Here is a 270,031-nt window from a genome sequence, read left to right as displayed (position 1 = left end):
AGGGGGAAACTCACTTTCTCCTTTTAAAAAAGCCAGGGGTTAAAAAAAAAAAAAAAAAAAAAAAAGATAATCCTGTCAAGCTTTTGTTTGCAAAGAGATCAAGCAGGACATCTGAGTACTTTTCTAGCTGAAAGATTTTTCCTTCCTTTCATTTTCTCCTTTACCCTTTACTGTGTTGTATTCTGTGTAATGATTTTGCCATCCACTTAGAAGTATGTCTCTTACAGAGAAGGAAACATGGAAGAATCAGCCATTCGAGTAGGCTTTGTCACTTACAACAAGGTATTACACTTCTATAACGTGAAGAGCTCATTGGCGCAGCCACAAATGATGGTTGTCTCAGATGTGGCAGACATGTTTGTGCCACTCCTTGATGGTTTCCTGGTGAATGTGAACGAGTCCAGGACAGTTATTGTCAGGTAACAGAAACTGAATTATGTTGTGCAGAGTAAACATTTTGTTTGGTAGACTCAAGTGTTTCATTTAAAAGTGTCCTGTTCACTGCTTATTTGTTGCGTTATGTGCCTAGAAGTCTATACTCTTTGAGATGAAACTAACAAAGGAGAGGATGGGAAAATTTATGGAGTGTAAGGGTTTATTTAGCTTCCAGACCAGCTTGGCAGAGGCTATATGTAATGGGATTTAGTGCAGAAGTGTCTGTCTAGGGGAGGAAAAAAAAATCAAAATGGTGGAGAATGAAAGTTATAGGAATACGGAATCATCATCTTTAAGACAGATGCCCAGGTAAATTATAAATGAAGACAACAATGGTGTCTGATTTTGGTTCAATGGAAAAATTGAATGGGGATAGGGAAAGGTGAAATCTAGAAGGAAAGAAAGAAATTAACAAAATTTTGGCAAGCTATTTAACACTACACTTGAATTGCAATTAAACTATGGTGTGTAGCTAAGTAGGTTTTGGGAAATAGACACAGTTCATGTTGTTAACGAAAATTGCCTGCCTGTTCTGTGGTGCATTAACAAAAGCAAGTACAAATCTGTGAATTAAGTCTATTAATCTTTGAATAGCACATAGGATGTTTGGCAAACAGAGGTGAAGTGTTGCTAGTCTTCCCTAAGAGTTTGAGTTTACCTAGCAATATGTGTTGGAATATATTAAAAGAGCACAAACAGCTATTGAAGTATGTGGTTTTTCACACATAAGCAATGGGATGGCAAATACTGTGTTTAAAACAAAAAAAGTATCTTCAGAAAATACAGACATGTTAGGAACTTCTGTTTAAACCACCTCAGTCTCATAGGTCAACAACTAACTAGAACTGTGGCTTTACCACTTACATAGAATCTTCCTGAATTCCTCCTTTTTTCTTGCTAGTTTGCTGGACCAGATTCCAGAAATGTTTGCAGACACAAGAGAAACAGAAACTGTTTTTGGACCTGTGATTCAAGCAGGACTGGAAGCGTTGAAGGTTGGTAAATGTATTGTCATAGCAAATTTTCAGTCTGAGTACTCTGAAGTTCATGTTCCATCATTCTCTACTTGACCCGTTAAAGTGCAGGTACCTCCAGTTCTATGTAGCCAGCTATCTCTTCTCTATATAATTTTTAAAGCATTTTTGCTGAGAATACAAGAAATGAGGCTTAATCTTGGTGACCTGGCAGTGTTTTTGCTTTGACCAGTTTCCAGAACCTACAGGAAAGACCTTTCAGTGTTAAAACCAGGTGCTGAACTCCTTCATATGTCATTTAGGAGGAGTTCTGTAACAGAGTGTCTTTCTAATCCTGTGCTGGGAGCTCTGGTATAAATTTAAATAAAAGGAGAGAGTGCAATCTGTTGAAGTTGTCCATACCAATATGTAAAATTTAATTACATAGTAGTAAAATTTTCCAAAAGTTCTTCCATTGTAGTACTTCAGGTAGTTGCATGTGTGATCTAACTCAGACTTGTATGTATTGATCAAATGGATTTCCTGTATGATTCCACCCAAATCTGTTCTTATAACTTCATTTGTCTTTTATATAAGTCCTTACAAGTCTCCCCTAAACTCAGGTTTGGTAACTACTTCAGTCAAGAAGCAATTCGAACTATTAATTGATTGCTTACTCTGTGTATCAGAGAAAATGACCTACTAAACATTGGCGGGAGTTTACATAGACTATTGATTTAAAATTAATGATCTTTTGGAAGTCAGATTATGACATCCTTTTCCATTTCTGTGACTTGCCTTATTCCCACAAATTCAGTAGCTGAAAGTAGTCTAACTCATTTGTGCAAAACTTTTTGTAGCTGAGTCCTGCCTTTAGAGAATTTACTGCTCTTTGTCTCCTTGAAGCCAGACCTCTTCTCCCTGCCATGGAACTAGCACAGGTCCAATAGAACGGAAACTTCCTTTTTTGAAACAGATCATCAAGCTGTGCTTCCTGTGATGGGTACCATTGATATAGCTGAGTGATTACTGAGCCTGTGTGTAGTACCTTCTTGACATGAAGAAATGAAGTAATAAAGATGCTTGGATATGTGTCCTTGAATCACATTTTGGCCTAAATGTTTTTATTAAATGTTTCTAACTTGAGCAATTTCACCCCCGTCTTCTGTAGGCAGCTGAGTGTGCTGGCAAGCTCTTCATTTTCCACACCTCTCTGCCCATTGCAGAGGCCCCAGGGAAGTTGAAGAACAGGGACGATAAGAAACTGATCAACACAGATAAGGAGAAGGTAATAATGATGCTTATGATTCATTTCTACATTATACTCCTTACAGGGTAAAATAGCTCTGAAGTATCACTGAAAGAGTGAGAAGGGTAGCATGCAGTGTAACCATCACAGTTAATATCTTTTGACATTATACTTCATTGGCTGTTCTCAGGCACAGTTGTGTAAAATTGACATCATAAGGATAGCTCTGGTATAAGAAAAAGAAGTAGATCTGTATTCTTACACAGCATGAAGTACTATAGATGATGTGTTAAAGTAAACATGCAGAACTTAGGATTAATGCAAGATGTGTAGTAATTTTTGTGACATTACAGTCATTTTCAAAGGCAGGGTCAGGAAGGATGTCATATAATCTGAATTTTGCAGAATGGAGACTTGAAGCATTAAATGTGTTTTTTCCTGTGATTATAATCTGCCTCTTGCTTTCCTTCTCTTAGCACAAGCTTTTGATCTCACCTCTGACTTCCTTTCTTAGACTTTGTTTCAACCTCAGACAAGCTTCTACAACAACTTGGCTAAAGACTGTGTGGCCCAGGGCTGCTGTGTGGATCTGTTCCTATTTCCAAACCAGTATTTGGATGTGGCAACGCTAGGCATAGTAACTTACCAGACAGGAGGCTCCATTTATAAGTATGCATATTTCCAGGTAAGAGCTCCGTTGAGTCAGACTGGTATTTGATTTGAGTAAAAGTTACTCTTTAGTGGCCAGTTCTTTTTTGTTGTGTAAACCATAACAAACAAATACTTCTTTGGAGATAAAAATGCTACTTTGAGTTTTTCACCAAAAAGATTTTGTTAGCTTTGTCTTCACACAATCTCTGTGAACGAGAACAACAAGCTATGCTGTTAACTTTTATCATGACATTATATTATTAGGACACTGAGCTGATTTTTTAGGGTAAAACTGCAGGTGGTGTATCTTTTTTTTTTAATTGTGATTTATGGTGAAACTTGAATTACTGATTGTGTTTTAGCTGGAGACAGACCAGGATAGGTTCCTAAATGACTTGAGAAGAGATGTCCAGAAAGAAGTGGGATTTGATGCTGTGATGAGAGTACGCACAAGCACAGGTGGGTGTTAGCATGAATGAATCTTAAAAAATTCAGTACTTCAAGTATATCACATGGGAAGTAACGGGTTTTTCCCCTAATTTAAATCTTTTGAGACTAGACTATGCAAAAAGCTCTCTTAAAGCTCTGACCTTTAAGCACCTTGTCAAGACTGAACAAAGATTCCTGTTGAAATCTGTCAAGATAATTAGTGTCCCTAGTGACAGGATTTTCAGGGCTCTAAAGGCTGTCTTTTTATTCTGTCGAAAAGCGCAGCTCATTTATCATGTATCCTTCTTTTGTAGGCATTCGAGCAACTGACTTTTTTGGAGCTTTCTATATGAGCAACACAACTGACGTAGAGATGGCTGGTTTGGACTGCGATAAAACCATCACAGTGGAATTCAAGCATGATGACAAACTGAGTGAAGACAGTGGTGCACTCCTTCAGGTGAGGCAGGGGAGGGTGAAGGCTTTCATAGAAGAAGGAAGGCAGTTAACAATTGAAAAATGTCAACAAGAATGTGTCAAAACAAGAACCAATGCCTAACTGCAGGAGTGTGCCAGTTGCAGATGATTATCGCTTTAAAGCTGAATTATTAGACACTCAAGGAACTATGAAGTCTTCCTGTCACTTACTGTATCCCTAACCTTTCAGAATACGTAGTCTCATGGTGACCTAGAAAGCTTCAATCCACAGTCTGTCTTCGAAGACAGCTGCTAACATTTGCTGCCTGTTACCTTTCGTTGACTCATCCTTAGCATATGCTTTTAAGTTATTGTGCAAGTCCTCTACGTAATTTTCTTGTCTGGACATCTGAATCCTGATTTTTAATGAAGTATATTCAACCCCCACCTTTCTTACTGTAGCAGGACCTCACTTTCCTTTATCTTGGCATTTTTGTCTTTTGCAGTGTGCTCTGCTATATACAAGTTGTGCCGGACAGCGACGACTCCGCATTCACAACCTCTCACTAAACTGTTGCACACAGCTTGCTGACCTCTATCGAAACTGTGAGACAGACACACTCATCAATTACTTGGCTAAATATGGTAAGGCTAAATATGGTAACAAGAAACATAACCTCTAACTGTGCTAAAATGCCTCTTGTCATTCAGTGACACCTGTTTAGTCTTTTTGCATCAAGTGTCAGGTGGCAGTCCTGATGTTTCACTCACTTATCACAGCTTTGTGCTCTTTCCCATAGTACTGTTGTTTAGGGCAAGAGGTGCAGATTGAGGGTGTAGGTTTATCCATCCTACAAGATCTTATCTATATTTTTAAGAGGTTTGTATTGAAAGCTGTCTGAATTCATATTTGTATTTATTTTTGGACTGGTTTAGTTATTCTTTTGACTTCCCAATTTTTCCTCCAGGAATAGGAAACAGTGGCCTCTGTTCATGAATATGGGTTAAATATAATACTTGTATGTATTGTACTCTACTTAACCTTGTTTGTACCTATTATTCTAAGTGTGTTTTAAAGCATATGAGAGATGGAGAGTAGAAGTATATGTAATAAGAGGGGGGTAAATGAGCTTCTTTAGACTTTCAGTAGGAATTCATCTCTTTCATTACTATAAAAAAAAAATTTGTTTTGTGAAAGTAGTGTTTATTTTACTGTTCATGAGACATCTCTTGATAGCTGTCCATTTCTTTTCTCTCTTTCTGTGCAGCATATCGTGGAGTTCTGAACAGCCCAGTAAAGACTGTCCGAGATGCACTGATTAACCAGTGTGCCCAGATCCTAGCTTGCTATCGAAAGAACTGTGCTAGTCCATCTTCTGCTGGCCAGGTAAACACTAATGCTTTAAATTTGAACCAGGGGCTCAGGTATTAAAAGGGACTCTAAGCTTCTTCCAGAGAAAAGTTTTGCACTATTTCTGCAGGTCCACATTATGATTGGACTGTCAGTTTCACTTCTCACATATAAACCACACTGTTGGCTCATGTAAGCTTTGTTCTGTCAAGCATAAACTTATTCAGCAAGAGAGCTGGCCAACTTCTGTCTGCTTGTGACTTGCAGCTGATCCTCCCTGAATGCATGAAGCTGCTTCCTGTGTACTTGAACTGTGTGTTGAAGAGTGATGTCCTTCAGCCTGGTCCGGAGGTCACAACAGATGACCGTGCCTACATTCGCCAGTTAGTCACATCCATGGATGTGGCAGAAACAAATGTTTTCTTTTACCCTAGGCTCTTGCCCCTGGTGAGTAATTCAGTTTCTTAACACTGGAGACTTGCTGTTGTCTTGACTTACCTTAAGGACCGGCATTTGTATTTTATCAGTGGGAAGTAATTTGAGAAGTATTTGGGATCTGCCATCTGTTGGGATACGTCATTTAATTCTTTTCAGTGATAGGTACATTACTGCCTCTTGTGAATTTGTTGAGATCTTCTCTGAGCTGTGAGCACATGACAACAATCTTCTGATTCTTTAGTAGTCTTTCAAAAATCCTAAGCCATCTTGTAATTTTATGTAGTAATTATAGTTGTTGCAGGGAAAATCCACCTACTATTCTCACTTTTCAGTAACATAGTTGCTGGAATAACAGTAAGTACCAATTTTGCTCCAGAAAGCAATATTGGAACTACAGAATACTTTCACAACAGTCTTTTGTTCTATTTTGCGAACTAAGAGTTTCTAATCTGCTTCTGTGTCGTGTTCAGTAAGAAAGCTAAGCTAAGAAAATGAATGCTTAAGTCTGAGCTATTGCAGTATTATGAGTCCTAGCAATCGGTAAACCACTGGGGTCTTAGTGGCAGAAATTTTCAGAACTTAATATGTTTTTATTTTATAACCTTGACTTTTTTTTAATTCACTCTAAAACAGACCAAAGCAGATGTTGACAGTGACTCCTTACCAGCAGCAATCCGCAACTCAGAGGAACGTCTCTCCAAGGGTGACATATACCTGCTGGAGAATGGGCTGAACATCTTCGTTTGGGTGGGAGTGAATGTGCAGCAAGGCCTGATCCAGAACCTCTTTGGAGTGTCATCCTTCAGTCAGATTAGCAGCACTTTGGTGAGCTGGGTGACAGTGTGGGAGATGCTGTCTATGATAATCACTCAATAGTTAAAACAATGAGAAAGAAAGTTGGGAAAAGATTTAAAGATATTTACTTCTTACTAACAATGAGAAGCGCAGATATGTGAAACTAATGGAGACATCCCTCATCTGGGCATGTTGACGTTGTTTTGGCTGGCTTTATTTGACAAGCCACACTTCCACTGACAGTAAGGAGAACAGGTGATACATAAATGGGACTAAAAATTGACCTTCATTTCTGATGCTATGTTTTACTTTATTTTAATTAGCTGAGGTCAAATAAATGTTATGCTAGTGGTGGTAAATATATTTGTAACATTACATAATATGGTGAAACTGCTGAGATTTTTAAAATTGCACTCTATTTATTTGTCTAATGGGAATTTAATGTTTTTAATTTCAGAATACCCTGCCTGTTTTGGAAAATCCCTTTTCAAAGAAAGTACGATCTATTGTTGACATGCTTCAGGTGCAAAGATCCCGCTACATGAAGGTAAAAATGTTGCCCCTCATTCATAGCTCTAAGTTCCCTTCCCTTTTACTTTTACTAGAGCAGGTGATACCAGTCTTATTCATGTAAAGGCTAATGCTGAATTTACTCTTAAAACTGTGATTCAAACATAAGTTTTCAAGCATCTCAAAAAACTTCAGCTATTAGTTTTGGAGTTTTGTGTTTAACATAGTTCTGAAACTAGAATTATTTCGTACATAACATACTACTGCACAAACAACATACCACATACCATGCGGTATTTTCCTTCTAAGTATGGCTGAGACTTAATCCAACTTAATTAGAGAAGTGAAAGCACATAAGCAATATATGCAGTGGTTCTAGTTATCTTTGTTGGATTTTTTGAGCTATTTAGCTTTTTTCTCTTTCCTGTGGAACATTAGTTCTGTTAACTATCCACTATTGCTTTTGTTTGCAGTTAATAATTGTGAAGCAAGAAGATAAGCTGGAAATGCTCTTCAAACACTTTTTGGTGGAGGATAAGAGCCTGACTGGGGGAGCTTCATATGTGGACTTCCTGTGTCACATGCACAAGGAGATTCGGCAGCTACTGAGCTAGAGGAGGGAGTGGTGCTGGAACTCAGCAGTGACATTTCAGCCTCCACTAATGACCTGATCAGAAGGCCCAGCGCCCTCAAAAAGGACAACGTAGAAATCTGTACAATTCCATAATTTTTAATACACATTGCATAAGCAGAAATCCTTTCAACCTTTCCCAGTCCCGTATGAGAGATAATTTCTTTTTTCCTGGTGAGGGCTAAAAAAACAAACAAACAAAAAGGCCTTTGATACCAGGTCTTTTACTTGTATCTAAATTGTTTCCTGTGCTTGGCAGGAGTTCACCCCCCCCATGCTCGCTAATCCTGTTGTAATGAATGTAGTTTTTTTTTCAGTTCACTGTACATGATTCAACATTGGGTGAAAAAGCGATACCTTCAAAATTTCTGGTAGTTGCTGTGTGTTTGTATGGGCGCGTGTGCATGCTCTAAGTGTGAAGAGGATGCGCAGGATGGGAGGACAAGAGGCATGTCAGGTGATGGTAGCTAAAGCAGCCAAACATTTTGCCTCTTTCTCTTTTTAGAGGGAAACGTGACATTGCAGAGCACAAATGTATCATGTGGCTGTCTGAACCAGAAATCCTTGAAAAAAGAAATAAGTGGTAAGCCAGGAGGCAGGAGGGCAAATTTCTTTCCACAATCTTCCCTGTACTATAAGTTGCTGTGCAGATCTGTACTGGAGGAATTAATAGTTCAGGGAACAACAATAACTAGCTTCTGAACAGCACAGGGGTAGAGTCAGAGCTCCCTGTTGGTGTGAGTGGTGACTCCTTTCCTTCTCATTGCACAGCTCCATGATGTCCTACATGATCCATGTTCCATGGCCTCTCTTCTTCTGCAGAGCTTACCTGTCTATCCAGATGGTGGTGGGAACAAAAGCCTCTTAAGGTTAAGCAGAAAATACTTTTAAACAAGGTGATGTGTGGGAACTGGATGAAAAGGAGGTGGCCATTTTCAACCACACTGTTCTGAATCATAGCAAACAAGCAGGAATTTGAGTTTTACTGATGCGAATTTGAGACTGCTTTGGACCCTGTATTAGAAGGAAGGGGATACAAAAACAGATTTAGACTGTACTGTATTAGGTATGGCAAGTACCTGATTTCAGTTACTGGAAAGGATCAGGGCCGTAGCAAAGAGTTTCATCAGTGGATGTTTATGCCCTCCCCCATTCAGCCTAGTGATCAGCTTGCACAAAACCTTTTTATAAGCCTGTTTGTTAAACTAAAATACCTCAGATTAGTCCATCCATTTTGGCCACTCTGCCACTCCATTCTGCAAGGGTGAATGAGAAGACTCCTATGAAAAGGGAGCAAGTGTAAATCAAATTCAGAATCCTAAGGGCTTTGATTATTCACTTCTGAAAGGGGACTTTTATATTTTAGCTTGAACACTTAACAAGTGTTCCTAAAATACCCAGGAGTTTGAGCCACCAATAGTACTAAAAGTGTGAGGAAAAAGCGTGGGTGGATTAAAGGAGATAAGACCTGGGCTTGACATCTCAAAAGAAAGTCCTTGTTTAGATCGGAAAAATATTTGATTGTGGTTTTAGTTCCATATACTGTAGCATGTATATAAATCCATTTTTCTTCTAATGCTGCTAGTTTGTCTTCCCTCCCATCACTACAGAGAAAGGGGAGTATGAAAATTGTAATGGAGGAACTTTAACAATGACAGAACCTTCCTCATTTTTGTATGAATGTGGCTGACTTTTTACTCCATGTGTTGCCTCCAGCCCAAAATCTAGAGGATTTTTAACCAGAGGGGGGGAAAAAACAACTTCCCAGGAATATAAGGCTCAGCAACCACAGACTTCCACAAATACTAATTTCTAGTATTAATATTGGGGGGTGTGGGGGTGGAAATGAGATCATAAATGAACCTTTTGTTTTCTTCACTTGTTTTTTCCAATGCATCTTTTAATTTGTAAAGAAATAAAAATATATTAAGATGTATTTTATGTCATTGTTAGTAAATAAACACTGCTTATTTTTCCAAACCCTGTATTTTGCGGGAGGGAGGAAAGGGGAAGGGCTGAAGTCTAGCTAAGCGGTCCTTTACAATCCAATCTTCTGCTGACCAGGTTCAGTCTTTTTTTTTTTTCTTATTCACAGTGAATGGCGGTAAGAAATTCAACAAGAGCCAACAGACAAAAGGTGCTGTTTAATCTCAGTATTACTTTGCTTAGATAAACAGTTTTAACTTTCTGCCCCTTCTGAACTTTCATTTTGCAAAGACTTCATTTTTTTTTTCTAATTGGAAAAGTATTGCTGTTACCTTGTGACAATGCCAGCTTGAAGACTTCTGCAGTCTTCATTTTTCAGAGAAATAGAGTTACTGCTTCGGAGTCAAGATAACAGGGAAGCTGATTATCTTTTTTCTCCTGTTTCTTGGGGTTTGATTTGTTTTCTTTTTTTTTTGACTAATTGCAGAAATAAAGTTCAGATTGAACTGGCAGTGCAACTGGACTGTAGCCTAGAGCATTGATACTGTACACTTCATTGGTAACCTTGCAATAGTGTGTATGAAATCACAAGACAGCCATTGGTAGAAACATCCAATTACTTAGTTTGCTATGGAATATTTTTCAGATTAGTCTCTTCTACAGAATGTGCATTATGTTCAGAATCCACTACTGGACAGATACATTGCAATAATGATGGGCCTTGTGCATCTTGTACATTAATTTCGGAGTAAATTGTGCTTGCAGGAACCTTTGTGGTAGTACAGTGTGTATGGAGATTGCCTTGCTGAGCCAATGTCTACTGGGATTGAGCCCCGGACCTGCTGGGACTGAGCGAGTGGTGGAGCTGACGGGGGTGGCACGCAGGGCAGTCTTTCTGCACTGACCATAATGCTTCTGAATCAAGACTGAGCAGTGTTAAGACCAACCTTCCCAGAAGAAAACATGAATATTCCAGGATTTTTAGCCTGTTCCTTAAACAGAGAGTGCTTCCCTGCTTGTGTCCCTACTAACAGGTGTCCTTTATTGCCTACATCAAACTTGATCTGATCCCCCAATACTTGCAATTATCTCTTAAGGGAATGAATTTGAAGCCTATATCATTTATATTACTAGCAAATCTAGAATTGTTCTGTTAGATTTTTATAATGTAGTCCTAATACAAATATCAAATATCAATTCACCATTTCCATAATATTTCAATATCGCGTTATCCCAGGTTGGTAGAGAAGCGCACCTTAAGTGACCTTTGCGCGGAGGTGTAGCTCCTCCCAGCCACCCGTTCTGTTACTCGATGTTTTGTTTGCCCGTTGTGGCTGCTAGCTGGAGGTAAAACTCGCTGTACTTTGCAGTGTCTGCGTGCCTGCTTGGGGCCGGAGGGGTTTTTGCTATCGCTGGGTGCGCTGGCAGCCCGCTGTGGGGTGCAGGGGCGTTAGGGGCAGGGAGGCTTCACAGCAGCCTCAGCAGGCTGGCGTTACATTCCGCTGCCCCCATCACCCCCCTGCGAGGGGCAGAGCTCTCCTGGCGGGCCCCCCCTCAGCCCCTTCCTTCCCCGGGTCCCCGCCGTGCTCCTGCCGCCCCTGGCGGCCGCTCCCCGCGCTGCTCCCGGCGGAAGGCCGGCTCCGGGCGGGGCCGCGGCGGCCGTTTCCTGGCGGCCGTGGCCGGGCAGGCGGCGATGCGGGGCTGCGGGGCGCGGCGGGGGCCCGGCTGCCTCTGGCTGGCGCTGGCGCTGGCGCTGGCGCTGGCGTGGGGCGTCCCGCGGGTGCTGGCGGCGGAGGGGGAGGCGGGCGGCGAGGCGCCGTGCGGGGCCGAGGGCTGGGCGCAGGCCGCCGGCCCCCCGGGCCCGGTCTTGGCGGCCGCGGCGTCGTACCGCGGGCCGGGCAACAACGACACGCGGGGCAACAAGGCGCTGCCCATCGTGCTGTGGTGGAGCGGCAGCCTCTTCCCGCACTTCCCCGGGGACACGGAGCGCATCGACTGCCCGCGGGGCTCCTGCCTGGCCACGCGCAGCCGGCGGGTGGCGCGGCACCGCCGCACCAAGGCGCTCATCTTCTACGGCACCGACTTCAGGGCCTACGAGGCGCCGCTGCCCCGCCTGCCCCACCAGACGTGGGCGCTGTTCCACGAGGAGTCCCCCATGAACAACTACCTGCTCTCGCACCCGCCCGGCATCCGCCTCTTCAACTACACGGCCACCTTCCGCAGGGAGTCGGACTACCCGCTCACCCTGCAGTGGCTGCCCAGCATCGCCTACCTGCGGGGCCCGCCGCTGGCCCTGGCCCAGAAGGACGCGTGGCGGCGGCGGGGCTACGGGCCGGTGCTGTACATGCAGTCCCACTGCGACGTGCCCTCGGACAGGGACCGCTACGTGCGGGAGCTCATGAAGTACATCCAGGTGGGTGCCGTGCGGGGAGGCCGTGGCACCACCTGGCCGCCCCCGTCCGCCTGCAGGTTCTCGTTTTAACGGGGTTTGTTTGTCCTCGTTTCTAGCCGAGACGCGAGTCGTAACGGGAAGCATGCCGACCGCAAGCTGGACAGAAAGACTAGTTGTTTGCCTCCCAAAAGCATGGTCTAGACTGCACCGCATGGCAGTAGGTAGGCCTGATGGTAGCTGTTAGTCACGGAGCTGGCCAGACTTGGCATCACTCGCAAGTTGTACTAAGCCTGAATGAGATCAGTCTTGCTAGAAGTTCCTGAGATCCCAGGAGCTTGAAGTTAGTGTAAAGGAAGGCTGTCCGTTTACAAGCCTTGCTTCCATTTAACAATATCAGCGTGTAATGAGAAATTTGCTGTGTTTTGAGAGTCTGCTCCACATCTGCATTGGTAGAACCATGTTATTCTGTGGTGATTTGCACTGCTGTGGCACAGCTGATGGAGAGTAGCTTCATGAACTGAAACAATGCAGTTTCTTTCGAGTAGAAAAACAGTCTAATGCTTTTTTCTTAACAATTCTGAAGGATAATAGATGAGGGAAAAAGCATCTGGTTTTACTCCTTATCTGAAACATCCTTTCCCTAGCCGTTTCTGCTGTTTCCAAAGGTAGTGATTAATTTCTTACCATCATTTGCTCAGTAATGAAGTAAAGACAAAACCATTTAAAAATATAATTGTATTGTCAAAGTATAAAGCAGACTCCAGATCAAGCATCCTGTCTTTCATTTTTAGACGCTATTCTTCTACCTCCCTCCATCAGATTTTTTCAGTCTAACAAATTGAAAATATTTTGGCCAACTTTCTGGGATTTGAGGGAGCTGTGTGAATTCACTGTCTGGAAAAGTCCTGGATTTCTGTTAAGTAGAAAGATGACTTTTAAATTAATATGGAGAAAGGTGGATGTCTTTCCTTATCACTCAGTTTCTGATCTATCCTCTAATAAGTACAATTTTTCTTTTTTTTTTTCTTTTTTTTTTTTTTTCCTGCATTTCCCCCTGCCTTATTTGTAGTGTAGTTTGTGCTACTTTTGAAGCTGAGCGTTCATTTTCTTCTAAAGCTGTTAAAGGACAGTTGTGACTCTAGAGTACTCAAAATGGAAAGAAGTTGGAGTGAAAGTGAGGCTAAACTAAGTAGCTAGGAACTGATCGAAATTAGGAATTTTATAAGGACTACAATCTCTGGGCAAAAAATCCTTTTGTAAAGATGACTTGTTATTTTAGGTTGACTCTTACGGGAAGTGCCTGCATAACCGTGAGCTTCCCAGTGAGCGACTGAAAGACACTTCTACAGCCACTACAGAAGATTCCGAATTTATGGCTTTTATTGCCAGGTACAAGTTTCACCTGGCCTTGGAGAATGCCATATGTAATGACTACATGACAGAAAAGCTGTGGCGTCCAATGCATTTGGGCGCTGTCCCAGTATACCGAGGCTCCCCAGCTGTACGGGACTGGATGCCAAACAACCTCTCCATCATTCTTATAGATGACTTTGAAAGCCCTCAAGAGCTGGCTAAGTATCTTCATTTCCTGGATGAGAACGGAGAGGAATACATGAAGTATCTAGAGTATAAAAACCCCGGGGGAATCAAAAACCAGTTCTTGTTAGAGACCTTGGAGAGGCGGGAGTGGGGTGTGAATGACATGACTTTGCCCAACTACCTGAATGGCTTCGAGTGTTTCGTCTGTGACAGGGAGAACGCCCGGATCAAAGAGGAGCAGGAACACAAAAAGTCTCGTGGGAAGGTTCCAGCTCCTAGACCTCGCGTAGCTCATTTCCAGCACATGGGATGCCCTATGCCAACCCCTGGGTTTGGAAATGTTGAAGACCTCTCTGGAGGAGACAGGTAATGTACCAGTACTATGCGTTTTGAAGAAAAAAGCTTTAAATAATAGAAGCTGTAATTTTCAATTATGCTTGGCACTTGAAGAATCTCTTAATACATCTCCAGTTACAATTCATATTATGCCTTGTGAGTGGCATGGTTGTTCTCATGTTGTGTGACACTGAAACTGAAAAAGAGACTTGAACAGTAACGTTGGTTAGTGGCTTAATGATGAATGTGAGAGACCCTTAGTAATATGTTCAAATGCTCTGTGACCTTGTGCGATTTGGTTATCCTTTGTCTGCCTTTGCCTTTCCTTTCCTTTTCTTTTTGTTTGTTTGGAGGACAAGTGTTTTCCAGTACAGTGCACTTGATTTTCATAGTTCATATTACTACCATAACATGTCTAGATCCAAAAGCATTTTTCACAATACAAATAACTTATCAATTACTCAATATGATAATTATACTTGTAGGTAAAAAGGGCCTGAAAATTCTATGATCATCTGATAAATATCTTTGTAATCTTTTGTTTTCTGTTGGCTGATTTATTTATTGGAGCTTTTATATAGCAATACCTTTCTCAGTCTTGATAGCAAAATGTGCTTTTCCCTTATAATGTGCTGTGCAGTGTCCTGCTCTATAAAAGTGAGTATTCTCTACTTCTTCATAAATTTTCTTCTACTTGAGCAGCAGATGGCAGTAGAGAAATACCTTAGAAGACAGAATGGGTGTCTATGTGACTTACAAATTAAGATGCTCCATCGTTCTGTGTAGTCGTTATCAGCAAGGAGTTCTGTACAGTTGGTCCGTAACTGAAGCTACAGCTGCACGCCATGGAGGTTTCTGTGTCTCGCTGAACCATAGTATGTTGTTTTCCCATTGTTTGTAGACATAAGATGTCTCCAAAAAAGTAAATGTTTATGTACATTCGGAGGTACGATTAAGACGATCTCCAGCGAAGTACGGTGGTTTCTGTCTCATAACCAATATATAAAGTCTGACTATAAACATACAGGGTGACTTTGGGCTCTGGAGGCTTCTGGAACAGAAAAAAACAGGCAATTAAAGTCTCTATATTTTTAGAACTAGTACCTAATTACAATATGATTACCCTGCACATCTGTATGTGCTTTAACTCTTATTTTACAGATGTAATTTGTTTCTAGTGTTGACAAATGTGCTGAACTAACAGAATCTCTCTCTTGAGCGTATGTAGCCAGAGCAAATTATTATCTTCACCTTGCTGTCCTTAGCTCCGAGTGTGGAGATGTGTTCCCTAGATCCTTATGCTTTCAGCCTCACTTGTGTTTGGATTTCTGGGCTTCACACCAAAATAAATGTAAAAAAAGTTGTGGAATAACCATTTGTATGTTTTAGGATACAGGTTGTTAGCTATGATCTATTGAATTCTTGGCTGCTTTGTACAAAAAAATAGCGAGGTCCAGTGTTCCTTGTGATTGGAAAATCTGTTTAGTAGGAACTGGAACCTGTAATTATTCTTGGACTGGATAATGTTTTCTCATCATCTTTGTGAAGAGAAATGTTTTGTTTGTTTCCATGATATGGATTCATTTTCCAAAGGTGGAGAATTTGCAAAGATGAATTTAAGAAGACTAAGTGACAGCACCTTTCTAGTTACCTAAACAGTTTTAATCTGCAGTATCACGTTCTTTTTTTATCCTCTCAAGAAAAGAGAAGCCAGTGTGCCTTTGATAAAGAAATACTTTGAAACCATCATAATTTTGCTAGTTCTATTTTATGTTGATGTCACAGTTTATTTAGGATGAGAGAAAAAGAGCTTAGAAGGGTATCACTTTTGCCAGTGTAAGGTGTCCCTTGCAATAGAATTTAAAAAACAACCAGTATTAAAGATAGATCCTTAGCTCATGGTCATAGTGTTTCAGTGGATGTAGTTGATAATTTCAGAATATTTGTGCAGTCCTGTTCATCCTGGTATACCTTTTTTTTTTTCAAGCTACAGAATCAGGGTAAAATTTGTTTCTTAAAAAACAATAACAGCAGTGTGAAAAGAAAAATGTCAAGTGTTCATTTAATGTTTTTGACAAAGTGTTCACTTGGATATTGGAATTTCTTTCAGTGTTGTTGCCATAGAATTCAGCTGCGGAACATTTTCTTTTTTCTGTTACCTGCTGCCTCTTATCCTTGTGTCTAGGACATATGCTAGTATACTTGCTTTCCTAATGTGTGCTCTAAAAAACATATAACTCATATTGGCAATCCTTGAACAGAGGTTAATGAATTTAGTTGTTAAGTAGTGTGATCTCATGGTATGTCCAAGTGATTAATTTTACAAACGAACCTGTAGGCAGACATTTTTGTATGCGGAAGTAAGTCGCAGTCTGTGATCCTTCACATGGTAATCGATGTTAAAAGCTTTATTTTGAGGTCTTTGTTGGTGTACTCTGCAGAAACATCCCACTGTAGATGACACTGTTGATTCCCAAAAACTAATTCCCATGGCATACATGTTGTGTGCTGCTTCACAATGAAAGTCCCACTGATGTGCGTTCTGCATTTCTTTTGCTATTCCCAGAATAACGTGTGAGATCTGCTTCTGGGCAGTGCAGTCATGCTTGCTTTAATATATGGCGTCTAGAGTGAATGTGGAAGGCACTGTACTTTTTTCTGTGACTAGGAGGAGAAGCAAAAGTTCTATAGATAAATTAACAAGTATTGGGCAACTCTCATGGGCAAATTAAAAAGAACATAACCTTTGATCCTTCTTGCTGGAATGTGTGATGGTTTGATATGGCTGGGTAGCAGCTGTAACAGAGAAAAGATAATCAGTTAATCATAAGAAGGAAGGATATTAATTATTAGCTAAATTATTGTTATACCTCAATATAATACAAATGAGAGTAGTAGTCCACCAGATCATGAATGGGACAGGAAATGTGACATTGTCTGTGCAATGAAAAGTTCAAGAATATGTGCATTGAAAAAGAAATGATGTACTTAGCCACATGGTCTGGAGATAAAGAAGAAAGTTGGTTGAGGGATATGGAGATTTTTCTCTCTGTCATGCATTACCTGAGCTTGTAATGACTAGCTGTAATTCTGTAGTTGTTAAATGGTTTGTCTGAAAAGATTGATTCCTAGTCTAACTGCTATAATATGCATACTGGCCATGGAAAGCTACTCTTAAAATCATGTGAGGACTCAGTAAGATTTTATTTTAATAGAAGGTTGTATTCTCAACAATGAATAGTTTAGTTGCTTTGGCTAACTCTACGGTTATATGCTGGTATTTCTAAAATACTCTGAAGCTAATATTAACTTTGTTTTCCATAGTGAATTCTCATGGCAAGCTCCTTTAAATGAGTTGGAGCGCAATGGCACATAAACAACATATTTTGTCATGACCTTCCTTGGGCCTGTTTTCCTCCTAGGTGAAAGAACAAAAAAAAAAAAAGTTTTACTGCTATTACAGCTGCAGACCCTTTTGTTTTTTTAATGGTTTATGGTGATGTCTCTTTTTGTGTTTCAGTTGGAAAGAGATGTGGCTGCAGGATTATTGGCAAAGCCTGGATCAGGGTGAGGCCCTTACTGCTATGATTCATCGGAATGAGTCGCATCAGGGAAGATTTTGGGATTATATGCATGAGATTTTTCTCAAGAGGACCAGGCAGCACTGACCCATCTTTCTAAGAGCTTGATCTGAAAATTGCATTGAAAGTTGAGACTGAGAATTCTTACTTCACTCCAAATGTTTGCCTTGAAGTAGGAGAAAAGCCTCCTGCAGACACTGTTTTTCTGGTGCATGAAGTGAGTAGTTCTCTGTTGTCGTTGGATTTCATCTCTGGAGATGTGAGCAACTGCTTTTATTTGAATTTCAGCTCTGTGGTGTGAAGGTGCTCTTGAAGTACAGGTGTCTACATAAGACACAGAAGAAGAGTTTACTCTCATTTTGCATTTGGTATAGTTTCTCTGTGGCTTCTGTGACTACAGAGGAACATGTTTTCAGACTGCTCAAGTACCCTAACTTATTTCAGGGGCTTTTTTATATCCAAAATCGTCATTGTTTGTTTTTTTTTAATAAATATTTCACCACTTACTCTCCTCAATAAAAGTTTACTATTACCTGCTATTAACAAATACCTTTTTCTATTAAAGGAATTATAAAAGACTGATGTCCTTGGAGAGCAGCTGTGCCTTACGAAATTGCAGCAATAAAGACTTTTCTCTCCAAGTAAATGTGCCTCAAATGTTCCTGCTTTTTCAGGATAACTGGATACCTATAGGCAGGTCATTTTCTTTCTGCTAATTTTGCTAATTTTCCTATTTTGCTAACTTTCCAGGTGACACAAATGGGATGAGAGACTAAATTATTTAACTCACAACTTTCAACCAAGTATTTGAAAGGTATTGTGCAGAACCACAGTAGAATTAGTATGCTTTGGTTCTTTTAAGTGTCCATAAAATCTGAAATCCCAGCTATAATCTTGACTTCTTGTTCTCTTCTTAATGCCAGCAGTTCAGGGGACTTTGATTTTTTTTTTGTTTGTTTGTTTGTTTGTTTTTGTTTTTGTGTCTGCAGCTTTCTGCAAAGACAAATACTTTTTAATGATGGTGCCTTTCCAATAGTCTCTACAGTCTGGATACAAACCATGCAGTCTTTCTGTGCTGAGGTGGATGATCAGAATCAAGAGCAGTGAGATTGTTTTTGTATCTATACCTAATCTTAAATCATTATGATCCTGGTCTGTGACTGGAATTCCTAAAAGTAAGTGATGACACATAAATGTTCTTTACTGCATAGCCTGTATCTCTTACAAAAATAAATAAAATCCCCTGTTCCCTGGTATGCTGGTACCTTTCTGAAAAAATTGATTTTGCACTGGAGGAAGATGAGTTGCCTTAGTGTGAGGGATTTCAAATCACAGGTCACACTGCAGCAATGTTTGTAATGATACAATAGTTTTGTTTTTTTTCCCCATTTCTCCCCCCCTGTTCAGAAGTAACTACTGACTAAATAGCTAGAGTTTATCCATGCCTAAGATAAATTTTTGGTAATGAAAGTGTAGAATCCATGATGTTAGCTGACTTTTATAAGGTAGTTCGTGCATTGCTAGGGCAAGCCTGAAGCCTATTAGTAAAAGTAGAGAACCAGGCTGCATTCACATTCTGTCCCTAATTAAGCCATTATCTTTGTATGGATCACTTAATCTATTTTTTTTCTCAAATTCATAATATTCTAGGTATAGATACAATACTAGCATAGGTAACGATATACATCCCAGTGTGTGCTTCTCAGATGATACCACAGTGTTGCAGTGTTAAAATATGGGCATTGGGACAGAGCAGATCTACAACTGTTGCTGCGTTCATGCAGATGTGGAAAGTGCACGACTTTAGTATAAAATATGCACCTGTTTTTTTTTTTTTGTATAAAATAAGGAGAAATTTGCTTTTTTAAAATCTCCCTTCTGTAATAATAATAGTAAGAAATGTCTCTTCAGCCAAAATGCCTTCACCAGTTTATATTCCTTTTTTCAGGTATTCAGGGTATAGGAATGCTTAAGTGAATGTATCTGAATTAATTTTTAAAGTAGATTACTCAAATCAGATTAAGATTATAGATAGGTGTATTCAGGATTAAAGTGGTCACAGTGCTTGAGAAGTAAATTAAGATAAAACAAATTAAGTCTGCATTAGTTCTGAATAGGAACTTCTACTGAACAGCTTAGTGAGATTTAAATAAATCGTTTGAATTTGTCTTGAGTTACTTCAGATTCTCTTTGTTTCACATATTTGTATAGAAAATCATTCATGTCCCTTTGACTGTCTTTTTAATTACCTATATCTCAAAACCCTTTCTTATCCAAGTTTTGTTGGGATAGGCAGGAGGAGAAATTCTGATCTTGCTTTTTGTACTAAACATAACAATAAAAAATCCAGGTACTAGCACATTCTGCTTTTTGCTATTTTATCCTATAATTTAAGCAGAATATCTGGAAGTGGGGGGTGAACAACCAAGTCCCATCTGGTTTTTTTTTAGTATTTTTTCTGCTTTTACCAGGATTAGACATGATGAATTTAATGTATCGTCCTTGCAGGAGTAACAGTATTAAGTATCAATAGCAACAATCTGTGTATCATAGCACTTGTTTAGTTCTTGATTAACCAGGTCCTATACCCTCACTTTACCTTCCTTCACAGCAAAATGAGCATATTATTGTCAACTGAAGATACGGTCAAGTATCTTCATATTGTCAAGTTGAAGATACGATGTACAAACTTAAGAGTAGCTAGCAACCTGGATAAAAACCTACTGTTTGGGACTCTTCTTCATGAATTAGTTCAAAACCCTCACCACCAGTATTCCTTCACCACTGTTTATTATCTGTATTCAGTACATTGTATCCCCCAGCCCAACAAGCTTGTTTCTTTGTTCTACAGTCTTTTTTCCACTGTGTTATACTACAGAAGGCTGTTGCTTTGAGCTTTGTGACTGTTGCCAAATAGGAGTATTTCTAATTGCAACATTCCTTGCTAATGCTGGTATAAAAGTTGCACAGATATGAAGTAACTTTGTCACAAATGTTTGCTTATTTTTTGTCTAAAGCTTTCAGAATACAACTTAGAGGTTGTTATTCACTCACAAGCCAACTTCAACAGCTTTCTCTTCTTAGTCACCATCTTCATAGATTTAACTGTTTTTGCAGTCTCACAATTGGTGAACTTCGCAGAAGGTAATGAATATCAGGTACCAATCTACAGCAATGACATTCACCCAAACTTTGTTTCCCTTGTACCTACAGAATTTTTCTTGAAATAATAGATCGTACTACCTGTATCTTCTCCTATATGTCACAATTAATGTTTGTGATTTATAAAGGTTTGTAAGTGGTGCACAAGTATTAAGGTTAAAATGCTTCTTCCAGTTTGTAGTATGAATAACTTCTGTACCTGCCAGGGAAACTCTTCTGTGGCAGGATAAGCGCTAATCTTCCCAGCTGGCTGAAGAGTTGTGGCTGCAGTTCTTTTCCGGGCTGCTGACTGACCTTCCCAACCTTTGCTTCTCTGGACACCAAGGACTACAAAATGTTGAATAATGGTAGTTCTTCCCACCAGGACTCTGCTTTCATCTCTCTCATTTTTTTTTTGGAGGAGGAAGAAAAGGAGAAGCTGGGTTTCATAGCCTAGAAGGGCATATGCATTTTGTTACTGTCCACTTTGCTTGTAGCTTACATCAGTACTGTAATAAGAATATCCACTACCCTACAAATACTCCCTTATAAGTGCAATATTTGTAACTGTTTGATAATCTTAGATTCTAATTTTGATATATTTTTTTTTCTGGTTTTATTTTCTTATTTTCTTCTTTCTTTTTGGTCAAAGTGTTCTTTGTGAGAATGCGTGTCTTTAAGACTGAATTATTTCAGGAATAAAGAATTTGAGATTGATTTACATAATCATTCATTTGAAAGGATTGTTCTGTAACATTCAAAGACTACTGCCAGCTTTAGCCAAAGTGAATTCAGTTTATGATCCTAGTCATCTTTCTACTAATGCAAATATCTGGATTCAGTAAAGAGGAAGGTCACTGCTGCAACTATTAATATTTTGGAGAAAGGTATTATGTAAGTTCTTGACTGCTATTTGTGGATTTCTCGTTTCACTGCTTTAAATCCAAACCAGCCTGATAATGGTTGAATGTCATCACTTGTGTTGTGACTACTGGGAGGATTACATGATACTCAGACTGAGCGGTGTATACAACCCCCTATGTTAATCCTGTTCTTACTGTGCAGGTGCCCATATTTATGAAAACACAACTGAGACTAATCAGGAATTTTAGCAAAGATATCAAATACTAAGGTGATAAAGAGATTACCCTTGTAAACCCATTGGCAAGCCTCTACCAGCCAGGGTGAGTCACTTCACTGCTTGTCGTGCATTTTGCCTGTTTACTGTGTGACTAGAGGGAGGATTTCAAAGCCGCCAAGACAGCTTTATTCGCTAGCATTAATGTTCTAAAAATAGCTGTCTCCTCGTAACTGCTTATATGAAACAGCAGCAGATTCTATTGATGCTGTGTCTCAAAATTGACTTGAAAAAGTAGGATAAGTTTATGGCATCTTGAAATTTGAGAGAGGAGTAATAAAAGTCCAATGGAAGGTTAAAAATCCAGCAATCCATTTCAGAAAAAAAAAAAAAAGCCTTTTATTTCTTTTACTGTAGTAATTTTCAAACTGAACTGTTCTATGGGTCATTTTTGATGGTAAGTAGAATGAAACAATTTAAGAGCCAAGCAACAATGGAAGTATATATTTGGGGAGAAAAAAGAATGAACTGTTTTGCCTGGAAATGGTCTCCAAAATGTAGCTGCTTGGAGAATGAGAGCAAAAATTCTCCAGTTATACCTTGACAGAAGGTAATTTTAACTGGCTTGTGAAACAGTAGATGGTGGAAGAAAAAATAACTCCTTAAGGGCTAGGAGCAGAATAAATTGAATTGGTACACTGCCATCGGGGACATCACTGTTTAAACAGGCTTTGCTGTGTTAGACAAGCAGCCATCTGTCCCCCATACCATCCTTGCATATCCACTCTTCACCCATTGTCCCAAGAGTGCCACTCCCTTAATGATTAGCTGTCATCAATTTGGTTGGATTTAATTAAGGTTGTTGATGGATCTCCAGGCACCTTCTGAGAAGTTGTATTTAATCGGAAACATACAGGGCGGCCACTTCCTTAGTTCTGCTCAGAGACCTCTACTGACAAGTTGAAATTAATCAGAGACAAAATCCTTTTAGTGATATGACCAGCTGAGCCAAAGCCTATGTCAAGCTTTAACAAAGTGCTCTTCTCTTATGATTCAGTGTCTCAGAGCTGGCAGCGAGAGATACATGGCCCTGCAAAAAGATTAGGAAGGGTGGAGAGGAATGGAACTGCAGGATTTGTTCCAGAACCCTGACATGACTGGCATCTTAATTTCTATTGTTATATACGCTCTTTCCTGCAGAAAAGACCAATCTAATACTGAAGTGGCTCAGCTAGAGATGGCTTGGGGGATCTTGGAATGGATCAAAACAGACCATGACACTTAAAGACATCTCTGAGCAAATAAGGAGACATCAGGTAACTTGTAGTAGCGCAGACTGGAATAAAATAGGTCTGGGAGTCAGGGATTAGGGATGGCAGCTCAGATCTAATCAGGTGAGCAAAGTAGTTCAGGGAGGCTGATCTGATTGAGATAGCTCAGGATAAGGTAGGCTAGCACTGGAGTGTGGGGAGAGTGACATGAGGAAAGACATTGCCTCTGTCATTGTGCTAATGAATGCCTTAAGTGCTAGTAACATCCAAATACAATAGTTCAGCAGACAGGACTAAGTCTGAACTGACTGGAATCTTAGCAAACTGGTTAGTTTTACTGTTAGTTAAAGTGAGGCACCTCTTAGTGGGGCTAGTTAAAAGTTAAGGCACCTCCAATTAAACTGAGATGCCCTAGGGCAGCTCACATTGAGGTTAAGGAGGTCAGGGTGAGATAACTGAGAATAAATAGTGATAGGCAAGGGTTTTATGAGGTTGTATGGGAAGAGTAAACGGGTGAATTTACCCAAGAAATTTACCCAAAGAAAGATGGATCCAAACAGTTCAGAAAGATGTGGTTATGGTATCTTGAATGTATTTTAGGACTGCATTGTTAGCATGCATTTATTGCAGCATCATAACTGCCCCTTATTCCAGTTGTGTTGTAGGTTTTCTTTTCAGATCTAGTGCTAATAGTTTCATCTCTGGTTCATTTTGGTTTTGACACTGAATTCAGCTGGAACACAGCCTAGGATTCACCTTTTAATAATACTCATTCAAGTAAAGAAAAACTGCAAACAAAGTTAGAATTTCACATGTTCTTTATAGGTGTATGCTCAGGATGCACAATGAAACTTCGGTGGGGTTCACTGTTCAGTTTGTTGAGAGAACTGTTTTTCTGACTTCTCCTGAAAAGTCAGGACTTCTGCTCCATCCATTTGTGACTCTGTGATAACAGTTGTAAAAAATACAGGCTATAGGGAGAGTTGGCTATTGGGTATCAAGCCTCTTTTGTAGTTCTACATTCTCCCTTTGAAACCAAGGTTTGTGCCATGCTTCAGACGCATCAGTGTGGGGTGTGCAGACAATTGCATACATTTTTTGGCGTCTTGGGAATTTCTTAGGCTGATGCTCCACTCCCAGGCTGAATGCCAAAAAAAGAAAAAAGTTTATAATGCAGAGAGCAGTAAGTGGCAGGAAGCTATTAAAATTCTCCTTGTGTAGCTTGCCTTTCTCTTTCCCAGCTTCCCCCCTATTTTTCTTGAAATTGTTTAAAAGAGAGATCAGCTTTTGAAGGTGAATGTACCTGAAGGTGCTGCCACCATTAGCTAATGTAATTTGGAAAAAGGGAGGTTGATTTACAGTGAATGCAGCTCAACTTCTTTTACGTCCTAACATTTGCTGCTTCCCTTTTGTTCTTGTGCAAGGCATGTTAGTAATTACAGCAGTCAAATGCAGCAGAGAAAAGTGTTTATCAGGGGGTGTAAATAGAAGAGGCAAAATACGAGCAGCTCAACCTCACAAGAATGGGAATGTTGAACACTGAAGTGACTTCTCTGTGTGGAGCTTGAAAGACTTCTAACATTTAGAGTTGCAGGATGCAAGCCCTCTATGTTGAACGTGTCAGTTTGTTTTTCTTTTCCACTGGTAGCCAAGCTAGAAATATAGCTCATTTCCTGTACTATTAGGAAAAAAAATTTAAAAAATGGAAGCAGAGAAATATAAATATTCCCTACCAAAATGCTTCAGAACTTCCAGTCAGTGTTTGAATTTGGATCTGAAGAAATGCCAGTCTGGTTCTGAAGAGGACAAAGCAAAATCACTTTTGTTTACTTGGAAATGCGTTCTCATATTTTTAAAATTGGACTCTTAAGAAAATACAATTTTAAAAATAACACAAAAAATGATTCCCAGAGGGTTTGCAGCAGAAAAGGGTTGGAGGTGTGAACTGGGAGAGCTCTTAGCGTGTAGCACAGAAGCTGCGAAGAGGTGCTGACTTTTTCACGGACTTTGGGACGGAGAAGCCCGCTCACGCCCCAGGCGGCTTCACTCGCCCTGCCTCAGGGCGCCGTGAGGGGCCCGGCTTGCGCCGCCCGCCCGCCCGCGCGCCGCCTCACGGGGGCGGCCCCTCGCACACAAGATGGCGGCGCCCGCGTACCCGGCCTGGGTGGGCCGCTGGGTCAGCGGGCAGTGGCGGCAGAAGAAGCGGCCCCCGCTCGTCCGCCCCACCCGGCCGCTGGTGCTGGCCGACAAGGTGGCGAACCGCAGGGAGACGGCGGGCGGTGAGTTCCCGGCGGCGGGGCCGGTAAACGCGGCGTCCCCGAGCCTCGTCCCTGGCAGCTGGCCCCGCTGCCCCAGCCCGGGAAGGGGAAGGGTCGTGTGGTGTCAGGGCGTGCTCAGGTCCCTGCTGGGGGGCGCCCTGTGCTCTGAGGGGCGTTTCTGTAAGGTTTCTAAATGTTGCAGCTGGAAAGCTGTGGTGTAACTCTGTTTGCTGAACGTTAAGGAAATGCAGAGGAAAAACGCAAAACAAAACATCTGTAGTAGCTGTTTAGCATCCCCTTGGGAAGTTGGACAAAAGACCAGGAGCATTTCAGCAGGCAAGGGGGTCTGGTTTGTGCCATGGAATTAGTGCACGAGGTGTTTAGAAAAGAGTATTTTCCCATACTCCAATCCTCAGTCTGTATTTTACAATATTCCACGTGCAAGTCCTACATATAAAGCGCTTTGAATTGTTAACATAAATGCTTTATCAAAATGTAACAACCAGATGGCTCTGACTGTGCTAATCCTTGTGCTAGGAGCTTCTTCTCTAATGGAAGCAACGATGAGATGCTGCTGTTTACTTCACTTTTGTTTTTTCTCATCTTCCTCTACCTCATTTTAAACTTCTCTTTGAAGATTTATGTACTGTGGAGGATGTTAGAATCAAATCTTGCATACCTAAGCTTTCATTGTTTTATTTTTCCCTTCTAGATGCAACTTGCATTACAGAGATGTCAGTAATGATGGCCTGCTGGAAGCAGAATGACTTCAATGATACAGCTTGCGCCAAGGAGATCCAGATGTTCTATGACTGCGTGGCAAGGGCAGAAGTAATTAAAGCCAATTTGGTGTTCTTTAGGGCTAGTGGTAGGAAAGGAAGAGAAGCCCTCAGTCATATTTGTGTACCAACAATAAGTGTTCCATGAACAATTTGATTTGAGCTAAAGCCAGCTGAACTGTAGGAGAGATGCAGGATGATGTACATCAGGAACACAGCTCTTCCTTTTTGAATTTGGAATTTCCTTAAAATAAAGGAGCATGGGAGGGGACTAGATGTTTTGTATGTTATAACTAGGGATAAAACAATAGTCACATCCAGTCCTTTCTGTGTTGTCAAATTCTTGAAGTAGAGTTCAGTTGCTGTTGGCCAACTCTCTTAATTTCTCTTAATATGCTCCAATTTTTAATCTCTAAAATTTCAACACTGTTAAAGCAAAGTCTAAAGGTTGATACAGGTACAAAACTTGTCCTTAAACTGATTTCAAGTTTTTATGTTTTTAGTAATAGGATCATCATTTAATAAATAGCTTTTTAGTGCTGCAGTTTGACATCATAAATGAAAAATTGTCCTCCAATTATTTGGTAGATTACAATAAAAACAAATTGAAAACTGGAAAGTAAAAGGTAAAACATGTTTGTATTGCTAGTATAAGCTTATAATATTGTTAATTAAGAATATGGAAAGATATAATCTTCACAAAATGTTAGTTATTCATTAATTTCACAATTTAAAGAAGACTATTTGGGTTTTAAAAGCCTTGTGATTATTTAGCCAAATGTTATTATGAGTTTTCCTTAAAGAAATAGTGTTCTTCTGAAATAAACATTCCAATACAATTATTAGCACTCTATGAGAGTGAGTGTTAAGGTGGAAAATAAACAGAGATAATATTCTGGGCTTTCTTTTCCTGTTTCAGAAGGAGCGCAGGGAGAACGAGGATGAGGAGACACTGTCACCCCAGAGAAACTTAACTTCAAGCAAAGTGAACAAACTCCTGAGGAGGTTTCCTAATATCACACGTTATGCATAATGTGCTTTGTTAAAGGGACTGCAGACAAGCAATTAAAGTTGGGGTCTTTGGAAAAAAAGTTAAAAATACAGTTCTGTGAGTGTTTGAAATCAAGTGATATGTCAGCACTGCTGTGTGGATCTCGACAGCATCTTTGTTTCCAGGGTGGAAGAACAGCCTTCTTGACCATTGGCTGAGTTTGTTGGCATGAAGTTCTTGGGTCTCACAGTCTTAAGGATTTCTGCAGTGAGTTGTCCAGCCAGCAGCAGTGTGGAGTCAGGTACTCACTGCGAAATAAAATCTTCTAGGAATGTGTGTAAACATATTTTTGAAGTTAAAGGGTGACCTCTCTTTGTATATAAGTTTTTTGCCTAACTTAGGAGCTGCTATCAGTAAGTATTCAGGCCCAGAGATTTGGCCAACTTAAAATGGATAGTAACACCATGACTCATATTCGTACTGGTATTTATACACAGTTTGGTTCCTCTTGAAATTTTTTTAATTCCTGCTGATTTACAAGAAGGCTGCAGAACAAGAAAGAAATCTTCAGCAAAATACCTTGCTAATACACAATATATTGGTAAGGATGAAATATATCTTTAATATAGACACTTGTGATTTAGACCCTCTGATCTGCAGGTACAGTGTCATGTCAGATTGATAATGTTGTCTGTACTGTAATAAAATAATACAAGACTGTTGGTCGGTGTGGGTGAATAATAGTCTACAGCAAAATGCCCCATTGTTTATTTGAGGGGCAGCATGGCTAAAAGGTGGAAAGTTCAAGCATGTACTGATACTGAAATTGTATAATTAACTGTTAGTTTTGTTATTTTTCATTAGAGTAACACAAAACTGCAAACAGGTCCTAGTTTAAGGACCAGTACCCAATTGATACTAAAAAAAAAATGCAGTTCCTCAGAGAACTAGCAATATAACCATTTATGTTATGAATTCTTTGGAGCATAAAGAAAAAGTAACAGTCAAATGGGGAATGTGATACCTGCAGGCTTTATGAATGTGTAGTTGGCTTGAAGATGACTTCTGTGGAGCCCCAGGTCTACACCTCTTCATCACATAAATCTTGCTCAAGTGTATGCTTTCAAGTTACTGAAGCAGCTGCCATTGAGTGTTACTTAAATGTTCATTAGTGGGTTATCCCAGAGAGTAATTTACTGTGCTGTTGCTATCATGGCATAGATGGAGCCTTCGGAGGACTCGGGGGTCACTAAGAACATTACATTCACACCTGAGTTTGGGAAAATGCTTCTGTTATATGACATTGAATTTTCAGTCCATAAGATGCTCTCTGAGAAGGAGAGCTACCTGCTAATTCTTTTTTCTGCAGGAGACAAGCTAAGGTGGTAATGAGGAACAAATTAATTCTAAATTCACTTGTATTGGTGATGGTTTTTCTTTGTATTAAAATACAATATAAAGTATAGTTTTGCACCTCTTAAGTTAGCAACTATGCTAAATGTACCAAATGTAGTGTCTGTCAAGAGCCACATCATTATGTAACAATGTGTAACAGCAAATGTAATACTTTTTTGTTGTATTTTTACTTCTGAAATTTTGCTTAGTTCTCACTAATTGAGATTCTCACTAAGTCTTGTTTTTTACCGCTTCACAGTGAGCTTCTCAAGTTCAGTTTTTATTTTCCCTGGCTCTTTATATGCCTACTGTAAGCTTAAAACTACCATGCTAAGGTTTTCCAGTCAGTAAAGGAATGTGTATATTTGGAGGAAGAAGGGAGGAAAGGGAATGCTTTTCAGATGCATTTATCTGAAACATGCAGGTTTTATAGTTTCTTTAAAAAGTACTCAAGCAGCTCTTTTGGCTGAGAATCCCATGGAGTAACCAAAAAGACTCACGTTACTGATTGTCATTTGTAATTTGAGTTGCAGTTTCTCCACATCTCATGTTAAGCTTATATTGGGTGTATAAACATGTTTAATGACATGCTTACATTTAGGGTCATTCCATTGATAGTTACTATGTGTAACTGCAGTACGTGACAACATCTACTCTGAGTTCAGGGCTTGTACCACTCCATAATATTGTTGCTGGAGCATAAAAGAAAACTGGGTTCTGTTGCTCCTGGTGCTGAGCCCACTGGTTAAGAAAATTGCTGCGGAGACCTGTACGTGACTGCATAGTGGGGAAAGAATTATGCGAAAGCTGACTAGCTGTGTTCTACCCTTCTAAGTAGGATTTACAGGATTGAAGCAAATCTGCTGGAATTCCTTGATCTTATTCTCGTTCCTTATAGCCTGAATATTTTACCAGCTCTGTGTATGATTGGTGTTTCTTTTTAGGGTTTCACTGAAGATCTCTTACGGAGGAAACGCTGATTTTTTTTTTTTTTCTTGATTTTCCTGAACTTCAGACCTCAGTCTCTCTGCTTAAGGGTGGGAAATCTTCAGAAACTCTTGACAAACACAGATGTAAAGAGAATAGCTACATTTAATCTAAAGCAGTTGTCATTTTTGACCTAACAGTCAGTTTAAAAAGTTTAAAAAGATGATTTAATACCACTGTTGATTTCTTTTTAGGCTGGCTGGCATCTAGGCCTAGAACCAGAGGGAGATTTATTGATTTTTTGTTTTGTTTGCTTAGATTTGCAAAATAGCTATGATTATTCAGACTTTTTAAAATACCCTTTGCTCCCTAGTACTCCTGTTGGAAATGGGCTATTGATTAGTTTTTCTGTTGAGCAGATAACATTCAGTATCTGCATGCCTGATGTCCTTAGAGGGTCAGAATAAGATTTACATTTCTATATTTTAAAAATATTTTTCTTTCTCCATTTGCACCTTAGTTATCAGTTAGAAACAGACTCATTGTGCTTTTGTAATTAGTCTGCAAACAAAGCTGAGAAGGATTAACAATTTCTACTGGCTACCAACAAGAATTCAGTAGATGCACAAGAGAATAGCCGATAGCAGCTCTGTATAAGTGACATTTTCACTCAATCACTTGAGAAAGCAAAGAACCACCTCTGTTGAGGGATGTGCACTTCCATCAGTTTCTAATCCTTAATTATGTTCACCCTGCGTTCTCCGCTGAGGACATGCAGCTATGAGACTAGCAAAAGAACTAAGACCCAGTTCCTGGCGCCAAGTCAGTCTCGTCAGTGACTTGGACCTTTTCTTATTCCTAATGTGGCAAGCAAAATTACTTTCTTCTTCGCTTAGAGAGATTAAGATATACCTTTAATGGGAAGACTTGGTCTTCAGCTGGGTTTTATGAATAGTAGTCGTGCCAGTTCAGGAGTAATAGGTTTAATTCCTGAGATGTAAATTTGTTTTAGAAGGCGGTTTGTTTGGTTTTTTTTTTTTTTTTTTTTTTTTTTTTTTTTTTTTTTTTGATTTGGAAGGGTCTATATGGAATAGTCTGGAAAACAAAACAAACAAAAAAGACAGGCTGTTGGGAATTGTGGACTGTTACTATAGAATATGCTTATATCAGGGTGAGAAGGTGATTCATGTTAAATAGTGGACTTAGGTAATCACAGCTACTTCAAACTTGCACTTACGGGAAAGTTCTAAATAAGTAACGTATCTAGAGGTGAAGTAAAGCTTATTTAAAGTGCCATAGTTACATTGGCATGATTTCCTTCTTGGTCAGTCATAGACACAGACAAGCCTAATTTAGTTTGTGGTGCCTTGGAAATTGTTAAAGCTAAGAGAGTCCAGAGAAAACTGATGCCAGTGTAACTAGATGTAAAATTGTGGTCACTTAAATAGTAAAACCCTTCTGTATAGGCAAATCTTTTGATGTTGTTTGACTCATAGCAGAGTATTAGCAAATAAGGGAAGGAAGAAGAGATGCATAGCCATGAGAAGCTCTTTTTGTATCTGAAATCCATCTCAAGGAAATGTCATTACAAGTGCAAGAAAACCAGGGGGAGGTCTCTGCAAGAAGGAAATAGTTCTGAAAGAGGACCCGCCATAGAGGAGACTACTGCAAAGACCAGTGTATCTTGGCATGGTTTGTTCATCAGGAAGCTGAATAACAAACTTGGGCTTCTCTTGCTTTTGGTGCACTGGTCTGTATTTTCCTTTTGAGTAAATCACTTCAAAATATCTAGAGAAGCCTTTACTTAAGAGGGAAGCAAGCTACTGTGAGAGAAATCCAGTACAGGCTTTTGCTGTAGGTTCTAAACTCAATTAGTACATGTCAGATAGAGGTTGAATGCATCTGTTCCTTTCCAGTTCTAAAGAGTTAAATAGGTGAGCATCATCTTGGGAGTTTTGAAGTGGCATCAACAACCTCTAAACTCCTGGCTAAGCAGTGGAGTTCTTTAAGTGCTGGTGGATTTTCTGTTATTGTTTGTCGTACATCCTTTCCTTGTGTTTTCACTGGAGTAAGTGCTTCTAAAATTCCAACACATTCTCATCTTTGCTTTTTGTTTTGCTCCTTTTTACAAATGCTGCTTGAGAGTTACAGAATGTTATAGCATCTAAGCTATTTGCATCTTCTGTTGACCTGATCATCTGCCTCCTGAGCTACGAGGATCATAGGATATAGGAGATTTGCTTCTAATTAACTGAGTGTAATTCTTGGCCAAATCCACGGTGTCCAGAATGCACTGTGATACAAATCCACTCAAGAAACTGCTCCCTCCTACCACTCACTCAGTCCTCCTGTAAAAGATCCAGCTGTAGTGGAATTTCATTGCATTTGATGAGTGACTAAAGATGAGGCAACACAAAACTGTCATGTGAAGTGAGTAATGGGCAATAAGTGGGAAAAGAAAAAAAGAGGCTTTTCATCAAGCCAATGGATTTGTATCAGCCTGTTTCTTGTTTTTATGCTGAAGGTGTCTTTGGAAATGCTTCTCCACAGGTTTGGCCAGAAGTGAGCTCATTTCTTAAGGTGACCTTTGTGGTTTATGCTGCAGAACACTAAGAGTTAATCCCTCCATAATCAGAATATAAATGTAGGAAATGTTCATTAGACTGAGCTGAGGAGCAGCATGGGGAGCATGTTAAAAAAATATATAAATCAAAAATTGAACAGCTTCAAATTGAGCATTAGCCTTCTTAGATTTAATAATGTTTAATACTTCTGTTATAGCCTTTAGCTCTAATTTATATGAAGGAGCAGTAAGCTGGGAAAAATAAGATTATTCGTAGCAATAAAATAATGATCAATCCTGTAGAAATCACCCTAGCCGATCAAATAAAAAATCATGTTACAGTCCAAGGTCAAGAAGACACTTGATGAAAAAGATCTCTGGAGGCAATACCCTTAATGACAAGATGCAGAGCTGAAAAGTGGGAATGCATCCTAGAGAGGGCTGTGACACTTGTTTTTTTTCTCCTGGGGAAATCTGGAAGCTTCTTAAAATGATTTTCTGGGACCCGTTTACCTGTGTTCAAGCTTGAGGAAAGTCTGACCTCAGGAAGCTGCAAGCAGCTAATCAAGGAGGCAGCGGAGGGGGGATAAAGTCCAGATTCCTTCCAACAAGTATAATCTCTGGCAAATGTGCGTGTACAAGCCGTTTCCTTTTTCAGTTTCGCTGCTGGAGCTGTTGCAGGAGGAAGCCCCAGATCCCTGCTGCTGCTGCAGCCTTTGTGCTTACGGGAGGGAAGGAAGAGTCAGCTGTGGAAAGAAGGAATTTCAGGAGAAGAGAGAGCGGCTGGGCAGACAGCAGTGGAGAGGCGGAGGCTGGCACTCAGGAGAAATGCATACCCACAGCAAAACGAGAGGCTGGGACAGCGAGCGAAAGGGAGGGGACAGCTGAGGTGCGGGAGCAAGCTGAGGGCTGTGCCCTACCCGTCTGCGCTTGCCTCCTGCTGTTTTTAAAGGTGATAGAGAAATTCTGGGGCATGTTCTCCTCCCTTATTTCTCTCCCTTCCTTTTCCCTTTCTGAGAAGAGTCAAGCAGAAGAGATGGGGAGAGGAAGAGGACAGTGAAATTTTAAGATGCTCTTGGGAACTTTGATTCCTTCCCTTCCATCCCTTTCCCCACGCAGAAATGAAAGAGGCATCCCACTACCTCCGATGTGTAGCAGCTAGTGCCCTGCACCTGGGGAAACCAAGCTGGAGAGCAAGAAGAGGAGGCAGCAGCTGAGCCCAGCGGCAAAATGAGACTGTGAAGCTTGAAAGAGCTTCTGCCCACTTTGAACAGGAAGGATGAAGATCCCCAAAGTACTCACGCTCTTTGTAGAGCTCTTGAGTCTGTTATCCTGTCTCAGAAGCAGGGAGGTAAGAAATTATTGTTCTATCTGCTTGTAAAAAGTCACATGGCTTTTTTTTTTTTAATATCATCACTGTGAGTGGATCATGTTCTCACTGAATATGTTTTCTCAAGTATCTAGGCAGCTGTAGTCTCTGGGAAGGGTTGAGGATTTGGGGAGGGATTTATTTCATTTTGCATATGAAATTCAGGAAAGGAAACTAAGCAGATGCACAAGGGCTTGCAGATGCTTTGGCTCAGGTTCCCCACGTTACTCAAGCACTGCAGTGACCCTGGCAGGAAGGATCCTTTGTTTCTGTTCTTCACTGATGGACTGATTATCCCTATTGCTATTGTGGACTGATGATCTATAGCCACCCAGACCTGGGGCAGTGACTGCAGCACAGGTTGCATGCACTAAAATTTGGTGATGATGACTACTGAGGGATTTTGGAAACTGCTACAGAAACTGGCAACTAGTTTTTCATTAAAAGAGAAGCATATTACTTGGAATGCGGTTCTTTCGTTTATGGTCAGTCTCCAGGAAGAGGATGTTTGGCCGTTCATATAGGCAGTTATTAATCCCTCTGTCTCTTGCAGGCTTGCATGTGTGTACGAGTGTGCACTAGAAGCAGGACGTCAGGGTACCTGGATTATGCCTCAATCACCTGTCTTGTGCGTGGTCTTGGACAGTCACAAAAGCATAGTTTAGCTCACTTTCCTCTCTTTACAGAGAGCTTTGAGATCCTCAGATGAATCCTTCAGCATTGCTGTCTTATAGAACATAATGGGGGTTCAGAATAGCTGGATACGTGAAGACAGATGGATTTTTGGCTGAATAGGGTTTTGACAGTTAATTACTGTTTTATCTGTGCATCCCCTCGCGTGTATGCACCTGAGGTCTGATGTGCAGTTCCTGAACTGTGTCAGGAATTCATTTTCAATATGCAGTGTCACGTTCTGAGTTCTGGAGGATGATGGTGAAGCTTGGCTGTGGTTCTCAACACCTGCTGGACCGTTACTCATAAGCTCGATCTGTAAATGAAATCAGCCATGAGGAGGTGTGTGCTGTCTGTTGGGACTGTCCTGGCTTACTCCAGAGGTGGATTTGGTTTAATTCCCAAAGTTTACTCTTACCCTTTTCCAAGGAGAAGTGAAGCTGAAAGAAGCAAAATTACTGCATTTTGAAGAAAAACAGAACTATTTGCAATAGCCAGTTTTCTTTACATGCACATCTCTGCTCTGTGAATTAGAAGTCTGTTCATAGGCAGCTGTATTTAGAAAAGAGTTAAACTACACAGAGCTAGCAGAAGCATGTACAGTTTCTTCTTTTCACTCTGTGTCTGTGAAGATCCTGCACCTGCCTGCATACCATGTAATGGTGTTGAAGTGGAGATCCCTATCTCTCAACCAGCAGTCAAGTTATAATCACCCAAAACACTGCCTACAAGAGGAAATGCAGTTTTGGGGCTGGACAGGATGCTGGAATTCTTTGTTCCATGTTCTTTGTTTTTAGTTATATTACTACATTTGGATAATAATCCCATAGGACGTATCATACTTTGATGTAGTAAAAACAAAATCCTCAAAAAGCCATGTTGGATTTTCTTCTCTACATGCTTCCCACTCCATATGTGGGTGTTTATTACTATTTTAACAGGGATTCCTGGGAGCATCATCCCATCAGGTAGATATATCTGTTTACTCGTGTGGTCATAGATGGCTTACCCTTTACATGGAGAGAGAATGTGTGGCTGTTCATTTTTTCTTACTGGTAACAATGATTTTCTTCCACCTTTTCTTTCCGTAGGCATCTCAGTCTGACTTCCAATTCTGTTTGCTCAGAGCATTGGGGCTGAAACCCTGGAAAGAGCAAGCAGAGCCCTGTAATGTACTGCTTAGATCAAGGGTAAATCTCTGCAGGCCAGTAATTATTCATTTTTTTTTTTGTTAGTGGGCAGAGCTGTGATTGGGTTTGAAGAAGAGCAATAGGGAGAACAGGGAAGAGGCTGGTTACCAAGGTGTGTTTGCCTAAAGCAGCAAAAGGCCGAGCTGCTTTCAGAACATGCCCATGTTTATTTCATCGGATAATCATCTCTCTGCTTTTGCTCTGTTTCTTTTCCCAGGCTCTCCTGGGATCCCAGCCCAGCCAAAACCATTTGCAGAGTGCAGGTAAGAACAAGAAGTTATTAATTCAGTCATCAAGCAGACTCTTTTCTGCAGTGGTGAGCTGAGACTACAGGTACGATGAACCACTGCTATCTGGCTTCTTTGCTTTCTTTCCACCATTTCTTTTTTCCTGTGTAACTCAATGTCTGTTTATCTCTTTCACCAGTATGGTCAGACTTCTTTCTCTTCTTCATGACTAATACTCTTGCGATTCTCTTCCTTTACCATGTTCTTTTCCTTTCATCTGTTTTTCTGTTTAGGCTTTTCTGCATGCTTGCTCCTCCTAGTAAGTACTGTCCTGTCATATGCCCCCCTTTTAGATTCCCAGTCAATCCAGAAGCACGGTGTGTTTTCCAGACAGCTAACTGGAACTTTCACTTTTGTACCTTGCAGCTAACATTTAGCTGTCAGTTACCCCTGCTGTTTGCCTTACATGTCTTTACAGCAGAAGGATTTTCTGAAATCTTTTTTGTTTATTGAGTGAATATTCAGTGAATAGAACTACAACTGTTACCAACTTCTGAATTGTCTTTTCCAGTTTTGTGCACACTTAAAAAACACACCTTCACACACAATCTTATTCTGGTTTCCCTATTTCTTATTTCAGGGTCATGAATGATGATTTTTCTTTTCTCTCTCTCTCTAGACCATATTTAATTATTTGTTGGGGTTTCTTTGCATAAGATAATTCATGTAGGCACTGGCCTAGAATACCGGCTTCTACACTCCCCACTGAAAGTGGTTCCCTTTCCCTTTCCATTCCTATAAGTTCAGACAAGCCAGGTTATATGTTAATATGTAGAAGGAACATACATACAGTGAAGTACAGTGCTATTTCCCACCTTCCCGTTTTATAGAAATGACAGATAATTTTAAACTCTTCTCAGTTGTAATTAGTTTAAACGGGCAGTAAATCTTTTGAAGAGCCTAGGATCAAACTTAAGAGTATCATACTCGGGTACCAAAGCAGGTAGAGGCAAAGAGTCTGCCAGGCTCATCTGCTGGCCCAGAGAAAGGGAATACCTCTACTGAAATAATCAGTAGTGGGAACTATTTCAAATAGTCCATGTTTGGGCCCACTCTTATCATGTTTTAAAGGTCTATGCATTTTGTTTTTTACAGATCAACTTGGGTTTTAGATAGTATATATAAACATCCTTGTAGCAGCTGCCTTAAAGAGCGATATAACTGAAATCAAACACACAAGTAGTAGTCAAGACTGTAGACACAAAAGAGGTTCAGGAAATCAGCCAGTATGTCCAGTATTGTTTGTGCCTCCATGTGAGATGCCTTATGTTATGCTAACAGCTTCCTTTCTGTGCCCAGTGTCCAGTGTGTGTGGCGTCGGACCTCTTGGGTATTACAACGGCTCACTGGCGGTCACTGAGGCTGGGGCAGAGTGCCTGAACTGGGCAGATTTCCCTGACTATGTGCAGCAGTACCCAGACCGTGGCTTAGGGGACCACAACCACTGCAGGAACCCAGAAGGGGGAACTACACCCTGGTGCTTCTACCGGCTTGCATCAGGGACTATCGGCTGGGCTAACTGTGACTGTAACCAGGGTAAGAGCTGCTTGGTATCTCTGCCAGAGCCTGGGCTACACTGTCTTAAGGGGTTCAGGCTGGAAACGGGTGCTGCACAGACTTGCAAGTAGCAGATAAAATAATACCCTATGAAAGAAGCACAGTACACTAAGTGTCCCAAATTGTCAAATGAATTAGGACTAAAAACAAATCTGTGTGAGAGAAGAACATCTGTATATAGTATGGAATTGATTTAAGCTGCCATAATGCCTTGTATAAATGTTTTAATTCTCATATAAAGAGCCTTCTTTTTCTTATTGTTAACATACCATTTTGAAAGCGGTTGAAGTTATGTGGAAAACAACCTTCTCAAACTCCTTAAGTGTCCATATCTGAGCTCTCCTCATATAATTGCAGCAGTTCAAATAAAACAAGGACAAATATTCTGTGGATAGGTTTGTAAATCTTCTGCAGCAAGGTGGGTCCTAGACTTACTATAAAAGTCCTGGCTGTGCCAATACGAGGACTGCTGCTTATCTTGAGGCATGCGGAGGAGCTGAGCTCTCTCCATACACCAACTCACGAGCAACACTTCCATTTGTCCTCCTGTTTTCTGATGCTCCTTCTTTTAACTGCATTTTGCAGAACAGATAATAAATGAAATAGCAAAGTCTCTTCCCTCACCTGAGTAAGTGCTTTCAAATTTGGCTTCGTTAAAGTGAAGGATGCAGATGTAGGTGTGCTGTGTGCCCGTGTTGAGGTGCCACTTTCTGCACATACAGATCATTTCAGTAACAGCACTCCAAAACAAGGATGAGAGAAGTCAGGTTTAGCTCAGCCCAACTACACCCAAGTCCAAACCTTTCAAACCTTTTTTTTTTTTTTTTTTTTTTTTTGAAGGTGCTGTGCAGTTGGCTGAAGATAGTAGTGTGGAGCTCTACTTTGGTGGACTCTGGGGCACCATCTGTGCTGACCACTGGACGGACTGGGATGCCAGTGTTGTCTGCAGGCAACTAGGTCTCAGGTGAGAGCCTCATTATGGTTGCAAGTGTTACATGCACATACAGTCTCTGAGAGAACAACCTCTTTGGTTACTGTTCTTCTGGCATAATACGTTGGCTGGGAGAGAAGTTTGTTTTGTGGGCTGATTGCCCACTTACCAGGGTCCTTTACCAGATTTTCTTTATTCTTTGTTTTTTTTTTTTTTTTTTCCACATGATTTTGCCCAACCCCAATCAGCATTTGCAAGAACTTTTTAAAACAGCAGTTTCTGAAACTTTGTGTTTGAGTCTGTGATGAGTGACCATATTCCCTTTTTAGTATTTACAGCTGGAATTACTGTACTGATTATTAGAGATTTTGAGACTATGAACCTTCTCAGGGAATCTCTTATTTGGACTTATTCAAACTTCCAAACAACAAGGAGATGAGACTAACAGAGAAAGAAAAAGTTTATTCAGATATTTAGATGTGCTGACATGTTACAATCTGTTGATAGGTTATTTCATTCATTCACTCTCAAATGAGGGTGTCGTTTCTGAGTTCAACTCCACTGCTGTCAGTGGGAAGACAGAATGGATTACATGGGGAGGGAGAGGGGGAGTTGCTTTGGGCTTGTTTGAATTTTTCCACTGCACTGAAAATTGACGTTCCATTATGCACTCCCAGTCAACTGGGCTCACTAGATGTGAAATGCCACAGCTGGGCTGGAAAACAATGTGACTTAAGCAATATAAGTGTTTCATCATCCTGTTGCATTCTCCATTCCAGTGAGATTGGCACAGCTGGAAAGAAGAGTCATCCTGGACTGTGGCCTATTCCCCTGCACCTGCAGTCAGCAAACTGCCATGGGGATGAGAAAGCCCTGCTGCAATGTGGCTATCAGGAAGCTCTGTCAGGAACTTGTAACCAGGGAAGCGCCATGGCAATGTGTGTCCCTCCAGAAGGTAAATCTCCAGGGGAGGTTCATTACCTGTTTCTTGTGTGTATGTTACCTGAAATCCACTGTTACTGATCAGATGCTAAATCTGAGGTCAGGAAGCTGTGGAGAGCAAATCATTGGAGCATGTTCTACTTTCACCTGCTGTGCAGATTATTTCCTTACAGTGGAAAATGATCTCTCTCTTCTCAATCCCAAATACTCAAAGTGGGCACACTTCTAAAATCATTGCAAGGTAGCAGTTGCTTATGAGCACATCCTCTCTTATTAAAAATGTTTTTTTTTTTTTTTTTTTTTTTTTTTTTTTTTTTTTTTTTTTGCAGATAGCAAAGTCCTTGTCACTGTAGGAGCCAGTTAAAGAGCTATCTGTGGATCTCATGCTGTGGCATGCAGTCATGGATGCTTCTGGGGGGTTTGGAGGGGAGGATATGGTAGGATGGGATGAGAGCATCCTAACAGATCCTCTGGCTTGTGAATAGTTCTACACCCTCAACTGCTGGATGTGCTTTGTCTCTGTCTTGCTCTGCTTTGATCTCTTTCTTTTTTGCAACACAGGTGTAGGTGTCCCATTGCGTTTAGTTGGGGGAAAGGAGAGCTTTGAAGGGCGAGTGGAGGTTTACCATGATGGCAAGTGGGGTACCATCTGTGATGACCAGTGGGATGACCGGGATGCTGAAGTGGTTTGTAGGCAGCTTGGACTCAGGTAATTTCCCTGCTGTTCATCACAGAGTGATAACAGAAGTAGCAGAAGTAGTTTGAATAAAGAATGTGAGAGCATCTCCTTTCACTATAGTACCAGCCCTTTCTATGGAAAGGGTACAAAACCTCAGTCATCCTATAAAGGGTTTTTGTACTTAATTCAGTATAAAATCAGTCTGTTTTGTGGGTTTATGCTGTATAAAAGAGTTGGTGTATTCCTATCCAAGGCTTGTTTGTGTTGATTCCTGTTCCTTAGTTTTACATACATGTCCTAATGCATATCTTCTTGGCCTCATTGATAGCTTGTCATGGTGATTTCCATAGGTGAACTGCAGTCATTAGTTTAAATTTAAATACCTTCAGTTTCAGTGACTGCCCCTATCCTTTTCAGTCAGAGAAAGCAAAAGAACACCTCATTCTCTGTGCCATCCAGCATTTAACATGGGAGCTGTTGTATACTGAGCAATCTTGAAAACCAAATTGGCGCAGGATTGTTTAAAAATAGTTGTCAAATTTGAAATCCTTCCAACTTTGAGAGTTTTGCCTGTCACTGAGATTGAGGCATTGTTGTCCTCAGTATTTCTCAAGTATCTGAACCATTCTTGTTACGGACACGTTTTTTTATGTATTGGGGGGTCTCATTACAAGACTTTCCATCAAGGCATTTTGGTTAACAATTGGCAACATCACTGTGCCAGAAATACACGTTACTTGTGGAAGGATGTCAGTCTAGTGTCAGAGAGTCCTTGTGCAAGGCAGAATACAAGTGAACAAGACTGTGACCTTCCTTACTGAGCGTATATGTGTATATCGTTTGCAGTGGGAACCCAAAAGCCTTGTCATGGGCTCACTTTGGGCAGGGATCTGGCCCAATCCTGCTGGATGAAGTGGAGTGCTCAGGCAATGAACTCTCACTTGACCAGTGCAAGAAAAGTGACTGGGGACAACAAAACTGTGACCACATTGAAGATGCTGGGGTCTCCTGTGACCCTTTCACAGGTACATACCTACAGCTCTGTGCCATCCAGATGCAGCCTTACTGCCATATTACACAGGTGGAAATGAATCAGAGCCAGCCTAGGTGGTGTTCTCATTGCTTTCCACAGGTGGCATGGAAAGGCTGAGGGATGTCTGTTTTTTGAGTACCCACAACTATCTGCACCTTTTGGTTTCTTCCTCTTGTGGGCTGTAGAGGGTTTTCAGAAGTGGGGTTCAGCCTGTTTTTCTCCCTTACTGAGCTCTGGTCTGTTGTTCTCCCACCCCTTGCAGAGGGCACTGTCAGGCTGGCTGGTGGTCGCAGCTCCAGCGAAGGCAGGGTGGAAGTTTATTACAACGGAGACTGGGGCACAGTGTGTGATGACGGCTGGACAGACCTTGGTGCCCAGGTGGTCTGCAGGCAGCTGGGCTTCAGGTAGGACCAAGTGTTTGTAGTATCTGTGCTTCCTAATTTCAAGGATTAGATTCCATGTCTCTTTAATGGGTTTGGCTAGACATTACTTCCTTGAATTCTGTCTTTGGTGGAAGGGTTATTACCGTTATGCAATTTTACTCAGGAAAAATTATTAGGTGTCCACGTACTTTCCCAGGAAAAAGATATCTTTGTTACCTCTTGTTTTGACCTGTTTTGAAAGCAGATAACAGGCTTGATACTGTTTTATGGCTCCTTAAATTTCCAGATATATCAGCTCAGCACTCCCAGCCTGTCTACTCTGTCAGCTAAACTTTATTACCCATTTGCTCTGTGGCTAAACCGTACCAACTGCTTCAGTGCTTGAATGAAGACCATCAGGACAAAAAAGTGTAGTGTTAAGGATTTTCTTAATGGCCTGATTGGGCCTTCCTGAAAGCTGATGTTGGTGAGATGTGCAAGCTGCTTGGCTGCCAGCTGGTGTGTCACTGAGTAGCTTAGGTAGGGAGGGCACCAATACCAGAGCTGACGTCTGCAGGGGAGTTGCCTGGCTTCCCTTTGGGTCTGAACTTGGGCCCCTCTGTGGGATTAGCTAGTTGTAATAAATCTGATGCCGTGTTCTGTTTCTTTCCTCTAGTGGTCCTGCTTCCCTGGCCTCTGAAGGGGACTACGCTGCTGGCCAAGGCTTGATCTTGCTGGATGATGTGGCTTGTGTGGGGACAGAGCTCTCCCTCCTGGACTGTCCCCATAGCAACTGGGGGCAGCACGACTGCTCGCACGCTGAGGACGTGGGGGTCCGCTGCTCCCCTGAGAGCAACACAGTCGCTGATGGCAGCCTGGGTAACTTGTCTTGCATCTTTCTCTGGGCAGTGAGAAAGTATCTCGTGCTGGTTTGTTCCTTTGGAAACTCTGGCAGATATGGGACTTTTCCCTGTGCGGGCTCAATGAGAAGACTGCTTTCTGAGAAGGATTCGTAGGAATGAGCCCTGGTTGTTCGGGGGCAGAGCCACAGAGCTGTGGCTCTGCTACCAGATGTACAGCCAGACCTGTAGAGAAATGGAAACTGGAGAGAATTATGTTGGCAGCCTCTAATACAAACCTGAGAAACTGAGGGATGGTGGCTGCCTTCCTGTGCCATTGCTCCCTGATGAAATGCCTCAGCCCCATGTCTATGGAAACATGGGAACCCTTTGCCTACATCAGGCAACTGATGTAGTTACACTAGTGTCACACCTTGTCAAGGCAAGAGGACTTCAGATGTTAGGGGCTGTTGTGTGGTTACTGACACTCTCTTCTTTGGATGGTACCCTCTTAATTCAAATTGGAAATGTATCTTAAGTTAGCAACTTACTTTTTGTTTATATGAGGCCTGATAGACTTTGCTTTCTCTATTGCAGGAGACTTTGCAATTTGTCAGCTGTTTTTCATTGAAATATGTGGCATCTAATTTTTTGTTATTGTTTTTCCTGGACATAGAACTCCTTTTCTTGCCTAGAATAATGCAGTAGTTTTATCAGTTAATGGATTTATTTCCAAGGCATGTTTAAGCTTGTCCATTCTTGCCTAAGCACTTAATACCTTTCCTTCTGTTCTTGTTCTCGTCTTTACTCAGCTTTCAGAATATGAATTACAGAGTGTATTAAATAAATTAATATGCATGCAGTCTACCGATTTAGCAAGAAGTAGAAATGAGGGATATAGTTTTCATATATGGTCTCCACCCTCCAACACCACCCTTTTTTTTAAGCTTACTGATCTCTAGGGTTTGTTTTTTTCCTGTAGAACCCAAGTTCTAGACACCTCGTGTCCTTTGGTATTTTTGGTTGCAGCAACCCTTGTGTTTTCTCTTGCAGGGCCTCCTGTGCGGCTAGTGGATGGAGAAAGCACCAAGGAGGGACGGGTTGAAGTATTTGTGAATGGGCAGTGGGGCAGCGTCTGTGATGATGGCTGGACAGACAGAGATGCTGCAGTAGTTTGCAGGCAACTTGGTTTCAGGTAAGAGATCTGATAGATACATCTTACAGATAGAAATAACTCTTGGGGGGAATGGTGTCTTTCTGGGCCTGTTGCCGAGAGCTTCATTTCTTAGTTCTGGCAGACCTGTATCTGCTTGAGGGATTAGAATCCTATTCTCATGCTGCCTTCAGCAAGTACTGGGCTACTGTCTGTGTGTGGAGTGCTCTACAAACATCATTTCTCTTAAAACGTGCTGAGTTTCACCTGCCTCCTGCTAATTGCAGGTTAGCCACCCTCTCTCTCATTGCAGTGGTACAGCAAAAGCCAGGGCAATGGCTTATTTTGGTGAAGGCCAAGGGCCCATCCATCTGAACAATGTAGAATGCAGTGGCATGGAGCACACCCTGGGGCAGTGTGGCAGGCCTGACACTGGGATTCACGGCTGCTGGCACAGTGAAGATGCTGGTGTGATCTGTGACTATGTGGAAGAGAAGGTCCAAGATATGAGGAGAACAGGTGATATGCCCATTTTTTCTACAGAGAAGTCTGGAGCTTGAGCTGTAGGATCTGTGGATGCTTTTGTACTGCAGTTTTTCTCTTTTTTTTTTTGCTGAAGCTTTAGCTACAAAATAAGCGTATAGTCTCTTGTACCTCCTACTCTTTTTTTTGTTGTCTCTTCTCAGGAGCACAGGGTGCTCCAGCCTAGTCTCAGGAGCTCCACCTGTGCCAGGTCTTTGGCCCTTCAGAACTCCCCTTGAGCTATGTCATTACACCCTTCTTAGAGCAGTAACTATGAGCAAACTTCGGGTTTTAGAGCACTGAGGAAATAGCTGTAGATGTCCCATTCCTGGCATAGGACTACAAATACTGGAGGTAAACACCTCCACTAAAACTGAGGAAAGCTTTGGGAACAAATCTGTAAATTCCTTTGCGCAGCACAATGCAGACAGCTACCAGGAAGATTAATGCCCTCAGGGAAGGAGAATGATATCTTGGCTCTTTGACAGCAGTTGTTGATATTTAAGCTGAAAATATCTACCCAGCTGTTCTAACTTTGCTGTGCAGGTCCAGAGTCTGGTGTGTGTGGCATGCGCCTGCTTCACCGTCGCAAGAAAAGGATCATAGGTGGAAACAAGGCTCTCAGGTAATTGCTGAAAAAGCCAGAACTGGTTCCAGCTTCCTAAAGACTCTGGAAATAGGCTGGCAGATGGTGAATTTATTAAAACATTTTCCCTTGTGACTTTTTGAACTTCATTTGTACCAATGGGCCCATCTAGAGGAGAATGCGTGCCAACTGAGCCCAGATAGGGCAGAGCAAATGGGAAAAGAAAACAGCTCCCGTGTATGTGATGCTTATTACTCTTCTGTTTCTTCTTCAGAGGTGGTTGGCCCTGGCAGGTCTCACTGCGGCTGAAAGGTTTTCATAGAGATACCCGACTGCTGTGTGGGGCAACACTGATCAGCAGCTGCTGGGTAGTGACTGCAGCCCACTGCTTCAAAAGGTGTGTCTGAGAGTGGGGAGCCCTGAGGGATTCTCAAAGACAAACAAGATAACCTCATATGAGGTTAACCTCCCAGTGCAGTGGAACTACGTGGGAAAAGTTTCTAAACCAAAACCTTCAGGTTATGTTATGTGTGATCTTGGAGCTCTTACAGGGATGCCTCATGATAGGCTTGCTTTATCCCTCACTGCTTACACCTGCCTTCTTAACTTCAAGGTTTTACACCTAAAGGGAAACAACATTTTGTCATTCTTCCTGTGGTTTAAGGAACTGTGAAAAGATAAGACTATAAGCCTATTGCAACTGCTGTAGCCCTTTTTATGGAAAAAAATCTGGTGTGTGGTAGATAGTGATTGCAACAGCTGGCATTATCACATCAGCTAAAGAGATCCCACAGTTCTGAACCTGGCACTGCTTTATCAGTTTGTGAGGAGGTGGTTCAGTCTCAAAGCAATTGAGACTTGCATCAGTCTGTTTCTCTCTTGGTAGGAGTATCAAGGTCTTGCCTGTCTTTTTCTTTAGGTTTGGTGTTGATGTACGACGCTACCTGCTGCGGGTAGGCGATTACCACACAGGTGTGAAGGATGAGTTTGAGAGGGAGCTGCCTGTGGAGAGGATTGTCCTCCACAGGAACTACTGGGCCGGCAGCAATGATAATGACATTGCCCTGGTCCGAATGCGGGGCAGAGAAGGTCACTGTCTCTCCTTCAATCACCACGTTCTGCCTGTCTGCCTTCCTGATAGAAAAGAGAAGTCTGACATCAACAGGCAAGCCTGCATCATCTCTGGCTGGGGAGACACAGGTAAGTGATAGGGCTTTGAGGAGCAAGATGGATGAGGGATTCTGGACTGAGGAGTCTATATGCACTATTAATTTACGTCTGCCCAACCCAAGGCCAGGTTCTTAATGCTCCTGTTGGCTGTGTCAAGGAGCAGGAAATAAGGTGATTTTTGTGGCAGTGATCACTGTTTTCTGATTTTTGAAGCTGTCTTGGATCTGCCCATGGTGGAAGTTTTAGTAGCCATAGCATCCTTCTGAAGTTGTGGGAGAGGGCAATGCTGCCAACTGGTCATAGTACTCTCTTTCTCCCCCCTTTTACATGCATTTTTACCCACAGTAAAACCTTTAAACAACAACCTGTGCAGAGCTGGTGCACAAAGCCCGTCTACTGTTCAGGGAGGCCCTCATGTTTCCATGACCTCCTGCTGTAGTAATGGGAGCTCAGCAATGGAAAGAATCTTTCTCAGACCACCTTATTTATGAAGAGCGTGTGCAGGGGGAGATACCTGAGACAGTGTTCTTCCTGTGCATTAGCTGACCTTTCTTGGAAGCCAGGTCACTGAATCTCCCCGGATGTTGCTCCAGGGACAGCTGGGCTCTGATGTTGGTTTCTGCACTAGGTTTGAGACAGCCTGTGCCTGCCATCTTGCGTTGCTATGATGCTTCCTAGGTAAAAGAAAGCAGGAAATATTCTAAAAAGTATTAATTACTAAATCCTTAACTCTCTCAATGCGATGTTTTAAAATGCAGGGCTCGGTGGTGTCCTTACATGGATGCATTCATCTAGAGACAGCTTTAAACACTAAACAAAGCTTTGTGACTGGCTGAGTAGTCCTTCCACATTTGGGGTTCATAGATGCAAAACACGGATTTAGGAAAGGAGGCCTTTCTAGGGCTGCTGTAACTGGAGAAAATCCATATGTTTAGAAGGACTTGCTGCCAAAAAGCAAATAGCCTCAGGGGCTTGTATGTTGATTTTGGCCTTACCCATCCTTTCCAGCTGTTTCTCTAGCTGTTACTCAAGTGTTTAACTGAGAATATACATTTGCCTTTGGAGTCATTTTGGGGTGCCTGGGAAGGATCAAGGAGCAACTTAGCCATGTGACTCCCTTAAGCTGTACTGGGACTTACTGGCTAGAATCCCTCCCACACACCAAACCCTTGTGAACTACCTTGTACTACCTTGTGAACTTACAGTAAGTCTGTAAATTACTGTAAATCTTGGGCACAGAAAGTTTATACTATAATATAGCACATGATCCTTACGTTCTGACCAAGTCTGTGGTAATAAAGAGATCAGAGCAAATAGAGACAAGCCTGGCCAAAGATGAAGTAAGCTCCCTTTGAATAATATTTGGATGTCTCTGAAACATGTTCCAAAACTTCTCTGAGGAGTGAGCACATCACAAATGTTACTGCATTTATTCCCTTGTGAAAACACTGTCCTTGTTTTATAGAGGAGGAAATGGAGGCTCAGAGAGGTGAAATAAATTACACAAGGTTCAAGTTATGTGTTGGCAAAAGCAGGAGTAAGACTCATCCTTTGATCTAACCTCTTCCCCATTTCTTTGATCTTACATTTCTTTTTTGTGGTCTGGCTTTGCAGTACTGTTTTCTGAAGTTCTGATGGTTCAGAGATGCTGAGTTTGGCCTATTTCTGTGCCACGTTCTTGACGCGAAATGTACAAATATCTGGTTTTGTGCTGGGAACTGTTGTTCTTGGTTGCATCTTGTCTGTGTGTGAATTGGTTTGGCTGATCTGTTCTGTTCCAGGGAAGTCCTATTCGAGAACACTACTGCAGGGGGTGGTGCCTCTTCTCCCCCGGGAAGATTGTGAGGCCCGCTATGGACAGAAGTTCACTAACCGCATGATTTGTGCTGGGAACCTCTCTGAAGATAAACGGGTGGACAGCTGCCAGGGTGACAGTGGAGGCCCACTCATGTGTCAGAAGTCAAATGGACGTTGGATCATTTTGGGAATCACTTCCTGGGGTTATGGCTGTGGTCGAAAGGATTCCCCTGGTGTGTACACAAAGGTCAGCAAATACGTACCCTGGATCAAGAAAGTGACCAAGCTAAAATGAAAATGTCTGAGCCCTAGGAACTTCAACGTACCATCCTTCTGCCCTGCAGCAGCTGAAGGCTGTGGCTTCTGGCCTGTGACTGGTGGAGGTTTATGTTGTCATTTGGACACTGGGAAAAGACTTTAATATAGAACTGGGAGAAAACCAGTTATGGATGATTCTTTCTTTGGTTTCCTTTTAGTCCCAAATATCTGAGCAGAGAAAGCAGGTGTACACTGGTAGGGCAAATAAGTCTGTGTTGCTCTGACCATCCAAGTCCTGTAAGGCAGTTGCAGTTACTCCTTTGCCCTGGCTCACAGAAAAGGCAGAATTGGAGATGCCTGTCTCAGTAAATCTATTACCCAATTTTTCTATGTTTAACATTTGAAAAACACTGAAAGGAGAGGTGAGATGCTCGGAGATGGCAACAGGCTCTGGCATAGTGGAAATCTTCAGATATTTTTTCATAAAGTGTCTCTCTTCAGTTGCAGGAATCAGATTTGACCTGAGCTGATCAACAGGCTCAGCTGGGTTCTTTTTCCTTCCTTGTTAGATCTCTAGGGGGAACCTTTTCACTTCTGAATAGCAGATCCTCTGCAACATGATTCCTTTAGTGTCTGTCCCTCCTAAATGGTGCTTATCCCTCTAGTTGTAATCCTGTGCCACACATTTCTGGTTGTCAGATGCTATGGTTTTGTTGCTGCTTTCTCAATATAGTGATTCTTTGGTGTTTGTTTGTTTGTTTTTCCATAAAGTAGTGTCTCCAGAAATCAGTTATTTGTGTGAGAGTAAATCTTCATTTTTAAGAGAGAACAGCTTTCTTGCCCTCATGATTACTGTGAATAATTTAAAAATGTGACCCCAAAAGGCTGAATAGACATGTTACTTTCCGTTAAATCCAAATGAAATGTTAATCTCAAACAGGTGTTGACACAATTTAACAGCATGGAAGGGACTTTCTCTTGGTACCTTAGTCATCATAGTTATTAACTGCCCTTTATTTGTTTATTTGTGGTCTTAGTCTTTAACATCTTCGTGTTCACAGTTCTCCGGTGAAACATGGGAATACGCTGGGGTATAGATGCAGAACGAACACAAGGAGTGAGTAATTTGCTTGAGGTGTAAAACAGTAAGTGTGCTGCGAAGCAGCTTCCTGCTTTTCTGAAGTGTGTGCTATTCTTGCAACCTTTGGACTATGCTTCCTCTCTTCTCTCTGCACTATTTCTCTTCTCATTCCTCTCAGTGAAAGTAAACTGGCTTAAGAGTATGAGAGCAGTGCCATTAAGCTATAGTTTAGGCTCAGACCTTTCAGCCTGAACGGATAAAATACTGAGAGAAAGCAGGGGTTGTTGAATACTTCAATTTCTTCCTTCCCTCTTATCAAAACAAGTGAATAGTTTCCTACTCTTAGGTCTTCCTTACTTTTGGAAGCTAACTTACTGTTCTTGAGTGCGTAAAGAAATATACAAATAGAGGGGCTGAGTGTGTTAACAGCTGTGCAATGCACAACAGTGTGTTCTAGCTGTGTGGCCAAGCCAGAGAGAAGTCTGTTCAGCAGCAGCTTTGCTGCATAACTGATGATCCAAACATGGCCTAATAAAATGGTATGGGACATGTGGAACTTGTGCCAAATGTGCATGTTTGGGGCTCCCTCGTGCACCGTGGTGTAGGCACTGACTGGGTCAGACACTGGCCTGCTGTCTGGGAGGTGTGGACTCCAGGCACCGAGGTGTTCGATAGCTAGGGAGAACAGAAGGCAGAGTGCGGCCTGTGGATTAGCTGTGTCATCTCACAGGACGGGTGGTGACAGCGTCCTAGAAATTGTCTTGGATTCAACTAGCAGTGATTGCCTAAAGTTTTAATCTGTCATCTATAAAGCAGCTTAATCTAAAGGTGCTGACCTGTTGAGGTGTCTTATTTTTGTGTGTGAATGTTAAACCAAACAGTTGCATTTACTCTCTCCAGTAGATTACAAGGCAGTTGGGTTACAGCTGCTGCAATGGGCTGTTTAAATATCCTGCTTGGAAACTTTACTTTAAAAAAGAATTGTAGGAATCTCTAAAACATGCAGTGTAAGAAACCCTGCAGATTGGCACTTGAGACTGATCTGATCTGTTGGTGCCTCTTCTCGTGGGGCTGAATGTCTGCAGTCGGCTTGTGCTGATAACCCTGTCTGAAGAGCTAGGATTGGTCCTTCAGTAGTGCCCTGTTTGGCTCCGTGCTGGCCAAGTTGTCCTACACCTGCTGGCAGAGAGTCCCTAAGAAACAAGCTGAAGACTGTTCCTTATCACCCAGGAATTAAAACGCTAGGAGGACCGAGGACAGTTACATTACAGACCTCTTGTCTTGCAGGGGGTTAAATCCCAAGTTTCACGCTGCAGTAGCAGTACCTGTTTGGGAACAGAGAGGGATTTGGCTTTAACTGTCAGCCTGCCAAACCAGAATGCTGCAGGTGCCTTGAGTGCTGTCACACCTCTAGTCTAACCTGGTTTGATCTTCCAGCTCATGCCTATAACCCAAAGAGGCATAGAAATATAGAAAGGATTGAACCTGTAAGGTTATTTCCTTAAGCCCACTGGTTGCCATTCAGGAGTTATTAAAAATGACCGTGTAACAAGTATGAGACAGGCCTGGCAGTGTAACCTGAGATTCCCATGTTCCAGCCCGAAATATTTCTCTTGGATTTTGTCACCGTGAAAGCTGTGAGAATCATTGTAGCTAATGCTCTGTGAGTCCTGCAGGAGCCAGGAGGAGGGAAGGAAGTATCTTATCTCCATCTAATTTTGCACCTTACTTGTACTGTATGCAAGCCTGCAAATACTCTCCTCAGTTGTCCTGAACTGTTTCAGAACACCACTATTGCTCTTTGCAGCCCAAGCCGAACTCAGGTACTTTGCCACTGGGTTTACTGGAATTGTCTGGTTGGATGAGCAGCGCCCAGCCACTCGGGCTTGTATTTTGTACCTAATGTTGCCCAGCAGCAGACATTTCAAAGGACAGTGTATGTGCATTTGTACTGAGCAAGTTTTAACAGCCTTCTCTTTTGGGAAATTTTGTGGCCCATCTAAGTTAATCACTTGCATTGCTATCACGATTAAAATAAAAGTACAAGTACTCAGCCTTCTAGGTATTGCACAAACACTGTGCACTATTTTTTTTTAAATTTTCCTAAATGTCAGAGTTCATCTCCCTAACTTTTAAAAAATTGTTTAATCTAACCAAATTTCATATTCCATATAAATGTTTAATCTCTTATTTAATCCAACTAAGCCTCGGTATTTTCTGGCAATGAGAACCAATATCATTTTATACTCTGTAGCACATTGTTTCTTTTTATAGTTCCAGAATGAATTGCCTTTTGTTTTCATTGAATCCCGTCTATCCATGTAAGCTGTAAGTGGAAATAAGGGGCCTTGCTTTATATTGTCATCTTTTTCTCTACAGATAGTTCCCTTCCTAAAACTGTGGCTTCTCTGTTTCTCTTCAACTCAAACTGTCCATCTATCTGATAAGATGCTAACTCTCTCTCCATGCCTTCTCTTTCTGCTGGTGTTTAAGCTTTGGTAGCCAGAACTGAATACAGTTTGAGAAAATAATCTGCTGATGATTTTCAGTACTGTTTTCTATAGTAGGCAATGCTGTAAGTGATTTCAGCACTGTATGTATATTACGTGTGTATACTGGAGATAACTTTAAACTTGCTGGTATAGTTTTGGTGGCAGCTACAATGGGGAGAAAACCAGCCAAGGTCAATTTACCCTGTGTCTCTGGCAGGTGCAGCAGCACCTCTAAGCTCAGAGCAGTTGCTGTAGGTATGGCTGTGGAGCATAATGCAGCTCTGGGCAGAGAACACCTGCCGATCTGTGTGGAGTGTTGCCCTGGCTGACATACCTGTAGGGCAGAGGCAGTCTGTCCTAGCAGCATTAGTCAGTGGGATGAGGCAGCGCTCCTAGGAGCTGACAGCTCAGTTACTCTTGCTGGCAACTGCACTGTGCCATGGGAACGCTGTGTGAGACAAATTCCTGTAGCAGCGTGGTACACACTGGCTGTGTGAGAAAGACAGGTGACTAGGTGGTGTGTATGTTAAGTGTCGAAGGAGCAGCTATTAATGCTCCAGTTACCCCTCTTCCTAAGAGAATGCCCTGGTGCTCTGTGAAGGCTGACCCAGTGCTGGTGTTGCCCTGACCTGTAGTGCCTGCCTGGGTACCCTCGTCTGCCCTGTCTTGACACCAACCCAGGCTTTGGCCAGCTGAAGCTGGTTTAAAGATTTAACCTGTTTGTGCAGTTGAATGCTGTTCAGAGGATTTCTAGGAGTTGTTCTATGCTATAATTAATTAGGCAGCTGTTTATGAACCTGGACAGGATGTCAATTACTCTTGTAATCCTTGTACCTTTATAGCAGAGAATAGTAGATCAGTTCCTCAAAGGTATTAGCGGAGTGATTGGTTAGGAGACGGGAACATGGATATTTGCGTTCTCAGGGGTAGGAGAACTAGGCTTGCTTTTTGTCTATCTGCCTTCCTTTCTGAAACCAATATCCTGAAGTTGTGATGATCCATCAGCCACTTGAAGACAACTTTTTATGTGTATCTTCAACAATCAGAGGAAAGCTTTTGGCAGATGAACTGTATTTAAGTGATGCCATATTGATAGATTTGCTGGGAGTTTCTTGTACCTAGAGAATGTGGACACAGGAACAGAAGAGCCCCTGGTGGTTACCAGCTGGGGACAGCTCCCTGTGCAATGAGGCATTGTGACTTGGACCAATGTCTTGGGCTTTAATTATTCAAGAAAATGTTTAATTCCCTACATCAAGGAGGAACGCTCAGCCCACTCAGTCCTATTAAAACCCCTTTCTACTAACTGAGGACTGAGTACCTCTAAAATCAGGCTGTTGCCAAAACTGTCGAGTCCCTTGGATCAACACCAATGGCTCACAAGATATGTTAATAAATGGATTATACTGTGACTGTGTGGGGCTCTCTTATTTTTAATAAAGGAACCTGTTCCAAGGGCATGTTTTAGTTTGTGGGTTTTTTGGTGTTGTTTTTTTTTTTTTTTTTTCTCTTTCTTTTTCAGCACTGAATTATGCTAATTAACTATTAGTGTTAATGTTATTTTTGGAACAGTTTTAATATGTGTAAGAATGTTATAAAGTCAGTATCATATTAGCTACCATAAAAATTAAATGCAACAGCTCTTTGAATGCCATGTTTTATGGCCATTTGGAACAAGTGAAGGGTATCAGCAAAGCAATTAATTGCACTTAAAACTCAACACAGAGTTTTATGTATCAGCTTCATAATTCATTGCTATTGTTATCTTTACATACTAGTTTTGAACAAACTTGATCTTGTCTCCTTCCAGGGTAGGATTTGTGTATCACCACTTGAAGGAACAAAGCCAAACTTTGGAAAAGTGGAAGCAAAATGCAATTTGAATGAAACACTGATGCAAGAACACTGTTGTCCTCCCCCTGCAAAAGCTGAAATCTGTATTGTTGTGTAAAACGCCTGCTTTGAAAAGTAACTCACCGACTGCTGCAGTGACTTTCCCAAGTCATTACGATTAGACTGAGGCTTGGTGTAGCAATGCCTGCAGACTCTAAGTATTATAGCGTATAATTTTTTGTGCATACCATCTTTAGCTTTCTGTTGGGAACCAGTAGGCACTCACTGAAGAGAGAGCTGTTTGTGGTTAACACCTCCCTTGCTTCATTTTGTACTTAGGGTTGTTGTACACCTACTTGTATTTACTCTCTTCCCTGTGAGAAGCTGAGAGCTCATGGCTGAGGTTTTGCAAGAATAGCTGGCGCATATCAGTGGTGAAGCAGAGTCGTGTGCATTTTAGACGGCCTTACAAACATCAGTGAGAGCTGTTTCACCAAGTAAGTTCCAAAGCACATAGTCACTGCTTGGAAAGAAACAATGTCAAAACCGAAGCTAAGGTTCCAAGTCTGTCAGGTCTCATAGTTTGTATTAAAGAGCTTGACTTTTGCCTTCAGGTTGTACAAAGGCTTGGGAGGAGGATACTCATTTCAGATTGTCAGCTATAAGGTACTTTTGATTTCAAAAATAATGTAAGAAATCAGGAGAAAACAGGGCTTTAGTACATGCAGTTTTCTAACTAGGATAGCTACCATAGCTACCAGAGTTATTAAGGGAGGAAGACAAGAATTCAGGTTTTACCACTGACATTAAAATAATAATAAAAAAATCTTGAACACTAATTCCTCTTTCTAATGGAGGAAGATGGCATGCTGCTCAGGCAACCTTGGACTGCTGGGCTGGATGCTGTGCCACTCTTTAACAAACCTGGCATTTCCCTGGGGGGAATACCTAGCATTGGTAAGAGAATTGGATTTGCAATAGGATTGTGTTTGTGTGAAAGCGAAAAGAGGAAGCAGAGCTGGCAACATGGGTCTTTAAGTAGTGGATGATCCATCTAGAATCATTTATGTTTAGAAAAACCTTGAATTTAAGAGGTGCTGATGGGGACAGGGTAGGACAGACAAATCCTAGCCATTTGGTGAAATTCTGATGCCACCACCTGATCTTCCTCTCCCCGCTTTTCAAATCCATCGCGTTGTGACAAAACCTAAAAGGCACCTTTATATTTACAGATTTTCAAAGCTACCCTGTCTTTTGAAAGGAAGAGGCAGCTGCTTTGAATCAGCCTTACCAGAAGAGTATCTGTGCTACTCTGCTGTCAGCCAAACAAAAAGCCTTGTTTCTTCTGTTTCTATTTGTGCTGGCCTTCCCACAGTCATTATGGCAACTTGGGCTCAAAGGGCTGAGCTGGAAACAGGTGTAGCTCGGTGCTGGGCTCACACCAACTTGCTGCCCCACAGGAGAAACAAACTGGCAGGAATTAAAATTGCAATGAATTAATCCTGCTGTGAAGCCCTGGCTAACATGTTGACAACCCAAGCCCATGCCAGCCCTGTGGCTCCCAGGCCAGCAGCAGGTAGCTGCCAGGTGTTTCCATGAGGAGGGGTCAAGCAGTGACTTGCTGTCCCATTTGCATGGGATGCTAGCCTGGTAGTGAGGCCCCTCACTGTCATGGGAGAGAGTTTGGGAGAGATTTTTGATGGAAATGTAGCTGGACAGCTCAGCAGAAACCATTTAAAAAGTTTACATTTCTGTGCTATTTCCTCCTCAAAAGTAGAACAAAAAGCCCTTTGAACAACAACAAAAATAAACACTTTCTTCTTTGTGGTTTAACTAATCTGCCCTGTATAAAATTGAGCTGGCTGCAAAGAAGAAAATGTACTTCTAAAGATTATTTCTTCCTTGCTATTTTTCCACTCCCCCTTGCATGCACAGGCTTGCTGGAGATCAAGTGGGATTATAACGTCCAATCATGGCATAGAGACCTCTTTAGTAGAGGTCAAGTGAACTATTCAGATGTCTGCACGCTTGGCGTTTGATTATTTTTTTTAGAACCAGTAACCAAGCGCACCAGAGAAAAGCTCTCTTACTTTAGGTTGACCATTTCATCATCTCCAGCAAGACTAAGGAGAGGGGGGTCCTGTGATTCAGCACAAATACTGAGGTCTCAACAGAAACCTTTTCAACTCTACAAATATTTAAACTACAGCTAGGTTGATTAAGACTTGAGAAATCTTTATTGTCATACAGGGTTTGTCTTTGCAGTTACAGGGGTTTACCAATTTGTTTAAATTGGTGCAATTTTGTTGCTGACACGTGGTGGAGGGGTGCAGAATGTGCTGCTTCAAGTGGGGCACCCTGCTCAGTTGAAACAGGAGTGTCTACTCACACAAGATACCTGGTGAAGTAAACAATTCACATGCTTCTATTCATTAAATTCCTACTATTTATCCTCAATAAATATAGGTTGCTAGATTTAACACTGATTGAGAGGACAATTGCAATAATAGAATTTTACAAATCTACTTTTATTACCCCAAGAAGATGTGAAATTACTTTGGGAAATGCATTAAATTATTGGACAGAATTTTACAGGAATTTGTCACAACCTTTTGCAGGTACATGGCTGGAAAGGAAGATCTGCCTAAAAAGGATAGTAGACTCTGAGTCAGCTCACAGCCTTCAGTACCTTCTACAGACTGGTCAGTTACCTAGAGAAGAAAGCTGAAAATAGAAGCAGCTGATGTAATCCAGGCTCCCTAAGTCTCTTAATGGAGGAGAGACCTAGTTCAAAGAGCTTGCTTCCTGAATGGATCTGGTCTATGACATTTGCAGGTAAAAAGGAAAGAAAAGCACTCTACTTATAAGAATCCATATGATTTTAAAGGTCAACTGATTCGTATTTACTGAGCACCCTGCAGTAGATCCTGCTTTGTCAAGTAGGTCTAAGAAAAGGAATGTTTTCTCCCTCACTTTTTACAGAAACAGAAAAGTGACTGAGGTTCAGGGTACAGCAGCCCAGGTAATTTTCAGTCATCGTGTACTGCACAGTATTTGTATTAATGTCTCCCCCAAACATGTTGCATAAAAGAGGCCAGTTAAACATTACATAGCATAGAAAGCACTGACCCTCACCTGTGTTTGTGAATACAAAACTCGAAGTATGTTTTCTTAAATGGAGTACTGGTGTGTGGTCATAGAGACAACGTTTTTACTAAGAGAAAACCTTACATTGAATTGACTTGGCTTCTTAAACTTCTGATGGGATATAACATTCATTACATTTTTTAAATTAAAAAAAAAGTCACACCACTAACTCTGAGATTATTTTCCTGAGGAATATCTGTGCAGAGATGGACAGACTACTATCCATTTAATGTTGTATAGTGCTGTTCTTTCACTTCAAAATCATCTGTTATTCCAATATGTAAGTACTAAGGTGTCTAATCTTTATATTTTGAAAGACTGAAGTGCTGAGAGACACCCACAGTGCAAATTTTGCTATGGCCGCTTTTATCTGAAGTAGCAGGTTTCATAGCATGTGGAAAGCTTCCTCTCCTGAAGATGTAAGAAGCACATAAATAAAGTAGAGCAAGGTTACTCTAAGTTTGCTGGATCATTTCTTCTAGCCAAGATTTGCTTACATATATAACAGAATAGTGAATATTGGGCTTGATATGAATAAATGGACAACCTTTGTCTCCCTAACAGTAAGCCTTTACTTACTAGTCAGCTGCCTGTACCCTCAACAACAAATGTAGACACGTGAGATCTGCAGCAAAGGCATGTTGAGAATCACCTAATGTAGCACCTCTTCCTTTGACTAACGTTTTTCATTTCTAACACTGTAGGTTGATAGAGAAGGAATATCACATTTAGGAACTTTGATTATTTCTCAACAGACTGAAATCAAAATAAGCTAGGGACTTAATGCCTGCTTTTCAGACTACTTAAGAAGCTTTCAAGTATGTAACACTACTAGCTAGGGTAATACTTTCTCTAGACAAACTGCATTATCAATTGCTAAGTTTCTATAAATGAGGTATCAAATGTGTTAGCCACAAAAGGCAGAGAGATTATTGCTTTCACATTTTTTTTCACTTTTGCTGGGGAAACATACAAATGTGGTCTAAAACAAAAAACAAACAAACTAGCAGTTTAACAGTTGTTCTTCTCTGAGAAATGGAGAACATCTCTTTGTGGTTCCTTTTAGCTCGGTGCTGCTTCTTTAATATATCTGTGAATTTACATTGCATATTAGATCCTGCCAGACAGTTTGGGCAATGGTGGAAGAATGAACAAAGTGTGAAAAAGAAAACAAATGCTCCTATAGGTTACTCTAAGGGAAAGAGGAATATATACTTCTAACCTTTGAAATACAAGAGGCCAGCCTAATTATGCTCAGTAATCCTTACAGACATCATTATCTATAAACAGCGTCTTATGCTTTCTGAAGCTTAATAGTTTGTACATGAGACTTCAGTCACAACTGTAGTCTGCATTGTAACAATAACATTAACAGCTGTTGCAAAGTGTCCCCCTAATGACTCCATTTTCCATGTATGTAGCAGTAACTCATCTCACAAATACTGAATTCGTTTTTAATACGGCTTTAATATTAGGCATATGTTCCCGTTATATACAATTTCGAAGAGATCCTATGATGCTATCAGTTCAAACTCTCCTGTGAATAGGATTAACTAAAGATTGGAAACTGCTCAATCCAAATGGAGGGAACTTGTTTTCCAGAGCTTCTGATTCCTCAGGGTAGTTTTGCTTTCAGCTTTTCTGTATTCAGTGTCTGAGAAAGCTCTGTCCTTCTGGCACAGGCACTTGTGTAGTTAAACGCAGATCAAATGAGAATGGGCTGTGCGCTGTCCCTTATTTTGTGTTATAACAACATTTGTTCTATCTGCTCTCCAGTCCTAGTGCTTTGAAATAAATAATAATGGTGGTTGGTTGTGATTTCTCTGGAGGTATTCAATATTTATTATTAACAGTGCTTGGTATATCATGAAGCAGTGATCTTGTAGGAGAAGCGATTTTTCAAAGCAGACTGCTGTCCTACCACCGTTACTTTCCAAGGAACAGGAACTTAAGATACAAAAATTATCTGCAGTCATGATGCCAGAGCGCAAGAACCACAATTCTGCACAACCGGTGTTTTACTTGGAAACAAAACCATATGTGTGCTTTAAAAATTTGCCTTTATTTGTCATTTCTGATTGCATGGCTGCGTGTGGAAAGACAATGAAGTCTTGCAGATTCAGAATGTAGCTGAACAGCTGGGTCTCATTGCATTAGCAGTGATAAAATCTCAAGAGTGCTTTATTTGTTATTGAGTCTGTTAGATTCCAGCCATACCAAGGATGTGTTTTACTTTCTGTGCATTGAGAAATAAAAACACACTGGATGTGACTGGTAGGGTACCACACGACTCAGTGAAAAGCAGACATTTCTGGGGTGCAACACAGACTCTTTGATTTTCAGTCTCTGGTGAGACCTTAAGACTGGAAACAAATGTAAATGTAAATTCTGTAAATGTAAATTCTGCTTCAGGGTATGTGTGAGTGCTTGTCTTTCTAATATGAGATGCTGCATTCTGAAAATTGCATGTAATAGATGCAAAAGAATTTTGAACAGTAATTTCACTCCTCTAAAATCAAAAAGGAAGCTAAAAAAAAAAAAAAAAAGTACTACCCCTGTAAAGTTAAAAACATCCTAGTTGCAATTTTGTCATCTCTGCAGAATTTCTTATTGAATTTCTGTCCTAGCAGAGCACTGATGTAATCATCAGATACTATTTTTCATGGCCTCCTCAGCAGGGACTATGGCTTCTGTCTTTTGGGAGATCCACAAGCAAAAATGCATGCCTGTCTCATGCAATACATTGACTGAAAAAAGATGAATGAGTGTTTATGAACTGTGCCTTTACAAGCCATAGCCCTGAGGACGAGGAGAAGCTAGCAATCACCCCTGCATTCCCTCATGTTGGCCAGAGAAAGAACACACCCAAATCTGGTCTGCACAGGCCAGAAGACATATTTTTTTTCAGTCTCCTGATGTACATTTTAAGATAGAAGTGCAAATTTGTTTGCCTGCTTTGCTTGCCTCACTACTTTCATCACCTCTTTCATGCTTTTAGCTTGTGATGTTTGAGAAAGTGGAAACAAGATTTATTTGGAAATTTCTGCAACTTGTGATACGTGAAAGCTGGAAGGAGAAGGAATGTGAATGAGGATTGCTCCAGTTTAACATAGGTAAATATAATGTGCTGAAGCCCCCTTATAATTTGAAGCACATCACATTAGTAAAGCTCTCTACCACTTCTTCTGTCCTCTGTCTTTTCTTGTTGCAACTTGTGTTTTCTACTGAATTCTGGTAAGAGCTAATAGTGTTGTGTTGCATGTAATGTTGACAAAAGATACCAGTGAGCAGTACTAGGCTTATGCCATAAGTATGTCCCTGCCTATTAATGCTATTTCACGTCCTACAACAGGTCATGTCAGGGTGCAGAATCTCCCCCTAGTTATCTCTTCATTCTGTGGACAAAATCTTTAGTTTCTTAGTTTGCTCTACTTTCATCTCCTTTCAACTGTCAAGACACGCTTCAAAATTTCAGCTGTATTTTTAGATTCTATTTAACTCCCACCATTTTCTAAATAATTTTTCCTCACTAGTGAAGCACTGTTCCTGCAGGTCAAACTCTTCTTTCATGCAATGCAATGAAACCCTTCTTTCATGCAATGAAAATCAACAAAATATTGTGATACCTTCAGGTATTTCTGCTTTCTCATAGGGCAGAGATTCTCTGCAGTGTATCAAAGCTCATGACCCAGACTGCTTTTGATGTAAACCATCAGAACTTCCATTATCAGTAAGGTGTGTGTCTCTAATTACTGCTGATGCTGTGCACTAACAGCTCATTTGGCAGTACAAATTTGATCTGTCTGTGTGTCAGTGCACAACAACTTTTCTGTCAGATTAGCAAGGGATAAATGAGACAGAACTTGCTGTTACGTGGTACAGCATATTGCCTGGTTCCTGGCTTGCATGGTGTCCTGCCTCTGCCCTTCTGCCAAGGATGTTGGCTTTGTTGCATTGTGGGGATGTGTATAGTAAGTCCTTTGGAAGAAGAACCTGTCACCAATGTTAGCTGCAATGTGGGGAAAAGTCTTGGGAGAAGCACCAAAACTGTCAGGATGCCATTTATATCCAGGCCTGACCAGCCAGTAACATGGTGAAAACAGGAAAAGCCATTTTTACCTCTGTTTTCTGTCTGTATTCAGCACTCAGGAACAGGCAGCGACTCTGTGGTAAAAGGGCATTGCTTTGTTATATGAAATGTTGTGCCTACTGTAGAAATTCAGTTTGTCCTTTCTGTGTATGTGTCTGTTCATCTGTTTAAGAGTTGTCAGCTGCAGCAGCCACAGGAAGTTCAGCAGAAGGTATGTGAAATACCTGGGGCAGGGCAGCACTGGATGCCACACCAAGGCTGAGGAGAGAGCGTGGTGGGCATGCCCTGCCCAGGTGGACAGGCTGCGGAGCCGTGGCCGTGACACCAGCCCGGGAGCACGGCATGCAGGAGAAGTGCACACTCAGAAGTGGTGGGAGTGAAGAGCCTGAGAGCTGCTGCTTGGCAAAGAGCCTGGTGCTTGGCAGAACACCCAGAAACAAACCAAGACGAAACAGAACCATTCCAAATTCCCAAATCAATGAAGGGACCCACTAAGCAAGGCTTTTATGCTTGGAGTAGTGGTATGCATACTTTCTAGAGGCTAAGCATCTTCTTGTAGCATCTGATTCAGATAATTGACATTGGAAGTATGATTCTGCCCCTCCATAGTCTCTTCTGTCATGGTATTCCTCCTTCTTTGCATTGGAGAATGCAAATTGTCCTTGAACCTGGGGAGACCCACATGCTGTTGGATTTAGGAATTATTTCTGCATCTTAGTTTAAGAAGTGATAATCTTCCTCATGCCATGAAACAGAATACATGTAATTCATTATTGACAGTACTCTTGTGAGCCCAGCTTAGAACCAGTACTCTGCATTGGTTCAGGTCCCTAAGGTGTCCACACAAGCATCCGAGCACAGAGTTTGTGGCAAACTGTATCTTTCTGCGAACTGTCATATTGGACCATGCATGGGAATTCCTTCCTCCCCAAACCAAACAGCTCTGGTACCTCTGTCTGGTAAGATTGCTGTGGGCTATGTCTGAGGAAAATTATCCTTCATCAGACAGCTGAAGAAAATCTTCAGAGTTGCACTCTGCACTGTGACCTACTGTTGTTTCAAGCCTGGCTATGACGTGGGCCAGGTTTGGGTTGATTAGCATTGTTTTATTTATTTATTTTTTCAATGGCTAGTTATTGTATTGCATTTTGAGACAGCTAGTCTTAATGGAACTCATTTGCTAGGAGTGCTAGGAGCTTAACAAAGCCCCAGCTCTGGTAAATTCTTAATTGAGAGGATACTTGAGACTGGATACTTGAGAGGATAATTGAGAGAGAGAAAAAAAGGAGAGAGAGAGAGAGAGAAGTGACGTAGTGATGTTCAGGTTCCTAACCCTCATATCACTGAAAATGGAAAAGAACCTCTGGGCTGGACGGTGAAGTACCAAGTGTGGAGAAGAATAGGGTACCAGCTAGGTCACACTGATAAAGATGCTCCTTCAGACAACTTTTTATCAGTAGTCAGCATTTGACACCCTGCTGTTGTGTTTTCGAGGATGTTAAGTATCCTGTCATTGTTATCTTTATGGAGCCAAGGTCTAAACATTTGACTTCGTAGAACTAGGGGCAAAGCATTTTACTCTGCTTGAAGCTCTAAATCACCAGGTTCTAAAGAATAGCATTTTCTGCTTGCCCCTGCACACTGTAAAAAGGGACAGTAATTACCTAACTACCTGACTGACTGTCATTAGCTCACAGGGTAATTACAGCAACTATAGTTAATTAATAGTATTTCTGGCTAGCTGAAAAACAGGTTCCAGGCTCCACACCCCTTCCCCTCCCAAAAGGTGAATTTCAGAGGTCCTGAATTGATTTTAACAGGTTTTAATACATGCATTCTTGTGTAACAGACTATTAGGGATAATACCATCCTTCAGATATGCCATATGCATGTATGCATGACTATGAATGAGTTCTTCCTGTGAAATAAAAATGTTTACAGGCAGCCTGATGGCAAAAAAAAATATCAGAGAAAAAAGAACAGGGAGCCTACTAGTGTTGTGAGAGTTTATTTAGCAAAAAAAAAAAAAAAAAAAAAAAAAAAAAAGATTTCTGTAAAAAGACGTGCAGTGACTACATTTATCATGTATCTGTTAACTCAGATACCTCCTCAAGAAGATCCCTTAAAGGAATTGTGCAAGTATTTTTAGAACAGCCACTTTGGACAAGCAACATATTAAGTCAGATGAAGTCTAGGAGAAAGATTTGAGGATTAAGAAGCTGTGGACTGCTCCCTTTTACCTTACTGGTAGGAAGCACTGAAGGATCTGACATTTATACAGGTAAACAAACTTTTTGGAGTTGATGGACATTTATTAATGCACATTTCTGTGTTCAAGATCTTAAATACTATACTGGTAAGCATTATAGTTTCCCTTCAGGTCCAAGGGGTATCTTTTGAGACCCACTATGAGGATTCATCAATTGTTTTTATTTATTTATTTATGTTTTGATCAGGGACTATGGTGAATTAAGATGAGTGACATGCTAATTGTTCCCACAAAGCACTTCAGTTTCTCTTAGCTCTAGGAATAGTTTCCTAATACTTCATTCTGTTTTCCTTAGCTCTTCTTTTTCCTGTGAGTCCTCTCCTCTCCTCCCCTCCTCTCCTCATGCAAATACAGGAAGGAAAATGCGGGTCCAGCCTGCAGTTGCTCAGCTGATGCTTTCTCACTTTACAGAGAAAACTTACCGTTAGGGTTTACAGCAGCATACTCTGACAATGAAACAATTTCATAGGTCTCCAAAATAAAATAGCATTTTAGAAAAAGCTCACAATAAGACCTGTTTTCAAAGTCGGTATGATGCGTAAACCTAACGTAACTCCTCGTGTAACTGGGTTGGGCGGTATTTTATTTCTAATTTCCGAGTTGCTCAGACTCCACGTCCCCAGCCCCCTGCCTCTGGGCTGTGCTGGGGGTAACGGGGATGTTTTAGCCCGAGGCAAGAGCTCGGTACAGTTTGACTCTATTTTTCAATACAGCTCCCTCTCCTTATTCCTGTAGGAGCAGTACTCCCCTCGTGTTTTATTTCCTTTTTCCTTTACTCAGCTTTCTCTCCTAACAGCTGTGTTTAAGTAGCAGAGCGCCCCGTGGCTCCGCCTTTCCCCCACCTCTCTTCAGGTGAGCGGAGCTGCCCTTTCCCCCTCGGGTGCCCGATTTGCGGTCTCTGCCGGGGGCAGGAGGTGTTTTAGCACAAGCTGCGCTCCCCCATTCCCTTTGGTTGTCTAAAAAGAGGGAAAACAGCAAAAAGGAGACGCCCGCCCCCCCCCCCACGGGACCCCCTCAGGGACGCCTCACTCTGGGCACCCCCCTCCCCCCCCGTCATGCCCCGCGCGGCCGCCTGGCGGCGGAAGCCGGAAGCGCGGCGGCGGAAGCGGGGCTCAGCTGGCGGGGGGGTGTCGCAGGTGAAGCTGGGAAGCGCGGAGCCATCTTGGTGCCCGCGCCGGGCACCCACCCGCCGCCGCCGGTACCGCGCCAGCACCGCGAGCCGCCGCCGGGCCGGGCACGGGAGGGGGCGTCCGCAAGCGGGGGCCCGGCGGCCATGGGCCCCTAGGAGCGCGGGGCGCGGCAGCGGCAGCGGCGGCGGTCGCCCCCCCCCCTCCCCTCCCGGCCCCTATCTCCGGGCTGTGCCCGCCCGCCCGCGCCCCCATGAGGCCGGAGCCGCTGCCCAACGGCCGCCGGTGCCGGTGGCGGTGCTGAGGCGCCCCGAGGCCGCGCTGCCCCCGCCCCTGCCCCGCGGGCGTTTGAACGGCGCCGGGCGGCCCGGGGGAAGTTGGCCCCCGCCCCGCAGGCGGCGCTGCCCCGGCCCGGGGCTGCCGGGGGGGTCGGGGCGGCCCGGGAGTGAGCCGGGCACCGGCTGAGGGGCGCGGGGGGACGGGACGGGACGGGGCGGGACGCGCTGAGGCGGCTCCGCGCGGCCCCGCCGGGCTCGTACACGCCGCGGACACGCACTTCTTGTGTGTTTGTTTTTAAAAAAACAACTTTTTTTAAACCAAACGAAACTTGTCTCCCGGGATTTTCTACGCGCGCCCGTTACTCTGCGATGGTTGCCTGCTTCTCCCGCGGCCAGACCGCGCTCGCTCCGTTGCTGCTGGAACCGTAGCGTGGGGATCTGCACGGGACCGAGATCTTCAGCGGTACCGAGACCTCCAGCCCATCCACCTGTTAAAGCCAGCACTTCTCTGTCTGTTTCTATTTTTTTTTTCCCCCCACGTTGCTTGTCGGATGTGATGGAACTCATGTTTGCCGAGTGGGAGGACGGGGAGAGGTTTTCCTTTGAAGACTCTGATCACTTTGAAGAGGACTCTCTTTGTTCCTTCATCTCTGAGGCCGAGAGCCTTTGCCAGAACTGGAGAGGATGGAGGAAGCAATCAGCTGGACCCAATTCTCCCACTGTCAAAATGAAAGGTGAGAGCACACGGTGCCCCCGGGCTGTGCGCTGGCCGTGTGGGAGCTGTGGGGTGAGGGGGCGTTGCTGGGCTGGGAGATCTGCAGAAGTACCAGCGGTGCAAAGAGAAGGCAAACGCAGGCTAGTTGCGAGGCTAACTTTGGAACAAAGACAGAAACTGGGAATTTACCGGGGTTCTTACGAGAAAGTAGTCTTTTGGGTGACTTCATCTGCCTGTTCTCCGTATGGTTGTACTTCTGCTTTTCTGAGTTGATTTTCTGTCTTGCTTTCAGAAATCCAAAAACAACCTTCTGTAAACAAACCACAAACATATTTGGAAATAATTATACATAGGTTGGTTCCCAACTGCACTGATTGCATTACACAAAGGTTTCACAGAGGTCTTTATAATTGCTGTAAAACTACTCATGTACAGGTATCTTTGTATAGAGCAATCTATTTTTCTCATTCTTTATTTTTCTCTTTTCTATTCTTCTAAACTTTCTTTTGCAGTAGTAAAGTAAGCGGGCCTTATGTCTGTGACAAAGGAATGTGCAAACTGCTGTGTGTCAGCTTCAAAATGGTTGTTTTATTTCTTTATTTTTGAGGAGTCTTTTCTTTTTAATAGCAGACAAAAATAGCATTAGAAATTAAAATATATATATATATAGTATAGCTACTAAATCTTTGCTTGTGTTTTTTTTTGTTTTGTTTTGTTTTAAATTGAAATGCAATTTGTCTTTTATCGTGGTGCATCATGACCCTAGAATTCAGGTGGCATTTACACTCAGAAGGGCCAGACATACAGTTAACAGAAGTTACACGAGCCCTTTCTGCTCTTCCTTTTATCTCCTGCCTTTTTTTCAGTCCACCGTCAGTACTTTTCCTGTTACTGCTGACCTTCGTGACCATCAGCTGCCTTGTTAATATCTCCCTGTCTGAACTGCAAAGCTTCATTCTCTTCTGAATGTTGGCCTTCCATGAACAGAGAGTGCAATTTATAATGAATTGTGCTGAAATCTGGCAGTGCTATGCTATGGACAAACGTTCACTTGTCACTGGATTAGGACCAGAAAGTACACTTTGCATTAACCATAGGCTTTCCAGAGTAGCTTAAGTTCTAAATTTTTAATGAAGATTAGAACTGTCCCAGCTCCTAGATAGGAAACTGTCTGCATCTGTCAACTTGTCAGTAGTAGAATTCAGGGTGGAATGGAAACTTTTTTTTTTTTTTTTTTTTTTTTTTTAAAAAAAAAAAGTGGGGGGGAGGAAGAGAGAGAGAAATGCTGAATAGTGCTCTGTATCTGCTCCTGCTGGCGGGCTGCACTGGTTTTCATATGGAACATCCTGAAGGTGTAAAGAGGGTGAGCAGTGTTGGAATTGTGTTTGTTTTCTTAAAGGTGTAAATCCTGAGATGCAGAAGGAAGGGATAGGCACAGTAAGCTTCGTGTTGCTTTAAGCCTTGTTGTGTATATTAACTTGTCTGAAAAGAGCTGAAGTTTTGACAACATGCTGCTGCGGAAAATCTGTAGTTCAACAGAGGTGTATGAAACTGGTTTGTATGCGATCAGCAGGTCAGAATGATACTTGGAAAGGTGGTGGTGCTTTTAGTTGCCTGCTCTCCAGTGCTTCAGTGTATGATTTTGTTTTTTTCTAGGACCTGGCCTACTTCCTTTAGCTCTCTTGACCGAATTAAAAGCAAGCAGCAATTCCTCTATCTACTGTCATCCAGTTGTTGCATTAAAATGGAAAATTGCTTCAATAGATTGTAGATAATTGCAGTCTTTGGTCTCTTTCCTGACATGGGAAACTAAGCAGCTAACATCACTGTTGTGATAATTGTCATGATTTACACCATGTGGAGATGTTGCTGTTCCAGGTTCTGCAGACCTGTGTAGGCAAAGGTTGCAGTTTCTGTATTTGGTTCATACTTTTTAGGTTTTATCTGTAGGGAGACTTAATTTCTTTGTGCTAAAGTTTTGCTCTAACAAGAGAGACATTCTGAAGGGATGCTGTTGCCTGCTATTGAGGCATTTGCTGGCCATCTCAGGCTCTGGTCAGGGTTATTTTGAGAGGAGCGTGAACATGGATTGCTACCTAAATAATTATTTGTCCACTCTGTGTGTTCACATATGGTATTACTAATATGCAGGTACTTTACTATACACAGCATGTTGCCAGTGAGTCTGTACTGGCTTGGAATCTTTCATCATCTGGGATCTGTTTGGATTCCAGAAAGCCTGTACAAATTTAACTATTTTTAACACCTCTTTTTGAGATATTTTTTTTTTGCAGTCAGAAAAATAGTTTCTGTCAAGAACTTGCTGGATCCTGGGGCTGTCAGTTGTAGTGAGTCTTCTAAAATGTGATAATTCTAAGTACAGCTTGTGTGTTTTTTACTTCCACAGTTTACCATTTTGCAGTGGCCTGTGATGTAGCTTCCTATGCAAACATGAAATGAGGCTAGACACAGAGAGCTTCGATTTTAAAAGCTACAGGAAAGTAAGAGGAACTATAATCTGTTAGCCTTTTCCTCCAGTTTGGAACTCCGCCTGTGTTTTGATTTGGAATCAGTCAGACAAGTTATGTAATAGAGACAATTTCTAGCTTTTTTAATTGTTTTGAGTTTGTCTTTGTGAGAGTTCAATTCTTCTGTAATTAGTTCAAAGAGAATCCCCTTGAGACTGAAGGAAGTGCTGCTGGCTGAGGATTCTTCTTAAACAAACTAACAAACCACCATCCCCACCACTTACAGCTTTTTTACTTTTTGCAACATTTTACTTTGTGCTTGGGTGTTTTCTGTGTTTTGGTTATGCTTACAGCAAATTTAACAATAAGTCTTGTTGCAAATAGAGACAGTGTTCACTGCTGAGCTATTTACTTATTTGTTAGTCACTCTGTCAATGTGCTAGAAAAAAATAATGAAAGGTCTTATAATGAAAATAATGAAAAAGTCTGTTTTTTTCTAATATCATCCTTGGAACTGAATTCTTTGTAAAATCAAGTATCTTGAGTAGTTGTGTCAGAAAAATAGGACTGTAGCTGATTGTTTTTCCTCAACTTGATTTTTACCGGTTTGTGATAAATTCCTCATAGGTTACTTTATGTTACTTTCTATAGAGGAGTTTTCTTTTTAAATGTAGGATTGATAATGTACAGGATGAATGCATTGTGTCCACTTAATGTCCTTGGATTTTGAGACTCCTCACAATTTCCATGGGTACACCTGTACTGAAATCCCAGGCAAGATTTCAGCAAAACATATCAGTTCTGGGAAAACCAAGAGTCGTTTAGAACTTACTAAATAATTTTGTACCTCTGCTTTAGAAATGACTTCTTCTCACCCTAGGCTTCCTTGATTGCTTGTTTTTACCCCTGTCTGTTTTCTTTTTGAGTGAGATAATCCTAGTAATATATTTGACTATATACATCATTGATGAGAAGCTTGCAGCTGTACTACCTGAATAAAGTAACAGGAGGACTGAATTCATCATCGAAGTTCATGTGAACAGACGTTTTGGAGAACAATGTCTTTGCAGCATTTTCAGAAGCGCCTGCTTCCCCAAGTTGGTTTATGGCTCTAACTCACTTTCTTCCATATCAAGCTACGTTTCACCAATTTATCACCTTTCTGCCAATGATTTTGCCATTTCCCCAATTTTCTAGACAGTCTTTTGTTCTTCCCTGGAAACCATTCTGAGAGGCAGTATGGTTGTCTGATTGCCCTTCTCACTTTTAAAAATAGCTGCATTTTTTTCATTGGCAATTGAAGTCATCCTGGTGTACCTGCAAAGGTTTTGTCATCGGTTGTGATTACATAAGTATTTTTGCAACAGAGGTCTTAGAGTGCATGTTGAAGTACGCTCCAAACCTACCACGCCTTTGTTTCTTCTTGAAAGCGTCTCAGCTTTTTCCCACCCTAAGTCTTTTACAGTTTCTGAAGCATCAATGTTTACCAAACACTTAAGAAGTTGCTGTAAATACTGTAGGATTGCTAAATAATGTGTTCACAATACTTTCTGCTCAGTTTGCATTTATTTATTCACACTGGCTTACACTGGAAGTGTAATAATGAGTTGCATTGAAACTGTAATCAATAGTGATTATGGTGCTAAAGCTTGATCTTTCTTTCTTTCCTTTAACTGTTGCATACTGTATGGCAAAAACCTCTTAAACTACACTAAGAACTGATGCAGGCAGTAAAAATATTCTACAAAATATTGTTATCCAGCCCCAGAAAATTTGTATACTTCCAAGCTGTTAGGAATGCCCACAGTGTTAAGTACCAGGTACAGTGCCTCAAAAATACAAGCCATAGTGAGGGAAAGGTTGGCAGAGAATAGGCAGAGCCTGAGGTAAGGGTGTGATCACTTCAGAGAGACAACCTGATCAAAGCTGGAACAGTGTCTGCACTGGAAAAATGGCAGCGACTGATTTTCATTCATTTATAAGGATAAAGAATAAATAGCTTAGAGAGTAATACTTCTTTCTCAGAATTGCCAATAACAGCTTAATAAATTAAAATTAACCCTTGCTCAAAGAGCAGTTCAAAATCAAAAACAAACCAAAAGACTAAACCCAACAACAAAACAAGAAAAAAACATACTCTCTTTCAAATTTATACTGTGCTCTTCAGACTCTTGTTCTTTGTTGAGAAGAGTGTTGGTGTCATCCAGAGTATCCACTCAGAGCCTGAGGAAGCTGGAAATGAACACTCCATGGTTTGCTGCAGTTTTGTTGCTGACTGTTACTGAGTATTATAGCTACAATTGATTTTTTCCTACTTTATTTGTGCCTCTGGTATTGAGAGGGAGCTTATGTAATCAGCTTGTACTTCTGGGAGATACAGATGTAATGCATCTTATTTGTGTGAGTTTTTTAATGTAAAATAATGTGACAAATCTGTTTTAGCTCAAATATCTGTTATAATATGTCCAAGTTCGCTGGTAACATTAAAAAACCCCAAACAATAACCATTAAGCAAGAGTATTGTATGTGTATAGCTGCCTGATGAGTTCCTTCACAGGAATTAAAAATCTGAAAGTTAGTGAGAGATATTGCAAATGCTTATGAAATGAGTGGAGATCAGCTGTCCAAAGAGGAAAGGTAACATGAAAGTGAAGGCTTAGCTCTTAGCAGAAAATAGGTTTCTGTATATTTTTTCACCCTAGTAAGTGGATTGCACCTGTTTTTGTACTCCATCCCATTATGCATAGTGGTTGGTAGTGTTGACTCACTGTATAGCAGCAGCAAAAGTTCCAAGTTGAGGGTTGTGCAGAGGTTGTGCAAGGTGCAGAAGTGATGTCAATTCATTAGGGCTGAAGGTGCTGAAGAAACTCGGGAGACTGCCATTTATCAAGACTGATTGGCATAATTAAATGCACCCCTTCGGAGTGGGGATGCAGATTTCAGAAGCTGTCTAGAAGTTTCTACTAAACAAAAAGATTGTTTCATAAAGCAGTGATACCACTGCCTTTTGGGAGGATGACAAGCTGAATGACTCTCACACATTTGCCACTTATTTTGCATTTTCCCGAGCCTTTTTGAGATACCTGCAAGTGTGTACCCTTCTCTTCGGGAATGGAACTGGGGAATCCACGTAAAGAAGCTATCAGGAAAAGATGTACCTTTACTACTGCAATTTTAAATGGCCGAATTTAAATGGTGTAATTCTCTTGCTGTCTTCTGACCTCTTCCTTTAAATAAGCTTCTCCTCATGAGAAGTCTTGCACATTCTTTCCATATTTTAATGTCTCATCTTTGTACTGGGAGACCTTCCTGATTCCCATGGATTTTTCTTTTTGTGTTTGTTTTCTCCCTCCTTTCACCTTGTGTTGCTGAATGACCAGAGATCCTAGATGCTCTATTTGAATTTCAGGTGGACTGAAGCTATAGGGGTTCTTCTCTGTGACATGCTCACTTCCAGGGAAGCAATGACAAGGATTCAGCTTTGATTCTAGACTCTGGATCATGCTCTCTTCCTTCGTTTCTTATCCATGTCTTTATATCCAACATCCTTCCCACCGTTTTTTTTTTTTTTTTTTTGACCTGTTCTTTATTGCTAGAGGGTGAGTTTTATTTATTTATTTTATTTGTTTTTAACCTGTAAGTAGCTAGCTCTTTCCTGAGGTAAAAAACAAAGTGAAGACAAAAACACCTCAAGCTACACTTCATGTTTGAAGTATGTGGTTATCTGGACAAATTCATTTGACAATGAATTGCAAATGTCTTTTATTGATTATTTTACCCAGAACAATGCATGTTCACAGAATCACAGAATTGTCTAGGTTGGAAGAGACCTCAAGATCATCAAGTCCAACCTCTGACCTAACATTAACAAGTCCTCCACTAAACCATATCGCTAAGTTCAACATCTAAACATCTTTTAAAGACCTCGAGGGATGGTGACTCCACCACTTACGTGGGCAGCCTATTTCAATGCCTCACAACCCTCTCAGTAAAGAAGTTCTTCCTAACATCCAACCTAAAACACCCCTGGCACAACTTTAGCCCATTCCCCCTCATCCTGTCACCAGGCACGTGGGAGAACAGGCCAACCCCCACCTCGCTACAGCCTCCCTTGAGGTACCTATAGAGAGCGATAAGGTCACCCCTGAGCCTCCTCTTCTCCAGGCTGAACAAGCCCAGCTCCCTCAGCCGCTCCTCGTAGGACTTGTTCTCCAGGCCCCTCACCAGCTTCGTCGCCCTTCTCTGCACCTGCTCAAGCACCTCCATGTCCTTCTTGTAGCGAGGGGCCCAAAACTGAACACAGTACTCGAGGTGCGGCCTCACCAGAGCCGAGTACAGGGGGACGATCACCTCCCTAGCCCTGCTGGCCACACTGCTTCTTATACAAGCCAGGATGCTGTTGGCCTTCTTGGCCACCTGAGCACACTGCTGGCTCATATTCAGCCGACTATCCACCATCACTCCCAGGTCCTTCTCTGCCTGGCAGCTCTCCAACCATTCCTCTCCCAGCCTGTAGCTCTGCTTGGGGTTATTGCGCCCCAGGTGCAGGACCCGGCACTTGGCCTTGTTAAACTTCATGCAGTTGACCTCAGCCCATCGGTGCAGCCTATCCAGATCCTCCTGCAGAGCCTTCCTACCCTCGAGCAGATCGACACGCGCATAGCTTGGTGTCATCTGTGAACTTACTGAGGGTGCACTTGATCCCCTCACCCAGAACTGCTGTTAAAACAGCATCTTTTTTTAATGCTTATACATGTGTTTCTTGCATAAGTCACGTCTTTGAATGCTGACAGCAAAAGTTGTTTTCTTCATTAAATTAATGTGTTTAAATATTTGTATGATCTGGTGCTGCAAGCAGGCCAGAGCAAGTGGGAGACTAATTTTGTGTGCCTTACAGCCACTGCATGAGCCTGGTGCTTTGAGCCGTGCCCCCTCTGTGTGGCTGGGGTCACCCGTCAGAGAAGCTGTGGGGAATAAAACTGAAGATGTTGCTGCTGCTTCTGCAGTGTTACTGATTATATCAGGAGCAAAAGAGACCAGATTTGTCTTTTTCCCCTGATAATTCTTAAAAAGTACAGGAGAAGATGTAAATCCTGTCCTAATGTAAACCTTGGGAGATTTAAAATTAGAGCTTGGCTACTCACAAGATGCATCTTCATTTGTAGGCAGATGACTCAATTTCAAAACCTGCATTTTCTGGGTCTGCTTTTGAAGAGTTAACATCCCACAATGGGGGTGAATCCTTGTGACTCTTCACTTGGCCGTTGGAGATCTTTTTGCAAGTTGCTGAGTGCAGAGAGCAGTGGGAGCTTTCAGAAGCCAGGCAGGCTTGTTCACTACGCAGAAGTGGCCTGGTAGCTTCATAAATGGCATTCGGCTATCGTCAGCTTCATGCACCTCTTACTCTGTAGTGGTGTTGCTTAATATAGTGGCATGATCTTTATGTTTGAAGAGGCACCAGTTAAATGCAGTTTAATATGCAGGTTTACAAGTCTGGAATTGCAGTTCTGTTTGGGGAGCAGCAATAAAGTCATAACATAGCCTGTTTATGGAAAAATAGCACCTTTTGTGCTGTGTAAATTTCTTGGGTCTTTGGTGAGAAAAGAAGAAGTGAGAAAAGAATGAACTTGTGTGGTAACTATGGTAAAGTTCATTTTTAAGCAAACGTAAATTCAGTAATTACAGCTATGAAAGTTTGGTAGCAGATTAGAAATGGTTTAAATACTTAAATGGATATTCATTTTCAGAGTAACTGAGAAAGCTGCTTTTTGTACAGCCTACTTTATGAACCTTTGCTTGGTTTTGATGCCCAGTTTGTTAAGAGTTAAGTTACTCTACAAGCTCCCAAGTGTAACAAAGGTGTCCTTACATGTTTTAAACTTGCACAGAATTGAAGGGAAATGTGTACGTATTACTGTGACTTGGTTTAGTGAGTGGGAGAGTGGTTTCTTGTCCATAGCAAGTTATTGATAGTCAGTGGTTGCTGAGTGATGCAACTTATTCCAGTATGTTGAGAAAAAAATAACACAGTTGAATGTTAAGAAATATGAACCTGAAATAAATAAAAAAAAGTAAATGGCAAGGGTCATAGGGTAGTCTTTATATAAACAGATAAAAACCCTCTTCCCTCCCTGCAGTATACCTTTGAGGGAATAGAAATGGACGTCAGTGATTGACCAACATTTTGTGCGCCAGTTGTAAAACTGGGACCAGAAACCGTCTCCTTTTAATGGTCTGGTGTCCTAGTTATTATACAGTACTTTGTTCCAGGGGAAGAAAGGAATGTACAGCTTCAAAAGATGTTTTACATACTTTAATGAAGTTTTGGAGTAAATGTTTGTCTGTTTAAAATATCTATAATTAGTTTTGATATGCTTTTTTTTTTTCATATCTTTAAGTAAAAAGTCAAAGAGTCAAAACAAATTTATACTTTAGCTCTTAAAATGTATACATCTCTTTAAGATTTTTTTTTCTTTACCAACAGCTTTTTTTCTGTCACCTATCCAAATGTAAGACTAAAAAGCAGTTGTAAAGGTAATTTAAAAGTGTCATGGCTAAAAGTTAATTTTCAACTTTATTTTAATGCACTTTATTTGTATTAAGCTCTTTCCTTCCTCCTTCTCTTTTGCGACCCCTGTCTAAACACTCCAAAAGTAAAATTGAAAGCACATATATATCAACTCTTTAAAACACTAGGATTTTATTTTTTTTAAGACTGAAGAACAATGATGCATAATGTACAAAATATTTAAAATGTTAATTCTAGTTTTAAAGTACCATATCACACTTTTCTAAGTTTCTTCCTCTGATCCTATAGTCTGGGGCCAGAAGCATAGGGTTACCAACCAGAAGATTCTCATACTCCTTTGAATTTGTGTGGTTTTTGATGCGTCCTTTTGGTTTCTTCATCTGTGGAATGGCTGTGACATTCTGGCAAGGCTATGGATTGTGCCGCTTGCTAGTTTTCCGACATTTGTATCAGAAAACACTGAAACTGGTATCTTTGACCAAAAATTTTGTGATGGTGCTTTAAAAGTTAAGGGCAGGGCTTATGGAAAGTCTGTTGGTTTTGGTATGTTTAGTTCATTTATGTTTGCTTACATACAGCTGGAAACATAATGTCTTCTAAAAGAATGAAACAAAGGAACTCTCAGGCTATACTTGTCTGGAATTTTGCATATTTTGAGAAAAATGATGCTGTGAAAAGTGTCTGTTTTTAATGAAATAGTATTGGTCTTATGAGTTATTAGTGCTTCTAGGTTGTTCCAACAAAACATAAAAAAGGAGAAAATGTAAGTATTGAACAGTATAAACTAGGTCAAACATGTTTAAGATGCATTATATTCAATGGGCAAATCTTTGTGCTGATTTTTCTTTATTTAAATAAAAGTCTGTTGTTAAATTGGCAGCACTGAAAAAAATTGGAAATTAAGACATTCTCTTTTCACAGAAGAGGGAATCCTGAAAAGGTTGCAGGAATAGTGTCTTTACAGAAATGTCTAACACCCTCATTTGGCTGTTGCAGGCAGCAGACCCAACTGTTATTTCCTGATGCCTCGATGACTTTTATGCCTTTCTTTGGTCCACTAGTTTGGTTTAGTTTGTGGCTGTGGGACAAATAGTAGAGCTTTCAAGCTCCCTTTTTTTTTGGATGAGATTGGCATGTATGAGAAAGGGAAAGGATAAGATAGGGGGAGGATGAAAAAATCTGTCTTCAGAAGAAATCCTGTTTGCCCATGGGAGAAATGCTAGATGCTGTCATGCAGAAGAAGGGAGAATAGATTCAACAAAATGAAAAGGGAGGTCAGAGACACCCTCCCAAAAGTAGGAGAAAGGTCCACATTTTTTACAAAATGTAAATCGTGTGCTAAAGGAAGTATTACACAGAATTTGTTTGCAAGCAATGAGAATATTTACAGGAGGGCATCCAGCCATATTTAGACCTCACGAGTTAAGATATTTACTGAGGTGGGCTGGTGAGCACCTGCACCACCAATTCTGGCTTCCTCTTCATATAGAGAGGGGAAAAATGTGAGTAGGTGACGATCATTCTTTGCCACCCAGAAGTGCTGGTAAACAGAATTAATGCACTGTGGAGCTCTGAAAATGAAAACACTGATATTTTAAAATCTAATTAGTATGGAACTTACTGTTTTACTTTTTGTTCCAGATAAACTAGTGCAAAAAGTTAATTGCTGCTTTTTTGTTCGTGAGGCTAAAGATCATTAAAGATCCAGCTTTGAGCATGTCTCCCCAGCCAGAATTCAAGAATGGAAAAAGTGAGGTGGCCTTAAAGTGAATGTAGCCAAGTTACCATCTGGACTCTTTTTTAGATGGATTCATTAAAACAATGCCTACGTGTAGCCGAACCGTTACTACTGGCATCTTGCCAATGGATGTGACAGATTCTTTCTTGAAATACAAAAAAATGTGCTGAAGCTGTGAACATTGAACGCTGTATGACCTTACGGAATCTGTCCATGTCTTGTTTCTTGTGTTTGAAGGGCTTCAGCTTTTGCAGATCTCAATTGATGTTCAAATTTGTCTGACTTCATGTATTAACAAAATGTTATTCTTGAGACTTACCCTTTATTTATTTTTTTTCCTTTGTAATATCCCTGTACTGGAATTCTTACTTGATAAATTTGCATCTGGCCCATCCTCTGGAGAGTGTACAAACACGAATCCTTGTTAATCCGTGTTAGAGGCTAATTGAAGAGCTTGATGATGGCTTGAATGCCTAAGTTTCATGCTTTTAGGAAGCACTGATGGCTGATGTAAAAATTATTGTTAAGTATTTGACATTTAAGCTTCATTGTAGTCCTGCTGGTAAGTAAAGATGTAATTAATAGCTCTGCAAATGAAACGACTACTTCTTATGAGACTCTAATACCTTGGTGAAGTCTGTAGGGCATCACTTAATAATTCTCTTGAGCTGTTTACAGTTTCTGCTGCATATTACGTGTAATTACATTTGCTACCTCATATTTAGGTCAGTAGATGCTGAGATGGGAGAAAAAGGGAAAAGCAGCTGTAAATGCATTTGCGGGAGCTAGCTGGATGGGCCAGGTGTGAAAATATTTGCAGCTTACGCTTGCATATAACTTTTGTGCATGGTTTGAAGGGAAGGCAATCTGACACGGATACGTTAGTTGTATGTGACCCTGAATGCCTTTGGAAGTTTTCATTGACTAATGGATTGCTTTTAAAGCGGTCGTGTGCGGGGTCAGCTAAGCTGCTTAACCTTCTCAAGGGCAGGGAGTTAGTGTTTCCTTACTGGTTATGAGCAGCAAATGCTTCAGGACTTCTGCAGCCATTTTCAGAAGGTGGTTGGCTTTGCTTCAGTCCTGTGATGTTGGAAATACCTTGGAAGGTCTTGCCCATCTGGCTAAGCAAATTCATGCAGTGGATTGTATTTAATCAGTGCCTCACAGCTTTCTTGTGTTGCATTTGTCATTATTTTTGTGTACTGAAAATGATAGATGTACGTGTCATTAGTTCCTCTGTGCGCACTGTGTAGCTGCTGGCTTGTTCCTGTATTCCTCGAGACTCAGCTTTGTGTCGAGGCGGCCTCTCCGCCCTGTTCCCTCTCCAGGGGAGGGGAGGGAAGTGGAAGAGAAGTCATTTCTTGTTAGAGGAGGAACTTTTTCCAACCGCAGGATACCAAGGAATGAGCAGACAGATGCCTTACTTCTAGTGAAAGGAAATGGCAATGCTGAGGGATGGAGAGCTTGAGGAAGGCTGGGGGCTGCTGCCTTTGGGGGCTTGTGTCCTGCAGCAGCACTTTGTGCCGGCCACGGGCTGCTGTGCTGCACCTCTCAGCTGCAGAGGGAGACCCTGGAGTTGAGGGATAGCACTGAGTGGGCTTTGTAACCTCCCATAAAGCCGTAGACCCAAGGTTAGAATTGGGGGAGATTTTAACAAAACCAAAGGAAGTAAAAACAGGAGTCAGGTGAGAGTTTTTCTGAAACATTTAGGTATCTAACTTCTTTTGACTCTTGTCTGTGGAAACAGTTTTTTAAACCTGTAATGGTTTTGCGTCGGTGATACTAAAAGGTGGTGTCTTCTTTTAGGTTCTGGCAGATGTTTAATTAATTTTTTTCACCCTAGAGATGAGATTGCCTCATCCTTGATCTGTTCTTTTCAGCCAATAACTTTCCCATAAGCCCAATAAAATTGGCCTGATCTCATTCTGATAATGCTCAGTAATGCAGCGCTTCAGTGTTTGCCAGTGCATTTGTTTGGAGGCCAAGCGATACCGCTCTGGGATTTAGGCATAGGAGAAAGCTGGCTAGAGATTAATTTTGCATGTAATACTTCAGGATGGATGCTAATGGTAGAGAGCAACACATTAAATGCTGTATGCTGCATGGTGTTTTGTGTGACATCCTCGCAGTGTTAGAAAACCTATCGATACTTCTGGGTACAGATGCTCAGCTGGGCTGCAGTCTGGGTTTTTGACTTGTGTTTGTCTTCCACTGTCTGTGTTCAGCATAATAGCTGCTCCCTGGTGGTCTTTGTAACTTGCTTGTTTGTTGTCGGCCGCAGCGGTTAATTTTGAATTCTGAGATTATAAAATACTTTGTGCGGGGCAGAAGTGGAAATAAGTGGTGGCACTGAGCCTTCCTTTCAGGAAACAGAAGGCGTTTGATCTCTGTGCTCTGAATGCACAATGCAGGTTATGCAGTGTGCTTCTGCATGGAGCGCGAGGGGGAACAGCGCCGGGAAAATGCCTCAGCCTGCAGCTGATCTGCTTCATCAGCTGCGGAGTTATTCTGAATGCGAGCTGCCCAATTTGTTGTGAAACCTTGGCCAGCACTGGCATGAATACAGTGTTTTGTAGCACTGTCTGTCTTTCTTTACAAAAATCTGCTGTTCATTTTAGGTTTTCTAACAGATGTCAGTTGCTTGCCCAGGCTGCTCTTTTTTTGAAATGAGTTCTTTTTTTTTTTTTTTTTTGTTTTCTTCAGGGAGGGAAACAGAAGGGTGATGGGTGATTGGATTAAGAATTTACTTGTCTGCATTTCCAGAGGAGGTTGTCAGGTTGTGAATGCTGCATTGCCTGCCTAATGCTGGTATTACAGTTTTTGGACCTCAATCATGTTAGAGTGGGTGAGAGTTGAGAAAAGAGCTTGCTGACATTTTGTTCTTGAGATTCAGAGCTTATGGAGAGACAAATAGATCTCATCTCGCAGAAGGCATCAGCATAACATCAGATACTCCAATTTCATCAGCGCAGCTCTGTGCACAAGATTTTCAGTCATTGCACAGGTGAAGCAATAGAATTAAGTGGAAAATACAGCTTTCCGTTCTGATCTGGTTTTGAGAGAGTTTGGAGAGATTCTGACATATGCTGAGAGCAGATGCTTTCTCTAGGTACTTTGTATGTTTTTGCAACAAAATTGTATGTGAACTGTGAGGCAGAACTGAAGTGACTAGAATCTGAGGAGTTCAAGTTTAGTGGTGGAGGAAAGTTCAGGTTTTTCTGTCCTGGAGTTTAGAAGTCATGGATTTTGGTTTCACCTTTATCTCCCTCCCTTTCTCTATCAAACATCTCTTTGGTTATTAAATATAATGTGTAGCTTTCCACCTTTGCCTTGTCCAGAGGTTCTGATGATTGAATCAAGTGTTCTTTCTAGAGGTCTGGTTTCCAATATATGAATAGTGTGTAACTGATGCTTTAAGGACATGAGGACAAGTTAGTAAGGAAGGAAAGTAAATGCTCTTCAGCCAGCTGACCCTTGGAGTGTAGAAAAAGTTTTCATATGTGTGGCTCTTCTTCAGCCTAGAAAGTGCAAGAGGACGTTTAAAGGTTACTTGGACATACTGAATTCTTTAGTCACGGTCACTAGTGGTGAAAAAAGGAGTAACAGAACAGAAGTGATTATTTTTCTTATTAATATGTCATAGTGCCCTGAAGACAGAATTCCTTCAGGTATTTTGTCTCTGAAAGTATTCTTCCTGACATAGGAAGCTACAGATGAAGTTGGGAGGGGTAGAAATGAACAAGCTGCTCCAAAACAGTGTATTGAGAAGCTTGTCTCCATCTTCATGCACATTGTAGCTTCTTCTTGTGAGGAGCTGCTTCTTGCATCATTTTCTAAAAAGTCCTGTAGCAGAAAGCATCAGCCTTTTTCTTCTGGTTTAGGTCTGTTCAGCAGTCCTTAGACTGCCCCAGATCTTCCCTGGTAATGCTGGTACTACATGACTTGGTTAAATTGTAATTTCTTCTAATTAAGTTGTGATAAGAGTAGCAGTCACTGCTCTGATTGTTGTTGCAGTAGGATTATGGTAGACACTATGTTTTGTGGGATAAGATAATGTTTCTGAATCATTTTGTGGAAGTTTCAAACAAACTTGTGCTTGGGATGTTTGACAACATGATTTGAGCTGATCTGGCAGAGGCTGTTAAACCTGCTGTCCATGTCTCTCCAGTTCTCCTCTCATCTGTGTGACACATAGGTAAGGGCTCTGATTCTCAAGGGAGAAGGCTAATTTGAAAAGAGTGCAGGAAGAAAAAGCCATTTTCTTTCTTAAGAAATTCAACAGAAATTTGAGGATGGTTAAACACCGGTGGCTGATGCCCCATGCCTGTCAATGTTCAAAAGGCATGTAGATAATACCCTCAATAAATTGCTTTAACTTCTGGTTAGCCTTGAAGTGGTCAGGCAGTTGGACTCGATGTTTTTATGTCCCTTCCAACGGAACTATATTGTTCTGTTCAATTCTAAGTAGGTGCTGCATTCATCTGTGGTTGCTTGTTCTTCTCAGCATTGTTTTAGCATTAAAAGCAGGGGTACTGGTAACTAGAGCATCTCAGAAGAATGCTCTGAAGGTAAGTCACAAGCATTTTATATGGCAGTGGATGGTGGCTGATGGTTGTTTAGAGCAGGGAGAAATGAAGAATTCTATAGGGGAAGCTGAGACGTGGCTGTGGGATTTTTGGTATACTCCTACTGATTTAGACATGAAATAGGTTCAGACTCTTGGGCCTTACACAAACATCATGCATCTTCTAAGGTTTAGTTCTCTTATCAGGTATGGGATAGGAGTATAAAGACTCATTGGCTTTTTTTGTGCTTTGTGAAATCTTGTGGAAGTGTTTTGAGGAGCTGGCCTAATACTTGAACACTTTACGATTTCCAAGATGTAACTTTAAAAACAATAACCTCAAGATAAAATACTTAACTCACTCCAATATTGAAACAGCCACCAGTAGGAATTGAATATAAGTAGGAGAATATGTAGGATTCCAAATATGAGTAGGAGTTGAGCATGTAGGATCCCTACCTAGTTAGGTTCTTGGCTTCTTTAACAATTTTTTTTTTGGATTGCAGTCTCTATATTTGGTCTTAGGGTAGTGGTGATGTTACTTCTCTGACAGCAAAGTTAAGTCAGCTGTTTTATTTATTTATTTAGCTCTGTATGCATACAGAGTGAGTATAAAAAATGATTGTAAAGTAAGTTTGTCAGTTTTTTTTTTTTTTTTTTTTTTTTTTAATAATTCAGATGACCAGAAGGAGACCTGCAGGACTTAGCAGGTTTAAACTTACTGACACTTGAAAACAAAACAAATTATTATATTAACAAAACACTTATTCACCAGAAATCCAGAGTGTAATTGAGTATTGTATTTTGCAAATCTATTAGAATGTGCAAAACAAACAAAAGTGTTAATATTTGGTGTTTAGGTGTATTTTAAGATCTGCATTAAAGAAAAAATACTTTCTTGCTTCCTAATCATAGAGACAGAAATCATGGCGTCAGGATATGTCTATACATTTAGCCAAACTACATGTATATACTTACTTGATTTTGAAATGAGGTGTGAATACAGGAACAAAAAGGTAGTTTGAGCAATCAGGTATTTTTTACATTTGTAGCATATTTGCTACCTATATGAGCTGTTTGTGACACAGTATTAAGCAATTTTCAGAAACCAAATTGAGCTGAGATTTGACTTTGTGCTATGGCTTTTGTTGCTGATAATAGAGACTTTAAGGATGAATTGGACACCCTCTTGTGGTAAAATTAGCCTGTGCTTTGGATAAAATAATAAATAGCTATTCTTAAAATGTTACTGTGGTTGCAATGGAATTAGTATAGTAATGGTTGCTGCAGTTTGTCAGTTAAATGTGAGGTTTCCAGTTGTTGACCATAATCTGCCCATCTGGGGTTTATTTGTATTTTTAAAAGCTTTTGGCTATGAATCTCTTGATTGTTATGTAGTATACCCTAATGAAAAAGTTCTGTTACTCATTCCACTTCTCAAATATTTAGTACATTAAAATGTCATTCTGTGGCTTCAGCCTGATGTAGGTTCACCCAAATTCTCCTTTTTGCTTTCAGCATGGTGTTATATATCTCCTCATTTGCTATCCTACCACATTATTCTCAGTGTAATTTCACTGCTAAAAAATGGTTATGAAAACCAGACAGAGCTGTATAACTCTAGGTGGGGGAAATGAGAGGTATAAGAAAGTCTTATTAACACTGATCCCATTAAGGTTTTAAAATGTTAGCTGCACTTGCCTGCCTGTTCTGAGTATGTTGACATTTTAACAAGTACAAAAACATTTTCAAAATGAAACAAAACAAAAGGGGCCCTCAAATCAAAATGCTCCTTTCAGTCATCTTTTCTGAGCAAGCTTGATTAGTGATCAGCAGCAGTGTTCGTAGCATACCTTCTCCATCACTTAAACCTATTTTTTCATCTAACCTTCTTGTTCTGTCTCAGCATCTGAACAACTTGCATGGATGAATTCCACTGAAGAGTTTCTTCCAGAGTCTGCTGCTCTCCGTTATTGCAGCTGCCTTGTTAATGCTGAGGTGTTGTGCGGAAGAATTGGTTTGAAGCAGTATCTGAGAAACAAATTGCTGAAACTTTATCTTGACTTGGTATAAAAGCTGTTCTAGTGTAAAGGAGTTGCTTATTTTCTGAAGATTGACACTGCTTGACTGGCTTAGGAGCCAGGACCATGCATTTTCACGTTTGTTTCTTAATCTGTAAGTAAAAGAACCCCCTACTTTTTAGCAATACTGTGGTTTGCTTGGTTTCAACAAGCAACAATGTTGGCTTTTCCCCTTTGCATAAGATGGCATGGAATTGTTAATCTGAAACGGGGGAATGCCAGTTGAAGACAGCGGGGGGACAGTATTCGAGTATTATGCTGAATCTTCAGCTTCTCAGGTTGCGTTGTGCCGTAGGTAGTCAAGCTAGACCTGGATTAGGGTGGGGAGGTGTGTGTGGGGGAGCTTCTTGTGTCCATTCAGTTGTCCAGGTCTGGCATTGCAGGGTCTTGGTTCAGTCTTGGGGTCTGAATTGCCCCATCTGTGGGGTGACTATACAGCACAGTTTCATCACCCTTCGGCTTGCCAGTTTGTGTTTCTTCTCTGCTGTTTGGGGCAAGAAGTTACACTCTTTGTGCTTGTTCAGTCTTTGGCATGTCTACTGAGAACACCAATTTGCTCCAACTGTGCTGGAACAATCCTTGATGTGTGTGTGTGTGTGTCCACTGTGAACTGCCCAGACACCAGCTGTCTGGTTCCAAAAGGTCATTACAATGCAAAGTGTGGTGATTTTTTGAGGGAAATGACATCCTAATTGTAAGAATCACCATATGAGCCTGAAAGAGGGCATCTTGAGTGAGATTTTTCTTTTTTATCTAATGTGCTATATTAGATAGCCTATTCTAAGCACAGGTCTAGCTAATCTTTCTTTTACTACATATTACAGCTTTATAGCTGCTCCAGCAGTTTGCCTCTGAGCCTTTATAATGAAATTTTCTCAAGCGGTTCAATTTAGTTTAAACTCTTTTATCTTAAATCCTCCCTCCCCCAGCTTGGGCACATTTTGGCATAGGTTTTTAAAGGTGAATAATGCTATTGTTTCAAATGCTTGTTTGTTACCTCTCTCTCTTCTATATGTTTAAAACTATTAGCTGTTTTGGTTGCATCGTGTTGTAAATATTTAGTGTCTTTTTTTGGAGCTTGGTAGTTGTGGGCAAATATTTCATATTTCACAAAGTCTTTCTGGCAAAGAGTAGAGTGGCTGCAATACCTCTTCAGCTCTGATGGAGAAGAACTCTTCCTTTATGCCTTTGGAAACATAGCTGCTACATTTGTGACTGTGTCATGAAGCTTCCATTTAACTGTGCTTAGGTAATTTACGCCAAAGATCATTATCCCAAGACTATTCCAGGATGCTCTTAATATTCCACCATTTGTATGTGTGCTGTACTACCGTATTATGGATGTGCTGTATTTTCTAATAGTGTGACCTGAAGTTTGGGACGTTGTACAGGACAGGTATTGGCTTCGTGTCTCACAAGTGTGTGCTTGAAAGCCACAAACCAGCAAGCTGACAGAAATGCATCCTTACTGCTTCCGTGGGCTGCAAGTACATTAGTTCAACACTTCTGATCTTCCCTTTCTGATGACTTTATAGGGTTGGGATCTGCTTGGGCACAATGTTAATGTGACAGAAAACTGAGTGGTGGTGGTGGTGTGTTTGTTACTCGTTGAGATTGTTCTGCTCCTACCTGAATGCCTTTTCTTTGGAAAGAGAACTAAAGTAACTGGGCCTTGTGGAAGGAGCTTTGGATGAGAAATGCTTTTGAAGGAAGAGAATATACCCTGTTTTCAGGCATTTGCAATGTACCGTGTGTTTTATCCTCAGTTCAGAGGTCAATTTTGATTATTTAAAAAAAAACATATATCCTGCTTTTTGTAGGGTGTTGATTATCTGGCAAAATGGAAGAATAATAAGGAAAGAAGTATAAGTAATAGCCTAAATACTTTGGGTCTAATCTTTATTCAAAATGAAGAGAAATTTTTAATTCCAGTGGTCATGTTTCATTCTGCAGTATTCACCTTGGGAAGTTGTGCATTCAAAGCATTCACCTTAGAGTATTACAGAGTTCAAGACAAAGGCAGAGTTTTTTGATGTTTGTTGCAAAGTTGGAGACAGAAAGGAATATATTGACTTCGCATGTACTTCTTAAAGATATCAACACCAAGAATAAATTTTTAGAAAGGAAAAATGGAGATTAAAGTAAAACAAACAGCAGAATTTTGGAAAAAAATGTACAGAAAACAGTAAGAAACCAAACATTTTTGAAGAGCTTTGTTTTAGGTATGTTATAGGTAAATGCAAGGCTTGCTCTGCTGGCCTGTATTTGAGAGTTCTCAGCACTTTTTTTGGTTTCAAGGGGTATAAGAGAGACTATGTCGCTGCCTTAAGTCAAGGGGCACTTTACTAGTGTGCATTTCTGCTTGATTTATTTTAGTTAAATGCCTAAGTGGCATTCCACAGTGGCAGATTTATCTTTCTACATGGCAAACCCTGTAAAAAGGAATGTAATATTTACCATTTAAAAAAAAATGAGGTTTGTAAAACAAGTTTTATTATGGGCCCGCACACACCTTCTTCACCAGTCAAGATTGTACTCTGTTTTTTCTGTTAGTTTTTCTGTTCTTCTCATTTTCTCTTTTGATAACAGAAGTGCCTCACTTCATTTCCCCCATCTCCTTGTTCTATCTATAGTTGGATTACTTTGCTTCACTGTGTTACATTTTGGACTGAGGCCAATGGTAGAGGTGAGAGGAAATGTGAGATGTGGGCTAGGGATAACTATAAAATCAAGCTGTGGACTGATCTGTCAAAAGATAATGCAGCCTAAGATGTTGTACAATGTAGTTTACTTGTTCTGCTAAGAAATGCCACCCCATTTTCTTTAAGGTATATGTAAAAAGACAATGAGTCTTGTCTGTGCACTGTCTTATGTCATACTTAGAGATTTGTTCACTTGCATTTGTATTTATTCACTTGTACGTATAGTTTATTTTTAGGGTCATGTGTCAACTGAAAGTAACCCAATGGAAATAATGTAATTAGATAACAAAACATTCCGTGCTTGGCCAAGTTGGATTTGTTTCAGTTCCATTTGATAACTCTTTTGTATTCTCTTTGGCCCTATTTTACTGATTATTCAAGCAGTTTCTTCTCCCTCTCCTTGTCTGTCATGCAAACTCTATTATTGTACTGAAGAAAACATAGCTTAGTTGGAACATGATCTGTTTTTATGAAAAAGTGTTGGCTGCAATTCCTGCAGCCTTGCCTATACTAGGAAAGGTTAAGCAATGTAGCACACCTATGTCAGTAAGTCCTGCTGGTACAGAATTTGCTTCCACTGGTGAAAATGCATGTGTGTGTGAATAGCTTGTATTAGCTGTTTGGGGGCTGGGTTTAGTTTGGTTTGTTGTGTGTTTTGTTGTTGGTTTTACTGTTACTGTTATTGTGCCTGCAGGAATAATAATAGCTATTAGAAAACTGTGATAAAAATCAAACCTGTAATTCACATGAAACAGTAGCAAAAAGTGTGGGATGGTTCTCATGTTTCACATGACAATAGATGGATGGGACGTGATTTATTCAGAATGGTTTAGATGTGTTTGGTCCTGCCTCTCAGGTAGGATGTACAGATTAGATGATCTCTCAAGTTCTTTTCTAGACCTGGACTTTGGGTTTTGCTAGTCATTTAATGTGTAGGTCAGAACTGATGAGGGTTGCTTATGTTTCCAAGACTTGAAGAGTTTCCTTTGTTCTGCTTGGGCAATCATGTCTGCTTCCCAAGAGGAAGCCGAGATTCTTGCTATTGTGCTTCACAGTTTAAAATAGTCTTCTCCCTCAGATAGATTTATCGTTCAAATGTGTCAATGTTCCATTACATCTTTGATTTCATTACTGTATCGTTTTTTACACTGTTTGCAATCTTCTTTGCTGTCTTTATCATTGCATTCTGAATGCATGCTTTCTCCTTTTCTTTGCTAGCAGACTTTAATTTTTTGTTCTTGCCCAAAATGTATTTATGCAGTACTTGAGAGTACCTTTTGTCTGTCTTACTGATAGTACCTTTTGATACAAGCAGGTGTGAATTCGCCAGTAGTAGATGTGTGTATCTAGAGATAAACTTTTGGAAAACGTTTTGTTTAGGACTCAAAGTATTCAGAGTCTAATTTAAGCACTTAGCTGGGGCTGTCCAGCTGACTTCACAGGAAGCCTAATCGTGTGCTAGGTAAGTGTCTCTCTCACCTTAGGGACTACCCCCTCAAAACTTAGGGCAGTTTAACATAGCAATTTTAGTAGTCACAGTATGTGCCAGCTTAGCTACTGTGAATTCGTCTATTCTTAAAGTATCATTAAAAATTTATTTTCTACTTTTCAGTTATCTTCTACCCTTTGTTCTCCATGGCTCTTTTCCTTATAGAAAATTAACCATTTTAGACAGATTCATGGCCTTACATATAAGACTATTGCTTTTCAGATTATTTTTCCCCAACAGGTGTTACTGCTTTCACCTTTTTCTGAAGAGGTCTAAGCTGCGTGCTCTGAATGTCTGAATGCACACTGAAGCAACATTGTGATGGTTAGTTGACTGCTGTCTTCTGCAGATTACTACTGACACGGAACAGCTGACAAAGCTGAGGTCAATGCAAAGTGAACTGGTTACCATAGTTCACTGTGTAAATCTGTTAAAGTCATGGGCTGACTTGCACTGGAGCAGATGAGGAGGTCTCTTGTTGTCTGGTCCATTGACTCTTCTGTGAAAATCATGATCTTCACCTCCCAAAGCATATTGTTTAATTCTTTGGTCATACGCAAGGCCATCATTAGAAGAAAAGGGGCTTGCTTACGTTTCAATTCTTTTTTATTTCTTTTCCCACCAGTGTTGATTTCCATGACAGCATCTGAGTTTTTCTTCCTGATTAGGTTTCTAAAAGATTAATACTTAAGTGTGTTTGGCATCTGGTTTAGCCTACATTGTCTCATCTGTTTTGGTCTTACTGTTTTTGACTGAGTCTATCCATCGTAGCACTCTAAAATATTTTATTTCATATCCATTCTCTGCCATGTTTATAAATCGTTATACTCCAGCATTATGACTTATTCCAAAGTGCTTTAATATTCTGTATTTTCACACACAACTCTTAAGTCGTTGTATTTCCTATACTCTGTCTTCTTTTCCCACTTGTCCATTTCACTTAATGTAGCACAAGTGTTTGACAAGGAAGAGAAAAGCTCTAAAAGTCATGTGCTACTAGTGCCGGGATGCCTGGTACCACCCCCAGAATCTCTTACAGAGTAAATTCAACAGATTCCTCAAATAGGGCTGACTTCCATACAGTTAAAGTGGATTTTTTTTGTCCCGAAGTCATTGTCATCCGTGATCAATTTAAGACTACCATGGCAAGGGGTTTTGCAGCCATATAACTTTGTGAGCTGACACAACACTGCTGAAGTGAGTCATCTTCCTCAATAAAGCTGCAATTTCTTCTCATAGTATGAAATCTTGGTAGACGATGCAGAAGAACAGGGGACGCTGGCTACAGTGTTTCCTGGGAAGTTATTTTGTCCAAAGGAGCCTTTTGCTAATATATAATGTGATTGTGAGAGGGAGGCAGGGATCTGTGGGGAAAAGTGGCAGCTGGAAGTAGGGTCCTGCTGGTGTCAGGACTATTTATCCAGCCTACTCCCTGCTGGTGTCTGAAAAGCACTTGAGAAAAGATGAGAGTTGTAAGTACACTATGTAGTACATAAATTGCTCTAATGATGGTTATTCACTCTTGACTTCCCTTTTTGGGGTGAGGTACCCTGTGGGCAGGGAATGGACATAGCGTGCAGCAGCAAGAAATCACTGTGGGGTTCTCCTGATGAGGTTGAGTACTACTGCTCTATTGACAGAAAGGTCCTGAAAATTGTTAGATCAGGGGCTACAAAGTTGTCTGATACATCAGAAAGCACGTGTTTCTTATGTGTAGTAGCAATCTCTCTTTCCCACTTGGAATACAGATATTTTTTCAGGAGGGGTAATGTCAAAGTATTTTTCTTGAGCTAGTTTAGATTGAAAGAAAACAGTCATACTGTGTAATGAAGTGAGTGGAGGGTAATTGCAGTGATCGTACTAGTGCTCCTAGTACTACTATTCCTCTGCTAGCACTACTGAGACCTAGTAACTGATTGTATGCAGTAGTCTATTGCAACTATAAAGAAAAGTATTTTTAGGCATGAGTATTTTAAGGCATACTGATAGAATAATAAGCAGAATGCTTTTGCTTTGCTGTTTTTCTGTCAACCCAGTCTGACTTTAGCATTTCTAATCTGACCTTCACAACCCGCAGCAAATAGCTGTAAAAAGGAATACCATCCACTTGTAGTCATACAGTTCTTTGAAAAAATGCACAGACATTTCACCTGATACTGAAGTCTTTTTTTTTTCATTTGTTATACCTTTGTGGATAGAGGTCACGTAGGCGTTACCTCTTTTTTAGTACTGTGTAATGAAAGACTTGGATAAAGTGCCTCTATACAAAAAGTGTGGTTAAACCCACAAAAACTACCTCTCCTTTCATTGCTCAGAGTTATTTCAAGGATTAATGTGCCTCAGTTTGCACCTTCTGTTGTATCTACTACTGCTGCAGTAACAGCAATGATATTTAAGATGATTGTGTTGTACTAATTAAAAATAGTGATTATTTTTACTGACGTGCATTGGCTGTCAAAAGTGGAAATGAGAAGACTTGTCCACCAGATCTTTTTTATCTCCTTGCTGTAAAGAAAAGGAAAATCCACTTTACCATCGCTGTTCATTTTACATTCTGCTGCTCTCACATTTGTGGATAGGATTAAAAAAAAAAAATAGAGGCTCCATATAGAATGTAGAATAAAAAACACAGGCAATGGAGAAATAATGCTGTGAAGGTAAAAGACTCTATCTGTGAGAAGGGAATGCTGCCTAATGAATCCAATTTCACTGCAACCAAAAAATCACAAAAGTGGATATTTGCAAACTGTATGTTCTTTCCATATTTATGTAATCCTACTGTTTGACAGGTCTGTTCAGTACTGGGGGAGATGCTGGCTGTTTTGCTGCGTGCATGCATTTTCAAAGCCCTCTCCCTTCCTCTCTTGTTCGCAGCTGCTCTGACTGGAGGGCATCTCTGGGCAGTGGGTGAGAAAACATTGCCGACATCAGGGCTGCAGCTCTCCCTGGATATGTTGCGTGGAGGCCAGTGGAGAGGGGAAGCTGAGGGACTGATTGGTTTACATGCTGGCTTCTAAGGGTGGGTAAGAAGCTGGTTAGGGAGGTGAAGAGATGTAACACTGAATGCCTGAAACTCTATTAATTAGGCTTTTGGCAACAGGGTCAGGAAGCCAGGGAACCAAGGCTGCTGTGGGACAGGAGGTGATCTCAGTAAAGCAGTGGGGTCCTTGCATGGAGAGCTGTGATGTTATTGGCATAAGCAAAACTTAGAAGAGTGCTGTGACTGGTGTGTTAGGATGCATGGTTACAGGCTTTTCTGAAGGGACAGGCAGGGCAGGCGAGGCATGGGTTGGCGCCGCGTGTAATGGAGGGGCTTGCTGCTGGCAATGGCATGGTTGAAAGCCTGTGGAAAAGGATTAAGGGACAAGCAAATAAAGTGGATGTTGTTGTGGGAGTCTTCTGTAGGCCACCCAGCCAGGATGATGCCAATAAATTAATCATAAAGGAACTAAGAGATGAGATACCTCTAGATTTAGCACCCTTGTTCTTATGGATGATTTTAACTGGCCAGATGTGAACTGGGAGTATCCCACAGATATGATAAAAACAGGCCCAGGAGATTGCTAAAACACCTTGGTGATAGCTTCTTGGTACAGGTACTGAGGGAGCCGACTAGGAAAGGGGCCCCCCCAAATGTGCTGCTTGTTAACAGAGAGGGTCTGGCGAAGGGGCGGTTGGCGGCCATCTTGTGCACAGTCACCATGCGGTGGTTGAGTTTAACACCTGTGGTGATAGGTGGCAGAGCCCTGAGCTGGAGGACCATGACTATGGGAACAGTAAACTCGCAGGCAACACTAAACTTGTGCAGAATTTGCTGCTCTAGGTGGGTGCACGTAAGTCTATGGGGCCCGATAGGTCTCATATCAGCTTATTCGGAGAGCTGGCTGATGTTACTGAGTCTTGGGAATCTGGAGAGGTCCCAGTCAACTGGAAGCTGGCAAACATTGTTCCAGTTTACAAGAAGGGCATGAAAGAAGACCCTAATGATTACAGGCCTGTCAGTATCACTTCTGTTCCTGGTAAAGTTATGGAGAAAGTTATTCTGGTAGTTACTAGAAAATGCCTGAAAGACAATGCGGTCATTGGTCACAGCCAACACGTGTTCATGAGGGGAAAAGTCCTGTTTAATGAACTAAATTTCCTTCAAGTTTCTTCATTTCCTTTAAAATAAGGTTACCCATCTAGTACCTAGAGGGCAAGACGTATGAGGAGCGGCTGAGGGCCCTTGGTTTGTTCAGCCCCGAGCAGAGCAGGCTGAGGGGAGGCCTCATGGCGGCCTGCAGCTCCCTCACGAGGGGAGCGGAGGGGCAGGCGCTGAGCTCTGCTATCTCGGGACAGTGACAGGACCCGAGGGAACGGCATGGAGCTGGGACAGGGGAGGGTCAGGCAGGGTGTTGGGGAAAGGTTCTGCACCCAGAGGGTGGTCGGGCACTGGGACAGGCTCCCCAGGGTAGATTTTAAACTCAACCACCGCATGGTGACTGTGCACAAGTTGGCCGCCAATCGCCACTTCACCAGACCCTCTCTGTTAACAAGCAACACATCTGGGGGGGTCCCTTTCCTAGTCGGCTCCCCAGGTCATGGCACCGAGCCTGACAGAATTCAAGCAGAGTTTGGACATTGCTCTCACACACGTGGTTTGATTTTTGGGTAGTGCTGTGTAGAGCCAGGAAGTGGACTCCATGATCCTTGTGGCTCCTTTCCAACTTAGGATACTCTATGATTCTATGAACATAAGCCTGGTGTTTCATTATGGAGTGTAATGTAGCTCAGAGCAAAGCAGAAACATAGGGTTCCCTTAGCCTCATGATAAGAAATATTTATCTGTGCTTAAAAATGTAAAAAGTAATTTGGTAGAAAGAACGTGATGAATTTTATTTATAGAAAGCTCTTATGCCCTTGGTTAAGATCCTCAGAAGTTCACTGTAGTCAGCAGTCTACAAATGTGAATTCCCAGTTGCTTTTGTAAAGAACTTGAAATATAAAGACAGATAGAAGAAAGGTAGAGGAGAGGGGTGAAAACAAAAATTCTGTTTTAAATGAAAGCCTTGCAAATTGCAAAATCCTGGACGTAACCAAAAAGTCAACACTAAGGTTCCCGGACAATCCATTGCTCTCTTGTGCATATACATTGTACTAATTCTTCTCTGTGTAATCATGTGGTGTTCACAGGATGTTGGCTGCCATATTGTAAAATATGTTAAGTATTTGCTTACCACAAGTCTTACTAAATGGTTTTAGCTTTGTCAGGAGACAAAGTTAGAGTTACCAACATCCACTATATAGGCTAGTGCAGCTGTCCTGATGAAGGACTGGATATTCATCAGTGTGTTCCTACCTATGCCTTGTAGGGGCTGAAAACAAACATAAAGTTGGCAGGCAGTTCTTCAGAAAACTTCTATGCTGCATTTTACTGTATTATCAAAATTGGTCTTTGGTGAGATAAGAGAGGAAGTGGAAGAGCTGCCTGCTCTGATCTCTTTAGCCTCTCTTGAGTTCAGTTCCTTCAATGGTTAATTGCATTTTGTTTCTTGTCTTGCCAGATGGGCTGGTGATCCCATTGGTGGAACTGTCTGCAAAGCAGGTTGCATTTCACATTCCATTCGAGGTCGTGGAGAAAGTTTATCCTCCAGTGCCTGAGCAACTGCAGCTTCGGATCGCCTTCTGGAGTTTCCCTGAAAATGAGGAAGATATTAGGTAATGCATACTGTTTCTGCTTCATTGTCTTATGGAAAAATTCTCTTCACTAGAGAATTACTGTCCATTTAATGTCCTGTATGACCACTGCTCCTGCTGTTGATATGTGCATTTTGTAAAATGTGGATGGGTTAATGTGGGATATGCCATGATACGGAATTTTACTGTGGGGTGAGCTGCTCTGCATGTTTCCCAGGAAGAAAACATACATGTGTGTGTTCTGTGTGTAAATGATAGCAGTGTAAATGCACACTTTAGTTTGCTGACAAAAACCTGTTTGTAAAGTTTTGTCCTTTCATAAGTCTTATGTAGTGTTCTGTCCAGTTTGAATCTGTTTCTTGAATTAGAACTTAACTGAACTCAGAAATGATTGGGGAAGGCTATCTCAACAGGCTGTGCAAGCTTTTTATTGGTGTAAGTAGGAGAATAGGAATTTGCTGAGTACATCAGTGGTAAGAGTGAATATAGCCAGGGAGATGATCATATTTCGTATGTTTCCACATAAATTGGTTGAGCATGTAGTCAAAAAACTCCGTTATTAGATCTTTTAGCAATGTATCTTTCTGAAGCTTTTTTTTTTTTTTTTTTTTTTTTTAAACAACTATAGGATGCCTACCTGTGTAAATGTGCATCCATAATTTTGTGGGAAAGTATGGTATTACTGTCTTTTAGAAAGAATCATCCTGATAATTCTTAGATTCTTGTGTCTAACACTCTGGTATCAGGTGAGGGAGGTGGTGTCAGAAGTGCTGATACATAAAGAATTATAAAGATCACCTGTGATGGACTAGAGCAAGCCAGGTGTTGGTTGTACATGCTCATTATTCTGATGAGCACAGGTGTAAAAATCTCAGATGATCATGTGGGTAACTCATCCAGAAGTAGGAATTTTACTTTTGCTTGCTAACATTGGACCCTGAAGTGATTTTAGGTTGTGAATGTATTTGTATTCCAGAGTCTTTAGGTTGAAATTACTAGAAATGTCAGTGGCTGTATGCAAACCCAGTTAGGAAGAGACTAATGGTTTTTATGGTTGAAGTGTAATAGAGAAATGGCAGAAAAAAAGCTAGATTTCACCTTAAAGATGAAGATAGCAAGTATTTGTTGAAAGCTAAGTTAGAAATGCAAAAGTGAATGCAATGTGAAGCTTCTCAAAAACAGATGATCTTATATGTTATGTTTATCTCTTACAGGTTGTACTCATGTTTGGCAAATGGCAGTGCAGATGAGTTCCAGCGAGGGGAACAGCTTTTCCGGGTGAGGGCAGTCAAAGACCCTCTCCAGATAGGTAAGAACTCTACAGTTTCATGTCTCAATACATTTCAGATTCCCCAAACCATATCTCCAGTGATATGACCATGTCTCAAAACTAGCTTTTTTGGTATCCTAGACCCAGTGCTTACGTGTATTTTTGTAATGTGTTGAGCTAAATAGTATGTTTATTTCAGTATCAATCAACTCAACTGTAAAATTGAGTGAAAAGACAGAAATGTCCTACAAATTAGATCCTTAATCTGCCTCAGCATTTTGGGAAAAACTTTATAGAATGCTTTTGTCTCCATAATGCTTAAATTTCTCATTAATAAAGGGAACTTGGCTTTCTGGTAGTCTGATCCAATTAATGCCTTGCCTAACATGTATGTATGGCAGAGGTGAAGTTTACAAGTCTTAAATAGTATTCTTATAGCAAAAGAATTGTATTTATAATACAGCTACTCTTGTAGTACTAAGGCAGAAGGAAAACCCTGTTGCTGGATAGTGAGTTTTATCCCTTCTCACTTACCTTGCTCATTTTACGTTTTACAGTTATGAAAACTAATTTTATCTTAAACAAGGAACTGGACTCTGGATTTTTCATGAAATCTGTTGAAGTGAGAAATAATGTTGAGTTAGTTTTTCTAGTGACAGCTGTAAGACAGGAAGGAGTTATGTGAAATGGGCAACTCTAATAATGATAGCAGGCATCTTGGGAATAGAAGCGAAGTACTTCCTCATACATCAGGTATATTGAAGTTGTCAGTAAGACCAGGTAGTAATTTTGGATCATCAACAAAACTGAGCTAAATAGAATAAAATTGAATTTTGCCTACATAGACCTTCGATGTCAGGACTGAGATGCTGCAAGAGGCCTTTAAGGCTGAACTTCAGGAGGATAACTGTTTGAGACAAAATGACTTAACAATGAAACTGGCAGAAATTCAGTAATTCCTGGGACTTCAATAGTGGAAAAGAGCAAAATATTTAATACACAATGCTAAGACTGTGTTTAAAACCTGTTTCAGTAATAAATTAAAATTGAAAGGAGGTATAGAAAAACTTAAATAAACAAAGTCTGGGAATGTTAGTTCAAAACCTATGCTTGGGGGAGGAGGAAAGGAGTAGGAAAAAGAGGGGGTGGTGAACAACACAAGGGAGGAACTTCTTGACCACACATACAGCAACTGAACTTCTTAACAAAGGATTGTGTGTGGAAGGGAAGGAAGTAACTTTGTTTAAATAGTAGCATTGTTTCCTCCTTTGGAGAGGAACTTTGTCTAAGGAAGGATTTTTTTCTCTGAATAGCAGCTCAGAAGAGAGGCAGTACATGTTGGGTGGATGTCAGTTCACTTGTTTACTGTAAATGATTTTACAGTGTGTGGTTGCAGTTTGAATTTCATATATGGACAAACATGAAAATAAATGTAGGAAATGAAGCAACCATTTGAGAGGGGATTTGATTTTGGGGGGAGTCAGCAGTGTATTGTGATGTTATGATCAGTTGGACAAAGGTTGAAATGTGCTTTGTGCTCTTCTCTCTGTGGTGGTTTCACTCTGATGGGCAGCTAATCTTCACCACAACTGCTCTCTTGCTACCGCTCCTCAAAGGAAGACAGGGAGAAAATACGATAGGGGAAGGCTCAAGGGCTGTGATAAAGACAGGGAGATTGCTCACCAATTACTGTCACAGGCAAAACAGACTACGTGTAAGGAGATAATTCTTAATAGGCAATAACTAAAAGCAAACTAAAAACACCTTCCCCCCCATATCTACCCCCTTCTATCTCCTATCCCAAGCAGTGCAGATGAACGGGGCTGCGGTCAGTCCATAACACTTCATCTGCTGCTCCTTCAGGGTCACTCTTGGCCCCTGCTCTAGCGTGGGGTCCCTCGCACGGGATGCTGTCCTTCCCAAACAGATCTTGTGTGGGCTTCCCACACGCTGTAGCTCTTCAAGAGCTGCTCTAGTATGGGTCCATACCATGGGGTCTATCTTTTGGGAACAGATTGCTCAAGAAAGGGTCTCCTCAGCTCCCATAGAACTGTCTATTTAACAACTCCCATCATCCCTGCTCCTTTGTGGGCTGCGGTGCCAGGAGTTGGACTTGATGATCCTTATAGGTCCCTTCCAACTTAGGATATTCTATTCTATGATTCTCTCCATGGGCTGCAGCTCCAGCCCAGGGAGCTGGGGAGCAAATAAAAAGCATCTGTGTTTCATGGGACCTAGTCTGGGTAGCAGCTGATTTTTTTTTTAGCTTTTCTGTTTGATCAAACCATGTGTCTTAATTGAATATCACGGACGACAGTATGCTGCTACCTCTTCACTGTGCTAAGACCTGCTTCATGAGTGCAGTAGATTGCTCCCGGCATGTTGTGTAGTGCATCCTAGCCGAGTATCTTCTGAAGTGCTGGTACTGGCTGCTTGACAAATTTGGTCTAGGCATAGGTTAACTGTTGGACTTGATCTCAGAGATCTTTTCCAACCCAAATGATTCTATAAGTAGTAAATGTTGTGGCTGTAAGAAGTCTAAGATGCACTTTATGTGCAGAAGCCTAAATGCTTTCACAGAAGCGCTAATCTTGCTCTGTGCAGAGAATTAAAAAAAATGGTAGTGAGACTCGTGACAAAGCGATTCCTCTGGCCTGCAGCCCGTTTGTGAGGTCTCCTGGAGTGGAGCTAGCTAAGAATAGAAATAAATACATCTTTTTTTTTTTTTTTTTTTTTTTTTGGTGGGCTACGTGCAGTTGTAGAATGAATGCTACTGGTACATTTAGACAGTTTTTAAAAATGTACGGCTATGCATGGAGTAGATAAGCTGGTACCAGATAGAGAGTGCAGGGGGTGAATGGGAGGGAAGAACACTCCTTGGCCTTGTGACCTCCTTGGGGTAACTGGGTCAGTAAGTGCATGGTGCAGTGAGCATGATTCTTGTCTTCATGTTTAAGCAGGCAAGTCTGCAATCTGCAAATAGTTGCAGTTTGACTGTAAAAAAGTACAGTTTGATGGCCATTTCTTTAAACAGGAGTTTTGGGGTAGGGAGTCCAGAATGGTCTCCCTCACTGCCACCGTTTTAGTCTCTGCAGGTTCAGACTTTTATAAGCTGTGCAGTGAACTGAATTGTGGTATTAGTTTCCTGTGCCATCCCCCAAGCAGTTGTTCAGTACAGCAAGATGGCAGTGCAAAAGAATCAGATGGATCTGCTGGAATTGGCATTGCCGGTGGCAGACATGTTCATTAAGCTACAGTTTGAGTTGAAGCTTGTGATAGGTCATGCTGAAGCCCTGAAGTTTTCTTTGTCTCTCTTTATACTAATTCTTCCCTCTTTGCCTTTAATCAGTTAGCTGTCTTCATATGCAAATAAAAATATCACGGTAGGAGCTTGAGGAGAGTGCATAGCTGTGACCCACTCTTCTCTAACACCCTTAGAATACTTATTTTTCTTGGTGAAATAGAATTGCTGCAATTACAATTTGTGAAGTGCTTAATTTGCTTTTGTGAAAATTAGGGCATTTTGGCATTAGTCTGAGATGCTTCTAGTATACCAGAAGGACTAGCTGAACTGTTTGGGTTCTATTATCGAAGTGTAGAATACAAAATAGAACTGTAGCTAGTAATAAGCAGTGCAGTAATTTTGTGGTGAGTGCCTTCTTTTGTTTTGATTCTGTTCCAATTGCTAAAATGGCTGAAGAATTTGGGTGGCATTATGTGTACTAATCAAAATAATCACCCACATCAGGAAGAGGATTTTAATACTGGTGAACAAGAGAAATAGAAAGGTTAAGTAAGGTAAAAGCAAGTTTGTGTTGGCATGGGGATTGTATTTTGAGGAGGAAATACTGCACATTGTTTTAAATGAGATTTAGTAGGTCATGTGCATGAACACTGTTACTGTAATTTTCTCGCAATATCGTAATAAAAGTTCAGTAGTGTGGGTTGATAATGTACTTGCCTGTGCTGATGATGGAGAAACTGTTTGAATCATTTGTCACAAGCCGTATTTTTTTCACTTAAAGTAGATTGTTGGACTGAATTTTGGTTGCGGCTTTGATAAGCTTTGTGCTTTCCATGCTGCATTAAAACTGAATTTAAGACTGGTGAAAAGGTTTTGAGGCTGATATTCATTGCTATAAATGATGATGAACTGGTGATTGGAACCTTAAAGACAAACAGGAGATTCATTCTCCTGATGGCCTTTTCCTGCTTGTAATACGTGTGCCTTTGGATAATCATATCTGCAGAGGAAGCCTCGTTTTGAGTACCACTGGTATGCACTGTACATGAGGTTATATGAAGCCAAGTCTTGTTAAAGTGTTTTATTATCCTGCCTGAGATGAGATTCATAATTTGTGTGTTTGATCACAAATGAATGAGACTGGATTCTTTTAAGTGTTATTTTTGAAATTTTCCTTTTTTGGTACTTTAGTCTAAGCAAGTGTTGTTTGTATGTTTTCTGAGTGCAGGGTTTATAAAAGTGGGGTTTTGCAAAATTTCAAGTAGGTATGTAATTTGTGAGAAATTGGTAGCCTGTGAAGCCACAACTTGACAGTAAGTGTTCAGGTATAAGTGCTGCCTTCTTTAGTTCACTGCAGAATCGTGAAAATTAATAGAGTGGGAACTAATTCTGAAGAAGCCACCTAACCTGTTCTTTTGCATTATTGCTAGAGTTCATAAACGTGGTAATCACGCCTAAAATATGTGTAGTCTGACTTTGACCCTGTGATCAAAAAGTCCCACTTTTCAGTGTTAGCTTTATCCGGTCCTGCTTGTCTTTGTAAAATATAAATTAATATATTAAAATCTGGTAATTTAAAACCTTTTACAATGTGTTTTGCTTTTCTGCTAATACACAGCTGATTGGGAAGAAAGGAGTGCTAGAGACTAACTTGTAGGTGTCATTGCTAGACATAGAGTTTTGCTGTTTAAATGCCACATACCTAAATTTCCATGCTATCTGAATATGTCTTCCAGGCACCAGTATAGTAACTTTCGACTTTTGAATTTTAACAGGTTTCCATCTGAGTGCCACTGTGGTACCCCCACAGATGGTGCCACCCAAAGGTGCATACAACGTGGCAGTGATGTTTGACCGATGCAGGATCACGTCATGCAGTTGTACCTGCGGAGCTGGGGCCAAGTGGTGTGCTCACGTCGTGGCGCTCTGCCTCTTCCGGATACACAATGTAGGCCTTTAAATACACTTCTACTCTTCCCTAGGTATCCTCTTCTCTGAGTCTCTTGTCATTACCATTTTATGCAGCATGCACTCTCTTTAGGGAAATTGGTTTTGGCACTCCTTTTGGTTACAGATTGTGCAAATGTGCACTCACAGTTGCAGTCTGCAGTGTGAATTGACTGAGGCTCTAAACTGCAGAATGTCCTTTGATAATGTACAAATTGCTAAGAGTAGATGCAGAGTCCTTTTTGGACCCTTCCTGTTTCTCATTTCAATGCAAAAATTACTCATTCTTTCTTCAGTCTGCAGGAGTGGAAGGTCACCAATACTTAATCTTTTATTAAAAGTCTTGGGAAATGTGGGATTTGAAAGCTCTTTCTTGAGGTTGTTTGATCACTGAGAGTGCATAAGAAGTCATTTTGATCACAGTTGGCCTTTATGTCCACCAGTTCACTTATACACATAGTGAGACAGATAAGTGTCATTTTTGCTTGTAGATTTCAAACAGTACGTTTATAATTTTACTTGACTGCTAGCATTCTGCATGGCCTTGCATAGAGTGAAAAATGGGTACTTCTTGCCCAGGGACTCCAGGTGAAAACAGGTGGAATCGACCTGAGACACAGAAGTTGAGGGTTCAGACTTGTATGCAGATTTATTTCTTCAGTCTTTAGGAAGCAATGAGAAATATATCTTAAGGAAGGATTAAGCTTGGTTGATTGAAGGAAACAGAAGCTTCTCTGCTGTTACGGAATCTTTTATAGCTAACATGGTTATTTATGATTAATTCCAGATTCTTAAATGAGTGCTGATAACCTCCTGAAGCTTGTTTACATTTCACACTGGACAATCATAATAGGATTAAATTAATACTCGGATGTAGTCTCATTCAAATATCAGTATACTTTTTGTACTTAGAGCAGGAGAATTGGCAAAAAAATAGGTTCTGCTTTGAAAGACTTCCATTATAAAAAGTAGATATTAAAAGTGAGGATAGGAAACAAATTCTAAATTACACTATTTATGTTCAGAAAGTTTGGATCCTTTGTAAGACAGAAATCACCCTTTCCCCTGATCCTTTCTTCCACCTGAAAGTGACAGTGAAATCATTTTCATGTTTGTGTATTCTGACTGCTGACACTAGTGAGATACAAGCCAAGGGATATTGCTCTGGGTAGACAAATCAATATCAGAAGCATCTTTATTACCAAAGTGCTCTCTCCTGATTCCAGCTTAAATTTTATGTGTGTTTCATTTGGGTACTTTTTTTCTGTATATCGAAAAAGGTTAAGAAACTAGTATTCATTTTATGATCTATTGTTTTAAGATATTGAGAAGGAGTGATTTTGAGATTGAAGTCAAAATCTCAAATGAGATAAATGAGGCAGTTGTGATTCTGTGAAACGGTCTCCTACAGAGCCGGTTGCTTTGCCAGAAGCTTAAAGAATAATGTCCTATTTTAGAGGTTTGTTTGTGAAATCCCTGCCAGTATTTGTGCAATTGCTAGCAACAACAGATCTTAAGCGCAGCTGTTAAAGCAGTTTCCTTGACAAGAAACTCTTAAAAACAGTTTTGATAAAACTTAGACAGCTTATTTGCATCTTATCTGCAACACTCCACATAATTACAGGGGGGAAGAATTGTCTGCCAAAGCCAAGCATGATATGCATCAACATGGCCACTGTTCATGACACTTTATCTGCTCGCTGGGCACAGGTTCATTATGTCTGACCTGGTAATGACAGTTTATATCTCCTTTTCTTCCTTCAGGCATCTGCGGTATGCTTACGAGCACCTGTTTCTGAGTCCTTGTCTCGGCTACAAAGAGACCAATTGCAAAAATTTGCTCAGTACCTAATCAGCGAACTTCCACAACAGGTAAATTGGGACGGTCAATAGGACTGATTTTTTGTTAAATTGGGTTATTGCTATTTTGGGTGAATTTATGTGATGTCTTTTGTTGCCAGATCACCAGTTATGCTATTTGATTGTGAGTTGCCGAAAAAGCTTTTAGTTCTTGCCCTTTTCAAGCTTGCCATTCTATTATTTGACAATTGTCTGTTGTCAAGTAAAAGATTAAAAGTGTCTTAGAAGAAGAAAGAAGAGTGATGTCGATTCATGTTAGCATAAATGTGCACTTAGCTTGTGGAAGTAAAGTTCGAACCCAGTAAAATAAAGCACAGTTGTGAAAAACATGGGTCAGAATAAAACAGGTTATTCTTTTTGTGTTTTGTGGATGGATAAATGGAGAAGGCTACACAAGGGATGCACTGTAAAAACATAGCCTAGGTAGGTACTTTCTAATGTACCCAACTGGTGACCTTTTGACTTTGCCCAATGCAGCCTCTTGATTCAAAAGAATCATTTGGGTTATGCAAAGTAATAGGTGTGATGTTTTGTTAGTCGAAGACAAAATCTGCTTTATTATTCCTTAAATATCTACACCATTCAAGGTCAGGTCATTTCTATAATCTGCCTAAAATGCTAGCTCAAATTGCATAAAAATACCCAAGTAACTGCAAAATGTTTGCTTTAAAATTAAGAATATAAGGGTTTGGGAACTTTTTATGATGGCTCAACCAAACGAGGCTGAGAAACGGTGGCCTACATGAGTATCTGTCACATTTCAGTAGTGAGTGTATTAATTATGTCAAAGACTTACAATACTGTCAGTGTGTGCCTAGAATTTGTATTATGACAGTGTGCCTGGGACACTAAGATATTCTATTGCTAAAACATCCCCTGACTTTCCTACAGAAATAGTAATCTTCTTATGAGATCGTATAATATGAAAATGATTAAAAAAAGAACTGTTTTTTGTTGCTGAAATTTAAACACCAACAGCGTGTGCTTCTTGCTTTGTTACATAAAAGACAAAGCTTTTCTTTTCTCCTTAAGATCTGAAAGTCCTATGTCACTAGTCTGCTTGAAAAGGAGGGTTTTAAAAGGTTAGTAGTGGTACTACTAGTTTCCTGAGGATCATGTGAATTGCGTGTGTGATATAATGCTTTCATATATTCTGTCTACTCCTTTTTTGCAAGGTTTGTTTCTCCTTTCATATGTACCAGCTGTGCATCTAGGAACATCTGGACAATTTAATTATTTCTGTCTTTCCGGATAACCATAGGATCATCACAGAGTTATAGAATGGCTTGAGTTGAAAGGGACCTTAAAGGTCATCTACTTCCAACCATTCTATCATAGGCAGGGATGCCACCCACTAGATCAGGTTGGCAAGGGCCCCATCCAAACTGACCCTGAACATCTCCAGGGATGGGGCATCCACAACTTCACTGGGCAACCAGTTCCAGTGCCTCACCAGTCTCTGAGTAAAGGATTTCTTCCTTATATCTAATCTAAATCTACCCTCATTTAGTTTAAAGCCACTACTCCTTGTCCTATCACTACACTCCCTGACAAAGAGTACCTCCCCAGCTTTCTTGTAGGCCCCCTTTGGGTATTAGAAGGCCTATATTCTATTTTGTAGAAATGTAAAATGTCCTTTTGAAATGTTTTCTTCTGTCTGTTTGGATGCGTCCATATTATTTGCAAATATAATGGTGTACTGAATATTCCTTGCTTTACAGTAAATGTGATCTTTAACCACAGTTGTTGTGCAGGAAGAGGTGGGGGGTTACCAGATGTTCTGCTGCAAGTCATTTCAATCCTAACTATTTTATATGCCCAACCTGTTGTTAGTGTGCATGATAAGGACTAAACGGATCTAAGGTCTCTCATCCCAGACTTAGATTGAAAGTGAGGGAAGAACTGTTTTCTGCTATGCATTTTTCTTTCAAAAAGGCCAAATTATGTGTATGTCTACTCGGGATTTTGCTGTCAGGTGTGAGTCTTATCTCCTTATGCCATGAACTGGCCGGTAGCTATGATGGTATTAATTTAGTGCTGAGATTCTATTAGTTTACTGCTGAGCCATATATACATGTATGTGGTTTCTGTGCTAAAGGCATGGTAAATGAGCTAAAGGCTGTCTGAAAAGTTATGTATAGATGTAACTTACAGTTTGTTCCTCTGTTCTTATTACTTTATTTTAGTGAAATGAATTTTGGAACATGAAATACAGAACATTCATAGTGTAGGAAAACGGTGACAGTGACTGCAGTCATTTCCATATTGCCCAGAGCTGGCTGCAGTAGCACAGTCTGTTTGTTGTCTCCTCCTCAAGAAAAGAGAAAGGAACTAATAACCTACAATGCTTCTGTTTACTTCTTAGGGTGTGAGCATAGAAAAGAAGTCTTGCATATAAGTTTGCTTTAAGAGAGGAGAGAAGGAAGTCTAACAGCTGGTTTGCTGTTGGATTATCTTTAGCACCCTCTACCGTCCTTTCTGAGAACATGACTGTGTACTTGATACTTCTGATGTGAGAGTCCCTCAGTTGGGAAAATCCAGGCAAATATTTGGCTGCATATATTGGGGTAAGAAACACCATGTATATTGTATATATTGAAAGTTTCTTTCATGTTTGCAGATTCTTCCAACTGCTCAGCGCTTGCTCGATGAGCTGTTATCTTCTCAGTCCACTGCCATCAACACAGTGTGTGGAGCCCCAGGTAACCTTGATACATGTTATTTCAGTAATTTGTGTCAAAGATAGGAAGCAGATGTATTTCCATTGCTTTGAGTTTTTGAAATGATGGGTTACAAACTACCTGGGATTGCAGGTAGAGGTCAAAGTAAAAGGGATAAGTAGAAGCATGCATGCGGTTAAGCTACCAGAAATTGTTAGTGTGATGGACTCCTTGGAGTATATGCAGGGGAAGGGAGCATCAGGCAGCGCACCTTTTCTAACAGAAGATTTTTCTTCTGTTAGCTCCGATTAGATTAGATTTTTCTGTTTAGCTCCGTGTTAATTATGGACTCCTGGAAATGCTGGTTGGAGTGAACTTCTCCAGCCTGCTACTTGAAACAAGATTATTGGCAACCCTCAAATGGGTTAGCTGTGTCTTGGGCTAACTTAGCTAAGTCTTGGTTACCAGAGAAGTTACAGAGTATTGCAGTACTACTGTATTACTCTTATGGTCAAGAATTTTTTCCTACTATCCACTATAAGTACCCCATTTTTATTATCTTGCACTGCTGATAAGAGTTTGTGACTCCAAGTAGTTGTAGGATGTTAATGATAACCCTTCACCTTTTTTTTCTTAGTCGGAACAGTCCCAGCCTCTCTTCATAGATCAGTGTTCCATTCCCCCCACTGTTTTCATATCCCTCTGCTATCTCCTGTCTGGTTTCTCAGTATCATTCCTGGACTGAAAGATTCAAAACTGAATACAGTATTTTAGGTGTAGCTTTAGCAGTGATGAACAGAGGGGTATAAAATAAGTTCATCGAATTGGCTAGCAGTGCTTTTTTTAAAATGGGAGTCGCGTCTCCCGTGTAAGTGTTGCCAGTTGTTCAGGTAATGTAACAATAACATTTTGAGATATTTCTGAATAGTGAGTTGAAAATGGGTGAAATAAACTGAGTAACACTGCTTGTATGCTCCCCATAATCTCTGTGGTTGGGCAACAGAGGAAAATCTCTTTAAAATCTGCAAAACCTGTGTATGTGTTCTTGTGTCAAGATCCCACTGCTGGACCCTCTGCATCAGATCAAAGCACCTGGTACTTAGATGAATCTACTCTGAGTGACAACATAAAGAAAACCCTTCATAAATTCTGTGGACCCTCTCCTGTTGTTTTCAGGTAAATTGTTTTCTACTGAAGGGAAAATGTAATACTCATGTAATCTGTGAGCTTATTCACTGTATAGTATGTACCCTTACGCGATTCCGTGGCATGAAGGATGCTTAGTTTTGAGGTAACTTTTCTGGATTGTATTTTTGCATCGGTTGTCCAATGTTACTTCAGTAGAGCACATTGTATTTGCACAGTACCTTATTGTGCGGTTTTCTCAGTCTCATTATGTGTCCTCTCTTCTAAATTATGCATATCTGTCCCATTTAAGATGCAAATATACTTTTGGATATAGCATATACTCAGGATTTTGTGTGGCTTTGCTTGATTTCATTTTTTTCTCATCCCTGTGTTGCTATTTTATCCACAGTGATGTGAATTCAATGTACCTCTCTTCCACGGAGCCACCAGCTGCTGCTGAGTGGGCCTGTCTCCTGCGTCCCCTGCGAGGAAGAGAGCCCGAGGGAATCTGGAACCTGCTTTCTATCGTGCGGGAGATGTTTAAGAGACGGGATAGCAATGCTGCTCCTTTGCTGGAGATTCTGACTGACCAGTGTCTCAACTATGAACAGGTATCTGAGCCTCTTTGCTACAGAGGAAAAAATTCTGGGGAATCAGGCTGAGTCAATGACTGATCCTACATGTCTGTACAATCCATCTCTAAATAACTTTTTTGATAACAGCCTATATTCATTATGGGCATATATTTCTCCACGCTAAACTTATGTTGTAGCTTGCTCTTGCTCTGGCTCAGTGTTGCCCCAGCAACACTGTATCCCCGAAATACCTCAACCTTTTTAACACCAATATATGGAGTCTGAACTGTTTTGTTCAGCAAATTTGTTCTGATTTCTGGCCAGTCAAGGTGATTTATTGTAATGATTTTTTTCCTAAACAAGTACATCACATATGAGCTGTTACTTTTATAAAGCCTAAAGAAATGTGTTGGGCGAACCTGAACCTCAGGTTCTTTGGTTATTGTTGTAGACAATATATTTTGATGGGTCTAAGTAGTGATTTTTTTGATATTTTTGTAATTAATATTAGGAAAAATGTTTTCTTTGGCAGTTTAGGACACTGATCTCACTCTAATATAAAATGCAGTGCACGTTTCCTTATTACCTTATCACATACTTCAACTTCAAGCAGGAGAAAGGAAATGCTTCATTTATCACATTTGTTCGCTTTTTTTCCTCCAGATGTGAAGGCCTCTAGCAAGAGAACCTCCTGCGAGTGCTTTGTTTTGTTCTGTGGGCATGTGCCTTCCAAACAGAAAAAAAAAAATGAGGCCCTTAGTTCTCACAAACCAATACAGCTTTAATGTTCTCAGCTATTTTGAAGTCAAATGAGAACATGGTACTAACTTCAGCTTCTGTTTCCTTGTGGGTATTGTAGTTAAGTGAGAACAAGGAGTGGGATGTTAACCACAACACAGCTCCACTGAACATTTTCTTCTGCAGATAACCGGCTGGTGGTACAGTGTGAGAACGTCTGCATCACACAGCAGTGCTAGCGGCCACACTGGGCGCAGCAATGGCCAGTCAGAAGTAGCTGCTCATGCCTGTGCGAGTATGTGTGATGAGATGGTAGTTCTTTGGAGGCTGGCTGTCCTAGACCCAACTATTAGTCCACAGAGGTGAGTACCAAAGTCAGATAATCTAATGGGAGCTAGAACTCTTTAACCAATGGACACCGTCCTCCCGTTTATTTTTGTCATGTGCAAACGCACTCAGGAGTTTTCTCCTGTAGATGACCTGTGTTTGTGTCATTACCTCATTGACTGTTCAACCGTCACCCAGTCCTTTTGGAGCGTGTGCTATGTAAGGCTGAAGAGCATTGTAATTGCCTTTAACTTAATTGCTTTTGCTGCTTAGTTTTAGCAACATCATGTAGTGTGAATAATTTGTTGTTTTCTGGGAGTTTTGTTTTACACATGAGTGTATGTCTGCATTTCAGTGTCCCAGTGGAGAACATTTATTTGAGTGGTAATACAGCCTTCTAATAAATTTTAATGCTTTTTGAATTTAACTGTTTGGCAATTTAATGTATTTTGCTATTGTCTATTTCAAGATGAACCATTTATTGCTTTCTGTGTACTTACGGAGCTTATTCTCTACAGTGTATTGACAAACAGTGTCACTGGTGTATTATTTTCTGTCAGTGTTTTCAATCATCTGAGGAAATACTGAGAAGCTTATGCAGGCTTCTGAACCAGATTGTGCCTTGGTAAATCACTACCAACTTTATGTAGCACAACTTGAATAGCAGTTGAGATATTGGTGGCTTACGTTGAAAAACTGTGGTCAGCATTGTGATAATATTTTTAGTACGTGCAGTCTGTGAAGTGCAGGGTGCTAAATATATTGAAAATGTCTAATGAGAAATATATGGTCAGAAAAAGTTCTAAGAACAGATGAAAACAGGATGGTATTTTAAATACAATCACATGTGAACAGCATTTGCTTTCGGTGAATTGTTGCATAACGTTAGTACAGTACCGTATCCTTGTAAGGTACACCAGGGACACTAAATACCTGCAGTTTCTGACTTGTAAAGTTTACGGTATGAAGCAGGTAAATACAGCAGATGAAGACAAGTCAACAATTGTAGGAAACTGGGAATGAGGTTTAAAATAAACACAAACATCAATCAAATCATATAGAAAAATCACAAAAGGCTTTTAATAAAGTATGTAATAGTGCTACATATATTCACATTCCAGCTATCTGGTGCAGTTCAAATTTGCTCAGATTTACTTGAGCTCATGTATAATTGAAATACTTCTGCTTGATTTCCTATTCTCTTGGCATTTTAATAGTCACCAGAAGAACCTTCTTCTATCCATCCTTGCTATTCTTTCCATTGAATCATAAAGAGACTTGCTACCTAAATCCGAATTCATTGTGGGCACTCACCCTTAAGTTACCTTTCCTGAATAATTCCATCTCCTTCTTTTTCCTTCTGAAAATTCTCTCCTCAGTTAAGCCCCACTGCCCTGCTCCCTTGAGAATTAAATTCTTTAGATAACTAGAAGCAGTCTATTCTGTTGAGCTTATTTTGTTCTAATACCCTTTTCACCTAATTTGGGTCACCCCATTTTGATTTTGTTTGGGTTTCTTTAGCTTTTGATAGGTAATCCAAGGGGATTGAAGTGTTGCACTTGTACCTCAAATCTCTTAGATGTGTGGCAGAAACAACATGGCAGTTGATTGGGACACTTGATGCAGAGCTAAAAGACTTTCTAGAAACTTCTTGAATTAGTTTGTCTAAACATTGTTACCCATTCAGACTATCTTGTTTGCGTGCTTAGGCCGTATGTGAGATTCAGAGCTGTGAAATGCAGAAATGCTTTGTTCTTCCTGTGATAATATGGGACATGGGACTACCTGCTGTGTAATTTAAGTGAATTTAAGCCTTCTAGCTTGCTTCTTCCTCGGTTGCTTAAACATCAATTACATATTTGTTTTGCTTGTTTTGTGCCTATGGTTTGCAATAGTTCAGTCTCTGGAGGACAGCCTGCTACAGCCTAAATTAAATTGCTGGGCTCTAGATAGACGTATCGGGGGAGAAAGATACATGCCTAGGAGGTACATTACGTGATTTTATCTGCCATAGTACTTCTCTGGGCAGGCTGTATAGGTTGTTCTTCTGAAAGTCTTGACTGGATTTGTTAACAATGCCATTTCACAGCTGCTGCAAAATGTTTTATCACAAAATCATAGAGTATCCTAAGTTGGAAGGGAGCCACAAGGATCATGGAGTTCAATTCCTGGCTCTACACAGCACCACCCCAAAGCCAAACCACGTGTCTGAGAGCAATGTCCAAACTCTGCTTGAACTCCAGCAGGCTCGGTGCTGTGACCACTGCCCTGGGGAGCCTGTCCCAGTGCCCGACCACCCTCTGGGTGCAGAACCTTTCCCTAACCCCCAGCCTGCCCCTCCCCTGTCCCAGCTCCATGCCGTTCCCTCGGGTCCTGTCACTGTCCCGAGATAGCAGAGCTCAGCGCCTGCCCCTCCGCTCCCCTCGTGAGGGAGCTGCAGGCCGCCATGAGGCCTCCCCTCAGCCTGCTCTGCTCTGGGCTGAACAAACCAAGGGCCCTCAGCCGCTCCTCGTATTGTCTTCCTCTCTGGACCCTTCACCATCTTTGTAGCCCTTCTTTGGATGCTCTCTAATAGTTTTATGTCCTTTTTATATTGTGGTGCTCAAAACTGTATGCTGTACTTGAGGTGAGACCACACCTGTGCTGAGTTCGGTGAATGATTCCTGCAGCAGTTCCTTGTGGCACTTGCTGGTCTGAGACTGCTGAGGCTCACATCACTCATGCCTTACCTGAGGCAGATAATCAGGGCAGATGACATTTCATTTTAAACCTCCCAGTTTGTATCATGTTTTCATGATGGCACTCTTTGCATTTTGTTTCTATGTCATGGGCCTATTCAGGACTTCATTGTTAGTAGACCTGTTTCCTTTTTTTAGCCTGTCTTCTTATTAATGTTGTTTATAGTCAATTCAGCAGAAGAGTTTTCTGATCAAAAGGTGGAGGTGTTTTGTGGGTTAAGAGGTAGTTTGGTGGTGTGTTTTGTGTCTGCTTTCTAACCTGTCCTCTTACTTCTTCTCTTAGGCGCAGGGACCTTTGCTCACAGCTCAGACAGTGGCAGCTGAAAGTCATAGATAATGTTAAGAGGGGTCAGCACAAGAAATCACTGGAGAAGCTGTTCCAGGGTTTCAAGCCAGCTGTGGAAGCCTGTTACTTCAACTGGGAGGAAGCTTATCCCATTCCTGGGATCACCTACAGCAGCTCTGACAAGAAGAACTCATTCTGTTGGGTAAAGGCCATCCAGCAGAGGAGCTGCCGGTTGCAGTGTGCAGAAACTGCTTGTGAGGCTGGTAGAGCCCATGGACAGGAGCCCGGGGGATCGTGTCTGCAGCCTGGGGACCGGCTGCGGCCCTCTCCCCAGGAGCCAGCGGTTCGCCCGAAGGAACTCACTGGAAAGCGGAAAGTTGTGTCTGAAACGCCACAGAGGGTTCTGAGACGACTTTCAGCAGAAGGTGATAAAGCTGTGTACAAGACTGCAGTGGGCAAAGCCAAATTGCCAGTGAGCAAAGGCTTGACCAGTAAACATAGTGGGAAACGGCGCATGAGCAGTGAGGACAGCTCCCTGGAGCCAGACTTAGCGGAGATGAGCCTGGATGACAGCAGCTTGGCTCTGGGGGCAGAAGCCAGCAACACGTTTAGTTTTACAGAAAGCCCGCTGAGCAGGAGCTACAGGGATACCTTTGAGGAGGACGGCGGGGTGTACTTCTCCGAGGGACCTGAGCCAAGTGTCAGGTCCACAGCCAAGAAATCAACCAAGGATCCTGTGGGGGAAATGTGTAGTGGTGATGATGATCTGCCTTCTGCAGACGAGAACGGCGGTGTGAGCCTGAAGCCAGAAGAAGTAGGGGAGAATGGTGCAGCAGGGGGAGGGGACGATGGAGAAGAGGAAGATGATTACCAGGTGTACTATCTGAATCCACAAGAGGTAGCCAAGGAAGATGATGACAAAGCTGAAGGGGGGAATGAAGAGGAACAGGATATATTTGCTGGTATAAAGCCTCTGGAGCAGGAAAACCGGATGGAGGTGAGCTGAGTCTAGTTCAAAGCATTGTTTTGCATTATTTTTCTATGTATTGATTACATCACGTTCTTGCTATCCTCCCAACTGTCACACTTAACCTAGTCTGTTGTTATAGCAAGTGCTTAACTATGAAGTCATCATAACCCATTATGTCATAAGGTATCTGCAGTCTTAATGTATTGGTAATGTATTGGCATTTCTCTGTTTCTCTCAAGTTTGATTCCCTTTTGCTGTGCTCACTCCAAATGTGTCCAGTTTTAGCTGCTCCATCTCGCACTGCAGAACTTACACATGTACACAAAACATGCTTGCTTTTTCCTCTAGCCATTTGGAAATGGTAGAATAATGCTCCACAGTCCAGTATTGGGTCCAGTCCTGTTCTACATCTTCATTGATGATCTGGATGATGGGGTAGAGTACATCCCTAGTAAATTCACAGATGACATGAAAACAGGGGCAGTGCTGGGTAAACCAGAGGATCATGCTGCCATCCAGAGGGACCTTGAATGACTGGAGAGGTGGGCTGACAAGAATCTCACAGAATTTAGCAAGGAGAACCGCAAAATCCTGCAGCTGGGGAGGAACAACCCTGGGGCACTACTTCATGCTGGGGGCTACCCAGCTGGAAAGCAGCTTTTATGAAAATGGTTGAGGAGTCCTGGGGGACACCAAGTTGAACACAAGTCAGCAGTGTGCCCTTGTCACTAAGAAGTGACAAGTGATAAGACTGACAATGTTCTTGGCTGCGTTTGGCAAAGTATTGCCAGCAGGTCAAGGGAGGTGATCCTTCCCCTCTCCTTGGCGTTGGTGAGCCCACACCTGTGTCTGTCTTGGGGACCCCCCCCTAGTACAAAAGAGACGTGGACATGCTGGAAAGAGTCCAGTGGAGGGCCACGAAGATGAAGGGGTTGCAGCACCTTTCCTCTGAGGAGAGGCTGAGAGAGCTGGGACTGTTCAGCCTACAGAAGAGGAGGCTCAGGAGGGATCTTATTCATGTCCATAAATACCTGAAGACAGGTGCAAAGAAGATGGAGCCAGGCTCATTTCAGTGGTGCCCAGTACTAGGACAGGAGGCAGTGGGCATGAACTGGAACACAGGAGGTTCTGTCTAAACATCAGGAAACACTGTAGTGTGTGGGTGACTGAGTGGTGGTGCAGGTTGTCTGGAGAGGTTGGTGGAGTGTCCCTCCTTGGAGATCTTCACAACCTGCCTGGACCTGGTTCTGGGCAACCTGTTCTAGGTGTCCCCTGCTTGAGCAGGGGGCTTGGACCAGGTGACCTCCAGGGGACCTCTCCAATCTCAGCCATTCTGTGATTCTGTGAAGACTGAGCTGAAACTCATAATAAGTAAGATTGAGGCATGCCCAGCAGGAAAAAATTAAATCCAGCTATGTAAGTAAGAAGTTCTCTGGAAGGCAAGAGATAATATAAATAGATGGTGTCACATTTCTGTAGTAACCTCAAAATATGTTTAGGGTTTGCACCTATATAAGCAAGCAGCCAAAATGGAAATGCATGGAAACAGTTATTGTCAGTCAATTTGAGTTTTATTCTTTGAGTTATTCTCTGATCTCTTATAGTATTGGAGGGAAGATGGGACCTAATCGTGTGAGATAAGGCTTTTTAGGTCAGCACGTAAAAGAATAGAGGTGAAGACTGAGGAAGGAGTTCTCTGGGAGCACCCACTGCTGAGGTTAATTGTGAATTATATTTGCAAAGGCTTTGAGACAAGTGGTTTGAGCAGGCTGGCTCCAGCATGGGGGAATGTGGTTTGAATATTACCATCTGTTCTTTCTCACAGATCCTGTTTGCCTGCGCAGAGGCCCTGTATGCACACGGATACAGCAATGAAGCATGTCGCTTAACTGTAGAGCTTGCCAGGGACCTGTTAGCCAACCCTCCAGATCTCAAAGTGGAGCAGCCACCTACTAAGGTAGAGTGAGTACTTGTCTAGTTTCAAGGGTGGAGGGTAACGTAGAAGGAAGGTGTGGGATGGGTACAGCAGCATTCCCAGGCATTTCACATTTACTGTGATTCCGGGCCCTTCACTGATGCTGATTTTGGGTTGAACTCCTCTGGGTGTCATTCATGTGCCCGATCTTGATTACAAATTCCTCCTCAAACAGGGCAAAAAGAACAAAGTATCAACCAGCAAGCAGACCTGGATGGCAACCAACACCTTGTCCAAAGCTGCTTTCCTGCTGACTGTGTTGAGTGAGCGGCTGGAGTACCACAACCTGGCCTTTCGAATAGGAATGTTTGCTCTGGAGCTGCAGAGACCACCTGCTTCTACCAAGGCTCTGGAGGTACAAAACATTTAGAAAAGGCAGTATCCATAAGAAATATTGTGCTGCTTAAATGCTTATGTTTATATGGTTCCCATTTTAACTATTGAAGTTTGGTTATGCTTTTATGTTTCCTTAAAATTGAGTACACTGGGACAAAAGGGGGTGTTCACAAATCCCAAGCACGCGTTGATCTGCCAGAAACTTGATTAGAAATATCATTTCTAATATCTATATTAGAAATATCTATCTAATATCATATCATCTGGGTTTATCTCCATTGAAAGGAAGATCAGACCTCAGTGCCAAAAGGCCTATGATTTCAACAAAGTTACAGATGTGAGAACAATAAATGAGGGCAATATCTTCTATGAATATTTTATTTCAATTGGAGCAGTTTAGTTGTTGTTATCTCAAACACATGTACGTTTCCAGTTTTATTAGCTAATCTAGGGAAGAAAAAGACATTTATAAACTGAATTGTATGTATTTGTGTTGGTGAAGTGGTTTGAAGTGTATTCCTTAGGGTGAACTGGAGTAATTGTTTCATGTTTGAAAACTGTTGCTTTACCTGATATTTCATTTGTTGGCCTGTGAGCACGTGCACAGCGCAAGCATATTGTTTTGGACACTACCTGATTACTGCTAGGCTTCATGTTTAGAAAGAGAAGTGTCCAATTAAGACCTTGTCTATGTGATTTGCAGCCACCTTGCAGGATTGAGCAGTCCCTGGAGATGTGCATTATTGCTAATAATCCACCAAGTACACTTGTTCCACTGATTATCTCTACTTCTTACAGTCTGGTTAGAAGATTAAGTGTGAGATTGGCAGTCACTAGCTACCCAAGCTGTTGCAGAGAAAACAATCACTTTCACACGTTAAAAATGGAGAGAATGCAGGAGTGACACAGGGTAGTGAAATGTAATAGGTCTTCATCCTGGTGTGCTAACACACATTGATGTCACCCCATGCCATTCAGCTGCTAATCAATCCCTCGTCTCTAATGGGTGTATTACTTAACTTAGCATGCTTTTTCCTATAATTGTGAGTCATCTTTTCCAGGGACTTAGCCAAATACTTCTCCTGATGTTCCTATGAAAGCTGATGCATTTTTCTGTATGCAGCTCAAGAATGAATAATTTGAGTAAAAACAGAAGTTGTGCATAAATCTGAGGCAAGACTTGCATTAAACTTGAATGTCTGTGTTCACTGCAGAGGGAATGGCTAAGGTGGCTTGGGTGCTAAGAGCTATTGTAATTCAATAATCCAATAATATTGCTTTACTTCAACATATGCATAGGGAAGAATGGTGCTGATGACACCTTCTTCTCTTTCTTTGTGGATACTAACCAGGTGAAGCTGGCTTACCAGGAGTCTGAGATTGTAGCCCTCTTGAAGAAGATTCCCTTGGTCACTAATGAGATGAATACTATTCGAGGAAGAGCTGAAGAACTCCGAGAAGGAACATTATGTGATTATCGTCCAGTCCTGCCTCTTATGTTGGCTAGCTTTATATTTGATGTCCTGTGCACTCCAGGTACTGTCTGCATTGGTTTGAATGTGCAAAGGGAACCTTCTGAGATTCCAGGTCTTGAGAGGGTTTCAAAGAGAAACTGTCTCCAGGATAAGACAACCTGATCTTGATTCTTCCCACACTGTTGCTTGTTCTTCCTTCCAAGTTGCTCTGGAGATAAGAATTCTCTCTCCTTCTGCCTACATTTGAAACTTAGCATATTTCAGCACTGTTTGTGTGCTTTTGTAAAATAGTTAAAATGATTAACTTTTCTGCTCTTATGCTGGTTATATTCAGAGGAAGATAATATAAATCTAGTATTAAAAAAAAAAAAAGAACCCAACAGTGTTGGATTAGATGACTTACTTGGCGTATACCTGGCTGGTTTGGAGGCTTCTGAGTTTAGAGAGAGAAAGTGTGTGTGTGTTGGGGGGGGGAACAAGGCAGTGATCTGATCCTGGAACTGATAAAAGGATTAGGAATAGGACCACTGGAAGCTCTGCAAATTCAGAGAGTTCAGAAATAGCTTTTGCCCTGAGGTCCTAGTTCTGAAAGCTGAGCATTAATTCTCTTGTCTCCTTTCAGTGGTTTCTCCTACAGGTTGTAGACCCCCAAGTCGTAATTGGAATAATGAAATGCCTGGAGATGAAGAGCTTGGTTTTGAAGCAGCTGTTGCTGCTCTTGGTAAGAATCTTTTACAATATAAGTTTTTTCCTCATCCATGTTCTGCATCCTGCCTCATTTTGGATGGTAAGAGATGATTCCAGTTTGGTACAAAAATTAAAGGTTTGCACAGCTTATCAGAACAAGATGCAGAAAAATTCTGTACATCAGATTTGAGGTGTCTTTGCAAAGCTGTAAAAAATGGAAGAGTGATATGGGACAGGAACTTGAATATTAAAGCAGTGAGTGTGGTTTAGCTTTCTTTGTGCTTTTTTGTCGTGGAAGAAGTATTGCCTAGGCTTTGATGGAGATGGGTAGTTTCAAAGAACAAAAGGCAATCATTTCAGAAGAGGTTAGACAAAGATGGTGAAAGACTAGCAGAAGTACTCTCAAGTATTATCATGTATTGGATTTCTGCCTCTCATTTAGCAGCGTCAGCAACAAAGCAGTGGTTATATATATTATGTTGATAATAGTATATGCCTGTTTTAAAGCTGCGTGCAAAAGAAAGAATAGAATGGATTAAACAAGGCCTGTCCCTCTGTTGCCTCCTGTCAAAAGGGCAAGGATGAGTTCTGTATGGTGTGGGAATGCTGGCCTGTAACACCTGCAGAAACTGGAAAAGTTTATTTCAAGATGAAGTGGACTTACCTGGGCTCTTTTTCATGGCATATTATGATCAGGTTGCTCTGACGTTTGTAGCAAGCTTAGTATTCTGGGGACAGACAGCAGCTCCTGTTTATTCATGACCTGTTTTTGAAGTTAACAGTAGAATAGGTAAAATTATTCTTTTGCCTGACAGTGAGGTGAATAAAATATTCTGAGGTGTGTATCTAGTGCTAACGATGTGGTGTAGTCCCATGGGCTCACTTGTCTTTTCATCCCTCTCTTTTCTGGCCTGTAGGCATGAAGACAACTGTCAGTGAAGCAGAACATCCTCTGTTGTGTGAAGGCACCCGAAGGGAGAAAGGTGATCTGGCACTAGCCCTGATGATTACTTACAAGGATGATCAGTCTAAGCTGAAGAAGGTGAGCCTCCCTTTAAAAGGGGAGAGGGAGGTGCAAAGCAAACCGTGTTTGGGTTTTGATGGATTTCAGAGTTTTCCAGGGAGCATAAGTCGCTATGTCATGTACTGATGATTTACAAGCCGCGTTGTGTTTCTCTTGTCTCACTGATGCAAAATCTGACTGCACAGTGCACATTGGCCTGGAAGAGGCACTCTTACCAAAGGTGTCTTAAGCTCCAGCTGAGGGATGCTTTCTGACTGTATTTAACGCTTTCACTTAACTGCTAAACAAGTCCTTTGTCCCAGGGGCTTTCCATGCGCACTCTGTGTGTTGTATGGGGATTGATTCTGTTTTGCTGCAGGGATGTTGCCTTGCTGAACAGTGTATCTAGCAAAACCTTTGTTTATGTTAATCTCTCACCTCTTCTATTTACAAGTTCAATCCACCTGTGCCTTCGTTTTCCATACAAGAGAGAGTACCGTTCTGCCCCTCCTCCCCACCCCATGCCCCAAAGGAAAAACAAAAATACCAAAAACTGCTGAAGCTTCAGGATTATTTTTTTTTAATATTTTATACTCAGAAGCACTTCTACCTGGCAAGAATATGATTAATGTTTTTCTGTCTCCTAAAGGAGAAGCTCTTTTGCTAGTCTTCTCTGCTATAGTGAATAACAGGGAGACTGTGATATTAAATATTAAAAATAAGTGCTCTGTCACACTCATGGTGTTCATTTCATGTAGAAAGTGAACAGTAGAAACGGACAAGCCTAAAATACGTGGTCATGCCTTGTTCCCCAATTCTGTAATTAATAAGGATAAGAAAGTGTTACTGTAGATTAGTGGAAGACAATTTCTCTAGTGTCTGAAAATCTAAAAAGGCTTTGCCAGTTCCTCAGTAATGGTATGATGGGGTTTTTTGGATGATGAGCACAGAATTTTAGTGACTTAAACAAGAACGTATAATGACTGGCACTAAATATAGAGTCCTCTGTTCTGTCCTTGATGTGCCAGAATTACTTCTGTATTGTGAGTTTTGGATGCTTTCCAAATAAAGCCAATGGCTTTTTGAAGTGAAAAGGGGGATAATACTGAGTACAAATGAAGCATTGCTTCCTCAGCAGTGCAGGCCACATGGCTGTCAACTGTGCATAGGTGATGTTTAGTACAAGAAGATGTTTATTCTCTTGAAAGCAGGAATCATTTTTCTCCAACCAAATGGAGTTTGTTGTCCACCAGGAAGTTGGTTTGATACTTTGCCACTGTTTTGTAGTGTAATGAGGTTGGACTCGTGTTTTGAGTTTTGAGGTTGGACTCGATGACCTTGAGGTCTCTTCCAACCTAGAAAATTCTGTGATTCTGTGATTCTGTAATGCCTGTTCTCTTACCTGCCTGGAAAGCTCTTCTTTGTTTTTTCCTTGCTGTTAAAGATTTTAGACAAACTCCTGGACAGAGAGAGTCAGACTCACAAGCCACAGACTCTGAGTTCCTTCTACTCCTCCAGCAAGCCTACAGTAGCAAATCAGAAATCTCCTTCCAAACACGCAGCCCAGTCCACTGCAGCTATCCAGCAGCTTCCAGGGACTTCTGTCACTCAGCAACCTGGTGTAAGCCCAGCAGTCCAGAGCAGTCCTGAGAACTTTGTGGAGAAGAGTGCACAGGGTAAGATGTGATTTATAAGGGCTATGCTATGTTCTTGTCTGTATTAAGAAGTAGTCAGAGTGACTTTATGTACTTTATATTACCATCTGGCTGCTTGGTAGTTACTAGACGGTCATTCCTCTGTTGTTTGGCTGAATCCATTTCTGTACTCATGTAGAAATTCAAGCTAATTTTCAGGCTTTCCTATCTTGACCCAGCTGTGTTAGCCAGTTACCATGAAACTACCGTGTTTCCATCTTTTAGGTTTGTATCAGAGGTGCAGTGTTCAAAAAGTCACATACTGAGTCAGGTGCCTTCGTGCAAGATAAATAACTAAGATTGCTGAAGGTCATTAGAGATAAATGGGGTGTGATTTTCTTCCATCTGTGCTTGCTCTTCGTTGGCAAGCATTACATCTGTTGGAAAGTGGATGCTCTCTTAACTGTTCCCAAAAAGATCAGTTATGACTGAGGATAAATGCAATAAGGTTAGGGTTGCTGGAGCAAAGTTTTTTTCTTGTAAAACTTCGTACACAGTTGCAGCAAATTTTCCAAATCTTGAGTTAAGCTTAAGTGTTCTTGGCCTGGTATCTGATGAAATGCTTAATAAAGAAAGAAAATTGAGATAATCCTACTCATAAGTACCACTCATTTTAAAAATGCATTACATCTTTTCATATTTATACTTCTGAAGTGACCACATCTGGTTTTAGAGATGCAGAAACAAACCATAATGTTTACCATGTCACTGTCCTGTTTATGCAGAGAGCTCTCAGAGGCCCCCCTGTGAGCCAGCTGGTGAGTCTGCTGTCCTGAAGCAAGAGGGAAAGGTGCCCAGTCGTCTGGCCCTTGGAAACCGAGGTGGATACAACGGGAGATGCTGGGGTTCACCTGTTAGACAGAAGAAGAAACACACAGGTAGGAACTGACAATTCGTACAGCATCTAGTGCTGTGCTAGGCATTGCTCTGGGGTTTCAGTTGTTCCCTTGTTCCTTCATTCCACTTTTCAGCCTTTCATGTACTACTGGAGCAGTTGATTGTCTCTGAGATGTTTGGTACGGCAGAACAGGTTTTGATCCATAGATTTCCTCCCCACCTTCTTCTGAATTGCAGTTTACCATGTGCATACTTTTCCCACAGCAGCTGTGTTCCGGGTGATAGATTAGGTATCTGGAACAGAATGTTTGTTGGGCTCTGGGAGCAGAGCACTGTCCTCCTGTGTACAGAAACAAATTCAGAGGAGTTGCTGCCTCTCACACTCCTCTTCAGAAGGGTGTAAGTTAGAGGCTAGAGGATATGAAAAATCTTTGTATAAATTCTGCAGCAGGGTACCTATAGAACCTAACTTTGTATGTATATTTGTTTCTTGTTGCTATACTCTGCCATAAAGCTTGGCAGATGGAGTGAGGGGCTGGGACGATGCGAAGGAGGAAATAAACACATTGTTCTTGGACTGTTCTGCTTTTTAGTCCAAGAACTGTAAAACGTCAGTGCTATCTGTGGCCAAACTGGCTGATTTCATCTCTTTTAGTTTGCAAAGTTAAATGCTTGCTGACATGACTGATCTTAGTTGGGACTGTAGGTGACGTGGGTAGAAGTTTACCTGCTGACTGTACTGTGTTTGTTCTGGCGTTGTAGGCATGGCTAGCATTGACAGCAGCGCTCCTGAAACCACCTCCGACAGTTCTCCAACGCTCAGTCGGCGACCACTACGTGGGGGGTGGGCAACAACATCGTGGGGCAGAGGACAGGACAGTGACAGCATCAGCAGTTCTTCGAGTGATTCGCTGGGATCTTCCTCTTCCAGTGGCAGTAGGAGAGCCAGTGGGGGAGCCCGTGCAAAGACTGTGGAAGTTGGCAGGTAATGAGTGGTGTCACTGCACAGAATCAGCCTCTAGGCCTGATGTTAGGGAGCTGGCGTGTGTGCATCAGGAAGTAATTCCTTGGGAGAGTTTGCTTTGTCTCCTCTGGACCCTAAAATAGGAACTCAGCACCCAAGTTAGTGAACTTGGAATATTGTTGCTATCTGAAAGTTTCCTCTGTGCCTTTCCCCTAGGTATAAAGGGAGGCGGCTGGAGAGCCATGCTCCTCATGTTCCAAACCAGCCGTCAGAGGCAGCTGCTCACTTCTACTTTGAATTGGCCAAGACAGTCCTCATCAAAGCTGGTGGAAACAGCAGTACCTCCATCTTCACCCACCCTTCCTCCAGTGGTGGGCACCAGGGACCACACCGCAACCTTCACCTCTGCGCCTTTGAGATCGGGCTGTATGCACTAGGGCTGCACAACTTCGTGTCCCCCAACTGGCTTTCTCGAACTTACTCCTCCCACGTCTCCTGGATCACAGGTTACAGCAGAACTTCATCGGGAAGCTTGCTTTTGGGCAGGAAGGGGTGGGGGACGAGCTTCTTCCCAAATGTGATGATGATGATGTGCTATGGGAGTTGTGTAAGCCGCTGGCATGGCTGGCAGCACAAGCTGAGCACCAGTGAATTACAGTGTTTTGCTTCAGTCCTCCGAGCCATAGACCTTTCGCAGAAGGTTTTTGGAAAGGGAGGTACACAGACTGGTTTTAGCCTATCCTTTGGGGGTCTGCCAAAGAGAAAGATATTTGTCAAGTTTGGATGTGCTCTTTGGCTGTGTTCAGCATTTCACTTTCCTCCTCCCTGTTTGTACCCAGACCTACTGCCTGCTTTCTACCCACATGGTTTCCAGAGCCTGAAAAACACACCTTTGAAAATTCATGTTTTCCTGACATGACAGAAATAGAGCAACAGTCCAGGCTGTGGTTTCTGGGTACTAAAATCAACTGTAGCAAGTTCCTCTCACTGTTTGAAATGCATCTTTAGCTTAACTTTGATTATGGCACCTTCACTCTCTGCTGGCTTATCAAGAGCGCTTCCCTGCCCTGCGTTTTGGGAGGAAGAGCCTACATTTGACTTGAAGTGTGAGAAGAGTGACTGGGCTCTGTTGCTGCTACTGAAGGAAGTAATGAGTGCATCTCCTTTTGAGGGAGAGCTGGCAGGAATTTTGTTGGGTACGGTCAGTAGTGTAAGAGTCTTCTCTTGTACTCTTAGGGCAGGCTATGGAGATTGGTAGTGCAGCCTTGAACATCTTGGTGGAGTGTTGGGACGGACATCTGACCCCCCCGGAGGTGGCATCGTTGGCAGACAGAGCCTCGCGGGCCAGAGACTCCAACATGGTGCGGGCGGCTGCTGAACTGGCGCTCAGCTGCCTGCCCCACGCCCACGCCCTGAACCCAAATGAGATCCAGAGGGCTCTGGTGCAGTGCAAGGAACAGGTGAGCATTGCGTCGGGGCCGCCTAGCACAAGCTGACTGCCAGCATCAGGGATGTACTGTTGCTTGGGGGCTTGGCCCCTCTCTGCTACTGGATAGCCCTAGTCTTATTTCTGTGGGTTTGTCTTAATAAATAGCTGAGGTTATTCTGCTGCATAGTTGTGATCTAGCTGCTTCCCTTAGCATCAGTCATTTTAGAGTGCCTTGTACTTCTCTCTGCTTGTAGTTTTGTCCTCTGTTTCTGGGTTTGCATTCTTCATTTCACCTCTGGTTTTGCTTTTTTCTCACCACCCTCAGGACAATCTGATGCTGGAAAAGGCCTGCATGGCAGTAGAAGAGGCAGCGAAGGGAGGTGGCGTGTACCCGGAAGTCCTCTTTGAAGTAGCGCACCAGTGGTACTGGCTGTATGAACAGACTGTCGGTGGGACCCCGGCCCAGAGAGAAGGCGCCACGGGCTGCAGCGCCAGCGGTGCGCGGGCTGCCTCCGAAACAACGCGAGGGTTGACAGACAACCGGGTGACCACTGAGCCGACCACTGTAACAGTAGCAGCTGCAGTGACTGCAGCAGCAACGGTCATGCCAGTGATCTCTGTGGGGTCAACCATGTACCAGCAGCACACAATGGCAGGGCCGGCGATGGCGCACACACACACGCAGGGCCTCCACCCCTACACCACCCTTCAGACCCACATTCCCTGTAATCCCCAGTATATCGGACACACTATCCAGCACATGCCGCGTCCAGCTGTCTTCCCAGTGCCTGGCTCAGCATACCCGCAGGTGAGTTTTGTCTGTAGCTTGTTTATTTACAGTAATTTTGTGTGACTGCTGCCAGAAGTGTCTGTGGCTGGGGAGAGTGTGGGGCAGGACCTGCTGTGGCTTGAGATCTGGCTTCTGTGCTCACTTACTTGCTGATTTGTGATACCTACTTAGACTTCCCAGCTGGGCTTTTGAGGTGATAAGGAGCCTTCTGTGGGCATGTGTAATGTCTCAGGAAAAAGCAAAAGATAACATATCACTAGTTTTTAATTTTAATTGCCCTATAGTTTCTCAGAATATGCAAGGCACTTGACAGAAAGTTTGTCATCTTGACACTACATAGAAACTACAGAGGGAAAATTAACAAAAGTTATTTTAACCTCTGCCTATTTTTGAAAGTTCTTGGAATGTGTTTGTGGAAAGATTAGATTTAAATGGAGGAAGAGCAAGCAGATGTAATAGTCATGTGGTGCAAGTTAGTTACTGTGCTGCTTACTGAGCTTCCTCCTCTTTGTACGATTGGATTTCCCATGCTCTGGGTTTTGTGTGGGGACATCATGTTTTGAACTTATAAATGGTCAAATAGAGTAGACATGACTGTTGCTCGTCTTCTTTTTTAGGGTGTCCATCCAGCGTTCATAGGAGCTCAGTACCCTTACTCAGTAACAACGCCATCACTGGCAGCTACAGCAGTGTCATTCCCTGGTGTGCCAGTCCCATCCATGACGCAGATTGCGGTGCATCCCTATCACAGCGAGACGGGACTGTCACTGTCTTCCAATGTAGCGAGTAAGTGTTACAGCCCTGGGCTGGGCGTAGCATAGGAGGTACAGCCTCACAGCTGTACCCCAGCCACGTCCTGCTCCTCACCAACATCGGTTGGTTGGGACCAGAGTTACTGCTCTGAGAAGTTCTGAACAAATCCACCCCAGCCTAAAGATGCGCATGCTCAGGGCTGCTGGTTCATTATGGGGCCTGATTCAGCTAGTGGAGCTTTAATTGCTGTGTAGATACATTTCCAGTACTGAGCTCTCTGTTTGGAGATGTCCTGGCCCTTCTGACCTCTAACTTGCTAGAACTTTAGCCCTCTTAGTTATTTTTTTCCCCCTCAGCAGCCTCTCCTCAAGACAAGGTGAACATAGATGATCTTGAGCAGTGGTTCCTTTGGGTCAGATGAACAGGCAGTAGCATTAATAGGTGTCTTTCATGCCCTGAGGAATTTGAGGCAGCCAGTACCTGAAACGTGGAACCTCTGTAGAGAGGACAGATGTTTTGGCAGTCATGGCAATGGCAGTCTGAACGACTGCTCACACGTTGTGATGGGGCTTGAGCGGTGGTGGAGATCATCAGGCAGTGAGCAGCACTGGAACAGCAGATGTTGACTGAGTTGTGGACGTGTTCTCATTGCCACAGGGTTCTGCACTAGCAAGTTGTGGTTGGACCCAGGCTCTGTTATGCCCTAACTGCAGTGGCTATGATGTGTCTGTTCGTGAATTTGCTTATCTATCAGTGTGTTGCAACTCACTAGGTTCTGGAAACTTGGCATGTGGGAAAACACTTAAGAGATGTGCTGGCCTCCTTCATATCCAGATTATCAGGAGAAAGGGGATTCTTTTTCAGTTATCTTTAAGTGCGCTATCTTTAATTTCAATGCCAAAAGACACCGCAAAAGGAAATACAAGAGTCCTGAAGGCCTCATATATAAAGAGTATCTTTTGCTGACAGCCTTAGTCCTAGGCTGATGCTGTGACTCTTAGCAATGAGAAGCCATTTCTGTAAGAGTTATGAATCTTCTAGAAGTGTTAACTAATCCTAGAGCACTTACACTAACAAAAGAATGAAACAACCCCACCCTTCCCACTTGCCATTGTTTATGGTTTTCAGAAACTTGTTTTCAGTTCTTAAAATACGGTTTTGCTGTTCCTGGAGTACACAGGCACATGGTGACGCTCAGGCTCTGGCAACAGTTCAGCTTAGCTCATTCTTGTGGGTTTTTCTCCTCGGCCAGATGTCAAATGCAGCATGGATTTTGCCCCACTTTGTGGATTGTTTGGCACTGTGTGTCTGCTTGGCTGAGGAGGTCAGACAGATCTGTCCTGGGAGGCACATTGTTCTCAGTTATTCAGCTGTTCACTAGTAAACATTAAAAAAAAAATGTTGGAGGGGTCAGGGGAAGAGAGAAATCAGAATTTGGAGCATTGCCCAAGCATGGTGTAGTAGCACCACAGAGAACCTGTGAAATACAAGTGGCAATGTGCACCCACCTAATGGCATCTCTGCTCTGAAATGCTCAAGAAAACCTTGTTTTTCCTTCTCTATGCCTTTCTTGAGAGAGAAAGATTAACTCGAGTCCCTTGTCAGAATACAGCTTACTGGCTCAGCGTTAGCTGCTGTCTGTACAAGCTTGTGTAGTACAATGTGTAATGGGTTTTCCTGTGATTTCCCTTGAATTTGCCCATATTAGTTCAGTGTCTGAACGTGACAGAACCTTCTCAAGTTTCCTTGCAGTTTTTACTGTAGATAACTGCTGCCAGTGTATGCAACAGCTGTTCTTTACAAGGCTTGATTGGAAGCTAGCCTCCAGTAGCGTTCTTCCCACATAGTATCTGGATGGAGTCATAGCTGACTTAAACAGGAGTGGAAGAACTTTGCAATGTTAGACTTTCTTTGAGAGACTTAATACTGTTCTGGCTCAGGGATTTTCCTCAGCAGTTTCACATCAGATGTAGATGTGCACGTGTGTGTTTCCGTAGACAAGAAATCAGAACCAGACATCATTTAGTAATAGCAAAGGCCTCGGAGTCAATACCTCTATTTACATGTAAAACATGGATGATATGCACGTCCATGGTATATTGCAGAAGAGATGGGCAAGTGTGTAAATTGACCCCCTTCAGGCCCTGCTTGCAAATAAAACAGAGATATTCTTAGCCCCTTGTATTTCAGTTTTAAGTCTGTGGTTTTTGGTTGCTGTATTGTTCTGTTTAGGGGAACAGAACAGTACGTTGGCAGGGGGCGGTCAGTTGAGGGAGATGACGACCCAAGTAAACCTTCTCCTAGGCTTGGTGGTGGGTCCTAATGCTGCTGTTTTGCTCTCTTCAGTAGGAAGTGTCCATGCAGGATCAACGTTCCCAGCGATTCAGGGGGCTTCCTTGACAACTCTGTCCTCACAGCCCAACTCCCTTGTTACAGGGGGTTTTCCTGCCGAGGATGAGCAGCACAGTCAGCCTGTGAGCCCCCAGGGTCTGCACTACCTCCACTCCGCATACCGAGTTGGTAAGGATGGCCAAGTGGGTTTCTATGGCCCCGTCAGAGGGATTCAGGGCAGGGCTGCAGGTTTTCACTCTTGTTTGGTAATTCGCTACTGCACCTGTTGGGGGCGATGGCATCCTAGCTACCTGGGGAAAGCCAGTTTATAAGGGAGGCATAGCGATCCTTCCTCCTGTGCTATGAAGGTTGAAAAGTTGCTGCTGAGATCTATGAGAGTAGAAGAGAAAGCTCAGTGGGTTAGAATGGGGAAGAGTCTTGCCTCTCAGCTGGTGTGTTCTAAAGGAGTCTGGAGGGCATTCTGAGGATGTGGTTGTGGAAGCTGTGACTGTGTGAAACAGTGGAGTTCAGTTCCTGCTGCTCACAGATGGTGCAGGCACACCTCTAGCTTAACACCAGTTGAGTCTTCAGAGGCACAGAGGGATGTGACCTGTGCCTCTCCAACTGGGTTGTTGAAGACTGACACGGAGCGTGGGGATGTAATGGTGTTCCTTCCCCAGCCACACTGGTTGTGAGGAAACTGTCTCTGCCTTACAGTGCCGCTGGTACAGGGCTGTCAGTCAGTCGTGGGGTTTGTCATTGAGCGTAGACTGCAGGGAGCTACTCAGATACGGTCACAGTCCAACCCAGCAGGTACTTGGGGAGGGAGGAGGAAACCTCCTAGGATAAGCAAAGCCAGCACAGGACAGCAAAAGAAGTGAAACAGCAAGAAAATGGAAGAAAAACTGCCTGGATGTTGCCTGAGTTTTTTTTGAAAGCTAGAGAAGGAAGTACTGAGTCAGAAGGAAGTCTGAGTAAGAAAGGGGTGCAGATGTCATGGGAAGCGTCATAGCGGTAAGTAGTAAGCCATGAAAGGCATTTAATAGCCCAAGTAACAGAATAGGGGATGGGGGAAGAGGATCTAGAAGATCAAGACAGGCATTTGCATTATATTTTACAGCTGTTTAAATGGGAGAGTTTGTGTGAGGAACTGTAACAGAATGAGTGAAAAGTTTGCAGATTGACGCTACTGCAGCTCCCTGTTGGCCTGTTGTCTTTGCAGCTAAGTAGTTTGATTTGAGTAGCCTCTGTTGCAAAACTTGGAGCAAATCTGTTGCTCTCCGGACAACTTTTGTAGTGCAGCCTTTGGGGCTGGACCCTGCCGTAGATCCCAGTGGAGCGTCTCTTGGCAGCTTTGTGAGCTGTGATGGCTGTGCACGTTCCCAGCCTGGAGCAGACCCAGCTGCTTCCTTTGGTGACAGTCTCCAAGATGGGCCTTCTGTTTCTCTGTGGACTTTTTGCAGCCAGGGAATTTTATGCTGGAGAAGGGCAGGCCAATGAGATGGTGTTGCAGTAAGTGAAGTGCTAGACTAAGTCTTACAGGGCAGAAGTGCTGCTTGACTCTGGCTGCCCCTCTCTCACAGGGATGCTGGCTCTGGAGATGCTTGGCCGAAGAGCTCACAACGACCATCCCAACAACTTCTCCCGCAGCCCACCCTACACGGAGGATGTAAAATGGCTCCTTGGGTTAGCTGCAAAGTTAGGTAAGGCTCAGAGCAGTACTTCAGCAGAAATCCACTTCTTGGGATTTGGACCATGGGGGGGAAAAAAGCTCTCCTAAGAGTGCAACTTCAAAGACTGGGTGAGCCTGCTGTCTGATTCCATTTCTGAGGGTTTCAGAAGACCCCTGCTGCTCTTTCACCCAGGCAGTCTTCCCTTTTTTGGGTTCTGTAGGCTTGCTATTGAATTTTGAGGCACTGGATGCATGGGGTTGGACAGGGCTCAGAACTTCCATTCTGTAACAATAACCTTTTCTTTTCCCTTTCCACTCTCTCAGAGGTATTCTTTTCTTCTTTGTGTGCATTTATGCCTTCTGTGAAGACCTTTTATAGGAGTAGATGCTTAACCCACCAAACATTTGGGTTTTCTTTTCCTTTTTTTGGGGGGATTTGTTTTACTTACACTTTTATCTTGGATCTTTTTTTTTTTTTTTCCTTCTTATGTTCTTAATTCTTTCATCAGCATTAAGAACTTAAAAGCAACTCTACAAACAGCCTGCTTAGTGGCATGACTGCTGCTGCTGCTGCAAGGGAGCTCCACTGCAGACAGCAGTGGGGAAGCTTGAATCTCCTTCCAGCATCCACAAGACTTGGATGCTGGTGCTGCAGGTGCTTCCTAGATGGGAGGCTGGACGAGATAGGAGGAGGTGCAGTGTATTCTTCTCTCTGTAGTTACCTTGCCACACCAGTTTTCTTTCATATCTCTTTTTAAAGACAGGTCAGCTGGGAATATCAGTGACTGAGTGGTACTTGGTCTCTACTCAGACCTGATGGATGTATCAGAATAATCTCTTATCCCCACGAGTTTGCTAGACTCTTCCCTAAGCCTGCTGGGAGGATACATTACACTGAGAAGAAGGTGTTCCAAGTCCAGGTTCTTGCTGGGAAGTGCGTGATTTTTTGAGCGTCTCTCACCTTAACACCGTTGTTCTGACCTCTCCTTCCTGTGCAGGTGTAAACTACGTGCATCAGTTTTGTGTTGGTGCAGCCAAAGGGGTGCTGAGCCCTTTCGTGCTGCAGGAGATCATCATGGAAGCTCTACAGCGGCTCAACCCTGCCCATGTGCACAACCACCTGCGCACCCCAGCCTTCCACCAGCTGGTGCAGAGGTGCCAGCAGGCCTACTTGCAGGTAATCTGTGGTCTGTCTTCCTGCCCTGCAAAGCTGCCTGCCCTGCAGGAGCTGCCCGTGTGTGCACGTGCAGAGAGGGGAAGGGGCCTTGGTTACTGGTAGCTGAGCTGCTGCACTGCCTGATGCATGCCTCGCCCTCAGCAGGGACTGCAGCGGGCACAGCTTGCCTGTGTGGAGGCTGCATATAGAGGGCCACAGTGCTGATTCTTCTAAAGCCGCTCACCACACTGGATGGAGTGGTTTTATGTTCCCTGTCCTCTTTCTTTCTCACTCCAAGTGCTACACAGGTCTTTTAACTTTTTCCTTGCTATGTTTTCAAGACACCTATCCAACTCGTTCTAGCCTTTTTATTCTTTCCTCTTTTGTAGTCTGTCTTCACCACATCACAAAGCCCTGGCTGGCTGGTGTGCCAGTGCTGGCATTAATAGGGGAAGTGGCTTGGTCACCTACCAGTACAGATGAGATAGCTCAGGTTTTACAAGTTTTTTACTAGGATAAATGTGTTTCCATGAGCCAGCTGCCTGTTCCTTAAAACGGTGTAAACAGGACACCCTCCATACACCCTCTTCTCTGAATAGGTGACCATAAGGGTGGTTCTGTAGACATGCTGTCCAGGTTTGGTTAGCTGTCCTATCACCTGGCTGGTATTTCTGGCAATGACAGCTTCTTCACTTGAGCTGTTTTACTGAGCTCCATTAGGGAAACAGATTTCTCAAAGGCTGGACTGGCAATTTTGGAGCCTGAGATGATAAACTGATGGAAGTAGCAGGTGACGACAGAGTGCTGGCCCTAGAGGTATTCTGTAGCAACTTAGTGCAAACCTCACTCTTGCCATACCCCTCAGTGCAGATGATGTCCAGTGACTGTGCCGGGTCCCCACATGTAACCTGCAGAATGAACAGTGTGAGGGCTGGGTGCTGCTGGGCAATGGAGCAGAGCTTTAGCTGGCCCTTTTGCTCTGTACTACGCCACCAAATGGTGCTCACGAAGGAGAGTGCCTGCTGATGCTGTGTGGTGCATTTGGTACTCTGAGGTCAGCAGCTGCCATGGCCACATTAGGATGTAAGATACAACACTACTGTCTGTTGAGCTAACTCTCCTCTCTGTCAGAGCCTCTGAGTCTCGGGACCTCTCGCAGGGTAACGTGAGCGCGTGACGTATCACCTTTGGAGCTCTTGAGTCCTGCTAAGAATTTCAGCAGCTTGCGGGTGGTGAGCAAATACCTTAAGGCTTTTTCCCTGTTCCCATCCAGTACATCCATCACCGGCTGATCCATCTCATTCCAGCTGACTACGATGACTTTGTGAATGCCATCCGCAGCGCCAGAAGCGCCTTCTGCCTGACTCCCGTGGGCATGATGCAGTTTAATGATATTCTCCAGAACCTAAAGCGCAGCAAGCAGACAAAGGAGCTGTGGCAAAGGGTGTCTCTGGAAATGACCACCTTCTCACCATGACAGCGGGCGGAGCTCCACGGACACACAACCCTTTGCCCTGCATAGTTGTAGTTCCATTTACACCATCCTTCCTTCTGGTGTCTTTTTTATTTTAGTTTTAACTTGTTGGAAACCACTGATTTGATGTATTTATACCATAACATTCCTCTCCAGCACTGTTGCGTGTTGGCGCTCTGCTTTGCTCGCTCTTCCTCCACCTTCCCAGTGGGCTGCAGGCTTCAGAGGCATCAGGTAATGAGAAGGAAGTCGAGCTGGCTGCCCTGTGGTGTAGTCACTGCTTTTTTCCCTGAGCCCCTGGAGGCTGTCCTGCGAGCAGTTTGCAGTGTGATTACGCACGTGTTTGAGGGGTGGGGGAGTCTGTCTTAAATATTTATTTTGGCATTTATAAATATGTAAACTTTTTTTTTTGTTTTTGTATGGGCTTCTCTTACTCCACACACCATCTCCTGTTGGGAGAGGCTGGGACTGCAGTGCACAGCCAGTGCTCCCTCCATTCCTTTCAGCACCTCCTGCTGAGAGAAGCTGAGACTGGAGTAGCAGGGCCGGGGCCACCTCTGCAGCTTTCTGCAGCAGCTGCTGCTGGCAGAGGCTGGAGCTGGGGCAGTCGAAGTCCAAGACTGCCCTGAGCTGCCTGGAGGCTGCCAGAAGTGCTCAGGCTCTTTCTCAAGAGTGTCCCTCACTGGGCACTCCTGGCTCTTAGGACGTTTTGATCCTGGTCGTTCGGAGTTGTACAATCGTGTTTCTTTTGGCTGGGGTATTACTCTCCTGTAATCAGTTTCTTATCCCTTGTCTCTTCTCGTTTCCTGATTAAACACTCGTTTTCTTAGACTGACTCTCTCTTCTCTCTGCTGTGATGTTGACAGCGATGGAACTGGCCAGCTGTGTGTCAGTGGGAGCTCTGAGCTGCTAGCTAGCTGTCTTGCCTTGGGAAATAGCAGCCAGCACGAGGCAGGTGGCCAGAGCCAAAAGTTTCTTGCCTGGTACTGCTCTGAGAATGACGTGTCTCTGCAGAGGCTGAGGTACGTGCTGACTGGGTGGTGAGGGGCGTGAGCGGAGCTGGGGGCATCCCGTGCAGCATCTACTCTTCTGCCAGCCTCTGGGTTCCTCTTCCAGTGTGGACAGCAGCAATACCGTGTGGTGACGGCAGCTCTGTATTCCCAAAACCTTATGCAAAACAGTAGCTGCTCGCACTTGGTGTAATTGATAAGGACTAGTGGTGTGCTCCCGTGAGTTTTAAGAGGTATTTGGTGGACTATCTCAGAGATGCAGTAGGGACAGTGTTGCAGAAAGTTAATTTTAGAAAGCTTTTATTTTTGTGCCAAGGAAATTTAAAAGGCTACTGCCGTCTGTAAGCATACAAGCACAGAAATTTCAGGGTTTTTTAAATTGGTAATCAGAGAATTGATGGATGTTAAGAATCTTAATGTCTCACTGGTAATATATTTTTGCTTCTTACTTGGATTTAAGCAATGGCAATAGGGAGCTTTTAGTTTCTGCAAGCTAAAAATGTATGCCTGTGCGATCTTTTCAATGATGCTCTTAAGAAAGTTAACTAACTAAATAGGGCAAAGCAGATGAACAGGCTCCTTTGGTTTTCTTCCTGTACTACACAGGCCAGCAAGAGTAATCAAGGTTGTGCTTTTGATTGTACAACTATTTAAATATCTCCTTAGAGCCCTTTGTATACCTCCATAAGGTGTTCTGCTGTCTAGTTACATGCTAGTTTTAAATGCTGATGCTTGTAAGAATGTGTTAAATTTTGTGTTTTTCAAACTAATTCTGTGTTGGTTGTGAGTTGTCTGTTATTGAGCAAAAGTCCAAGCTTTTGAAAGGACAGACACCCCCATCTCTGGAAGGTCGAGGTTCCTGGAGCACTTTCTCTGGTTCTTGTATGTTCAGAACTGGGAAAGTAGTTTGGAGAAAAAATGAGTTTTCTAATAAAGTCTAATCTTTTCCTTTCCACTACACTTAGACCCTGAACAGGCAAGTTTTCAGACTCTTGCAATTAAAATACATCAGGAGCACGAGAACATTGTCACCAGTATCTTTGGTTTGAGGAAATACAGTGGAGCTGCTTACAGTGAGGTTAGAATGGAATACATAGGGAAGTATACTTGCTCGCTTTTTGTGTAGTCCTCATAAAGTGTGTAAGAGAAAAGAAATAGCAATACCTATTTTCTTCTACTGTGCTCAAAACTTTCTCTTTGATTGTTTTACCTGCTCTAGTCCTTATACAGAAATTGCGCTGCTTCCATTTGACAGACCCTGTCAGAGTTGTCTTCCAGCAGCTGCAGAGCCCATGCAGGAAGAGCCAGGGAATCTCACCTCAGACTGACATCGACCAAACAAGCAGCTCAGTGGTATGAGCCACAGGTCAGTAGTTTCAGAAGTTTCCAGTCTTTTCTCAGGAAAAAAGAGAGTACTCACATACAGCTGTGAGAAAGAGGAGCTGTGTGGCGATGCTGCCTTCTCATTTAGTCACATCTGTCTGAACACACTCCACCCTGGGTCTCTGGAGCTATTTATCTTGTTGTTTCTGAGCTGTATCCTATGGAAATGTAGCTGAGCAAAGACAGGAAAACAGTGAGATAGGAGATGATGATGTTTTCTTTTTCCTGCCTTGTGGTGGGTAGACTTTTGAAGTAATCTTTCCCTTATATGAGATTAAGTGAGCCCTGGTGGCCCCAGATTTGTTAATTTACCATTAAGCTAGAAAAATTAATTCCCAGTGCAATTTTGTTAGCTTGGTCACTATTCCAGGTGTGGGGAAAGTACTTAGGCTCAGAAATTCTGAAGATACTTCAGCAGAAAACCTGTGAAAGAGCAGAGGTCACAGCCACCTCAAATTCCCTCTGACTTCAGTTAACCATTGTTTTTTCATGTTGAGTACGTGTTCTCTAGGGTTCAAACCCTCACCAGCAACACATGTGCTCAGTGCAGGTTAGGCTATCTGCCAGGCAGCTGCCTACTCTAGAGTTCTTCCAGTGTAGAAATGTCCTTTATGTAGCTGAGAAGCTGTTTTGTTATTTTCTGGGGGGGGGGGGGATTGGCTACTGCTACTTCTCAGGCTTGGCAACAAATGCTGAATTTAGTCAGCATTAATAGCGACAGGTATTTGTCCCCACTTACGTGAAGATGGATGAAATTCTGTGACAGGTGACCTCGCAGTGGGTTAATGTCTTGTTTGCTGAAGTCTAATTTGTGGTCCATTCCTTGAAGGTAGGCAGAATGAGGTCTTTAGATTGTCTGTCTTCCTTTGTCCTCTGTTTATGATGACTTTTTCTTCTTTGCCAGATTTATTTTTCTCATGTGACCATAGGAAATACTTTTTCTCTCCCCTTCCCTGAAGAAGTTAGTATCCATTTAGTGTCTTTTCCCCTTACCTGTATGTGGTCTTGTCCTTAAAAATAAAGTTGTATCTAGGACAGTAGCAGATCTAGACCTTAATCATTTGATCCCTGCATAATTTCTGAGTCTTTAGGGGGTAACATCTTGGCTTTATTGACTTGGTAAATGTGCCATAACTACAGCTGGACTTTGGGCTATTTGGCTCCTCAAGAGGGAATGGTGTGATGTTTTGCTCTTACACAGTGGATAAAGTTGTGCTTGGTCCACATCTCTTGCTACAGATACGCCTTTTTTTCTGTATGACTCAGGTAGGTACACCAGGCTCCGTGAGAGCCTCCTTCCCGCTGTAGGGGAACATGGAGGACATACTCACCTTCAACCATCTTTCTTGCCAGTGAACGTTTTCCCTTGGAAGCCCTTTCCAGGAATCCGAGTTAGCAGAACATTGCTTGCCTTTGGCCCGCAGTGTCTTTACAGCAAGTGAACAATCTGAGTTGGAGCTGTCATCTGATGATGTGACATGCCTAGCAGGTAGGACTAGAGTCAGCTGAAAAGTGTGTTTCTTTATATGCTTTCTTAACTCCTCTTTGGGATATGTACTCTGTGTACCCTAATTAGAGTACCATATGACGTGATTATGGTGAAATAACAAGAAAGAGGGTCTTAAGTAGTTCCTTTTTTGTTTACTACCTTCCCTCTCATGCCCTAGCGTAATTCAGATGTGGATTTTTGAACTCCTTTCTGCTTCTTGTTCCTATTTTAAGGATACTTGAACTTGAGGCAAGGTAGGCAAGGCTTCTGTCAAGGAGTGTCATTAATCTGTGAAAACTGCAAGTGCAGTTTGGGGATATTCTGTGCTAGGGTTTCCGTTTGAGCCTATGATCGATTACAGCGTTTTCTCAGGGCTAACTGCCAAATGCAAGCCTTGTGAGCTGTCACAAGGTAACTTCACTGCTGCGTATTGTTAATTGTTGGTACAGTAACAGTGTCTGTGCTCTGTAAGCAATTGTTTTCTGTTCAATGTTGCCTGTTTGCAGTTATAGCATAGCTACTTAATACTGTACAGTCTGCACTGCACAATTACTCAATTGCTGTAAGGGGATGGTGAGCTATAAGAAGGGTAATGCATTAAAAATCTATTGTGTATAGTATGTGTACGTAGATGGCATGCAGTTTGACCGTGGAATGGTCCCTCATAATTTCCTCTGATTTCATGCTTTACTTCACCTTGTTTCAGTCAACCAGGAGTGTATCGCTGTTAGAAATGATGGGGCTTTAAGGGCAAAAATCGTGCAGGGCCTTAGTGTCAACATGTTGTTATAAAACTTGACATGCGCCTTTTCCAATACTTGACTAGACAGAATTCTGAGAACAGTCTGATTTGTGATCATTTGTTACCAATGCAAAGTAAACAAGCTGGTTTTCAGCCTGCTCTTGCAGTGTCAGAATTATGGATATATGGTCTGCAAGCATTTTGGAGAGACTAGACAAGTCAATAAAGTGATACGGATGAGAATGGGGAGGACTTGTGTCTTGAAAGGCAAATACTCTTTACAGTCAACAGTAGTTTGAGGAGGTTAATAAATTATTTGTACATATTCCACAACAGTATTATAGATGAAAGTGTCAGGCATACTTTGTTGTACCAAAACCAACTTGTAAAGTGCTTTTCAGTGATAAGAGTTAGTTCTTAAACTTAACTCTAAATGTTTACTGTTTTTTTTTTTTAATTCCACAAGCCATTACTAACAGGGGGACAGAACCAAACAAGAGTTAAAGCCCAAATAACCGGAGGGACGGTACCACTACTCACTCTGTTGCCTACTGAGTGAATGGATTTTTTTCTTCCTAGCGTGAGGCAGCCTGCTGGAAGCACTTGTGTTTGTTAGATTACACTGACTTGGTGGCCTACTCACAGATGCACAGTCAGTCAGCAAAGGGATGAACAACCAGCTTCATTTGGCACGTTCAGGTCAGTTTGTCACTAATTTTCTTGCTCTGTTGTTATTGCTACAGCAAAATGACCAGTAAGGAACCAAAGGAGCCTCTTAGTCAACTGTGCATTTGAGACCACTGAAAAGCAACAGGACCAGCTTATTTGTTCAAGATGCTTGTTAGATTAATGTAACTTCAGATCATTGTTTCTTTCTGACTTCCAGTATCTGTAGGCTTCTGCCAGGATTATTATGCCTTTGTGGTGCTGTCATCAATTTAAAAAAAAAAAAAAAAAAAAAAAAGGCAATTTTCAGGGATCAGATTGTATGTAGAATTGAGCCATGCTACCTACGTAGAAATTCTTTCAGGACCTTTAAAAGTTCTTTTTACTCTTTAATTGGAGGCTCATACCAGTTGTCAGCATTGCCCTGTGTTTCCTGTACTGAATAAAAAGCAGTCTATTACCAAGTATCTTTCTGATTGAATTCCAGAGGTCGTGAGTGAGTAAAAGTTTCAACTTAATGTTGCTGAGCATTCTTTGCTAAGGTTAAAAAAAAAAAAAAAAAAGTTTTCTTAGCATTTGTTTTGCCCATTCTCACCTGCCATGCACATTTCCAGTTCTGAAGTGATGTTATCCTGCTACTCTTTTAAAGTCACGGACCTTTCTGATGGCTCAATTTCCTATGCATCAGACAAAAAAAATACATTACAAAACAATTTTCAGGTAATGTTCTGTGATTAACATTATCCTTGTCTTGAAAGCTGACTACTTACGATGAAATTTTCCTTACTGAACAGGGAGTTAAGATAAGGTTTATTTAGTACTTACTTCCACTGTTAAAATGAGTTGTGAGGGTAAGTGACTGTGTCAGTACCTAGTAATCAGCGAATCTCACTGGAAAAGACTTCTGTTGGCTTTTTGAAATTAGACCTTCTGCTATTGTAAGAGCTTCTTTTAAGATGTGGGGGAGGCTCTTCCCACAGCTTTGAAGGGATGGCTGGAAAATGGGATGCTTCTACAGCAGTGTGCTCTAAGAGGAAGTTACCAGCTTTGGGAATGACTCTTCAGCAGCTATATCAGATAAGAACATCCTACATCTGGATCTGGCCACAGCAGGTGATTTGTTTTCCATTACTGTATGCAGTAGAGAACTAGCATAGCATAGAAATGAAGTGATCAGTGGGAAGGGAGGGATAAATAATGAGGATATAGAGCTGCCTCTTGCTGCCTTGACTGAGGGACCATCACCAGTTTAACAACCCCGACATTTAGAAAACCCCTCATACATTTATTCCTGGTACGTTTATTATTATTATTATTATTATTATTATTATTATTATTATTAGAATCTATTTCCTTGAAAATTTACCACAATCTTGAGGTAAAGTATGAAGTAATTGTCTAAGTGACAACCTGTAATGGATTAAAAGAAGGAAGATGTGCATAACACCAGCAGTAGCACAGTTCATGGGATCCTTCTGTGTAAAAATAATAGTAATAATAATAATAACAACAATGATAATACCTGCTCTTTTGATGCTGTATTTGTTTCTGAAGTGCCTGGTGAAGTGAGAGCTGAAAGGTGGTTTTACAATTCTGTCACTACTGTTACTATTTAAATAATACTTTCTTACCGCATGGATGTAAGGTAGGTCTACCTATGGGCTGCTGGCCAAGGCCAGGCGATGGATGCATGTCTGGACAGAATGTTGACAGCAAAGCTCTGTTGCTGCAGCTGGGAGCTACTGCAGTATAGCTGGGAATAGCTCTAAAGTCATCACTAGTACAAACCAGTAGGAATGAGTCTCCAACCACAGGTTCTCTGTGCCGTGCTGGCACCTGCAACCCTATAGATGCACGTGCAGAGAAAGACATCTTTAGTACACTGTTACTGCTGCAGAAAGAGCTTACAATTGTTATTAAAACAAACACCTCCCAGATATCAGCTGTAAGAGCTGGAGTAGGTTTTTCTTTTTTTTTTTTTTACTTTACCATTTTAGCAGCTGACGGTCCATGACATCACTCCAAAGCATCACAAAGAAGAAAAATAAGTAGTACATTTATTGAATCCACTTACTACTACTTCTAGCTTTTATTCAGACACTTGTGCTCAGTTTCGAGAGCCAAGAATTTCTTCATTATCATTCAATGTGAATGATGCTGTACATGATCCAGTGCAGGAAGTTGGGCTCTTCTCTCCACCAGGAGTGAGAGAGGTGTTTCTAGTCTTTCTGTCCTGTTTTTTTTTTTTTTTTTGGCTGCACAAAATAACCCTTTCCAAGGGCACATGAAATAAAATACTATATTGCATACTATATACATTTACATACAACGGTAAATGCACCATTCATTCAGAAATACACAATACCTAAGGCTCAATGGAAAAGCTTGGTTGAAGCAACTTCTCTCCCCCAACAGGAGAAAAGACGCTCACGACAGTTGTGGAAGTTCCCATGATCTGTGGTCGCATGGATCCTGCCCCCCTCAAACTGCAGCAATAGTTACGGGCCATCTGTGTCCAGACAGGGGGGGACAATGGCCCATGTGACTTCAGAAGCCCACGGCTCAGCAACAGAAAACCTGTACAACCATGACGGAGGATTTCCTCTGAGAAAAATTATCTGGCAACTGCTGGAGGAGGCACAGCACCTTAGTGTACTTACTTGACTATGTGCAGAAGTAGTAATCTAAACAACGAGCCCCTTTTGGATACAGGAAACCACTTAGAACTCTACGCTTCCCCTTTATATCTGAATAGTACTTACTTACTCTTGACTGTTTTTTGCATTTCTCCTTGGACTGTTGGACTGCTGGGGGACTAAACAGGTGTTAGCTATCAGCATACATAGTAGAGACCCTGGAGCTGTTGAAAAGACAAAAATGTTGCTTTTTTTTTTAAAGCTGATCAGACACAGGGAATTGAACAATCTGTTTCAGCCTTATTTAACAATACCTGAGCTTTGCCTCCCTTAGCTACTGTGCTCTGCTAACACAGGCCTCCAAAGTGCTCTAAAGGGGACTTACCATTCCTTCCATTACCTTCTGAAATGGCTAAAGTCCTTACAGAGAAATCTTTGCCACGTTGTCACATGGCAACCTTTTCCCTAAGATAAGAAAATTTTGTGTCAGTATCTGCAGCTTTGCCTTATCTCCCACTGCCCATTGACCAGAGTCATTGGACATCGTATCATACCTGCAAGGCTGCAGATAAGGAGAGGCAATCTTATTTCTGTTACATCTGTCTCCAAAAAGGTGCAGTCCACTACGCCCACACACAGTGGCACTGTAAGTAATAACCGTGGCCACTATCCTCTACATGGGGAGGAACAAGGTGTTCTTGTACCTTGCTGTTGCCAAACACACTGCTAGATAAAAACTGGGGTTCAAGGGACCAGATTCCCCTTTTATTAAGCTGCTCCTCTTTTCTCAGCAGCAGGCTCAATACCTTACCTCTTAAATCTTTTTTTTTTTTTCCTGGACTCATAAGGGAAAGACATCAACCCTCCAGCTAGTGCCCATTTCATATACTGAGAAGAGTAATTTAAACATAAAATGTTAACTGCTCTCTCTGCTCCTTGAAGTAGGGCAGGCAACACAAATCCTTCCTGCAAGTAAGAGTCAGAGTGTAACACACCAATAATACCCAAGAATGAGATTTGTACTCCATGCCCCAGGACAGTGTCAGAGGCAGCAGCCCCTCCCAATGGCAGGGAAAGGTTCCACGCACACGTTCTCTGCTACTGCTCATTTGTCCAGTTGTTCCGGCTTGACAAGAGATGGCATCACAGCAGGTGTTGGAGCACCACACATCCCAATGGCACGGGGGCAATGGAGTCCCCCTCAGCTCCAGCTGGAGTTCTGCAGTTCCTCCCTCAGCCAGGTTGGAAGGGGCTGTCCAAGTCTGTTCATCAGCTTGGATAATTCAATGTTGTGCTCCCGGTAGAAGTCTCTTAGGAACAGCCGTGACTGTGTGGAAAAGACAAACCAGATTAGCGTAAAAGAAAATGTTACCCTGAGCACGTTTCTGTCCCTGTTCCACATGTCATTTCCTACCACTGATGGTAGGAAAATCCAGGTTTGTTTGCTCGTTGTGTTTCATGTTTCTGTATCTCTTGCCACCAATAAATTTGAGACAGTTACTCACCGAGGAATCCATATCAGGGTATTTTCTTCCTTTACTCTTTCCTAGGCATTTAGTCTTTCCTCCATCTAGCAGCTGGCACCAAAATCCTTTTGCTTCATCAAATCTGAAAAGGACACTTGTGTTTAGAAGATATAGCCACACGCTCAATTAGTAGCAGCAGAAATTAAATAACTCCACAGCTATTTTGCATTTCAATGCTTAATTTTTTTGTTTTTGTGCTATTCAGTTGTTGTTCTTGTTGTTTTTAGCACTTCACTACTGTGACAAGAAAACCTTTACAACCACAATTGGTTCAGCTTTATGCAAATTTGAGAGACAACTTAGTGTTACTACATTTGTCTTTCAAGCTTTAGTGAAAAAAAAATAATCAATGTTTTAATGTATATAAAATTCTTTTAAAACTTCTCTTTAGTTGAGAGGTGTTAGATGATCCCCCTGTGTGTTTAAAGCCTCAGTGCTTCTTCTCTTGCTAAAACACAGGTATAAGGCAATGCTGGGAACCATGTCAGGTCTATCCTGTCCCTCAATCAACCAAAGGTGAGCTTGAGGGTTGAACAAGTACCAAACTCTGAGGCAAGCTGACCAACACCGCTTATTTTCTGACCCAGGGTGAAGGGGAGGGGAATCATAACAGCCAGTATCACTACTGTAAGCAGTCCATTTACTATCATGACATGTGCTTCAGCAAGTAAGGCTTTCAAGTAATCTGGTATTTCCTTAAACGTGCACACACCCCTTTAGAACACTCCTGTAGGAGGAGGGGGCCTGAATTGGTACTGCTGTCTTTACCATTGAAGGAAGGACAATTGCAGTGTGCCTACACACACCGACACACCTACCACCCTCAGCTACCATAGGCTGAGGTAGCAGAGAAGATGCAAAAACAGGTTTCAGCTGCAGAGAGCAATATTACATGATTCAAGATCACCGGCAGGCTTACAGAGTTTCTACTGATATTGCTACAGTTCACCTTGAGCTAGGACTTATTTAATCTGTTCAGATTAATTGAACTTACACTGTGGACAACATCACAGTAATGGCTGAGTAACATCCTTCAACTTAGCAGCATCAAGGTACTGCCTCTGCTAACTCTTCCTCAGACAGCTCTGGGCACCTGTCAAGTCCACATCTTCTGTAATAATAAGCTCTTTACCTCGAAACTGTGTAATGTGTCCCTAATCTCCATCTAGGTGAATATAAGAGCAGCCTGTCACACATTTTTATCATACCTTTTTCTGCTTTCTGTCAGATTCAATGTGTAACACCAAGCATAAGGAGCTCTAGTAATTCCAGCACCTTTAGTGAAACCACAAAGACCAAATGGAAAACATCATAATTACTGCTGTGAGAAGCTTCATGCTTCTCCATGACAGTGCCAAAAAACACCCCTCCCCTTTCATTTCTGGAAAGACTAAGTGATGATTTCAGTCTAGTATCTCATGCTATCCAAATACGACCATCTGAACCTAATTTTGGGGTTTAGACATAACCTCTGAAACCGCGGCAGGTCTTGCAGTCAGAGATGACATATTCTTCCAATCAACTTAGTATCACACGTGGCTGAGAAAGCAGCTTCCCCCAAAACAATTCCCCACCTGAGGGCCTGGGTGTAGTTGAAGAGCGGTGTAACTCCCAAGAACTTCTGGATGTTGTCCATTACAGAGGCAGGGTTGTGTCTCAGCTCCTGACCATCCACAATGAGAATCTGAAATAAAAGCAGCCACCTTAACCTCTGGCAGCTTGTGCTGAGTGAAAGTTCTGAGCTTTCTGGCTCTCAGAACTGCCCTGGGCCTTCACTCACGTGAGTAAAGGCTACTGACATCTGTCTATTCCAGAGCCACATGGGGGGATGTGGCCCAATGAACCCCAATAGGCTTTGCTTAATAAACTTGTCTTTGGTCAAACTCCCCTAGAACTGAGCACTGAGGCGCAGCAGTAGCATGATTTATAGATTGTCTCATGTATCCTTTTTTAGAAGTCAACCATTAGGCTAAGTATTCTTCTGTAACCTAAGATTACTCTCCTGTTACATGTATGATAGACAATAATGAACACTTGTGCTAATAAATTACCTATTCCAAAGTACACAGCAGAAAAACAGTCATGTGAGCAGGAGACCCTGACAAATAGAAAGTACAAGGATGGTGTACCAATACAAAGGTACCACCACAAAGAGCAGCCATACAATGTGATTTATTTCATTATTTTAAACAGTGACCACACCCTTTGGTTTCACTGGCTCTATCATTCCTCGCAGGAATAGTAAAGCAATGAGATTCGAGCCCAAGAATGTGACGGTACATTTATGTAGGAACAGTTGATGTTTGCCTGCTCCAGCTCCACAGACATGGAGGAACGCAGTAACTATGAAGGAGGCAGGCTGAGCTATTGGTTAAATTCCTAATTCTCACACACAGAAGGCATGGGTGGCAGTATTTATTACGCTATCCTGAAGGAGTTCCTACTTGCCACTTCTCCTTGCAATGTGGCACCAGTGACTTGCTCTTTCTGCTAAATATTCCACGACAAATAGCTGGATTGCACCAGTCCTATTCTGACAGTAACCAGGGATATAGGTCTTGCTTTGTTCTGCCTTCTCTCTTTTAGTCTTGGCAGATCTATCACATGCAGTTATTCTCTGCCAAAAGAGCAGCCTAAAGTGACTAATGGGCATTGTAACGCTGCTGGAGTACAGACTGTCTGAGCAGAACTGCAGTAACAGAAAGGAATTGAAAAAATATTTTCCGACTCACCATGTATTAGACAGCTTATAAATGTCTTGGGAATTTAGAGACAGAAATGGTCTGTAGTGTATATTAATTGACCTTTTGCAAATTTGTACACAAAACACAGAAACCTGACATGTCTGCAGTGAAATTTCCCCTCAGCAGACATCTAAAGACTTCACAACATGGAAACTACAAGTCCAAGAGTCCAAGAGCCTCTCTTTAAAGCAAGGAAACCACAACAAGTGGATGAATACCCGCTGGGCCTGTAGAGGGTCCCAGGGCTACTGGCTGCCTAGAAGAAAGGAAGAGAGTGCTGACACTGCTGTTTGTCCTAAATCTCTCAAGCCTGGAGAGCTGCCTGGGAGATCACAGAATTGCCTTGTACTCATTTACGTTTACAAATGCAGTAAAGTACAAAATTGAAGCATTCAAATCTGATTTCTTACCAGCTTATAATAGGAAGAAGCAAGTGGTGATTCTTGTTCCAAAAGACAAGACAGAATGTGAAATGAAAACAGAACATAAAGGGTTGGGGGCGAGGGAGTTGGGAGGAGAGAGAGGGGTTTGTTCTCAGCTCCCCAACAGTAAACCTCAAAAGGGCCCCAAGAGACCACTCCCTGCTTTGTCATCTCAGTTTCAGGCCAGCCAGCAGGGTTCATCCCCTGGGCCCAAGGGCTTTGCACGATCTCATCCAAACTCAGCAATGTCAAGGCATCATCAGTCTATTTCACCCTACTGCCAAACGTCCTACCTGCCCAGAGGGGTAGTACGTCAGCCAGCGCTCCAGGTGAGTTGAGTACCAGCCAGGGAGCAGGCATCGGCTCTGCAGGTTGCGCAGTTCCTGAGGGGCCTGGGATTTTGCAGAGATCACTTGGAAGAAGGTGTAATTGAGCGCCACAGGGTCACTGTGAGCACGCTGGTGCTGAAAAATACAAGCTGAATTAAGGAGCAGGAAAACAAAATTCTACCCTTCCCGCACCAGCTTACACACCAATGCGGACACCCTTTGTACCTGACTTTGTCCACACCCTGCAGGCAGCCTGCATCACCTCCCCTGGCCTGCCTGTGGAAATGGATCCATGGTTTTCTGCCCCACTGGAGCATTTGTCTCGCTCTCACCCAAAAACAGTGTAGGAAAGTTACCTGGTACCATGAGTAGGCTCGGTCAGCAGGGTTGATCAGAACTGTAATGATTTTGGCTCGAGGAAGCAGGGCTGCCCCGCGTTTTGGTACCACCTCTGTGTCAAAGTAATTGGCACTCTTCTCAAACATGAAGTCTGTGCTGGCATTGGAGGGGATGGGAAAGAATTCCATGTACCTGCAGAACAGACAGGACGCTGGTGAACAGCACAGCCTGGTAAAGACAAGGCACTTCAAGCTCTAGGAGGAAGATTCTGTTCACAAAAAAGGCCAGAACCAGCCACCTGCCCTGCCACTGACCATTTGTTTAGACCTAAATCATTTGTCTCTTTGTACCTCTGTTCATAGCTGAGACACGGGGTCAAGAGCTTTGCTGTGCCTCACAGAAGCCTGTAAAATCAGTAACACAGAAACTCTAAGACATTTGAATAATGGGAAGGGAGAGGGTAAAGAGGACAAGACACTGTAAATCACTGGAAGACTGCTCTGCTGGAATTTAGGCTTAAGAACTCAGATTGTATCCTAAACATAAACGTTGCCCTCTTGCATGTGGTGCTACATTCAGCTCAAGTTGGACGGCTTCTCCAGGGGACGCACATGAAAGCCCACGCTTTCTATGCCCATCTCTCAGCTAGTAGTACTGCTCTGCAGCACGGACTCACGGGAGCTTCACTCAAGTACCAAATACCTTCCGGTATCTTTTCACCAGTCCTCTAAGTGAGCAGAGAGGCCACACAAGGTCCTGCATCGCGCGGGGAAGGAAATCCCATGGCAGAAATCTGACAGCTGTCCCTCAGAGCCAGACACAGGGGAGTGGTGGCACAGTGCACCCAACTGTCATGCTTCAAGCAAGACACACGGGCAGTTTCTCTGCCCGGAAACACAGTGGCATGATAGTGCCATTGTGGCTTTGTATCTCCCTGCCAGGTGGAAACACTTTAGCGTAACTGCACACTTGTACAGGTGGAGATTGTGGCCAAAAAGACACTGCCGTCAGCGTAAGAACCCAGGAAGAACTTTTCAGTGAGCACACTGCTGTCTGTTTTACGTGTCAAAGGAGAAGAAACCTCATGACAGCAGTGGGTTCAACGAAGAATAATTTTTTAAAGCTAAATCATGCCCTCAAGTATCTCCTGGTGAACAGTTACTAAGATCACAAACTACCTGTCTTGCTCCTGGGAGTAAACAGTTGGATGAGCAGGAAAACAATGTGCTGAGCAATAGCAATGAAAACAATTGGTCAGAAATGGAGAAGCTACTAACAAGTCTAAGGTGGACACAGAGACAGACTCAGGAAAAGACAACTTATCACAGAAGAATGAATGTCAGGATTCTTACCAATCGATTCCTTTATGATAGTTGGGTCCATTGAAAAACTGGATCTCCTCAAAGGTGGATGGACTTGGGAAGTTACTGGTGACAGCTGGATGCAAGGTCAAGAAGAAGTGCACAGCTGTGGTGCCTGCAACAAGAACCAGTTAACGGGACCAGGGTCACACACAGTTGGCTGAATGAAAGGCTTTCTCTGCACAGAACAGTCCCAGATGGCCACACTCCTGTTACACACAGCTAACACACCCCTCAGCACACGCAGGTTACAACAGCAGACACACCAAACACTTTGGGGCTGAGCATGGTTCAGAAGTTCAGTCCCAGACTTTAACTCATGCAGCTGGTTTAAATCACCTCCTCAGCACAGCAGCTGCCACCCATGGTGACTATATTGTGTTCTTGCCATGGCTGGGCTACTCCCATCCTTTTTTTCCCTGTTAGCACAGCCACACTGTCACGTGGCAGAACCCAGACTGCTAAACAGACATGACCTGGGCACTGCAGGACAACGCCACACACTTGGGAAGGAGATGTAATAGGGGCATTAGTTTCCTCAGATAAGAATTCAGCTGGACGTACAGCTCGGCCTGCCTCTGCTGTGGATGTTTCCCTTAACCCAGCCTAGCCTGACAACCCTGCTCTGCACCCAGCTGTCGGGCTCCAGCAGGTCAGTAAATTGGATGCCAGGGGAAGATTTTCTTACTGTGCCACTGCAAGCAGCCTGGGCCACGACACAGGACCCATACTGCACACACACCAGCAGAGCTTCACAGCGACACCGGCAGGAGACAGCAGTTTGGCTGGGAGAGCTTTCTGCCACAGGCAGGATCACCATTTGCTGCGCATGGCTGGTGGCTGCTGTTTCAACGCACTACAGAGAAAGCCAAGGTTTGAAAACCTGGCTTTGGCTGAAGAGATCTTGCTGTCTTCAGGCTAGAAGGGAGTCCTCAGGACAGTACGTACAGCTGGCCATGTTGCTGCCAACCATGATGCCGCAGCAGTTAAGAGCTGGTGACAGAGGTCAGACAAAAGAGGATCTCAGCCTCCTACTGGCAGTGACATGGAGCATGCAGTGCGCACAGAGATCTGTCGCAATAAAAGCACTAGGGGACATTCATCGTAACCTTTGCTAAGCGTGTGTTTAGTCCTGCTGACAGCTTGTGTCTTGTGAAAAACTAAGAAAGGTCATGGTTTCTCTGAGCTCGTGGGGAAAAGCCAAAACACAGCTCTGCAGGTAGGGCTTTTTCCTGCAAATCAGGACTGATCTGAGGAAACTGCCAACATGCAAAGTGACAGACTTGCCAGATTTAGTTTGGAACAAATCTGACATTCTCTGAAATATCCTCTGTGGTCATTTGGCAGCTTGCACGAAGGGCAGCCATACAGATCTACAACAGAGATCCTTCCAGCTCTCCTCTCTAGAGGAATGAGATGAAAGTTGCAATCTACTTTTTAGATAAATTAGAAAGATAAACATTACCAGTTTTCTGAGGTCCCACGATGAGGAACTTGGGGAGTCGATCACATGTTTTCTCTTTGGACCAGATATCCTTGTGCCTCTTATCATCGCAGGGATTCTGCAGCATAAGAGATGGGATTAAGCATTACCACAGGAGCAAATGGAAAGGGGAGGAAAAGCTGGAAGGCCAGTCCTCCAGGGAAGATGCTATTAGCATATGAAGAACACTTCACAGCCACACTGCTGCTCTGCCAGGCATCAAGAAGAATTAGAGAAAACAGGAGGGAACATTTTCAAACTCCAAAGTGATACAGGAGCCAAAGTCCCCCTGAGAGTGTTAACCACAGGTCTTGCCCTACGCAGCCACACTGGGTGGGGCCCCCCCGATAGTACAGCTCAGCATCTGTGGAATTCTGGCAGACAGACAACTCTATCACCCTCAGCTAATTTCATCTGCTCATTACCATGCAGAGAGCTGCTGTGCTGGGATAAAATGGAATAAACATGTTTTTATTTAATGAACATGAATTCTGCGGTGTGAAATTACTTTACGATTAATCACATTAACATGCCTGCAAGCTTTTCCAGCAACAAACAGGGCTCCTTTCCTCATACACTTAACATTTCACAGCGCCTTGCTCTAATATAAGCCCTTTAACGATCCAAACTTCCACCAACCTCCTTCCAGTCACCTCCGACAGCCATCCTTGCCTCCCAGCTCACACTGTGATTGTGGCCTACCACCCCTGGTCCCCATCCCTTCCACTTTGTGATTTGCCCCCTGCAGCCTGAAGCCACAAAGGTTAAACCTAACGACTTCATGCATTACCACGCTGTGCTCTGCAGCAGCAGTCTCTCTGCTGTAAGTGTGGGACACACCTCTTGGAAAACCACTAAGAGCGGTTAAAACTGCCTTCTCACCTGCCACAAGGGATTCTTCTCCTGGGGAAAGATTTCGAAGTACTTTTTTGCAAGTTGGACAGGGGGCAGTGTTTGCAGGCGAAGATTGGTCCAGCACTGCACAAACTTGACCAGGCTCTCAAAGGTGTACAGTCCCAGGCGGTCATTCCCATAGTTAGACAGGTGGGTCATGAAGATGCTGATCTGAAAAGAAGGACATGGGATGCTGCTAAAGCAGGTAATGGTGCTGTTTCCTCCTGGCTTGTTTGTGCTGCCAGGAAGAGGTTGTGTGCACGTCAGGCTGCCCTGCCTGTCTGGGCTGACAAACAGCACTGCAGCGCTGAAAAATTAAATATATTTTGAGTTTGCAAGGCAGCAGAAACTCAGGACGGAAGGAGGGACACGCACCTCTCAGTAACCCCTGGGAGTGGTGGCAGAGGTAAGCTCTGCCTGTGAGTCCTGAACAGTTTCAAAAGCCCCTTCAGGTGGCTCTGGGACATATTGGGGAACAGGGATTAGGCAGTGACTCTCTCTAGACAAAAAACAGGGGCTTCCCCTCCTCTCTCCAAGGCACTGCCAGGGCAGCTGTAGCTGCAGCATCTGCTCCATCCAGCAGGGCAGCCACTGGGAGCAGGGCAGCATGCTGCACACCAGGGCACAGGATAAGTTTTCACAGGAGTTATTCCAGGCCTGCAGCCTGTGCCTAGGGGAACGCAGTGGATTTCTGTCAATTCAACCCAGCAGCGCTTTGCCAGAAAGGAGGCTAGAACCACACCAAGGCTAGAAATCAGCAAAACAAAAGCAGCACGTTAAGGCCAATGGAAGAATGACTGTATGTGTGACAGAGCCCTCCGCATCCAGTGCCTGCTGCTGCAGGGAGGGGAAGGGACCTCAGTAATGGCAGGGACACCCACTGCTCAACGCTGGTGAGGCCAGCAGGCAACAAGAGGCTGTGTTGGCAGGGGGCAGGAATGGCCTTCCTTCTCCTAGTAGGGAAGAGCAAAAGGAGGAAGGGAGAGACAGATGGGTTTGGATGAAGAGGTTTGCTGGCACTCAGGAGGTCTGAATTCAGTTTTCTGCCCAGTGTCACCACGGGCTGTTACCAGTGCATCTCAGCTGGAGCTGCTGAGCGATAGTACCTCTGTGCCTGACCATCCCCAAGACACTGGAAATTAATTTAATCCTGTCCATGAAGGGATCACACATCAGGGTCATTGCATATGCAACAGCAAATAGTGGTGGCACTCTGGGACATGCAGAAACTGAATGGAGTTAGAGAGTTACCACATTTGGCTGCCTGTGAATTTTTCACTTCTGGTTTCCTACTGAGCTGACAGGGGCCCTGCCAGACAGGCTGTGGCACCCACACTTCAAAGAGCAGCGTGCACTTGGTGCTGTTGTGCAAAAAGGATGTGCTCGGTTCAACATAGCAAAGCACAGAAAGATCTGGGCTGTAGCGTGGAGCACACTGGAAGGCAAAAGGATGCGTCTCCTGTTGTCTTTTGCCCATTTTTGAGAGACACCAGGAGGGTGGTGTGATAGCAAAGGGTGCCTCATCCCCTGACATACTTGTGGATCATTTAGATGAAAGGTTTGCTGCACGAAGCGCCTGACCCAGTGCCATAATCCAAGCACTGCAGCAGGGAGGACACAGAGCACCATCAGGAACACTTTCAAGGTTTGCAGAATAAAAGGCTTGCATGGGACCAAGGTTAGCAACTATGTCTCAAGACCAATTGCATTCAGTAAGATCTTCATGCCATCCGTGTCTCACGTAAGTAATGCTATCATCTGCAGACAGTCTCAAGCAACGTGGCTCACAAGACAAGACCAACCAAAGAGACATTTCCCCAATTGTGCAGTCACGTCCTGTGACACCTGTACACTGGTAGCCAAGGCCAGGCAGCTTGCTGTGCCTTGCAACAGCTATGGCTACCAAAACAGCTCTGTGCGTTCCTTCTGGTAGAACCTACATTCACAATGGCATGCTTTCCTTTCTTTCACGCCGAGAAAAATTCAGAGGAAATGGCACAGAGAGCCTCAAATACAGAAAACAGGAGGGTAAGAGCATCCTTACAATACATAAAAGAAGCAGCTGTGGGCACAGCATTAACCTGCTGTGTGTGCAGCATGAGCAAAAGTGTTTGTGAGGATGATCAGAAAGATGCCCTTTGCTTCTGGGAAAGAGACTGGGCACAAGGCAGCCCGTCCACCGAACAACAACCATTCTTTTTACTGACACCAGACCGTGTTCACTAGTCAGAAGATCAAACATCATCTGTTTGCACTGTGGAGTTAATTACATGCACACAGGCTTGGAGACTCCTGCATGTGTATATCCACTCAAAGAGAGCTGGAAGCACCAGAAAGGACTGAAAGAGACTGGTCCAAGTTTGCCATGGATCACTGCTGGGGCCGCGGGGTTAGCCAGCTTTCTATCAAGTCCGTGAGATGGCTCTATCAGTGAGGGAAGGAATGCGAGGGCCTGAGTCACTGTGCAAACACAAGCAATGAAGAGGAGCTTAGAGCACGATCCTCCACTGCTGACAGAGAGAGAAATGCTCCGCTGCCAAAAGGAAACGGAAATGTAAACATGGGAAACACAAGAAGGTGTCTGAAAGAGTTTTAAAAGTCACCCTGAAGAGCCAACAGTAATTCTGACAAATAAGCTAATCCTGCACTAGAGCACAATCTTTCCAAACTTTTACAATCACGGATCACTGCCAGCTGCCTTGATCATCATACGCTTATCAGCAAAGTTTACTGGGTAGCTCTAGAAACTATGTTTCTACAAATTCCTTGGCACAGCCTCCTAGACCAGCAATGACCTCTTCATTAGTCTGGTAACTGGTTTTCCAAGAGAGACCTATGGCTCTTAAGTTTCATAAAGTGGGACAAGGTAGAATAAACCCTACATATGGAAACAGCAATGCAGAAAAGCAGGGGTTACAGAGAACAGATCAGTTTCTTTCTATCTGACCAACGATGTCAAAGATCACTCAATATGCACAGCCAAGATTAGTTTTTGCCTTACGACAGACTTTTATTAAGGAGGTTTTATTAAGGAGGTAGATTTACTTGTTGTGTGTAAAGCTCACGGTTTTGTCTCTGGTGATGGGGACTGAAGGTTGGCTTCCAGAACAGGAAGTTTCCAGAACAGGGGTTTCCCTATGGTTTTGTGGCTAGGCCGTTGTAGACTCATACTTCCACAGATCATATACCAGGCCAGAGCTGGTATCATGCAGAGAAACGCAGGGCCTGTCTGTAAACTACAACCTGCATGTGATGCACCCAGAATGTACTGCAAGGGCTTTTTCACTATCAGGGGTCTAGGATTAGAGAGGGACTGAGCTGTAGGAAAAAAAAAAAAAAAAAAAAAATTAAGCTAATTATGGGAAAAAGTTTGACTTCTGATTCACTGAGCTTCTGCACCCCCAACCAAAGGTAACTAAAGCCACACATTCAACTCTGCAACCAAAGCCACTGATGTTACGTGACAAATCCCACAAAACAAGTACTCAGTGGTTGTGACCAGGGTGTGCACCTAGTCAGAAACACCTTACTTTCTCTCAGATCTGCTTGCATGGTTTCTTACCCAAACTTGGTCAGCACTTGTGGAAAAGATACATAAAGGAGAAGTAAGAAGGTAGAAATTCAGAAGTTCCAAGTTAGACAATCTAACATCACGATTTAAATCTGTCAGGGCAATGCTCATTCAGAAGACGGGATGACAATAGGTGCCAAATCAGATTTAATAAGAAACAAACTCAGGTGAAGAATTGAAAGTTACTGTACATATGATCAATCAAAAAGAGCAGCAAGTTTTCCTACTGCAGCCAGTAAGTGAGGGATTGCAATCTATGGTTGGAGAGGGCTACGAAGCTTCATCTCCTAATTCTATCCATTCAGCATTTTTTAAAAATGGCTTTTTTTTTTTTTTTGTCTGTTGACACCTAGCACATGTTCCCAGCTTCAATGGGAAGTGAGAAATGCATGTGATTAGCCATCTGTGACTGAGAATTGGGAAGTGGCTGGCTGCAGTGTGTTGGGGTTACTAGAGTAGTTTGGTGGTTCGATGGAAATGATTAGTATTAAAGGGGAAAGAGAAACAACTGCGTCAGACCCAGATCTCCCAAAACTGCCTTAGGGTGACAGCTACACCACAAAAAACAGCATCCAGAAATTGCTTCAATATACATTATGAAAGAAAGCGGAGAACATCCCATAACAAAAGCCCAGAGAAAGCACTTGTTCTGAACAAAAGACACCAAGGCACATCTCAGCTCTGATTCATGAAGGTGCAGCACCCTAGGTAACACCCACTCCATGTTGGGCCACGCTCACCACATCGCCCTGGCTAGCTTCTATCTGAGGAGTGTTGTGCTTCTTGACACCCAACACTGATGTTTCCTTGGCAGTGTGCAAAGCAGTCTTAAGTAGCAAGTGCTTCCTTAGCCCTCTTTTTCACATCTCTTTACCCTCACACTGGAGATACCCACAATGCAACAGGTTATTACACTGAATCCCCCACAGGATTCAGTCCTTTCCCACATCATGTGCATTAACTGAGACACCCACATAGTGATTCCCCTTTCAGATGAGCTTACCGGGTTCAGGAGGACTGTCAGGAAGAGTTCACCACCACGAATGCTCTTGTCCAACTCCTTTGAGCCACCAGGATATTCATTATAGAAGATAGTGTGAGTAAAAAGACCGCAGGTCTGTCGAGGCAAAACCTGACAGAGAAAAAGAAAATGAGACTAGATGCAGATGCAGCAGAAATCCATGAATGTGTCAAAGCATCCCTCTATCGATCAATACAAAGAGTAAGGGATATAAGTAGCATAGGTTCAGCGGACTCTGATATTTCTTCCAGCCATTTACTCATCACAGTGCAAACGAGTCAGTGGAACCTCAATTTAGTCTCGTTGTGCTTCATTGTGCTCTCCGTTCAGTACTGACCTCTGAATTGCACTGATAAACAAAAAACTGGCTTTAGCCAAGTTCCTTCGCTTCACTCCATGATTTTGGAAACACGGGTGATAGTGAGATTAATGTGTGTGGTGTAGGTTATCAGGAGAGTGTTCCTCAGGCAGGAATTCTGCCCTGCCCATGGGCTCCGCTTCCCCAGCTGTGCTCACCATGATTCCATTATGGATGAATCCACGCCGGTACCGGGCAGGTCGCAGGTGTGGGTATTCCTCTGTGCTCGTTACCTGGATGCTCCAAACAGATTTCCACGCATCATAGAGTTGTGTGTGGACAGGATAAACCCCAGAATGATGTGGAGCTACAGCATAGCCCAAGTCTGTGGGAATCCCATGCTCCTGAAAGCAGAATATGCAACCTGATCATAGAGTATTGAACTACTATCCTTACTAGGGGTCATACTTAGCAACAGCCTTCAAGTTGGAGCAAAGGGACAGAGTAGTAAGAAATCTCTCTGAATTAGGAAACATGAAACGCTTCTTGTACTTCTTGCATTATACATCTATAGAAATAGGAAGGGTGATTCCATATCAACAAGGACATTCAGCACTTGGAACAGCTGCTGCAAGAACAGTCTTATAGCTTGCAGGTGTGATAAGTCAGACTAATTCAAAGCCTCAGGTCAGGCTCCTTGGTTACTGAAGACAAACTAATAAATGCTGTTAAGTGACACAACTCACTCCCACAATGCCTAGATCTAAGTCACTAGAGGAGGAAATCAAAATTTCCTTAACTGTTATAGAAGGAAAGGAAGACAACAGCTGGGATCTGCCCTGAAGACAGCAATTCAAAGAGAAGCAGGCATGAAGTAAGAGGCTGCTCAGGCTGAAGATATTGGGCCTGAAGCTATACTAAAATTACAGGAAATATCTGAATTTCATGGTTTTTAATTCCACTATGTGGTTCTGGTAACAATATGAATGATGACAGCTCTGTCCTCATGGTGCACAATAAAACCAGAGCCCCTAAATGAAGCAACAGCCTTCCCTTCCCACTCGTAGCCTGTTTTATGTTAAATACGTATAATTGTGTTCTGCGCTTTGTCTCTCTTTGCAAGAGACTGCAATGTGACTTAAGCATGAATAGAAGAAGACTAAATTGTTTCTATAATGCTGCAACTGTGCTCTGAATTCAGGATCATTCCAACTCTGCATGTGTCATGGGAACATGAGACAGCAGCCTGCTATTCCCAAGGGGATTACCATCAACAGAACCAAACTAGGGGTGAAAAGGACGTATCTTTTCAGAGAAACATGTACACTACATTCAACTCCGTGCTGTAAGCACAAAGCAGGCATTGTCTCAGCAACGCAGGATGTTCAAGGTTTCCCCCCTCCTCTGCCAAAATCCAGGGAGTTTCCCCTGGACTTCCTAGATAAGTGACTCCCTCCAGCGCTGTCTGGGGAGGCCAGAGCCAGGCCTGGTAGCACACGGAGCATTTTATGCTACCACGTAGGTGACTTTGTACAAAGCCACTGCGCACAAGGATGGAACAGGAAATGCTTTCTCACTGCCAGGGTTTATGCATTAATTGGATTTGGATGGTAATGCTACAACAAGTTCACACCTCAGCAAACCAGAGCCTTGGGATTTGCACCCTGGAATGTGGCGGAGCTGCCTGGAGCCATGCAGGTGCCAGGAAACACTTCCCACTGCACAGGCAGGCATGCGAATTCTATTTCTTGCCTGAAGACAGCAGGAGGCATGCACCTATTTAAATTTTCAGGGCTGGCTTTTTTAAATGCAGATGTGTTACTAGGCTAGTATTTGTGTTCAGCAGGGTCTGAGCAGCTATTCTGTGGGAAGAACACTTTAGGATTGGTACTATAAAGGAGATAAACTGTGATGCCCCTTACCACAGCAAACTGTTTGTTGAGCTTCATCTGCTCAGCCAGCACAGTGACGTTGTGGAAAAGATGAGGCTGCATGTGACTCCACATGTGAGGGAACCACCAGAACTCCTTCCTGTGCTTGAGCAACATGTCATCCCCTTCATCTTCCTCATCTGTACCTACAGAGAGCAGAAAGGAAGTGTAAAAACACAAAGCAGAAGAGGGGCTCCGTGTTTCTAAGCAGTAGCTAATCCCCTGCAATGCTGAGTCGCTCCAACAGAGAATCAAGGTTTAATGTGTTACACACGCACACACGGAGAGCAAGGCAGGGAGCTGCCAAAAGCTGCAAGTGCTAGAAGAGATGCATCAAATCTGTCAAGAGCCACTAGAGAGCCACACGGGAATGTGCCCCATACATTGCCATAGCACCATGCAGCAACTGCAAACATGTGGGAACAACGAGGTGCCAGGAGCTTGCTTACCTGTGTGGTAGAATTTCCCTGAGAAGCCCAGGTTGAAGGTGAAATTTGGGACTAAAGTTCTCAGCTTATTCTGGGTGCTCAGCAAAGCCTGTTTGGATTAAAGGAAAAAGAAACAGTCATACTCAGTTGTTCTGTAACATTCCTCTGTGCTCTGCTTGTGCCCAGTTCAGCCTGAAGTATCAGAGGGGATGGAACTAAGGCACTGCTACCTGTGGGTTGGAGCAGGGTAACCCAGGGTTCCACATACACAGCCCCTCCGTGAGGTACCACCTTGCCTGACTGAACGCTGCCACTTTAAAACCACAGCCACATACATCCCCCACTCATGCTCTCCACCTCACTGGAAAGGACCCAGAGTGTCTGTGCTAAGGCAAAGGGACAAAAATCTCACCTCCATGGAACAGGCCTTAAATCTTCCCAGGCTCAACCTCAACGCTCCCTTCCTCTCCCTTCTGGGCTGGGACCTTGCTATTGAACCCATGACAGAGAGGTATCCCTGGCTCTGTGTCCCTTCAAAGTGCCAAAATCCTTTTACAGCAGTAAAGTTTCCTGGATTCTGGACAGAAAGCCTGGGGGAGCTGACATTCACAGTCATGTCATCTCCTGCAGGTTCTCTCTTGCTCACTTGTGTCTGCTTTGAATGTCTGAGGTAATTGTTACAGCCAAAGGGAAGGAGCCCTGTGCCCCAACCCCAAGGTCTAGCGCACAGAGTAAGACAGCAGACAGACTTGACAGAAAAAAAGCAGCTCAGTGTGCAAGAAGGACACAAACTAATTCCAGCCAAATTGTTCCTGTTCTAAAAGAGTAAAAAGTGCAGCCCTGAAATGCATGCTCTGCTACTACCCGCGTGCTTTGGGGAAACTGTCCCTGGTGGAGCTCCCTGCGGGAGCAGTTCTTAATCAAACAGGGACCTGGCAGGGGCGCCGTTGGCAGGTGCCAGAGGTGGTCCTGTCCCAGACAGTTACTTACATGTTAATGGCTTTTCTAGAAAAGCAGCGGCTGCACCAAGGTGATGACTTCTCAACAGCAGGTTTGGGCTAAATGCAAACATACAAGCAACTTGGCACAACACTGCAGAAAGCATACAGACTGCACAGAGATGGGCACATCTTCCTTCAGAGCTGCCCCTCCTTTATGGGGCACACAGGAGCACAGCAGCGCTGCCTGCACACGGCTCACGCCCTCTCTGAGGGCATGAAGTAACCAGGCTTCCACACCTTTCCCTAGAAGCACTTAATTGCTTCTTCCACCTCTCCACACAAACCAGATGCAGCCTGGGACAAACTTGTAGCAAAGATCCCCGCTCCTACATGAACACACGCCTACCACATCCTCATCCCAGTTCCCACCCTGGAGTGGTATTTTGAGAGACAGATGGCACATGACATCTCCAGTACCCACCACATGTGCATGTGAGGCTTTAAGAGGTGGCCCACCAGCAGCACTGCTGGCTGAAGCCTTCCTTGCTGCACAAGATCCAAAACAAGCAATGGGAAGCCGAGTTCCCCTCCTGTAAGGCTTGGGGACTCACCCCAGGCCAGGGAGCACAGTTTAAGAGCTGTGCACCTCTCTGCAAAGAAGCATCTGTCTGCCCAGCAGGGTGACAATACCACTCCTGGCGTGGGACCAGCACTTGGAACACATCGCCCAGTACCTTAGGCAGGAAAACGCCCCCAGAGCTGTCCCAGGCCTTTCCCCTTCTCCCTCCAGCCCTGCAAGGCACATCCCGGTCCTCAAGCTCGGGCAGGGAGGTGGAGGGAGGAAAGACAGCAGCTAAGAGGCTTAGCATTCCTCTGCACGGGAGGGAGATTTAAAGCCTGGCTGGGGTTACCATGACGACACATCTGACGGTAAATCCCAAAAAGCTGTGCTCTGGCAGGCAGCAATCCTTTGTGTCCGGGGAGGGACCCAGGGAGAGCCTGTGGAGCCCTGCAGAGCCCTGCCCTCCTGGCAGGTGTGAGTGGTGTGCCATCCCTGCGTGGGTACTGCTCCTTCTCACGGCCACAGCCATGGGGTGGCACAGCTCATGTCTGAATACATCTTTCCCCTGCATGGGATAAAAGAGACTAAGGTGCCAAGCAAAATATTTGGAAATTCCTTCCAAAAAATGATGCATTCACCATCCCCTAGCATATGGGAACATGTGTGTAGTATGGTGAGAGAAGGCAGCTGTGGGAACGGGCTAGGAAGATGGCACTTCTCTCTTCTGACACCTCTGCACTCTGCTTCTTTTCTATAAAGAAGGATGAATATGATCCTACTAATAATATCTTACAGGTGACTCAAGTGGCATTTCATTTCTAGCCATAACGTGCCCTGAGATTCTTAAGTGAAAGGCAATCAAGGAATGTGGAGTACGTTATGCAGTAAGATATAAAATAACTAGCCAGCTGCAAACAGATCTTCATATTTAAGACATTTGGTACTGGACACAGAGCTAATAGTTTAGTTGTCCCCCATCTCTAAAAAGGTAAGTTTCTTACCCTAGAAAACCAACCTCCCAACCCCCCCAAGTATTTCTCTTTTCTAACTATCTTCCCTCCCCAAAATCCTTCTCCTTCCAAGAGGTATGCGTGTCCACCTACAAGCCCTTCCCTGTCTCGGCTCTGCTAGAAACGGAGGAAGGCCCACCCCAGGAGGAAAACATGGGGTCTCCAGGAGATTCTCAGAAAAGTGCTGCCCAGCAGAGCTCATAAGTCCACAGCCACCAAGGCCAGGCTGACTTCCCACTTGTCACATCCTATCAGAGTCTATCAGCTGCCATCAGTAATACAGGGCTCAGCTTTAAGTAACTCTGCTATGAAATTTTTATCTTCCAAGAGTGTTTGCAGTGATTTTAGCTGCTTCATACCAACCCTGAATATTACCTCCCCTATCTCAGATCTCTCTCTAGAAAGCAGCAAAAGAAAAGTGGGAAACAAGGATGAAAGGTAGATCCTGGGGACCCTGAGGATACTGTGAGTTTGGGAAAACAGTATACGGACAAATGAAGAGGAACAGGATAAAAAATGGAATTAAAAAACTAAGTGCCCTTCTCAACTGCTCATGCGAAGCATACTAGGAACGTGTTGCAGAAACACCTTTTCCATACGAACTGCCCCTATGGACAGCAGCACATTCTCAAAAGATTTCAAAACAGATTCTCAGTTTTTCTGCAGTTTTCTCACTGCCTGGCAGTAGCACTGGCATAGCTCAAAACAGTGCTGTCAAAGAGATTACCACCAGAGAGGCAAAAAATCATCTACTTAATTTTCTTTCCTCAAACCTAATGCAGACCAGGAATGATCATAAAAGCCAGAAGCTTTTCCATTAGAAACAGCTGAGTCTTTGTTGGCCGGTTCCATGGAGGTTTGGTAAATTCCGAGGATTACGATTTTACAAGAGACCCAATGTGGAATAATTGATAAGAGAAGGTATTTTCCAGGATTTTTTTTGTTGTTGTTGTTGTTAATTACGTGCAGCTCAATCCCTGTTAAAGCTTACAAGGAAAAAATATTTTCCTTGTGCAACTCCCAACTGCTTCACTTAACTGAGGAGTGCAAGTTCTTGCTGCAGCCCTTCGGCAGAAACAGGAACTCAAGGGGTTATCATCTTTAAAGTAAAAGCAAACATGATTCCTTTTTTTCTTTTGAAAGATAAAAAGCTAACCAGCCCTCCTTTAAGCATCACAAATGAAAACATTGCTCCTCTCACTGAGGACAGCTACCACAGGCATGCATCTGATCAAATTATATTTAGCATTTTCTTTTAATAGTCATTTTGTCTGGGAAGCTCTTTGGATGTGGGCCTGCATACGGCAAACAGGCTCATTGGGATAGCAGAGTCAATTTTAAACCTTCACGCAACCTCCAATCTTCTAACCACTGCTACCCTGACCACTGTAATCTAAGCTTTAAGATAAGGAGCTGTGTGTTGAGATAGCAGCCCTGAAACACAGCTTTCATATAAAAGGCCACAGAAAATGCCAGCTGTTTTGTCACCATTATATTCCCTGCTCTCCCCACAGCAAGAGACTATCAACAAATCCATGTAGTTATTTCTCGCTTTTAAAAACTAAAAATTCATTAACCTCTCATGGCTCTGCAATCAGAGAGCTTCTTTTAAATGGATAAATCTGGGCTTTATCTGCTTTGCCCGAGATTCTCTGCTTACTGATCACAGATTATTCCTCCATTTCACCCTGTTAAAACCCAAACAAAGCATCTTTTGGAATTATCTTGTCTGGGTTTGTTTTTAAAATCACTAGAATAGCCTTTGTCCCAAAGAGCCGTGGCCAACTATCTCCTGTTTTCTCACACTGGTCTGTAACCCACACAAACACCACGGAGGTGGGAATCTCTGCAAGTCTGGGCGAGAGGGTGCAAGATAAGATTGTGATCCTTCAAAAAATGTGCTTTCAGAGCATTTTAACATCTCAAAACACAAGGGCACTGTAGTGAAATTAAGGAAATGGTAGCATTTTCTTTAAAGGAGTATTACATCCAGCCGTTCCATTTTTCTATACCTGCTTGTTTGGGAACACAGAGTTATGGTCAAAGGTGGTCGTAAAGGATCGTTAAAGAATGGAGCAAGTAAAATAATCAATGGTCTGCAATTAGAGGTGCTTCAGGTATGCAGCTTCAAGTGAATTGAAAAGATAATGCTAGCTCTAAACACAATACAAGGGCTTCCTTTTCCCTAAGCTAAACTTGGGATCAGAGCCAGAACTTGGTATCTCACACCTGAAGAAAGATGAGCTGAGAAATACATCCTGCATGGGTGTGTAAAAAATGTAGAAAAATTTAAAAAAGCAAAACAAAACAACAGAAGTACAAAAGACTCTCAGTGAGGTGTGAGCGCTCTTGGGAATGCATTATGGATGTGGTTCAGTTCAAGTAAGGGGATACACATGCAAAACATTACTTTGTTTATACCTTTGCCCCTAATGTTCTGTGCCCTTGGCTGAAAGCATACAGCGTGCTGCATTTTGAAGGTCTGGAAACACGCTGAGGCAGCTGCTCTCACAGCCCTGTTTGCCATCATGGCTGGTGCCGGCCATTCCCTTATGGGCTTATTTACAGGCTTCAAGCTAAGTGTATTCCCTGTGTTAAAGAGGATACAGGACAGACCATCACAGGCATCCTCATCCTAAATTCAGAGATGCCAGCAAAAGGTCCTACAAAGCAAAATGCTCCATTTAAACCAGAAAAAACCAGCTTGTTAAGAGTATCACATACTGTGCCTCTGCATCTTTGCAGGTTACTTCTCTGTGTCTAAGATGAGAAAAATTGTAGCAATCAACTCTTTCACTCAAACTAAATGCAACCTTGACATTCCTGGCATACCACACACATGGGGATTTTATCTGGGGCCTGTGATTTTCTGCTGATTTTACCTCTACATCAGACACTTTCATGCGAGTGCCCTCTTTTCCCACAAATATATCATCAATGTCGACGAGGAGATAGCGATCGAGCGTGAGACACAGGCGCTTGCCAGTCAAGTAGGCAATGGCATCCACGAAAATCAGTTTGTGCAGCCAGAAATTGAGGTTATTGCCAAAGAGAACCCGCTGGATCCCATCGTGCAGACCCAGGTCCTGCACCACCGTGGCATGCAACGCTTTGTGGGTGGCCAGGTGGGCAATGGACTCCGAGGACTTGGTGCTGGCCAACAGCACCGGCTCGTAGGTGCTGTGGTTTGACTGGAACACGGTCCAGTCGTCGCCGGGCAGGGGACCCTGCTCCACCTCATTAGCCCGGGTGACGTAGAGCAGGGGAGCGCTGGGGTTGATGTGGTAGTCCCGCAGCCCCAGGTTGGAATGTAGGAAAAGGGGGAAACCCTTGAGCTGTGCACTGAGTAGGCTGTTCTCGTTGGCTTTGAAAAAGCCTATAATCCCCACTCCATACTCTACACAGTATTTGTCCAGCAGCTCTCGGTTCCAAGCGTCCAGATTCACATATTTGAGGATATTCTCATAGATAATCAGAGCATAGCGTCCCCTATCTTTGTCTGTCAGGGTGGGCATATCCCCTTTGCCAGGGGCGATCTCTGTCCTGTATTTAAACCGGCTGGATTCCAGGATGGCCACTATTTCCTGCCCCAGCTGGGAGTAAATGCTTTCCACGAAGACGAGCACCACAGGATCTGTGCGGGAGGTGTCCACAGATTTCGTAAGCCTCCAGCTGGCCTGCGGTGGGATCAGGATGCGGTGCTGGTTGCTGCAGTCACTGAAGGGCAGGGGTGGCGGCTCCTTAATTTTGGGACTGTTGGTGACGTAGTAAGCCAGGATGCACATGGAGATCAGGCTGAAGGCAATGAGCAGCAGGATCAATCTGTGGAGCTCCAGCTGTCGCACGTGCCGCACTACTTTCCACAACTGAATCATGGTGAGGCGGGCTGCCCACCCCCTCCTCACACCCTGCACCCACGTCGCTCTTGAAATCTACAGTGCCGCCGTGGCAGTACCCAGCAGCAGCTTGCAAAAAAGAAAGAGCAGCTGCGGAGAGAGAAAAAGCTAAAGCAAACAGCTACCAGGCTAGACTCCCAGGGATCTGCCATTTATCTCAAGTAACCATGGCCCTCAATTCCCATCGCTCTTTTGTGTGCTTCCTCCTGCTCTTCTCCTCTCACTCACGAAAGTCTTTTGGAGGAGGGAGGTTTCCTGACTCTTGTCTCCAACAGCAGATCAGTCTGTCATTCTGTGCACAAGCACTTTCAGCTCAGCCTTCCCAGGTGTCCTGTTTTCTCATTTAGCGGTTTTGCATTCACATGATGGCACCTTCTCTTTGCATCCTGCAATTTAAAAAGAAAAAGTCAATTCTCAGGATGGATTCATGGTATTTAATGTGCTTGAAATGAAATGGCAAGATCAGTAGGTGCAAACCTGTTCCCTGGGAAGTGACGCACACCTTTTGTACAGGAGCTTGGCAGAGCTGCAGAACAACCATCAGAGCCTCTGCAATAAAATGTTCAACAAAGCCAACAAACAGCAACCCATCTAAAATGCAAACACTACGGAAAGTGACTAGATTGCCCCTTGGCTTGAAAATAAATTAAAATCACTGTGTAAGTTTCTCTCCCTTACCAAAAACGTGACCACCTGCAGCAGTAACACCCAGGTGTGCATTACTCGGGACACAGGCCTATTTTTGGTGAGCACCTGCTGCCCCTCCCAGCACAGGCAGGTCTGAGGGCAGCGCAAGAACACCCTGTACAAGAGGTGCTGCTCACTGTGCCCGCAGTGAGCCCTTCGGAGCACTTTCAAACTTCTCTCAAATCTCTCTTACTCGCAGACCCACACTCCTGCAGACGTGCTCCACCACATTCGGTCCCTCTAGCCACCTCCTCAGCCGGCATAGCTCCCAGCACCATGAGGCACCAGGGCAACAACAACAACAAGGAGTACTACCAAAACAGTTCATCACCTCTTCTCCATTCCTCCTGTTTCTGAGCCTTTTTATTACTATCATTCTGACAAACAAATAATATCAAAAGGCCAGTTCTTCCACGAGCTTCAGACAGACAGAAGGTTTTTTATGTCGTGAGGGTTTTAACAACTAGCTCCAACAGAAAAGAAACCACTTGTGAGACAGATGCTTATTTTGTAATGTGTATCACTAAACAGAAAGAAATCCTTCTGACTCAGGGAAAAGATCAGTTCACAGATGAGGCCAGGAGTCTCACTCTAAAGATTCCCAACTGACTCTTTTCCAAACCTTTGGTACAGCTTGAAGCAGAGGAAAACAAAACAAAACAAAAAACAAAACAAGCAGATTTTATGTGAAATGATATAATACTGCTAACTTTGTGACAGGGGTGGCAAGTAGTCAGAGTACTCTTTATAAAAGCCTTGTAGTGCCTATCAAGTGTTATCTACAACAACTTCTATGCTATAAGCTCAGAAGAGCAGGTACTGGCTTGCTTAGTGCATAACAAAACCTTAGCCCTGATGAGGGCTTCAGAAAAGCCGCAGTCTGTAAATATAAAATATATTACGTGCTATGTGCCACTGGAGAACTTCAGACACAGCAAATCTTATTGAAGGTCACACTGCAGGGCAGCAAACGAATAAAGGTTAAAAAAATCTGCTTCCCAGACTCCAAATGGATCGAGTCTGCATCCCCACATGGCCATCTCCAACGACAGAGCTGGCTTTGGAAGTCCAGCTCGGCCAGCAACAATAAGCTGTGATTTCTTCAACCCAGACAACTGATCATCTTTCAGTTTTTTCTCTACATACTGAGGCAGAATTTGGCAGGGCAGGTAGAGGTTAGATAGAAACACGTAATAAATGCCCTATCTTTTTAAGAGGTGAGTTCTGTACAAGATACCCCATATACGCAGCTCCAGGCACATCAGTTGCTATAAGAAGCGGTCTTCATTCTACTCCTGTGCAATAAATTCTTAGAAAACACCCCTCTCAGATTCCTACGTACTCAGTTTTGACTGAGAACACTGAGAGCTGTAAGTCAATGTCTTCCTAAATAGCTCATGTCTTTTTGGTTTTGAATCCCATTATATGAAACAGAATAATCAGACTATTTTGGATTCCCAGATAGATTCCCGATCTTCACATGCATTACACAAGAAGTTGTTTCTACAGGAGAAAATAATGCAAAGAGGGACTTAAAAGCTCAGGAGCCCATGTGTTGCCTGCAATTTCCAAGCAAGTGCTTCCTGGGTGGAATTTTGAATCTAAACACCACGGTAGCAGTAAGAAAACAGAGCGTACCGATCTGCGTGGAAGCCTGGCAGAGTCCTATAGTACTTCTATGACGCTACCCTCACAGGCTCAATCTGGAAACCACTTCTCTGCTCTGGTTATACTCACTCACCTCTCCAACGTCAGTTTTAGCATTGAACTGAGTCCCTGTTTTACAAAGAGCTGAAGCTTCAGATTCCTGGTTATCAGTTCAAAGATGAAAAACACAAGACAACCGGATTATTCTGTAGAATAAGGATGAAACTAGAGTTTAAGCTAGGCTGCCACACCTGCAGTGCCCAGCTGAGGGGCAAGAAGGAGAGGAAGCCCCTTTGCTGGGCACTTCTGAATCACAGCAGTGTTTTGATAACAATGACTCCATTCAAGCCTCTAGCGAAGCTCCCAAACAAGCCCCCATTTGTTACATGGGTAAGCTCGAAAAAACAAATAAAAAAAAGGCCTGTATCAGATTGCTGCTCAAGAATCTGTCAGCTCTGATCTCTTTAACAAGGCTTCACAGCCAGAGGGCATGCCAGCTGGCACAGTACGCGTTAAGCTCTTTGGGGACCACATCAGCTGGTTTAGGTTCAAAGAAAAAAAAGTAACAAAACAAAAACACCAACCAAAATTTATATTAAAAGTTAAGAGATGTCAGAAACCACCCATAAACAAAATACAAAGCCCTGAAAAATCTATACTGGAAACAAAACAAAACAAACAAACAAACAAACAAACAACATCACACTGAAAAATAATCCCTCTTAAAGGAAACAAAAATACCTGGCTCCTCTTTTGAGATCACACTCCTTGGAATCCAACACCACAAAACCTTCAGGTTTACAGATAAATTAAGGTCCTCTCCAAACGCCTTTACTGCAAGCTCGCCGGGACTGCCTGAGTGCTACCGGCAGGAGGAGGCAGTCAGAACGCACAGCGAGGAGGAAGTCTTTTGTTGGTGTAAGGATGCAGGCTCAGCGGGCTCCCGTCCTACCAGAAAAGTAGCACTAGATCTGAGAGCATCAATTCCTTTGTCAGCTATCTCACAAACCACCAGCATTCAAACAAATGTTTTATAAAACTTAGATGCTCTGTTTCCTAGTGATATACAATGTTAATGTGAAACACTAACCGTTTTGTGAATTATCAGCTGCTAAACCACTTGGCAACTGATGTGATACGAAGGTAAGATAATAATCGGAATTGTGTGGTTGCAGTGTCTGATCTCCAGATATTTCCAACGCCTTGAAATTATTGTGGGGATAGTACAAATGCTCAAGCCCAGTCAGCACTCAGCCAGAACCAATGAGCAGAATATATTTGGGGCTGCTGGTACGCTCATGACAAGGCACATAGGAGATGGTGGATGTCATATGACACGTTTACCAAGAACTTCTGACATACAGCTCCCTCCTAGCTGAGCCCCAGAATGTCCTACCACCCTAAGACCCAGCATCACATTTCCACAGCTCTTTTATTACTTAGAATATAACCCAACTTTCTGGAATGCACAGTGGCAGGACCTTGTTCTTGTCTACAACAGCTCTAATTTAGAGGTCTTCTATGCTTCCTGTGAGACAGTTGTTGCTTTGGACCCCAGAGGGACTGCAGTAATTGAGTTACACAGTAATCAGAGGAGGAATCTGATTGATTTTCCATTCCATTCCATTTTAACGGTGTAATCATGACACAAAGTTCCTCATTTGCCTGCTTCGCTGTGAGACACCGCAACCTCTCCCTTGTCTGCAGTGATAGCCGTATGCCAGGCCTGCAGGTACAGCCGCGCTCTCCTGTGAATGCGAAGCATCTGGTGCCATCAGCAGGGCACAGCGAGCCATGCTGCAAGCCCTCAGACGGAGGAGCGATGGCTGTATTCCATAAACTGGACTAAAAAAATATACTGGGGAAGTTACAGCCACTTTGTAATGTAATTGCCAGCCAAGCTCGTATCTGGGCTCTGGGCGTGTGCTTCAGCTGGCATTCACTGCCAGTGAAACCCTGTGGTGAGAGACTGCCCAAAGAGTACCAAACTCAGATCAAAGAGGTGAGAAACACTAATGGTGCCTACCCTGCTCCGGCAGATCCACTTGGAGCCTTGAGGCAACGCTCTGCTCTGCTTAGGCAAGTCCCCATGCAGGGACAGGCCTCTCCTGGTACAGACCTGTGGTAAGCAGGAAAGCTGCCAGCTGGCCGGCCGGCTTGATACCCATCAGCCTGATATGAGGAAAAGACCTGTGCAATGAAGTAGTAATTACTTTTTTTTTAATTATCCCCAGACAGGTGTGCAACTTCACACCTTCTACAAGAGCAACAAACTGCAGACCTGAATAAATTAAAACAAAAAAACAACCCCAAACCCACAAAAAACTTCAGCCTTCAACGGTTGCTGATACTACCTACTTAACACAATTACTATGCAGCTATGTAAGTGTTCTGGTAGTGGAAGAGCCCACAGCAGGCTGAGCTTTCCACCAGCTGGCGGGATGTAACTGCTCTGCTTCTCTAACGCACCTGCTCCTATGAGACAAAGGAGGCACTTTCCTCAGAGATGCCCAAAGGGGCATCCCCAATTCTTTCTTTCATGTGCTACTGAAGCCCTAATACCCAGCTATCAACCTGCCACAAACACCTCACAGTTTTGATCTGGACTTACCTTTCCTTTTGTTTCGTGCCTCTTCTGACACCTGCATCTACACACACTCCAACCCTAGGGCTTTTCCCAAAGCAGGTAATGACACCACGCCTGCTGTGGGACAGAGAACTACAGCGAGTGCAGGTTCAGTGCCTGCCACACAAGGGGCTCTCCAGTCCCACCCAGGTGACAAGTGAGTATCTCAGCAACCCAAATGGGACCATCTTCAGCCTCCTCTTATGTCAACCAGTCAACCAGTTTGCTCTATCATGGCAGAACATCTTCAATGCAACTGTGAGAACAGGAAATAAATGCAGTTCCTTCCACATTAGATATGAACACGGATCTAATTTCCATTCCCTCGTGCACCCTGCTTATCAGAACTCAGATAAACGATCCTGCTGCAGAAAGCAAAATGTATTCTCTGCTGTCTTCTCCTAAGTAATTCAATCCAGTGGGGAAACAAAGTGTGGCAAAAAGAGGACAACTTAGAGTTAACGTGTCTCTGAGAAATACAGAAATGTACATTCTGAAATCTAATCCACAATAGTTATGAAAGCAGCCTATCTGTTCTTCCTTTGAGCTATACATTAAAAATTTCACCTCAATTAGCAAGAGACTAATCTATATTCAATTGCTTCAGGTAACACATAGGAACTCATCTTCTCTTCTAATCTATTTTATCTAGGAACATATGACAGCAGGGACCAACTAAAACAGTTTTAGTACCTTTATGCTGAAAGCTTGTCTAATTTAAGACCAGAAATGTGCTGTAAAAGTATGCTCTACCGAAGTATAAAGCCTCAGAAAAGGCTCTTCTACTTACCTGTTCTCATGTATTTGCACATGGACAGTGTTTGGTGGACTTCTAAACAGGACATGTTCCCTGCCTGTGTACAGCAGCTCCCTCCCTGCCTTCTTTCAGCTGAGATCTTCTATTCAAGAGACTTCCATCCCATGTAAAGCTAGAAGCACACCTCCCAGAATTTGTAGTTTCAAATATTCATTTCACTGTTACCTTGGTAAGACTGAAATAAGTAAGTTTTCCAGACTCAGAAAACAATTATTGGCTATTGCAAGAGAGTTTTTAACACAGTGCAGACTCACTTTCAGAAAAAAAAGGCAGAAAAGGCGATTAAAAAAAAAGCTATAAATCTGGCTTAGGAAAGGCAAAATGAGTAAATAAGCAAAGGGAAGGAGAGTGGAACCGGTGGAAGAGGGAGAAAGGGAGGATGACTTGAGACCTATGGAGATTACACTGACTGGCTGTGACAGTGGTTTGGAAGCTTGGGTGTCCAAAAGACAGGAACTGATGCAAAGAGCTCTATTGCCTTCGCTAAGCCTTTATGGCAGCCTGTGCATTGAAAATCATAATCTGTTTTTATCACAAGGGTTATGGCAGAAATGGCTCTTGAGGGGGAACTCTACAAGGAAGACTGCCGGGGCCCTGCACACAGCAGCAGTCTCTGAGTTCCCTGAGCAGTCTCCACCCGCTGACCTGTGAGCTGTACCCAAGATCAGGCCCTGACATGAACTACATTACATGTGCGTTCTGCCTTGCCGACCCAAAGTTGGACCCACCTGGTGATGAACCTGGCGGCTGTCACCAACTGCTTTCAGTTGTTTTGTTTGTGTGCTGTGGGGCTGCACCCTCGCTGCTGAGGATGCTGCCCATGCCAGCTTCGTATCCTGCCTGGCTCCCGTCTCCTCCTCCCTGGCGGAGCAGCCAGCGCTTGCTGTTCCCCGGCAGTCAGCTCAGGCCACCTCCAGCCTCCCACCGGCACCACACAGCCTGGCGACTGGGATGTGCACAAGCTTTTCCTCGGAATCACCCATGGCTCAGGGCTGATCTCCAAACCTTGCAGGAGAACGCAGCCAGCCTACGCATCAGGTCACACAGCTGTTTCCCAAAGCTTCTCACACTTAGTTTGCAATGCATGAAGCAGCAGGAGAGAGTCTTGCTAGAGAAACAGGCTGATAAGAAGTTGTGGCTATTGGTAGACTCCCCTGTCTTAATGTGGGTGGAATTAGTTAATTTTCTCTCAAACCGTTTGTGTTTGTAACTGTTACACCACAGGCAATGCACACCTACTTCCACACCAGTTTGTACTACTCCATGTTTACTATCACGCCTAAACAACAATTTCAAAACCCTGCCTTCTGCTCCTCCTTGCAGAAACCTCGCTTTTAAATGATCAATACAAACAAAATTGATGGTTTCAAATTAAATACACCTCAAATATATTAATTCATTTAAATGTGTTAGAGTAATTACACGCCACTAGTTCTTTACCTTCCTCCCATTTTATAGACTTAATTACTAAAGAGGGTGCTGAATTCTTACATTTTTAATTAGTCACCTGATTACGGGTAGAATGTTTTTCTGCTCTGAAGCAGCATCTTTAGAATACTTGTTCATGCAGACTAAGACCAGAGGTCTCATTAACATCCTAATTAACAGTACTGACAAACTCAGAAACAAAAGCTGCCATATCTGCAATCAAATCAACCCTTTGATAAACTGAAGTTTGGTCAAGAAAGCTCAAGTATTTTAAGCAAGATGCACATCTCAGTTAGGAACTGCAGCTGAAGACAAAAGGGTCTGGGTACTGAGAACTGTTAGGTGCCCAATGCCCAAATATTGGTTGCAGAGACTGTCAGCTAGGTTGGAGCCATTTTTCCAAAGTATGCATGTAGTAAAATTTCCAATAAAATAAAGCTACTGAAAATCTGATTCATTTTTCATTAACAAGAAGACCATTTTTGTCCTGAAATTATTTTTTCATGAAGAAATTTAGACTTAAAGTCCAATTTTTGATTCTGATAACACTGATAATATAAAAACATATGCCAAACCTTCATGTAAAAATTAATTGGGTTAGTCTTGTGTGCCACTTTGCAAGCTCCAGTAAGTACCTACGGAATACATTTAAATATGAGAATATTACTGTTCCACACATAGCAGTAAGGTATTAGGTCAGATATTAACAGAAATGGGACTTAAGAAAATGAGCATTCAGAACACTATTTATTATGAAACTTGGTCTAAAGCTATAATATTTTCAGGTGTTTTGCTTTTCATTCTAAATAAATATCTGACTTGGTCTAGAAAAGTAAATTGAAAACAGATAATCCTGACAACTTTTCATTTTTATTTTTTAAATGGATGATCAGATTGCCTTGCACTCAGTTGGAAAAGGAAAGAACAGAATTGCTAGAAAAACAAAAACTCTCTGCAGGTAGAAAGGTAGAAGTTCTCTTCTGCTGCTATGGTGAGGGATTCAGTAAAGAGAACCCACTTCTAGTGTAGTCTGACAGAAGACATCCAGCCTATCTCCGTGCAAGCCTATAAGAGCTTATATATAACAGCAGTCACGGCACCACAGTTACCCCAGCAGCGAAGCCATGCAACGGCAGTACTAGTGCTGAGCATCAGATTTGCCCACAGCCCTTTGTTTTCTACCACCATTTCATGCACGTTGGTAAGCACAGCTGAACTTCGCCTCTACGGCTAGCTGACGGCACGTGCCGTAATACTGACACTCATTTTCACAGCCTAGCAATTACCTTAAGATAAAACAGGGCTGTTCTTTCATAGCACACAGTTAAGAGCGAATTATAGCTTAGTGAAAAAATCTGCACTCAAATACTAAGGAGAATTTATTAGTTATCATTATATAAAGAGCTAATGTAAACAATACACCACAAAACAGTGGCAAATATACTCCTTATCCTGCAGTATGTCATCTCTCACATAAAAAACATGATCCAGAACAACAAATACAGGAAAGAAAGCACAGAGAGAGACGATAAATCAGGTAAACAACTTAGAAGCAATTGCTGTAAGAAACAGGTTCGCAAGAGCAGAGAGAGGGAGGGAGGCTTTGGCAGCGCAGACTGGGAGGCTGTTCCAGGAATAGGAGGCAGCATGAAACTAAATGCAAAGCTGAGAGTAGGAGGAAGAGATAAAGGGAGGAGTGCACGGGGAGTCAGAGGGGAGTAGGAGAAAATGACAGCTCACATTGTTTAAGGAGGCAGACACATAGCGGCTAAAGACAAAATTTGACTCAGATGTTAGGTCTAGCTTGCCTAACTGTAAAAAAAAAAATGGGTTGTTGAATAGCCAAAGGAAGCAGAAACTAAAAGATTAACATCTTCAGAGATGACTTTCCAGTAGAAATACACTAGCATGCTTCCAGCTTATGTATGTAATGGTCCTGGAGGAGGGCTCATCCAGTCTACAAGGGTGAAGTTTAGCATGTCTTGCAACAACCCGGACACATTATTTCATCTATATCCTGACTAAAGCCACTGCTGGTTTGGTTGTGAAAAATGAGTATGCTTGCAGTACTAACTGCTTTCATCTGCTTCTTTTGTCCAGAGAAAAGCATTGGGGAGGACTGCAAAGGCAGGAAAGTTGCCCCAACTATGTCCTTACAGCACTTTCTGCTCCTTCAGGTGAGATCATTGCCCATAATCAGACAAAAGCAGTATTAGTAAGGTGCGCTAGCTGGCAGTGTAGATCACTTAAAGTAAAGAACACCCACAATAAAATGTTATAAATGCTGAAATTCCCTGAAAATGCTCATTTGTGTTAAAGTCTCAAGTACAGTTGCACTAACTGATCCCAGCGAGGTAACGCTGTAACATTTTCAGATCACTTAACACTAAATCTTATGCACAGTTGTGATGGGAAGAGAAACAATCACATTTAGAGCATTCACGTATTCAAACTTGACTTTGTAGCGACACTGTAACTAAATAATTCATGCTTTTTAGGAGCCCCAAATAAGATCAACACTGTACTTACAGAAAAGATTATTACTTCTTTTTTTTTAACTCTACATTGCTGCAAAAGGGAGAGGAAAGGTAGCCTGGGATGTCCAAACTGAATTTTATCTTCTTCATTGTAGCCAAAACACAGTGACGAAATATTTTTTAGCTACAGCAACGTTGAAAAGCTATAATTGTGTTACTAAAAAATACACCATGATAAACATCTTTTAAAATTTTAGACACTAAATTTAAAGTTAAATACACAAATTAATTTTAGCTCTAATTATTTGGTCTATTTAATTCTCATGTAATTAGCTTGGTAGCTGGAATGTACGAATTACAGCTTTTGGAAGCCGTGCTCTGTTTTTGTACACAACAAAGAAGCGAAGCCTCTACCCGAATCGCAGAATCCAGCCTGCATTAGGGATCCGGGCTAGTGCTGCGGCAACAGACTGCAAGCTTTGACTTTGTTCTCATCCTCCCGTGAAGCGCTAAGTGGCTCGCAGAACATCTGCCACTGGAAGCGATAATGGAAAGCTCATTCAACGGATCTGCTGACACCTTGATACCTGTAGCAAGAATCTTGCCCTGGTGCTTTTATGCTGATTTTTGCCCGCATTGCCTGCCTGCACCATCCCAACCACCTTACCTGCCACGACCAGGCAGCATCAGGAGGCAGCAGCCTGCCTCTGGAAGCAACCTGGCCTCCCTTTGCTCGTTATGGCCTGCCAGGCGCCAGTGCCACTGCCCAACACCCTCTGTGCTAGGAGGTGGTGCAAATCCAGCAGCATCCCCTGCTCAGGAGAGCAGCGGAACACATCCTCCTCCTCCTCGGCCACACAGGGCTGCCAGGTGGACAAATGTGTTGGTCATCCCAGCTCCAGGAAACCCAGTGCTTGGTTTCAGCCTCTGTTTTCCCTCTGCTCAGCAGGGCAGCCCTCTGGCAGCAGCAAACTCCTTCCAGGCAGTGCCCAGGGGCATGGGGGTGAGGCTGTCAGGCCGTATGCTGCTGCCCTTCAGCTCCTCCCAGAGCTAACACAAGGGGACTGGTTTTGAACTCATTCCCGCACACATACACTGAAGACCCAATTTTGTCCTCTTGTCCAGACACAGACTTCCCAGGGCACTCAGGGAGGAAGACTCCACAGCTGAGACAGAACTGGGGGCTCCACGGTCAGGAGACCAACACTGGGAACTGCCAGGGAAATTTCAGGGCCATTTTTGGCTTTCTCTCCTTGAACAGCTACAGAAGGGGCGGAAGGAAGGGGAGCAGTAGCATAGGAGACAACAGGGTGGGATATTAAAAGCTTCAACTTCCCCTTTGCATGTTCCACAAGCATCGGAAATGGGTTCAAAGACCTTTTTTGAGACAGTGAGAACTCTTCATTACCTTCCTTCTACAAGGCAGCTAGATATCATCTTTAGAGCTAGGGAATTTGAGAGTAAGCCTGAGTTCAGTTCACTATTCCACTTTTAATTTGACATGGTTACACATCGCCTGAACCTCATCTATTAAATGAGAATCAAGTTACGCAGAAAGACTATGAGCAGCAGTGCCTCAAGAGCACTTCTTGAACGTATCAGAATGAATTGTTATCCCAATGCTAGCTGTGTAAAACCCAATCTTCAAAGCAGTGATACAGGTGGGATTGCCACCACTCACTGATCTACTCTAAACACTCCAGATAATGAGATTTGAGACAGACAGAAGGTGAAAAATCTTGCAGTTCTCAATTAGAACAACAACTGTAACTTTGCTTTGCTTGCTTGCAACACAGAGGTTGGTCCATGAAAAGGGTGGAAATTCTTTTCCCCTCCACTCTATTTGCCAAGCTCTCATACATTTCTTTCTTTATTGCTGCTGTTTGCGTCAAACAGGACCTGCACTCATTCAGCAAGGGCCACCTCAGAGGTTAAACTGCTGGCGATGGCATTTAATTTATTGGCAAGGGGGGTGACAGTGAATTTGTTTTAGGTCAAATTGCTTATATGAAGGATCACCTTGGACTTTGCAAATGCTAGGAATACAAACAAGCGGAGATATTTAAACTCTCTACCTTCTTAGAGAGAGGTACACTTTCCTTCATGATTCTAAACAGATTGATGCCAATCGACCAACTTAACATACACAGACTGAACCGATGCCACAAACCCTACTCCTGAGTATCCTACTGTTTCAGAGGAGACTCCTTAACTGGTCTCCCCTACCACTTATAGAAATCCAAACCACAGCAGTTGTATAGGTACCAGTGGGGGACACTGGAGGTCTGTTACATGCTCTCCCATACCCGCCACCCGCCCCCTCCCTAAGAAACATTTGCCCATCACACAAATACATTCTGCACTTCAATTTTCAGTATAAAACCGATTACTTACTCTGAAATGAAGCACACAATATGGAGTGGCCAGTAAGCATCACAGAAAGGCTGAAAGCCACAACATGCTAAAGCACAGAGAGGTGAGCTTCTCCGTTGGGTCTTTTTCAATTCTAAAAAGGAGGGTGTCTGCATAACCTCAGCTCATACATAAGGCTAGGAAAAAGCAACATTATGCATCCTTTGCTGTACAATACCTAACTTTACAACCTTTTGTTTGGAAGAAGGCATCACACTGGATTGAAGGCAGCTTTTGAAATGGTAAGCAACAAAAATCCCTTTGAGGAATATTTTGCATTAAAGATGGCTTCAAATTCACAGTGAAAGACTCCAGTACCAGCCATATTCTGAGAACAATGTGTGCTCGCTCTCTGCCAGCCCTTGTGCCTGGCTTGCTGGCTTCTACAGGGAGTTTGTTATTGCCCTGAGGGAGTATTAGATAATGAAGAGCTCCGAGTTTTTCTTTCGCTTCATGCCTGGGCTCATCCTAATGTGTATAAGTAGGCTTAGCTTGCAGACTGTCTTTCTCAACCTCTTCCCCCTCCTGTTTTCCAGCAACCCAGCAACATTTTTTATAAATGAGCACTACCAATTGCCTCTCTTGAAATAAGCTTATTGAATCCATCACCTTATTTAGAGTGTTCCAGAGATGAAAATGAGGTTCACAGCTCTTAAACACACCCGAGTGCTTTCTTTGCACTGGGTGACTCCATCATGAAGCATCAAAAAACAGGCACCCCGCTGAGTGGTAACTACTCAAGTACCTGCTCCAGTCCAGCATGGCGCCCTAGCTGGCACACTGTCCTGCTAGAAGGAACCTTCAGCAGGGGACAGACAGGTTTGTGGAACGAGGTGTGACAACAGAGACGCACCTATACACACCGACAAGGTAATACCAGGCAGAACAGGAGCTCAGCAACCAGACCTTAATTGTGGTTTCAGGCAAATGGCTGCGTCCACTCGTGAAATGCCTCTGACATGCCAGAACGTTTTGCTTAGTGCATAAAATGGTTGTTTTAGGATGAAGGACAGCAGTAGCGCTAATGACTTTTCACTGTATTTCATCTAAGATGAACACACTTGATACATCATTTTCGGATGGTTTAAGACAATGGAGAACATTTTTATGAAAAGATCATTTATATTTTTATAGTTATTTCTTTCAAACCATCAAAGCAAAAAGCCATATAGGAGGTTGCTTGTCAAATCCAGCAGTGAGGTACGACCCAAGATTCCTGGAGTTATCAGTATGTGACCTTTGACAGGTTACTCCAGCTCTGTATTGCTGAAACGCACCTGTCAACTTACACCATTTCATTCTCTCTTTCCGATTGTGGAATTTAATAGCATATAGAAAGGCCAGAGTCTTAAAGTAACTACGATAACAGAGAAAAAAAATTCATTGCAAGCCTGAAACATAGCACATCGCTTAAGCAGAGAGCACCACCCTTCCTAATCCTTTATGAGCTGAAGCTGGGGAGTGAAGGGAGTTGAAAATGTCTCCTTTTTGCATAGTCACATAGTAGAGAGAAGGTTTTAGACTGCAGGAGCTGCATCTACACAGTAGCCTCATCATCTGACTACACTCATGACAGCAAGAGGAAGAAACTAAGACCCTTAAGAGAAGAGGCCCTGTGAGAAGTTTCTGGTCTGTGCTCCAGGCCAAGCTCTTGTTTCCTACATCTGCAGTGTTTGGCTGCACCACAGAAGCAGCACTATTACCAGCATGAAATTGACGGGTTAATCGAAGGACATTTTTAAAGGTCCCGATTCTGTTTAGTGTGCCCTGACCAGGAGAATGACAGCTGCATCTCAGCTCAAGGGTCAGAAATTTCTTCATGACCAGAAAATCTTCAGTGTTCCAAGTGAATCTTATTTCCCAGGGAGTTCAAAAACAAAAATCAAACACACTGTTAGCCAAATACATTTCTTTTCCTGGTTCCTGGTGAAACAAAAAAGAACATTTACAAAAAAAACTCTATTCCTAATCTTTCAAGTTGCTTGATATTAACTAAGCACAACTAGCTTTGCTCTTGAGATGCAAATGAGATTTTAGATTGCTGTATGACAAACCACTAGAAAACGTGGTTGCATTAGTCCTCGGGGAACACACACGATATCATCTGATTTTAAAACGTTCTGTCTGTAATGGCTCTAACCTTTACAAAGATTTCATCAGTTACCAGTACTGCTGATATCCGTTCAATTTCTGATCAGGTATCGAGGACATAAAGAAGGGCCAGGTCAGTATGTATATACAGCAGAACACGAGCATTAGTCTAAGCAAAGGCGGGCAGCAGTTACAACCTGCTTTTTTGAAAGATTTTGTCTTTCTCCCAGCACATTTCAGAACCTGACTGTAACCCATTAGCAAGGTTAGATGCAGAAACATCCTATCACCATAACATGTCCTATCAGGGAAGGAAAGGGAGAGCAGCGGAAGGACGAGGAGAATGAACTAGCAAAGAGCTTAATGACCAAGGAACTTAGCAGGCATATCAGTGCGCGATACAAGCCCTGCCAACTCCACTTAGTGCACTGCCTAACAGTCAGCAAAGAACAGCTCCTCCATCCTCCTCTCAAAGCGCTGTCCTTGCAAATGGTGACTGGTTAAACAAACAGTCAAATAACAAAGCATGAAAGCAAACAATGTTTTCTTGTAACAGCCTAAGAAACAATGAGATAAGGAACAGCATGCGCAAGTGCAAATCCCCAAATTCCTACCTTTAAAAGCGATGTCCACAGGTGAAGTTGCTCTCTCAAAAAGAGTCTGACAGACAGCAGCCCAAGGAAAGACATGAAGCCAAAGGCAAAGCAAGGGGAGTGGAAAGCCCGAGAACTGCTCTTCACAGGAATCATAAATAAAGTAAGCTGGCCTTTCCCAAGAAGGGCAGCTGGGCTGCACAGTTGGTAGATGGCTGAACCATTAGTACCAGCAGTGGCTGCCTTCCCTTCACTCAGTGTTGCCAAAATCTCTCAAATCATTTTGTGAACCTAAAAATACAGGAATTTTAAATACAGACAAATGGAAAAATGTAAACAAATTAACGCTAAAAAAGAGCACACCACTGCTGAGGCAAACACACACCATTAACCACTAGCTGGTGTATCACACTGCAGCTACAGGTGGGTAGTGGGCAAAGCACAGTGCCACATAAGCAGCCCAAAAGCACAGCAGCTTTCCCTCAGAAACTATCTCGCCTTGCAGCTCCCCTCTGAAAAGCTTCCACATCACTCCCTGAAATCCCAGGAACAATGAAGGGAAAGTAAGAGAAGCACAGTCCAGTGTTCAGCTTATCATGGCACACCGCAGATCCGAGATGCTCCTTCAGGGTGGGGATACAGCTCCATTCCTTCCTCCTCTTAACACACTGTGCATCTCATCGCGGTGGGGCGTTGAACTCCATTTGCACGGCAGACAATGGGATCTGGCAGCAGTTCAAAGGCATTTCAAGCAAAGTGACTGAACGAGCTCGCTGCCGGCTCAGGCAGAGCGCGACGCAGGGCGCCCACTCTCCTCCCCTCCGCTCCCCGGACTGCACGGGCAGGTGCTGCACCACTGGCAGCCAGCTCCCCTTTTGTTCCGGTGGCAGGAGGATCAAGGGAGAAAGCAAAAAGGTGCTGTCGTGGAGAAGAGCAGCACCTAAAACCACACCAATAAGGTAGAGGGACGCAGGGCGGGGGGAAGAGGCGGGTGGGCAGAGGGAGGGTGAGCGGGGGAGAGGGGAGGAAGGCAGCCCACACAGCCAGCAGTGCCTGGCACCCTGACAGCTTGCTGCCGGAGTTTGTCTTCTGAAGCTGTCACGGGTTTATGGATGCCTTCAGACTGACAAGCTGACAAGCTGAGGGAAACTATGCTCCGCAAATGTATTCGGCAGCAGTAAATTGCTTCTCTTGCCCTAATGTGGCTCACAGTTTCACTCGGTGAACTGATCTCATTATCAGAGGGGGGGAAAAAAAGGCGAACCAAACCAAATGCACACCAGCTAAGTATACTCAGCCACTATTATTGGAATCTGAGACTGGAATAAATCTGCAGATGGACACAGAAAAATCACCTCCTTGTACACCACTAATAAAAAATTAACATGCTAAAAGAACAAGTACATAAATCTGAGAGTATGCTCTGTCATTAACCAAGTGTGTTTGGTTGTAATGGTGGGAGGGATAAACTCTCATTAAACCCCCAAAAGAATGTCACGAGAGCGGTTCTGTATTTCAGAACATGACAGGCAGTGGTGCTCTAGAAGAGCAGAGAGGCAGGCAGGATGCACTGGAAGAAACAAGATGAGCGTGGCAGGGTACCCTGCTCTTTGAAGACACAGTGCCCTAGGTACACTCAAAGTTGTATCCTTTCCCAGGCAGGGTTTGGGAGAAAAGGGTTTTCAGACAGGATGACACACTAGCACACATCTCTAGAGGAGTTATTTTAACGGGAGCTGACAGCCCCCAGCAAACACTTCTGTAATAAGACACTGCAAACTTCGTGCAACGGCGTGTTACAGGGTATTCGAGAGCTTTGGAAGAGGCCTGAATCTGATCGATCCAGTCGCTGCCTCTATTATACAGCAAACAAAGCACCTCCTTCAAATTTTCTCCTGACACGACCAAGCTAAAAAGAAAAATCAGAAACAAGGGTCAATGATTAGGCCCTTGCAGTTACCTCCTGTGACTTCACCTGCTTCTGCGGGATGGCTAGTTTCTCACAGTTAAAAAGACCAGGTAGCTGCAGTAAGAACTGTCTGAAAGGTATTTATTTTTTAGTGTCGCATTGCTCTGGTGGAACAAGAACAAGTCCCGGAAGCAAGGGCTAAAATGGTTTAAATTGTTTATTATAAATTAGATGATTTTCCTTTCAAATTAACAATAAAACTAACTCAGAATGCACATAGGTATTTGTTATGTCCCGTAATAACACAATGATTTGCTCAATGCTGTTTCATCCTAGAAGACACATTACAAAAACATAGCAAATTATTTATTCATTTAATATGAAAACTGAAAGAAGCATTGAAGTCTTTCAGAAGGAAAAGCACCCAGACATACTGATATTTACTGCTAAGCAGTGAATAAATGATGAGGTGCTGAGGGATACAGATTACACACAAGAAACTGACGCAGCTGCCCTAATTAATCAACAAAAGCTAAATGGATGTTGAGTACCTTTTAAAAACGGGGGTTCCACATCTAACAGAGGAGACAACTCTCTATCTTGCCTCTTTAAAACAAACAAACTTCTCACAGAATTGTCATGCTACAATGCAGCCCTGCAAGTCTGCAGGCCTCTTTAATTTTGTTAATTGCAGATGGATGATGCTGACAAAAATTTTCTTTTATACATAACCTAAAATCCTTTAAATTTTTAGCTTCTGGCTGCCATCTCTGCCAGTAAACATATCGTTTCCATTCAAGCCACAGCGAGCAAAAGGCAGATGTTGGAAACCTCTCAATACTCCACTAATCACAAAGACGACAGAAAATCCTGACTCCACACAATGCAGGCCTGATTTTTAAAATAACCCTGACTTTCATGACCAGTTTTCGCCAAACACTTAATACATTTTCCTCCAGCCTCCAGTGTTTTACAGGGATTCTGGTTTATTGGACATTTGCGGGTAGTCTTTTCCAATTTACTCACTTAGAAAATGTTAGAAGAATTACTGTTGTTCCACGTACATGAAGACAGGCAATTTTTGCTCACTGCCTGAAGTCAAAACGTCAGTGTCTTTCACAGAGGCTAGATCTCCTCCACCCTCCCTACCCAAACCTCCCTCAGTTTCCCACTCGACCCCGCCTTCCAGGACCATCCCATGCTGTCCCTCAGGTCAATGGCAAGCAGACAAGAAAATCAACAGCTTTCCGTTGAGCATCCCTTACAGGCAAGTCCAGCAACTATGTCCTCATACTAGCAGGCAGCGACAGTGAGATTTCAGAGATATTTTCCTAACAGTCAGTCCTAACTACCCAGGCAGGACACAAGCTCTAGCACTGCTCAACATCGCTTTGTGGCGATCCTCTTCAAAGAGCCCTGGCAATACAGCAGAAGACGCTCTGTGCTGATACCAGTGACCAGACAGCCTGTAGTGCTGCACGTTGGAAGTACAGCCTCCCCTTCCCAGACACACTCCCCTTCATGAAGGCTGGGACAACCGCTTAGGTCTCTCTACACCATTCCCTGAGCAGTCTGTGGTATACATTAAGGCCTTTCTGACACCATTACTTGATCTCTGCATTCACTACTCAATTTATTTTAATAACTAGTGAGAGCTGAAGCACAGCTGCAGAGTTATGTAACATCAGAGCAGTGGTTTTCCACCAGGATCAGCAGACTGTTTCTGAGGGGTCCAAGGAACGGTTACCAAAAAAATAAAACCAATCATCAGTAGCTTTAATTCTCTGTAGAGGGGTCGATACCTTCTTTAGACAATTTTTGTAGAACTGTGAATTAGAACAGACTTTAAATGAATGTTCATCAGGGTGATACCCAGGAAAATGAAGGTAAATTCAAAACGTCTAGTCATGGTTCAGATAAAAGCCTGCCTTCTGTCACTGTCTGAAACTGTGTGTCCACTGCAGCATTTCTGAAACGATCCAAATCTTTCCTCTATTTTTAGGATCCATAATCTGGAAAACCTACCTGAATAACAGAACCAACTGTCAGTAGAAGGCCTTTTAGAGTCTCTATCCCTAAACTAAGAATGGTGATAGTTACAAAATATTAGCAGTATTTGCATAATTTCTGCTGACCAGGGTCATATTGTGTAACGACATCATTTCCAGGATGTTGGTTAGACCAAACCTCTCACTGTGCTTTGTATTAGTAGTAGCTTAAAAGGGTATATGGTATCAAGGTAAACATGTTTGAAGTGGCCTTAGTTCGTAAATAACCCAATCTTGAAAAGTTAAATAAAAAGGAGCAAAGTCCAACTGTTCAAGCAGACCTCCTAACAGACCTATCTTGTAGTCCTGGCTTCATACCCCAAAACAGACTTCATAATTCTCCCAGATGTATCACTTATCGGGCTTTACTATAAGGTGTTACTTGAACCTTTAAAATGACTTGAAACAGGGAGGCAAAACAGATTTTTTGTGCCCTGCCGTGTCAGACATGCTTTTCTGTTGTGTAGTTTTCAAAATACCTCAGGTTTAGGATGCAATTTACATTGTTTGCACTTGAGAAACAGACAGAGCCTAACTGGTTCTGGAACTAAGACATAGCAAGATACGTGTTCGGTTAGTTTGCATTCTTTGAAAAATCTTCTTGACCAAGCCTGGATTCTTACTTGTAAGCCAGCATGGCTTGATAGCACTGTTAATGCTATCCTTGGACAGTCCTTGACCTCCAGACATAAACACGTAACAAATCTAGCAGGGTTTACAGTCATGTGCCAAACAAGAATTTCCCACCCAGTTCTTCAGTATCAAACATGCAGCAGTCTCCTCTGTGCACAGATTCTGTCCCCCCACTTCTTTGCACACCATTGCACTCCTTCATCTTGCTTCACTACAGGTAGAAACAACACACTGAATGTGCTGCAGCCAGTCCCCCAAATCTTGCTGGAGACAGCAAAGACCAAATATGTTTGCATTTTTCCTCTGGAAAAATACTAACAAAGACAAAACCCTTTCTTCACTGCCATTCTGTTCACAGATAAAGCTGAAGGTCAGTTTAATAACTTCGTCCCTGCCAATGTGATAAATCAATTTGATTTGAAAACTGGACTGAAGGAGGTTACCTCTTCGCAGACTTTCCCTGAGGTTTACAAGTGAAAGTCCATCAAAAGACAGAAGTCTGCACGCATTTCAGCCCCTGTGGAATTTGAACCAAGGGTTTATGTTTCTGGCAGCACCACAGGATCATCTCTTCTACCATTCCTCTGGTATAAATCATTAGTGAGGTACTTTAATACCACACTAATACCTGAAAAAATTAAACATCTTTTGAGTTCCTTCCATCCTCCCTCACTCAAATATTGATAAAGAATCCTAATTACATTAGCTCTTCTCAAAAGATACTTAAATACAAAGCAAATTTTCCATGGATCACCAAGGGAGGAGGAAAAACTTTTCACCCTTTGTAGCAGCTGCAAAAACGACAGGAGAAGATTTAAGGATGCATTTATCCCAGACAGAATCTGTTTGTTAACAGAGAAACAGCTTCCTGTCCTTAATTTATCCTTTAACTGAGGTTAACAAGAGATCCACTTCATAGCACAAGGAAAAAACTACAATGAAGCCCAACAATAACTTAATGGCATAACAAGATATATATAAAAATAATGTCAGTATTGGGAAGGGCATGGGGGGCAACAGAGTAGATGGACCTTGCAGACTTGTGTAGGTCAAATATGTGCAAATAAAATGTCTTTAGTAGAATTAAAAAGATTTAGGTAGACTTATAGCTGTTTTCAATGTTTATATTGTCACTGGTGAAATCTACCCTACTTCTATTTCAAAGACAACTAAGTCATACTATTTTTTTTCAGCCTGCCACTGAAATAGAAATCTAGTTCTTGAGAAGGTCTTGGTGTAGTTGACTATGGGATTAAGGGAAACAAACAAACAAACAAAAACCTGTAAAAGGTTTATATCCCTAAAAATGTACCTCTGTCTCTTAGATAAGGTGACCAGTGAGCCATCACCCATACTGTTTGGAATGAAGTGCCCATTTCAGGGATGACAAGAATTTCAGGGGCCAGGATAAGCATGTGATGGAAGACCCTTTTCTTCCTCTTCAGAGAAACAAAGGGGATCTGCTATAGGCACCAGTTATATCATTATAATCTGTGAGAGATGACAGCATGCAGAGCAATCAACTTTTCCTTGTCTTTAACCTGTTCCACAGGAGCCTGTGGGTGTCATAAGCACTCAGTGGCAGGGACCATCCTCATGCAGGATCTGCACTCACCCCTCTACTTATGGCCCAGCTGTCCCAGTTAAAGCTTGGGTCTGGGCCTTTGCCCTTTGCCTGAGCTGTGCTGTAGGTGTATCTGCCTGCAGCCCTGCCTCTGGCTGCATCTCCTGGGTGGACCTCAGCCTTATGCTGGAGGCAGCTCATCTCCTAGAAAGACCCCTTGTTTAGATGCTGTAGCTTGTACCCAGTCCCGCCTTTGGCCCTGTCACCTGTGTGGACTTGGGGCCCACGCTGTAGCCTTGTCCCCAGCCCTGTCTTTTATGCCCCAGATGGAGGCTGGGCCTGGTTATTCTCTCACCTTGCCTGTCGATGGACCAGCACCCAGCTCTGCTGGCTGTGCTGAGACCTGTGGGACAGCATCAGTTAGGGCACGGCCTGCACTGGGGTCACCCTTGCCTCCTGCCTCTTGCTGTGCCCTGACAAGGGGCTGGTATAACCACGGTTGCAAAAACAGATTTAAAAATCAATGGAAACAATATTCATCTCTTCTGACTAGTGATCGGACAGGTCTTTTCTGGGAAGCCCTCCAAGTTGTCCGTAATCACAACCTAAGTTGATTTCCAAGCCTTTAAGCATGGCTCTAGGACAGACCTTGGCAGTTTGGCGAATGCCAAATGGATCAACAGCTTTAATGCCAGATACAGAAAATATAATCTGAGAGACTAATATAGTTTTGTAATATATAAAGACATGAATCATAACTTGGGTTTCATTTTATGGAAGAAGGTGAAAGAAAGAAAGAACATGGGTTTGCATTTACACGTGAAAACTTAAGGGCAATGTGCTATTCTTCCTCCTCCAAATAGAAGCAGAAAGAAAAAGCTCTTGATGTATTGAACACAGCATTTCCTAAGCATCAGATTACATTCACTTAAAATGCATGGCAAGAAGGGTGGAAAGGGCCGGAGTGAAGCCGTTCAATTGACAAATAGGTAATACATTTAGAAGACAGCAAGTGACCCCATCAGAGCACCCGACTCATGCCCTTACACTTTGTAATTAATTTTTTTGTCTCTGTTCAGCTGTGCTCACATTCTTTTCATCTCCCAACAAATCTCCAAAAACCACTTGTGGATAAAACAAGTTAATATGGAAGAAAGGATAATGAAGTTACAGGTGTTGCTATGCAGGTAGCCAGCCTTATACATTCCTCATACTCGCTTAGAAGTGCCTACAGTTTGAGACAGTTCTATTTTAGTTTTTATTCATTTTAATATTCAACAGGCTCATCTTAAGCAACAGCCAATCTTTATAAATTTATATAAATTGTAATTGGCAAAAACCCACCACTGTAACCTGCCAGTTCTCTTAAAACTTCAGTCCAAAAAAACAATTAAAATGTTCAAGACCTGATCCTGTCCAAGCACTAGAATTCATCTCTGTTGCTTAGAGGTGCCATGATGTCATGATGACACACCAGAAGTAAATCAGCATATTTCTGGAGATGTTTCAAGGACTTCACTGATGGGATTAGATCAACTCTGAAAGTTTCAGAGGAACTGGTTACTATAACCTACCCCAGACAAAGAGATGAACTTGTGACTGCAAAGAAATACCTGGCAGGAAAGTCCTTAACAGAACCAACTGACATGACAAAATAGACACAGTTAGGAATGGTAAAAAGATAACATATAATGGAAGAGAAAAGGAGTAATTTTTCCCTCTGCTTCAGCTATGACTGTACAGAGTTGAGAGAAAGGTTTTCAGGAACATAAAGGCTTATATAAAGGTTTTTTGAAAATTATGCAAGTAAGCTGCTAGCATTTTGTGGTACTATCTCTTTTTTCTGACATTTAAGTGTGTAGCATTATTGGCACATGCATCTCATTGTAGGTGACATTAAAACATTATTAACCAAAAGGAAGTATTGCTAAGACAAGGGCTGAACTAATCACGGGTTAGCACAAAGAAAGCCCAAAGTCCACTGCTAAAATAGCAGTAACTTACAGTTTCCAGTGCTTCCACTTTCAAATACAGTCAAATGGCTTCTGCCTGGCCTACCTGGCTATATATTCTACTGCATGATCCCTTCTCCATCTGCTAACATTTCTACATTTGTCTATTCCCCCATTGCCTACCTTTTCTTTCACAATGAACCCAAAGGCGCAGTGGCAATTTATTGTGGCCGTATCTGAAACGAAACATTATTCTCCCTTTGCTCTCATAGCCATGTCACATATGCACTGACATTAATAGAACGTATAAAGCATGAATTCCATTAATGGTATCTTCACTGCCTCATTTATTATATTTAATTTAACAATTTCTCATGTGAATATTACACCAAGCATCTATGGAATAACACAACTATTCAAGCTGTACAGAATGCCGATTTGCTCACTACACTCATTCTGCACTATCACAAATTTTTAGATAATTTATTCTGTTTCTACTTTGGAGTTTGCAACAGTCGTCCTGGCTTCTGTTACCACCCTACTCATCACAACAACGCATTGCAATTACGAAAATCTTTATCATGTGTTTCAAGTTATTTTTTCCTTTACTAGTCTCTGCAGATTGTACTTTCCAAATTAACAACAAAAAGTTTACAAAAGACAGGTTTACACATTTACTATTTGAATCATACCAGAAGAATGAACTATGAAAATGAAGAAACACCAGCTATATGGGACCTACTACTTTTTTTCCAATCCTCTGAAATCCTTATATCTGATCAATGCTCGAGGCCCTATTCTACGTATCACCAGAAAAATCAGGGTGAGGAAGAAAAAGCATAGTGCTGCAGTATGAACTGGGCTGGGAAGGGGGGGTTGCCTAAGGAAAGTGGGAGCTACAAGAAGACCTGTCCCGTAAGGTATCTTTCATTTGGGCAACAGTATCACTCATCTATGGCTCCCCAGGATAATTAGGGTTGGAGTTTAGCTTTTGGTTGAGAGGAAGTTCGGCTCTGTAGTGTGAGAAGGGCTCAAAGAATCTGAAGTTGTCCTTTTAGTACATTTTTCTCACCACCTGAGTTTCTGTACACTAGAACTCAGCATTAAGTATGAGCTCCTGTAATTTCATTTTTATAAACCAAGCCTACTTCCATAACAAACGCACTATTCCATTCTCCATTTTTTCGCCATCTAATTTTCTGCACAGCTGAAGCCATAATGACCTGCCTGCATAAAGCAATCTGAGATATCCTTGTAAGCAAGATCACTCTTCAGGCATTCTGGAGGAAAAGTATTTCAATCAGACTTCTCCAGCACACACACAAAAGCAAATTTCTGTGTTGTTTGAGGCAAGGAATGAAGGAACCTTTCAATGGACGAAAAGACATGGCCACGCCATCCCTCTTCTGCAGCAATGACTGTAGGAATTACAACCATTAAGACAGGATTGGCATTTTCAACGTACCACAGTGTCTGAAAGCCATAAATACCACAGGATCCAGATGCAAGTTCTGCATCAGGCACCTGGACAGGACCAGTGCTTTTTTGCTAGAGTATAATATTCAAGCTTATGAGCTAAACATAATTCACAAGAATTACTTTCCCTCACTATTCATACAAACAGAACTGAGGAAAAAAAGTAGGGCTCCTTTCCTCCAGCACAGAATTTAGACCACACCAATATTTCTATTTTTAATTACATTTATGATATTTCCTGTGGGTATAAGTCATGAATGCAGTTCCAGTATGCTGGGAGCAACATAAATATAGTCATTCCCAAAGGGATCTTACAGCTGTTATGCACAGGTCAGAGATTCTGTGAAATGCAATATGTGAAACTTTAAAAGCTTTCTAGCCCACATCCTTCCCATTCCTCTTCAAATTTAGAATTAATGGAATACTGAAAAATGTTGCCCCAAATTTTGCCCACAAAGTATGCAAATATTCACTTAATTCAAATAAAATAATATTTAGTATTAAACAAACACCCATTCCTATCTCACTCAGGAGCTACATCAGAAATTCCTTTCTAATCCAAACCAACTCTGCTGTCACTCCATGCTGAGAGCTGTGTGACTGAAGACAAAAAAAATGTGGAATTGCTTCCTCTGCAAATCATTCTAAGGTTGGGAAGGAGGAGTGCAACATCACATTTCTGCATTTAAGTCTATCCTCCTCCTTCTACCTGATTCCTTAACTCTTATTTTGACACATGACCACTCAAAAGGACAGAAATAAGCTCTTCCCCTTGCCAAATCTAGAGATAGCATACCATAGAAACAGAAAAGATTCTTCACTTACCTCTGATCGCAGTTTGGGAAAGGAAAAACACTCATCAGCTGCTTCTCTCAGCAATTATGTTCTGTTTTAAAATAAATAAAAAAGAAACAAGACTTTAAGCACAGCCTCTGTCTCTCTTCCCTGAAGTTAGCCTCCATCAGTGTTTGTAAACATTTACTTAGCAGGAGCACCTTTGCTCTCCAGAACCAAGGTAATGATTACGTTACACTAACCATGGCATGAGGACAGAACAAGGCCATTACAACAGCCTTGCTGGCACTGACTAGACAGTGATGTCGGGTTGTACTTCAGCAGGCTCAGTTGTGCAAGACTGAGAAAGAGAGTTGTGAGATGAGAAATGACAAGCACAGGAGAGAAAAAAAAAAAAGAAACAAAACAAAACAAACAAACAAAAAAAAAAACAGGAACCTGGACTCAGAGGTAAACCACAAAGAAAAATGAAAGTTCACAGAACAAGCAAATGCGGTTGAGCTGAGAGAACTGGACAAGCCAGAGTCGTTCTAATGTGATTTCTCACATCTGTTCATTAGGATTGCTGCCTTTGAAACAGTGAACAAAGCAAACTATAAGATGCTATTTCTTTAGTGTTAGCCACAGCTGAATCAGTTCAGTAAAACTTTAGTGGTGTGACAAAGTTTGCGTAGTGTACTGGCAAAGCCTTTAAAAGAGTCAGGCCCATAAGGTATACTGTGAATCAAAAACAAACCTCCTGAGTACTGAGTTACACCCTTCCTCCACCCCTCTACCTGGCTGGTGATCACACAGATGAAAGTTACTTTGTGAAACTAAGTGAAGCTCAGGTAACTTCTGTGCAGGTACACACACAGGCAACATACGCCAGATTACCAGTGGAAAGCCCTCAGTGGAGCTGATGAAATCCACGAAGACAGCTCAGATTAGAACAAGGCTGGGGCTAGAAGGGTGATTTTATCGTGCCTGTTGTACAGAGAGCCTCTAAAGGCAGATCTTCTACCTCAGCAGTGTATCAGATACACAAGTACTCTGTTGTAGCTTTCCAGCTCACACAGACCTTGATTCAGCAGACACACCGACCTTTGAGTTTCCAATAATCTTTAATACCTCTACAGCCAACTAGTAAACAAGAACTACACCTGTGCTGCCTGTAAATAAAACCAAGCATTCCCGAATCCCTGCTTTCCTCACATTTAAACTGCAAATTTAAAAGAGCAGCAAAATTTTCTCTTTTCATTTTTCCAGGTTTGATAAGGATTAGTTTAGAAGAACACACCTACTCTTCCCCTGCCGTCCTCAGTACACAACCTTCCTCTTTTCCTGTGATCCAAGAACCACCAAATATCCTTAGTTGAACGGGATCCTCAAGGATCATGGAGTCCAGCTCCTGGCCCCACACAGCACCACCCCAAAATCAAACCATGTACCTGAGAGCGTTGTCCGACCAGTGCTTGAACTCTCTCAGGCTCGGTGTTGTGGCCAACCGCCAGTGGGTTCTTCAGTGAAGCACCTTTTCTTAACAGAAAAGGTTGGTTCTTCAGTGCAGAACCTTTCCCTAACCTCCAGCCTGACCCTCCCCTGTCCCAGCTCCATGCCGTTCCCTCGGGTCCTGTCGCTGTCCCCAGAGAGCAGAGCTCAGCGCCTGCCCCTCCGCTCCCCTTGTGAGGGAGCTGCAGGCCGCCATGAGGCCTCCCCTCAGCCTGCTCTGCTCTGGGCTAACAAACCCAGGACCCTCAGCCGCTCCTCGTGCCTCTCACTCTCTAGACCCTTCACTATTTTGTAGCCCTCATTTTGGCATGCACTAACAGTTTTATGTCCTCCTTACATTGTGGCACGCAAACCTATGGTTGGTGACTGCCCGGCCGCCCTTTTGTTTGGAAAGTTCTAGAATTCTTACGTAACTGCACTAAGGAGTTCTGGAAGGCGTGAAGAGGAAGCCTGCATCCCTGGCCTCCACAAATCTTAACACATTAGGACAAACATTATCTTGTCCTTATCCTCGTACGATAGGACAGGAGGGCAGAATTTAACATCAGTTGAATTAGGTAACAAGGAATTTAAACTAAATGCAGTAAGTAGCAGTCCATATTTTGTCACTGGCTATTATCAAGCAGACAGACTTTTCCGTCAGTAAAATATGACTGGAATTGGCCAAATCTGATTGCACTGCAAGATTTATTGTAAAGACCCATAAGCTAACAGACTGGTATAAAGCAACACTGATGGATGACACTGCTACAATTTCCATGGAAAGCCAAGTTAGGTGGGAAAAACCTTGCGTAACAACTTTCCCTTTTCCTCCTTCATACATAGTCATCTGCCTGTGTCATCCATGAGAAGCAGGTATATTTGTATGTTTGGAAAGCACCAGCACAAAGTGCACGTTACCACCATCATCAACAGCTGCTAAACTCCCAAACGCTTCACAGAGAACAACACATTTCATCTCCAGGCATCAAAGTATTCACTAACGGCATGAACCTCTGCCTAGCACACAATTAAGTGACTTTGCAAAGATGTCATTAACTCTAGGAGCTTCACATCTTTTCCCATGTTTGTATTTAGTTTCCAATTTACCAGCCATTACAGTAGAGTGGGAAAGCTCCTGAAGCACGCAGGAACCCAGCCAGGCAAGTTCCTTAAGGAGCTCCTCTGAGACAGGGGGTGCACCGTATGGAGACTCAGTAAGCAATGACTTTTATTTTCCTGACAGTTTTATTTCTCAAACACCACCCTCATTGAAAATTTCACTTGATTTTTTTACCCTGGAAAAAAAGCCAAACCTAAACATAACAGATGCTCTCTGGAACACCCAGGACACATGCAAGAGCATGTGTGTGGTCCACTTCACCACTACAGGACAAAACAGCTTTCTGGAAAATGAGAAGGGTGCTTAGTTTTTCTCAGCAGAAAAACCTTAATGTTTACGCTAATTTGATATACATGTAACAGGGTCCACTCAGTTAAAAGAAAAGTATTCACACAGGAGCTCAACCAAGTGTAACTACTTTCCCATGAAGATCTTATCCTCAGTGTGGGCAAACAGTCCAAGGAACACCATACAGACAGCAGTTCTGTTCTGTGTGTCTCTGTAATTACAGCAGAGAAACAGTGCTAATGACAGACCCTAGTTTAAAAACAGTAATAATAATAAAAGCCCGAAAGAGAAGCATAGTGAAAATATATGAGGAAGCATATATTGGGAAACGTAAAACCTTGATAAGGTCTTAATATTAAAGGATTTAAAGGGACACAAACAACAAGTAGGATGCCCTGACTAGTAGTAGACTGGGGAGGATTTTTAGTTAATTTCTGTAAAAGAACAAGATAGAGAATAAAAAAGGAGAGAAACTTGAAATCTGCATTTCTTCCCAAATAACATATATAAGATCACCAAAATACTTGTGTAGGTTTACAGTTCGAAGCTGCACAAAGGCACACAGACCAAAAAGAAAGAAGGAAACTTGGCAGTAAGGATATACCTGAAATAGTTGATCAAGGATATCTAAGGTAGGTTATCTTAACAAATAAAGCTCCGCTATGGCTCACTTATGTGCACCCCGCAGAACCGTTTTGAGAAGAGAAATTGTTTCAGAGACCCAGTAAATTTTTTAAGTGAATTTGTATTTCTGATAATAAGGGAAAGCAGCCTCATTTTCAAAGTTCTAGAAATGATCTCTTAAATTCCTCCCCTCACTCTTGTATGACAGGTTGCCCTCAACATAGTTCACTGGAGAAGCTTTCAAAACAGAAGAAAAAGGCAGAGGCACCTGAGGGAGGAACAGCATCAGTTAGATCACATAAAGCAAATGGCTTAGTCTGATTCACCACTTAGCCAATGCCCTATTTCAGGTCTTGCATATCCTCCTTGTGTGGTATCACCCTGTCTGCAGACAATAAAAGCAAGCTTTCCTCCCTGTATGCCTCCTCATGTTTTAGAAGGCCCAGTCCCAGTCTGTCATCAGCATGACTGTGCTTGTTTGCAACCTGTACTGCTCAGAAATGCCCATGACCCTGACAGCTCCAGCAGTTCTTAAAAAGGGTAATGCAAGCAGTGAAGTGTTAAAACTGTAATTCTATTCTGTCTTTGTCTCTGTTCTTTCCTCTCTTGCCATCAGTTAGCTGCATATCTCCCAACAAGCAAAAAAGCTAACCAATTGCTACCAACGCCAATGGGAAAAAAGATAGTAACAACCTTTTTCCCAACATTGCAGCCTGGCAGCTAAAATCATGCCAACTCTGAGAGAAGAAATTTGGAAGAAAAAAGAAAAAAAGAAAAAAAAGAAAGAAATAAAAAAAAAGAAAAAAAGAAAAAAAAAAAAAAGAGGGAGGGGGAGATAGCAACAGCTAAAACATTCAAAACATTGGGAAAAGACCTTTCCTTGTTCTACACTTTCTGTTCTCATCACGTGGGTGGGAAGGAAACAGCTTTCTCAACTGACAAACTTCCATTTATACAAGCCTTTTTCTTCCCTTTGTTTCTGTCTGTTCCATCAATAGGCACAGAATGGTCTTGAAAGAAGGAAAAAATGTGATTTAAGTATTAGACAGATATATCTTAAAAGACTGTCAGTTCCAGCAGCAGTGTTGTATTGAAAAGACAAGGGTTTTAAACTAAAAGAGGGGAGTTTTAAATTATGTACTAATAAGAAATCCTTCAGTCAGAGGGTGGTGAGGCACTGGACCAGGTTGCCCAGAGGAGCTGTGGGTGCCCCATCCCTGGAGGTGTTCAAGGCCAGGCTGGATGTCCAGGCAATCTGGTCTAGTGGTGGATGTCCCTGTCCATGCCAGGGGGGTTGGAACTAGTTGGTCTTTAAGGTCCCTTCCAACCCAAACCATTCTATGACTTTATGTTTCCCGTTCTGCCACAGAGCCACTGCCTCCTGACAACAATGCTGCAATTAAGATGATAGCACTGAGCATTCCCTCAACTACTGGGTTAAAAAGCAGAGCTCTGTATTTAAACTTTTCACTCCATTCAGATCATTTAAGCAATTCTGCTCGTGACTTTAAATTCAGACTCCTCCTCCTCAAAACAGTAAAAGTGAAGAGCCCTCCAAAAAACTAACCGCAACCAGGTTGGTACTAGTCCTTCCCTGGTCCTAATAAACTATGGCTCCTACAGACAAAGCAATGCCACATCTCCCCTGTACCAGTTCTAGAGTTATCACCATCTCAATAAAAATAGCATTTTTTAAAAATCAGCAAACAAATTACCAGCTGGATGAAAGGCAGGCAAGTGTTCAGCTTCCAGACAGACAGCCTGAAAACACCTAGGAGCTGGATTCCCAGGAAAGGATCTGATGGCAACAGAATGCTATGGAAATACTTCATGCCTAAGTAGTGACCCCCCCAACTGACAGCAAAGTTGACAGATACCATGGGGAATTTCAAGAGGAAGAGGGTCACATTTCACTCATTTTATTCCTCCTTTATATACAGCAAATAAAGTCAGAAGCCTGCTGACTTTAAGTCCATGTAATTCCTTTTCTACATTTTTCATTTATCATTGTCAATATTTGATCTGGACAGTGTTGCCTCTTCAGGCTCCTTTTGCTTACTTTTATCTCTGTCTTTTATCATAATACGAAGTGCACTCTACATTGCACAGGAGATTCCTCCAATAACTAAGAATATGAGGGAGGGAAACTAATAAAGTTTAAGCATCTCCTCACTTAACCCCACAAATGTGCCCATAGTGTTATGAATTGGCAGTTCCAAGATATGATTCTCCACCACCAAGGAAGCAATTAAAATTAAAATTAACAATGTTTATTTTCTGTAAAAAGGTGAAAAGACAATAAAGTTAATAATCTATTCCCAAATAAAAGGTATAAAACACAAGCTTGATATAACTGTAAAGGCACACTACGATGAAGAAAATGGGAGTTTTGTCCATAATTCAGCTTTAATGCACTGTTTAAACAGCTTTCCTTGTATGTACTTTCAGGTTCACAGTAATAACTTCTAAGACGCCCAGTAAGCAGCCGTATCACAGCTGGTTGCACACAAAAGATACTTAATGAGAAGAGATACTCCATCCAATAAACAAAATAAAAATTACAGATAGAGGTCTTCTTCCTGGATGCAAAAACACAAAGCTGAACGAAAGCCAAATCTGAAAACAGAATAAATATGGTATCTTGAAGCCAAATTGCGAAAGGATTAGACTCGTTAGCAGATTGGCCATATCCACACCTTTTTAATTAGGTGCATTATGCCTTTTTCAATAGGTGAGAGAAATAAATTTGCATACAAGGAAACAGAAAAAATGTAAAAATAATTGATGCTTTTAGGAGGATTAGGGGAATGAAGAAACTGAAACTTCTTACCCAATTACATTTTCCATGTTTAGCCACCATTCAGCCCCAGTTTCAGCTTAGCCAATGCTCAGAAACAGCCCTGTACCTTCAGAATTTTTCCCACACTGAGGTGTGACAGTTTTCTTTCTCTTTCCCCACAGTTTTCTCAAGATCTGCTCCTGACTGATGGTGCTTTCCAAAACGCCTCTATAGCTGGCTGCTGATGGCGAGCACTGCAGGTGCAGTCAGCTGGTGAGGAATGCACAAATGTCGAACAGACTGCTCCCTCTTCCCTGGCGGCTCCCAGTCGCCACCAAGGTTGGCTATAGAAATGCTCAAATAGTTGCCAAGCCTTGCCACAGCTGAAAATATATACCTGATCCACCCACAGAAGTCTCCACTCCCATATAAGTGTGTCTGGAAGAACACACAAATGCACCATTTTAACTCTACTTCTCATCCCTCTCCCTTTATACATCCTGCAACACAGAGGTAAAACAACCCAGCACCCAAAATCCATTTTAAAAGAAAATAAACAATGCAGCTGCTCGATCCAATTCTTTACTACACCTGGAAAAAGATCTTTGCATGAACCAGTAATTCTTTTCTCCTTACTCTCCATGAGACAACGCTCCATACAGACTGTGGCTGGTGAAAGAGCAGCGCAAGAACAATGTGAGAAGAGGAGTGTTGATTCTTTCAGTGCCACAGGTGCAAGGACTTGGCCACATCCTTTCACTTGGTCTTTTGAAGTCAACAAATTGACTGCAGCTAAATTGTCAGGAAGAATGGCATCTGAAAAAGGTACACATGATCAACCAACCTGAGTTCAAGGAACACCATAAATGCTTTGAGATTAGCTAGTCAGAAAAGCCGGCAGATCCTCTAGGCCACTGGGTTACGATCAGGGAGAAGCGTCAGTACTTAGAGACTGACTCGTGGAAGCACGACTAAAGCAGCTCTGTGCGGCATTGTTTGAGAACCACTGACCCAGAAAGGCACTAAAGCAAAGCCGTGCATAACACTCCCAACACAGGCACTCAGCCCTGTGCTCTGCTGTTGGAAGGAAAACCCTGCACAGAGCTCCATGATTTCACAGTCCACATACACAGCTAAGGGAGCTTTTGTGCTGACGGTGAAATGAAAATGCCCACTTCCCTTCTTACTTTCTCCTCAAGTCTCAAGTTAAAAGCTGTCTGCTGCTTTCCTGCTTTCTCTTCCCCCTTCTTATTTCACCCTTCTACAGCAATTCCAGCTGAATCAATCAGTGATTAAATTCCATGTGTTTTCATGTGAACATCTGATTTTTTTTGGCTTCCCTGGAACATTACCGAAGGCCCCCCTGCCACTCCTCTCTCACTCCCCGAGATCGAAATATACACAACTTTGTCTCAGCACCACTTCCCAGTAAAGCCACACTTGTGTTTTTAAGAGAGGCATCCAGCCAGCTGGAGGTTTCTTTACGGCTTCACTAAGTGCAAAGCCTTTTAGACCTGTAAATTGAGCCAAAACCCAGACCTACCATGCCCTTGTGGGACCAACAATATTCTTGCATTACTTGAAAAAGAAAACACATGAACCATCAGACTAAAAAGCATGTGACATGGCATCTGAATATTATCACTGTAGGATACTATCAGTGTTTCAGCAGATGAAACACAGCAGGGCCCAGTGTGCAAGATAATTGTTTTTTAAGACAATCAGCTATGCTGCATTTTAAGGTAGGTAGGAAAAAAAAAGTCCTAAAGCAGAAACGTTGCTGTAGTTTTATACAACATTTACACGTCAATGTGAGAATCTGATCTAATGCTCAGCACAACCAGCAGAAGTATTTCCACTGAATTCAGTAGGCACAGGGTCAGGATTTACATTGATGTTGTGCTGGTACATGCACATATGTTTATGCACATAAACACCATGCCATGCAGTATTATAATAATTTTTTTCTGGCATGGAACTGTCTATGCATTACACATGAATCACAGCAAAGTGTTTTTTCTGTTGGTGCTGGTGTGTGTTTTTTTTTTTAGTATTAAAAAACATCTTTCTCCTTTGGGACATAACCATAGACCACTGTAATCTCTATGATAACACAGATTTTCTTCTTGCTAATAATCTTCTTCCCTCCTCAGTATAGAAAGTGAGCATGTAAAGTGAATGACCTACCAAATCCCCTTCAGTTAAGGAACACTCTGCTCAGATGCATTGATACTCCTAAACTACATTTTCTTACTCACGTTATGAAGATGCATGTTCCTTTTGTTTTAACAGATTTACAATAGACAAAGTCAGTGACAACCCCCTGAGTTAGCTCATAAATCAGCAAAAAAGTCAGGGGAAACTGCCTTTTTTATCCCAGCAGTGTGAACAGAAACTGCCCTTATCCAGCATTATTTACCAGACCATCTTCCTGGTGAATTGTATAACCCTTGCAAACAGGTCCTGAACACATCCATGCTCCTAGGAACTCAGGTAGTTGCAGATCATAGGGCTATTCATTGGAAATGTTTTTTTCTGATTCCTACCCTTCAGCTTAACTACCAGTCCAACCTGAATATTATCAAAACAGACAAAAGGGAAATCATTGCCCCAATAACAACACTGAAACCACTTTGTACTTCTAACCACTATTTTCCTCAGGCAAAGGCTCTGCCATCTCACCCTGACTCAAGTCTGACTCAAATGTCAAAAGAAAAGCAGAGCTGTTTAAATGAAATAGCATTTAAAGTCCTACTTCTACAGAATAACAGCAAAGTTCTCACTAAAATAGGGGAAGCCTAATTTTTCTGGCTTACAGGGTAGAGAAGCTGAGGAACACAGCACAGGCACGGGCACTTACCAGGTCAGCAGCAGAACCACAGTCCGAGGTAAGAGCCACTGAGCGCACAGACTGCTAACCACTGCCTGCTTCCTCTGGAGTACTATCCTCTGCCAGCTCAGAGCACCCTTGAGTTTTTGGCTCACATAGAGCCCGGCCACACTGCACTTTCTGAGGTTGCTGGCATAACCAAGACAGGACTGTGGCTCAAAGTTCTGTCCTCCAGCTGCAATTCTTCGTCACCACAGATGTGATATACATTATGTTCAGTACAGGGCACCTTCAAGTGCTCACCAAAGGCTGTCATTTGATGCAACAGTTTCCCAATAAAAATCACTGTCCTTTCTTTTTTTCTAGCACCTTCTTGTCAATTCCAACTCACAATTAGTTGTGCATTTTCGCTACCAAAGGACATCCCACACTGCAACACAAAATTTAAGAAAATATTTTTTCAACAACAAGCCTGATACCTTCTTACCAAACAGAACAAGAACAGTTCTTTTAACAAAATCAGATTTTAAATGTTATCAGAGCTGTCTCTTCTCCATCTCAATGGCGACTGGATGACAATTTTCTGTCCTTTTTGCTGCCTTGTCTATCTCAGCTGGACTCAAGCTAATAAGCTTCTCATTAATGAAATGACTATGCCAAGGTACTGGCAGATGGCCCTGTATTCCAAGCACATCTTTCCATTCCCTCCCTCCTAGAAGTCCTAATCTACACACAGCGTAATCGTCACAAAAACATATGCTCCCTGACAGAAAGCTTCCCTTCCATTATCTCTGTACTCTAAGGGATTGACCCCTGAAACCTCAGGGACATGAAGCAACTCCCTTCTTACTCAAGTCTCAGTTTCCTCTGTGCCTGAAAACACATTCACCAGGTCCTGGCCAAAGTGCCTGTACCACGCTAATCTTCCCCACCATACTACTGTCCGTATCCTATTCCGTTACTAAGCACAATGCATATACACATATATGTTCATACTAAAAAAAAAAAAAATAAAGTAATACATATATGGTATTTCTTGCGTGCTTTGCTTTGCCACTGTTTTATATACAGGTCCCTGTGACAGTACGTGAGCCTTCCTCTCAGAAAAAGTATATACTATAACTTATGTTGGTTACCCGTAAACCTCTTGTGCACCACTTCCATTGTAATGCCGAGTGAGTCAGTCACTAATTGTGTATCTCATGTATCTTAAAATAATCTATTTGTATCATCTGTTGGCTCCCTCTCCCCCATCAATTTAATCAGATTATTGTGATTGATGAATTCATTAATACGGTCATCATATCCTGAGAGCACAGCAACTTCTAGAGAGAAGCTCAGGAAGGAAGAACTATCTCCCTTTTGCACATGCAAAGCATTATGAGCAGGGGAGTAGATGAGTACTATCTGCTTCCCAGTTGTGGAAGGACTACAGAAAGGTTATTTCTTGACATTTAGGATCAACCTGGCTGGAGCTCCTCAGAGAAGGCTGGCAGCACGATGGGTGCTGACAGGCCACCATAGTGAGATGGGCTATTTTAGGTCTCCAAATTGATTCTGGGCCTTCTGATCTTTTTTATTTTATTTTTTTTCCAGAGGAAGAGAAAATTTGATTGACAGTTCTCTTCTGCATTTAAGCCCAACAGTAGTGAACAGTTTTCCTCAGCAATATAATGCAGAAAAGCTTGCCTTTAATCTTTGCCCCCCTCTTTTTCAACTTCAAGTTGGAAGTCTTCAAAGCCAGACCCTTCCTCACCGAACAAGTCACTCCTGATTGTATGGAATAACTTAAGCCTGGCAGCTCCAACACTACCTACTTTACGACAGGTAAAATAGAACAAATGTGCACTCATATTCTATACTGAAACAAAAAAACAATAGGTCAAATACAAATATCAGTAAGACGAGAAAAAAAAGAGAAATATTATTTAGACAGAGGTAGAGACAGCATAATTATACTTTATGTTTCTGTAGCTTTTGTCAACCAAAAATAAATAAGCTAAAACACTTTGGGAGCACACCTTCCCAATCCTGTTGAGTAGTAAATAAAATGAAAATAGAAGGAGCATGGCACTTACCCTGAGAAACAGTGACAGCAGAAAAGCATGCAACAACACCGTTCAAATATCCAGGAGTTGTGAATGCCTGAGGAGGGTGATATAAATGACATCCACCAGAGCTCACTATTTGAGGAAAGCTATTCACAACTGAGACATCTTTGCCTTCAGCTGTAACTTTGTTTCTTTCTAAAAACATCATAAACCAGATTTAAAAGGTTTTAGTTAAAAATATGGTAAGACACCAAATTTCTAGCAAGAAAACCTAGTCTCTACGTTCTGTTGGCTGCCAGCGCAACACCCAAGATGACACTGAGCATCAGAGGATCAAAAAGATCGCAGCGAGCGTCTGTTGAGCAGAGAACACAGAATTTGGATAAGGATTATTTTGGGAGGATGGCCAGCCTGGTAAACAGCAGCAAGCAAACAGGAAAGGCTACTTGTTGCAGGCAGAAATGCACAATAGGCTTCCAGAAACTAAACACACTATATGTAATTAAAGCAATTTATTACAGCTATGTGGCTTCACACATTTGCAAATGCATTTTCCCCTTTTTAGTCTCAGAGTGATGTGCTTATTCATGCAAACTGAAAGGAAATATGTAAACAGTTTTGAAAATACGAGCAGAAAGTGTGAGAACAGAACATTTGATATGGCATTATCTTACAATTGCCTCCAGATTCCTCTCTGGTCACTGTGTGGGCAGCACATTCCCAGGACAGGGTGGGGGTGGGCAGGAGAAGGGGACTGTACCGCTATTCATGAACTTGGGTTTGTCTTTTCCTGCTGAGGTTCATTAGTGACCCACTGGAGCACTGGGGAGGATGGAGGAGAGCTTGTTCCGCTGGAAAAAGCAGGCCCAAGGAGCTCCTGAGGCCGAAGGTGCCTGCAGAGACCAGGCCAGGCCTCTCGCTGAGGTGCTGGCCAGCCCAGGCTGCCAACTGCTGCCCACACAGACCTGTAACTCCCCGCTCATGCTTTCACGTCCCTTTATGGCCTCTCACTTGGATGTACCCAATGCAATCATTGAAGAGAAAGTTAATTCATCACAGTGAAGTTCTTACAAAACAGGCCACCCTCTCCCCAGCCCCTGCACATGTAAAAATAAAAGTTACGTCGCCTTCATTGCCCAGACTTTCACAGAAGTCCAGAGATGTCGGCAACGGCTACTTGGGACAGATGGGCCACAAAGGACAGCAATATTTGCAGCCACACTGACAACCAATGCCTGCAGGCATCCCCACCGGAGAAATGAAGCATTCCCATCTTGCACCATACATCTGGCTGCTATAGGCAGAGGAACCATCCCACCACCTCACTCCAGCAAGCATCAGGGAATGCCCCATCAGACAGCATGTTGTTGGTGACAGCTGAAGATGCTGCTAAGACCTCCTGTTTACTGGGAAAGGACTCTGCCCGTAGATTTTCCTCTCAACAATCTCCTGCCAGCAGATACTCCTTTCCACCAGTCACCCGGACCCTCTGTAACACCGACCAGCTTTATAGCCAAGGCGACACGGCAAAGCAAGGCCTCTCCGCAGCTCTGAAGACAAGGAGAGATTTTGAAGCTGTGGTATGGAAATAATGCGTGATTGCTGACAAGTGGATGATAAGCCCTGAGCACATAACAGATAGCTATTGTTGGAGGCTGGCTATGGCCGGAGCGGCACTGAGTCATGCCTACAAATTAGGTGGTAAAAGAAAAGGTGGGGGGGGACACAGTTGGGGATTTTGGATAACTGTTTTTTTCTGAGCAGCCCACTGTTAGCCCAGGTATCCCTCACAGCAGAGGGATGTGGAAATGACAGAGCTGTGATTTAGCCCAGGCCCCTTTCAAAACCTCTCCCTGTGAGAGATATCAAGAATGCCTTCATACGCTGGAGCCTATAAAAATGGTAAAAGATAGTGTTTGAGGTCTTCTCAGTTGAGTGTTAATTTCTGTTCCATTTTTAAACCGGTAACATCTGGGGCATAAAAGCCAGAAAATTACTCTGCCATGTAAGAAGAAAATAATACAACAAGCGAGACTGAAGCACAGCAGAATGACAGAAGCCACTAGACTGTGATCACAGTGAGTTATAAACCAGAATACATCACATTAATGAGGTAGGAAAAGATTTGCTATGTGTAGAGGATTACAAAGAGTCTAATAAAAACATTTTCTATTAAGAGAAAAACATAATCCAATCCATAGGGAAACAACTTTCAAATTATACAAATCATGATACAAAGTGCAGAATACAAAAATTCAGTAAAAATGGCATGCAGCACTGACATAAAGCAAGTTGCCAACAAAAACTGGTAAAATTGTAGCACTGGTGAATGACAAACTTATCTATTTGATCTAACCAAACTGATGGTAGGAAGAGATTTTCAAGACTTGAACTAGCAAACACTGTGCTCTGAGGCAACACAGATGATGGCACAGAGAGGTTTAGATTAATAAACCCGATTTCTTTAGCTAGAAAAGGAGTTGAAATTATTATTATTATTACTTTTTTTTTTTTTTTTGGTGTGTGTCTGATGCATTTAAAGAGTACCCAAAGCAGCTTGCACCTGACCTATGACGAGGACTGTATGTACTCTGGCAATACAAGCCAATTGTAATCCAAAAAATAATTTACATATGTATTACCTTCAGACAAATCAAAGAAGAAGAAACACAATAGCATATTGTATTTAAGGTTAATAAAAGCAAAGTACCAAAATGTGGAAAGTATAATCACACATACTTTTTTTTTTTTTTTAAAGGTCATAGATGAATTACTAACTCATAAAAAAGGAAAAAAACACACAGACACCTTCATGAAGGTATGCTGTGTGCTTAATAAGCAGTGACAGTAAAAATGCTAATTAAGTTTATATATATGCATATGAGGAATGAAAATGTGAGTAGCACAAGAATTAATATGCTCTCTCCCCTGTGAAAACACTGGCCACTTCCTACCTCTTCATCCTAAAACAACAGAACATTGAAGTCATGGACTGAAATTGCTAATGAAAAAGAATAACATAAATAAACCAATCTAAAGTCTAACTTTAAAGTTTTAATCTGAAGTCTGTTTGTGCATGCTCCCTCTCCCTCAAAATCAGAAAGGGAATAGGCTCAAGAGGCACATTAAAAAGCCCTAAACAGTCAAGAGAAGAAACTAGACTGATTAAGAACGATTAATTAGTATTTGTAATAAAAGACCAAGGGAATACACAGTGAAACTCAGAGGCAAAAATCTGTCTGATTTGAGATGATATAGTTTCACATCATACAAAATTAGCCAGTAGTGCTCACCATAACATTAGCACTGATGTTGAGAAAAGTATGAATATATATGTATGAATATATAATAGTATAAAAGTATATATAAAAGTATGAATATATAATAAACATATTTGAATTAATCATAATGAACATCAGGAAGCACAGAAACTCTCCAGTTTTAAGGCACAAGAGTTTTTTCTACTCCTGAAGATGCATGATAAACATCTAGGAAAAGTGTAATTTAATCACCTTCTACAAAATTTTTTTCTTAAACAGTAAGAGGCTGTCAGTAGCAGGACTGTGAGTCTTGATGGACAGATGCTCTGATCCACTACAAGCAGTGGAGGAGACAACACTACCAGTTTCTTTTGCAGGAAAAACATGTTTGTAAATTATATCACTGTAGCCACAGTGATGTAAAGCCTTACAAAGTGTGCAATACAAATGCAGAACAAAAAAAAAAAAGCATCTAGTTTAAGGATAAGAAGGGAGAAAACAGGCACATACATAGGTAAAAAAAACTGCAACAGACATCAGGAGAAGGGGCCTAACTTTTCTGAATCAATTTTTTTTTGGTATGTATTTTGAACATTTCTAGAGACCTTCCTGAGCAGGAGTAGCCACAGGGGAGGATGATACTTTGACAGTTTATTAAGTTAGGGGTGGAGGCTGTTATCAGTGACCTGAGAAAAAATAATCTATACGGTACCACAAAAAGGAAGAATTATTACATATTTTTTGATGAGGAATAGTAGTAGGGTATAAAGAAATATAATCAAAACAATGTGTCAGAAAAGTGATCTTGGCAGCAGGTTTCTGAATGGCGATGACAGCAGAAACGCAGCATTTACTGAGACAAGAGACTGAGGACCTAGATGTGATTTCTTCTCTTAGAAACGTAACATAAAGAAAAAATAGTTACAGTCCAGACACATGGACCTACCTGTAAAATTCCACACTGATTCAGATTATGGGCTTGAGTGATGAGTAATGATTAAAAAGGAAGTTTTTTTCACTTAAGCTCTACAGAAAAAAGACTATATAAACATGGGAAAACACAGTTTGAGTTTCACAACTCCAAAATGCTTCTAACAGAACAGTGAAACCTGTTAAACACTGTACAAAAACAAAGTGGCTGGGGTCTCTGAGGAAAAGCGTGAGCTATAAAGACTAAATGGGACGTCAACAGAGAATATCTTCATCGAACCTTGCTACTTCCAGAGAATGCTGGAGTGCTCCATTTGGGGGCAAGCATTCTCCGTAACAGTGGATGTAGGTATTCAGCAAGCCCACAGTGAAAAATGCAAGATAAGAACCAAAATATAAAGGGCCCTCCCTCAACCACTGCAGTAAAGGTATAGAAGAAAACAAAACAAACAAACAAAAAAAAAACTGCAGAACTGAAACCGCTCTCAGGATACAAATACACAAACATAATTTTGGATTTAGTATTTAAGATGCTAGAGAGCAAGTAGGAACTAGAAACACCCAAGAGAGTTAGCAACAGAATTATTGCCTAAATCACGTTAAGCCTGTCTCCGACAAGGTGAAGGAGGGATGTGTAGAAGCAGCAGCAGTGTGTTATGTTCACCCCACTCTGCTGGAAAGAAATGACCTTCGAATGCAAAATATACCTGAGCAGTAAAGATGGTTAGAGTAAGAGACTTGTTTCAGACAGACACACTAGTAATGGAGGAGCTCTCCATTACCCCTGTTAGTATATTAAATATTTCAACAACTCTGGAAATCAATCAGCAAAATTTCAGCAGCAATCACTTTCTGGCTAGTCCTCTGAATCTTACAGAGTATAAAAGGATAGAGTATGAAAGACGTCTCAGACAGCTCTACCAATACAAATCCTTTATGCTTTTCCTTGAAATTCTCACATAAGAAAAGGAGCATTAACCTAGAAGCCATATTCTTTTCCTAGCTGCTCCTATCCTTCATTTGAAAACCTTAGAAGTTCTGCCGTAACTAACAAATAAGGACAGACATACCTGAGACCCTTTTAAAGCTGCCACTCTGGACAAGAACAGTCGAGTGGGTTTAGCCTCTTTGTTCAGCAACAAAGCTTCTTGCTGGAGAAGCTGAAAAGGCCCAACTATGTACAGATGCACACAGGTTTGAAAATAGACATGTTGAAGCCATCCTGTTACAAGAAGACCCAAAACAGAAGTCACTGAGGGTGGTGGAAAGGTAGCTCACCAATGTTCTCCCTCAGAATCAAAGCTTCTGACACAACAAAGGTTCTGGGCAGATGGGGATCCTAGGTGAGGCTGCTCAGGGCACTGCCATCCTCAGGACTAACACTTCACTGCAGCCTCTGAGCCAAAGGAAGGACTGCTTACAGCTGAAGGAACAGACAGATGACAAAAGATGCAGTACCAACGGTGGTTTACATTCACACGTTCTACTGTCCCAATAGGAAGATACACAAATTACAGGGATCTGAAAGCAGATTTCCCCTGAGAATATAGACAAAAATACAGATACGAGAGCAGTTTTCCCTACCAATCATGTAAAAATATTCCTGTCAAACAGTGGAGAAATTTTTTTCCCCACTTTAACCACACTGGAGTGCTCTTTTGTATTTGTTCTTTCAACCCATGTTGGCCTCTCCATACCAGTGCAACCTCCACTCAGCTGTATCTTAAAAGGTGGGAAGCGGAGCTGTGCCTCCAGCAATCACCATCCCAAGTGTTACAAAGCTCTTGACAACACAGGCAATACACTTGCATGTGCTTTTTAGATGCTTTGCTGCTGTCTCTCACGCAGCCTCTAAAAACAAAGACAAGGGAAGGGAGCCTCACCCGCAAGAGAAAGCAGTGCTGGAAGTTACAAGGTAGGAGAACAGCGAGGAGGTGTGACATAAGCCAGGAACAGCAACCCTAAGCAGAAGATAAAATCTTCTGGACTGATTCCTTCTATCCAAGCAGCGCTGGGCTTGTCTATACCGATACTCTTCTTAAAAATTTCTCCTGTTTCACTGCTGCCAGTGCCTGCAGGGGTTGCAGTGGGAAGTGCTGCTCCATACCAGTTTCCCAGGCATAGCCATTATGTCTGTACAACAGTTTGAAAGGAAGATACTCCACACATCCCTTTCGCCTGGGATTTCCTTGCTTTATAACAACTGACAAGTATGGTTCAAAGTTTGAAAACATAAATACACACTTCTCTGCATGTTTGAGGAAAAATCCAGGCCTCAGAGTTTCATGTCATACATTCAATTAGGCCATGAAGAAAAATACTATGGATAGAGAAAAAAAACACCAGCCTTCTGCAATTCACTGATTTTTACTACATAAAATTTTAAATTATTAAATTTCCAATTAAAAATCATACTCCTAAAATTTCTGTTTGGTCAAACAGCTTAAAAATGTAAAAGTACACAAAGTCGTTATCAATGTTCAGCCAACAGTTACAACACACTGACCTCTACCTTAACTCAACAAAGCTCTAACTTCAAAGCCCGCTTACAACCATTTAAATACCAACATCATTAAGCATGGCAGGCATGCTGAATACTCAAATGGAGCCAGCATGCTTTATGTGAAACCCAGGCTCTGCAGTTCCTCCCCCTTGTTTCCCAGGCTAAGCTTACCTGTTCTCCAGAGCAGGACTTTCCTGTCACACTTCTTCTGACAGAGAGGAGTGGTGTTCCCCTGCTTTCTCATCCCTGGACTCTGGCTTTTTCTTTCCTAATCTCTTCCCCCTTCTACTGACTGCGAAGTAGACATATAAGCACACAGCCCCTTTGTTTCAAGCCACCAGCTTGCACCTTACTCCTTGCAGCCCCACAGGCAGATTCTCAATTGCCAATGGGAGAAAGTGGAGGCTGGACTGAAATCCAAGCATGGGTCTCCCACTGGAGGTAAATGGAGACCCCCGCAACCACGGACTATGCTGGGGGCAGGCACGAGGGCTCCTGCACCTGCTTATGCTACTTTAAAGAGACTGTAATGAAGATTTCTTGCACACAGGCAGCATATAAGGAGTCTGCAAGCATTACCTACAGAAGGACAAGATCTTCCTGTAAAGCAATATGGGGATTTTTGCAATCATTGACAAAATTAGCAAAGAACAGATATACTCTGAGAGGCTCCACCTCATAAGATTACAGGCAAGTGGTAGAAAAGCCTGGACTGCTAAAGTCCTTCAACTTCCTGGAACTTCTGGCATCTTTTTCACTGCAACTGGTTACTGATCACACATCCTGATTGACATTCCAGCAAAAACACCACACTAAGAAAATTATCTGCCATCAGCAGTGGTTATAGGAAAATGCCATACCTGAACCAATGGCAAAATGCTTAATTGCTTAACTATCAAATGCTTAGCATACCTGAAAAGACAAAACTTTCAACTCAGTTTCTCAACCGTCACCCAAAGGCTTCCATTGGTAACATCTGGATTCCAACAGCAGTCAGTAGCGTGCACTGCTATCTACCAGCAAAAGAAATGTTCAGCCGCCTTAAAGGGGTAAAACCACAACAGCTCATTTTACCTGCAGCTATGAGGCTGCAAAATCAAGAGCGCAGTCCTAGAGGTACAACCTTCACAAGTCCCCACAAGAATGATTTATTTATTCTTTCCACTCTTCTTCTTTCTGTATCTTCAAGAGCCCTGGAAGCAGTTACAGCACTAGTTAGTTAGTACTAATCACTGTGCTCCATCTATCATTTGCCTCCTGGTCCTTATTGCTGTGGTCCAAACCCCTTTAGGATCTCCTGAAAATCGGAGCCTGGTGAGATACACTCTTCACTGAGACCCTTTATTCCAGACTGCCGGACTCCAACGCAAAGCCTTTAAACAAAATTATTCTTAAGATTTCTTTCAGGTAGCAAATGCATCAAATTCTTGCCTCTGATAAAAACAAAGTAACTCCCCCCAACCCAGAAGACACATACTTTCCAAGGTAAAATTTTCAGAATTGTCTTTTACCTAAAAGTCACAGAGCTAAGCCCTCTAAGTAATAAATGGCTTTTTAAAATATTATCCTTGAACGTGTTTTTCTGTAAGTGGAAAAGAAAAAGGAGAGATTTGGATATAAAGAGTCTGTAACATTTGTGGAAATCTGTGTTCTGTGTTCAGAAGTCAACCAGTACTTGGCACAGATCCTGCTTTTTCCACCACGAGTTCACTTTTTCTGCCTCCAAAGTAATATATTTTAGTCCTACCTCCAAAAGGTACACAGAGTAAATCAAGGTTTATGTACCAGCAAAGGACATCTATTTACAGTCACTTTGTCTAATCCTTTCCCAAAGTTACTCCTAGCTGCTGAGTGAGGTCATTCTCCACTAGTTTGCAATAACCTCTTTTACATTCTAGATACTTGCTGTGAAACCTCAGAGGAGCTGGGGGATGGACAGTGAGTAAAAGCTGGATGTAAGAGACCTCTCCAGCACAAATATCTCCGATCAATTACCTATATAGATCCATTGCATTAGAAGTCTCCTGTTTCTGAACCCTTCTAAAAGCTCCCTTGTGCACACTCCTGCTGTACATTACAGTGGAATAAGTTAAAACTGGGAAGAGAAGGAAGAAGGGATGGGAACAGAAACAAAGAATCCTAAACACGAGGAGTTTACTAAGAAAACGTTCAAAGAGACAAGCACAAACACAGCAACACCTACTCTGATCAGGCTGGAATGATGGATTTCTGATATTCGATCCAGAAATCATTGGTAAGTCTTGGCTACTACAGTCGATCTGAACATGCCAAAGCCTTCTACAGCAAAACTCTCCATAGCATCAGTTGGAAAGCTTAGAGGACTAGCTCATCACGCAGCTACAAGACGTATCCTTTAAAACTTGGAAAACATACTTTGACAAGGGAGTGTAAAGTATGGAGGGACCCCAGGACCTCATACACGGGTTCAAGGGTTCTTTCTCTTGCTTCACTGCAGAGTATTCTTGAGCACTTCTCTCCCAGTTCAGAGTTGAAATCTGTTTTCTCCTCTTTCTATCCCCTTCTATCCCCTCAACACGCTGCCAGAATTATTACGTTGGTTCCATGTCAAAGCATCACTACAGGGTTAATTTCCTTTTACCTTCTACTACCACACTGAGTGCAGAGTGCTCAGCGTGGCTCAAAGGGCATGAATAATGTACGAGGACTCCACTATGAGGACCATTAATACCTCAGAAAGGCTTCTATGATTCTCCCACCAGTTCTCACTCGCCGCATCTTTCATTTCCTTTAAATGCCACAGTGCCAGCGCTAAATCAAACTCCAAGCTCTCACATCCAGCACCTCCCCACCGGCAGTGCACCGGCAGGCTACAGGGACTTAGGAGGCAAAGGGGGGCCGGGAGGGAGCAGCCCCCGCAGCCTGCCAGCTCTGCCTACCTTCACTCTGCTCCTCCACCTTCCCAGCTGGACACCCCGCTGGCCCCAGCCAGCACTGCCCAAGCAGGCGGGGGCTGTCACAGCCACGGCCCCACTCCTCCCCTCTGCTCACAATCCAAAACGCAGCGTGCAGGCTTTGGGAAAGAAGTAAGCCATCTCCCTTTGCTGTGAAGCACTGTAAAGCAAATAAATCCACATAGGCAGTTCACAGCCGATCATGTTATGGCCGCTAACAGCACATCTTCAGCTTGCATTTGGAGCAGACACCCAGCCAGGCCTAGGACAAGCAGCTCTCTGAAGGAAGCAGCCTTTCCTGCACTCCATGCCACACACACAATGTCTGACAGCATTACAAAACCATGCCCTACATGCTGCCTGCTCCTCATTGCTCCTCAGCTTCTTTCACTTTTGCCTTCAGCAATGAAATATTACATCCTTCATTTAAGTAAATTCCTCTCATCTGTCTTTGTGTTACATAAGGACTTAAAAAAAGGCAAGAAATAGTTTTAATACTTCAAAAAAGTACTCCACTCTTCCAAGGACGGCTGACACCCAACTGAACTATTCATCTCATAGTACAACACGGACATTGACCTTACTACGTGACCCATATCATATTAAGTTTGGGAAAAACTGGCAATAAAATGAGCTGTGGTTACAAGAAAAGCCAGCCAGGTGCATGCAACGGAGGGAAATGGTGTGTCTGAACGTTATCGGATGAGCCACAAACTTGATACATCACACATCTATGAAATTACATATACTTCTTAATTGGATCATTCCAAATCAAATCAGGAAAACACAACCAGAATTACAGGAAATACTGGGATCTTGGGCAAATTGCCTTCAGTGTCTGCTCTCAGTTATGCTATCTGTAAAACACAATCAATAAATGTAACCATTAAGTAAATGCAAAATGTGATTAGTCCGATTCTTGAACAGAAAAAATTAGGCAGTGACTTGTTCAGAGTTGTGTGTCAGATATCTGCTTTGTGCTACATTACAACTATAATACAATTTCCAAATGCTGAAGAGGCTGGAAAATGGAAGCTGGAAAAACACATTACAGGCACACAAATTGAACCTAGAAAATCCTTCAATTTGCATACGCACAATTATGAGTGGTATCAGCTTTCCCTACACACGTAAACAGAAGTAATAAAATATGTAAAAGCAAACGGTGAGGACTTAAGGAAGCGTGTCTTCACCCATAGGTACGATCCTAACACTGCATATGTAAAAGTTATTCTCTGCCCTTGAATTTTCAGTTACTTTGGCAAAACCCATGGCAGAAGTTTTAAGTGATGCTGCAAGTAGGCACCAAGGAGTACGTTAAGGAAAAGATGGGAAATCACAACTATTTTCCGTGTTGATCAATTTTAAAAGAAAACGGAAGAGGAAAAGCATGAAGAGCAGTAAAGATTCAAAGACTAGCTGGGAAGGATTACTTAGAAGTAGTTCAAAGCTGAGGTTTGAAATGTTTCATGTCTCCTTCTATCATCATCTGTTGTGTCCTTTAAAGGGTTAACTCAAACCTTCTTCTGCAAGCTACATAAACTGAGTTCCCTGGAAGGAATCACTAGATGACTACATTGTATTAAACATTAAAACTTGTAATACAAGACATCTGCTGAAGTTATAAAAATGTCCCGTAGCTCCTTGAATGTGTAAATTTGCTTTGGTCATAATATTACCTAATGCATTTTTCCAATATCAAACACGATTGTGTGAAGTGCTTTGAAATGATAGATGCTATATAAGTGCAAAACATTAATGCAACACACTTTACTTAATTTGGACATGCTATAGTAGGATGTCTCCATTATTGAGACATCTGCTAGGAAACTAATTTGGCCAAATCACCGTAAGTGATAATGACTGCTGTTTAATCAAGACAGTATTAACATAAATTTTAACTTCTGTCAAGCAGCTTAATGGTAAATTACTGAATGTTAAACTGTCATGGAATTTTACACTCTGGTCTTTTAATAAACAACTTCTCAGTTATACTAAAATGTGCGGTGTCTTCAGTGTGCACTCAGAAAGAGCTACAGACGGTCAGAAGAGTTTTGAAGTCAAGCAACACAAGACTTGAAACTTTAAACTTAATTTTTGATTTTAAAAAGGGTCAGCACTGGAATGGTCTTCATTTCTGAACTAAATATGAGATCTTTAACAAGAACAGTACATCCAGATGTGTTTATAACTAGAAAGCAATCCGTATTTTAATTAATTTCTGCCTTTGACATTTCTGGCTTGGATGCTTAACCTTGAACAGCTTTTTACATTTTATACAGATAAGAATCAGTGAATTTCTGGCCTTAGCACTGTAAAGATGGCTATAAACATTGTGCCTTTCCAAGACAATCTCAGATTATGTGGTTTTATCCATTACTCGTTGATTTTGCTAATCAGTGCATCCACTTATAAATCTGCCTGAGAGAAATACAGTATTTCTGGCATCCTTACTCAAAACTACTAGGAATTAAAATACTAATGGTGGCGAGCCACCACACTATGGCATCAAGGAGAGGCCTCTCCTGTGCAAAAGCCTAACAATGACAGATACTGCCTTAGTTATTCACTCTTAAAGGAAGGGAAATCCCAGAATTCAATATTAATTATATAATTGACTTGCCTGAAATTTAAACAAAACATAATTTTAAATGAAACATAATTTTAAATTATTCCACAAGTTACTCAGTTAGTGAGCTTGTTACAAGCAGAATAGCACTTATTACAACACACCTGAGAACGTACACATCCCTAAGAAAGGGAAGAGAAATAAAGGAGACAAAAACCATCACAGACAGCAGCTCAGCGCCACAAATCATATGTTCTGCATGAAAGGATGACGGTTCAGTTCTAAGGACAAGCATTCTACGGAAGAAGCAAACTAAAAAAAAAAAATAAAAATAAAAATAAGCAACTGTATTTAGGTTTCCATAAAGCACCAATGTAAGAGACTACTCTCTTAACTATGGATGAAAAAAGCCAACCCCAGCAAGATGTTGGTATCAAACCATATGCTGCTTCTGTTCTCACTCACCTCTAAACAGTAACAAGAAGGGGCAAGTAACTGATCTATGGAAATATTTTATAAACTGAAAGCTCCTTAGTCTTCCAGGCAGCAGAAAATGTAGAGACTGGTATGCGTACTTGAGTTTGAAAGGAAGTGCTGTGCTGCCCACAGGAAGTATCATGCCTTAACATAGGGAAAAAGAGAGCATAACGTTTCTTTCCTATTTCAGAGGAGCAATTAAACATAACACTTCCCCTCCCTACAATGCTAGGATGAACACTAGATTAGGTTTCTTATTGTGACATGAACACACAAAGTGTCTGTGAGCAGCAGAACGTACATCTGGTTTTGTACCGTGCATGAACACATTCACGAACTGGACATGGGTCCTACATGACTGCAAGAGCATGTGCAAAGGGCTAAAACGATCATTGCTAATGTCACAGTCCCACACCTTTCATTCACAGAGCTTAGAGAGAGCCAACATTTTCAACACGTTCACTTTATTAAGGCTGAAACCCATAATTAAGTGGGACTCATTCCTTCCACTGTCACTTCATAATCACACCACGCCACCAATGGTCACTCTCTCCCAGTCCCACTCCTCCCACTCTTGACCTGTGCCAGCTGAAATCACGACAGGGGACAAGAAGGCCAAGCTTTTCCACAGGTCTAATTCTCAAAGCAACAGCCACCTTTAGATGGGAGAGAAAAAAAAAAAAAAAGAAAGTGTGCTGTTGCTGTGGAAACAAGGCTCAAAAATACTACTAATAGATCAAGCAGCTCTCAGAGGATCAAGCACACTAGCGAACAGTTACTGGAACTTCCTTCAGCACGCAGGAAGGGTTAGAACAGGGAACAGAGTCAGCCCAGATGTCTCCATCATTTCCCTTCTTTTAGGGGATTTGCGCCAGCTTTTCGAGTGAGTCCCTCCCTACACTTGGTGAGGAAAGGTAGCTTGATTTTGAAAACATTTACTATCACTCTGTGGCCTTAAACTGGAAAGAGGATTGCACAGCTTGCTTAAATTCTTGATAGACATATTAATACAGAATCTAGGACAGGGTGTTTAAAAGAGGGCTGCTGAAATTCATGGGCCTGCCCCAAGAGTTTACATGCTGAATTCAGAACTAATGCTGGTGAATGGTAAAAGAGAAAATTAACCTACATCCTAGCACAGTTCTTCGGTTCCTTATTCCCTAAAAGGTGAGAAAGGAATAAATACAATGTGATCATGTAACTAAAGACTGCATGATGAATCATGCACACAAAAATGAATCAAGACCACATAGACACTATCGACATCAGACTGCTCTAACTTTTGAATGACTTGACTTTAAAACCATTCCTGTGCATAAATCTTGTTTTGTTCCTCTCTCTATTCCCTTTGAGATCCCTTAACTGCATAACTTGTTCACACCCTACTACACAGCCTCATACAGGCTCGTATAGTTTAATACCAACCAGCAGGGTAGAACACCATAGTTAAACACAGTATTAATGAGAATATCACATACAAAAAAGCCAGCTCCAGGTTTTCAGGACAAAAACAATTGCCGAGTGTGAAGATTATAACTCCTCATACTATCAAAGAGCAGGTAAAACCAACAACCAGTAGCTATTTGACACTCTGAAACGCTGATTTTGCTAAGACGCTTTAAATGTCAGATGGAGATGGCAGGGGATTCCAGCAGGTCAGAAATTTGTTCAGCTTAGCAATGCTACAGTGCTACTGGGCATTAATTCCCCCAACTCTGAATCTTCTACCCTTCCTTCTTATCCCCACAAAACATCTCATATTAAAAGAAACTAGACATTGGCAAGCTAGAAGAATGATTTATTTTACAAGGGTGTTGTGAAGCTTAATTCATGTTTGTAAAGCCCTTTGTATTGTGCCTTTCATCTACTGTGGGAACCTCACAGTATTATCAATAAGGTCTTTTCTACAGTAGAAAGGCTTTGCTAAAATAGCTATACTAGCAAATCTGCCTAGTGAGATGTGGTTTACACAGGCAAAAAGGTTATTTTGCCAGAACAGCTAATACAAATGCCCTAAAAACACATGCTGCACTGGCAGCAGCACATTTGTGGTTGTATCTAACTGGATGGGATATTTTATGGCAACTAAGTTTAATTTCTGCAGGATCTTAACAAAACACAGCTATGCTGGAAACACCTTGAAGAGTAACTCTCATCAGCATATTTTGGAGACTGCAGATAAAGGAAGTGCTTTTACTACTTTCATAATACAAATTCTCTGCATTTGTTTATTCATGTGAATTAGCCAGAAGTAACAGAGCCCTCTGTAAAGAGATCCCCTTAGCAGCAAATGCATTAAGATAAAGCCTTGGTCAGATATATTCTGCCAAATAGAAAAGAATGGAATATTAACGATGCTGGAATGAATGCCTAGAAATGACTCTTATGACGGCAAAGAACACAGATTGTGGTACAAGAAACTAGCTCATGTGTCAATCATTTTTAAATGTGCTATTATTCTTCTTATTTTCTATTCAAAACTCCAGCTTTCTCACTCGAGTTTAGAGCAACATCAAATAGCCAACTGTTATTTGTCTTGTAACAAAGGTGGAGAGGTGCCATCACGCCAGGTTCCCAAATGACTGTTGCCGTTTTCTTTCTAGTCGTGTTTAGTTTTATCCTGAGCTGTTTACTTGGCTAGCCCGTGGCTACCAGCAGTAGTGCATTTACATTCTGCCTTGCAGTGTTTTCACATCTTGCTAGAAGTCTGTAGCAATTCTTAACACAAAACGGCTTGCTTACACAGGGAAAGGAAGCTCACCTGCCTCATCTCTGGAAGGCTTTTCTTCCATAGATAACTGCATTTATTTTCGATGGATGTCTCTACATACCCATCTGCAGAAGCACAGAGTTTTTGAAAACCTACATGCACCACAGTGTAACACTACACAGAGCCATACCTCAAATCTGTGGCTGGTCACAAATTAGCTACATATTTTCCCACAAACTCATGCAGGTCTGACATACTTGGACCTGGAACGGAACTCAACATTCAAAGACAGAAATTGCCACAGTTAAGAGAAGTAGGAATCTTAACAACATGGAAAACCTGTTTTCCATATGAAAGATGTTTTCATTACCGAAATGTAAGCAGGTGTATTCAGTTGCTTTCCAATGAAAAGGTAAAGCTAAATCTACTTTAAAGCAAAACTAAACATCAAACTCCATCTTCTCTGCTGTTTAGACAAATTAGAAAAACGCTAGCTCCAATACATTAATCAGTAAGGTAATATTTACCAAATTAGCACTGTGGAATCCACAGCCCACATACCAGATCTACTCGATGTGTTGTTCTGTAACACCTAAGAATTATTTATGTGACCTCTGAAATGATAAGCATAATAAAAATTATTGATTTCTGTTACACATTTATCCACAACCTTTACTCATTCACTGATGTACCTGTCTACACTACATGCAGAATGGCACTAACCTAAAAAACAGACTTGTTTCATTTTAAGCCTGGACCAGAACTGACAAGGTTCAAATGAGAGTCAAAGTACATGAAATGTTTTGCAGATTTGCTAAGCTGTAGAACAACGCTGTAGTACTAAGGGCTGGGCTTTCCTGCTTTCAGTTAAGAAGCCCTTTATTGCCATGAGAGCATAAAAAAAGCTGGATTGTGTTTCCTTTTCCCACTTGTATACATTTTGCGTGTAAGCGGCTGTTCCTGATCAATTGAGACTTAGATATTAAATGACATGAAAAATTACGTCACAGCTCACTTTCAAAAACTGTAAAGACGTCCCCACTAGCTCTACACCACAGGCCAGACCATACTCCATTTGCTCTACCTACAGCAGCAGCAGCCATGTACCCTTCCATCTTCCATGACATCCTTCCCTGATACCACCAGAAGAAGGTTTACATGAAGATCAAGGGCAGAATAAGGTATTAGACAGTAACTACACTTCCAGCTGGAACAGTTCATTCTTGCCTTTGGAATACTCAGCAGAAGAACTTAACCACCTTTAGAAATAAGGCTGTCCTGCCCCCTTGCTTCTTCCCATTGTAGCCACTTCTCTGTTTTAGCTCCTTCCCTCTCTTACTGCCTTCTTATCCCTGTCTCATTATCATCCTCCTTTGGCTTCTGATCATGCTGACCGATCCTTTGGTTTCTTCCCAGGAACAGAGCTGACAGGGAATTTGAAAGGTTCAATGTCCATTTCTGTATGCCCTGGGTTCCCACTACACAGAACTGCTGCCTTGCTAGCATGTCTTGGCACTAAACTTTAGCTAAAACATTGCAGAAAAAGGCTAAGAGCAACTATGTGGAGGCGTAGGGCTCAGGCTGACCCCGGCGGAAGGTCACCTACTGAGAAACGTCCCTCCAGCACTGACAAAGATATCCCACATTTATCATTCTCAAGTTCAAGTACACTTCAAGGCCAACTTTGTGTCTTCCATTTGCGTTTGTTACAAAAGGCACACACTCTCAGGCTTTGCTTTTGCATTTGGTGTTTATTTGTTGTTGTTGTGGTTGTTCTTACTTTTCTTAAGTTTTATAACTGCTCCAAAGTTTCTGTAGGGGTAGAAGGGAAATTTCCTGGGTTGAAATGACAGTTATTTGGCATTAACAGCTGTGCTGTTCTACACTGAAGCATGAAGCTGCTCCATAAAAGAAATGCACAGTTACAAGCTGAGGAGCCCGCTTCTACTTAGAGACAACTGAAGCAGCCCTGAATGGCATGGGAAGGCTGAGGCTGCACATTCTCAGCAAGACCTCACAAATAAGCTCAAGGTGTTGCTTTTAACTTTTGATACCCTTCATGATTTAGGTCCTGAACCACTAAGATCAGGAAAGAGTCCAGGATAGGTTAAAGATTTAGTTACTGAAGGGCATTTACATTTCAATGATGAACTTCCTACTTCTAAAAGAACAGAGCTGCACTGACTTCCAGAGCCTGCTAGGACTTACATACTCAGCCTTTACGGGGATGATGGGAGGAAGGATCAATACTGAGGAACAGAAGATTTAGCTGTTAGAGAGACAGTTTTATAGCTCCCAAATCATCTCTATGGATGAAGTATACACCTATAGCTAACTGCATCTAGGGACATGTATGGTAAAGAAACAACACAAGTTGGAAAAAAAAATACACAGAACCGAAGATGCACTAATTTTGCACAGAGCATTGCAGTACAAACAAAAATCCAGAATTTCTCACATGGTTAAAAAAAAAAAAAAAAAAAAAAAAGTCCACCACAGATGCATACACTATTTCTCTGAATGTAAAATACAGGCTTCAAATGCACCTACTTTGCAAATTCACATCTTCACATATCTATGAAGGCAGCATGTCAGTCTCTGCTTACATACAAGGTGTCTAAGAGAAATCATCAGTCCTAATTGAGGAAGATTATACATACAGTATTTTGAAAACGACTTGCTTTTTGGCCTCTCAAAAACAGCACTGGAATTCCAAACAACCTTCACCTGTTAAAAACCACCACACTTGCATGCAGTTTTGTAATTTCTTTCACAAAGGAAAAGAGCAGTCACTTCATGGCTGAAAACTGGTCAGAAAAAAATATCACCTTACGACTGACCATGCAAAAGACTCTAAATGCAAGTGCATCCGTTGCCAAAATATTAGTGCTCCTAACACCGCATATCCTCAAACATTTTATTCAAAAACAATTATTTCATAAGGTTTCCTTGAAAAAGCTGTAAAACAACCAGAACAAAACTGTATGATGCATGTCACGTTGCTTCTGTCTTTCCAGGATATGTGTGAGAGCCAGTATCTCATGCAGGAATACAGAAGGGTAGCTCCAAACCAGTAAACAAACCCACTGTCTGAAAATCTGTAATGTGATCTTATAATAGCTGATCCTGAATTAATTTTGGAGTCCTAAGATTTGAAGAGATGAAGGAAAAAAGTCAGTGCTGGGTAAGTTTCACATAATGATCTGAATGCCTCTATTGTCTCTTCGTCATGCTAAACTTTGCTTTGTTGTTGTTTTCATCTTTCCTTTTAAAATAGCCTCCTGCAGCTCTAAGCTAAATATCTTCCTGGAGCTTCTATGTGACAGCTGCAGTATCTTAGCCATCTGTTTAATTTATATTTGCTAATGCAGCTCCTGCTGTTTTCAACTGACAGCTTTTTTCTCTCTTATTACCCCCACACGGGAAATCATTGCACTTGCCAAAGTTTCTCTCTAGTCTCAGATGTCAAATCAAGTCTGGTGACAAAAGGTGATGAATGAGGCCCCTGTGCACCTCTCTTTTGTTTTATTAAAACTTTGAAAATTTTAAATGGACTTTTATGTTAATTTTTTAAAGAAAAAATATTAAAAAAAAAAAAAAAAGAAGAAAGGAAGTGGTACAGAAACAAAGAGGAAGACAGTAAAGAGAAATCATACCCTCTTCCTCTCAACATGGCAATTCTGTGGGAAGGTTGAGGCTGAAGTCTCTCCAAAATACTCCCAGAAGCAGATCTGTTCCTTATCCGTTCACTAAAGCCACGCATGATTCACCCTCTTCAGTGAGCTATGCCCACCTAACAAGCTAAGGGTTTGGCTGACCACTGAGCTCCCCTCATGTGCAACCAGCGTGCCTCCTACTTTTTCTGGAGCACTCCGCAGCTCAGACGCTTTCACAAATGAAGGGGAAGCAATGTAGCACCAAAGCCCACATGTTGCAAAGCGAGTACTCAGTGCCATCCTCTAAAGCCTCCTGCAGGAAGGTGCTGGGGCTGCATACTGTGCTACTAAGAGACACTGGATAAAGGCACAAACTTGGCTCCTGAAACAGTAGCCAGCCAGCCTTACATAGCAAGCACTGATGTTACTATCCCTGTAACTCTCTTAGAGAATGTAAAGAGTGTAGCCCTGCTGAAAAGTGACATCAGGTTTAACATAAAACTGAAATTTAACATAGATAACCCTGTGCTGCTTAAAACCCTACCAGCTGAATCATAGCGAACTCTGCAGTCCCTGTTGCAGGTTATGCAACACCACACTAAGTGGTGACTAGCCCCAACCCAGAAACCTTACACGCAAAGAGCTGCACGTACCAAGAAAAATATCAACAACAAAAAATCACCTCAATGATAATACAGGCCTGAAAACCTGAAGAGTCACTGCTCATCTTCAGCTGATTACTTGTACTTTATAGCATTTCATAAATAACACTCAAGAAAGCATAAAGTATTAAACTCTAATCTGTTTCTACGTGTATAATGTCCTGAGTCAAAGAAAATTATTCTGTCCCCCATCTACTATACTACCTAGACCAAAATTATCCCTTATAGCAATTCTTCCTTACCTCAAGAAGTGTGTGTGCAGTCTGACAAAGAGCTGTGTAGATGCAGACTGAGCGAAGCTGTTATACCAGATGCAGACTGAGCAAAAACACCAACCTGGGGAGAGAGAAGAAATTTTGGATAAATATGTGTACCTGATGGTGTAAGGCACAACAATGTTTTCTGAACTGGAAACATTCTCTGGCCAGGGCATCTGATCCACTTCAATACCTGAATTACTGCAGTTTCCAGTTCAGGAAATTACAGTAAAGCAGTTCTGATTCTAGTGCTTTGAATTTAATCCACTTTTGCATGCTTGCTGGAGTGCCGGAGGATGCACCTGCCCCTTTGTGACTCTTTTGGACAGAAAGAAATAGGAATAACTGAACTGACTATATATAACTGACTGTTACCCAAAGCTGCAAACATAAAGATTAAAGAAGAACTGTAAATTAAGCACACTGGCCTATTTCTTATTCAGCCAGATTTTTTTTTGTATGTTTTCCCTCTTCCTTCTGGGTTAATGAGAGCTATATCCCAAGCTCCCGAAGGAAAAAGGAGCATCTACCACGTGCTCAGCCTGGCACACCCTACTGTAATTGTTAAATAGAAAGGCTAAGCTGGGGACTGGGAAGACCACGTACTTCCCACTGAAAGGAGACAACCAGCGAACACTGAGGTGCTCTCCAAGGCCACCAGAAGATGTCTTGCCCAACACAACACTTTACTTCCTAAGACCCGGCTTAACAAATTTTTCAAAACCATGTGCAGGAAACAAAATTTGGTGTAAGAAGGCAACAGATTTTACAGCTATCAAATGGGGTTAATTTCTTCTTTGTCAACTACCACAGCCCAAGGACAGACCAATATTTTTCTACCCATTAGCAGCAAACACAAGTAAATATTAGCATTGCTTCCCACGGAAGGTTACATTACAGCAGGTACTCTCTTCACTCACATCTCCTTTTGCACATCTTTTCACAATCTGACAACAAAAGCTTATCATAGTCTGCAAGTTAAAAAAAAAAAGAAAAAGAAAAAGAAAAAGAAAACTTCTTACCAGAAAAAAAAAAAAATCTGTTTTATTTTCACAAAATTCCTCTGTTATCCAACTTCCTAGCACATGCAAACCATGCAGCCTTGTGGATGTTGCTCGAAACAAAAAATAAAAAAGTGCCTTTGGTGTTCATACTGCAGAGATAGATTTCACTAAGAAAAATATACAGCAAAATGAGTAAGTTTGTTTTGAGGATGAAAGGCATTATCCAAGGGTAGATGAATTTTGCAGTAGAGCCAGGCCCAGGATTATCTGCCCTCTCTAAATGTTCTGAACACTGAACATGCCATCAGAAAACATCTGAACTAAACACTTTGTTCTTAGCCTGGTCAGACTTCGCTTCACCCAAGCATTAACAAATTAAGTCAGCTCTCTGCTACCCAGGATAACAAGGGACTGGAACACCCAAATAATGAACAAGCCCTGACCACACAAACCCAGCTGCACAGAGGCAGAGCTCAGAGGCAGCCCAGAATCTGCGCACTGTGCTCTCCAGTGCTGCAGGTTCTGAGAGGTCTCTTACCTGAGGCAGAGGGTCAGCCCCACAACAAAACCCAGCTAACAGACCTCTCAAAGCAGCAAGGATCACAGTGCAGGTAACGTGTTAATCTTTCATCAGCTCCACGTCTCTATGTCTTGCAAGCGGTGGATCCTGGCTGGCTCTGAATGCCCAACTCGTCCAAATCCTGCTTCCCAGTGGCCCGTGCTCTGGGAGCACAAGGCAGAGACATCAGTGGTGGCTCTGAATAAAGCTGGCAAAGGTTCAGCAGGTCAATTAGCTCGGGGTGTAAGCCATGCAGGAACAGACGCACCGCTTCCAGGTCCAAGCCTGTGGTCTGTGCATGGATAACCTGCAACCTGAATCATCTACCCAGAGAAAATAAAGCTTTACCTGTAAGAAATAAATGGAGAAAAGGCCAATTTAAGTTCCTATGCAGTAATTCAGAGGTCAAAAGTTAACCTGTCATGCTTGCAAGGGCAACCTGCAACATCCCCCATACATTGTTTAAAGTCCTTTCCTCTCAAGTTCTGCCCGTGTGCATTCCTCTTCACTTCCCAGTATCCTCAGGCATTCCCCAAGTGCCACTTCTGCAAAGTGTATACAGATGAGAGTCTCAAGAAAATCAGACTTAACTCTGTAGTATCTCCAATATATGCAAGTAGTAATATACTTAGCTAAGCAGAACAGTCCATATATATATATATATATCCCTCAAGGCTCCATTTTAGGGCCGGTACTTTTCAATATTTTTATAAACGATCTGGATGTAGGAATAGAAGGTATTTTGAGCAAGTTTGCTGATGACACCAAACTTGGAGGAGTTGTGGACTCGAATGAGGGTGGAAAGGCCTTGCAGAGGGATCTGGATAGGTTGGAGAGCTGGGCGATCACCAACCGCATGAAGTTCAATAAGAGCAAGTGCCGGGTCCTGCACCTGGGACAGGGAAACCCTGGCTGCATGTACAGACTGGGCGATGAGACGCTGGAGAGCAGCCTAGAAGAGAGGGATCTGGGGGTCGTGGTAGACAGCAAGTTGAATATGAGCCAGCAGTGTGCCCTGGCAGCCAGGAGGGCCAACCGTGTCCTGGGGTGCATCAAGCACGGCATCGCTAGTAGGTCAAGGGAGGTGATTGTCCCACTCTACTCTGCGCTGGTGCGGCCTCACCTCGAGTACTGTGTGCAGTTCTGGGCACCACAGTATAAAAAGGACATGAAACTGTTGGAGAGTGTCCAGAGGAGGGCTACGAAGATGGTGAAAGGCCTGGAGGGGAAGATGTACGAGGAACGGCTGAGGTCACTGGGCCTGTTCAGCCTGGAGAAGAGGAGGCTGAGGGGAGACCTCATCACAGTCTACAACTTCCTCGTAAGGGAGTGTCGAGAGGCAGGAGACCTTTTCTCCATTAACACCAGTGACAGGACCCGTGGGAACGGGGTTAAGCTGAGGCAGGGGAAATTTAGGCTGGATGTCAGGAGGGGGTTCTTCACAGAGAGGGTGGTTGCACACTGGAACAGGCTCCCCAGGGAAGTGGTCACTGCACCGAGCCTGTCTGAATTTAAGAAGAGATTGGACTGTGAACTTAGTCACATGGTCTGAACTTTTGGGTAGGCCTGTGCGGTGTCAAGAGTTGGACTTGATGATCCTTAAGGGTCCCTTCCAACTCAGGATATTCTATGATTCTATGATATACATATACATATATATACACACAGCATTTCAAACCCAAAGCATTACAGACCTTAATACTTACTACCATGAACCTTTAATATGAGCTCCAACAAACAGGTCATCATACCCTTCCTCAAAAAGGCAATGCTAGTTCATTTTCAGCACAGAGGCAACAGCTTTCAACAAATCCCAAAGAATTTTAAAGTTTCACTTGCCAAAAAATGAAGTTCTATTGCTCATCTGCACTTTAGTTGCTCAGATGTAAAATGAAGAGGCAAGTACAGCTGCTCACAGTTGATAAGGCCTCCTGCTACTGGTACTATTTATAAACAAGACCCAGAGTAACAAACCCATGTACTCTAAAAAACTGAAATAACTGTTGGATAAAACACAGAAATAGGAAGATGGGACTAGAAGCTACCTTCTTTACTGGATAAATCTCTCTCCTGTAAGTCAAGGAAGAGCCCATTTTGGTGAAGGTGGTAAAAGATCCATATTCCCTCTGAAGATCAGCCACCAAAGCAGAGAATCTCAAAAACAATTTCTAAGTCAGTACACGATGGCAGCTCCTGACAGGATCTTCTGGGTTCTCATCTGAACGCTGGGGCAAGCACCTCTGCCAAGCCACTAATGCCTTTTGCCTGAGGTCACTGACTCGCTGTTCTGTGTACAGGCTGCTGCTGCCGCCCAGGAGCGGAGGCATGGCAGGATGACGTATGGGAGCACAGCTTTAGTGCTTGTAATTAACCTCACACGATGCCTGATTTGTGGGGTTGTAAAGCATAGATGGAAACACAAGCTTAGGGTCCCAGGAAGGAGCTCTGCAATAATAAGAAACAGGTCATGTGGTGTAAGGGGCAAAAGAGAGCAAAAATGAGAGAAGAAGAGAGAGAGGAGGATGGAACTGCAGCGTGCTTCTGCCTGTGCCCATGCTAGCTTGGCCCAGAGCCGACGTTACTCCTGCAGGTGATGCTCAGCCCGAATGAGTCTGAAAGCCCCAGCCTAAGAGGATGTCACAACCCACATGTACACAGTGATGATGCTACACTGAGATACTGCTTATAGGAGAGGAAACTGCAGCTTGTCCTGCACATATCTGCAAGATGCTATCACTCAGTGCTCAGTCGGTACCCAAAGTGTGTTACAGAGGAGTGTTAACAGGGTCAGGGTACAGTTTCACAAGCAGCATAAACTGATGTTAGTGGCTACTAGCAAAAAAGGTCGATCCACATCCCTGGCTGTTCACAGCACACTGGTCCAAATAAGCGATCCACCAAAAAATGATTAGCAGTCAGTCAGATTTATGAGCCGACACACGCACCCTCCAGCTGCCCGGCTGCAGGAACTGAAGCGAGACAGAAATGCCACAACTGTGGGAGACGAGAGCAACACTGACCTTTCCAGGAGAAGCACGGTCTGAGATCACCTTTCACAAAACAACACCTCTATTGTACAAACGAGAGCAGAAGGCAGGGAATACAACGGCTGGCTAGAGAATATCCTAGACCGTTAGACCATATTCTCCCCAAGCTACTTGTTTTGGGGGGAAATTCTGGTCTTGGACATGCATTTTATTAACTTTGTGAACTCCAGTTTCTTCTATAATGTTACTCTGCTACAAAATATGCTAAGTTTTATTTAAAACAGAAGAAAATACCATTTCCAGTTATCCCTTCCCCTACTTCCATCCTTTTGCTCTACTAACAAATCCAGTCACTGCAGAAGCCCAGTGTTCCAGCTCGGAAAAAGCAAATACAGCCAACAAACAATAACCAGACCGGGCAGCGAGGGGTGTAGGGAGCACATTGGTATTGAGTGCTGCAGCTCCGGAACAAGACTAAAGGGCAGGATTTCACAGGGACAAATCCTAAACAGCCCGCAGCTGGCCTAGAGGCACACGCTGTACAACTCGATCTGATTACAAGGGACATCCCTCACGCTGCTCTCAGATCTGACTGTCCCTCACTAGCCTGCTGTTCCTAGTCTTCATGGTAAACCGCCATCAAACACCTACTCAGAAATCCGAGGGTAGAGGGAACGGTATTTATGTTAAAGAGATTAATCCCACTTCTTGTCGTGCTTCCCATGCTATATGCTGCTTTACGATTTTTCATTTCAATTTTGCGTTCAGTCAGATTTGGGCAAGACAACAGCAATTTCAGTTGCTGTGCATCATGTAAAAAGAACAAAACAAAAATTCTCAGCTCTGAGAATCCAGCGTTCTGCATCTGCAGACAATGCAAACACCAATACTACGTGCATGATGTTTAGGCACAAAATCAATCTCAGACACTGATCAAGGTCATTTTAAGTTTAAAGCATGCAACAGAGTGACTGGGATAAGACTACACACCAACACAGAGTACCTGAAATTGCCATGTTTTTCCAGTCAAACTCTCACGAGTGTTCACCAGTGACTCCAGTCTCCCCATCCCAGATGAGCAGACACACTGCACATCTGAGCCTTTTAACTAGCAGCCACACGGTTTGTGGAGCAGCAGCTCTGCCAGGTGAGGAGAAATGATCTCCTGCTGTGCTGACCTAGCACAGAAACATGTTTTGTCTCGGCTGGAAACTGTTCTTACATAACCGGTGCTCTCAATACACTAGAAAATAGCTTAGATACCCGGTATCACAGATTTTAATATTCTCACTATGGATATGGCATCAAAATCCCCACTGCCTCTCATTCCTCATACACTTAATATGTTGATTGAACTATACACCTGTAATTCAGTTTACATTTTACAGGAGGCAAAAGGTAGAGAGATTCCAGTAAATGACACTTGAGATAAGAGAATGAGTGACTGGAGAGCACAGCACTCATTCTTTGCATATAGCCCAGCCGATACAGGGCTTAGAAATCCACTTGACCAGAACAGGTAGGAAGCTGTGGTGAAAGACAAACTACAATTCATTTTCCAGACTTTAAGGCTGGAACATACAAATGAAGGGCTGTCTTCTTGAGGCTAGGGACAGACAGCTTCAGTCTCCTGCTCTGCTCAGGGCTCTCCCAGCTGCATTGCACAAAGCCGCCTCCTTTCTCACTGCCTCGGCGCTAAGCAGCGGCAGGCAGGAGTGAAACTGAAGCAAATGAGGTCAGTCCCACGTTGTGCTGGCTGGGAAAGCTCAAAACAGAAACCCAGGCACTATTCACTGCGGAAAAGGTGAAGTAGAACATGTAGCGAACAGGAGGAGGTCTAGAGCTCAATCTTCCTCTAGCTGCCTGCACAACAGAGCAGAGCAGCCAGGACAGGAGTTTGTGGGGTGAGACAAGAGAGTGCCAGGCTCTGGCTACTGTCTAGGTGGGAAAGGAGGAGGGAAAGATGATGGCAGGGGAAGTAGAGCGGGGAAAGACTGCAGGGAGAAAACAGCACATTTAGGGAAGAGGTAAGCAGTAGGAAGAAAGGGGGAGACAGACAGAAGTCCCAAATAATGCTGGCAAAATGCAGAAAAAAAATTGAATACCCTAATTTCCATTAAGGGACAACTGGAGTGAAACGTGAATAAAAGACGAAAACTGGGATTAGAAATAATAACCGGCTGAAGAACAAACAAGTTATCCAACCAATTTTCCTAGTCTTAGTGCCACAATTCATTTGTTCAATATTTTTCTCCAGAATTATTAAGTTCTCTAAGAGATCTAGCAGTCTTTGTCGAAGACACTGTAATGACAGATAACAAGGAAGCCAGAATAATACATTTGACAAATTTATTTTACTTCTGTTCAAACTAGCTGTAGTATTAATTGAGATGTTATTTAAACATATTAAGCAAGAAGTTAGCTAGCAAAATGCTTCTTGGGCTTAATTAGAAATACAAAGCCATTTCACTCCTCTAAGCCACAGCAGGAACACCACTAAGATGTTCTTCAGCCTCTCTTTGCTGGGTACAGCATCACTGTCTGCTGCTGTTCCTCATGTTACCGTTTTTACTTAATCTAAAAATATCATTTATTTATAACATTAATTTCTAGAGTCAAAGATCCCAGGCATATGGGCACAAAGGGCTTCCTATATCCAAGGGTTCCCCTACTACGTGACAAACTCCTCAGGATCCGTGATGCTCTGTCATGACAGAGCCTGTGGAAGCCTCAACAAATGCACTGACGGGGAATCGCAGAGTCCAATGGAAGGGAACAGCACTGACATTCTGGAACACCTTTTGCTTGCTGTATTTTCAAATCCAACTTACTTTTAAGGCTTAAGGAAGACACTTTAGAAAAACAAGCAATTTGGAAAGCAGGGAATTGAATAAGTAGTTGAGATGGACATGAAATCACATAGTATTTGGTGTTTGTACTATGCTCTTAGCAATTACATTTTGTACAATATAAAGGACAGATCTCAAGCGTTTCAGGCTGTTGCAGAATTAAGAATGAGTGAACTCAAGAACAAAAGAGCCAACACAAGAACTAGACTCCAATAACCAAAAATTAAGGCAAAGTGTAAAATCTTCAAGATTTCCATAGCTGGGGACCTTACAGCACTTTGCCTCTAGAAAAACCTTGACAGTGGTACAATAATAAACTGTGTCAGAAGGAATCAGCCTTCAGAATAGGAAAAGTAACACTGTAAGAGAACTGTATATGCCAGGAAGGATCACTGGATTACAATAGCCACCACCTAAGCACCAATTTCTGAAGTTGGGAGGTATTTCCAGGTATAATATAAAAGTCACCTTTAGTGGTTAATACTACTAACCACAGTATACTCATGAAAATCTCAGAACCCATAAAAGGCCCGCGTGACGGTTTACAGAGGAACAGTTACAGAACTGCTATTTTGCAGCTCTCAATCTAAAAACAGTGGGACATGAACATTTCTTTTCAAAGAATAATTTAACTGAAGGCCGGAACGAATGAAGCAGGGAAGCTACCAGGAGCATCCTGAGAATAAAATTTGTCGTTGTTACAAAGTCAGTGCAATTCTGATGGGGGGAAACAAAAACAAACAAATAGAAAGGGTTTATATTGGTAGGGGGGGAAAGAAGGAGGCATTTCAGAGGGCAAATGGAATCTAAATATATCTGTGTTGAAAACTGGAAGACTTTTTTTTTCTGAAGTTGAAACCTGCCAAAAATATCCAGAAAAACTTTTGACAATCTCTACAAGTATTAACATAACAATTGTCACAAACAGAGCGGGAGAGAAAGATCAGGGATTTCATTTCATGCAAACTCAAAACCAGGTAGAAGTGTATTTTTTCCATAGAGAAGGCAGCATGTAAATCAAAAAAACCCAGCAGGGTAACAGAATAAATTGAAATACACAACCCAAGTCTCAGTGCTGATTCTGTTTCAGCTCCCTCAAAATCAAACTGTTAAATAAAACAGATGCTCACCCTTTCCCCTACCCCTTATGAATGGTAACATGAAGCTGAGTGCCTATTAGGAAGCTAATCCCAAACCACAGTACCATGCAGTATCCCACAGGACTTCCCCCCTTTTTCCTCTCTGTATCACTTTCTCTCAACTCCATCTGACATGGGTGACATATTTCTGGTAAAAAGCTGCTTCAGCAGTATATTTTTGTAAATGTATTTTTTTTGCAGCCAACCAGTTTCAAACCAGAAAACCAAAGTCCTGCTCTTTATTTTATGTGACTAAAAATCACAAGTCCACTATGCATGGAATATATTTATATCTATGCCTAATGAGCTTTGAGATAAAACAATATTAGGATCTTTACAATAAATTAACTAAAGAACGGGATGGTATATTCACATATATTTCATATATATAATATTTATTTTTGTTTTGTATATATTCACACACAGCCATGCCTTTCTGCTGCAGTAATTAGAAAATTCCCTTTTAACACAGCAGTGGCCAAGCTGCTAACCTCTTAGCATTTTGGAAGCAGCTTCCACAAGAGGAAAAGCAACCTTGCAGCAGGAAAACTCCAGCAGGGCGACAAGAGTCAAACAACAACAGGCCAGAGAGCATCAAATGGAAAGTGAACTCTTGTGAAGCTCAGCCATGCAAAAGCTGCTGATGATACTGGGGAAGATGTATTTGTTCAGCAAGTTTAGGAACATACAGAAGGTTATTAATAGTTTGGTATAGAAATATTTTTCACTGCAATGCTTTGAAGAGATACACCGAAAGAAAGAGCTCACAATCGCTTATTAGCAATAGCACAGCTTTTCAAAAGCACACATAACAAATTTGTACTTATGACCTTAAATTGGAACGCCACCCACTGATGGTGGCGTTCTGTGCTGGTATGGTCCTGACACATCAGGTTTTAGCTGAAAGGTCATAAAAATATTTTCCCTCTCCTAACAAGTTAATGTACACGGAATCCTTATAGTTGGAAAAAATGCCTGAATGTAAATTCTACACCATTACTTCCAAAAGTGAAATCCACACACCAACAAACAATGCCGGGTAGTTGCTTCTGCCAAACTATTGGGTGGTCATCAGTCAAAACAACCCCTTCAGTAAACAGGAGAAGCTTAAGCCTTCCGCCATTAACTAAAAATTCTCCCGATGCCTTGTAAAGCCACAGTCATCTTGTATGAAACGTAGTAAGTCACAACAAAATAAATATTTTAGTGCTATCATTTTGATTTTTCTGCTTTGTAGCCCCATTTCATGCACTTCAGCAGTAACCCCAACACCACATTTCAACCCTGGGCCTGTTAAAATCCATGATGCTCTAATATTTGCTTTAATAAGTACCTTATTCAGGAGACTGTTTTGACACTACCAATAATCCCGTGAGTAGGCAACCAGTGCACATGGGGATTCCTGGACTCACACTAAGCACAGGCTCCTGCTAACTTCAGCATCCCAGCCACAAACCCAGGCAAGTCAGACTGCAGAAATTCCACTTCTCGCGTGAGGCAGCACTGAAACGAAGTCTAAAAGAAGTATCTCTGAGAGAAAGAGGTTATGCCAGAGCACGCACTATATTGACTCATTCCTTACCTTTCCCTTTTAGTTGCAGAGGTTACCTCACCCCTCAAAACACAGCCGTAAGCAGAAGCAAGAGTCATGTATGAATCTTCTTTCCCTGGGTGCTTTGGGGAAGCAGGAGCACGCACTCAAGTGAGCATTCATGCCTCAGCCAGCTTGAGGACAAGGCTCTGCACCAAAGTCCTTAAGACCTTCTCACGGCTGCTGATTTCATCCAAGGAACTGAAAAAGCATCTCAGCAGGACACTGCCAGCCTCCTTTTCACTTCCCTCTCTCCGACTGCCAGTCCCTGGCAAGTGAAATGTCAAGAACCAGGCAGGGGCGGTGTTTGGAGAAGGAGGGATAAGAGATTCTCACCATCCATCAACCTCAAAACCTATTCAGCCGACAACTTGAATGGAACTGGCATTTCATTCTCCATGGTAACACGAGATGGAAGGAAAGAGAGAGAGAGAAAGAGAGGACAGACCCAGGAAAATCTGATGCCGAAGAAGCAGGGAAAGTTATAAACTTTGCAACTTCTCTTTGCCGTGCAAGTTGTGCGTAGAAGGGGGAAAAGCCCTTTCCTTGCTCGCACAGCCCCAGGACAAGCAGACCCCCAGTCACGGCGAGGTGCCCCTTCTGTGAGCAGCGTGCCGGTGCGGAGGAGGAAATCCCTTCTGCACAGAAGTTCCCCTTGAACACAGGGAATTAGGGAAAACGGCAGATTATGGATAATTACCCCACAGCGAAGGGAACTGCCTGAAAGGGAAGATATTGTCGCTCCCCGGACAGTACTTCATTGCTACAGATCGAAACCACCGATGCTTACCGAGTTCGTGTGCCAGCACCAGCCACAAACTGAAGCGGAGAATTAGCATCAACCCTCTTGCCTGCTTTGAACATTACTTTATTAAGCCGAATTACCTAGATGCACAGAGACACACGGACTATTTCATCTTTTCCAAGGCACACCAAAATTAAGCACGGAAGCAGCTAAACTTAAAACTCGGGCAGCACCTTCGCCGAACTCACAGGAGCTCTGGGTAATTCAATTCCTATTAACATTGCAGGCCTGGCCATCTTCTGAACTTTATTCTGCTATTTTACATTCATAACTTGAGCTGTCACAGCCAGAATGTGCACAACAGGGAAATTACATTTGGATTCATGCACGTTTGTGTTCCAAGCCGGCCCCATGCAGCTACTGAAAGAGTCTCTGGCTAAAGCACTTATGCAAGATAACCAAACAAAGGACTGAAAAGCTCTGCAAATCCTGGCTGCTGCCGCTGCCATCTTATTTCTTTCTCAATTCTTTACACAGATTCTTTCCTGAAGGCCACATTTAAATCTCCCTCCCCCACCCAAGCCCACCACCTCTCAATTTGCAGTTTGTTCTCACTTGGGTTTTGTATCCGGGACAGGCTGTTGTGTGGTACCTTTTAAACCCCTATCTATACGGTCAGCTTTTTGTTAGAGGTGACTTGCAGAGTTGGTTTGAATTCTCCCAGTAGTCATCAGGTGTCAGCAAGTATGTTAAAAATGTTTTTTTTTTTTTTAAGCTATCATTTTTCTTCATTATTCCTATTTCAGTTTTGGACATCCACCTTGGAGGTTCTTTCGTAAGTCCTTATTTATCATTCATGACACTGCAATCCATATGGCATGTTAATACACGCCCCTGTCCACAGAACTTCAGCTTTTATCTATCAGCCATGTCGAAGCTATGTGAATACATTCTTGCTTCTGGAAAATACTTTCATCCTGGGAGAAAATGTGGTTTTCTCCTTTGTCTCCCAAGACTCGGGATCTTGTAAAAAAACAAACGGCAGCCTCAGAGGGAGCAGCCCTAGTCACTTCACTTCTGCAGCCACTTCCTGCTGCTCTCCAACGCATCTTCCTGAGAGCTCCTTCACCTCAGGCAGAGGGGGACATATCTACCTTTTGAAATGTACTTCAGGAGCATGGATGTAGTTTCCTTCTTCCCTCACGACTTTAACAAGAGAGATGAGGCTGTTCCATTCTCTCTCTCCCAGCCAAAGCCAACTGAACTGAGAGTGACACAGCAGCTGCAAGATGTTACTCCCCTACAAATATAAATACGCAAATAAATGCTGTGAAATGCATCCACACAAACAGATGAATTCAGTTCTTTTCACTTGCTTTTGAAGATAGATGGGAATTCCGAGAAGGCATTTGCATCCTTCTTTTAAAATCTATTCTACCCACATCTATTAAGATGAGGATATATGAGACAAAAAACTTTTAATGTTCCTTTCATAGAACAACCTCAGAGTACTTTGTTATTTTGCTTTGTTAAGGAAGCACGAAAAGAAAGACAGTATTTTTGCCACTTGTCACAAAGCAGCAGCATCTCCCCTGCAGTTGCTGTTCACTGAGTTTCACCTTGATCCTCTTCAAGGTTTGAAAGCATTATTGTTTATCTGTAGCTCAGGGAAGGGATTTTCTTTCTCTCTGAAGCTGGCTGTAACATACTTCAAAGACTTGCCGTCTACTAATATCATCCACTTGTCTTGCTGTGATCCAGACTCCACACCAATGGAAAAGGAGAGCTTTCCCAAATCCATTCTAGCAGTGTATTTCAGGCAAGGGGGAAAGATACTACCACAGTGTTACCAATAGTCAGAAATGTGCCAAAAAGCATTCCAAGAGCAAAGAGTCATACCGACCATATTTTTCTACTGCACTTTTTTCTACAATCATGAGAAAGGGAACGTAGATGTGTCTCACCAGCAAGAAACATGTTTTGGAAATGAAATCTCCAATGCATAGACTAAAGCTAACATCACAAGGCACCCTACAGAGAGGTACTGAAGTGCAGTGAGAAGCATGCCCACACAGAATCAAGGTCTCACCCAGCTTCCTAAGCAGAAGAATAAACAGTACAGTGCGGCCAACATTCAAAGGACTGCCCACCATGTGTGCCTGTCATGCAAGAATAAAAGCTGGAATACAGCAATAGCTTCAGGCTGGCTGAGAACGAAGCCGACTTTGGTTGTGATCGAGTTTGGTGGTCTGCACACAGTCACAAGAGCTGCCATCTCGCCTGGCTGCCATCTCACAGAGCAGCGAGGCAGCAGTGAGCCGCGCTGCTGCGACTGGCTGGCAACACCACGCCACGGCAGCCCACAGTGCACCTGCTCGGGGAACAAACACAGCTTCAGTGGCCACAACTGGGAACCCAGAACCAAATGCACTGCTTTTCCATGCAGGTGTCCACTCTAAAAACCATGGCTACCAAGAAAATTAACAAGAGAAGTTACTACACCCTAACAGTGCTATGATTTAGTGGTGGAACATTTCACTGCAGCTATTCACTGAAGTACCACATTAAAAGAGCAAGATGAGTGTGTATTTAAAAAGTAAATTAATTAGAACTTAGCAAATATGATAGATTTGGAGTTGAGTATCCATCTACCCTACTAGCACAGCAGAAACTGAGACAGAAGTTAGTGTCCAAGAGGAGATGTTTTGAAAGATGCTTTAACACAATGGACAGATGCCCCAGCCTCATTCACTTTACATGTGAAAACACTGGGGATCAAACACTCTGCTGTTCCTGCTCACAACCTTGAGGAAAAGCTCAGTCAGTCAGATACTCCATATCCACAAGTACTCACAGAGAGGGATACTGCGCAATAAATTAACACAAGAGCAAAAAAAAAACAAAACAGCAAAAAGATGGAAGAGCTGAGGGACTGGCAGGGCAGCCAGGCCTGACACCCACAAGTCAATGTCAACTATTATGCTTTTCTGGTCCTCGGTGCCCTTTTATTTCATATAAACCAGAACCCTTCAGCCCCAGAATAATGACACATTTATCAACTTGACAGGGCAAAAGATTCATGTCCAGGAATCTCCACCCAGGTCTGCAGATACCCCGCTGAATGCCATGGATAAAAATAAAAGGCAATGCCTCTGGCTTCTGCACCTCTAAAGACAATTTCTAATCAATGTGGCAAAATAACGAGTTCGCTCTTATGAGCAACATGAAATAAAACTCAGATTTTACGTGGCTGAAATGAAGATGGGAGAAAGAACAAGCAAGAAAGACAGATATTTAATTATAAAGATGCAGAAAATGAAACAATCAAAACAACTCCACGTGCATCTTTCAAAGCATACATTAAAAGGGCTTCTAGGAATAAAACAGACTAAAAAAACAAACATGGTGAGAAAGCACACAGAAATCTTCCAACAAGTTCAGAGCTCAAACAATTCTGAGGACAGCATTCTGGAAATCCAAAGCATCTTGATTTAAATTGACAACCATAGCTCAAATATCTCTGAGCTATTCTCAATAAAAGTCATTCCAAGGTAGGAATGAACACGGCCGGAGAGAACACGAAGCGAGTTGACCTGGTTGCATAACGCGGTGTCATCAGCCAAAGAGCACACGGTACCGCTGAATTTCCAGTCATGTCCCACTTCAGCCACACAACCCCAAAAGGAAAGGGGTCCTCACCAATCTTCTTATTTTCCTAACTCAGCATCTCAGCAGCTTAACTATCTATAAATACACTTCTCTCAAGGAGAAACCGACTTCATTTAATTTTGTATCATTCTGCAAATACAAGGGCAGTATTTAGACCAGATGGCACAATTTACTTCAGCCTTTCTGCTACAACTAACTAATCCAGGATTTCTAAACTACTTTCTAGTTTTACACACAGTAATTCTGGCTGGCAAAAAACAAAGAAACTTCCCCTTCATTGGGCGAAGGGAAAAGCAGAATCAAACACTTTCTAACATGCCAGCTGTGCAAAATGTTGCATATAAATACAAAGAAGAACTATAAATTACATTATTATTTTTTTTACTCACCCCCACTCCAAAGATATCAAAATAATGCAAAAAACAGATGAGGTACCGTGCAGATGTGACCTAAGAGGCCTCAGGCACTGACAAATGAGTAACTTCTGTAACTTTCAAGGCAACCCAAGTTCCCAGCTGCCTGCTTCTCTTCCCCAGTGTAATAAGATATAACACGAATTCAGTTTACAGTATGATGCCATATTTTGGCTGGAAGGCATATGAGCTCTGAATTTAACAATGTGTTAAATTGGAGTGTAGCACCTGTGTCTTACTACCAGCCTGCTTGATTTCCCCAGGGCCAGAGATGTGCCTGCCACCTGGAGATGGGCAGTTTTGCCTGACTTGCTCTTCCCGGGCAGAGCAATGTGGGCTCCAAGTCCCAAGCCTGCCTGCAGCCCTTAGGCACCTAAATAGTGGTGGGGAAGGAAAGGGCACTTTGAATGCTATCAGACGCTTCTGTGAAAAGGGATCGTCCCTGAAAGAAAATAGCTGCCTCTGTTTACAAGCATCTCTCTCATTATCCCCTCCCACTTGCCCAAGCCGATACAAGAAATGTGGGCATACATCAGACAACTGCTTCAAATGACCACACTGTAGACAGAAGCAGCAAGACCTGCTACAAACAGACATGTCAGGGGATGCTGGTCTCTCCTACCGAATGCTTTAAAACAAGCCTCTCGGCCACAGCAAGGGTTCTCATCAAATGCTTGCATTCTCTCACAAGGTATCTTGCTGGCAAACATGGGTAGTACAATGCATAATGAAAAGGATCAAGCCTTGCTGCCCAAAAAATAAAATCAGACAGCTGATTTTAGCAAGGGTTAAAAAAAGAAAAAAAAAAAAAAAAAAGGTTGCAGCTCTCACTAATGGCTTTGTAAGTGCCTGATTGCTAATGCTAAAAGCTTCCTACATTTAGGTTGTGAATTTGGAAGGGAGAAATTAAAAAAGGTGTGTTACACGCTGTCTCACAGGCATGTCAACTTCTGCCTCTTCTCTGAGATAATTTGTACATTGCAGATTTTTGCATTTCAGAATTTCATCTTCATTTGGAGCAGCAATAAAGGGGATGTGTTGCTGAAAGCACTTCGTATTTCTAGGCTGACCTTCTGTTCACTGCTTCCCCACACAGACAAACGCCAAAATAACAGACTAGTTCTTCTGTCCTGCTGCCTTTTCTCTCTGACCTCCAGTAGTTATTCAACTACTCCCAAATATTCTGTGACTGCTTGGAAAAATCTACTTTATATTCCCACCCCCTCAAACCATTCCTCTGTAAAACAGTTAATCTTGAAAATACAGTGCTGTCACCTTCCTTGTGCAGGTTTCTGCCATTGCTGTCTCTATGGAAACAATCACAACATCAAATATGTCAGGAAGAATCATTTATAAAATATGAAAGCACCAAAGGTAAAGATTTTACATAAAAACCAATCAAGACAAAATTAGCTTGTTAGCAAGGAAACATTGGCTTTAAAGATTTTCAAGTTCATATGAAGTCCTAGGGTGAAGCTGCAGTCAGCTTTGGCCAGGAGAGAGGTGCCAGTGCAGCACCAAGCATAAAGTCACACAGCCAAAGGCTGCGAGTATCAGCTGGGACAGAGCACTGCAATCATCCCTTTTCCATCCATTTTAAACACACAAATGCAGACACTAAACAAAAGTAAGCCAGTGTGTCTCCAAAACATAACACCAGCATGAGAAACAGACATGCAAGGAATGGGATTTGTTTCCTCTGAGATTTAAAAATCATTAAGTAAGGCCCTTGTAGCTTGCTTTGCCTGTATCTCAACAGCAATTCAGTCATCTTCTCCTCTGTTCACCAACTTCATTCAAATCCACAACAGAAGCGAAGTTAAAGCCAATTATTCTTAGCTTCCCAACCAAACAAAGATTTAAAGCATTTCTTAGAGAAACATCGGCTACAGAGCCTGGCTGGACAGCTATTCTGCTGTGTTGTGGCTTCAGCAATGCAAAAGCAGAGTGCTTATTATTGCTGTAAGAATGGGTTCATCCAAGCCCTGTATGTGCAGAAGAAGCAGTTTTCCCCCACTCGCAAAGCTCGCCACATACTTCACTTTGACATGTTGACTCAATTATAGCACACGGGAGCCTCCAGGGAACAAACACAGCTTTTTGAGACAACTCCCTCCCCACCACACACACACATGCTCTCCGTGCTTTTTTAGAAGCTCATTTCAGTGAACGTTTTGCCTTTCATCATCCCATTATTCTCTCTTTCTCTCCCCTCTGTGCATTACTGCGATGTACCCCCCTCGCGTTGCTGCTTTTTCTCACCTGTACTGGCTTAGAAAGTAAGCTACCTCAAATTCAGCTACTGAAGTTAAAACACTGAAAGCAAAAGCAAGAGGGATTCGTTATGCCAGCCTAAGAAAACAGAGCAAGAAAACAGCTCAAACACAAATTAAGAGCCACAGAGCATGAGGAACATTAACATGGGGTAAATTGAAAAAAAAAAACAAAAAAACAAAAAAAAAAAAACACACACACAAAAACACAATAAACCAGAAAACATCATGGACCCTAAAGACTAAATGTACCGTTTTCTTAATAGTTCCATGGCAAATGGTAAGCACCAGGTGCCATCTCAGGTAGAGGATACAGGCTGCCAACTAGTCAGTGGTAGACGGGTGATCCTGAAGATTGCTCGCTGCCTTTAGGGCTTGGCTGAAGAACTTCTGCACACCCCCTACCGTGAGCACTATGGACACACACAGCAAACTGCTGCTCCCTTACATTCAGATACTCCCAAGTGGCTCAGTAAAAGAAATAGTCTACAGCATTCTCAACCTAAAAATGATTTTTTGACTGGATAATATTTTCCTGACTGTTAAAAACTTGTCAGATGACTTTCTTTTTGTCACAGAACTGGCCACTTGAGCAGCAGCTCAGGTACTGTAAGATGGAATTACTCCTTTTGTCATTTGAAACATATGCTTTTGATTTTCAATTTCCAAAACATGAGATTACACATTTTGGCTGAGATTTCCTCTATTAGACTGCAGCAGTCAGCTGGGATGAATCCAGAAGGGAACGGGAAGGAGAGAATGACTGAAGGAATTCTGCACCATCAGTATGGTCAGGAAGAACAAAAGTTATGAATTACAGGACTGAGAGGAAACACAGAACAGAGAACAAGGTAGACTGAATTAACCACAGTCTTCTGTGGGAGCTCCCCCTCCACCTAGAAGCATCTTCTAGAAACAGAATTTCAATGCATTGTTTCCCTGGTAGTTAATGATTGCATTAGTTCAAAATATCAGGAGACTTTATGGTAGTACAGAAGACAATAAGTTAGAGCAGGAGTTTATCTTGCTCAAATATTGGACAGTTTGAGAGTAAGCCACTCCCTTCTGGTTGAAAAGTTTCAAGAAATCCTAAATTAAAATATTCATGGACATAATCAGTATTTAGAAACTGACGGACACATTGTACTGTATGAGCTCTTATCCTCTTCCATCTAGTTCTTGTTTTCCCTTTTTTTTTTCTCTTTTCCTTTCCATCAGTCATGCATGCCCAGTCCCACTGATTGCTATCTGCACCTCAGAATTAAGAACAAGCATGGCCATGAATTCCCCAGATAAATCAGGGCATAACAAAAAGCACCGCCTGTCTGCAGTTCAGGTTTGCTTCTCTTCGGCTCTTCTGAGTAACTTTGTTCTTGTGTGGATGAAGAAATGTAAAAAAGGAGGTTTTAAACTACCTGTGCTGAAATATTCACTAATTCCAAAATATATCATTTCACCTTTGTCACATACTGTAGGAAGTTTCAAACTTTTAAACTTGGAATTGTATTTGTGTGTCACCGTGCTACTTGCTGTTTGTGTGGGTACCTCTGTCCCTCTTGCAGCCCCTTCATTGCCTTAAAAGAGATTGGAGAACTGCACTTTGAAGTGCAGGTAACAGGATGGTATCAACGCAGTATTTTCGGTATTATGACCTGTTGTGTACTTCGAGGGACTATAGCACAACTCTCAGACCAATTATAATAGGCTACTCTAATCAGTTTGATGTTAATTACAGCGTGACCTCTAGTAAAAACTGCTCTTAGGACTCTGAACAGTATCAAAGTCAGTGCCACAACATCGAGTTGAGAAAATCTAAGTGGTAAACACTACAAGCTTCTGCATTTACTGTATGACTACTGCTGGATCAATCATACCACTGAGATCAATAGGAGAGATCGTTAGCAAAACTCCTTCATGTACACAGAGGGAGCTTTCATTTGGGGGTTATTACCGAGCACTTGGAAAGGAAGCTTAAAGAACAGCAAATCCAGGTTAAATTATCTCTGAATAAGAAGCCCAGAGCATGATTTAAGATACCTTAGTTTACTACATATTGACTTCCTATCTTTAACATTTTAATTTCACCTTTCCCAATGCACCTGGGAAAAGAGGTCTTCAGCAGTCAATGCACTGAAGTTCTCCCACCCTCCACAAGCATTCAGAAAACAAAGTGCAAGGTAGAACGGCTGTTTCAAGTGAAAACATTGTCTTGTGATGGCAGATTTATCAAAAAATGAAAGCTGATTTACCAGACTCTGAGATGGGTACTTTGTATTGATGGAGAAAAGGACCCCAGAAGGATCATTATGTCACAATAAATGTCATCCCCTATAGCCCCGAGATTGGTTACTTTCAATCTCATTACTTGGATATAACTTTCAAAGATCCTCTTAACAGGAAAGATCTTAGAAAAAAATGAATACTAAAACTTATCCAATTTATGAAGGGAAGACCTAGTCAGCTGGGGCCAAGGTTATCTTATCAGCTTCCCACCTCAGCAGAAATACTTAGGGCAGGGAAAATGAAGTCCCTCGATAAAGTCCCCGAAACCTGATGCATCACGTACGTAAGCAGTCAGAAATGCTGCTATCTTAGTGTGACTAGAAGCATTGCCACAGTTAATCATCTAAAGCAATATTTGGACATGTACCCAAACACATCTGAAGTCCCTGCCTTGGCTGCACGAGTTGACCAGTGGGCACTAAAGGCTGAAGAAACCAGGCAGACTGGGGTAAGAGACTGATAGCACAGCACAGAGCAGTTTCACAAGCAATTATCATCACGGCAAACCAGTATTGGTGTGACTCAGTTGAAGACGACAAAAAATTTTGCAGGTCTTGCTTACAGAAGGGCATATGAAGGAAGCAAATATAGAACCAAAAAGAAGCAAGAGGTCATCGCTAGTCTTTGCAGTGATGTAGTGCTGTCTAATGGAAAAATGTACATACAGGCTGAAGCAGATACACATTTAATCTTCCCAGAATATTCTTCCTTCGCATATCCAGAAAATAAATTTGTGTCCGTTACCTCTTCCCTCTTTGATTATCTGATTAGCGAACTAAATGTCATCTTCTTACTCTGTCTTGGACTTTCACCCTAATAGATTAATGAAAATTGAAAAGCTGAAACATGGGGTAGAAAACACTCTATTTTCTATGCTTTTCACATGGCATTGCAAACTGAAAGATACTTTTCATACACATTCCCAAGGTTCACAGGTACAAATCACAGCCAAAAAGGAGGAAACAAGGCCCTGCACGCAGTATAACCAAGCCACAAATGTGGGCTAGTCAGATACTGACTCATTACCAGCAATAGTCTGAACTTGCTCCAAACGTTCTGATACTCTAAAACAGAGCACCAGCAAGGCAAATAAGCTTCAGAAGATTTATTTCTTTTGGCAAATGAGTGATTTTCAGTCACATAACAGCTTTCTTTAAAGAAAATAAACGAAATCCAAACCATCCTACTGATTCTTCACTGTTCAAGAGGCCACACTGAACACTGCCTACAACCGAATGCAGCTCGCCCAGAGCCCAGCAGGCTCCCTGGAGCAATCACACACTACCAGAACAGGCAAAATCAACATGTGAACCCAGGTCCCCATTCTTCATGGTATTCCCCAGATACTTCAGATATCCCTCCGTATTAACATGAAAGGTACAGATTACCCGCTTAGTAAAAATGAGCTGAACTGCTCAGTAAATAATACATTAATTCCGCAAATTAATTCCCTCAGTGCTATTTGTACCCCTTTTCTTTGACATAGCAAACTAAGTAGTTATCCTGCTGACAGAATACAACCTCTAAACCCAGATGAAGTTTGCCATCCATGTGGAGAAGAAATAGGACAACAATCACGTAACACGCCTTTATCACATTTTTAACACACCTCTGGAAACTGGGTATGTTCAGCAAAAAGCACAGTGTAGGAATTTAGACAGAACAAAATGAAACGCCTGAAAGCAAGATTGTTGGCAAGGAGCTACTCTCATCCAGATGAGGAAGGACTGCACTTCTCAGCAATTTTTCAGATGCTACACAAATTCAAAGCTTGTACTTTGAAGAATTTCTCCTGCCTTTCCTAGTTCACGGGAAATTCCATTTCTGCCAGCCAATTCAAGGGGAACTGAACAGCAAATTCCATTAACTTGAACTCTGAGAAGGCAACTCGGCTACTGTGAGTCACTGACAGCTGGGAACAATCCTACCAGCTTTGGAGACTCACCAAATTCAGTGCAATATCCACCCCCATGTACTCTAGTCCACAAAAGCCAGCAAATCGGAAAGGAATCGCAACGATGCTGCTACAGTCTACTTTAAAAAATCCCTCAACAGAAAGAGCCTGCTGCAGGCAGTTACTGATAATTCAGCCCTGTGTGCCTACAGCTCCTCAGAAAAGCACTTTATGTTCAAACTCCTCATTTCTAAAACAGAGCTCTGAACTTCTGGTTCAGAAAGCCTGAGCTTCTGGTTTGGGTGATGATCTGAAAAGGAGGCTGAGACAGCTTTCCTGCAGTACGTGCTCTTACAGCCACCTCCAAACCATCAGTTCTCTGGGTACACAAAACGAAGAGCAGCAGGTAATGCGTTAACGTACGGAGTCCAAAGATCCCTCTACACTTTCCACATGCATCAAAGGCAGCGTTCAAGCCTTCCTCCATCACAAATCAGAGCACAAAGAAACATATACTACAGAGCATCAGGGATGAACCATCAGCTCCTTTCAATGCCTAAAACTACACTGCTGAATCCAACATTTTTTTCCAAATGAAGAAATGTTCTATACCTCTGGCCTCATCAGGATTAAGGAAAGCCTGCACTATGCCTGTTCCTGAAAGGCCTCAAACTCTCATTTTATTTCCTGCCTGTCCTCACACTAAAAAATGCACCCCAGATCTGAAATGGGTTTCGCTAAATAGGCTGCTTGATGAACAGATCCCACTTTTGCATTGTATACTGCTCTCGTTAGCCATATGAACCTACTGCATCTCCACAGCTTAGCCAAGTACACAAATACCATGGAATGCATACAGTACATCATTCAAAAGGATGAAAGAAGTGACAAGAGGAAAACAGCACCTTGATTCAGATCACCAAAACTCTATCTTTATAAAAGAGCATTTGGAAACAAAGAAGATGGGTATATTTTTTTGTTTGTTTGTTGTTTTTTGTTTTCTGATTGAGTTTTTGTGTGTATTCCTTTCCTTTCCTTAGGAATCCATTCCTTTTTAGAGGACAACAAAAACAGAAGTATACTTAATAAGTGGCCTAACACTTTTCAACATATAAGCTTTGCTTGGTTTTAGGGCCTTGTATGCAACAGCAAGCTTTAGGGAAAAAACACGTAACCTCCAACTCAGTCATACCATTGAGTCTTGCGTGATTTAGCTGCTAAACATAAAAACACCAAAGATACTTAGCCTCAAAAGTACCACAGGAATTGCTGAAATAGACCTTGCTGGAAATGATTATTCTCAACAACCCCCCAGGTACAGAGAATTATTCCTTGTGAGTAGTTAATAAAATTACAACCTCATATCTACAACTTCTTCTAGGCCTCACATCTACCTCCTCACATCTACCTGCCATCTCCTGCTATTAAGTTCATGTCTTGCTTGCATGCAAATCCTTCTGCATGTGATATTCCTCATGATTGCTCTTCACCGCTTCCTGACAGCAGAAACATGCTGAGCACAACTGGCAACTGCAATCGATATCGTTGTGCCAAATGTCAGCCAGGGACAGCCTTCTGACACACAGAACTAGCGGTGAGTTTTATGCAGTGTACTACTTATTTTAGTGTCCTTCTGTTAAGAGACTCTGAGTCTCCTTAGTCAGGAGGGCTTCTCTGATAGCTGTTATAAAGGAATCACAGAACAACACTTTGCTCCACCTGGCATACTTATCTATGCACGAAAACAGGATGAGAATCTTCCCTTGCCTTTCAAGATTTCAAAGGTATGCCCTGAAACTTATTAGGCTTTTTTTTTTTTTTTGAAATGAGCAAAGTAAAAGAAAAAAGGGAAAAAAAAAAAAAAAAAGAATACCTTTTAGACTTTAAACATCTCTATTAAAAGCTTTACTACGGGAAATAATACCAGTAACAGACCAAATTTCAATCTACCTCAGTATGTTCAAGAACTAGAAATGCAAGTTTCAAGTCCGAGAGTCCAGCTTTCTAATGGAATATACAATATTTGCTTTTAATCTTGAACATTCTCAGATATTTTTCTTCATAAAGTCAAGATATTTACTTTATATACTTTATTGTATATAAAAAGCCTCTTTAGTCTACTAGTTGCAAGTTTCTAGAATGTTTTACCCATGACTCTCTTCAGACCCTAAAATATTAAGCTGATGACTCTAATGCAGGGCGCTTTTATGGGTACAAGTAGATAACACCCATGTTTTTAAATAAAGAGCATGAATGAAGAAAATTGTCTGCAGAAGACCAATACACACATAATACCTAACAGCATAAAGTTTTATGGATGCTCTTGAAGAATGAACTTCAAACATTATACATCCTCATTTCTTATGGTTAATGCAGTCATATGAAAAACAGACCAATACAGACTTTATGGCATCACATATTTACTTTCATCTACCCTTCCTTAAGGTACTAATACCGTTCTATATACACAGTTTTGTTTGTGTGTAGATATTAATCTATAAAATCTACAAACACTATTTCACAACCATAAAGCTCCGAGATGTTTTCAAAAGCTCCCTTCTGTGCTAATCCTCTGTTGTTTTAATCTATACACTGCCAATTGAAAACACTTGTAAAATGACATCCTCACCCCCACGCTGCACCTTCACATGTCTGGCACACTCAGTACTTCACTGACTCAAGGGATATATTTCTAGAAATTCCTGCTGAATTACTAACAGTTCCTTCTCTGTCTTGGCAGTGCAACAGCATTAAACTTATCCCCCATCTCACAAGTAGCCTTTTCTAGTTGATAAAAGCCTGTTTTCTTTTTCATTTTCTTTCAACTAATGCTTGGGTACCTCAGTCAGTTTCAGAAGACAACTGATGTGTTAGATGTCAGATCTGATGTAGAATTCATACAACTATGTATCAAATGGGTAGTCAAGCACCCCTCATAGCCATCCTTTTCCATATTGGTCACTCAGTAGGAATCATATTTGCATTACTGTTTATTTTCATGGTCTTTGAGATTTCTGTTGCTGTAAATGCTGATCTGTGAATTCAGAGGCCAGAGATGCTCGCCTTTCAGCTTCTCTGGTCTGTGGTGCTGCAGAATGCCACACAATTTACACTAAACCAGAATTTAACACTGCTTTGATGGCTGATGCTCAAAGCTTTATGAGCTGGTAGATTAGATTCTTTCCACTGCAAACCTAGATACACTTCAAGGTGACAGGTTTGGTGAGTTTAAATTTATCAGTTCCTAGGAACATAAATCTACATCAAAGAGGATGTAAGTTAAATACTCACCCTTTCAGCAGCACCTTTGTTCAGAAGCCAGCATACAGAGCAAAAGCCAACAATGCCTGGCTCACAATTGCACCCTCCAGCTGGGGAAAAAAAAAAAAAAGAGCAAAATGAGTCTGGATTGGAGATAGATGGAAAAGAAAGATCAAAGATTACTTTATATGAGTATAAAGATCATTGCACACGCATTGAACAAATCATCATATTTTGTTCTAAACTTGTATCATTCAATGAGACGGTTGTGCACATTATTGTGCCTCCTTAAAACCCAGCAAGTAGAAGTAACGACTGTATTTCTTAGTCACCGAAAGTGATCCCAAATTATGTAAAATGTAAAGTAGGAAGGGAAGGAATACGGTAAGAACCTCCTGGCTTGTTTAAGAGTTGACAGTTCACCAGTCAGAGTTACAACTTCCACACTGGTACACATCACGGCACTCAGAACCTGGCTTTAAATTTCACGTGAAGACTTTTCCTCATAATGGAAGAGATAAAACACCCCCTTAGATTAAGCCCTCTATATATTGGAGCTCAGACAGCAGCTTAAAACCTTGTACAGATCCATGTAGAGACCACGTACCGAAATGCAATGGAGCATCATAAATTAGCTTTGTCTTAGCTCTGTTTGAAAACTAAGGTTCCATTTCTACGCTTTATAAAGGAAAACCCCCCAAACTGGTACACTTCCCAAATTCTTTACATAATCTCCTCACATTAATTCCAGGGCTGCTTCCCAGCCAACAGGAGTCAGCCAGCATATGCCAAGCACAGCCACGTATTTCCTCTCACGAGCCAGCGACGTGGGCTGCTGCTTCATGGGGTGACTCCTCATCACCTCCATTTCAGCACACCAGAGCTGACCAGGCACCTGACAGCCCATCCAGAAAAGAAGCGACTGACACCGCACAAGGTTTTCAGTTTCATGGCCAATTTGGCACAAACCAAACCAGAAGTTTAGGGCAGCTCTCCATTCTCTCAGATGCAGTCAAACTGACTTTCTGGCTGCAATTTAATACACAGTTTGGTTCATTAAGGAAAAATTCTCTGCTGCTAAAAAGGTTTACTCCTGATCTTACCATCCCTTCCCTTGCAGGCTGGCTGAATGTTAACACAAATAGTAACTCACACTCTGGGAGCTCCATCCCCACCATTTACCGAGATGAAATCAGAAACAAAACAGTGCAACCAGACCTCCACATCTGAATATTAGTTAGCTCCTATTCATTTCCAACCGCAGCTTCTAGGCAGTGTGCAGCAACATAATGCTGTTCAAAGTCACTCACAAATCTTATTCACCTTTCTCCTCCCCTTTCATCTTTTTACATTGTTTGCACTAATGCTCCTTTTTTAAACATATTTTCTAAAGAAAGGCAGCATCGAGCATTGGTATGCAATAATGCAGATAGGAATCAGCAGGAAGCATTAGGGATGCAAAAATACAGAGTTAAGAAAGGCTGCCAACTTTCCTTAATACCTCAAAAGCAAACAGAAACTAAATGGGTGAAAGAGCCTTACTAAATTATCCAATCTATTTTCATCTGAAAGCTGACTCTTTGATGTTAGATTATTTTCTGAAATTTTCTACCAGTTCGTATAATATATGTTCTTCCACCCTTTCCTTTGAGGAGACTAGGCCATACTTTAATATATTTTATAATCTCATTCCCTTGTTCCTAGTTATATCCCTTCTTACCTTATTAAATTAATTAGTATTCACCTTTCAAGTACGTGCCTCTCAAATATTCGTAGACTGTTATCAGACAAACATGTGCCTCCCTACATTCGTAGACTGTTATCACTCCTTAAAACAGCACTTCTAGTTATCACATAGGCAAGGCAAGCACATTCGCCCATCAGTCCCTCAGTCTGCAGTCATTTGTCATTTTTCCCTCAGCTCTCTTCAATTGGTTTACATCTGTCTAGAAACAAGATTTTGGGGCCTGCAGTCTTGGCAAATTAACTCTCAAACTTGTTAAAGAAGGGAACTCCTCTTTAATTTGTATAACCCAAAATCATATTAATTTGATACTTGCTGTCACAATGCACCTGCAAACTGACTTATCTGCTGCACAGCCACCCACCCCAAAGCACACTAGTGTTTTTCTAGCTTCAGTCTCCCCCGAAACAGACTTCAGGTTAAGATTTTTGACTGTATTCTCTCCATTAGCTCCCTACAAATGGAAAATATCTGATTTTTATACTCCTTCCCTATTTTTAACATCTCTTGTGCTTGGTTGTTGCGTCCTTTCTTCACCTACATTTGATTCACTTCCAACTCAGCATCAGAAGTTAGGAAAAATAATTAGCCTGCAATAACATTCTAAAAAACATACATTTCTCAGTAAGTTACAGTAAGACAGGGTCTCCACGTGGCTAACCATGATTTTCAGTGCTGCTGGTAATGTGTTTACATTTCTGCGATTCCCTGTTGAGAATTTCCTACTCTCAGCTTAACTTATCTAATTTAATAAGACAAGACCAAACCAGACAATCCGACATATCTTAAGCTATGTATGATACACAGTTAAACCAACAGCACTGTCAAAACAAGGCGTTTATCTTCCTTCCCCTTCCTTTCCCACACATTAACCAGACGCACACTGCTTTTGTCCAGCCACCACTGCCCTGTGAAGCTATACGCTGTGATGACCAAGCCACTTTTCATTTTTAGACTCAATTCATTGTGAATCTGCCTGCTTCTAATGGCACTCACTATGCACACAACTGTGCAGGGGCTGGAGAAAAGTGGGACTGTGCATGAAGCCATGCCAATGAAAAATGCCCACTGTATATTGGCGTTGTATTTCCATTTGTCAGCAACACCTCGGTACAGGAACATAAAACTGAAAGACTGTAAATTGGGAAGCCTGCAAAAACCCCAGGGCTTTTCAAGAACAAAGGGAAGACGAATCACTTGGAGCACGTGAACACTGAAGATTTTAGCATGGATGCAGGGACAAGATGAATTGAACACAAGGTAGATCTGTTAAGGAGCTGAATTCTTTCAAGGATTAGGAAGAAAAAACCTGTGGAGCAAAGGAATACAAGAACACATTGTTTATTGGAACTTTCTCAAAAGATTTTGTGAAGTCCTTCACAAAGGGCTACTCAAGTCACTGTGCAGGCAAGGAGAACAAAGTACTGTCACAAGCGGGAAGCTGGCAAAAAGAAACAAAACAAGAATCACCGATGAGTTTTGAGCGTGGAAGAAGGGTATTTGGGGAGCTCTCAAACATTAGCATTGATTTTCTTGGTTTGTTATTAAATATTTGCAAGAGGAAGCAAACATAAAATTTCAACTGAATACAACTTTCAGTGAGGATGATTAAATGCACAGAAGATTCTAACACAGAGAGAGCCCTTGGGCACTTCGCACCCAGAGCAACGAAGAGCATGAGAAGGAAATAAGGAAAAAAAAAAAAAAAAAGAGAGGTCTTCTGATTATGAGCTTTATTAGTAAGCATATAAGAATTTATGTCACATCAGTCATTTGGTCAGTATGGCAAAAAAAAAAAAGTAAACAAGGCATTTAAAAAATATATTGACATTATTTATAGTAGCATTCTTTAACATATACTTTCTTAACATGCTTCCACCTTCAATGTGTTTCAGTCCACCGTGGCTGAAAATGTATTTAGCAGAGAGAGAAATCCTCAAGAAAATGATCAGGGCAAAGAATATGCTTAAAACCAAGGAACACTACAGAAACAATTTTGGTACCCTTAAAATCACACAGAACAGGCTTGGAAGGAAATTCTTTCTGGTAAGATCAGTGACAACTAAAGCATTCCTGACACATGCGCCTTTTATCTCTGCTAAAGTCTTCCAAGGCAGAACTTCAGGAGGTCCCTAGTCAATCCAGTCTACTTCTTAACTACTTGCACTGCTGGAAAGCTTTTCCTAAAGTCTACTCTAAATTCTGCAATTTAAGCCCTTCACATCTGGTCTTACTCTGTGTGAACACAGAGGAAAAACCGTTCTTCTTCTCTTTGCAGCACACTTTAAAGTTTTTAAATTAATTTACCTTCTCCAGCCTGAACAATCCTGTCTCTTTCTTTCTTTTCTTGTAGGTCAGCTTTTCATTGCAATTGCTTTCTCATGAGCTATTTCCAGTTGGTCTTGATCTTTCCTAAGTATGGTGTGCAAATCCGTCTGCAGCATTCCAGCTGACATCTTACCAGTTCACGCTAGAGAGAAAGATTACGTGTCTCAAACGCTGGGCTCCTTCACATGCATTATTTGCATTGTTGACTCATGTACAAGGTATGATCTTCTACACCACCTGCTTCTTTTCCACAAGCCTGCTAACTTAGCTAGCTAGCCTCCTCTGTTCAGTATTTGTGCAGATAATAAATCTTGACTAAACAAGTTGTTTACTTTAAGCGATAACAACACACACAGTAAAATCAAAAGTTAAGTTATTTAAAATGGAAGGGCAGAATTGGAGAAGCAGCCATGCCTATCTATGTAAACCATTATCAGAGCAATATTTTTTTAAGAGCTAGTAAAACATATGAAAACAGAAATAAATTTAGTTTCAGACACAAAGGAGACAGGCATTTACACCGTTTTGTTGTGCTTGTTTTTTTTTTTAGTCTCCTTGCTGTTCAGCAGGATGTATGTGCTTAAATCTCTGAAGTGTTTCTAAAACTCTCACACCTAATGACATAATTGTCCATAATGGAGATTTTAGTACTTCCCCCAAAACAACTGACCATCAGGCACCACTGGAAACAGAACACTGTATTGTACATATATCACTGCTCTGCTTGGGTCTGACATTCTCATCCTATCCATTTCTCTATTTCTCCTAAGTGCATTTTGTGATGCAAAATAAGGCACAAAGGAGACTGGGTTGTATAGCAATAAGAATTATAATATGAAAGAAATAAAGTTATGAAATGATGGATATAAATTTTTCTTGTATATATTTGTGCACTGACCTATGAATTCAGAAAGCCATCATACGGTATTTATGCCAAGACCTAAAAACACCACCTACAGTTAAAACAAGAAGTTGTATTTCATGACCAGATTGTTGAGAAAGCATTGTATCATTTTTGTTTCAGCTATATTCTCATTGCTATTTATACTACAGCACACAGCAAGAAGCTTCAGACAAGATTAGGATTGCTATATATTATGAAATCTATCCAAACACATACACAGGCACACATCCGTATCTGTGTATATAATCTGATTTCTGTATACCAAACAGAAGACAGTCCCTGTCCCACATACTTTTCTAAAGAAACAGAGACACACATTAGAACAGAAGTCTTATCCTAGTTGAAAAGAACAGAACTAAAGCAGCATTGAAATAAATTACCAAAGCTAACGTGAAAAGCAGAACGAGGGACCCACGTCAAATTTCCTAATCCCAGCTACAGCATATTAAGCACAAAACAATCCTTCTACATTCCTTTCCCTAATCACCAAATCACACTGATGTAAGATGTCTACGCTTAACACTCGTTCGCAGTAATACTGGTGCTAAACAACACATAACAATTCTCCAAGAGCAAGCAATACTTCCACGTGCCTGAAATCCATGAATTCATTCTTTACCATCGTGAATTTAGGAAACCTGCATCACTGCTTTCCTTCTTCCTTCTTTGTCAGTTCATACAAGAGGCCTACAAAGATACAGTTTAAGCAAATGATTTATTCCATAACTGAAACAAATTCAGAACTCAGTTACTGCAGTCTAACTGCTAGCAATTGGTTAAGTAAGGAAAACTAAAAAACTGGTTTAGATACTGGACCCTTAAATCAAAAGTATCACGGAGTGCTACTAGAACAGTTTGGGTGGAAGAGGGGAATCACATTTGGAATAAAGTACAGCACCTCTACATGTGAATAAACTTTACGAAACAGAGGATTAACTGAAAAAAAATCACTAAAACTGTCAGATATTTTCTTCCACGCTTGAAAAAAAGCATGGAAAAAGAGGTAAGTGAGCATATATTTTCATGAAGAAAATCAGAAACACTTTATGAAATGATGGAAAAGAGAATAGCTGAACCAGAAACGAGGTTAGAAAGTGACATCTCTTCAGAGCCCTAACAAATGCATTACAAGACCCCAGGGAGATGTTAAAAAACAAGGGACTTTTGTAGAGATGTTTAACACTCCTTTATGTGACAAAGTGGTTATGTATTTGCCACAAAGAGTAATAAAGTGCATTGAAACTAAAACCACAATTGCATATTGAAAGAAGTTAAAAAGACAAGACAGCTTTTGATCAGACACACAGACAAGGTAACGTATTTGGGAAGGGTATAAATGATGTGAGAAAAATGGATATGGATGTATTTCAAAGAATTGGGAAGAATCCGCAAAAGAATCCCAAAAGCTGGCAGAAAATATCATGGGCATTATTCTTGCAGTTTAGTAAAAAGCCTTGTGCAGCATTACCGCAAAGCACAACCTGCAACAAGCAAACAAAAGAACCAAGTACTGATGTGCACGGTGGGCAAAGCACACCTAACAGGGTACTTTTATGACCTATTTTGTTCCTTTTACATTAATGATTTCTAATCACTTTATGTTAGTATCCAAGCAACAGGACCAACCATGCATATAAGAGATCAGGATGCTATTAATATATCTTTAAGCTGGGACAGATGACAAATTTTTACAGAGGCACTGAAGAATCCCAGGTCTTGCTCTCTCCCTACCAACAGGGGAAAAAAAAAAAAAAAAAAAAAAGAAAGAAAAAAAGCCAGTTACATTCCCAATTACACACTCTAATGCAATAAAGCAAGCAAACTACTCCCATTGCATAAACAGTCATGTGATATGCACCAACTCCACTCTACGCCATGTGAAACAACAACTTCCAGTCATTGAACAGAGAAACCTCACTGAAAGTTGGTGTGAAATGGGTTACTGGAACACAAACTCCACAACTTGCTTTTCCACCGCCTCTGCAGACTCCTGAAAAAAGAGGATAGACTAGGGGACAGATTAACTTCTCTGTTGCCGTGGATCCATTTCACTGTCAAATTTTCTCGCCTTTGAGTGATATATTACAGTCCTCACTTTCATCCTTTATCTCTCACATAGAGCTTTTGATCTAGCAACATCAGAAAGCCTTACAGAAGAAAATAGAAGAGTCCTCCCAGTAAAGATAAGGTAATGTATGTGAACAGCTAAATGGCAACAGGATTTGCTGGCTCGTGTTGGAAAGAGTAGTACACTGACCTCAGCTAAATACAAAATCCACCCCATTTATCTAAAAGAAATGGCTGTACTCTATTAATATCACAAGATGAACCTCAGCTGTATAAATAAAATCTCTCATTTCAGCTGAGTCTTCATCATCTCTCTGGCATCCACCACCTTTTCTTCTTCACAACAAAACTCCAGGAGGGCGTTCAGTATAGGCTTTCATAGCAAGCCTGTTGCTCAAGTACACAGGACAGGAACGTACGTCTATTTTTTATTATCACCTCTGAGTTAACATTTACAAAAAATGAGGTGGAAATTAAGAAAAAAAAAAGTCAAACAATGAAGTTCTGAAGGAAATGCTCAAATAAGTATTTTGCAAGTCAGCACGGTTTAAAATGGAAACATTGTCTGGAAGTCAAGAGGACCTGCATTCTCTTTCAAGAGACTCGCTGACATGCTGGATGACCTCAAGCGTATCACTTGATCTTTCCCACATTAAAAAAATCTCCTTACATGACCTTCCTAGGTACCTCACTTTGAGAATTAAAAAATAAATACACTGTAAATCCTCCTATTATTATTACTGCTGTTACTATGGGGGCTGAAACTGTCGTCAGCAAACAGGCAGGACATAATTTAATTTTCTTCAAATATTTATTACAAGACAACATAACCATCTGTTTAACACTCACTATATTTAGTTTCTGTCTTAAAAAACACAGGGAAAGAAAATATCAGCTTCTGCCTCTCACTTCCACATATCCTTTCCAGCCACATATGCACTAACGCACAGCCAATATCCTTTCAACTACAGCACACAAGAAATTGCAGGCAAAATTTCGGCTTGGATGAAACAATTCCAACCACAAATTTCTTCTCCAGTACCAGAAACAGAATCGCTGGTTTTATAAGTATTAAATAAATTTTATTTTTAGCTTTGAGGACAAAGGACAGAATAAGAAGGGAAATGGAGGGATGAGAGTAGATAGATGGTAATAAAGCACAGTACACAAAGGCCATATGCTAAAAGAGGACAGAATATTATGTTTCTATAAAGAAATAGGAACTCTTCAGTAGAATTATTTCTCTCTAGTACATTACAAAGTAAACCATCGTTCTCAAGTCACAATGGCTACACAAAGGTGCCTTTGGTTTCTGAATATATTCTATTCAGACAGGTTTGTGAAAAGGCTTCTCTTCCCTTAGCTTGCACTGTATTCATCCAACAGCACATATGCAAAAATCTAACGTGCCATATACTGAGACTTTGAGATAATACAAGCCAAGGAGGTAGCAAAAATTACCTTATTCGTTAATTAATTAATATGCACTGACTGAACTTACTGATGAGAAAAAAAGAAGATACTGGCTATAGTGCACTATCTTCATTTTCTTCTCCCCCATTCCCCCCTCAGCAAGCCAACGCAAGACGCTGATCTAGGACAACCTCTCTGTTCTAGTCCTGGCATCACAAATTGCCCCCAGTGCCCCTCAGCTCCTGGCCAGCATCCCTTACCACACCAGCCCTGGCCCACAGGCATAATTCCAGCACACAGCTCAGCCCTAACCTGGAGCACACCTTTGTTTTGTAGAGCTATTTATAAGCTGTGACACCACAGGCCGACCACGCCTGTCACAGAGGCCAGTATCTGTCACCTCAACAACAAAATGCACAGAGCTAGACGCACCTGATCACTGGGAGGAGATAGAGAGATACTGATTATTTTGAAATTATCTCTACATTTGGGTCTACACACCAGCAGCACTGCGCAGCACAGCTGCCCTCGCACGATGCACACTCGTGAAGTGAGGGCAGAGCGCAGGCCATGGCACAGGCCTCTGGCCCCTCTTCACTTCCTGAACAAGGACAAAGGGTTCAGACAAACAAAACGGCAAATAAATTTTAGTACAAAATGAGATAACACTGGATTTTGTTTAAAAAGAACATGATTGGAGAGCAGGTTAAAAAAGTGCCACCATCTGCCTGAACAAGGTGCAGATAACTGGGTCTGCTCTGTCACAGTTCTTGAGGATGGTTCTAGAACATTCCACATTATTCCTCAACCCCACCAGAAGCCTGCATTTACTTTAAGTAGCCTGCCTGCACTGCAGAATATGTTTCTGCCTAATATTTTATCAGCAACGTAATGATCTGAATACACCACCTTGTTGCTAGAAACTGTTTTTCAGGAACTGCAGTTTACTAGAGAGACACTCCTCCCTTGATGGCGGAAACAGCTGGAACAGCCATGGGAATCAGCCCTTTACTGGGGTACTGCTCATCTGAACTTGCCATCAAATCTCATTCCTAAATGCAGGATGTGAAGCTTGCAGAAGCCAATGTTTTCATGAAGTTGTTTTACAGAATTAAGAAAGCAGCATATATAAAAAATGTAGATATAAAAAACAGGCAAAAATGCCTAAAAAATACTGGAAGAGGTTACTTAGCTGACTGACAGAAAGAAAGAAATACACTGAAAACCCTCTTATACGTTCCGATATTTCTTCATCCACCCCAAATTGTTAGTGTGGGCTAAGCAAGTAATTTCCTTATACCTATCACAGACATGAGCGTTTTATGTCCTGACCTGGCCAGAACTACCGACAAAGCTAAAGCCAAAACCCCTGTCAGTGTGCTTGCTGACTTCCCCTCTATCATCTGAAAACCTTGATAGGAAATGCATGACCCTCTCGCCAATTAAGAAGCCTTGCATAGGCAGTAATTCATCTCTTGCAATTACAGGTGGCCCTGAAATAGATTAAATATTCTGCTATCCATCTTCAGAGGTACTCTTACTTCATTTTATTTTTTATTGTATTGACAACTAGAAAACACAGGTATCTACATACTCTAAGAAGATCTGGTATTATTTCCCTGACATTAGAAGTAAGGGCTTCACTTGCGTCAAGTAATCTCTCCATTTATTAGAACAATTCTGGATGATTCAACAGTTGTTAAAGTATTAAACTGAAGGATATCTCCGATAGGCCTGACAATGAGATCACCACTGTGTCTGAAATGGCAGAAGCTCATGCAATGGTTTTGAGTCATTCGATGCTGGCAACAACCAAATATCAATGACATCATTTTGTCAGGACATATTAAAAAAAAAAAGGTCTTCTGGCACATTACACAGGGGCTATGGCCAAAAGCACTCAATCTGAATGAGCCGAAGACACTTGGATTGGTCATATATCAAAACATCAGTGAAACACTCAGCATTTTGGTGAGTTTTACAGTGTTTATCTAATGCTAAGAAGTTAAATATGATGGGTATTTGCTGAGTTCCTCCTTTTCAATACAGGCTGTAACTGAAGATGGTCCCACTTTCCCAACCCTTTGTTCCCCCTCTGAAGTAGCAGAGGTACAAACACTACAGCTACAACTACCCCTTCCATTGCACACAGGCTCCCAGTAAATCTGTGACACGATGCAGTGACGCCTACTTGGAAAACCAAGGTTTTAGCAGGCCCTGTGAAAAAAAAAGGCAACAGCGTGGGATCCACCCACAAGTACTAAGAAAGGACAAAGACCTGTGCTGCACATAAGGTACTGTTTTCCTATTTCGCTCCTCTTATTGATGAGAATTCAGTTTAACTATCTACAAAGCGTAATCTGTGTTCTGCTCAACCCACCTGTTTTTACCTCTCTGAAATAGTACTGACAAATAACTAAAAATAGTTACTTGCTAATTAAGGAGTCAAGGGGGAGAACAGACACAGCAGGCACCTCCCATTGATGCATGCTATGCAGATGAGATAAAAGGCAGAACACTTTACAAAAAGGCCTCCAGCAAATGCCATTTTTCTGTTTGATCCTGAAAAATAACTTTTGGCACAGTCAAACTATCTAGAGCTTAAAAACAGCTGAATCCAATGCTGGGTGCAAAATGAAAAGGTCAATTACAAATCAACATCTCCTATAAGTTTCTTTTTAAAACATTCAAAAAGTCCTTCTTCAATTTTCCCAGTGCTGCCTAAATTTTGCTTCCAACCCTCAACACCTTTTCCTACCTATTGTGTTTGTTATTTAATATGGAAACCATGTATCCATCAGCTTTTTCCATTCAGTGCTGCTAACAGAGGCAGTGGAACATGACTCACTTCCTGTTTGTTTTTTGTTGTGTGTGTTTTTGTTTTTTTTTTAATCCACCAGAAAAATCTGTGCCTGTCTCTCATCCCGACCTTCTGCTCCAGAAGATTTGAAGCCACATCCCACAGCCAGCTCACCAGCCTTCCTTCCACCCTGCTTAAAAAGACAGGAGGCTCAAAAACATCTTTGCACAGCCCACAGAGCTGGAAAGGCACAGCAAGCCACTGGTCACCAGGCAGCCTCGCCGACATTTGCTGTGTCCCACTTCTCGTTACATCTGTATGCTGCCTACTCCAAGTAGTAAGCTTCTGGATGCAATGGCTGCCTCTTCCCTTCCAGAGTAGACATTTCCTAGAGCTAAATAAATCAGAATAGCATTTAAATACCAAACAAAACTCGTAGCATGACGTAAAATGAATTGCCACATCATTACAGGAAAAGCGGACATCCTAAATACTGCATGCAGGTTGCCAACAGTGGTCTTCCAAAAAGGTGGCTTTGTAACAGAGCAGAGGCAAAGCATTTGTTTTAGCAAAGACTAAGTGACCAAGTGAACTGTTAATCTCTTTGGTCTCTCCTAAGTGAAGACATGGATTTGAACTAAGTAATATGGAAAAATTGGTCTGCTTTAATTATAGTGCCTAATGAAACACAGGAGATCCTTGTTCGGGACTGATTCAGAAAAAAGCACCAGATCACAGGGCTGCTGAGCTACATCAGCTAGTTCAGTGCAAGTAGGGCTAATGTAACAGGTCTGCAGAAAACACAGCAGCTCCAGTAAGAGCCCCCAAATTTAAATCACTACCAATATAAATCTAAAGAAAAGGAACAATCCTCCTGGGAAAATAACATGAAATCCTTGATGTAGAAAACAGTAACAGAAAATGTGGGATTTTTTTTCCTCATAATAAAAAGTTACACTTGAAAAAATGTAACTACTGAAAAGATTCTGCGGCAATATGCCACTGAGATGAAAAGGGAGGCAGACCTCTCTGAATTGTCGTTTCAGTCTTGAATCTAAAAGGATTTCTTTACAATCATTCACAGTAACTTGTCTTGTCTAAAGACTTCGCATGTCAGCTATTACGGCAGAGTATGTTCTAAAGAGGCACACTTCTTCACTGGCCAGCTCAAGGTGGGAAGTGTTTTGGGTTGTCTAGGTAAGCAGTAGATGGGGTAAGCAGGAGGGGGATCTGAGCAGCATTTATGCCATGAGCTTCGTGATCTGCTGCTCCAGTAAAGGATTCCTGTCTCTTTGCTCTTCCTGTCAGTTTTATGGCCTGAAAAACACCTGTGCCACTGCACACTATTTTTGCATTTTTTTTTCCTTTAAAAAAAAAAAAAGCTGGCTTGAGGAGGGAAAAGAAAATACCCCATCTGGACAAGAAAACTGCAAAAGGAAAGAGGAAATTACTGACTCACAAGTTGTATATTAAGCTATTTCACAGGACCTCCCACCCTCAATCTCTCCACTTCCTTTTTCCTTAAAAGCACTTAGATTTATGTTTTTTGCTCCCTGTATCCTAGCAAAGCTTTGCCATCAGTTAGGCCAAAACACTAATGTTACTATCACAGAAGAGAAGACCAAATGACAAAACACAGGAAACAATTCAAGGTAGGACTTTTTTGCAACTCACTCCCCAAAGACAGGGAAAACAATCCTTGCAAACACAGCAAGTTGAGCTCCCAAGACACAGTACTTTAAGGCTGCGAATTGCACATACCACTCTTGAAACACCACCAAGAAGGATTAATACATAAACAATGCCAGCTTAACACACATTGTTGGGTTCCAAAAATTCAACTAATACCAGTAGATTAAAATCTTTGATCTGTAGCATGTTTTCTTCCTCACAGTAAGTACAGTAAAACATGTATAGATGGTAAGAACAAGTTTTGGAAAATGAATTTTTTCCCCTGTATCTTCATGACCCACATAAGTCCAAAATTGTTCTTTGTAAGGGTGATGCATTAAGGTTGCACAGGCAAAATTAATTCTGATACGTTCCATCCTTCCAGTGCTTGTCTTTACAACTCTCGAAGTACCTGAATGTGATGGTGTACAACACATGCACATACACATCTCTGCATGAGTCCCTCCTCCTGTCTCCAAGCTCTACGTTGAACAGCATCCTAAAGGAGGAGTTCCATTACATGATCACCGCGCTGATACGGGCAGTGCTGTCAGTGTCTGCTCTGCCACAGAGGCATCCTTGAGCCAACCATAAATTATAACGACTCTAAGTGGTAGTTCTTGGTATAGAAGAAATACAAAAAGGGAAAAGCATTGCCAGAAGGTTTTAGGTATTTTCTTATAGCAAAGTCTTCAGATTCAGAGACCTGGATTCCACTCTAAAGCACAAGAAGGTACTACAAACCTTTGTATCTTCTGGTTTTTATCTCTATCTTAGCTATATCATTTTCTTTTCTTCTCCAAAGCCTGTCTCTCCCATCTAACCTGTTATAATCCAACCTTCTTACGTTCCTCATACCATGTGTGCCCATCCTTGCTGGTCACCCATCAATTCTCCGTCTGATTTTTTCTCTCTGGCAACACAAGCTGGGAGATGCAGTACCCCCTTAATGCAGTATTTTCCATTTCATTAGCACACAAACCGTACTAGCAACTCAGCATGACCACTGTTTCTTTGAATCCCATTAATTTCCTAGAAACAGGCATTTTTTCCCAACACCCATACTCTCTAGTTTCCTCACCTTTCAGCTTCAGTTTCCATCTACTGTAAGGATCTTCACGGTTCAGTCTGAACACTGTCACGTTCTGGTGCACAACCCTGGGATGCTCTGGTACAGATGCTCCCTCCTGTCCCCTCTACACCTCTGTTCAGGACAGCCTCAGTTCTGGTGACAACTCCAGTGCTGGCCATACCCACCGGGCAGGGACCTGCAGTTCCCGGGAGATTCCAGGACCAGCCCCGGGGTCATGCATGCTCAGTGTGGGTGGGATCTTCAGAGTCTCTAAGCAGCTCTGCAAAGCCTAAAGCATGTGCAATCTACATATGCATATATGCATATACATCTCTATTAATTTTGATAGAAATACAGTAACAGACACTCATTTTCATGGAATCATTTAGGTTGGAAAGGGCCTTTAAGACCATCAAGTCCAACCATCCACCTAACACCACAAGTCCACCACATCCCTAAGTGCCACATCCACACATCTCTTAAATACCTCCACGGATGGGGTCTCCACCGTCCCCTTGGGCAGCCTGTTCCAAAGCATAACAACTGTTTCCATGAGGAAATCCTTCCTGATACCCAATCTAACCCTACCCTGGCACAACTTGAGGCCATTGCTTGCATCCTGTCACTCATCAATCACCTGAGAAAAGCCCAACACTCTCCTCACTGCAACCTCCTTCCAGACAGTTATAGAGAACAACGAGGACTCCCCTCCGACTCAAGATAGGTCAGATACATTTCCCTATCCCACCTCTCCAAACCAGTGAAAAAAGCAACAGCCTTTATATAAAGGTTCTCTAGAGTGTAGCCACAAACTTGCTACGCTCCTTAGTTAAGTTACCAATTCTCTTATCACTTAACCACCTACTAAAAATAAAAATGAGAATACTTTTCCCCTGGAAGGGGAATTGAAGTGTATTGTGAAGGAGTAAAGCTGCAGCAGAAAATGCTGCTATCATTTTAAGTATTAGCCGCAAAAAAAGACTCAATTCTTCCACTATCTTCTGATGAAAATTTACGTGGCAAAGTGCTGAAGTTGACCTGACTCTATTTATAAATACTTTAAACGCTTTTATCTCTTGCTGAAAAGTAAACCCAAAGTTTTCCAAGACAAAGGTAACATGTATTATAGACTTTGAAAACATAGTGTGATTTGGTAAATGCTTATCGTTACTCACTGACAGGAAGAAAAAAAAATGAAGCAAGTAAAAAAAAAAAAAACCTTCTAAAGAGAATCGAATTATCTCCCTTTTCCAATTTGTGTACATGCGATGGGACGGTCTTTTGATAAAGCCAGCAGCCAAACGGCACATGCTGTTTAATTGTGATGAGCAGCACGATGCAGTGTGATAAGAACAGCTCAGAAGGCTAAGAAATAGCATTTGCAGAAAAATCAATAGAATCTGTTGGGGTGGAAATCTTCACAGGCCCTCGGATGTACGGACGTCACAGATCTCTGTGCAATGAACTTTCCCGAGATGAAACTGCTCTTTAGAAGAAAGCAAGTCCCATTGTGCAAAGCACAGCCCATGCAAACTCATACAATGAACAGCTCTTCTAACCAGAAATAAGCTGCTATAGAAAATGTAGCTTTTTATTAGAACTGACTTTTGGGTCTCCTCCTGACAGCTGACATCTTTCTCCAAAGCAACACAGCCGAATGTCTGATAACCGTAAACTACTTTAGATCTCGTAGTAACAGAAGAAAACATTACATTCCCTGTTTAAACAAAGCAATCAGGAAGTGCTCTTGCAGAAATTGCCACGTCAGATATCACGACTGGGTGGCAACTGGTTTGTAATCTCGGCTGTGGGGCCTTACAGTCCCAGCACCTTCTTTCAGGAAAATAGCAGTTGACACACAAAGATCAGAAATACCAATATTGACTGAAGTTACATTCCAATTTGAACACTTTAAAGCTGTATGAAATGTTCAGATTGCTGGGCACTGGGGGAAAAAAAGCAAAGCTGACTTTCAAAACAGGTCTCTGATCTCCAGGAAAATCCATATTGGTAATGTAGTAAAGCCAACGTACCAGCAAGGCTGAGGGTCCTGTGAGCAGAACAAGGGTGCTCTCAGCCTTACCACACACATCCTCCTTTTCTCACAAACCATCTGAGTGCAAATGGTCAGAAAGAACAGGGTTTATCTCAAATTGGTAAGAGGTTGACACACTTCACTGGACTTAGAAGTAGATAAATATGTCAGGGGCAAATCTTATGAGCGTCTGGCTCTTGGAAGGGCTGGGGGGGCTCTGGTGAACCTATTTATTGCTGTAATCTTGAGCCAAATGCCTAAGGGTAACTGCTATTGCAAATCCTCTAAAGCCTGTGAAAACAGATAATCCATTGTTTAAAGACTTTAACTAAAAAAGACCAAGGTTGCAAAGCCTCAGGCAGAACGAACAATGAAACACTAGACAGGAGAGTACTTTGCATTAGTTCGCTGCACACATATTGCTATGCCCCGCACACTGTACAAGGAACAGCAGCAATTGGACCTCTGTGTCGAGAAAGAGCTTTTATTGAAGAGGAAGGAGAAAGGGGATTCCTCTGCCCAGCCTCGCAGCTACCTGCTCCCAGATGCACTAAAGGTTTTAAGCCTCAGTAGTGATTAGCTATGCCCAATATGAGCTACATTAAACAGGCACAGAATTTTTAAAGCACTTGGCGCTTGTTCTGGGTAATGAGGCCCCTTTAATAAAATGCTCCAAGCTGAATACTTAAATATTGCAGCATTCAAAAATCAGTAGTCATTTATAACCTCTGCAGTTAGTACATTTAAAGCACCATGATGCTGTGCTACCAGTGTAATGGGAACGCTGACCTTGGGCAGGAAGTTTGCCAAGCCAAAAAAATGCACAGTATGACTTGTTCCCTAGGAGAGAGACCATACTCGAGCAACCACAACAGAGGGGGAATTACTTCACTCATGGCTGTCATGTACTGGTTCCCAGAATTGTCATTTCCAAAAATTAAAACAATTAACATACATTCGTAAGTGTTTTTAGGTGACATTTTCTCATCGCTGTTTAAGATGCTCCTGGGCGCAGTGACAGAGCAACGAGCCTTTTGCTCTGGGCATTACCCGTTCAGAGCTAGATTCAGATCAGTACTACCTAAAAGCCCACTTTTTTTCTCATACTCCCCACTGATCTCTATTTCTGCAGTTTCAGTGCATCCAGCCCAGGAAAAGGAAGGAATGGGAAGGCTCCTTGCCCTCACAGAATGGATGTCGCCCACCGCAGTACCCAGTCCATTCCCACAGCTTCCCATGAAAGGAGGCATTTCTTGCTGCTTCCTTCTGTTCCTTCCAGTCAGGTGCAATCAGGTTAGACGGCAAAATTTCACTAAAAATATTACCTAAGGATAATTGATTCTAGGGTATCTAAACTTGAGATATGAGTGCTAGATTATGCCCTAACGTCTGCGCAGACAGGGCCATTCCATTCGCTTGGCTGTGAGCTCCTTTTTTTTATTCTGGCCATGGAGAGAGGGCTGACCTCTGCGCTCACAGGCCTTGCAGCCCCTTCCCCAGCTCCATCAGCAGTTTCACAGCTACACTAGAAGGTGGCTATCAGAAAAGATATTGACTGCAGTGTAGGATGAAACTTCACACAGGCCCAGGAACAGTTTCTGTCATCCCAAGAGCGACACAACAGAGGCTGTATGAGCACGGCGGTTCCTGCTTCACCAGCCAACGAAGACTGCACAAGCTCTGCATGCCTACCAAATGCTTTTTCCAGATGAAGATGAAGCCTGATGACAGGGGAGAAAAAGAATCTTTCATTTGTGGTTTACACCCTACACCTACTACGAAGAGGTGTTTGTCTTAATTTTGTTTAAACTTCATTCTTTTTAGAACTATTGAATATAGACTGTATGACAAAATGGTTTGCAGACACCCCCTTCACAAAAAGCCTCAGTTCCAGCACAGACACTGCATCAACTCCCACTGCTTTGTCTTGCAGCCTTGTCTCTGGCTGATCTTCACCCTTGTACAGGATGCATTTCAGGAAGATATAATTGCAGGAAGGGGAAGGGGCCCGAGCACACACAGTAATTTCAGTTCTCAAAGATCTGTTCAGAACAGTACCATGGGTCAGCCTGTCAGTGGCGGGGTGCTAAGATACTGAGGAAAACACAGAAACATCTCTTTTTTAAGAAGGCACGAAAAGAAAAACCCCAGACCAAGAACCACTCTACACAAACCTAACTAGTTTTCTGACATAACATGTCTGGTAAATTGCACAGGAATGTAACGATAATGAAGCATTCCTCATCAGAGAAGCTGACAGGTCCTGGAGTACAATTCAGGAATCCGAGCGCAGAACCTGTGACCACGGGTCTGGTCTGTACCTGGATCGAAGTCACACCTTCCCTCTTCCTCTGGCTCCGTCTCCTCTAGAAACACCTACTGCTTTGATTTCTTCAATCTTCCTCCTCATAGGAAATCACTGATAAAATAAATTCACTGCCCAATTAAAAGTGGAAAAGAAGAGGAAGCAATGAAGCTGTAGTTATTGGCTCACAGTCTGCTGGGCGCGCAGCTCGTCTGTTACGTTGCTTACGTTGCCTGTTCCTGACACCCTTTTGGAGTTTAGCACCACTGTTAATTATCACCAATGTCTAACCTTGATAAATTTGACATTTTAAAATTTTGCTGGACTTGCTGGACTGATGCAAAGAGAAGTAGTGTGAGACTCCCTTCAGATTACACCACATGAAATTGTACTCTAAAGGTGATAATTTGGCATGTGTTTATTTAGGTGACTGCACCTCTCCTCTCCTCCAAAGACAGCAGTCCTGACACTTCATCAACCCGCCAGGACCCGAGGCACTCTGCAGTGTGCCATCACAAAAACATCTGAGCCTGACTGGGTTTCCAACTGATGAACTGAAAAATAACTCCCCCCACACACACACACGTTACAGAACAATAACATAGGAAAAAAGAAGGCTTGTTGTGTTCTGTTTATTTTAAATTCCACATCAGTTTCCTGATCCTGCTTTCTGAGTGCTTGTGCCAATATTGAGAAGGGTCAGCAGAGGATGGGATTGCTTTTCTCAGCAGTAGCATCAGCCTGAATGTAAACCAAGAGGGGAGTGTGCTGAAAGGGCATCTTCACCCTCTGCATTTAGCAATGGGAAAAAGCTTCAAGGGACATGCAAGTATGGTGATTACACAACAGCTCTACAACATGCAAAAGAATTACCTGTAACAACCTCAGAAAAACGTTATATACAATGCCAGCTGCAAGTAGGACAATTCCTGAGCACTAGCTCATCCTTAACCTGCCCACAGACACCACAGACACCTCCAAGCTCTGCCCGCTACCACAGGCACTGTACCATCACATGTGGTTAGTGAGGAATCTGTATCTAAAAGTAATGCTGGGAAGGCAAACACCATTATTTCATCTGAGGCAAAGCAAGTTTTCCTGCAGAAATCTCTGTCTTTCTATGGACTTGGGCCATGGAAACCTCCCCTGTTCCCACGCTGTCACACGACGCTAACCCATAGGTGCTAACACATCGCAGCACGTTTTCGTGGTAGCCTTGACTCAGGGAAGTAGACTTGTTCACACCACGCTTTGATACAAGCGGCCAGATCTGAAACGGGAACATAAAAGGATATGGATGGAAGCCTGCAGACAAAACTAAATCAGGAGACAGTGACAGATCTCTGCTTAGGAGGAAGATGATTATGACTCAGCCAAAAGTAAAGCACATGCAGTTTGAGCTGAAGTATCGCTGACTGAATCCAGAACATTTAAAGAGGAGAAAAAAAATAAAAAAGGAAATTAAAAGTAACAAATTAAAATATGTGCTTTGTAACTGAAATGGAGAAGGGAAGGCTTGATGTTTCAGAGGTGCTCTGGACAATATCTAGACATGGAGACTAGCAGTTTACGCCAGGCTTCGATGCTGAAATGAATCTGCCTCTTTGTAGCCTTTGGACTAGCCCAAGACCCCATTTATGCTACTGAAAAGACAGGTTCAATGCTGTCATTTCTTGTATGGTTCTCCTGAAAGGGGGTTCAAAAGCTGAGAGACAGGGAGCTCCGGCAGTCCTCTCACAAGGCGGTTCGTTCAGTGCGGATCGATGCAGTGCCTTCGTTACTTTCTGCCTGCTCTTTTTCTATCTCCCAGCCTGCAGTAACTGGAAGGGCAGGGGGTTCAGTGGCAGCAGCATGCTGCTGATTCCAGTTCCCCACCTCCTCAGCTGACACGATGCCACTTCCAAGACGTCCCTAGGCTCAGAGCAGACGGCCGGGCAGATGATCCCCAGAAGAGAAGCACAAGCCAGACGTGGGCAATGACAGGTGGAAGAGGACAACGCTTTAAGGAGTCAGCCAAGACCCCAGCCTTTTCTCCACTGACAATTTCTGCCTTTTATCAGCTCACACTGTGTTCCCAGTCTTACTGGGCTCCTCATTCACCTTGGGCCATCAAATATTAAAGAGGTATTCAGCTCGCTGTGAAATTATTTTATGCCTTTCGAGCAGTGACCTAGAAATAACGTGCCACCGTTCTGGTCCGTCCCAACCCTGAACTCATCATTTGTTGATAAATAAAACTTCCAACAGTGCAAAGCAAGGCAGGAGAGAAGCCTGCTTCTTTGCCGAAAAAAGCCACATAGGACATTACAGGTCATTTTGACATTCAGCTTGCTCCCAGAGCCAAGCGTAACCTCAACTATTCGGATCCTGTGTGGAACACAGACCTGCTTGTGACCTGGTGTGGTTTCCCTGGAACAGGCACAGCTGGCCAGGACCACAGTAAGGTCCTGGTCACCAGCTGGAGGGGGACCCTGACCGCTGAACAACTTAACCACAGAGCTAAGAGCAAAAAGGCCATCAACAGTTGCACAGCACGGCATTTGCAAAAGCTTTCTGAATGAAGGGTGAGTGTCACAGAGCCACTACCTCAGAAATAATACCCCCCAAAAAAGAAGAAAACTAAAGAAAAAGCGCTGTAAAGAAGACGGGTAGGAGAGCTGAGTTCAGAAGAGACAAATTTACGTAAATCAATTGTCAGTGAAGGCATTAAAAGTGCTGCACTGAAAGGAGCCCAGGATGAGAAGCAAGTGAGCGTCCCTCTGGGAGGTGTTCAGCTTCTCTCCTGTTAGACGTCTGTCCTGCTGACATTTCCTACATCTGCACCAAGCATCCTCGGTCTCAATTATAGTCAGTGGAAAGACAAAAGAAGACTTCTTTTGTGATCCATCTCCCCAGAGGTGACCTTCTGCTTTAGGACGAAACGAGCTATGCCCTAACGCAAAAGGAACACACAGCAGCCAGCTCAGATGGGGCCACCTCAGATGTAGACCTTTATGTACAGTCAGATGACTCTACAACCCTCATCAGCCCTGAGATGATTAAATTAGCTGTCCTAAAAGCCCTTTCTGATGTGAAATTTCCTGTGTGCTCAAAAGTATCAAGTTAGGCCAAGAGCTAACACAAAGCTGTTTAGTAAGACAAAAATACAAGTTTACAAGATTTTCTGGGGTTCTTCTAAGCTTCCTGAAGGAAATCTGCACTTTTTTGTTTTCCAAATTGATCTCTATTACTCGGAGATTATCATAGCTAGGGCCTGTCATCCTACTATTTCCTTTAAAGAATTTACACCAAAGTGATTGATAATTTAAGAGTTAATATCTGATGAGGAGCTCAAAACTCCACATGCAAACTCTGATTTTACTACAGAAGTACTGCCAAGCAAATTAGCATTAATTAGAGACGAGCTGAAAGACCAATAAAATATTAGGCTAATGGAATCATCCACAACCGTAAGGCTAAACACAACCAAAGAAAACCAAGCTGCTCCACCAGGTAACCGAGCGGTGCTGACATGCAGGCCTCCCAGCAGGAGCCGCTCGGAGGAAAGCCATCTTCTTGGAAGTTTCTGGTGCAGAAATGAAGGATGTGTGAGACCAGGGAAACAGAGGAGGAAGACCAGATGGCAGACTAGAACTGCAGAAAAAATAGATGAAGGAAGGAGGGATAAAATTGTCATCTCGCTGTCCCTCTCCCCTCCTTCCTTCTTGCATTATCTATGCCAACCCGGCTCCCAAGAGGGTTGCTGGATACAGAGGACAACTGCACATCAATAAATAAAAGCAGCAGCGGTCCCCAGGCCCGGGGAGGGCCGTGACCCCTTGGCATGTCGTTTATCACACGCGGTGTCGTGTCCTACTCTCTCCCCTCCTGGGGAAAGCCTCCCTCCCTGAGGAGGTGCCCGCAAGCCCTCGTCTCCTCCTGTGAGCAGGGAGGTAGGGAAGGAGAAACAGCCTCTGCTGGCTCTTGCTTTGCAGGGAATGCCCCGTACAGCCTTTTCCACACACGTAGACACTTCCAAAGGGGAAAAAAAAGGGAAGAAAAAGTGAATTCAGAATAATGAGAACACTGCACTGCAGCCCAGGAAGAAAACAGATCAGCCTGGCGCAGTACGGCTGTATGCTGGTCCTGCTCCCTCTCTTCCACCCCGCACACAAAGCACTGCCCCAGGCACTGGAGATGGTAACTGCGGGGTGACGCACGCGGCTTGGGACCGGCAGTAGGATCTGCCCACGCCCCATGCACCAAGGAGAGGACAAAACATGTTTCTCCTTTCCATGTCCGGAAAGGCAGCGTGCAGTGTTTTAGGCTAAGTTAAGTATTAATGTTTCAGCCTGAGAGCAGGCGCAAACACTGGCGATATTTTGTGTTTGCAACGCCAGCAGGAAGGACAGCGCTGGTAACACGCAGCTACAAACGCAGTTAAGGGACAGGTATTTCTGAACATCCCTTCGGTGTTGTCAGTGCATGTGCAAGTGCTGCGTGAAGCTGTTATTTATTTCATGCTGTCCATTTTACTGAACGAAATCCAAAGCAGGCTCAGTCTATATATAGAGACAGGCCGTGACCATCCCTCTTCTCGTCTGGGGAGTTTGTGCTGCTTTAAAAAACAAGCAAACACCAATTCCCGCTTCTGTGAAAACGGATCTTGGGACCTTACCCAGTAAAAGCCACAAATATTTTGAGAAGGCCCAGGCTGCGTTTCACAATCTTATCAGCCACCTCGCCTTCGCTGGGCCATCAGTTAGCTTACTAAAAATATTACAGCTGGCAATAACGTGATGGAGGACAGATATCTTCCTGATGTAGAAATTAATTCATCACGCACATCTACAGGTTTCTACTGCATTTTTAATAGGGCACATATGGATTCAGTCTAGCCATCTGTAGCACAACCTTTCTGGATATTGGTCTGTACTGAAAAAACGTCCCCAAACAGCAACTGCCAGGGGCCCGAGACCTTCAAATACTGCTATGCAGACAGAACAGCTAGGGCTCCGGTGTACGCACTCCAGGCAGTCCTTCAGAGGGATTTGAGAGGCAGCTGTGCACAGCTCTGCTGGAGGTTGCTGCTGGAGAGCAGGAGCAGCCACGCACAAGTACCTGAGCTGCTGCAGCACAGCCTGGGAGCCGGGCTGGGGCGGCTCCAGCAGCGCTCACGTTCCCCTCTGATGTCGGCGGAGTGGGAAAACCAGCAGCACAAGGGCAGCGGGCACAGCTCATGGAAAACACAGCCTCGGAGATTTCCAGAGCTGGAATCAGCGCTGAGACCGGGCATGTGCTGCGCCTGCAGACCGGGCCGGCGCAGGCCAGGGGTGAAGTGCCTCGGCACAGGCATAATGAAAGGCAGAGCTTCACCTCTTCATGTTACGTTCAATTAACCAAAGCGACTGCGCTCGGGAAAATCACAGCACGTTTTACAAAGGCAGCTGATGTTGCTCTGGGCCTTCTAAAAATAAGCTCCCAGCGCCAGGCTTCTGCCAGTTCTGAGCTGTTCAAAGCCCGTCCTCACAGACAGCAGCAGCAGCTCGGCAGTATTTACACTCAATCACCGAGACTGGAAAGACAGCTAGAAAGGGAAAAATTGAACTCCGAGACCCTTGCTTCGGCAGCGCCTACGTAAAGGCTAGAGGAGCGGAGCCAACAAGCGGGAGCATTCACCCCAATTATTTCCAGGAGCGGCAGCGGAAGCGGCGCTCGCGCCCAGCAGCCCCGGCACAGACTGCGTGTGTGCTGCTGCCGCATCGCCGCCTGGCACCCCAAACCGCGCTGCGGCGGCCCTTGGGCTGCAAACGTGATGTGCTGCAAAGGCTGCTGACAGCCAGAGGCTCTTCCCTCGTCTGTAAAACACCCCATAATAAATTTTGTTAGGGGCTGGGGAGAAGGATTTGAGAAGAGAGAGAATTTAAGCGCAACCTTATGAGAGGTAAATGAGACCAATTAGAGGAGATTTGCTGAGAGCGCTGAGGGATTTTGACCTGAGCTGTAATCAGGGACAGATATGCATTCCTTTAAAAGAGGAAAACGAGTGAGAGATCATGTGTAAACAACTCTGCCAATTAAAATGAAACAGATTATCTTATCTATGCAGCTCTGCTCTGAGAACCACTGCATATTCCAGATACACCACAGAGAGATCAGAGATAGGCATTTAAACCCCTCACACAGGGCACAGTAAGAGGAGATACGCTGTGGTTCAGGCCACATCAGGGCCTCATCTGCATTTGGATATCCCCTCTCCCCCCATTATATTTTTTAAGGAGCCATAGAAATGCTAATATAAAACCAGGCCCAGTCTTTTTATTTTTACCAGCTCATCGATGTAAGGTTAGGCACCGGGACACTAAGACGTGCCTTACACGAAAACCATGCAGCATGCAGCACCATCGCTGCAACTACTGGATACTGCCGAAAACACACGGCATATGTGTGTACGTGCTCCTGGACTGACAGACACTCACAGGTATTACTCTAAACCTTAAAACAGCAATTCTAAGCTTGTTCTGTACCGTACCCCCGTTGTGCTGCCCGGTGCCCCAGACCTCCCTCCCCAGGGGGCAGCACTGGCTCTGACACCAGGTTCGGGAGCCCAGCAGCAGCTCTGGGTTGTGTGACCCGAGCACAGCTCTGACGAGGCCAGATGTGCCACTAGTTCTGCTCTGTGCCCCTGCTCTGCAGCTCATTTACGCTGCGCTCTGAGATTTCCAGTGATTCATAGGTCAAAATCATACAGAGGGACAAAAAACCTTTATATAGGCTGAAAAAATATCAAAATAGAGGAAGGAGAGACGCAATAGGAAAACATGTTGGAGAAGTAGCAGCAAAGAGGGCAACACCATGGATTTAGGGAAAAAGAAAAACCTAAAGGGGAGAAGTGAGAAGAAAGAGCAATCTGGGGTGAGAAGGAAAAATCTTAAAAGAGAACAGTGAGCATAGCAAACAATAACGCTACGAGATACATCCATGTTCACAGCTGCTGACAGTGGAAAAGTTTTAGAATATTTGCTGCCGGCTGCCAGCCCCTAGCAGGGAGTTTTTCCACTGGCTCAGCGCGGGCCTAGCGCAGTTCGGCTGCTCTTGGAAGCGGCCGGGCCCTCAGCACGGCACAGCCGGCCCGAGCGGCGAGGGGCACGGGCTGGGGAGCTGCTGCGGGGGCAGCTGCCAGGAGCCGGCTCCGTGAGCCCGGCCCGGCGCAGCTCCGCCACCCCGCCCGCTGCAGATGGGGCGCCTCGGCTGTCCCCGCGCTCCGGTCCTGGGGCTCTGCTCCTGCCGGCGAGGAGGCACGGCCCCGAGCCGCGGAACGGGCACACGGGGCCGCTCCGTGCCCGTGAATACCTGTGGCTCTCGGGGTGCTCTCGCAGCGAGGCGTGCAGCCAGCACGGCGCTAACCCCGGCTCCTGCCCGGCGCTGCACCGCCGCCGTCAGCGTGCCTCGGGCCCGGGGCTGGAGCCCAGCGGCCGGGAGCCCGCGGGGAGCGAGCCCTGGCGGCCCGGCCCCTCGCCCCGCTCCCCCCGCTGCCCCGCCGGGCCCGCACAGGTGGCTGCCGGCCCCCGCCGCCCCCCGAGGCCGGGCCGCCGCCGCCCTCCTCCTCCTCCTCCTCCTCCTCGCCCTCCTCACCTGCCGCAGGAGCCGCGCCGGGCGGGCTGGGGGCCGGGCTCCGGGCTCGCTGGGGGCCGGGGTCCCCCCGGCGCCGCGGGGAGCTGTGCCTCAGGCCGGCCGTGGCCCGCCGGCTGCCGGCCGCTGGGCGTCCCTCCGGCCGCTGGGGGAGCCGCCGCTGCGCCGCCCGGCCGCCATCTTCCGCGGGCAGGGAGCGAGGGGAGGAGGGGAGGAGGAGCCGCCACACCGACACCCGCACCGACACGCCCCGGGCCCGGGAGGAGCGGGGACGGAGACGGGGCCGAGCCCGGCCGCAGGGGGCAGGGGCAGGGCTGGGGGTGCCCGGGGGGCCCTGCCCCAGGCCCTGCAGCACGCCATGGACAAGGGCTCAGGCGGCGGAAGGAGCAGGGGATGGCCCCAAAGCACCACGGGGACGCTGCCAGAGTTCAGCGCTGGGGGGTGTGTGGGGGTAGAATTTGAGATCCTGGACCACATTCCATAAGATGAGATTTGCTAGATTTACTACTTCCAACCACAATTTGAGATTGTGGTAGAAGAGGTGTGGGTTTTTTTTTGGTAATTGCCCTCCCTCCCGCAGTCCAAGCACTCTCACATAGTAGACGCTACAGCTGGGATCACTGCTGGGACAGCACATCACACACCGCACAGGTGCAACAATACTGCCGTACAGTCACATTTAGAACTGTAGTGGAAAAAGTAGCCCCAAAATATACCCTGTCCCCCCCAAACTTTTACTCCTTCCTCAAACCTCCAGAACAGCAGTCACTTGCCTTTCTTCTGGTTTCACCATGTCACAACATCTCCATCCCTCTTTCATCTTTTAGTTTTGTCCTGTGTCAGACATAGCCTTCTCTACTAACCTGCAAATGGATGTAAAACCTCTTTGTAGCTCCTCTTCTCCCTGCACCAGCCTCCTCACACTCCAACACATGCCCAGGACTCTGCTGTATTACTCCCTTTCCATCTTCCAGGCTATACAGTGCTCTGTGCCTACTTAGCACAGAGCACGTGCCATTCCTGCTAAGACTGCATTTCTCTGAAACATCTTTCTCCTCCTGAAGATAAAAAACAAAAGCAAAAGTGCAAGCTTCCCTGCATATTCAGTAAAAAAAAAAAAAAAAAAAAAAAAAAAAAAAAAAAAGCGCTATATTGAATATTCCTAATTTGCCCATTTCTACTGAAATTTTACTGTCAGGAAACCCATTTCTTTCTATAGGGAAGGTCAAAGCATAATGCTGTATAAAAGAAACATGTCAAAACTCACAAGTTAATGAAGTATTTCTAATTGGTTTGAGAGACTTTTATTGATATTGCACATGTGTACGAGATCAGGTGTTCAAACTTGCTGACAATTAAAATAAAATCAGCATTAATACTACTGTGGGATGAACACAGGTGAAATCTGTTTATGACTCCTAAAAACATTTAGACTACCTCAAAGTTTGGGCCACTTAGATAGGAAAGACACGTTCTACTCATAAGCTGTTTGAAATCCATCTCTTTGGATTTACCATACTTTTCATTTCATTCCAAGAAAAATATGAGAAATCCAAAGAGATGGATTTTCCAGTATTAAAAAAACAAACAAACAATAAAAATACAATGGATCCAAAGAGATGAATTTCAAACAACATAGGTGAGCAGAACATGTCCTTATAATAGGTAAGGTTTGTGGTTTTTTTTTTAGTTTAAAATAAACTTCCAAATATGTAAGAAGCAGCAAATTGGCAAATTGCTTTATACAACTGCACTGCCCTATCTACTAATACAGGCCATGAGAAGTTCCAGTGCAAGTAAGGCCTTGGAAGCACACCCAGCTCCTTTTTTCAGGCTCCCCTCTGTTGGTACAAACACTGCAGGTCGTGATGAGAGAGTATTTCATCCCAGCAAGAACTAGCCAAGTCCCAGCTCTGTCAATATACCGTGTTAGGGTGGATTATTTCTGTGAATAAAAGTCACCATGCCCAACCACTTATGGCTAATTATGATGAATAAAATTATGTAAATTGTCACAGATAAGGGCAAGCAACCTTTCTCCTCTTCCCCTATACCACTGTGCTTTAGATTACCCCTCCAAAGCACCAGGATGTTTCAGATTGAGACTGTATTTTGACTTAATTTTTTGCATCCTTCCACTGTGGTCAGGTTGCCATAAAAAACACAAGCATGTGTCTTTCTGTTTTCTATCTAAGGCTTCTTATAGCATAGAGGAAATTGCTTCCTTACAATTCTTTGTGGTACTACACGCCAGTAAATTCCTGTTCCTAACCAGCAGGCAGGCAGGCAAGGCATTCCTGCAGGTGAGGAGTTCTCAGGCACTCAGGGTCTCACGGGGAAGATTCATAACCCTCCACTCAAGCCACTTTAAGTGCCCCCAAGGACCACCTTTCCCAGCTCTAAAATAAATCCATTTCAACCCCAAATAAACAAGCATTCCAGGTGCATTACTCTGCAGCCCTAAACCTTTCCAGTTCTCAGGGAAAAAAAGAAAAAAAAAAAAACAGTCTGTGATGTGTAGCAGCAATACCACCCAGCTGCTGTGCATCACTCTTCATCAGTCTGTTTCTAGTTGCTACAGAGGTCAGCCTTGTTATCAGCACGTACAAAGGGAAAGAGTGAAGCACACAGCACACAAGTGGGTTGTCTGCAGTCACCCTGCAGAACTGTAACACAAACCAGGAACAGATCATGCCTTCTGATTGCTAGTCAAATACTCCATCCCTTTGTCTACATTATCAGTTGTACATAAAGAAAAAGGTAATAGTTTTCATAATAAAATGGAAAGGATACAAACACTTGAGATCTAATGCTGTTCCTGCTTCTCCCCAGCTCTCACACATACTACAGCGTTAAAACATCCTGCCCAAATTTGTTCTGCTAGCCCATCAAGTGACAGTAGACCAGTCCTGGTTTAAAGGGAAATCAGATTTAGGCACAAATAAAAGCTACCATTAATCCAGTCCCCCAGAGCATAATCAGCCCACGTGTACCAGCGTTCATGTGCATATACTGGGAGGGAGAGGCACACTTAGGAGGCCACGCTCAGCCACTTCTCTTATGTAGGAAGATGGCAAATGCCATCCAACAGAATGAGCAAATTGTAACTACACAGGCACACTGGAAAATAAGTCTGTGAAAAAGTTGCAGCTTCAGATCTAACGTTAGAGGTATTGAGCTGCAGATCAATGCCATTCCCAATCCCTGCTGCCAGAGAAGAAAACAAGAGGCCTTTCTAGAGAAAATTTATCAGACTTACACATTTCTCAGAGCTCCTGTCCAAGACAGACTAACAGAGCAATTGTGAGTGGTGAAGGCACATAAAGAGCAACTTAAACCAACATCATCTTTTTTCAATTAACGTACTTAAATCTCACAAACACACACATGAACCCTCTGAAAGACCCCGTATATATAGTCCATAAATATTCCTGACAGAAGAATTAGCCTGCCTATTGTACTTCCAATAGCAGCATTTAAATGACTCTGGTTAAATGTGCTGGTTAAGAGAGCTACAACGAACACAGGTGACTAGCACTAACTTTATGGGCATCTTTTCCTCGTGAATATTGGATCGTACTGCCACATTTCTTCCAAGACCATTAAGGTATGGTTAGCTGCTTCATCAGAGAGCTTACCGACTGAATGACACTGCCTTGAATGCCAGCAGTAGCAGCAGCTCTCTTTGCTGCTGCAATAGCAGGAGCTACCTGCTGGCCACGAACAGGTCAGCTCAAGCAGGCTGTAAAACCCTTACTTTCTCCCTTTAAACTAAGGACAATTTTCCTGCTGTTTGATCAGGCAGGAAAAGCAGTCGCCTCCTCAAGCAGCACCACCTGACACCTACTTCCTAGGGAGCCGCAGAACTCCCCTAGGACAGGCCAAACACGGGGAGCAGCACAACCACACCACAGGCTGGGGAGCAGCAAGGGGTGGCTGTGGCATGGGCCTGCGTGCCACTGGCAGCCACGGGGCAGCTCTCGGCAGATAGCACCTGGCTGCCCTTTTGTGAGCGGCCTGAGTGGTACGAGGCTGGAAGTGAAAGGAAAATGCACGAGAGGAAAGAGAGCCTGCCAACAGGTGAAACAGAGCCAAACCACAGCCTTCTGGTTTGCAAAGCCATCACTCTGCTAGAGCGGGCAGCTCTGCACACACTGCTGGACACATCTGCGCCTCTGCAGGAGCGTCCCCGTCCCATCTAGAACATGAAATAAATCTGCCAGCTAGCAGACCTAGGGGCTGCCCAACAGCTTGAGTTCAGCACGTATACATCAAGCAAACCTAAAGGCAAGACAGTTTATTCCACAGAAAAGCTTAAATACTGGTAAAGGCAACACAGCAAGCAAGGAGGTAACAGCATAGCTAGGCTAGACAACCAGGAACAGAACCAACCGTTTTCACAGGTTCTACTACCCCTTTGTTTTTTTTTTTTTTTTTTTTTTTTTCCTTTCCATTAATGATACCACTTACCTTT

At 42.6% G+C, this 270,031-nt stretch overlaps 6 protein-coding genes across 32 annotated transcripts in view; 5 read left to right on the top strand and 1 right to left on the bottom strand.

Annotated features, from left to right (window-relative positions):
* The window catches only part of SEC24C (SEC24 homolog C, COPII coat complex component), a 34,336-nt gene extending 23,783 nt beyond the window's left edge, over window positions 1-10,553 (top strand). Inside the window, 13 exon segments of the mRNA XM_084525662.1 lie at window positions 136-207; window positions 211-419; window positions 1,337-1,430; window positions 2,560-2,676; window positions 3,152-3,322; window positions 3,651-3,747; window positions 4,032-4,177; window positions 4,641-4,779; window positions 5,403-5,521; window positions 5,753-5,932; window positions 6,557-6,748; window positions 7,176-7,265; window positions 7,702-10,553. Of these exon segments, the coding sequence (XP_084381788.1) occupies window positions 136-207; window positions 211-419; window positions 1,337-1,430; window positions 2,560-2,676; window positions 3,152-3,322; window positions 3,651-3,747; window positions 4,032-4,177; window positions 4,641-4,779; window positions 5,403-5,521; window positions 5,753-5,932; window positions 6,557-6,748; window positions 7,176-7,265; window positions 7,702-7,842 (1,767 nt within the window). The 3' untranslated portion in view covers window positions 7,843-10,553.
* A 903-nt stretch (window positions 10,554-11,456) lies between these two features.
* On the top strand, window positions 11,457-21,500 carry FUT11 (fucosyltransferase 11). 4 transcript variants are annotated; one of them, XM_084525658.1, is made up of 5 exons: window positions 11,457-12,198; window positions 13,457-14,082; window positions 17,573-17,850; window positions 18,384-18,447; window positions 18,623-21,500. In XM_084525658.1, the coding sequence occupies exons 1-3, from the start codon at window positions 11,479-11,481 to the stop codon at window positions 17,718-17,720; spliced, it is 1,494 nt and encodes a 497-aa protein (XP_084381784.1). In that variant the 5' UTR covers window positions 11,457-11,478; the 3' UTR covers window positions 17,721-17,850; window positions 18,384-18,447; window positions 18,623-21,500. The 4 variants fall into 4 exon arrangements, with proteins under 4 accessions (XP_084381784.1, XP_084381785.1, XP_084381783.1 ...); XM_084525657.1 differs by having other exon boundaries at window positions 11,458-12,198; window positions 17,573-18,447; window positions 18,623-18,808; window positions 21,002-21,500; XM_084525659.1 differs by lacking the exon at window positions 18,384-18,447.
* Window positions 21,501-25,230: 3,730 nt separating this feature from the next.
* Window positions 25,231-27,873, top strand: CHCHD1 (coiled-coil-helix-coiled-coil-helix domain containing 1). Its single transcript, XM_084525655.1, has 3 exons — window positions 25,231-25,402; window positions 26,094-26,212; window positions 27,080-27,873. Exons 1-3 carry the CDS (start codon window positions 25,261-25,263, stop codon window positions 27,191-27,193), a joined length of 375 nt encoding a protein of 124 aa, XP_084381781.1. The 5' UTR covers window positions 25,231-25,260; the 3' UTR covers window positions 27,194-27,873.
* A 5,003-nt stretch (window positions 27,874-32,876) lies between these two features.
* On the top strand, window positions 32,877-48,172 carry LOC311439681 (neurotrypsin-like). Its single transcript, XM_084525654.1, has 16 exons — window positions 32,877-32,988; window positions 33,156-33,387; window positions 35,485-35,530; window positions 36,854-37,090; window positions 37,952-38,075; window positions 38,822-38,997; window positions 39,546-39,693; window positions 40,510-40,688; window positions 40,959-41,100; window positions 41,735-41,937; window positions 42,951-43,092; window positions 43,364-43,569; window positions 44,119-44,197; window positions 44,433-44,555; window positions 45,078-45,358; window positions 47,110-48,172. Exons 2-16 carry the CDS (start codon window positions 33,316-33,318, stop codon window positions 47,418-47,420), a joined length of 2,469 nt encoding a protein of 822 aa, XP_084381780.1. The 5' UTR covers window positions 32,877-32,988; window positions 33,156-33,315; the 3' UTR covers window positions 47,421-48,172.
* Window positions 48,173-63,439: 15,267 nt separating this feature from the next.
* ZSWIM8 (zinc finger SWIM-type containing 8) lies at window positions 63,440-137,411 on the top strand. 19 transcript variants are annotated; one of them, XM_084525756.1, is made up of 29 exons: window positions 63,441-64,434; window positions 91,530-91,683; window positions 92,877-92,971; window positions 97,952-98,124; window positions 99,888-99,995; window positions 102,604-102,685; window positions 103,699-103,819; window positions 104,181-104,382; window positions 105,271-105,446; window positions 108,433-109,432; window positions 111,231-111,362; window positions 111,556-111,735; window positions 113,069-113,252; window positions 113,814-113,912; window positions 114,796-114,920; window positions 116,326-116,557; window positions 117,301-117,453; window positions 118,175-118,397; window positions 118,593-118,882; window positions 119,613-119,836; window positions 120,131-120,613; window positions 121,213-121,381; window positions 123,695-123,868; window positions 125,263-125,382; window positions 126,350-126,528; window positions 127,781-129,003; window positions 130,247-130,357; window positions 131,728-134,384; window positions 135,687-137,411. In XM_084525756.1, the coding sequence occupies exons 1-26, from the start codon at window positions 64,257-64,259 to the stop codon at window positions 127,982-127,984; spliced, it is 5,460 nt and encodes a 1,819-aa protein (XP_084381882.1). In that variant the 5' UTR covers window positions 63,441-64,256; the 3' UTR covers window positions 127,985-129,003; window positions 130,247-130,357; window positions 131,728-134,384; window positions 135,687-137,411. The 19 variants fall into 19 exon arrangements, with proteins under 19 accessions (XP_084381888.1, XP_084381889.1, XP_084381882.1 ...); XM_084525759.1 differs by having other exon boundaries at window positions 127,781-130,357; window positions 133,185-133,304; window positions 134,252-134,384; XM_084525755.1 differs by having other exon boundaries at window positions 127,781-131,863; window positions 133,185-133,304; window positions 134,290-134,384.
* On the bottom strand, window positions 135,211-265,719 carry NDST2 (N-deacetylase and N-sulfotransferase 2). 6 transcript variants are annotated; one of them, XM_084525774.1, is made up of 17 exons: window positions 265,561-265,719; window positions 239,638-239,717; window positions 214,926-215,019; window positions 183,849-183,909; window positions 157,650-159,049; window positions 152,276-152,363; window positions 151,818-151,972; window positions 150,114-150,299; window positions 149,580-149,708; window positions 144,994-145,176; window positions 144,094-144,190; window positions 142,620-142,743; window positions 141,285-141,459; window positions 140,893-141,063; window positions 139,008-139,117; window positions 137,413-137,515; window positions 135,211-137,234 (listed from the first exon to the last, which is right to left on the bottom strand). In XM_084525774.1, the coding sequence occupies exons 5-17, from the start codon at window positions 158,640-158,642 to the stop codon at window positions 137,109-137,111; spliced, it is 2,640 nt and encodes an 879-aa protein (XP_084381900.1). In that variant the 5' UTR covers window positions 158,643-159,049; window positions 183,849-183,909; window positions 214,926-215,019; window positions 239,638-239,717; window positions 265,561-265,719; the 3' UTR covers window positions 135,211-137,108. The 6 variants fall into 6 exon arrangements, with proteins under 6 accessions (XP_084381900.1, XP_084381901.1, XP_084381903.1 ...); XM_084525775.1 differs by lacking the exon at window positions 265,561-265,719 and adding an exon at window positions 265,279-265,315; XM_084525777.1 differs by lacking the exon at window positions 183,849-183,909.
* Between the last annotated feature and the right edge of the window lie 4,312 nt (window positions 265,720-270,031).

The sequence above is a fragment of the Aythya ferina genome (assembly GCF_964211825.1).
Source record: "Aythya ferina genome assembly, chromosome: 7".
Classification (NCBI taxonomy): domain Eukaryota; kingdom Metazoa; phylum Chordata; class Aves; order Anseriformes; family Anatidae; genus Aythya; species Aythya ferina.
The sequence above is the reverse complement of the archived record's forward strand: the minus strand, read 5'-3'. Positions and strand labels throughout refer to the sequence as shown.

Bases quoted from the DNA above. Each gene is read 5' to 3' on its own strand.
- ZSWIM8 (XM_084525758.1), top strand. From the start codon at position 64,257: ATGGAACTCATGTTTGCCGAGTGGGAGGACGGGGAGAGGTTTTCCTTT. The intron at 105,447-108,432 runs GTGAGTACCAAA...TTCTTCTCTTAG, and splicing joins CCAACTATTAGTCCACAGAG to GCGCAGGGACCTTTGCTCAC. The intron at 114,921-116,325 runs GTGAGCCTCCCT...TTGCTGTTAAAG, and splicing joins ATCAGTCTAAGCTGAAGAAG to ATTTTAGACAAACTCCTGGA.
- CHCHD1 (XM_084525655.1), top strand. From the start codon at position 25,261: ATGGCGGCGCCCGCGTACCCGGCCTGGGTGGGCCGCTGGGTCAGCGGG. The intron at 25,403-26,093 runs GTGAGTTCCCGG...TTTCCCTTCTAG, and splicing joins CCGCAGGGAGACGGCGGGCG to ATGCAACTTGCATTACAGAG. The intron at 26,213-27,079 runs GTAATTAAAGCC...TTCCTGTTTCAG, and splicing joins ACTGCGTGGCAAGGGCAGAA to AAGGAGCGCAGGGAGAACGA.
- LOC311439681 (XM_084525654.1), top strand. From the start codon at position 33,316: ATGAAGATCCCCAAAGTACTCACGCTCTTTGTAGAGCTCTTGAGTCTG. The intron at 41,101-41,734 runs GTAGGACCAAGT...TCTTTCCTCTAG, and splicing joins TGCAGGCAGCTGGGCTTCAG to TGGTCCTGCTTCCCTGGCCT. The intron at 44,198-44,432 runs GTAATTGCTGAA...TTTCTTCTTCAG, and splicing joins GGTGGAAACAAGGCTCTCAG to AGGTGGTTGGCCCTGGCAGG.
- FUT11 (XM_084525659.1), top strand. From the start codon at position 11,479: ATGCGGGGCTGCGGGGCGCGGCGGGGGCCCGGCTGCCTCTGGCTGGCG. The intron at 12,199-13,456 runs GTGGGTGCCGTG...TTGTTATTTTAG, and splicing joins AGCTCATGAAGTACATCCAG to GTTGACTCTTACGGGAAGTG. The intron at 14,083-17,572 runs GTAATGTACCAG...TTTGTGTTTCAG, and splicing joins GACCTCTCTGGAGGAGACAG to TTGGAAAGAGATGTGGCTGC.
- NDST2 (XM_084525774.1), bottom strand. From the start codon at position 158,642: ATGATTCAGTTGTGGAAAGTAGTGCGGCACGTGCGACAGCTGGAGCTC. The intron at 139,118-140,892 runs GTAGGACGTTTG...CTTTTATTTCAG, and splicing joins CGTACTACCCCTCTGGGCAG to ATTCTCATTGTGGATGGTCA. The intron at 137,516-139,007 runs GTGGGGAATTGT...TGTCCTTTTCAG, and splicing joins AACTACACCCAGGCCCTCAG to ATTTGATGAAGCAAAAGGAT.